The 243793-nt window shown below is 46.1% G+C and overlaps 6 protein-coding genes and 3 long non-coding RNA genes across 51 annotated transcripts; 5 read left to right on the top strand and 4 right to left on the bottom strand.

Moving 5' to 3' along the window:
- Positions 1–5614: 5614 nt before the first annotated feature.
- Positions 5615–7354, bottom strand: LOC144297550 (uncharacterized). Its single transcript, XR_013364546.1, has 3 exons — positions 7219–7354; positions 6591–6719; positions 5615–5826 (listed from the first exon to the last, which is right to left on the bottom strand). It is a non-coding gene; the product is annotated as an uncharacterized LOC144297550 (long non-coding RNA).
- Positions 7355–8092: 738 nt separating this feature from the next.
- On the top strand, positions 8093–24790 carry CALCOCO1 (calcium binding and coiled-coil domain 1). Of its 3 annotated transcripts, XM_077869804.1 has the most exons (17): positions 8093–8251; positions 10359–10538; positions 10868–10970; positions 11776–11966; positions 14117–14275; positions 14964–15112; positions 17102–17192; positions 19701–19856; positions 20081–20335; positions 20796–20921; positions 21381–21476; positions 21792–21900; positions 22052–22248; positions 22626–22732; positions 22813–22906; positions 22984–23055; positions 23708–24790. In XM_077869804.1, the coding sequence occupies exons 2-17, from the start codon at positions 10383–10385 to the stop codon at positions 23786–23788; spliced, it is 2142 nt and encodes a 713-aa protein (XP_077725930.1). In that variant the 5' UTR covers positions 8093–8251; positions 10359–10382; the 3' UTR covers positions 23789–24790. The 3 variants fall into 3 exon arrangements, with proteins under 3 accessions (XP_077725930.1, XP_077725929.1, XP_077725931.1); XM_077869803.1 differs by lacking the exon at positions 22813–22906; XM_077869805.1 differs by lacking the exons at positions 22813–22906; positions 22984–23055.
- Positions 24791–52459: 27669 nt separating this feature from the next.
- ATP5MC2 (ATP synthase membrane subunit c locus 2) lies at positions 52460–60544 on the top strand. Of its 3 annotated transcripts, none has more exons than XM_077869806.1 (5): positions 52460–52596; positions 55971–56040; positions 57874–57951; positions 58503–58696; positions 60268–60544. In XM_077869806.1, exons 1-5 carry the CDS (start codon positions 52520–52522, stop codon positions 60380–60382), a joined length of 534 nt encoding a protein of 177 aa, XP_077725932.1. In that variant the 5' UTR covers positions 52460–52519; the 3' UTR covers positions 60383–60544. The 3 variants fall into 3 exon arrangements, with proteins under 3 accessions (XP_077725932.1, XP_077725933.1, XP_077725935.1); XM_077869807.1 differs by lacking the exon at positions 52460–52596 and adding an exon at positions 52609–52658; XM_077869809.1 differs by lacking the exon at positions 52460–52596 and adding an exon at positions 53514–53640.
- A 1664-nt stretch (positions 60545–62208) lies between these two features.
- LOC144296725 (uncharacterized) lies at positions 62209–66387 on the top strand. The gene is made up of 2 exons (XR_013363714.1): positions 62209–63544; positions 63576–66387. It is a non-coding gene; the product is annotated as an uncharacterized LOC144296725 (long non-coding RNA).
- A 28688-nt stretch (positions 66388–95075) lies between these two features.
- Positions 95076–195781, top strand: LOC144296727 (cyclic AMP-dependent transcription factor ATF-7). 7 transcript variants are annotated; one of them, XM_077869816.1, is made up of 12 exons: positions 100940–101078; positions 123278–123346; positions 167246–167342; positions 172300–172451; positions 176184–176321; positions 179198–179355; positions 180996–181095; positions 181624–181737; positions 182356–182508; positions 185415–185612; positions 187032–187140; positions 190554–195781. In XM_077869816.1, the coding sequence occupies exons 2-12, from the start codon at positions 123299–123301 to the stop codon at positions 190769–190771; spliced, it is 1485 nt and encodes a 494-aa protein (XP_077725942.1). In that variant the 5' UTR covers positions 100940–101078; positions 123278–123298; the 3' UTR covers positions 190772–195781. The 7 variants fall into 7 exon arrangements, with proteins under 7 accessions (XP_077725941.1, XP_077725942.1, XP_077725939.1 ...); XM_077869813.1 differs by lacking the exons at positions 176184–176321; positions 179198–179355; positions 180996–181095; ... (3 more) ...; positions 187032–187140; positions 190554–195781 and adding an exon at positions 115294–115418 and having other exon boundaries at positions 100949–101078; positions 172300–172523; XM_077869811.1 differs by lacking the exons at positions 100940–101078; positions 176184–176321; positions 179198–179355; ... (4 more) ...; positions 187032–187140; positions 190554–195781 and adding exons at positions 101094–101409; positions 115294–115418 and having other exon boundaries at positions 172300–172523.
- Positions 183683–187910, bottom strand: LOC144296728 (uncharacterized). Its single transcript, XR_013363715.1, has 3 exons — positions 186830–187910; positions 185813–185975; positions 183683–185649 (listed from the first exon to the last, which is right to left on the bottom strand). It is a non-coding gene; the product is annotated as an uncharacterized LOC144296728 (long non-coding RNA).
- Positions 195782–199557: 3776 nt separating the features above from the next.
- Positions 199558–204259, bottom strand: TARBP2 (TARBP2 subunit of RISC loading complex). 3 transcript variants are annotated; one of them, XM_077869854.1, is made up of 9 exons: positions 204070–204259; positions 203337–203506; positions 202431–202533; positions 201805–201900; positions 201168–201240; positions 200857–200974; positions 200537–200664; positions 200042–200243; positions 199558–199897 (listed from the first exon to the last, which is right to left on the bottom strand). In XM_077869854.1, exons 1-9 carry the CDS (start codon positions 204120–204122, stop codon positions 199740–199742), a joined length of 1101 nt encoding a protein of 366 aa, XP_077725980.1. In that variant the 5' UTR covers positions 204123–204259; the 3' UTR covers positions 199558–199739. The 3 variants fall into 3 exon arrangements, with proteins under 3 accessions (XP_077725980.1, XP_077725981.1, XP_077725979.1); XM_077869855.1 differs by having other exon boundaries at positions 203337–203501; positions 204070–204233; XM_077869853.1 differs by lacking the exon at positions 204070–204259 and adding an exon at positions 203821–203976.
- Positions 204260–204834: 575 nt separating this feature from the next.
- MAP3K12 (mitogen-activated protein kinase kinase kinase 12) lies at positions 204835–220812 on the top strand. Of its 3 annotated transcripts, none has more exons than XM_077869820.1 (14): positions 204835–205369; positions 213585–214066; positions 214558–214741; positions 214912–215103; positions 215363–215521; positions 215663–215821; positions 216412–216520; positions 216716–216825; positions 216955–217071; positions 217190–217327; positions 217499–218123; positions 218313–218383; positions 218475–218748; positions 219190–220812. In XM_077869820.1, the coding sequence occupies exons 2-14, from the start codon at positions 213622–213624 to the stop codon at positions 219286–219288; spliced, it is 2682 nt and encodes an 893-aa protein (XP_077725946.1). In that variant the 5' UTR covers positions 204835–205369; positions 213585–213621; the 3' UTR covers positions 219289–220812. The 3 variants fall into 3 exon arrangements, with proteins under 3 accessions (XP_077725946.1, XP_077725944.1, XP_077725945.1); XM_077869818.1 differs by lacking the exon at positions 204835–205369 and adding an exon at positions 205849–206043; XM_077869819.1 differs by lacking the exon at positions 204835–205369 and adding an exon at positions 210891–211031.
- Positions 220629–243385, bottom strand: PCBP2 (poly(rC) binding protein 2). 29 transcript variants are annotated; one of them, XM_077869843.1, is made up of 15 exons: positions 243228–243384; positions 240716–240858; positions 240122–240145; positions 239998–240030; positions 239539–239655; positions 237360–237491; positions 235796–235924; positions 234655–234741; positions 232705–232797; positions 231515–231556; positions 230201–230273; positions 229643–229681; positions 228655–228707; positions 227406–227575; positions 220629–221053 (listed from the first exon to the last, which is right to left on the bottom strand). In XM_077869843.1, the coding sequence occupies exons 2-15, from the start codon at positions 240782–240784 to the stop codon at positions 221017–221019; spliced, it is 1098 nt and encodes a 365-aa protein (XP_077725969.1). In that variant the 5' UTR covers positions 240785–240858; positions 243228–243384; the 3' UTR covers positions 220629–221016. The 29 variants fall into 29 exon arrangements, with proteins under 29 accessions (XP_077725969.1, XP_077725971.1, XP_077725970.1 ...); XM_077869845.1 differs by having other exon boundaries at positions 234655–234729; positions 243228–243383; XM_077869844.1 differs by having other exon boundaries at positions 228655–228710; positions 234655–234729; positions 243228–243383.
- Between the last annotated feature and the right edge of the window lie 408 nt (positions 243386–243793).

Below are 243793 nucleotides of genomic sequence, written 5' to 3' on the forward strand. Positions count from 1 at the left end.
TGACCAGCCGGACTTTAAACAAGAACCAGGGGCTGCGGGGGGCATAACTGGAATAGAGGAGGAGGAGGAACTCCAGGTAGGAGAGGGGCTGAGACTTGGGGGGGTCTCCATGTATTTTTATGTGTGCTAATTAGTGTGCAAATGTTACGCACAATGCAGATGAACATCTATTGTCTTTGCAATCCCAACCTGCTCCTAGTGGTCTTTACACACACACACACACACACACACAATCTTTCCCTGTTTTATCGATGTTTGGCTCCTCTGCTTCTCCCAGCATCTACATATCTGAACCACCCTTCATCGTCTTTGAGAGCAAGTTTGGAGCTTCAGAAAGATGGCAGGTGGGGGACTGGCTGGCTGGAGGACTGGCTGGCTCAGTCAGTAAAGCATGGGACTCAATCTTGGGGTCGTGAGCTCAAGCCCCATGTGGGGTGTGGAGACTACTTAAAACAAACATTTTTTTTAAATTTTTAATAAAAAGAAAGATGGCTGGGGAGGCTGAGCTCCACAGTACCAGGGATGGCCTTCTGAAGACCAGGAAGTATTTAAAATTTCTATATCCAGAAGTAGAGGAACAATTTCCCCCATCCCAATTCCACCAGACCCACCCCAAAACCTGCTCCCACCAAGTGCCCCATCTCAAAGAGGGACCACCATCCATGTAGCCACAGCCGGGAACCTGTGATCAGCATGACTCTTCCTTCCCCTTGGGTTAGAGATGGGACAAGACACTCTGCTGCACACATTAAGTGACATAAGTGGCAATTTTCTTTTTTAAAATTTTTTTTAAAGATTTTATCTATTTATTCATGAGAGAGCACAGGCAGAGGGAGAAGCAGGCTCCATGCAGGGAGCCCGACGTGGGACTCAATCCCAGGATCTGGGATCGCGCCCTGAGCCAAAGGCAGACGCTCAACCGCTGAGCCATCCAGGCGTCCCAAGTGGCAATTTTTTTAAAAGCTAAAAGTTGAACTTTTTTAGGGTCACACATCCACAGGCATCAAAATGACTTCACAAATCAAAATGCCCTGCTCCCCTCTCCCTCACCGGCCCCACACCTGCCCACCTACCTCCTAAATCACTCTTGAGTCTATTCACTTGGCTCCATTCTCTAGCTGAGGAGGAGAGTGAGTTCTCAGCAAGACACCTGAGCTACCTCCTGCCAGTTTTCCCAGGCTCCAGAGTTAACCCTCTCCCTTCCCCCTGTCCTGGGGAGGCCAGGGAAGCAACAGTTTCCCCGAGGTAAGTGCTGTGAAACCCCTAGAGAGCTAATCGAACTTTAAGGACACGAAGTCAGCTACTTAAATAGGGACCGACCGCCACAAAGCTCTGTGTTCTGCAGTGTAAACGTTCTCAAGCTTTTCAGTAGAACATAAAAACAAAGAAAAACTACAGAAAGAGGAGCAGCCTCTTGAAGGGACAAGACCACTTCCATCCGCAGTCAGCCTGGGCCTGATGCCCCCCAACACTGGCTGCCTGGGCTCGGCTGCTCTTCAGCCAGGCGGGCTTTGCCTGCGAGTGGCTCACAGGCTGGCGCTGAGCTCCGGCGGGATGAGTGAGACACGGATGGGGCCTGCGCGTGTGGCAGATTAGGATCGCTCTCTCCGGAGGCATCTCTCGCCCAGGATAACCCTATCAACTCAGGAATGTTAACTCAACCCAGTGTTGATAGAGAGTGGCTAAATTTGATCTCCAGTCGCTTTGGAGGGAGGGCGAGGCCATAGAGCTGGTTATCGCCAAGGGAATACACATGTCCCGGCCGAGGAAATCGAGAGTGGTGGTGCCTTCCCCACCCGCTGGCTGGGTGACACCTGGGCCACCTGAAGCCATATATTTAAGATGGCAGATCCACAGCTTGAACAGCTCTGGACTCCTGAGTTACCTGATCACAAATATCCACATTGGACTGTATAATACATAAATCTTTCTCATGTTAAGCCACTGAAATCTGATTGTCCTTTGCACCTGTAACTAATACATGAAACAAGGGGAAAAGGTCATCAATGCAGGCAGGTAGGCCGGAGGCACTGCAGAATTTGGACTGTGGTGGCTGTGGAGGGCAAGGAGATCACTTGGAAGTCAGAAATTCTTGATTTGAATCTCATCCTAGCTGTGTGACTGTGGACAAGTTATTTAATATTTCTGAACCTTGGTTTCTTCAATGATGGGGGAAAATAAGAGACATGGTAATAATATAACCCACTTTGTGGTGTTGGTTGTGAGGATCAGATGATTCCAAGAATGTAAAAGGCCTTTGACACCAGACCACTACAAATGTCAGCTGTTACTCCAACAGGTGACACGTAATGCTTATTTTTAAAAATTCTGTTGAATGTGGGTACCTGGCTGGCTCAGTTGGTAGAGCATGTGACTCCTGATCTCAGGGTCATGAGTTCAAGCCCCACATTTGGTGTGGAGTCTATTTTAAAAATAAATACAAATTGAATAAATACAAATTTAAAAACAGAAACATTTTTTAATCCACTGAAAAATAGATGGATGCGTCCTCGGAGCAAAGCCTATCTTGCTCCCTAATAATAGAGGAAGGACCAAGGCAATCTGAACACTGTGAGACTAGAGTACGTCTGTGGGTCCATGAGGCGAAGCAGGACCTGAGAATTAGTGAGAACCCCAAAGCACCCTTCCATCCAGCCTAAGGAAAATGAAGCCAAAGAACTAGGGAGACAAAAGAAAATGGGACACAGGCCCTAAAGAAAAACCCGAAAGAATCAGATTTTGCCCTACAATGATGTTGATGTTTTCCCTACTGTTATGGACTGCACGTGTGCACCCCAAATCTGTATGTTGAAACCCTAAAGCACAATATGATGGGACTTGGAGATGGGCTTCTGGGAGGTAAATTAGGGCCAGATGAGGTCTGAGGATGCGGCCCTCACGATGGAATTGGTGCCCTTACAGGGAAAGACCAGAGATGTCGCTTCATTGTCACTGTCCTCCACGCGGGGACACCGAGAGGAATCAGCTGTCCACGCGCCAGGATCAGGGTCCTGGTCAGGAGCGGAACCGGCCAGCACCTCGCTCCGGGACTTCCCTGCCGACACCTGGCAGTGTGAGCCGCAAGCTCCGGCTGTGCCGCCCAGCGCCACCGTGTCACGCAGCCCGGGCCCTCCCCACTACAGGCCGCGGCAGGCACCCAGGGGCCCGAGCCACTGCGATGTGTCAGGAGCGCCCTGTTACACCGGGAAGGTCCGGGCTCCGGGCGGGATCGCTGCGAGGACCCTCGGGCGCGGGTTCGACTCAGGGTTCAGCTTCAGCGTGAAGCTCGCCAGCAGCTCGCGGGTGGGGGGCGCTCGGCTGGGCACCCCGCGGCCTCCAGGAGCCCGGCACCCGCTCGCACCCCCATTTGTCACGGGGCAGGCCCTGGGCTCAATGCAGCAATGCCGGAGGGTCGGGGCTTCCACCAACAGAGGGAGGGGACCTCAATCCTCAGGAAGATAGGGGTCATGTTGCAGCAGCCCCTTCCACGGCCTCGGGCCAGACCTTCAAAGTCCCGTCAACCTAACCCCAGCCGGTCAGGACTTTCTCTGTATCCTGACAACCCCGACAGCCCCAAGATCTCACCACCTCACTCGGAAAGCGTTCTTCAGGGGCGCCGGGTGGCTCAGTGCTTGAGCGCCCGCCTTGGGCCCAGGGCGTGACCCCAGGGTCGCAGATCGAGTCCTGTCGGGCTCCCCGCAGGGAGCCTGCGTCTCCCTCTGCCTGGGTCCCCGCCTCTCTCTGTGCCTCTACCTGTCACTTCCACTGGTCTTCTTGGTATTATTTTTCTTATTAAAAAATCATTGGTGGCGTGCCTGGGTGGCTCAGGGTCAGAGTCTTTACTTCAGCTCGGGTCGTGATCTCAGGGTCCAGGAATCCAGCCCCATGTCCGGCTCTTCACTCAGCACAGAGCCTACTTGAGATGCTCTCTTTCTGCCCCTCCCCCTGCTCTCTCTCTTAAATAAATTAATTAAAATACTTTTTAAAAAATCTAGGGCCCCTGGGTAGCTTAGTCGGTTAGGTGTCAGACTCCTGTTTCGGCTCAGGTCATGATCTGCAGGTGGTAGGATCCAGCACCTGAAGGGGCCCAGCATGGTTCTGCTTGCCCCTCTCCCTCACCCTTTGCTCCTCCCCCCACCAGAATAAATGAATAAATAATATCTTCTTTAAAAAATCCTCAGTGAGGGACGCCTGGATGGCTCAGCGGTTGAGCGTCTGCCTTCAGCTCAGGGCATGATCCCGGGATCTGGGAATGAGTCCCACATTGGGCATCTTGAAGTAGCCTGCTTCTCCCTCTGCCTGTGTCTCTGCCTCTCTCTCTGTGTGTGTCTCTCATGAATAAATAAAATCTATAAATAAATAAATAAATAAATAAATAAATAAATAAATAAATAAAATTTAAAAATAAAAAATCTTTAGTGAATAACTTCCTATTCCTGATGGGAATCAAATCCAACCTTTTTTTTTTTTAAGATTTTATTTTATTCATTTATTCATGAGAGACATAGAGAGAGAGGCAGGGACACAGGCAGAGGGAGAAGCAGGCTCCACGCAGGGAGCCCAATGTGGGACTCGATCCCAGGACCCCGGGGTCACACCCTGGGCCAAAGGCAGGCGCTCAACCGCTGAGCCCCACCCCCGGCGTCCCAAATCCAAAATTTTTAACTTGATGTACTGGTTGCGAAAACATTACTATAAAACAGAAGGCCCCAAATTTTAGTGTTGTAACAAGGAGAAATTGATTTATTGATTAAGTGAAGTCCAAAACTCATGCTTCTGATTATAGCAGGCAGTTCTCTGCCAAGTGGTGGTTCAGGGAACTAGGTTCCTTCCAACCTGTGGGCCTACCATCTTTAACCTTTGGCCTTCAGGGTCACTGCACTTAAGGTCACATTCATCAAACCACAAAGGAAACAACATGAAGGATCTCCTTTGGGAGGCTTCCTGGGCCAAGCCTGGAAACCGAATATATTCCTTAAAAGGAAACTAAAATCTGCGGTCCAGTTCTATGTCCAAGAACAACAAAGAGGTTATGATAAACACGTAGCAGTCTCTGCCTCACCTGGCATGCAAGATTCCCCACACTCTGGCTTTCAAACTTGATCTTTTTTTTTTTTTTAAGATTTTATTTATTTATTCATGAGAAACACAGAGAGAGAGAGAGAGGGGCAGAGACCCAGGCAGAGGGAGAAGCAGGCTCCATGCAGGGAGCCCGACGTGGGACTCAATCCCGGGACCCTGGGGTCACGCCCTGGGCCGAAGGCAGCTGCTAAACTGCTGAGCCACCCAGTGATCCCTAAACTTGGTCTTTCAAACTTGATCCCATTACACAGGCATGACTATTGGTCAGCTTTGCTGCACTAACAATCAATCCCAAAATCTCGGTGGCTTACAGGGATAAAGGTTTATTTCTGACTTATGTACTGAGGCCGTGGGCAGGCTACAGCTCTGCTCCCCAGGTCTTGTCATTTCAGGACCCAGCGGGAGGGGCCCTCGTGCGGGATACACCCATTCTTGTGGCAGAGAAGAACAAGAAAGTGGAAACTCACACGCACAAACATGGCATCTGTTCACATCCCGTGAGCCAATATACGAAACATGATCAAGTCCACAGTCAATGAAATGAGACATATATTCTCCTAAAGGAGGTACCTCAAGTCACATAGCAATGGGCAGGGAGGGGAGAGCAAACAATTTCAAACAACAAGTCAATCTATTGCAACTGCCATCTTCCTTCGAGGGTAGCTGGCAGACATTACTAAGTAATCCCAGCACTCTTTCCTCAGAATCCTTCTCAACGCATTTCAAGCAGTCATTGCCAATAATCTGAGTTTGAAAAAAAAAAAAAAAAAAAAGCTGAAATTTATACACTGTTCTTATATGACCTCCTAGGCTCCAATAAATATTATAAATTCCCACTTCTGAATCTTTGCTTCAGGCTGGAATAAGCTTTGCCTTCCTAGACCTTGTCCTGCCAAACTATCTGAATCCAATCCAACCTTCAAATATCTGTATTTTATTTTCATTCTTTTTTAAAATTTTTAAAAATATTTTAAAAATATTTTATTTATTTGAGAGAGAGAGAGAGAGAGCACACGCATGTAGGGGAGGGGTAGATGGGGAGGGAGAAGGAGAGGACAATCTCAAACAGACCCGGTGCTGAGCCAGGAGTCCAAAATGGGGTTCGATCTCCTGACCCTGAGACCATGACCTGAGCAGAGACCCAGAGAGTCCCACACTCAGCCAACTGGGCCACCCAGGTGCCCTTTATATTCGTTCTTTCAACAAAATCAATTGAATACCTCGCATAGTACCTCACACACTTATTTCTTGAATTAATCACGTCATCTGTGCCCCTTGCACATAAATGCTTAGTGAACATTTGTCCTTTGATTGACTAATAGCACCGTTCCTTAGAATAATGAGTTAATATCACATACCAGCAGTTTCTGGGGTGGGGGCCTAGTATACTGACTGCTTGTGCTTGAATTCTGATTCTACTGCTTACTAGTTAGATGATGGCAGGTAAGTCACTGTAATTGTGCCTCAACCCTCATCATATATAAAATGGGAATAATAACAGGACCTACCTGTCACAGTAAACGGAGAAATTCTTAGCATAAACACATTGTAAGCACACAAAAAAAATGGAAAATATTGTGGGTTGTTTTTTGTTTTTAGCTCCAGCTGAGACTGATTTTTTCTTCCAAGCCTTTTTTCTAGGTGGAAGACAAAAATCAAGAACACATGAGACTTGGGTCCCTGAACAGGCTCCACTCTTAACCCACCCCAGGACCTTGAGCCAGCTCCTCATCCAGCAGCTTATTCCCTAACTCATAAATCCTGACTAATGACACAGACGTGTCACCTTAATGTTTGTGAAGCCCAGTGACTTATTGTTAAGTGCTTGGAGATCTTCAGATGAAAGGCACCCAAGGGCAGGCATCAGACACCCTATTCAGTCATAAAAGCAAAATACTACCAAAAAACTTGGGAAAGGCAGAGGCTCCATAACTTAGGAAGCAGAGAATTAAAGCAGGCACCCAAGAAGAGCAAATCAATCCTTAGACTGCAATCCCTTAGTGCAGAGACAAGGAGAGAGATCATTTGGAGGGCCTCAGACTACGTGGAAGGTCCTGTGGTCCGGGAAGGGGGAGGCCAGAGGATGCCCAAGCCTTTAACTTGACTTAGGTTGTGGGAGGAGTGTGAGTCTCTTACCTCTCCTAAATAGAAACAGGAACAATAACATGTATTGTCATCCTAATTCATTTAAGCCACTTAAAAGGCTTGGGCTCTAAGTGGCTTGTTTGTGAGTTCTGACCAATCCTGAATTATGTCAGGCTCCCCTTTCAGCCTCATTCTTTCTTCACCTCCCCACGCGCCCCCCCCTCCCCCGCCAACACCACCTCAGGCAGTGGGCCCTCTTCCTAGACCTACAGGCCACTTGAGGAGAGGCCAGGTCAGGTGTATGAATATTGGCAGGCCCCTGACACTGAGTCCCTCAACATGGGGGGGGGGGGGCATATAGTGGTGCAAGGCACAGTGTTCACAGGGGCTGCTGCTGAGGTTGGAGCAAAGAAGAAGCTGCCCCCCCCCCCCCCCCAGCCAGTTGTTCCCGTCCCTAAATAGCAGGTTAGCTGCGATACGGTGGCAAGAGCACCGCACTCGGGAGTCGTGCACGGGAGTTCTAGCTTCGTGGAGCTTGGATGCTTTTAGACTGGTTCCTTAAATATCGGGGGCTTTAGTGTCTTCCTCTACAGACTGTAAGTATCACCACCAGCCACCCCACGCCCGCTCCGAAAAGCAAACAGCAGGCTGCAACGCAACGGGTCCAGCCCCGCTGCAGGCATTACGCAGGGGGCGTTAGGACCCTAGCCCCGCCCACCAGCCCACCCACCACGCACGTTACAAACCCTCCGTCCCCGCTAACACAGACCGCCCCCTCCCAAGGAATCCTGGGGCGTGAAGTCCTTCGGGGGCCACACCCTCGTTTACAGTCCCGGAAGCGAGAACTACACCTCCCAAGATGCCGTGAGGAAGCCGCCGCCACGGCCGCCCTCTGCTCCGCCCTCCTCACGCACAGCTTCCTGGGATGTGTAGTCCCAGATCCAGGCCGGCGCGCGGGTACAGGGGCGCGGAGGAACCACAAGCCCCAGAAGCCCTCGCGTCCACCCGCCTCCCTCTCCTCCGAGAGTCGGAGTGCTGTTTTTGTTGTTGGTAGAAGGTGAGGGAACAGCTGATCCGTGTGTGGGTAAGAAACTTGGCCTAATTTGGGGGCGACCTAATGCGGGGCGGTGGGGGGGTCACCCCACTTTCCAGTGTGCGAAAGGATAACCTAAGGGAACCGTAGAAGGGAGGTGGAGGAGCGTTTGGGTTTTAACACTTTGCGTACTGGAGAAGCCGACCGCTACTGTTGGAAGAGTTTGGGGTCTCCGGGGGCCGCGACCAGGATGGTGCGCCCTCCCTGTTCGCACCGCTCCCTCGGCCTCCTCTGAAAAGCTTGTTACGCTTAAAGTATTTGGGAGAAGCTGAAATATTTACTCATTCTCTCCCCGGCAAGACTCGACCCTCACAAACCTTCCCTTTCTCCTGACCCTCCCGCCCCAAGCCAGAGGCCTTTACTACGCTGAATCCCGGGGGGGGGGGGGGGGGGGAACCTTCCAAGTGGTAGGTCGTTAGGAACTCTGGAGCCCTACAGAGTTGGGGGTGATGGGACTCTCCCCTCCCCCGCGAACATTGGAGTCGAGCTGCACACAGACACTTTAGGCGCCCAGAGCTTTGTATCGGGACTGATGAATGTTTCCAGCTGCTCCGGATTTTATTTGTGGGGCATATTGGAGGTTCCCCAGGCTTAGATCTTTGGGGACAACTCATCTTCACTTAGAAGGCCAGAAGAATTGTATTTGGAGAAAACGCGGGCTGATTTTTAGCTGGGGATTTTTCGGAGCTGAAACCCCAAAGCCAAAAAAAAAAAAAACAAACAAAAAAACCCACCTCTTGTCCTGCATCCAATCCATATTTTGGAGGGAGAAGTTGCTTCTTTTTTGGAGAACTGACTCACCTTTCCTTCTCTACTGAAATTCTGTTGATTTTTAAAGCCCCCGCCGTCGGTTTGTGATGTTTAGGGGTGTGCACCTGACTAGTGGCCTTGGCTGATTGGACGCCGTCCTCTGCGGTTGGCATAGGATGAAAATGAGTGGGCTGGACGGGAGCGCTGACGAGGGCCATCTCAGAGCCTTAGGCTGAGCAGTTCTGTTGATTATTGTCGTTGTGTCTCACTCCATCCCCACAGTTCCCACCCAACTGGGGACACCACTTCCCCCCAGTCCCATCTTACAGGATGCCTCCAACTCCCCATCCAGGCACTTAGCATCGAGGCTGAAGTGGGCAGGGAGAAAATGGGAAGGAAAATACTACAGCTGGGTTAACACAGCCAAAGCAGCAGGTGTCTAGTTCTGCTCCCGGCAAGACCTAAACAAAAGAACGTTAGGTTCTTTTTACATTATCTCTCCCTCCTCTCAACATCAAATATATATTTCCCCTTCTCTAGGGCCCTTACTTCCCACCTTCCAGTCTATCCCCTCCCCGGGAATGGGGCTTTCCTGGCTCCAGGCTCCCACATTCCATCTCCCCGCACCACCACGTTCCTGCTGAGTGTTTCAACTCCACCCTTGAAGCAGCCGCCTCCAGAATTCTTGACTTCCTGGAGTAACAAAGTGGAGAGACAAAACCTGTCTTCCCCCATATCCTCCCTTTCCCTTTGTCTCCTGAATGAGACCAGAAGCTTTTTTTCTTTAAATTCATGAGGGTAGACGACTCCGAGAGGAGAGAACTGAGACCTCCAGGGCCTGAGGATTGGGCTGTTAGTCCAGCCATTTCCCAGCTCTAAAGGCTCAGTCATTATTTTAGGGGGGGATTTAGGTGGTTTTTCAGGTGTCATAAGTCATCCAGGGTATGATGGGAGTGGGCAAGGAGACCCACTCAAAATGAGGGGGCCCCACACCTCAGTTGAATTTTGAATCCAAGAGCCAAAAGATATGGGGGCTGAGATGGGGAGGTGGGATCTGAAGAATTTGGAATGGTCAGGATGTTAAAAGGTGGAAAAGGAGGGACTTGGGGGGCAGAGCCTGGGATACTGGGATTGGTCAAAGGTGCAGCATGAGACAGCATGGGGACTGACTTAGAAGGTCAGACCTATGTTCTGGAGACTAAAAATGATACCTCCTCAGGGACTGGAAACGAGATATGCCTTCATCTCCAGGTGTAGTGGGAGGAGCTGTGAGTGGGTGGGAATGGAGCTGTGGGGAAGAAGAGATGGATTGGAGAGATTTTCAGGATATTAACACTTTCTTCTGTAGGAGGGCAAATAGCTTGAGGGCAGGATGGAAGAATCATCACTAAGCCGGGCACCTTCCCGAGGTGGAGTCAACTTTTTGAATGTAGCACGGACCTACATCCCCAACACCAAGGTGGAATGTCACTATACCCTTCCCCCAGGCACCGTGCCCAGTGCCAGCGACTGGATTGGCATCTTCAAGGTATCCCTGAAACCCCTTTTGGCTCAGATTTATGGGCCATGGGTTGGTTGGAATAAGGGGAATGACTTAGTCCTTGGATTTTCAACTTCATGTTGATAGAGAAGGGAAAAGCTGTTACAGGGAACAGAGGCCATCTGTGTAAGCAAAGCTCATCTCCCCATCTTGGCCTTGCTCTCTCCTGCCACAGGGTATCCCTCTATTTTCCCTGTCTCTTAACCTCCTTGCCCCTGTAACAGCATCCTGTCCCCTGTTCAATCCCTCAGTCCTTTCTGCCATCTGTAGCCTATAGTTCTATCACCATCCCCCTCTCCCACCCTGGGCCTTCACAGGTGGAGGCTGCCTGTGTTCGGGATTACCACACATTTGTCTGGTCTTCAGTGCCGGAGAGTGCAGCTGACGGGTCTCCTGTCCACGCCAGTGTCCAGTTCCAAGGTACAAGGGAAGAGGGAAGGTCCAGGATGGAAGAGCCAGGGGGATAGAGGTTTAGAGCAGGATAGTGGGCTCAGAAACAAAGGTTAGGTACTGATGACAAAGAAAAATAAGTGCAAATAAGAATTATATCCAATAGGGCTCAGCAGACATGAAATCATGGGATTATTATAGAATCAGGGACTCAAGGATGGAAGGAGGGCCACTAATCCTGCCTCCTACCAAAAAAAAAAAAAAAAAAAAAAAATTGAAGTCCTCTTAGGGAACTGGGTGTAGGGAAGAGGGAAAGGGGAAAAGGTGGGGTCATAGATTGAGAAGGTGGTCATTAGATTCTGAAAGACCTGGGGTCAAAGGTCAGCTCTAATACTTACAAGCTGTTTGACCTTGGACAAATTACCTAATCTCTCTGTGTCTGTTATTTCAACAGTAAAAGGGGATCTATGGCTTATAGGTACAATATGAAGGTTTAAAATGACACAGGTAAAGAGTTAGCATAGTGCCCGGTACAGGGTGGGCACTCAGTAAGAGGTAACTCGCATCATCATTATCATCATCAGTATTATTGTTATTGAGGAGGGTAGGTTTGGGAAAGAAAGGAAGGACAGGAAGGCAGAAAGGAGGGAGAAGAATATCCCAGGAAATGGAAATGGCCCGTGGGAGGTGGAAAGAAACCGGTCTGTGGAACAGGAAACAAGGGGCTGGCGCGAAGGACAGTGGGCAATAAGACACATCCAGGGGAAGGGGGACCTGCCAAGCATTGAGGGCCTGGGATCATGGTGGGGTCCCGGGTTCATTCCTCTTCGCACAGCCAGCTACCTGCCCAAACCCGGAGCCCAGCTCTACCAGTTCCGGTACGTGAACCGCCAGGGCCGGGTGTGTGGGCAGAGTCCCCCTTTCCAGTTCCGAGAGCCAAGGCCCATGGATGAACTGGTGACCCTGGAGGAGACCGATGGAGGCTCTGACATCCTGCTGGTTGTCCCCAAGGCCACTGTGCTGCAGGTGAGAACAGAACAACAGAGCTGCTCCTGGGAAGGAGAGTGGGAGGGTCGCAGGGTGAGGGACCCTTTTCTGCTTCACCCTCCCCTGGGCTGTGGCCTCAACTGAAGACCTCACTGGGAGTTACACAATCTTGCCATGAAGAAAGTCTCAATCTAACATAGACACAAACACGTAGGGCAGGAAAGCAAGCAAGCCGCCCACAGGCCAGTGTCACTCAAGATTTCATAAGTACTTTTCGAGCATTCCTCCCAAGTGCCACGTCCTCTCCTAGGCCCTAGAGGAAGATCTAAAGGGTGGAGGGAGGCCAATCTAGGGGAGGGAATGCCCAGAGGGAAGGGAGACTGAGACCCACTTCCAGGGCAGGTGAGGAACGAGGCAGATAGTAGGGCCCCAGACCTGCACAGTGCAGTCCTGGGGGCTCTTGAGCACTTGAAATGTGACTGGTCCAAATTGAGCTGTCCTACCTGGGTGACAGACACAAAGGATTTGGAGACTTAGTATTAAAAAAAGTAAAAGATCTTTTTTTAAATATTGATTCCACGTTGAAATGATCAATTCGGATAGACTGGGTTAGACGAAACATCATTAAAGTGAATTTCACCTGTTGCTTGTGACTTGTGTGAAGTACCTACTAGAAAATTTAAAACTCTGCACGTGGCTTATATTCCTTTCCCGTTGGACCAAATGGACCCAATAGAGGAGAATTAGGATGAGGGCAGATGTCAGCAAGGACTTCCTGAAGAGAAAGGACAGGGATGGGTGGGGAGGAAGTAGACCCCCCAGACCAGAGGGCAGACTTGAGGAAGGCCCAGGGGGTGAGAAGGGGCAGCTCGTCTGTGATTTAAGTAAATTCTTGCTTCTTGAACCCTCTAAACACGTGGAATCAACGCAAGAGTAGGAAGATGTTTCTATCTTACATAAGCCGGACATTGTGTGAGCTCCGACCCCAGCTTCTGTTTTTTTGTTTTTTTTTTTTTTTATTTCTAGTTAACAGACGGTGTTATATTAGTTTCAGGTGCACAATACAGTGATTCAGCAGTTTCACGTCTTACTACTCGGTGCTCATCATGACAAGTGTACTCTTCATCCCCTTCACCTATCCCCCCATCCCTCCACCCACCTCCCCTCCAGTAACCAGCAGTTTGTTTCTCTTTTTTTTTTTCCTGTGCTCATTTGTCTTAAATTCCACATGAGTGAAATCCTATGGTATTTGTCTCTTTCTCCGACTTAGCATTAAACCGTCCAGCTCCATCCATGTTACAAATGGCAGGACCTCATTCTTCCTTACGGCTGAGTAAGAGAGTGGTGTGTCTATACGCCTCATCTTTATCCGTTCATCGGTCGGTGGACACTTGGGCTGTTTCCATAGTTTGGCTATTGTAGCTGATGCTGCTGTAAACGTCGGGGTGCATATATCCCTTTGAATTAGTGTTTTCATACTTTTGGGGTAAATGCCTAGGAATGCAATTACTGGATGGTTAGAGTAGTTCTATTTTTGACTTTCTCAGGAGCCTCCATAGCATTTCCACAGTGGCGGCACCAGTTTGCATTCCCACCAGCAGTGCAGGGGTTCCTTTTGGTCTACATCCTCATCAACACTTGTATCTTGTGTTTTTTCTTTTAGCCGTTCTGACAGCTGCGAGGTGATAGCTCATTGTGGTTTTGATTTGCATTTCCCTGATGATGAGCGATGTTGAGCATCTTTTCATGTGTCTGTTGGCTAGCTGGATGTCTTCCATGTTCTGTTTTTACATTCGTTATTCTTATCACAATCACCTTTCAACAGTCTAGGCTAAGAGATCACTTTACAAATGAGGACAGAGACTCAGAGAAGTTAAGTAACTCGTTCAAAGTGACACAGCTAGTAAAAACTGAACCTACATCTGTGTGGTTCGGGAATAGATATGGTAAGATTCAGGGAGCCATCCCTTTTGTCTGCATGGATTGAGAGAGACTTCTTCCAAGGGTGTCAGGAGCTGGTGTGTCTGCCCAGTGGTGGGCAGGATTCAGTAACACACAGAGCCTCCCCTTGCTCACCTCTTTATAGCTCCTACTGGTGTAACTTCCAGCCCCAAATGTCTGTGCATCTGCAGAGTGACAGGGCCGGGACCTTCACAAACACAAACACCCCTTCATCCCACCCCCTGTAGAACCAGCTGGACGAGAGCCAGCAAGAGAGGAATGACCTGATGCAGTTGAAGCTGCAGCTGGAGGGACAGGTGACGGAGCTGAGGAATCAAGTACAGGATCTCGAGATGGCTCTGGCGACTGCCAGGCAGGAGCATGCGGAGCTCAGGGAGCAGTACAAGGTGGGAGTTGGGCCGGGGGGAGGGGAGAGCAGGGCTTGGCTGTCACCCGGGGTCCAAAATCTGAACCCAGTGAAGATGGGAGAGGAGAGACATGAGTGGGTTTTTAAGGTGGTTCTGGCATCAAAAAATAAGGAGGGGCACCTGGGTGGCTCAGGTCGTGACCCCAGGGTCCTGGGATGGAGACCCACATCAGCCTCCCCCAGCAGGAAGCCTGCTTCTCTCTCTGCCTGTGTCTCTGCCTCTCTCTCTCTCTCTGTGTCTCTATGAATAAATAAATAAAATCTTTAAAAAAAAGATGCAGGGAGCCCGATGCAGGACTCGATTCCGGGTCTCCAGGATCACGCCCCAGGCTGCAGGCGGTGCTAAACCACTGCGCCACCGGGGCTGCCCAAATAAAATCTTTAAGATAGCTTTAAGGAGTAACAAGTGGGATTTAACTTGAAGTGCCAGGGGACACCTTGCAAAAGTCATGTAATGAGACTCAGTTCTTCGCACACAGGAGTGCTGAGGTAGGGTGGAAGTGGCCGTATTCACCAGGAAGGGAATGTCCCCTTGCAGTTTCTTTCTCAAGGAAGGAGACAGGATAGGGGGATGAAGGACACTCAAATTCTGGTATGCTCCTCCTAAGCCCTTGTTCTGTTCCTTGAGAGGTGTCAGCTTCATTCTTCTGGGGTAACCTTAATTGCAGGGGCTCTCCCGGTCCCACGGGGAGCTCATAGAAGAGAGGGACATCCTGAGCCGACAACAGGGAGACCATGTGGCACGCATCCTGGAGCTGGAAGATGACATCCAGACCATCAGTGAGAAAGTGCTGACAAAGGAGGTGGAGTTGGACAGGTGAGCGGACCTCCTCTGCCCCCATTACTTCCTTTCGCTTTCCATCGCTCCCAGACTCCAGCCTCTTGTTTCAGACCCCTGCTCTCTGTCTCCCGTGGTTATCCTCCCCACTGGGGAAATCTTTTCCTGCCTAGCGCTCTCCCATTTTTCCTAAGCTTGTTCTGTATTCCTCACCTTCAAAAGTAATCAGAGTTACTATTTTCGGTATGGCAGAGGCTAAGCAGGAGCTCAGAGTGGAGGATTTGGAAGAAGAGAATGGATACAACAGTCAACACAAGAGAGGATGGATGTCAGATTTTACTGCAGCAGAGGAGATTAGAGGGGCACCCGGCTGGCTCAGTCAGTAGAGCGGGTGACTCTTGATCTTGGGGTTGTAAGTTTGAGCCCCACATTGGGCGTAGAGATTACTTTAAAAATCTTAAAAAACAAAAAGAAGGGGCACCTGGGTGGCTCAGTCGGTTAAGCGCCTGACTCTTGATTTCACCTCAGGGTCATGAGTTGGAGCCTGCCCTGCGTGAGGCTCGGTGCCCAGCATGGAGTCTGCTTGAGACTCTCCCTCCGCCCTTCCCCCCCACTCGGGCATGTGCCCATGCACTTTCTTTCTCTCTTTCTCTTAATAAATAAATAAAAATCTTCATAAAAGAACTGTGTTAAAAAACAATAAAAAGTAAAAATGAATTTAAAAGAAGATTATTAGACTCCATTCTCACTGTTAGGAAACGTTTGAACTGGTGATCCAGGAATGTTACGGGTTCTCTCCTCTGGAAAAAGGTGTAAGTCATAAATGTGAGCGCTGGGAGGAATATAAGGTACCTGAGGGGATCACTACTGCAGAAGGCAGCCTCTTTCAGTATCAGACAGCTGCCATCATGTCTCTTGGATTGAACCAAACCTTCCTGTAACTCCCTCCTCTGACTTTCCTCCACTGGCCCTCGTTTAGACCTCTGGAGCCACACAGAATGAATTTCTTTCTTCTACGAGACAACTATTATTTCTACCAAACAGCACGAATATTGACCACTTCCCATGCCTGTCCTTCGAAGTTTCACCGGGAAAACTGTGCTAGTCCTTTCTTCGAATCACACAATTAAGTCTCTGCATTCAGCGCTGGTGGATTTTATGTATTTTTTTAACTCCTTGAAGAGGCATATTATCCAAGGGCCAGAGTAAAACATGAGTTACTCCCTGAGACTTCTTCAGTGCAGAATATGTTAGTCTTGCCTTAGGGAGATAATAAATGTCTAGGTTCTAAATCATGGAATAGAAAAGCAGGCATCAGACTGAGCATCTGGAAAAGATTAGGGACTGTCTAGACCAGGGGTCAGTAAACCCCAGCCTGTGTGCCAGATCTAACCTTGCCACCTGTTTTTGTACAGCTCGCGAGGTGAGAATGATTTTGACAATTAATGGTTAAAAAACGAAAGAAGAAACCTATTTTGTGATGTAAAAATTATACGAAGTTCAAACTCCAGTGTTCATAAATAAAGTTTTATTGGAACAGCCATGCTGCTCATGTACATGATGTCTGTGGCTGCTTTCACACCACAGTGACAGAGTTGAGTAGTTGCCACAGAATCCTCCTGGCCTGCAAAGGCCGAAGTATTTACTGTCAGGCCCTTTACAGAAAAAGTCTGCCAACTTCTGATTTAGAGCCAAAGTTTGTAATCAATCACAGCTGTCTCTTGTCTAAAAAAAGACCGGATTCTGGTCTCTTGATTGAATGAAAACAACTAGGAAACCATCAGAACCTTCCTTAAAGTGATACATAAAGAGCAAAGAAAAGCTTTATTTCTAGATTGTGCTCTAGAACCAGGAACCGTGGGTACTTGGGGCTTAAAACGAGATCACCCTGGTCTGGGAATTTGAACTCCTCAAAGACAGGTGGAGGTCAGGGCCTACAGGAGCACCAGTAGAAGAGCTCGAGATGGAAGTCCGCATCATGTCTTCTCTGGTGACCAGTCGGCTGACATTCCCTCTCCCCACACACAGGGTGAGGGACACGGTGAAGGCCCTAACTCGGGAACAGGAGAAGCTCCTCGGGCAACTGAAAGAAGTGCAAGCAGACAAGGAGCAAAGTGAGGTAAGGGCTCCCAGTTGGTTTGCTTTCTGAATTGTTCATCCAGTGTTTATTAAGTCCTGAGTGCCGGGCACCAAAGGGGGTAAAAATGTAAAGAGAACATCGTGTGCCCTCTCCTAGAAACATAAAATGTATACCCAAATCGGGATGAGTCCAAGCGGAACATACCAAGCATCGCCGGGGAAAAATAATCAAGTGTTATGATGGGGGGCACCCAGTGGCTCAGTGGGTCAGCGTCTGACTCGTGAGCTCTGCTCAGGTCTTGATCCCAGGGTCATGAGTTCAAGTCCCACGATGGGCTCCACACTGGGCATGGAGCCTAAAAATAAGGTGAGTGGGTGCAAGCACATCTTTTTAGGGTCATTAGAAAGGGCTTTTAAAAGGAAGGTTACGATCCCTGGGTGGCGCAGCGGTTTGGCGCCTGCCTTTGGCCCAGGGCGTGATCCTGGAGACCTGGGATCGATTCCCATGTCGGGCCCCCGGTGCATGGAGCCTGCTTCTCCCTCTGCCTGTGTCTCTGCCTCATTCTCTCTCTCTCTCTGTGACTATCACAAATAAATTTTAAAAAAAAAATTTAAAAAAAAAGAATTAAAAAAAATAAAAATAAAAAAATAAAAGGAAGGGTACGGGGTTGCCTGGGTGGCTCAGTCAGTAGAGCATAGGACTCCTGATCTCAGGGTCGTGAGTTCAAGCCCTACTTTGAGCATAGAGCTTACTTTAAAAAAAGAGAGAGAGAAAGAAAAAGGGGGAATAAACTATCCTCATATTTTCTAATGGTTTTAGCTTTCCTTCCCGCCCCCCCCCCCCCCAGTGAAGTTTTCCATCTTATGTGGAACCTCACTGAAAAAGCAGGGACGCCTGGGTGGCTCAGTGAGTGGTTGAGTGTCTGTCTGCGTTTGGCTCAGGGTGCGATCCCAGGTACAGGGATGGAGTCCCTGCTTCTCCCTCTGCCTAAGTCTCTGCCTTTCTCTGGGTGTCTCTCATGAATAAATCTTTTAAAAAATAGATAAAAGTATTTTATTACTATAAATTTATTTTTTTATAAATTCAAATATTCAATGTTGAATTGTAAGAAAAGTAATCAGGTAATCCTGATGCATGCCAAACCTTGAAATCAGAGGTTATAGGTGATAGTCAGCCTCAGCCACTAATATACGTGTGCATTGTGTTTTGGTTGTGCAGTACTGAGAACACTGAGTCTCACATGCCATAAGAGCAAATGACAGCCATTGTTGAACTGTGCACCTGGCCATCTCAGTGTGCTGTTCAGTTCAATAGAAGATCCGATAGAGACTTCATTCTGAGGTTTGCACAAAAATAAATTAACCTAGAAGCACTTGTCAGTGGATTAGGACTGTTAACTTGTGAGTTTGTGTGCTGTTTTCATGTGTTTTTTAAATAATTTAGAAGAAATTCAAATCAGATACTCACAGAGCCTCTAAATGGCTTCTTCCAAACCCTAGGTTTCCGTGGAAAATTATTTAAAAACCATTTGTTCAGCAATAAGGAGGAAGGAGAATTTGAGTAGACAAGAGATGAGAGGGAGGCTGTTCTGGAAACAGAAAGATGTGAGCAAAGGCTGAGAGCCCAGAACACTCAGAGCAATTGAACGTGTGGGTGAAGAGTTTGCAAGAAGGCCTAGGTCAGATTGGAGAGGACCTGGAGTTCAGTCTGTGTCCTGTAAGCAGTGAGAGGCATCAGTGATTTTCAGGAGGGCGACGTGTACTTAAGATTCATGTGATTTCCTTGTGGGAGATGAACTGGGTATGAGATGAGATTATCCAATAATCCAAGTAAGAAATGGCCAGAGCCTGAGCTCATACAGTTGCATTGATAGTGGAAAAAAAAGACGGCTGTGAACGAGGTGGAGGACGGACACGCAGAAGGCTTTCCGTGGGTCACTAGGGAAAGGATGGAGCCCAGCAGCCATGGCACCGGCAGATCCAGCTGGAGCGACTGGGAGAGTAGTCAGTACCACGGGCGGAGTGAGAGTGGAAAGGAGTGGAGTGGGAGGTGGAATATGCTGAGTTCAAGGGCCGGGGACATCCAGACTGAGTTTTGATCTAAAAGGAAGAACAGAGGGGCTCCTGGGTAGGTCAGTAGGTTGAGCATCTGCGTTCAGCTCGGGTCCTGATCCTAGAGTCCTGGGATCGAGCCCGAGTCAGGGACTGCTCAGTGGGGAGTCTGCTTCTCCCTCTCCTCCCTGCTCACTCTATCTCTGTCTCTCCCTCAAATAAATAAAATCTTAAAAAAAATAAAAGGAAGAACAGAGAAGCAGCAGTGGTACATGGGATACCTAGATCCATGTAAGACCCTGCCCCGGCTGTGATGCCGCTCTGTGTTGGGAGCCAGAGACTGGGCGTTCAGGACTGAGCGGCTGTGAGCGGAGGCCCCAAGAAGGGCTGACCAGAGCTGAGTGCTTGAGTTTGCGTTAAGTCTGGGAAGCAGAACCCTGTCCAGCCACCCCAGATGCACGTACCGCTTTCCTTACCTGTTTACCGCCTCCATCAGGCTGAGCTCCAGATGGCACAACAAGAAAACCATCGCTTAAATTTGGAGCTGCAGGAAGCAAAGGGCCGGCAGGAGGAACAGGGTGCTCAGGCCCAGCGGCTGAAGGACAAGGTGGCCCAGATGAAGGACACCCTAGGCCAGGCCCAGCAGCGTGTGGTAAGTGCCTCTCCCTTCCTAGGCCATAGGAAGTAGGGGAAGTTCCAAGGGCTGGCTGCAGAAAGTCTGGGGAAAAGACAAGGCTATAGACTGAACAGCCCACACCTTGAGTCCTGATGCGGTGGCGGGTGGCACGGAGCCTGCTCACTTTCCTGGCTCAGGAGATCAGGATTCACCGGGAGCTCTCGGGGAGCCCTAATCTCCATCTCCCCCTTTCTTCTGAGGCTGAGTTGGAGCCCCTGAAGGAGCAGCTTCGAGGAGCCCAGGAGCTTGCAGCCTCGAGTCAGCAGAAAGCCGCTCTCCTTGGGGAGGAGCTGGCCAGCGCGGCAGGAGCCAGGGACCGCACCATGGCTGAGCTCCACCGCAGCCGCCTCGAGGTGGCTGGAGTCAGTGGCCGGCTGGCTGAGCTCAGCCTGCATCTGAAGGAGGAAAAAAGCCAGTGGAGCAAGGAGCGGGCCGGGCTGCTGCAGAGCGTGGAGGTAGAGGGATGGGGACCTGGGAGCTCACGGCCGCCGCCCCACCTCCATGTGGCCAGATGCCCTGGGCGGGCAGAGAGGAATGAGGACCTGGGAGGACTCAGGGATTGGAGGCGGGGCTCTGAGGGAGGTACAGTTCACTGTCCAGGGACGACCTGTCCCTGAGTAGGTGTCCCAGTCCTCATCCTTGTAGCACCTTCCTTGGTTACCATCTGGTTCAGAAACATTTACTGCCTGTGGCCCTGGGCCCCGTCTGTAATGCCCGTTCCAGGTCGACAAGGCACCTTGCTGGTGTGTCCCTTCCTTCATTGAGACCACAGGGAACGAGGAAGCCAAGATGGGAAACTGCTCCCAAAATATTCACTTAAATAAAGGAAGGGACACAGCGAGGAAGGTGCTGTTGCCAGTAGCGTCTCTTTCTTTCCCCTTTTCCCTCCCGTTTTCCTTTTCGGCCGTGTGGCAGGCAGAGAAAGACAAAATCCTGAAGCTGAGTGCGGAGATACTTCGACTGGAAAAGGCAGTTCAGGAGGAGAAGACCCAGAACCAAGTGTTCAAGACAGAACTGGCCCGGGAGAAGGATTCCAGCCTGGTGAGGCTCGCGGCCACCCATAGTCGCGTCCTGCGGCCTCCCGCGGCGGCCAGTCACCCGGTGCTGCCTTGCGCGTGGGCTCAGCAGTGCCAGGTGCTCACTTCCGTGCGGGGTGGCATCTTCGCTGCACAGGGCCCACAGCTCGTTGGTTTGAAACGTACAATGTCCCTTTCTGTCCTCAAGACATATTCTGGGCCTCACGGGGACGCCTTAGGAGAATTGTAGTGTCCCTGCTACGACCAGCATTCAGGCCCACACTCGAGGGGCAGAGCCTGGGACTCAGGCGAAGTCTCCTGTGACCAAGACAAAGGACTCCTGGAAGGAGATGCCTTCGGGGCTCCCCCTATGTGTCGGGGCGGGAGGGGCACACAGGCACAGGGGGATGTGGCTCCGGGTTGGCCGGCCCAGGTCGCAGAGCCTGGGTGCTTAGGGGTGATTCGAGGCTCCCCGTGCCCCCAGGTGCAATTGTCAGAGAGCAAGCGGGAACTGACGGAGCTGCGGTCAGCCCTGCGCGTGCTCCAGAAGGAAAAGGAGCAGCTGCAGGAGGAGAAGCAGGTGAGAGCCTGGGCCTGGGCTCCCGGATGCCGGAAGGGAGAGCTTGAGGCTGAGGGCTCCGGACCTTGTGTCTCTTGGCTTAGACACAGAGGACTGTGAGGGGCCCAGAGGCTCCTCTCGTGGACAGGGGAGGACTGCTGGGCATAGGGGGGCCCCTGGGGGGCAGGAGTGAGGCTCTGCTTTGAGCGGCCCCCCACTCTGAGGAAGGCGTCTGATCGTGAAGAGCACAGAGTTCCCCTTGGGTGCAAGGGAAGGCGGTGGGGCCGCGGGGCGGGCGCCCTCCCAGCCTCCCCCACCTCTCTGCTCCCCCTCCAGGAGCTGCTTGAGTACATGAGGAAGCTGGAGGCCCGCCTGGAGAAGGTGGCGGACGAGAAGTGGAGCGAGGGCACCGCCACAGAGGATGAGGAGGCGGCTGCAGGGCTGAGTCTGTACCCCCTCCCTCTGTGCCCCCCCCCACCGTGTTCCCTGCCTGGGACAGCCTGTGCGGCCCCGCGGGGGTCTAGGGAGCGTACCCCTGGCCGGGGAGGCAGCCCAGCGGCCTCTAACAGCGCGCTCCCTGCCCCCCTCACCACCAGGCTGCCCGGAGGCTCTGACGGACTCCGAGGATGAGTCCCCGGAGGACATGCGGCCCCCCTCCTACGGCCTCTGCGAGCGCGGAGACAGCGGCTCCCCCGCGGGGCCGCGAGAGGCTTCTGGCCGGGTTGTGGTCAGCCAGCCGGCTCCGGTGGCGCCACAGCTCTCGGGGGCCGCCGAGGACACCAGCTCTGACTCGGTGAGCAGGGCAGGGGCAGCGGGGGGCAGGTGGGGGGCCGGCGGGGCCTCCTCCGGAGCAGACTGCCCCAGCCTAGATACAGGGCTCTGTTTCTCCCTGGGGGAGAGGGTAGGCTTGGCCTCCCTTCAAGGCCGTCCCATGGACAACACCCCCAGATCCCGTCCAACCGGGAGCTCACGGCTGCTCGCCCCTGCTCCCCACGCTTCCCTTCTCACCCGCTGGTCCGCGCCAGAACTCCTGCCGGCCTCACTCCCACTGGAGCCCACTGTCTGCTGTCTGGGCCTAGACTGCTCTTCCCTCACCAGCTCCCAGGGTCTGCTCCCCTATCTGGGGGTGCTCACTACCCCCAAACCCAACCCTATCTCTCTGGTGCCCAGGAGGCCGAAGATGAGAAGTCAGTCCTCATGGCAGCTGTTCAGAGTGGCGGTGAGGAGGCCAATCTGCTGCTTCCTGAGCTGGGCAGTGCCTTCTATGACATGGCCAGGTGAGCGCAAAAGGGGGGTCGCAGGGGGGTGCCAGTGGAAAGGGCGACCAGGTGAAAGGCCGCCATGCCCTTCCCCCAAGCTCCCTGCTCTTGGCCCTAGTAGCCAAGGAAAGGAGACCTAGGTATGGTTGGCTCAGAAAACCACCCACCACTCCAAAGCCCAGGTGCCTTCAGGTAATTCCTCCCCCATCTTACCAACGCACGTGTGCACTCAGAGGCCCTGCCTTTAACTGGCTTCTGTGTTGTTCTAGCACCATCTTCCGTGGAGCCCAAATTGCCCTGCATCCCCTCTCTCCTGCCCCTCCCCCTTCCCCAACCATCAGGTAGGTACCTAGGCTCCATGTGGGGTGGAGGGGAGGTGACTGGTACCCCGATACCCTGAGGGGTGGGATCACAGAGAAGCCTGGGATCCGGCGTCCATCTGGCCAGCCCTGAGAGGTCCCTCTTCCCTGACCCTCTTCCCTCGCTCCCCTGGGAGACCCTCTGGGTGATGCAGGGGCAGGGGCTGGGGGCTCAGGGATCAGACGGCCGCCTCGGCCTTCCCTTTCCTTCCGCAGGTCAAAAGGGGAAGGCAGGGGGAAGAGAGATTTTATCATGTAGCCCCCAGCTTTCCTCGAAGTGAGATGGGCTCAGGGCAGGGAGGGGGTGATGCTGTCATCCTTCTCAGCTGGAGCAGGAAGATGAAGGACGATGTCAGACTCATTTTCAGCCTCATTAGGCAGCAGACGGAGATGGAGGGAGGAGAGCAGGGGTGGGGGATGGGCTGAGCCTCAGCCTCTGCAGGGACTAGGGAAGGAGGCCGAGGAGAGAGGAGAGCGTGGGGAGAAGGATGCTGGGGAGGTCAGGGGAGAGCCAGCAGGGAGCTGCCCGAGGAAGGGGACCTGGGAGCCCCGAGCGTGGGCCCCTCCTCCCCGCAGTCCCCAGGGCAGGAGGGCACTGCAGCGCGCTGACCGGCTCCTTTCCCGTCTCCCGCAGTGGCTTCGCAGTGGGTCCCTTGTCAGAGGCCAGCACTGGGGGCCCCGCCACCCCCCCGTGGAGGGAGTGCCCTATTTGTAAGGAGCGATTCCCAGCCGAGAGTGATAAGGACGCCCTGGAGGACCACATGGATGGACACTTCTTTTTCAGCACCCAGGACCCCTTTACCTTTGAGTGATCTCACCCACCCCCACCCCAGGACACGCACAGATACACTGACACACACACACACACACACACACTCATGCACAGACATACACTTAGGCTCACGCCTCTTCTGACACACTGGCCTCCATGGCATTCTGGTCCCTGAGAACCGCTCCCGAACCATTTTCATCTGGGGCTCTGGCCTTCATCCTCTCCCACCAGGCTCGTTGCCCAGGCAGGGCCCTTCCTGGAAGCAGCGGCTGACTGTACCCCCTGAAAGCGGTTTTGGAGGAACCAGGAGGAGGCCCTCCCCAGGGGGAATAAGATCAGCCCCTCCTGGGCCTGGTTGCTCTGTCACTGACACCAGCTACCACACCACCACCACGTACACACACACACTCACACTCATATACACTCTCTGATGCCCCAAAGCCAATTCCTGGGGCGCCCCACCCTCTCATTTGGGGTCTATGTTGGTTTACCCGAGTTTTCTCTGGGGCCTGCATGGAGGCAGTAGCACGGACACCACAGCCTCTTGGGGTCTCTCGGTTCTGAGCTTCAGTGGTTCTCTCTGCCTCCCGCCCCCCACCCCCAACCCATTGCCTTCTGCACCCCACCCTGGCCTTTTCCACAACATTAGATATGAAGTTTGGAGGTTTCTTTTGTATTTTGAGGTTTTCTGTATTCCGTCTCCTGCCCCTCCCCGCCACTTCCCCCCAGTGTCCTCACATGGAAAGAAATAATGCATTTGTGCCTTCTGTGAGGGATGGGGGGAACAAACGGTCCCAGGTGTCCCCATTTCTCGGTCCTTCCTCCCTCTCCAGGTTCCCCCACAGCAATAAGAGCTTTCCTTCATGATCCCTCCCTCCGTCGGTAGTTGGGACAAATATATTTATATGATATGTATAACGATTCTAATAAAATGTGTTCTTCTCATGAGGTGTGACTAGAGCAAGGAAGGTCCGGGCCCCTGGCCCCTAGAGCGGAGAGGGGGAGGGAGCGAGGGGGGGGCCTGGCCCTGCCTGCCTGGGGCCTGGGCTCCGCAGCTGCGGCTGGGGCTCCAGGCTGGGGGTCCGGCTCCGGGACACTGCGGTGGCAGGGGGAGCAGGCCTGGGTCCCCGTGGACCGTGCTGGGAGCTTCAAGCCTGGGGGCGGGGGGACAGAGCGGGTCAGGGCCAGAGGCGGGCAGGGCCAGAGGCAGGCGCTACTCCCAGGAGTAGTTCACACCTTTGAGGAGCCCCAGAAAGGCCTGCGCCCCGGCCGGCCTCCGAGGCCTACTCCTACTCCTTCCTCCCCGCCCTGCCTCACCTTCGGCCCGGTGCCTCCTCACCGCCCGCCTGCGCACCGGCTCCGCAGTCACAGAAGCGCATCCATCCCCTCGAAGCAGCCTCACAGGCTACGCCCGGCGGGGGGCATCTCCTGAGGCCCCGCGTGCTCACCAGGCCCTCGCCTCCGGAGCTCCCTCACCAGCCACCCTCCTCTCCCTTCAGGGCCCCTCTCTCCACCCACCTGAGCCCCCCTTCCAGCCCCACCTGGATGACATCTTCCATCCCTCCTTCTTCCCTCCCGTCTCTGTCTCCTAGCAACCCCATGTCGGTCCCTGAATCCCTTCCAAGGAAATTAGAGATAATGGATCTCTCCCCTCTCCATCTCAACTCCTCTTTATTGATCCTCCTTTAATGAAAGTTAATTATAACAATGATTTAATTAATAGAATCCCTCTCTTCCTTTATTGCTTCCCGTATTAAGACTATTAATAAATACGAGCTGGGCTGACAGAGGCATCCATCACCAGCCCGGGATTCCCCCCACCCCTCCTTTGTCCCTCCCCCGAGCCCCTCCCTCGCTTGGCCTATAAACTTGCCGGGGTACTGGGGGTTAATCAGAGAGGAATTATGAGCCAACAGCCCCCGCAGGAGGTGCATTTAATGAAATCACTTGTGATTTATGTCTGGGGGAGGCTGGGGAGGGAAGGATCTGGAACCCAGGCATCCTGGCTTCTGGAAGGGTGTCGCCCCTAGAGCAAAAGGGGAGGAAGGGAGACAGCAAGGGACACCCAGAGCCCGGGCGCCCCGTAGTCCCTGCCATGCCCGCCCCCCGCCGGCCCCCGCAGGAGCCCCGGGCAGGGGCGAGGCCGCCGACGGGCGCAGCTAAACCCCTACGGGCTGCGGCCTCCCGTCTTCCCTCCTCCAGGGCTTGGCCGCCCACTCTCGTGGCCCATCCTCCCCCCCGCGCCCGCGGCACGGCCCCCTCCACGGAGTCGCCCAGGTGCCCCTCGGGCCCCTGCGCAGGTACCCAGCGCTCCGGCTCTCCTGTCTGCCCTTCGCCCTAGAGCCGCCCGGCCCGCCCCGGGAGCCAGCACCTTGCGGGGCTCAGGGGGGAATGAGCCGCCCGGGGGGGGGGGGGGGGTGTCGGGGGGGCAGTGCGAGCCCTTTCTCCCACTCCCCCGGGGCGGGGGCACCGCGGCCGTCCCGCTCCTCTCCCTCCTGGAATGGGTTCGCCCCCGCACCCCCCGCCTCCAGCAACTACCCAAACCCCCAAACCCCGGGCTCTGATGGGGCCCACGGCGCTCGTGCGAGGGAAGAGGCGCCCCAGGCAGCGGTTAACCGGAACTGAGGTGTCAGTTGGGGCGGCAGAGATGCCCCAACACCTCCCGGCTCGCAGAACCCCGCGGCTGCCGTCACCCCACGGGTCTGCGGCGCGGGTCCCCAGGGCGCAGGTCAGGGCCTTCACCAGCGGACTCTCGCTTCCTCTGCACCCCAGCGTCTCCGACGCCCTCCGCTACCCTGGCCGGCCTCGGCGCCCGCTTTCCCCACAGCGCGGAGGACGCCTCCTCCACGAAGCCCTCCCGGACTTCCCTCCCTCACCCCCTGAGGTGCCCTGCGCATCACTTCATAAAAACACGACAGCGTGTTTACGAGTCTTTCTTCTCTCGCAGCTCTAAGCAGCTGGAGGGCCGGCTCTGTGTTTGCACATCTCATGTTCCTGAAGTCCAGTACAGAGATCGGGACATGGGGCCGGTCCTTCCAAAAATAAAGCGGTTTTTTTTTTCTTAAGATATTTATTCATGAAAGACACACAGAGACAGGCAGAGACACAGGCAGAGGGAGAAGCAGGCTCCCCACGGGGCTCCTGATGTGGGACTCGATCCAGGACCCCGAGGTCACGCCCTGAGCCCAAGGCACACAGCCAACCGCTGAGCCACCCAGGCGCCCCCTAAAATAAATGTTTTGATTATTTTTTTAAATTTTTATTTATTTATGATAGTCACACACACACACAGAGAGGCAGAGACACAAGCTGAGGGAGAAGCAGGCTCCATGCATCGGGAGCCCGACGGGGGACTCAATCCCGGGTCTCCAGGATCGCGCCCTGGGCCAAAGGCAGGCGCTAAACCACTGCGCCACCCAGGGATCCCTGTTTTGATTATTTTAATAAAATATCTCATACATACAAAAGGATATATATATCCTTGTATAAGAGATAAAGGATAACAACGTGGACATCATTGGACTTATTAGCCAGCTTTAGAAAAAATTACCAATACTGTTAAAGTGCCCCGTGTAGCCTGAAAGAGGAAAACGTGGTGTCATCCAGGACAGAGGCATGTCGTACACTAATTGAGAGAACTTTCTGGAGTGCTCTTTATGGGTCCAGTGCTGGGAATAGAGATGGAACAGTCAAAAACCCTGTCAAAACAGTCAAAAACTGCCCTCGAGCAGCTTCTAGTCAACATAAAGCCATAAAAACAAGGCAGCAAGATAAGCACTGCTTTAGAGATCCGCACAGCAGGCCATGGGACCCAGGGAAAGGATACTTAAGCAGGGCTGGGGGACACAAAGCTGCCCGTGGGTGACGATGTAGACGCTCAATCTTTTTTATTTATTTGTTTAAGATTTTCATTTATCTGAGAGAGAGAGAGCACAGAGGGAGAGTTCGAGGGAGAAGCAGCCTCCCCACTGAGCAGGGGGCCCAACACGGGGCTCGACCCCAGGAGCCCGGGATCATAGCACAAGCTGAAGGCAGATTCTTAACCAACTGAGCCACCCAGGTGCCCCGAGGCTCAATCTTAAAGAGACAAAGAAGAGAATGTGGAAAGTCATAACTGGCTCAGAAACCTAAACACTCAGGTAGGGCCGCTGAGTGAAGGTCACACCGTGTGAGGTGAGGCCGGGAAAATGGACTGAGAGATACATACTCAGACGTCCGCTCAGCAAATATTCATTGGGTGCTACCACGTGCCGGGTGCTGCTCTGGGCACTGGGAAACAGCCCGGACAACACACTGCCTGCCCTTACGAAGCTTACGCCCTATGACAGATCATGAAAGTCCAGAGAAACCGGTTAGGAACCCTTGTACTAACCCAGGCAAAAATGGCGAACACTCAGATGAGGCAGTGTCAAGGGGACAAGAACTCTTTAGGACGCAAAATTAATGGGACTTGGTGATAATGAGACATGGGAAGTGAACAGGAGTCAGGTTGATCCCAGGTTTCTTGTTTCATTGACCAGATAACCAGTAATGCCATTCACCAAAGAAATAATATGAGTGGAGAAGCACATGAAGGGAAACATGACTGGTGCAGTGTGGACATGTTGAATTTCCAGTGTGTTTGGGATCTTCCAAAGGAGAGAGAGAGATCCAGTGGGCAGTTGGATAGATAAATGTAAGTCTGGAGCTCAAGAGAGCTTGAAACTGAAGACAGAGACGTAAGATCCTTGAAAGTAAAGGTGATGAGAAGGAAGAAAGATCACCCAGGTGTCCCTGCGTGTAGAGTGAGAGGGTAAGAGGGCCAAGGGCGGGACCCAGGTGACCATCTGCATGGAAGACAAGTTCAGAGAACGAGAAGTCACAGAGACTGCGAAGGATCAGTCAGAGGAAGGACTGTGTGGCAGGTGCAGCAGAGAGGCCAAGAGGAGTCAGAAATGACTCCTGGAAAGCTCTGGATTGGCAGCCCGGAGGTCACTGGTGGCTTGGCCAGAGGAGCTTGAGGGAAGTTCTGTAGGCTTATTGTGCTGCGGGACTTCATAGAACCTGTAGCAGTTACACAATGCTGACCCGTGGGAATTGGGAATATGTCTCCAGAAACAAGGACTTCTGAGTCAAGGTGTAAGAAAAATCAAGGGCAGGAACCGAGATGTCCTGATTCAACATCAAAGAATTCCCACTGGTTCTGACGGGCCAGGTGTGAGGCACACTCTAGGCCTGCACTGTCCACTATGGGACACTGAACACTTGAACTGTGGCCAATCCAAATTGAAATGTTGTGAGTATAAATTGCATAACAGATTTAAAGACTTTGGGCCAAAAAAAAAAAAAAGAATTTAAAATAATTTTATACTGATTGCATGTTTAAATGACAATAATTTGGATATATTGGGTCAAATAAAATATGTTGTTAATTTTATCTGGTTCTTTTTTTTTTTAGATTTTATTTATTTGAGAGAGAGTGAGCAAGAGAGAGAGAGAGAGAGCACAAGCAGGGACAGGTGCAGAGGGAGACAGAGAAGCAGACTCCCCACTGAGCAGGAACCTGATGCGGGACTGGATCCCAGGACCCCAAGATCATGACCTGAGCTGAAGGCAGACGCTTAACGGACTAAGCCACCCAGGTGCCCTGGGTTTTCTTTTTAAGATTTTATTTTTAAGTCACCTGGATGCCCAACGTAGGGCTCAAACTTACAACCCCAAGATGAAGAGTCACATGCTCTCCCCACTGAGCCAGCCAGGCGACCCACCCCTGATCCCTTTTACTTTTTTTTTAATTTTTATTTATTTATGATAGTCATACAGAGAGAGAGAGAGAGGCAGAGACATAGGCAGAGGGAGAGGGAGAAGCAGGCTCCATGCACCGGGAGCCTGACGTGGGATTCGATCCCGGGTCTCCAGGATCGCGCCCTGGGCCAAAGGCAGGCGCTAAACCGCTGCACCACCCAGGGTTCCCCTTTTTACTTTTTTTAATGTAACTACTAGAAAATTTAAAATGACAAATTTAAAACTATGTATTAAATTTCTACTTTACAGTGCTTATGAAGCCCTCCCCCAGAAAGGGACCCCTGAAACCTGGACACCCCTAGACTCCCAGCATCCCTCCTTGCAGGGAGATACATGCCTGTAATTTCCAAGACTGCATTCTAGACGCACCCCTCTGCCCCATGCTTCTAAGGCCATAACCTAGGGCACAAGATGCCAGTGGTTAGGACCCCATCTCCAGTTGCCAATCTGGGCCCCTCACATTTTTTTCTTTCTCCAGGTCTGTTAATCATCAGGTGAGAGTAGAAGTGTCCCATTCTAACTCACAGCCCTAAATTTAGAAACCATAACTTCCTTCTTCTGTTTTCCCTATTTCTCAACTCCTATGCTTTTCTAAAACTGGAAATCTCCCAGATCGGTGGAATCATGGTGCTGCGGCGAGCACATGGGTGCTAGAGGTCTCCAGATTTAATCTGTCATACGTCCTAAGCATGTGACCTGGAGCAAAACACTCCATCTCTCTGAGCCCCTACCCACAAAATGTGGGTAACTCCCACCTAGAAAACTCATTGTGATGATTATACGAGAACAAATGTGTAAAATGCCTTGTATGGAGCCAGGCACATGGTAGTTATTTTATCATTTGGGGGGTTCTGTTTTGCATCTTATCCCTGCACATTTGGAGAAAGAGCAAACTCAGGGTCGTATATGTGGGTTGATAGGGCCTTAAAACCAAAAGGGCGCTCAGACGTGTATTTCCAACCTCTCATTCAGTACAGAAATTCCCTGGACTGCATCCCTCATTGGTAGTCATCCAACCTCTGCTTAAACATCTCCGGGGGCCATTCATTGGTTCACTCAATAAATAAGAACAAGGCACTGTGGGAGCCACAAAGAAGGGCAGACACAGATCTTACTGTTAAGGAGCTTCTGTATTCGCGAAAGGATATGTAGGGGAACAACTGTCACGTAAGGCAAATGTGGTGTGTGCCAACTGAGGCGCCATGAGAGAGTCTACAACCTTACAAGTCAATCCATGTACAGCCGAAGGAGAGCTGTAATGTTACAGACCCTCCCAAGCGTCAGAGCTCAGCTTTCCCATTCATTTCGTGGAAAATGGGACATGATTCTTCCACCCTAGGTCATGGGTCATCCCTAAAGGAGGACATTTCTGTAACAACCTTAAAATTCCAGGAGGCTGGGACGTCTGGGGTCTCAAGGGTTGGCTGTCTGCCTTTGGCTCAGGTCGTGATCGTGGGGTCCTGAGATGCAGACCTCACGGGGGGGGGGGGGGGGGCTGCTTCTCCCTCTGCCTGTGTGTCTCTCATGAATAAATACAATCTTAAACAAACAAACAACTCCTGGAGGCTGTGGCCCTGGGAAAGGCTAGAACGGATGAATGGGAGCACAGGTGTGGGGAGAACTGCAAGTTTAGCTGCAAGACCCTCCAGGCTCCTCTGGGTCATAGAATTTCTGGGAGCCCCTAGATGCCCAAGAACCCTCTGCGGAACCAAGAAATCCCTGCCCACCTGGAAAGCCCAGCACATCCCTACTTTCAGGACTTATGCAGATGCTTTTCTGTCTGCATTTTCTCTCCCTTCTCCCCCATCTTTATCACATTTTCATCTTTTATCAGTATCTCTATAATTTTCTTTGTGTCCATCTCTGCTTCGGTCTGTCCCTCTCGTTATTTACATTCGGGGTGTCTGTTATTCTTGAGGTCTCTCTGCCTCTGTTTCTGTCCTCCTCTCTTTGACGCTTTCTCCATTTCTTGGTCGGTTTCCACTTTTCCGCCTCTGGCCTCGCCGGCTCCCCAGCTGCCGCAAAGCTATAAAGCAGCCGGCCCTGCAGCAGGCAGCCGCCAATCACTAGGCTCCAGGAGTTGGGGGAGGGGGCTGCCGGGAGGTGGGGGCCTGGGAAGGCTGGGGCACTGTTGCTACAGCAGGGGAGGGGGGAGGCAGAAAGAGCGGAGAGATGCCACTCCCCGAAGGCGGCCGCAGCTGCCTCCGGAGCCAGTGTCTGGCCCCCCTTCCTGCAGGGAGCAGACACCTGGCCTTGCTGTCGAGAAGCAGGGTCCCTGGGTCCCTCCCATATCCTCCCCAACCCTCCCCAACCTGGTTTCTCATGCAGAACCATTGGCCACAGGTCACTCCCTGAGGGATTGGCTTCCTCCTCCACTCTTAGGCCCTCCCGAGACCAGGGAGCTAAAGCCCCCGGGGCCTGAGGATGTCTGGGACAAGTGCTTAGTGAACTAGGACAAACGCTTTTGTGAACACCAGGACAATAAATGCTCCAGACACGGGAAGTGAAGGAGGCTGAGAAGCGATGGGCACTGGGGAGGCCCGAGAGGAGGGAGAGGCCTAATGGGGCAAGGACGAACCGGGAGGTTGGGCACCCCAGGCTTCTTACCAGCCCCCGGGCCACTCCTAAAGCAGGACTGGCGCCAGCATCCCGGGCCCTGGTCCAGGGTGGGATTGGGCAGCTCGGGGCGCTGCCTTAGCGCATCATCGGAGACCTACGGCGACGGGGAGAGCGGTGGGGGGTGCCTAGGAAAGGAAAGCAGCGAAGGGGAGGGGTTGGCCAGAGATGTTAGGAGGGGAGCAGAGGAGAGGAACGCTTGGATCCCGCAGGACGGGGACCCGCCCGCACGCCCCGATTCCTGGTGTGCCGGCGACCCCTGCTGGCCGCGCTCGCCACCACCTGGGCGCGGGGCCGGGCGCCTGGGACGCTGCGCGTGGGAATGTCCCTGGACGCGGTGCCCGCGCGCGTTCGTGCTACCCGTGGTTCTGCGGGGGCGCCCCTGGGTGAAGGCAGAAACGCGACTGAGCACAAGGCCACGAGGTTCAGGCCCTGAACCCCGAGGCCCCTGCGGGGAGTCTGGGTGGCTGGGCAGGAAGCGTGAGGTCTTGAGCGCAGCTCACACGGTCCCTGGAGTGGTCCAGATCCACTCGGTGGGGCACCGCCAGCATCACAGTAAAAGTAATCAGTCCGGGGCCCGGGGGTTGGGGGAAGTGGGGGTTTGGGACTCAGACCTCCCTGAGTTTAAGTCCTGATGCCCTGGTTGCGACCTGCATGACCTCAGGCAAGTGACGCTAACTTCTTGGAGCCCAATCCCCTCACCTGTAAGGGCATAATAATGCTGCCTCGCGGAGCTACCCTGAGTGTTTAGCACAGTGCCTGGCATTTAATGGGTGCTAATTTTCTGCCTCCCTCTTCCTTTATCTACTCCCACCCCCAAGGTCGAGCAGGGATCTCAAAAGGCAAATAAACTGAGGATGATGTTGACAATGATGATGGTGGTGGTTTATATTTACATCACTCATGCAAATCATTTTAAACATATTTTTAATACACGGCTTTTTTCCTTTTTATTAGCCAAGCACATCATGATCATGTTTTATTGGGACAGAAATATCCTGGTGTTATGGCAGGTATCTAGAAGGATGGCCTTATGAAGTGATAGCAAGGCATGACAAATCTTTCTTTATTGTGATACATTTTCATTACTCAGGTTAATCAGGAATTACCCATTAGAACAAGGGCTTAAGATAAGTACATGACAATCATCTGAGGAGATCAAAATCTCCTGATTTTCCAATGGGTCTCTAATTGTTATTGCTGTTGTGGGGGCCGATTAATGCTTTGATTGAACTGGTCTTAAAACATTAAAATAACTCAAGGAGATATGACAGGTAGTTAGAAATGGTATATTCTGAAATTAAAAAGAAGATGGATTTTGGTTTCCATGAAAGAATATTCTAATCCCTACAGCAGCCCAGCGATGGGGCAAACTGTTTATGAAGTAAAGAGCTCCATTTCAAGTAGAAGGATGGAAGCAGAGGCCGCTGACTCCCGGGCAGGCTTCCTGTGGCAGGAGTGGAGGCTGCGGGGGGAGCCTGGGAAGAGGCCCTCGAGGCCCCTCCACAAACACACCCCAGCGCAGAAGTAACACTCAGCGGCTAGAAGTGTTGTTCCAAATGGCATTACTGCCATCCTCGTGGTCATTGTTTGTCACCGTGGGGTGGAGGCAGCAGGGGGAGGGGAGGTCAAAATAACAACCTTGTTCTCCTCTCTGGGACTCTGCTCTTCCTAAGGAAAGGAAAGGCTCCAGGATCTTTCCTTCTCTAACCATCCCCACATTCTGCAACTTTTGTTTTTCCTGGTTTCATGGGATCCACCTGCAAGCGTGTTGAAGAAAACCTTAAAGAAAGGGCTTTTTTTCAACCATTAGTTTTTCTGTCTGCAAGAGGGGCAGGCCGTGGGTGCGGGTGGAGAAGGGGACAGACATTTGCTGAGCTCCTGTTTAGTACAGATGCTATCATTTCAACCTTTGGTTAAGAGCCGAGTGTATCTACTGTCACGCAGGTAAATGTGCGGATAGAATGTATATGTTGTTCTGTAAACGTGGACATAAATGCGATGCTTCTGCAGGAATTCCTTGCCGGTCAGGCCTGAGGAATTTGTTTGGTATCTAGCTGCCTGTGGGGAAATCTGTGTGCAGCTCCTCTGAGGATTTCAATACCTTCCGTGGGCACATAGACCGGCCAGGAGTTACTCTTCCAGCTTCAGGATCTGTGTACATGATCCCAGGCCCCAACTTCGTACCTTGCCCCAACCTGGGCACAAAGGTGTCGTCACATCGGGACCCACCTGCCTCTTTACCATGTGTGACATTGCGTTTCCCATCTCTGTCACAGTGCACACAGATGCATGTGCCCAACTGGACCCCCATGAAGCCATCTATGTCCTACAGCTCCTCCTCCCACCTCTGTGGAGAGTCCTTGGCACCCTCCCCTCCTGGCTACCCCCACTCCCCACTTTCCATGCCAGGAGAGATCTAATTACACAGAAATTAGTACAGAGAAGGATCGTTTGCTTTTATGGCATCAGCACCAGGGCAGCTGTAAATCTGGGGCTGCTGCTATAGCCGCCTCTGGGCACTGTGCGGGCTGTAGGGGGGCTCTCACCTCCACACCCCACTTTGTTCCATCTCTGTCTGGGCCTCTACCCCTGCCCAGGGAACCAGAACTCTATTTGGTACCATCTCAGTGGGGTAGGGGGAGGCCTGGGATAGGGAGAGGGGGTCAGGGCATGGCCAACCAAAAATGACACATAATAAGTGTTCAATTAATGTTCCCTGAACCATTAGAGAGGGGTTAAACCCAGCAATGCTAACGACACCCAACTACCCAGACCAGTGGCCAAGGGATGAATATTCCTAGTAAGCACTTCCTTACGAGCCCAGGTAAAGTAAATGGGGTGTTTTGTCATCCCGGCTTCCACTTTTGAGACCCTAAATTCCTTCTCAAGCAGCATCAGTTCATGAAGATAGTCCAGGGTTCAGATCTTGATTCTTCTGTTTACTGGCTGGATGACCTTGGGTACCCTACACACTCTCATCTGACCCTTCGCTTCCTCATTTGTGAAATGGGGGTCATGAAACCTACCTCTCAAGTTGTAAGACATCAACAAGAAAACACCGGACCAAGAGGAAAGTGGTCCACTAATCGTTACCGCTGTTAATGTCTTGCTAGCTAACCCTTCCGTTTCCCCATCGCCTCTTAACCAGCCTTTATCCCAATCAACTCCCTCAAGAGCCACCATACAGTTTGGGACAGTAGGATACGCAGAAGGTTGTTCCCAACCTAGAAAGAATGTTTCTTTATGTTAAGGATCTCATCAGAGACAGGTGACTCCAACAATCCTCATGCACCTGGAGCTACCGTTTTACTCATAGCCAACTTTCTCCAGGCTCCTACCTTGGCAGTGGTTATTTTTATCTCCCTTATTTTCACTGAGGGTATGAATTTTTCCTTGGGGGTACTGGAGAGTCTCGTTGTAAATGACAGGGGTAAAAAAGAATCAAGGATTTAGGGAATTAGGAAGGAGCAGGATCTGGGGAACTAGGGTGGAGACAGTAGGCTTAAACCCATCCCAGAGCAAAGTCAAAGGGTGCTTGAGGGAATAGCAGAGACAAAAGCCAAATGTGCAGGCTTCTATCCTCTTGCCAACACAGTCTCCAAACCCAGGGACTTGGAGTCTCCTCCCCTCTTATCCTCTTCTATTCTGTCATCTCCAGCCCAGGGCATCCAGCCAAGAATTCTTGACCTCACCCCTTCCCGGATAACGCTGGAGGGCTCTAAGTGGCGTGTAGGCCAGGAAGGGAAGAGCCAAAGAAAGGAAGGGGTACACCCCCTACCTAACCAGTCTGCCCAGATCTCCAAGCACCCTTTGGCGGGACCCCCTGCTCCCACCGTTTCAGGCGCTGGAGGAGCCCACGGGAGAAAGGTGAGGCGCATCTTCTGTGTCTGGCCTCGCACCCCCATCTGCGTCCCAAGGAGGGTGAGGATTTGGCGTGAAGGGCAGAGCGGCTGGGGCATCTCTGGCCCCCGCCTCCCCCACCCCCAACCCCAACTCAGGCTGCAGTCTCTCCTCGTTGTAGCAGAGCGAGAGCAAAGGGACGGGCAGTAAAGATGAGTGATGGCGCGGAGACAAGCAGAAATACACCATCATGAAAATGCTAATGACTCCTTGCTCTCTTTCTTTATGGTTGGAGTAATACAGACTTCAATCATAAAAACAATCTCCCAACATTTTAATGGGCTCCATCATGCCCGCACTTGTCGGTATATTTGAAGAATAAATCACCCTCCCCGCTCGGAATGAATTCGCTGTCAAACTCGGCTCCCTCGGAGAAAATGGATGGGGAGCGAGGATGGAGGTTGGGGTGTGTGTGTGTGTGTTGGGGGGGTCCTTTCCCTAACTCCCTCCTACACCGTTCTTTACACTGCATCCTGCTTGGGAGGAGGGGGCAATCGGGAATCCGTGGAGCTGAGCCCAAGGGAGGGTTTGGGGCAAGAGAGGGCAGGGCCTGAGAGATTCACCAAGGAGAAGCCGCCCCTTGGATGCACGAGGGATAGAGAAAGGGGCAGGAAGTGGGGCGGCTTTGGACGGAAGGGAGATGCCAAATCTTGACATTGAACGAATGCAAAGACGATACAAACAGCATACAAATCCGCATTATTTCTGCGTTATGTGGTCGGATTTCATCCCGACTAGGCCCCGGGCAGGGGCGCTGAGGGCGAAGGGAAAAGCTCGGGAGATCCCCTTGGGAATGGGGGGGGCAGGGGGGCAACAACGGCCCAGGCGTCCGGCTCGAGCTCGCAGGTCTCGGCGCCGCAGCCACAGGTCCGCCCTGCGGAGACCAGGCCCCGGGATCCTCATCTCCATCCAGGTGGCCGTCGGCCAATGAAAACTGGGGATGCGCCCACCGCGAGCAGCCAATCCCGTTAAGGCTGAGCCGCGCGGCCCCGCTTAATTGCATCTTGATTGGTTGTGGTGTTGCTAGGCAGAAATGGAGTCCTGGAGATTGATGCGGGCAGGACCGAGGAGGCAGGTGGGTATGAAAATACCTGGAAACCCAGACTCCCGGATTGACATTTTTCTTCCCGATCTCCTGTATTCCTAAAGGACTGATGGGGTCAGGGGGATGACTCTCCGATTTCTCCTCCGCTTGAGTGGGACGGAGCCAAATAGTTCTATGTGCCTCCACCCCCACCCCCCAAACGCCTTCAGAGAAATCTGCCTATTTCCAGGATCCTCTAATCCGAAAAATCCCCAAGGGTAGTTCAACCTCGCGCTCGGTCTTCCCACTCAGTCAGTCCTTTCTGGGACCTGCCTTCAAGACTTTCCGGCTGGGGCTTAGGGCAAATATTCCCGGAAACGCTCGGGAAGTAGAGAAATCTCGTCCCACGTTTTTCCTTCGCCCAGGGAGACTCGGGGCACGAGGAAGCCCTACCTCCGGGCTGCTCCACCCTGACCCACCGAGGGGCCCGTGGGTCCTGCGCGGGGTGCGGGCGGCCACCCCCCACCCCCCACCCCCGACCCCCGCGGGGCTGCGCAGCTGCAGGCCCAGGCGCGGCCTCGGCGCCCTCATTTGCATCCACTTGCACCGCCCCGGGCCCCCGCCAGCCCGCTCCTGGGGTTCCTCTGGCTCCGCGGGCCCCGCCCGGCGCATCCCCGCCCTCCCCACGTGCACCCCCCCGTACCCCCGCCCCGCACAACCCCACCCTCTCTCCCCGTGCACCCCCGCGCATCCCCGCCCTGCCCCGTGCACCCCCGCCCTCCCCACGTGCACCCCCGCGCATCCCCGCCCTCCCCCCCCCGTGCACCCTCGCGCATTCCCGCGCTCCCCCCGGTGCACCCCCGCGCATCCCTGCCCTCACCCCCGCGCATCCCCGCCCCCCCCCCGTGCACCCTCGCCCCGTGCACCCTCGCGCATCCCCGCGCTCCCCCCGGTGCACCCCCGCGCAGCCCCGCGCAGCCCCCCCCCGCTGGAGCCCGGGCGCCACGGCCTCGCGGGGAGGCCGGAGCCGAGCGCGAGCGGCCGCGGACAATATGCCGCCGTTTAAGTCCGAAGGCGCGCCGGCCGCCGATTGTGATGTTAATTCGGGGATGATTTAGGGGGGCGGGGGGGGGGCGGGCCGCCTCTCCGTCAAAGTGCTGTCCGGGGGCTTAATATTTGTAATTGAAGCTGATGAGGACTCCGTCTCTGTTTCCACTGATAAAAAAAGGCAGGGAGGGAAAAAGTGCAACTAAATTATGGGGCCGGGAGAAAAACATGATTAATCAAAGGTTTGAACTGTCGCCGTGTTCGAGGCCCAGTAAATCTCGCCCGGCCGGGCCTGCGGAGCCCGGAGGATAAATCTGAGCCGCCCGGCGCCCGCCGCCCCTTTCTGTTTGCCTCTCGGTTAGCACGTCAATTAATTCGATAATTGGATTTGAAGAGATGTCAGCGGATTACCGAGGGGGAGCGGGAGGAAGGGGCCCGGGATGGCGAGGACAGAGGCGAGCCCGCCCTGCCCGGCCCCCGCCCCTCCCCGCACCTCCCCGCACCTCCCGCGCCGCCTCCTCCAAGCTCTGCCCGGTTTTCTGCAAAGTCTGCCCTTGGCCCTCGACTGCCTCCTCCACGGGTCCGGCTCCGCTCTCCGCTGGCAGCTGCAGGGTGTCCCGGCCTGAAGTGTCTGCAGTTGTTCGTGGGTCTGTTCCTAAACGGAGTTTAACTCCCTGGTCCCTTCCTCTGATGCACCCCGTCTGACCCAGAGTCTGCCCCCAGAGATTGGGGCTCCCGGAAAGGCAGAGACCAAAACTGCTTTCGGAATCCCTTCCCCCAGGGGTCAGAGCAGGACTTTTCTCATCTCCCCCAAGCGCCTCTCACACACACACATTTAGAATACTAACCTATAACCAGAGCTACTCTCTGCTTACGGAAAACACCTTTAGAAGCAAATAACATACACCTGGCCCAGGACCCCAAGCCAAGGTCACCAGGCTGCAACCTGACATAGAAGCAGCTGCTTCAAAAATTCAGTCTTTTAGTAACTTCAGGAGGATTCCCCCCCCCCCCCCAAAAGTGGACTCATCTCCTAGAAGGGGAGTGATTTTTTTTTTTTAATTTTGCTCCATTTTTTTGTTTTGTTTTGGAGGGTTTTGTTCTTGTTTGTTTTGGAAGTGATCTTGATTTGATATTTGGGGGTATGGTAAGGTCAGATGAGAGACGATGTCTGCCTGCCATTCTGTGTGTGTGACACAGAGAGAGAGAGAATGGGGGGGGGGGTAGATTATTCTTTAGTAGGCTTTTGTCCGTAGTCTCTGCAGAATTTTATGCAGAGCTGAAGATTGGAAAAAAAAAAAAAAAAGCCTACAGGAGAACCATGCAAATGATTCTGGAAAATGACAAAATGAGATTGGAGGCTAGGGAAGGTGGTGAGGGCAGGGACATAAAGGCCATCCTGCCAGGTTGGCTGGTGTTAAAGGAGCCCTAGGAAAGCACACTAGCAGGCACCCCAATCAGAGGCTGCCCTCGTGAGCAGAACCCACAGCTACTCTTGGTACCCAAACAAGGGAGATTAAGGAGAGAGGGATGAGCCAAATAATAACATGAGGGGTACAGCAAACCAATTTTTATGTAAGCACACTAATTTAGAATACTGACTGATGCCAGCCAACCATGCACACTTGTTGAGAGAATTACTAGCCTTTGTCTACACACGTAGAAGGCAAAAATCCCACTAGGAAGGGACAAAATGCAGGGTCTCGGTAGCGTCCATTTCCACGCACAGGCTCCTAAGAGAAGTCAACTTTCGCCTGCTCTTCCCTGTTACCTGGCTTCAACCTATGGCCCTTGTAGGTTAAGCTCTAAACCCAGAAGTGAACTGGATCGACCGCCTGCCCTTCCATCATAGCTTAGTTTTAGCCATGTGATCTCTGAAGCCTTCCTTGATAGCAAGCATCCTGCATGCTGGAAAATGCTTTCATTTAAACCTAGCAATTGGAGGATGGAGTCACAGAAAGAATTTGGGTTCAGGGGTCCTTCTGCAGCTCTCTATGCTCCCCATCAGCCAAGACTTTCATGAAGCCATCAAAATCTTTGTATATAACTTACCAAAAGGGTAGCCATCTCATGAATGACAGTACCACAAGGTGCCCCCGATACCACAAGGAGGTGAAAGGTGATATGTAAGGGATCACCACAAGACTTGGGCAGTTGAGGCTGATAGAGCACAGGACTTGAATTCAAAAGAATAGGCCTTAAGACCCGTGTGGTCACCATTGAGCTATGTGATCAGAAGGAGCTGATGACCAAAGAGCTGAAATGACATCTGCAGGTCACACAGCAAGCAAGAGGCAGGGCCACTCAAGAGCTCAGTTCTTGGGGCACCTTGGTGGCCTAGTCAGGTAAGCATGTGATTCTTGATTTGGGCTCAGGTCAGGATCTCAGGATCTGGAGATTGAGCCCCACATAGAGCCCTCTGCACTCCGCAGGGGAGTCTCCTTCAGGATTTGCTCTCTCCCCCACTCGTGTGATCTCTTGCTCTCTCTCTAAAATAAATAAATAAATCTTAAAAAAAAAAAAAAGGAACCCAGTTCTCCACTGTCCCAATTCATTATGTAGACAACACGGTGTGAAATCACACTCCCTGGATTCAAGTCCTATCTTTTTTGCTCAGCAGTTGCCCCTCAGTTTCCCCCTGTGTAAAGTAGAAATAATGATTGTACAGCTTCATAGAGTTGTTGTTAGGATTTAGATAATTCATATAAAGAAACCAGCACTACACCTAGCACATCATAAGCATCCAATACTAGCTGCTGTCATTATCATGATGGACACAGTTCTCATAACTCACCAACCTAAATGAGGCAAACTGGCAAAAGGTATTCACCGGTGCCTGTAAAATGCTTTGTGATTTAATCACCAGGCCTTAAGGGAAGCAGGGAACACTGCCTTGAAAAGACTATCTGTTCTGATGACTCCAAAAACCACTTCTCCCCTCAAAACATTCTTACACCTTTAAGTCTGCCAGAACCAAGTCCATAGGGGAGGGTACACCTGGAACAGCTGTATCGGGAATCATTATTCAGTTATTCATTTGTTCCCTTGTTGAATGCCTGCTTGAAAAGAAGCATGGTCCCTCAATCCAGCAAACCTATACTGAGCACCCATTATGTGTGCAACACATTTATAAGCAGTTATCAAACCATGAATCGTTCATTATTAGCTCCTCTAGTGAAGGACATATGTATATATGTGTATATGTGTATGATCAATACAGATACATATAAAGAAAATGTTTTATATCCCCAGCACCTAACACGGCTCAGGCACATGGGAACACAATAAATGATATTGAATGAACACACAGATACAGACAAATGGGAAATGTTAGAGAAGTAGAAACAGTTCCTTTCCTTAATAAGCTTAAACTCTAAATAGGGAAACAAAAATTAAAAATAAATTTTCAAAAATAAATGGGAGACAAGACAGGAAAGGGTCAGAGAACAATAGAAGACAGAGAACACATTAAGACTGTGAATGAGGGCAGCCAGGGTGGCTCAGCAGTTTAGCGCCGTCTTCAGCCCAGGCCCTGATCCTGTGGGCCTTGGATCGAGTCCCACGTCAGGCTTCCCACGTGGAGCCTGCTTCTCCCTCTGCCTGTGTCTCTGCTTCTCTGTGTGTGTGTCTCTCATGAATAAATAAAATCTAAAAAAAAGACTGTGAATGAGTTCTAGGTGATATAAATTAGGAAGAGCTCAAGGGAAGGGGGAAGGTGGTGGGAAGGGATGCTCAATATGAAAGGAGTGGAGGGGCCCCTGGGTGGCTTGGTCAGTTAAGCACCTGACTCTTGGTCTCAGCTCAGGTCTTGATCTCAAGACTGTGAGTCCAAGCCCTACACTGGGCTCCACGCTGGGCCTGGAGCCTACTTAAAGTGAAAGGAGTGGACCTGACATAAAGAATAGAATTTAAAATGGCTGAGGAGAAAAAGGGCATTCCAGCTGCAGGCGTAGCAAGAGTGACAGCAGGTGGTAAGAACCCACGCATGTTCAGGACCGATACACGATCGGTTCGGAAAGGTCAGTCTCTGTACCTGAAAGACAGGATCTACACGTGTTTACAACCGTGCGTGTCTCTGATGATGTTCCTGGTCACCAGAAAAATGATGTTTGGATTTCCTATTATTTTAGATTATTCCCATCTCCTTCCCCTATCTTAACCTGAAAACCAAGTAAACAGCTGCTACCGTCAGCAAAACAAACAGATTGTAAAAGCAATTAAGCCTTCACTGGTTCTCATTTATCTGCATACAAGACAACTTACTTTTCCTCCTTCTCCCACATGGTCCCAGCCTGAGATGGGATTGTTACTGCCTAGATTATGACTCTCTCCTTCATCAACAATTTTTTTCCCAGACCCACTCCTCCCAGACAGCCTCGCCTGAAAAAAACTTCGCATTTCTTCCCCAACCTCCACGGCTGCCTTGAGGAAAGCGTGGTGATGTGTGGAAGGAAAACAACGTGAATGAGTGGTTGTTGTTAAATCCCGGATGCTTTGTACACATTAGCGTAGTTATTCTCACAGTAACCCCCGTGAGGGAGATATTATTATCTCCACTTTATAAGTAAGAAAACTGAGGCTCCGAGAGTTTGCCCAGATTCAAAAAAGAGTTAATATCAGAATAGGGATCTGAGCCCAGTCTACGTGATTCCAGAGTCTGTGCCCTGCGACCTGGCATAACGGACCTCTACCCTGGACGCCTGTTCTAGATGGTCTCCTCCTCCAGAGTCAGGATAACTTAAGGCCAAGGGGAAATGCCTCCCCCATTCTAACCCACCCTCCAGTTGCCAGAATCCCTTGCCAAGCGGCCCCAAGCCCATTTCCAGGGCCTCTTTCTGAGTCCAATCTCCTAAAAGCACAGAAGGAGCTGCTAGAGGAACACCACTAACGCTGTTGGCCTGGAGAGTGGATGGAGCTTAGATGTGTGACTGCACTGAGCACACGCTTTTGTGTGAGGCCCCTCTGGTAGTAGGACAGAGCCAAGCATGGAAAGAGAACCCCAAATGTCAGATTAGGGACTAGAAGAATCCCAGAATCCTAAATACAAATCTTCCAGGTGGTATTGACATAGTTGTCAAGAGGGTAGAACGTGTTTTAAGTTTGTTACCTTTGATTTATAACTTTTACATATTTAGACATTTGGTATGTAGGTCTATATATTTTTATACTGCCCTGAGCCCCCCAAAATATTAGGGGTAAGCCTGTTCATCTCATAGTGATGCTGACCCCTTTCCTCTTGCCCTTTTCATTCTGTCCTTTTTTTAAAAAAATATTTTATTTATTTATTTATTCATGAGAGACACAGAGAGAGGGAGAGAGAGGCAGAGACACAGGCAGAGGGAGAAGCAGGCTCCATGCAGGGAGTCTGATGTGGAACTCGATCCTAGGACTCCAGGATCACACCCCGGGACCACTCAGCTGAGCCCCCCAGGTGTCCCTCCATTCTGTCCTTTATGCCTAGAAAGCCCCTAGACTTGCCCACCAAGCAATTTGTCCCTCTTCATTCTCATAGCTTCCCAAATCCACCTTTCACCTAAAACTTTTCCAGTTGACCCCCGAAGGAAGTGCTGGTTTCCTCCTCTTGCCTGTCCTTTCACAGCTGCCAAGACTTCTGCTGTTCCTAGCTGAAGACAATGGAACTAACTTACCTGTATGCCTGTAGTCATTTTACTGTCTCCCTATTCTTCTGTCCTTTATGTCTGGGAGTCTCCTGGTGGCCTACAGAACCATGGACCACAACCCTGTCGTACCCTCTATAAAGAAATATTGGGGAAGATTCTTGTTCTTAGATGAGCTCCCAATCTAATATATAAGGCGGGCCTAGTGGCTCAGGCAGGGTTGGAAGACAGAACCAGGGTTATCTAGATGGTGGTTTCAGTTTCATTTTTATTTTTATAAGTAAGCTCTACCCTCAACATGGGGCTTGAACTCACAACCCAGAGCTCAAGAGTTGCATGCTCTACCCACTGAGCCAGCCAGGTGCCCCTTCAGTTTCATTTACTGTGTTGGATATAAAGGGAGTAGAACTTAGAGAGGTTAGATTCATGCAGGACTATGGGTACAGGATCAAGGTTAGAGAAAGATCAGCCTTAGGATCAAGGTTAGAGGCAGCTCCTAGGTTGGAGAGCCTATCAGGTTGGTTCCTAGAATGTGGAGATGGAAGAGGACCAGGCTTGGGAGAGAGCTGGAGAATGGTACCACTCAGTGACCCAGACCAGAAAACCAAGTGCCATTTTCATCTCCCCTTCTCTTTTATCCCCCATAGTAATTCCTGAGGCCTATCAGTTCTTCCTTCTAAACCTCTTGAGGGACGCCTGGGTGGCTCAGTGATTGAGCGTCTGCCTTCAGTCAGGGCGTGAACCCAGGGTCCTGGGATAGAGTCCCACATTGGGCTCCCTTCATGGAGCTTGCTTCTCCCTCTGCCTGTGTCTCTGTCTCTCTCTGTGTATCGAATGAATGAATGAATGAATGAATGAATGAATGAATGAATAAATAAATAAATAAATAAATAAATAAATAAAATCTTTAAAAAACTAAACCTCTAGAGTTCGGTCTACTTCTCTCCATTCTCACTATCATCTCAGAGCTCAGGCAACAACTATCTCCTACCTGGATTTTTTTCTTTTTAAGATTTCATTTTTAAGTAATCTCTACACCCAATGTGGGGCTCAAATTCACAACCCTGATATCAAGAGTCGCATACTCTACCGACTAAGCCAGCCAGTTTCCACTCCCAGCGGGATTTTGACAACAGACTCCTATTGCATACCATGTCCCCAGTGCCCCTCGTCTCACCCATTCTCCACACTAGAGCTAGAATGATCTTTCTAAATTGCAAATTTAAAATGCAGGATCTTTAGGGCACCTGGCTGTCTCAGTCAGTGGAGTGTTCAACTTTTGAGCTCAGGGTCATGAGTTTGAGCCTCACATTGGGTGTAGAGATAACTAAAAACTAAAAATAAAATAGAGGTACCTGAGTGGCTCAGTGGGTTAAGCAGCTGACTCTTGGTTTTAGCTCAGGTCATGATCTTGTGGTCATGGGATGGAGCCCCACAGCAGGCTCTGCATTCAGCACAGAGTTGGCTTCAAATTCTCCCTCTCCCTCTCCCTCCAGCTCTTGTTCTCTCTCTGTCTCTCAAATACATAAATAAAAACGTTTTAAAAATCTAAATAGGGGATCCCTGGGTGGCGCAGCGGTTTGGCGCCTGCCTTTGGCCCAGGGTGCGATCCTGGAGACCCGGGATCGAATCCCACGTCGGGCTCCCGGTGCCTGGAGCCTGCTTCTCCCTCTGCCTGTGTCTCTGCCTCTCTCTCTCTCTCTGTGTGTGACTATCATAAATAAATAAATAAATTTTTAAAAAATCTAAATAAATAATGAAAATAAAATTATAAAATAAAATGCTAGAGTTTCCTCACTCTTCTGTTTAGATGACTCCTTGCTACCTTCTGGATAAAATTCAAATGTCTTAGTGCCTTAGCTTGATTGATGCTCAGGATCCTTCAGGACCCAGCCACTAGAACCAGTCTCACCTCTCTGCACCCTGCTACACTTGCAACTGTTCATTCTGGCCACACTGAATTACTTGGCCTTTGTGGAAGAGACCATGTAACCCCTCATTTCAAAACCATTATATTTACTGCTCCTTCTCCATTGAACATCCTTCTCTTCCCTCCCAATGCAGGTCCTCCATGTGAGTCTTAAATGTTACCACCTCCTGGAAGCCTTCCTTGACTACCAGTTCTCAGGACTGGGATGCATTCCCTCCCTATGTGTTTTCATAGCATCCACTGTCTACCCCTCTTACAATACTACTGCACCAGGTTGAAATTATTTGCCTTTTAATTCTTGGTAGTCCTGGATAGACTATTAACTTTTTAAGGCCAAGGACTCTATATTATTCACTGTTCAGTCATTTATGAAATTTCTGCTGACAGCCTACTATGTACCAGACACTGTTGCAACTGCTGAAGTTATAGCGGTGAATAAGGTCCTGGCCCAGTGGGGCTTATCTCCTAGTGGGGAAAAAATCAATAAAAGAAAAATAAATAAAACAATGGTAAGTGGTAAAAAGAAAAATAAAAGAAGAAAGGAGCCAAAGAAGGGAAGGTAGCAACTATTTAGATGGGGTAGTCAGGAAAGGCTTCTCTGAGAAGGTACTATTTGAAATGAGACCTAAATGAAATGAGGGTGAGTATAATCTGGGAGAAGAATGTTCTGGGCATAGGAAATAGCCAAGATGGTGTGTCTGAGAATCAGCAGGAACAAGCTGAACCCTGGAATTTTTTCTATGAACACTGGAAAAGTAAGGGGGGGTGGTTAAGTTGCATTGTCTAATCTACATTTTAAAAGATCACTTTAGGACACCTAGGTGGCTCAAGGTTGAGCATCTGCCTTGAGCTCAATTTGTGATCCCAGGGTCCTGGGATGGAGTCCTGCGTTGGCCTCCCCCGCAGGGAGCCTGCTTCTCCCTCTGCCAGTGTCTCTGCCTCTCTCTCTGTGTCTCTCATGAATAAATAAATAACATCTTTAAATAAAATAAATAAAAGATCATTTTAGCTACTTACTGTGTGGAGAGTAGACTGTAACAAAAATAGATTGTGGAGTTCGGGGAGAACAGATAGGAAGCTATTGTAGTGATCTAGCAAGAGATGTCAGTGGCTTGGACCCAACTAGATTTTGGAAGTGGTAAGGGGTGAGTAAATGTGGGATATATTTGTATTCTCATGGTCCAGCATGCTGTCTGGCTAGACATTCAATAAATATTTGATGAATGAATTAAGAATGAATTAATCCAACTAAACGAGGACTCTGAGCTGGAACTGAAATCGTCCATCCTTTAAGCCTTTACTAAAATGCCAACCCCTCTACGAACTAGAAGTAGATAGTTGGCACTAACAAAGGATCAGAACTAGGCTATATATATTTGTTAATTTCTAAAAAATCAATAGGGAGGTGATAAATAACCCAATAGGAAAATGGGCAAAGGATATACATGAATAGGCATTTCACAGAAGGAGAAACATGAGTGGCCAATAAATATATGAAAAGATGCTCAGCCTCAGTAATAATCAGGCAAGTATAAATTTAAGCCACCATGAAATACTATTTTATATCCAACAGATTAGCTAAATATCAAAGATGGTGAGGATAGGGGTAGCAACTAAAACTCTTATATACTTTGGTGGACATAAATATTGGAAAACAAACTGACATTATCTAGAAAAGTTCGTATCCTCAACCTAACAATTCCCTTTATGCAGAAATTCTTGCCAACGTATATCCAGAGACATGTACAGAGCTGTATTATTTGTAATGGCAAAAAGCTGGAAACAAGCCTCAGTACTCATCAACAGGGGAATTAATCAAATTGGTGGATTATTATACAATGAATAGGAATAAACTACAGTGATCTACGTCAACATGGGTGAATCTTAGGAAGATAATGTTGAATGAAAAGAGCAAGCAAAGGGAGTCTACAAAGAATATTACATCACTCTTAGCATGGTAAAAAAAAAACGGAAAAAGAGGGGAGATAAAATAAACAATATACGGCAAAAATATGAAAAAAATCCTTTAAATGATCAACATAAAATTCAGAGGCTACTATAAGAGAGAAGCATATGTGGGCCCCCAGTGGCATTGATAATATTTTTCTTTTCTTTTCTTTTCTTTTCTTTTCTTTTCTTTTCTTTTCTTTTCTTTTCTTTTTTTAGGTAAACTCTATTTCCAATGTGGAGCTCAAACTCACAATCCGAAGATCAAAAGTCACATGCTCTACCAACGGAGCCAGCTAGGCACTCCATGGAAAGCAAAGATTTTTGTCCTTTTTTTGCCCACATCTGTGTTTCATGCACCTAGAACAGTGCCTGGCACATAGTAAGATAGCAATAAATATCTGTTGAGTAAATAGTATGTTACTTGCATCCATTCATGATTTAAATATTTCATACTTCTTTAAAAGAAGGAAAAGACCTCTTTAATCGTGGTGTCTTCTTGATCATTCTAGCTGGAATCATACTGCTTCCTCAACTCCTATTACTCAAATAACCTATTAAATCTTGCTGCATATTGTAGCTGTATATGCACAACTCTTCCTTACAGATTATACACTTATGAAGACGAGGGATTATGTTTTCCCCCCTTTTTATTCCCATTTACAATATGAAGCACAATACCTTGCACATAGTAGATGCTCAATAAATGTTGATTGATTACTTAAAGTCACAGGAGACAAGGGCAAACCAGAAAGGACAAAGCCATGCTATTTATATTTAAAGCCAAAAAAGAACTTAATTAGTTGTCTAGTGCTTTCCTACATTTTGCAGCTAAAAAAACTGAAGTCTAGAGAGATGAAATGATTCCCTCAGTCATATAACTAAACAGTAGTATTACAAAATTTAGATTCAGATCTCTAGTTTGTGTCCTCAGCTCTTCACATTATATCACAATGACTTTTGTTTTCTGTGTTGTCTGTGTGTGTTCCTTGGCTTGAGAGCTACCAAATGGCAAGCACCAAATCTATGTTCACACAGATACCTAATCATAGCTTCTAGGTAAATATGTAGGACTTGTACAAATTCATCATACAAATTCAAAGGAATCTGTTTGGCTATCCTGCCATCACTGGTCCCTTCCTTGGAAGCGTAGATGCTAATGACTCTTTCCCTCCCTCCATCTACTGTTTTCTTTCTCCAGGAATAGGCAGGTTTACTGATGGCTCACAGTCCAGCAGCTCTCCCGGGGAGTTGCGTTAGCAGGAGAAGTAGGGAATCTGACAGGCGTACCCACCACGCTTGAAATTAACAGTCACTAAAGGAGGAGTTCAAGACTTAGTGTCCTCCTTGTCCAGGGGCCTGGCTGGCTGAGTCAGAAGAGCATGCAACTCTTGATCCTGGGGTCATGAGTTTGAGCTCCACGTTGGACTTAGAGGCTCACAAAAAATAAATTGAAAAAAGAAATAAGAATAGTTCTTATAGGCAGTGCAATGGTACCACTCCAACTTGTACAAAAGGGCCTGTTGAACACAAAGGATATCCCAGAAGGTTAACACTGGAGAGAACCTTAAAAACCTTAAAAAATTTCCCCCCGATTTTTCCAAATGAGGAAACTGGAGTTTTGAGATATATGGTAACATGTAAAATTATTGGGGGTGTTAGTAGTAATGCTAGGACTAGACCCCCCCCCCAGTCTCCTGCTTCCAAGACAGCTGTTCTTTCCATGCCTTGTGCTGGTTGACATGTGCATCTAGCAAAGCGCATCCTAAAGTAGCCTCATCGTAAGCCATCAGGAGTGAAAAATAAATTATTCAAACCCTTCCACTTCTCTCTGGCAATTTTTTTTTCCTTTGCATTTCTCTATGTCCTATTCTCTCTTTTTATCCTTCTTATGTTTCTCTCTGTGAATCCATCTCTGGGGTTTCAAATGGAACTGTGGCAAGCCTGCATGATTCTTTTGATTTTTTCTTTTGATTTTTTTCTTGTCTAAGCCATTGTTTCCAGTCCAAAGGCAAACATACATAAGCCAATCAGGACTCTTTCTTGGTGACCTTTGCGGAAAAGAACACTCAGAATTTCTGTATGAGAGGTGCTGGACCTCCCTCCTAGCCTATCCAGTCAATTAAAATGAGCCTCTGGCCCCCCTGGGGGCTATTAACCAATCCTAAGAAAGAAAAGATCAATCTCATTTCTCCGTCACCACTGTGCAGGGAGGCTGCTAACCAGTCAGAATGTGCCACTAACAGTCATTAGAAAAACTGGCCAATCAGGCCAACCTTGTTACATGGTCTGGTAGGAAAAGAAAGGGATTGATTGGAAAGGATAGTCTGGCTCCACACCCTTTCCTTCCCGGATTCCAGTTTTCCATCGCTCAAGTGGTGGAAGGCCCCTTTCCCAAGTCCTGGGCTCAGAAGATCCCTAGACCCTTCCCTAACGTTCCCTTTTGTTGTCTTGAAATTCGCCCCGTCCCACGTACCGCAGCCCCTGCCCGCAGCCTCGCCGCCCCCCTACTGATTTAATTTCTGACTTCGGGCCTGGCAACCCTAGGCCTCCCCGGGTCCCCGTCCTCCCCACCCGTCTCTCCATCCACCGACCAAAGGACTTGTTTTGCATGATTGATGAGGGTGAAAAAAGTGCAGTACGTGATCGTTGAGTCTCGGGAGACGACCCTGCAGGGATCTTGCAATCGAGTCTCCCCAGGGAGCAGTGCAGAATCGAACCGCAATGCTTCCGGCTCCAACGATGATAACAACAATACCAAGAACTGGTGTTGGTGTTACTAGCACTTACTGCACTCGTACTGAGCTCCAAGCACCTTGTTATGAGCTCCGGGGCCTGTAACCTGCGCCCTCGCTGGGAGGGGGTGGGGGTGGGGGTGGGGGTGGGGGTGGGGGTGGGGAAGCCCTCTGACGCCCCCCCCCCCGCTGCCAGGCGGACAGGGATTCAGGAGGGTCAGCCGCTCGCCCAAGGTCACGGCAAGTCGGGCGTGAATCCGGAGCCCAGCACCGAGGGGGGGTCAGCACTGCAGCCGGTAGCCCCCAGCGTCCTCGCGGGCCCCTTCTTCCAATCCTGGGGGGGGGGGTGGTCTGAACTGTCGGGCCATCGGCTGCCACGACCCTTGGGTGGCGGCTCCTGAAGCTGCGGGCTCGGGGGTGGGGCGGGGGGTGGGGGTGGGGGTGGGGCGGGGGGCGGGGACCTCCCTGCAGCGCCCCTGGCCGCCGGGTGAATACCTGTTGATGGGTTCCCTACGATCCCAGCTCCCCTCTTCACCTCCCCCCTCCCCCCCGCTCCGAGTCTAGCCCTGGGGCCGGGGGCGGTGTGGGAGTTTCGGGGGAACGGGTGAGAATCCTGCCCGAGCGGGCGGCGTGGACGCGGGGAGGCCCGGCCTCCTCCCGCGCCCGCGCCCGGTGCCTCCCCGCGCCTCCCCCTCCCTCCAGGAGCTCAGGGCCATAAAAATGCAGATGGAGGATCGGTGTGAAATAACGGGCCCATATAAATCCCTCTGCCGCCCGCCTGCAAGATGGATTGGCCGCATTGAAATTCCTCCGCGAGGATAATTAAACTCGGGGCCTCATCCGGGCAAAATTACATTCCTGTAATGGCGTCGCTCGGGGTCCCGGGAAATTGCTCCGCGGGCTTTCAGCGCCGCTTTTTATCGCCGGCCGGGGTGTGCCTGGCTGCGGCTCGCCTCTCCTCCGGGACCGTAAAGCTGCTGCCGTGATTTATCCTCCCCTTCTCCCAAATCCGATTAAATGGAGGAGCTCGGGGCCGGGGCGCCGCGGGGCCGGGAGCCGGGAGGGGGCGGCGGGAAGGACGGGGCCAAGGAGGGGAGGACAAACGGCCCCTCGGAGGGTGGCGGATTTGGCTTTATTTACAGCCGCGGCTCTCTTTTTATTTTTTATTTTTTATGGGGGTTTGGCGAGCTTTCCCCGTCCTTCTCGCGCTGCGTTCAAGCCCGACGCCCGATGGCCGGGCTTGGGGCAGGAGCCGAGGCGCTAGGCCCTGCCGCCCCCCTCCCTCCCGGGGAGACCAGGAGGCCCGGAGCAGGGGTGAGGCCGGGAGCGCCCCCCCCGGGGGGGGGGCAGGGAAGAGCCAAAGGGCGCGAGGGCCGCTCATGTACACGCCCGCAGATGGCGCCCGCCCTGCAGGGACCTCCGATGCCCTGCGGAGGCTGGTGCCCGCCGCTCCTCGACGGTCGCGCAGCGTCCGGGCGCTGGAGTCATGGCCCCCGGGAGCCCCTACCTTCTGGTCCGCGAGGCCCGTTTCCTCTTGGCTCATCACTAGAATAAGAGGGAGAGGGCAATAAAGACCTGCGGCTTTACTCGCCCATTGCACGGGCTTCCCATCCATAAGGTCGGGGCTCCTGGGCCACAGAAGGCAGGAGTCCCGTGACTTCATTTTCCTTCTGCTACATTTTGAGCCCCCGAACCCCAAACTCGATGTCTGTTACTTAGCACTGGATTCTGGTATTTGTGTGTGTGGAGGGGAGGGAGGCTTGGCAACGCGACTGCACATGCTGGGACCGGGGACACGCGTCCGAGACCCCAAACGCTGGGCCGACCAAAACCGCAGGCCACGTTACGGATGGGCTTTCGGGTTTTCGGGTTTTCGGGTTTTCCGGGTCGAGCTGAGCTCTTTTCTGCACGGGGCCCGCTCCGCCTGCAGTTCCCCGTCTCCAACACCAGGTGGAGCGACTGGCCGGGCCCCGACGCACAGCTGGCAGGCGGCGCTGTGGCGCCCGGGCCGACCCCCAACGTCGCGGTCACTCTAGCCCTCGTAGAGCGACTCGTTGGTCCAGGCCGCGCATGCGCCGAGCCTTCCTTTGGCTCTTCCCGCCCACCACCACCCCCGCCCCTCTCGGTCGTCTCCGCTCTGGGAGCAGGTAAGGCCTTGTGTCCTCGCGCCCGCGATGCGCCGCGCACGCGCGCGGGACGCCCACGTCGCGTGAGTCCTGTGCGGGCCTTCCTTGCGCGCTCCCACCCGGGGCCTCCCGCCCGCCCTCGTCCCGCTGCTCCCGCGCCCTCGGGCCGCCCCCGCCGCGTGCCGGTGACCTCCAGCCGCGCGGGGCTGCCGCCATCTTGGGAGCCTCGTGGGGAGGGGGGGGGCGGGAGGAGCGCCGTGGAGCTGGCGACTCGGTCCCCCTGGCCACTCGGCCCTCACGGAGGCGCTTTCCTCACTCTTGCCCACCGGGCGTTGCCACAAACGCCAGGCCCCGCCGGCCTCCGCTTCCCCTTCTCGTCCCTCCGACTCCTGCGCCTCTGCTGCCCCAAGCCGTGGGGGTGGCCGGTGTCTCCTGTTGTAAGCCCACGTGGACGTGGTGGAACGGCAGCCGAAACCCGCTCCCACGCAGGCCGTGGCGCAGGAGGCGGCCGGGGGCTACACCCGCAGCCCTCCCCCGGCGCGGCCGCCAGGACCGGAAGTGGGCTGCCGGCGGGGTTCTGTCTGAGGAGCAGGCCCCGGGGAGGCGCGGGGCCGCGTGGGCCGGTCCTCGCCCGCCGGCTCTCCTGTCAGGGGCCGCTGACGCTCCCCAGACCCCGCTCTCCACACGGAGAGGTTTGAGGGAACGAACGGCTAGTGGTTCAGTCAGCAGCTCCCTAGCGACGTGACTGCTCCTCACCTGGTCCGCAGTGGCGTAGGCTGGCAGGTGCAGGCCCGCCCTGGTTAGGTGGCCAGGGGAGCCGTCTGCACCTCGTGCAGCCTCCTGTAGTGGCACCCTTTGTTGCGGGCTTATTTTATTTTATTTTATTTTATTTTATTTTATTTTTTATTTTTCTATTTATTCGTGAGAGAGGCACAGAGAAGCAGGCTCCATGCAGGGATCCCGACGTGGGACTCGATCTCGGGACCCCCCCCCGTCACGCTCTAGGCCGAAGGCGGTGCTAAACCACTGAGTCACTCAGGGATCCCATGTTGCGGGCTTGTACACGTCAGTACCGCCTTGAACTTGTTAACCTGTTGCTTAATTTACTCCCCCTCCCACCCCCCCCCCCGCAGAAATATGTTTTGCAAATAACTGAGGTTTAATTTGCCTTGGGGGGAAACTGTTTATTTACTTATTTATTACGTTTTTTTTTTTTTTTTTTTAAGATTTTATTTATTCATGAGAGACACACAGGCTCCACGCAGGGAGCCCAATGCAGGACTCCATCCCGGGACTCCCAAGATCACAACCTGAGCTGAGCTGAAGGCAGCGCTAAACCGCTGAGCCACCCGGGCAGCCTACTTATTACATTCTAAGTAAACTCTATGCCCAAGTTGGGTCTTGAACTCACAACCTGGGAGTCATATGTCCTGTTGACAGCCAGCCAGATGTCTAGTCCTTTTTTATTTTATTTTATTTTTTAAGACTTATTTATTTTAGGGAGGAGGGACGGGGGGGGGGGGGGGGGAGGAAGAGAAGTTCAGGCAGACTCCAGCCTGAGTGCAGAGCCCTTTGTGGGGCTCAATCCCAGGACCCTGAGCCAGTGACCTGAACTGAAACCAATAGTGGAGCACTCAGTTACTGAGTCACCCAGATGCCCCTCTCCCTGTCCACGTTTTTTTTTTTTAAAGCTTTAGGGAAATTTTCTGATTTTGACCAAAGAAAACCTTTATAGTCTGCAGCAAAATTGGGTTAGAGTTATATATGAGCACCTGGAGACAGGACAAGAATTGAAGGCATCGATTAATCTGAAAGTGACTGATGCTGGATTCAAGGGTAGCCTTGGAAAATCTTGATTACAACTCATTTAAGGAAGTGTTAGTTAACAGGTTTAAGTAATCCTTGAGTATTTCATATTAGGAAGCATTAACTTTTTTTTGATATTTTATTTATTGAGAGAGAGCACAGAGGTAAAGGGAGAAGCAGACTCCCCACTGAGCAGGGAACCCGATGCAGGGCTCTATTCCAGGACCCTGTGATCATGATCTGAGTCAAAGGCTCTCGGGTGCCCCTAGGAAGCATTTTAAGTGTGAGAAGATTCCTGGCTCTATGAGTACGATCATTAGGAGACTGGTTTAAAGACCATGCTCTCAGGATGCCTGGGGGGCTCAGTGGTTGAGCATCTGCCTTTGGCTCAGGGCATGATCCCGGAGTCCTGGGTCAAGTCCTGCATTGGGCTCCCTGCAGGGAGCCTGCTTCTCCCTCTCCCTGTCTCTGTATCTCTCATGAATAAATAAGTAAAATCTTTAAAAAAAAAAAAAAAAAGTGCTATCAGTGTACCTAAGGATCACTTGAGAAGCTTGTTTGAAGTATAGGATATGGGATCCCTGGGTGGCGCAGCGGTTTGGCGCCTGCCTTTGGCCCAGGGCACGATCCTGGAGACCCCGGATCGAATCCCACATCGGGCTCCCGGTGCATGGAGCCTGCTTATGTCTCTGCCTCTCTCTCTCTGTGACTATCATAAATAAATAAAAATTAAAAAAAAAGAAAAAAGAGGTATAGGATACTTGGGCCTTATACCCAGAGATCTTGACCAAGAACGTCTAAAGTGGGACCCAAATATGCAAAATTTTTTGAATACACATTTTGAATACACTGTCCCTTTCCTCAGGTAAGTAGTTCAGGTGGATGTCTCACTTGGAGCAATCATTTTTGTAGGTCTTTAACTCAACAAGCGTCTCAAATATTTCTACCAACTTAGGGCACCTACAGGTATTAGCATTGTTTTAGATCTTGAACGTACAAAATTGAATGCTTCTTAGTGTGAATGTGAAAATGAATACTTTAACAGTCATAGTTAGACTAATGGGCGGATTCCTCATTGATCTGCCCCTGTTAATTAAGGTAGGAAAATGAAGTGTTTGAGGAATCCAGTAAGTTTTAGGTAATTCAGTAAAAGATTGTTGGAGATCCTTCCAGGGTCTTGGCCTTCAACAAATATGTCCCAAGAGTCTTTAAAGGGCAGCTGTTTCAGTCCCAGACAATGAAATCTTGAGAAGAGTTCCTTTTGAATAGAGACTGAAGAAAATTTAGAGGACACAGGAACTTCCTCTGACAACACCAACTCCTGAGCTATGGAACTGAGTGACAGGTCTTAAAGTTGAGACCAGGTGGCTACTTGTTCAGACAGGGGGAGTCACTTGATGACAAGGAAATCTTGAAAGGCAGCTGTGGAGGGAGTCTTGACTTGGTTTTAATTCCATCTCTGCTGATGACTTGAGGTCATTCACTCTGCTCTCAGGGCCATTTAACTTTTCCAGAGCACCTTTTCTGCTAATAAGGATGTCCTTTGGTGAACAAGGACAATGTTTACAATGCTGCTTCTGTAATTCCAGCTCTCCTGCTACAGCCCCTCATCCCCTGAAAATGTACGCCTGTGCAAAGTTCGTCTCCACCCCCTTCTTGGTGAGTACCTGCCTTTTTTGGAAGAATTTTTCAGGAGGGCCATCTCATCTCTCCTTGCCATAGGACTGTCTTCACAGCTGAGCTGGTGGAAGGTCCTTTGCTGTGTTAGCCTGACAGCAGAGAGTGAATGCTTACCAGATACTCCCTGTCTCAGATCCCTTGGAAGCTGTTGGTTCTTTTCATCCAACCATATTAGAAGAAGAGTGTAAAGGAGAATCTAGACTAAGATCAGGTTATTTGTATCCTGACTCTCTGTTCTATAAACTAGAACCCATCTAGAAATGGTAAACATGAAGTAGATAGCCTAACTTGAACTGAGTATACACTGTGTACAGGATCTTGCCCTGAGTGTTCGAGAGCCATAGCCCAGAGTTCCCTCTGGGAGGTTAAATTGGGGTGGTTGAAACACCTGTAAATACACATTGGAAAAATATTTGATTCAGAAGCAGCAGCATGGAAAAAAGATTTTTTTTTCTAAGATGTATTATTTATTTTAGAGGGAGGAAGAGAGAGTTACAAGTGGGAGGGGCAAAGGAAAAGGGAGAGAGAATCTCAGCTCTGAGTGTGGAGCCTGATGCAGGGCTCGATCTCACAATCCTGACATCATGACCTGAGCTAAAACTGAGTCGGGCATATAACTTACTGTGCCACCCAGGTGCCCCAGAAATTACAGATTATTTGTTGATGGAGATAACTGATTCATACATCCGTGAGTGGAAAAGGGTGGTGCTATTCCCGGATACCGTTGGTGGAATACTTATTATGCCTGCCACTGAGTGTACCATTTTGTGTATATAATTTCATTCACTTCTCACATCAACCCTGGATTATTGTATGCCAATTTAATAGATGAGAAAGCAGGTTTAGAAAGATTTAAGTGACTTGTCCTGAGATTACACAGCTGAAATAGAGCTAAGATTAGAATCTAGATCTATCTTGGGCAGCCCTGGTGGCTCAGCGGTTTAGCGCCGCCTTCAGCCCAGGGCCTGATCCTAGAGACCTGGGATTGAGTCCCACGTTGGGCTCCCTGCATGGTGCCTGCTTCTCCCTCTACCTGTGTCTCTGCCTCCCCCCCCCCCACCCCATATATATCATTAATAAATAAGTTTAAAAATCTTTAAAAAAAAATTCTAGATGTATCTGACTAGAACCCTGGCTGGTAACCACTATGTTGTCTGCTTTTGCTGGGGGTTAGAAAAGGCTACAGGATGGAGTGGATTTTGAGCATGGATCATTTTGCATGTTTTCCTGAAGGATGTGTTTAGGAAAAGATGCTCCTCCAATCATTGGCTTTCCTCTTACAGGCTGGCCATTACCAATATATCTCTCTTACTAAGTGAAGCAATTGCTTCTGAGGCTTGGTTTTCTTCCCATTCTCAAGGCCTGTGAAAGGATATAGTGAGAGGGTAATACTTTGTGGCCTGAAAGGAAGTAGATTTCTTCCCTTAAACCAAAGGAGAAGCCTGGAAAGTAAGAGAACTAGTGTAGTTCTTGAATCTAAAATTTGCTAAAGTAAAAGAATGATCCAAGATTTTTTTTTTTTAAGATTTTATTTATTTATTCATGAAAGAGACACAGAGAGGCAGAGACAGAGGTAGAGGGAGAAGCAGGCTCCATTCAGGGAGCCTGAAGTGGGACTCGATCCTGAGTCACCAGGATCAGGCCATGGGCTGAAGGTGGCGCTAAACCACTGAGCCACCCGGGCTGCCCTGATCCAAGATTCTGATTTAAGTTCAAGAGAACGAATGGGGCATCCATGTGACAACTTGGGATGGTTCTAAAACTCCTCCACTGCCTTTCTTGACCCTCTTGCCTTTGTGTCATTCCCCTTAGGTCCGGAGCACCTCTCAGCTGTTGAGCCGATCACTGTCTGCAGTGGTGCTAAAACCACCAGAGACACTGACAGATAAGGTACCTTATGAGGTGGAATTGGGCCTGTGGTTTGGGGGTGAAGGGTGAAGAGGGCTGCCTGGCAGCACCAGTAGGGGGAGTGCTGAGGACAGTCATCACAGACAAAAGTTAGTGAAGAATCAAGGCCATTGGTTTAGGTGAAGATAGGAGGACGGCCCATACTACATATGATCTAGTGTTCCAACATTTGCCACTGGCAGCACATGCCCGTGTGTGCTGCTGATAACTACCATTACCTGACCTAGTTTACTGACTTTGGCTGGTGGTATTTGGTCCCATGCAGATAGATGATGATTTCAGGGCACCAACAACTGGCAAGGGCTTCAGTCTTAAACTTCTAGACCATACCTGAATCTTGAAGGTATTTGATACCCACCTTGTATCAAAAAGTTCTTGGCAACATTTTATGGGATTTTCCAGGGAGTTAAAAGTTTTTCTGTTTGGGGGAAAAGGCATGGAATGTGATAACACAGAAGGCTTAAATGGTACAAAAATTACCGAAGCAAAAAGAGATTTTTAAAAATCTTTACCTTCTACCTGTGTCTTCACAGAGCCTCAGCAGCTTGACAGCCCCACATCCCCTGACCTCACTTATTCCTAGCCGCAGCTTCCAAACCAGCGCCATTTCAAGGGACATTGACACGGCAGCCAAGTTCATTGGGGCTGGGGCTGCCACTGTAGGGGTGGCTGGCTCTGGGGCTGGAATTGGGACTGTGTTTGGGAGCCTCATCATTGGTTATGCCAGGTAAGATGGGCCCTCCATTGGCTCTCAGATATATTTCCAAAGATCTAGGCAGAAATATCTAGGGATCTTGAGCTCTACACTATCTTATACAGTAGCCACATGTGGTTATTTGAATTTAAATTTTAATTAAGTAGGGGCTTCTGGCTGGCTCAGTCAGTAGAGCATGTGACTCTCAGGTTCATGAGTTCCAGTGCCACGTTGGGTGTAGAGATTACTTAAAAATAAATAAATTTTTAATTAACTAAAAGTACATAAAGTTTAAATTTTGTGTGCTTAGAATATGGTTAGGTAGTCACATGTGACTAGTGGCTACCATATTGGAAAATTCCTTTGAAAAGCTTTGGAAAGTCAGCAAAACAAGGTGGGAGGGCCATATCTGGGCCACCACTTGGTTTTCGTACAGCTGAGCTAAGAATGGGTTTTACATCTTTAAAGTGTCATGAAAATGGGGGTGGGGTGGGGGGGGGCAACAGACTGTGTGTGACCCACAACAGCTACAATATTTACTGTCTGGCTCTTTACAGAGAAAGTTTGCTGCCACTGGTCTAGAGCCTCAAGTCAGCATAGTGGTTTTGTTGCTGCTTTTCCCCATCCCTGGGAATTCCCCATCACTCCTGGGAAAACTGCCTTTGCAGCCAACCCCACAGCTTCCTGACACTTGGGACTATTTGGTCTCCACCAGCTCTGGGCAACTCACTGTTAGAACTAAATTAATCCTCTTGAGACCTGCTAGTTCTCTTAATGCCTTTGAGGAAATAGGTTTATTTGTTAGGATTTATATGAAACTAGCCTGCCTGCTTCTGTGTCCACAGTTCTGTTAGAAGCTGGTGTTCTTTGCCTTATCCATCAAGGCTTCCAGAGGGGACAGACTAAGGGAAATAGAATGATACATTGACTTCCAAAGTTGGGAGTCTTTTATCCCATTTTGTTTCTAAACCCCACAGACCATTTGTAGCTTCTTAAAGCCCAAAATCTTTGACTATTTTGAAATGAAAGAAAATAGTCTGTCCCTCTAATTCCCTTGTTCTCTAGAATGGGTTTTTTCTGGTTGTATTCCATAAAGCCCTAGGGTTTTGAAATATGCCCAGAGACCATCTTAAAGAATGAAGGGGAGACCAGTCAAACAAGCCTTTAAAATCCCGCACTTTTTTACCATTGTAGTTTGATTTTTATACATTTTGTATTTTGAGGTTCTGCTACTTAAAGTTTCAAAACACTACTCTGATAGACTCTGCCACTCTGGATACCTCTTCCATTATGGTTGGGCCCTGGATAGTTAAATGTCCAGGCCCAGAGGTCTTAAGTTATGATACGGGTAATCCACTAGAGAAGGTAATGTTTGTACTTGGGCCATGTTACAGAATTTTGTATTTTCCACTCCCATCATTCAGTCTGTAAGCCCTTGATGTATCAGGCAAGAATTGGGGGCATGATGGTGTCACTCTGAGAGACTCATTACATAAGATGAGCTTGAGGAGATGGAGATGAGTTTTCCCTGAGCCTGCCTTTGATGTTTGTCTTTTTCTTTGTGTGGACTAGAAATTCAGTCTTTTCTCCTCCCCTTCTCCCAGGAATCCCTCTCTGAAGCAACAGCTCTTCTCCTACGCCATTCTGGGCTTTGCCCTCTCGGAGGCCATGGGGCTTTTTTGCCTGATGGTGGCCTTTCTCATCCTCTTCGCCATGTGAAGGAGTCGTCTCCACCTCCCATAGGTCTTTCTCCCATGTCTTGTCTGCCCTGTATGCCCTGTATGTTCCTTTTCCTATACCTCCCCAGGCAGCCTGGGGAAAGTGGTTGGCTCAGGGTTTGACAGAGGAAAGACAAATAAATACTGTATTAATAAGATCTTTCTTGTGTCTCCTGTGTATATTTGTTCTCCGCAGTTGGCTGAGTGCCTTGGTGAGAGTATAAGGCCTGGTGGGTGGTGACAATTCTAAACTCTGCATGAGTCTGGGCTCACTTGTTCTTCATTCTGTGTCAGGAAGGCTTTATTCAGATTAGCAGTCCTTTTTAATAATTTTCACCTGGGATGGCCTGTTATCTTGGAGGATTGGGTCAGTGGAAACAAACAAGGCTGGCTTAAAATTACGACGAATGGGCTGTTTCCACTGCTACTATCCTGGCTCAGGCCCTCATTGCCACCCACTTGGTCTATTGCAATAACCTTTTAACTGGCTTCCTGCCTCCAGTCTCTTCCCTCTAGCAGTTACTTTTATCCACCACTCCCAGATTAATCCTTAAGTATGAGACTAGTTGTGTCATTTACCAATTCAAAAACAGTCTGACCTCAGCCTTCTCAGCTTTATCTCTTATTCCCATACACTCTACCCAAACTGGTATTTTCATTTTCAAATACTTTCCCTCTTTCTTGTCCTTATCTTCAGGCCTTGCCCTTTGGCCATCTTTGCCTTCTTTTCCTGAATCTTACTCACTTTCCTCTTAGTTAAACTCCCTGTTATCTTTAAAGACTTAGTTTAAAATGCTGCCTCTTGATTATGAAGCTTTCATCTGGTTTCCATCTACCATCAATCAAATGAGCATTAACTGAAAAAAAGGACTCTAGAGCATTTTGTATCCTTTCTAATGCTTCTGGTCTATGATAAATTGTAGATTTATATGTGTGTGTGTCTTTTATCTTCCAAGTTAGTCTCGGTTCCTTGAAGGGACTATGTCATATTCATTTTTATATTCCTAGAAGTATCTAGGATGATGCATCTCAAAAATATCTTTGTCGAATTTTTTATTTAATCATCTAAACCACGCACCTTACTTTACAAATGAGGAAACGAAGAGTTTGAAAAGTTAAAGGGTTCTCTTAGGATCATTCACTAGTAGAAGCGGAGCTAGAATAAGGATCATGTCTTAGAGCCATACCATACTGTCGGTCTTGGGACCCCCAAGCCCAGTGTTGCCAAAGACTTATTTTCCCAAGCAAGAGGGAAAGAATAAGCAAAGATAAGCCTTTTCCCTTAAAAATTCCTGAAAAGGAACATTGGACAGTGGAGTTAATATGAAAGTGAAGAATTGTTTTCTAAAGGCTAGATATACTTTATTATTTTTAAGATTTTATTTATTGGGATCCCTGGATGGCACAGCGGTTTGGCGCCTGCCTTTGGCCCAGGGCGCGATCCTGGAGACCCGGGATCAAATCCCATGTTGGGCTCCCGGTGCATGGAGCCTGCTTCTCCCTCTGCCTGTGTCTCTGCCTCTCTCTCTCTCTCTGTGTGACTATCATTTAAAAAAAAAAAAAATTAAGATTTTATTTATTTATTAGAGCATGAGCAGGGAGAGGGGTAGAGGGAGGAGCAGACCCCACCCTTGGCAGGGAGTCCAACACAGGGCTCAGTCCCAGGACCCCAGGATTAGGACCTGCATTGAAGGCATACCCTTAATCGACTGAGCCACCCAGGCCCCCCCGGCTAGATACATTGTATTTGTTTGTTTGTTTATTTTTGGTAGTATTTTGTTTTGTCTTTTAAAGATTTTATTTATTTGACAGCATAAGCCAGAGGAGCAGGCTCCCCCCACAGAGCAGGGAGCTGGATGCAGGGCTTGATCCCAGGACCCTGGGATCATGACCTGAGCCAAAGGCGCTACTTAACCAACTGAGCCACCCAAGTGCCCCCAATTAGATACACTTTAAATAAGCCTTATCCTAAGTATGTTTAAAGTCCTTTCCTGATAATGTGAATGACCACAACAGTTTTTCTTTTGCGTTAATTGATGACTATGAAGTTAAAGCCCAGTGCAGAGACTTAACCCCAGAGTAAACTGATTCTTAGGAAGCAGGTCACCCAAAATCATTCACCCTTGTCCCTTTGCTATTGTAATCAAGGGTTGAGAGGGATCCTATCCATAGCTTGCTTCCAGATTGCTGTACCATCCCCAACTAAAATGCATTCTGGGCCTTGGGGCTCCCAAGTGGGGCCTTCACAAGAATAGCTCCTCCAACCCAGATTGAGTGGAAGTTATTCTATATATTTTGAGATACGGAATAGATCTCTATTACAGTATCTTGAATTTGTATCTGTGTTTTGGCCCCTGCTGCCCATCCCCTCTCTGAGTCACCAGGTATTTGTTTTGCTTCTTTCCTTGGACCTTTCTTTGGGAGTGATTCTAGCTAACCCTTTATCAACTTAGGTGCTTGGGGAGAGCACAGCTTAGTGGCCCACGTGTTTTTGTGCTCTCTGAGGTGAATGATGAGATGGTGCTGCAAGAAGCTTGGAAGCAAATTTCTTTGGGAGGAATCAAGGCAACCTCTTAGTTTCAAGCCCCAGGAGATAGTTAATGGCAACCCAAGTTGCTAACAACTTGGGAAGAAGAGTGCTATGTTTTAGTAGAGATGGTCCAAGAGCAAATTTTATGAAGATCTTTCCAACTTTGATTACATTATGTAATGAAAGCTTTCTACTTGTCCTTGTAGTCAGATTTTTTTTTCTTTACTTTTTTTTTAGTGTAGTTGACCACAATGTTACATTAATTTCAGGAGATTTTTTTTTTTTAAGATTTATTTATTTATTTATTTATGATAGACACAGAGATAGAGGCAGAGACACAGGAGGAGGGAGAAGCAGGCTCCATGCCAGGAGCCCGACGTGGGACTCGATCCCGGGACTCCAGGATCACGCCCCGGGCCAAATGCAGGCGCTAAACCGCTGAGCCACCCAGGGATCCCCTTCAGGAGATGTTCTAATCTCTCTTCTACCACTGGCACTGTGATGCTGGGCACATCACTAACCAGTAATTTTCTAGGACCTCAGTTTGTCCTCATCTATTAAATAAGGATAATAATGTTCATCCAGGAATTACATGCATACACACAGAGGTACCTTGAGTATTTGAAGAGGAAGGTGCCAAAAAAAAAAAAAAATGAAGAGGAAGGTGCCATCAATGTTCAATATATATTGGTTATAATTTGCTTTCTCATTCTCCATGTTGCTCAGGGCATATTATAGGCATTTGTAGATAGCTTCTCCCTCTTTTATGGTTGGCATAGAAAAGGGAACTGACCATCCAAAAAATGTAGAAATTCTAGCTATAAACAGAGCCATCTGAGAGAGCACCAGGGATGCTGAACATAGGCTTGCTTCCCTCTTATTCCTCAGTTTTTTCAAGTCACTTGTGTTTCTTCAGAACCAGGGGAGGAGTGCCATTCTAATTAGAGGAAAATGATGTCCTTTGGAAATAATCTAAATACTAAACAGCAGTAATGAGTAACCCTGTTCCAGCCTCCCTTTCAGGATGGATTTATTAGTTTGAGGCTTTCTCAGGTCATCAGGATGAGAAATACATTCAGGAACAGCATTGATGTTTTAGCTTAGGTTGGTGTCCAGGAACTTAGAGGCTGCTCTGTGTCTTCCATCCTTTCAAGAGAAATGAGATGAAGGAATATTCTAATTGAATTCTGAATAGAAAAAAGAAGTGGAATAGCATCACACTGGTAAGTAGAGAATATTGTCCTATGCGTTTTGGACAATGAAACTTCATCTTTATTGAGTTGTATCTAAAATTATCGTGCATTTTCCAACATGTATTCCTAGGATACACTTTTGGACAGCTTGGTGTTTTCATTATTTGATGAGGAAAAATTAAAATACAAGAAGATATTTTTAGTCCCCAGGCATTCCTTAAAATGTTTTTATTTTATCTCAAGGCACCTTGTTAGTACATTGTGATCAAGCTAGCAACCTTAGAAATGGCAGAAGACGTGATGGATAGAATACGATGGATGAGGTCAGGCCTCTTTCAAATGCTTGGCTTCTCTTATTAGTGTAAATGGTTGGTTAGAGAATTTGTTCCTGCTTTTTCCTCCCCTCACCCCATAAGAGATCATTTCCTTTCATCTTTTGAGTAAGTGCCATGGTAGGCAGAAATTTTTAAATGACTCCCCTAAATACGTCCTACTCTAATCCCCAGAGCCTGTGGAAATGATGGGATGTGGTGGGTGTGGTTTTGTTAGATTACATGGCATAGTTGACTAACAGGGAGATTATCTGTGTGGGCCTGAGCTAATCACATGAACTCTTAAAAGCAAAGAGCCTTCTTAGGCTGATGACAGAGAAATGAGAGATTTGAAAGAAGGATTTGGGGGCACCTGGGTGGCTCAGTCCATTGAGTGTCTTAACCATTGACTGAGGTCATGATCCCAAAGTCCTGAGATCGATCCCCTCATCAGGCTCTCCGCTCAGCAGGGAGTCTGCTTCTCTATGTATGTGCACACTCTCTCTCAGATAAATAAATTTTAAAAGATAAAAAGGGGGGGGGGGTTGCCCGGGTGGCCCAGTGGTTGAGCATCTGCCTTTGGCTCAGGTCGTGATCTCGGGGTCCTGCTTCTCCCTCTGCCTATGTCTCTGCTCCTCAATCTGTGTCTTTCGTGAATAAATAAATAAAATTTTTTAAAAAGAAAAGAAAAAAATAGCATATGCTTTTAAAAAAGAAGAAAGAAAGAAAAAGGATTCAATGTGCCATGGCTGGCTTTGAATGCAAGGACTGAAAAGTGCTGAAATTGACCTCCTAACTGGCAACCAGCAAGGAAATGGGGACCACAGTCTAAAACTGCTAGGACCTGAGTTCTGCCAATAGCTTGAGTGAGCTTGGAAGTGGATTCTTCCTCAGAACCCCTAGATAAGATTCCAGTCCATGGGGTACACAGGTGGTTCAGTTGGTTAAGCTTCTGACCCTTGATCTCAGCTCAGGTCTTAATCTCAGGGTCATGAGTTCAAGCCCCACATTGGGCTCCATGCTGGACGTAGCGCCTACATAAGAGAAAAAAGAAAAAGGATTCCAGCCCAGTCAACACCTTCCTTGCCTTTGGCTTTGTGAAACCCTAAGCAGAAAACACAATTAAGCCTTCCTAGATTTATGATATACACAACAGTAAGGTGATGAATGGATGTTGTTTTAAACCACTAAGTTTGTGGGGGTGTCTGGGTGGCTCGGTTGATTAAGTGGCTGCCTTTGAGTCAGGTGATGATCCCAGGGTCCTGAGATTGAGGCCCACATCAGGCTCAAAGTCATGATTCCAGGGTCCTGGGATTGAGCTCCACATCAGGCTCCATGTTCAATGCACAGCCTGTTTCTCCCTCTCCACTGCTTGTGGTCTTTCATGCTACTCTCTCTTTCTCTCTCTCAAATAAATAAAATCTTAAAAAAAAAAAAAAGCACCACTAAGTTTGTAATAATTTGTTATGTAGTGATAGAAAGCTTATATAAGTGCAACTTTTCAACCTACAAAAAGAGTAACATTTCATCTGAACCTTACACTGAAAGGAAACCAAAAGTTGACTTACCGACTCTCTGCCTCTTCATTGAATCTAATCTTTAGCTGAGAAAGGCTAAAGAAGGAAAGACCTTTTTTTTTTTTTTTTTAAGATTTTATTTATTTATTCATGACAGGGAGGCAGAGGGAGAAGGAGGCTCCATGCAGGAGCCCGATGTGAGACCCGATCGCAGTACCCCAGGATCATGACCCAAGCCAAAGGCAGACCAACCACTGAGCCACCCAGATGTCCCAGGAAAGACCTTTAAACGAAAACTGTATACCATGAACTTTTACTATAGCCATTTCATTTGTATGAAGTAGATATCTTTTCTTGATTTAACAGGTGAGAAAACTAAGACTCAGATTCATGAGTGATGACTTGGTCCTTGAGGTGATTTAGGTAGGAAATGATTAAAACTAAATAGAAACCCATGACCAAAGCTGCTTATGTTTTATTACCCCACAAGATATAGGGGCCACGATAACATTGGTGGCGAGGAAAGGACAAACCTAGATAGTTTTTTAGATTTCCCAGTGAAGGTAATTGATCTGTTTTTCTTAAAATTACCATCCCATTGTTAACTTGAAGATAGGTAGCATTTTGCCTTCCCCCTGGGTTCATTTTATCCCACTGCCTGTTTCCTGGGTTTCTGGGCAGGCTCAGTTGAGTTGGCTCAGCTCTGCCCTCAACAAGGATATTTTTAACCTTTGTGGATTAGAGCCTTCCAGGAATTATGTAAATGCTTTTACAGAAACCACCTCTGCAGATCTTGTGGAACAGGGAGGGTTATGTATATGTAGGGGTGGTATCTAAGACCAGACAGACTTGCATCTCCTTTGTACCCCTAAGACCTTTCCATTCACATCTCCCAGCAGTTGGAGTGAGGACTTTAAGTTTCCAAAACATAGCTGCAAAGGATAACAAACAGCTAACCTGTAACTCCCTTAGCAACAGGAGAATAGTCAGTGGGGATTTAGCTCAAGGAAATGTGTGTAGTGCAAAAGAACCATACATTTTCAGAAAGCAGCTTGGCCCTGTAGAGTTGACCAGATTGAAAGTCCCAGAATCCTGAGTTGAGGTCAGTTTTGGTAAACTCTTAGGCTTCAGGTTCCTTCCCTTGTGTGAAATGAGCATATTTCCTTGAGATGTGCCTCCTGGAGATGTCATGGAAATAAGTGGAATTAGCTTTTAAAACTTCTTTTTAGAACACAATATCTTATAAATTGTTCTATCTCTGCTCTTTCTTGGTTGCTAATTTACCAGGAGTAACTTAACGCTAGGATTCTCTGCCAGTACTAAAATTAGACTCCACCACTCTGGGGCTTCCTTTCCTCCTCCTTGCTTTGTTTTAGGGCTTGAGGGAAACATGTACCACTAGAATTAATAAACTGAAGCCTAAAGAAAACTTTTACCCATTAGAAACACTATTTTCATCCTACCCATCTTATCACCCTTTTAAACAAGGAACCCAAGTCTGCCCTGAATTTTGATTATTTGATTTAGTTGTGCAGATGAACTTGGGAAAGCCTAGGAATCCCTTGGGAATAAAGAGGGAGGAATAAACGGAATTGGAATGGAGACAAGCTAGTTTCCTGGTCTCTCTAGCCAGCCTCCCTTTCCCAACCAGATAGGCTTTCTGTCATTAAAACCTTGAGGTTCTCTGTCATATCACAAAAGGGCCTAGAGTTATTACTAAGTGTGCTGACATCCTGCCTGAGGGTGGGAGGTTCAGGTATGGGGCACTTTTCCTGACCAGGGATCTGGGGGAAAGAAACAGGCAAGGAGGGAGTCAATCTTTTCCAGCTGCAACCTAGAGAGAGAAAAGGAACAAATTCTTCACCAGGGAAGATTGTGTAAACAGTGCCTTTGGCTGGAGCCATTGAGTTGGGGAAGCAAAGAAAGGGATCTTTGTTCTCCCCTACCCCAGCCAGAGCACAATCGTAGAGCTGGGATTGTTTGCTTTGGCAAGGGACTCCCTGCTTGAAAGGACTAGGCGTTCCAGAAACTGATGAGGCCTCCGTTGGGTTTCCCTTATGGAGCTAAGGAGAGGACAATCCCCAGCCTAAATTTTTTACCTAAGGAAGTGAGCTGGGAGGCCTGCAGGCCTAAGGTATCTGGCCCATGCTTCTCTAACTTTGTTCACCTCTTTCCCTTTCCAATTTGACCCCACCCCAGGATGTTAATAGCCTCAATCTTCCTGCCATTGAGGATGCTTGTGGTTCTTGTACTAGTGTTCTGTCCCAACAGACCGCGAGACAATCCCAGGCCTCCTTTCTGAAAAATCCAACAGGAAAAGGGATTCTGAGATCATTTTATTCATCCTGTTACTTTTTGGTTATATTGCACATGGTCCTGATAGTTGCAGGCAATCTTTCAAAAAATCTCCAGAAATGTGCCAATAATATTTATGGATTGCTTGCTTATGCCAGGTGTTTCACAATGATGTAAAAATTATGTCTCAAAACACAATTAGTGATGTGTTTCACTAATTCTTGTGACACCCCCCCCCCCATTAGACACGATTACCCCTATTCTACAGATGAGGACACTGGGGAGTAGCAAAACAGAATAATTTGTCCATGATGTATTACCTTGCTAGGGCTACCAGTAGAAAGTACCACAAACTGATTGGCTTAACAGAAATTTATCATCTCACAATTCCGAAGGCTGAAAGTCCAAGATCAGTGTGTCAGCATAGTCCATTTCTTGCGAAGGCTGGGAGGCTGAATCTGTCCCATACCTCTCCCTTAGTTTCCAGTGGATTTTTGGCAATCTTCAGGATTCCTTGACCTGTAGATCTGTGCCTTCATGTTCAAATGGCATCATCCCTGTAATTTGCTATGTTAAGATTTGAATTTGGGTCTGACTCCAAAATCATTTGTTTTGTTTTGTTTTGCTTTGCTTTGTTTTTTAAGGATTTATTCATTCAGGGGCGCCTGGGTGGCTCAGTTGGTTAAGGGTCTGCCTTCAGCTCAGGTCATGAACTCAGGTCCTGAGACTGAGCCCCACAGCGGGCTTCCTGCTCAGTGAGGAGTCCGCATCTCCCTCTCCCTCTGCCCACCCTCACCCCCACATTTATAGACTCACTTGTGCTCTCGCAAATAAATAAAGTTTTTTTCTTTCTTTTTTTTTTTTTTTTTTTTTTTTTTTAGGATTTATTTGTTTGAGGGGCAGTCCAGGTGGCTCAGCGTTTAGCGCTGCCTTCAGCCCAGGGTGTGGTCCTGGAGTCCCTGGATAGAGTCCCACGTCAGGTTCCCTGCATGGAGCCTGCTTCTCCCTCTGCCTCTATCTGTGCCTCTTTCTATGTCTCTCATGAATAAATAAATAAAATCTTTTAAAAAAAAATTTATTTGAGAAAGAGCATGCGAATGTGAGTCAGAGGAGCAGGGGGAAGGGCAGAGGGAGAGAGAATCTTAAGCAGACTCTGCTGAGCATCGAGCTGGATGCAGGGTTCAGTCTCATAACCCTGAGATCACGACCCAAACGGAAACCAAGAGTCTGACATTCAACTGATTGAGCCAACCAGGTGGCCCATATGTTCTTCCTACTATACTCTGCTGCCTGCTTAAAATCAGAAAGTTATTCAAAATGTCTCCTGGTTTCCAATGTCTCCTACCTTCAATCCAAACTCTATTGCTGCTGCTAGTTATCTTTCTAAAATGTGAATTTGATCAGTCACTCTCCTACTTAAAATCTTTGAGTGGCTTCTGGTGGCTAATTGCATAGTCCAGATACTTTATGGTGGTAAACAGTCTTTCTTCCATGCCTGTCTTTTCAGCCTACTTTCTCATCACTCTCTCCATCCAGTCGCCCTAAACTCCAACCATACTCACCTATTTGCAATTTGCAGTGACACATGATGCTTATATACTCCTTTAGGACTTGCTTTCAAAAAAAAAAAAAAAAAAAAAAAAAAAGGACTTGCTTTCATTTATCACTTCTCCTAGTATATTCCTTTTATAGTTATTCTCATTTCAACTACTTAAGCTGAAAGACCTTGGGCTCATCCTGGATTCCCCTACTTCCTTCACTCTATACATCTATCTCCACTGGCAAAACCTACTCTAGGCCACCATCGTCTCACGTAGACTATTGCAGAAGTCTCCTAAGTGGTCTCTCTGCTCCATTCTTGATCACTCCATAGTAAGGTGATTACTTAAAGTGAAATTGTGAATAAAATGACCAATGGCTTACCACTGAACTTAGAATCAAATCTGAAGTTCTCACAATACCTATAAGTCTACAAGATCTGGTCCCTATCCACCTGTACCTCTCCAACTTCACCTCAAATTACTCCTCCATCTCTCAATGTATTAGCTATCTATAATTGTATAACAAATTACCCCAGACTTAGTAGCTTAAAACAATAAATACTTATTATCTCACAGTTTCTTTGGGTTGGAGATTAAGGACTGGCTTAGCTAGTTGATTTTGCCTAGGACTTTTCATGAGTTTGCAGGAAAGATATTGGCCGGGGCAGCAGCCCCAGTTAATTCAAGGATTGGGGCTCAAGGATGAGATTTCAAGATGTCTCATTCACATGTTGGCAAGAAGTATCTGTTCCTTATCACAGTCCTCTCCATAAGAATGGTGACTGTCCTCACAATACCGGGTTTCCCCTAGAGTGAGTGATCGAGAGAGAACAATGAGAAAGCTACAGTGCCTTTTATGGCCTATAATTCAGGTTTATTGGAGAATAATTTATATACAGTAAAATTCACCTTTTTTAAAGATTTTATTTATTCATGAGAAGCAGAAACATAGGCAGAGGGAGAAGTAGGCTCCCTGCGGGGAGCCTGATGCAGGACTTGATCCCAGGACTCCAGCATCACACCCTGAGCCGAAGGTAGACGCTCAACCGCTGAGCCACCCAGGCATCCCAAAATCACCGTTTTTAAAAAAAAATTTATTTAGGGAGAGTGTACAGGTGAGCAGAGGGAGGGAGGGGCAAAAGGAGAGGGAGAAAGCAGACTCTGAGGTGATGAGGAGCTGCTATGGGCCTTGAACTCACGACCTTGAGATCATGGCCTGAGCTGAAACCAAGAGCGGGGTGCTTAACCAACTGAGCCACCCAAGCACCCCCAAATACACCATTTTTATATGTATAATGTGTTGAAATTGAGCTGATACATAATATAATGTAACCATCACAATTGGGATATAGGACATTTCTATCACCCCAACAAGTTCTCTTGTGCCTCTTTGTAGTCAGTCCCCCCACCACCACCACCATGACCACAGCCCTTAGCAACCACTCATTTGATTCCTGTCTCTATAGTTATGTCCTTTCCAGATTGTTATGAAGTAGTATAATACAGTATGCAGGGTTTTATGTCTGGCTTCTTTCACTATGTGTAGTACTTCTGTGTTATTGCATGTGTTTTTATTGCTGAGTAGTATTTCATTGTATAGGTGTGCTATCATATGTGTATCAGTTTACTGGTTGATAAGACATTTAGGTATTTCCCAGTTTAGAACTATTAGAATAAAGCTGCCATAAGCATTCATGTACAGGTCTTTGTGTGGGCATATAGCTCTTGAGGAAATACTTAGGAGTGGGATTTCTGGTTAATGCATGTGTCATGATATAAGAAACTGCCAATTTGTATACCTGAAGCTAATATAATAAGTCACCTATACTTCAGAAAGAAAGAAAGAATGAACGAGCAAACGAACTGCCAAATTGTTTTCTAAAGCGGATATATCATTTTGCCTTCCCAGCAGCACTATATGAGAGTCCCAGTTGCTCCTCATCGTCCCTAGCATTTTATATTGTCTATGTTTTTAATTTAATGTACATATCTGTCTTGGCTATAAGATTGTGAGTACCTATGACATACTAGCCACTCAATAAATAGTTTTCAAATGAATGAAAGAAGTGTCCTGGGGATCCCTGGGTGGTTCAGCGGTTTAGCACCTGCCTTTGGCCCAGGGTGTGATCCTGGAGTCCCGGGATCAAGTCCTACATCAGGTTCCTGGCATGGAGCCTGCTTCTCCCTCCTCCTGTGTCTCTGCCTCTCTCTCTCTCTCTCTCTCTCTCTCTCTCTCTATGTCTCTCATAAATAAATAAATAAGTTTAAAATAAAAAAAAGTGTCCTACATTATGGCTTATCTTATAGCTTATCTTTCTACAAAATGGAGGAATTTAAAAGCAAGACAAACAAAATACACACAAAATTAAAAATAAATATACCTTAGAGGATCACTCTTCTTTTTTTTAAGATTTTATATTTTTAAAGGTTTATTTTAGAGAAAGAGCAAGAGAGTACACATACAATTGACAAAAAAGGGGCAGAGGGAGAGAATCCCAAGCAGACTCTTCACTGAGTACAGAGCCTCACTTGGGCCTCAGTCTCATAACTCATGAGATCATGACCTGAGGCAAAATCAAGAGTCCATTGCTTAACTGACTAAGCCACCCAGGTGCCCCAAGATTTTATTTTTTCAAGTAATCTCTAACACCCAACGTGGGACGTAAGCTTATAACCCCAAGATCAAGAGAGTCATCAACTGAGTGAGCTGAGTACCCCATTAGAGGACCACTCCTAAAATTAGATACAGGTAATTAATTTTTCCTTTTTTTTTCTTTTGCTGAGTAGTATTTCATTGTATAGGTGTGCTATAATATGTGTATTAAATTAAGCTCCAAGCCCAATATGAGGCTTAAACTCAACCCTGAGGTCAAGAGTCGCACACTCTACGGACTGAGCCAGCCAGGTGCTCCAAGCATGCAGCTCTTGATCTTGGAGTCATGAGCTCAAGCCCCACCTTAGGTGTGGAAACTACTTAAAAAAATAAATGCAGGGATCCCTGGGTGGCGCAGCGGTTTGGCGCCTGCCTTTGGCTCAGGGCGCAATCCTGGAGACCCAGGATCGAGTCCCACATCGGGCTCCCGGTGCATCGAGCCTGCTTCTCCCTCTGCCTATGTCTCTGCCTCTCCCTCTTTCTCTCTTTGTGACTATCATAAATAAATAAATAAATAATACATACATACATACATACATACATACATACATACATACCGGGGCAGCCCCAGTGGCGCAGCGGTTTAGCGCCGCCTGCAGCCTGGGGTGTGATCCTGGAGACTCGGGATCGAGTCCCACATCGGGCTTCCTGCATGGAGCCTGCTTCTCCCTCTGCCTGTGTCTCTGCCTCTCTCTCTCTCTCTCTGAATGAATAAATAAATAAATCTTTTAAAAATAAATAAATAAATACATAAATTCATAATTTTTTTAAGTAATCTCTACACCCAATGTGGGTCGCAAACTCAGAACCCTAAGATCAAGAGTCACTTGCTAAACTGACTAAGCCAGCTGGGTGCCTGAATAAATGCAAACTTAAATTCAGAGCTTCAGAGGTAGCCTGTGTCGACGAGAGCCCCTGAAACTTAAGAATCTTTATTTTTTTTTTTTAAGATTTATTTATTTATTTATGATAGAGAGAGGCAGAGACACAGGAGGAGGGAGAAGCATGCTCCTATGCCGGGAGCCCGACGTGGGACTCGATCCTGGGACTCCAGGATCGGGCCCAGGGCCAAAGGCAGGCACTAAACTGCTGAGCCACCCAGGGATCCCCAACTTAAGTATCTTTAGCTTTAAGTCAAATCTGCCACTAATGCCAAGCACTATTCTAAAGTATTACCCTAATCTCCCTAAACAACCCTATGAAGTAGTCTCCATTTTAGAGATGAAGATGTTGGGGCCCAAAAAGACTGAGCAATTTTTACAAGATCCCACCACTAGTAAGTTTGACAGGGAAGGTTGGAACCTTTGGCTCAAGAGGCCATGCTCTTATGCACCACTGCCTCCCTGAACCAGCGTGAAATATTTATCATTCATTGTAGGTCCAGATCTGACATCCCCATCAAGGTAACTCTTAAATCTGAAACCTGACTTAGTGTAACCAAAGCTGCCAGGCATGGCTTCCTTTAAGTACTTTGGGCATTTCTCTAAATGCTTGAGCTTCTTCAGAATTTAGTCAAAAATAAGAAAGTAATACTGAGTCTCTGGTAGCTCTCTTGGACTCAGTTATTCTATTTTTTCTTGTAAGTTTGTATAGCTGGGACGCCTGGGTGGCTCAGTGGTTGAGCAGCTGCCTTGGGCTCAGGGCATGATCCTAGAGTCCCTGAATCCAGTCCCACGTCGGGCTCCCTGCATGGAGCCTGCTTCTCCCTCTGCCTGTGTCTCTGCCTCTCTCTCTCTCTCTCTCTCTGTCTCTCATGAATAAATAAATCTTAAAAAAAAAAAAAAGAAGAAGAAGAAGAAAAAATAAAATATAAAAGTTTGTATAGCTAATAACTTCAAATATGGTCCTTTTTGGTATGGCTATGCAAGCCATTAAAATTAGGGCGCCCTGGTGGTTCGGTTGGTTGAGAGTCTGCCTTCCGCTCAGGTCACCAGATCCCCAGGTCCTGGGTTTAGTCCCTACATCAGGCTCCCTGCTCAGTGGGGAGCATGCTTCTCCCTCTTCCTCTGCTTCTCCTTCTCCCTCTGTTGCTCACCTCTGCTTGTGCTCTCTCACCCTCTCTCCGTCAAATTAATTAACTAATTAAATTAAAAAATACATAGATTATGGACATAAGGGCACCTGGGTGGCAGAGTCGGTTAACCAGCTGCCTTCAGTTCAGGGTCCTGGGATGAAGCCCCATGTTGGGCTTCCTGCTTCTCCCTCTGCCTCTGACTCCACCACTGCTCATGCTCTCTCGCTTGCTCTCTCTCTCAAAATGAATAAAATCTTAAAAAAAAAAAATTATGGGGACGCCTAGGTGGCTCAATGGTTGAGCATCTGCCTTCAGCTCAGGTCGTGATCCCGGGGTTCTAAGATCAAGTCCCATATCGGGCTCCCTTCAGGAAGCCTGCTTCTCCCTCTGCCTATGTCTCTGCCTCTTTCTCTGTGTCTCTCATGAATAAATAAATAAAATCTTTTTTAAAAATTATTTAAAAATATATATATATATATATATTATGGACATGGGGGTACTTCATTTGCTCAGTTGGTAGAGCATGTGATTGTTGATCATGAAGTTGCAAGTTTGAACCCCATGTTGGGTGTAGAGATCACTTAAAAAAATAAAACCCGGCAGCCCCAGTGGCGCAGCGGTTTAGCGTCGCCTGCAGCCAGGTGTGTGGTCCTGGAGACCCGGGATGGAGTCCCATGTCGGGCTTCCTGCAAGGAGCCTGCTTCTCCCTCTGCCTGTGTCTGTGCCCCTCTCTCTCTATGTCTCTCATGAATAAATAAATAAAATCTTAAAATAAAAAGAAAACCTTCAAAAATAATAATAAAATATTATGAAAAAGAATATTATAGACACAGAGTAGACACACCTAGTCTAATAATGAAACCTTTCTGCCACAAGTAAAAGAGTAGCTAACAATATTGTGAATAACAATGAGAAATTAAAATTATTGGAGGATATTTTCTTCTTAATTAAAAAGTAATTATGAGCCTGCTTGTCTTCCTTCCTTTCTTCCTCCTTCCTTCCTGAATAATTCAGTCTAAAAGCCATTAGCTGAGGTATGTAGGAGTCCAGTTAGTTGAGCAACAACAGTGGCCCATTGTGGAGTGTTGGAGCCTGAGGAGGGTGGAGAGGGTTCCAATTCTACCAATGGGGGGAATGCTGTGGGAGTCTGGCATGAGGTACTGGAGGTCAAGCAGGCATTCATGGTGCAGGGAGGGGATGCTCAGCAATAGCAACAGAAGATTGGGAGTGATCAAATAAATATATCAAGGATAAAGAGAGCCAGAGTTTTTTCTGCCAGACAAGGGTCTCAACTATGGCAAAGGACAAAATCAGAATGAATTCTGTAACTAGGTTAGAATTGGAGATACGAGGGTGAAATATATACATATACATATATGTGTATACATACATATATATTTGTCCCCAATTTCTGTTCTGAAAGGACCTCAGAATAATGGCTCACCATAGCATTGATCACATCTGGTATTGGTTTCTAAATACCATTCTTCATAAAAAAGGACATTGCTCCTTGGAGAGAGGGCTGATTCAAGGGCTGAGGGTAAGAGGAGGAAGTACAAGATAAACCTGAAATATCTGATTCTGCTAAGAAAGTGTGGATATGACAAAGGATGCAGTCCCAAGCGATAGGGCTTTTGACAAAGGATGCAAGAGCCAATTTGAAGGGGTTCCCACTGCCAAATCTGGGACAATATGAATATCAAACAAAATAATAACAGTAAAAGATTAGAATCCACTGAATAAAATACGAATCTATGAGTCATTCTGTTAGTAATTTAATAAATGGGAAGAAGAAAAAAGGTTTTCTCAGTAAAATGACAAACATAGAAGGAATGATGGAATTAGAAAATGCCACTTCGAAAAAAAAAAGAAAGAAAGAAAGAAAGAAAGAAAGAAAGAAAGAAAGAAAGAAAGAAAGAAAGAAAATGCCACTTCGTAACTATCATAGTAATCCACAAAACATCAATGAATTCTAAACCCAGTGGGTGAAAATTGAATGAAGAATAGGATAGATAGTTCCATAGCCTGAAAGTACTTTCCCAGAAAACACTCATTAATTAGAAAAGGATACAAAATAATTTTACAGTGGACATCATCATCATTAAGAAATCGAACTTAATGTTACCATTAATGGGACAGACCAAAATAATGTATAGGCTGGTGGGATGCAATTAGAACATCACTTCTGTTGTAATTCCTGACAAAAATGCATAAACTGAATCTATCACAAGGATATATCAGAACATACCAAATTGAGGAACATTCTACAAAGTAGCTGCCTGTAATCTTTAAAAGTGTCACAGTCATAAAAGTCCAGGAAAGAACAAGAATTCTCCATATTGAAGGAGAGGAAAGCCACAGGACAACTAAATGCAACATGTGATTCTGCGCTGGATCCTTTTGCTTTAGAGGATATCTTTGGGACAACTGGCAAAGCTTTAAGGTCTGTGAATTATATGGTAGTAAAGTATCAAATGCTAATTTTCTGATTGTGATGGCTCTAGTATGTTATCTAGGAGAATTTCTACTTGGAGGAATCATATACTAAAGAAATAAAAAGCATACATTTTAGAAAGAAAGAAGCAAACTGTCTTTTTTTTCCACAGGAAACATAAATGTTTATAGAAAATCCTATGGAGGGATCCCTGGGTGGCGCAGCAGTTTGGCGCCTGCCTTTGGCCCAGGGCGTGATCCTGGAGACCCGGGATCGAATCCCACATCAGGCTCCCGGTGCATGGAACCTGCTTCTCCCTCTGCCTGTGTCTCTGCCTCTCTCTCTCTCTGTGACTATCATAAATAAATTAAAAAATTAAAAAAAAAAAAAAAAAAGAAAATCCTATGGAATCTACAAGAAACCCACTAGAACTAATCAGTGAGTTTAGCAAAGGTACAAGATAGAAGATAAATATGTAAAAATCAGTTGTATTTATATATATTAGCAAAAATAATCAGATATTGCCACCTAGCAGACTCTGATTGAGTCTTCAAAAGGCCATTCTGCTGTTCTACCAAACCAGCTGCTTCAGGATGGTGGGAAACATGGTAAGACCAGTGAATTCCATGAGCACAGACGCATTGCTGTACTTCTTTGATATGAAGTGAGTTCCTTGGTCAAAATCAATGCTGTGTGGAATGCCATGCCAGTGGATAAGGCATTCTGTAAGTCCATGGATGGTAATTTTGGCTGAACCATCACAGGTAAGGAAAACCTATATCCAGAGTAAGTATCTATTCTGGTAAGAACAAAATGCTGCCCCTTCTGTGATAGAAGTGGTCCAATGTAACCAGCCTGCCACCAGGTAGCAAGCACATCGCCCCAGGGAACAGTCCCTACTCAGGCACTCGGCAATGGTCATACCCAGTTTGGCTTTGGTGAATGGAAGTGCATATTGCTAAGCTCATGCATAACTTCCATCTCTGCCACCATGTCCACTTTGTTCATGAGCTCATTGGGTGATGACAGGAGTGGCCAGGGAAAGAAGCTGACTGGTATCCGCAGAATGGATCACCCTATCCACTTGGACATTAACATCCTCCTCTGCTGAGGTCACCCTTTGTGAGCATTCCCAAAATACACAAATATCTTCACATTTTTTTGCCCATTCAGAGAAATCTATATACATACTCCTTCCCTAAATTTCCTTGTCATCAGCTTCCCACTCATGTTCCTTCCAACATGAGTGGAAATTCCAAGTCCCTGAGCATCCAGCCAAACCGTTAACCACAGCCCATGAATTGGTATATAATCACATGTCTGGCTATTTCTCCTTTGAGGCAAAGTAAACAACCAGGTGCAGAACAACCAGTTCTGCTTGCTGGGAGGATTTCCCATTCGGAACGTCCCTGAAAAAGGTTGTAGTGCTGCAACTGTCTACTTCAGAGTGATTCCTGGATACCATGCAGAACAACCTATAAACTAGGCCTCAGCTTCCTCTTCCTTTATCCCCTGATCATAGGGAACTCTGACTGAGGCCATCAGTACAGGCTGCTCATTTGGGCCACTTCTTCTGTAACTTGCCTGTGCCTTCAGGGTCTGCTCAGGCCTGATCACATATATACCACTTCCATTTGGCGATGGAGTGTTGCCATGTACACCCAACTTTATGGCTTAGTGGGTGAAATAACACCCAGTTCATGGTGGGTAGATGAGGTCATATGGTAACTTGGCTCATGATTAGGAATTCAGTCTCAATTAAGGCCAACTAGCAGGCCAAGAACAGTTTCTCAAAAGGAGAGTAGTTCTCTGCAGAGGATGGTAGGGCTTTGCTTCACAATCTGAAGGTTCTGTGTTGCAATTCACTGGTAGGGACCTGCCAAAAATTCCAAACAGCATCCCTGTCTACCACTGCCACTTCAAGTGCCATTGGATCTGGTGGATCATGTAGCCCAAGTGGCAGAACAACTTGCATAAGCCCCGTTGCAGAGCTGTCTCCTGTTCTGAGCCCTACTCAAAACTAGCAGATTTTGGGGTCACTTGGTAAATAAGCTGCAGTGACACACATAAATGAGGAGCATGTTGCATCAAAGTGGCCCATTGTGACTTTACTGCTTATAGGAGGGGCCAGATGCAACAACTTATCCTTCACCTTGTAGAAGGGATATCTCCACATGCCCCACACTACTGGACCCCTAGAACTTGCGCTGAGCTAGAAGACCCTTGAATTGCAGGATTTCTTTTCCACCCACCAGCATGCAAATATCTTACAAATCGGTCTGCAGTGGTTGCTACTTCTTGCTCACAAGAACTAATCAAAAAAAAAACAAAAAACTAAGCATCATGTGGTTTTTTTTTTTTTTTTTAATTTATTCATGAGAGACAGAGATTGGCAGAGACACAGGCAGAGGGAAAAGCAGGCTTCATGCAGGGAGCCCGATGTGGGACTCAATCCCAGGTCTCCAGGATCACGCCCTGGGCTGAAGGCGGTGCTAAACCACTGAGCCACCTGGGCTGTACAAATCAGCATCATGTTCTTGATGTAATGGGCCAGTGCAGTATCTTGTGGAAAGGAATGACACTCAAGGCCACTGTAAATTAAATTCTGCTGTAGGGTTAGAGGGTTGATATGCCCCTGAGATAAGACAGTGATGGTGTATTGCTGACCTTACCAGTTTAAAGCAAAGAGCTTCTGGTTTGGCCTTACTGACAGGGATGGAGAAAAGGACATTTGCCAGATGAATAGCTGCATACTAGGTAACCAGGGCATGTGCTAATTTGCTCAGGCGATGAAACCACCATCTATAGCAGCTACAATTGGAGTCACCACCTGATTAAGCTTACAATAATCCACTGTCATTCTCCAAGACCCGTCTATCTTCTGCACAGACCAAATAATCAAATTTAATGGATTTTGCATTCTGGAACTGGGGAAATAACCACAGGATGGGTTCAGGGACCCAGTGGAGCCACTGTGAAGACCTGAGCTAAAACTCCCTTCTTATCTGACCTCCCTAAGCCCCTACCTACCGGTGGTCCACAGTGACACTTTGGGTCTCCTAGAATTAGTGTCAGTTCAGATTCAGTGCCCAGTACCCCTGGAAATTCTAATTATTTCTTTTCCCCTAATGCAGTTACCCTGGTGAAAACTATTGGTCCCCTTGCAGAGGGCTGGGAGAGAGATTAACAGTATAAATTTCAGTAGTCTACCAGGGTCCTTCATCAAGGGGACCCAGCCTACCCTTCATTAAAGCAGTTCTGATGAGGAGGGCACCTGGGTGGCTCAGTCAGTTAAGCATCTGCCTTGAGCTCAGGTCATGATCCCAGGGTCCTGGGATTGAGCCCCCAGTTGGGCTCTCTGCTCATCAGGATGCCTGCTTCTCCCTCTCCTGCTCCCCTGCTTGTGCTCTTTGTCTCTCTGTCAAGTACATAAATAAAATATTTTTTAAGATTTATTTATTTAGGGATCCCTGGGTGGCGCAGCGGTTTGGCGCCTGCCTTTGGCCCAGGGCACGATCCTGGAGACCCGGGATCGAATCCCACGTCGGGCTCCCGGTGCATGGAGCCTGCTTCTCCCTCTGCCTGTGTCTCTGCCTCTCTCTCTCTCTCTGTGACTATGACTATCATAAATAAAAAAAAAAAAAAAAAAAAAAAAAAGATTTATTTATTTAGGGGATCCCTGGGTGGCGCAGCGGTTTGGCGCCTGCCTTTGGCCCAGGGCGCGATCCTGGAGACCCGGGATCAAATCCCACGTCGGGCTCCCGGTGCATGGAGCCTGCTTCTCCCTCTCCCTCTGCCTATGTCTCTGCCTCTTTCTCTCACTGTGTGCCTATCATAAAAAAAAACAAAAACAAAAACAAAAACAAAAAAAAAAACTAAGATTTATTTATTTATTCATGAGAGAGAGAGAGAGAGGCAGGCTCTTCACAGGGAGCCCAATGTGGGACTCGATCCCGGGACCCAGGATCATGCCCTGAGCCAAAGGCAGACGCTTAACCGCTGAGCCACCCAGCCATCCCATAAATAAAATCTTTAAAAAAAAAAAAAAGTGGTTCCGATGGGCACCTGCATGGCTCAGTCAATTAAGTATGTGACTCTTTTTTTTTTTTTTTTAGTGTGTGACTCTTAATCTCAGCTCAGGTCTTGATCTCAGGGTCGTGAGTTCAAGCCCATGTTGGGCTCTGCACTGGACAGAACCTCCTTTTAAAAAATGAGAAAAAGCTCAGAGTCTGTAAACTGGCTAAAATATGGGAACTGATTGAGGGACCATACTCCGATTCAAGTTAAACTATTGTTCACCTGACCCAGACCTTTTCTCCTTACACAGATCAAGTAAGAAACTTAGTAGGCTTACCTATTTCACTTCTAGAAACCCCATAACCAACTAGCCAATGCCATAGCTCTATAAGTGTCAGACTGTTCTGATTGCCTCTGCTATCCATCCGGTGACCATACCTACCTTGCTTTTGGTGGCTGAGTGCTGCCATTTGGCCCTTGCCACCTCAGGATCCAATTACTCTCACTGCATTTATGTTTCCCAATTCAGTGACTGCAGTGCCCACTGTAAGGTCTGGTCTACAGAGAAAAATAGATCCTAGAGTTCTCAAAGGATTCTTAGGCTCCCCTCATGAATTTATTTCTCAAAGTATAGAAGAAAGATATGTCTTCTGGACCTGCCCAGTGTGAGTAAGTCTTAAATGACAAATCCACTGTAACACTCCAATCTTCCCTAAGCCTTTTAATCCGTTCCTCTACATTAAACAAAAGCATATCTGGCTATTCCAATTTGCTCTCTATGGACCATCTTTATTTTACCCATGCTTCCTTGGATGAAACAACCAAACAAATTGTTACAGCCCTTTTTAAACATCCTGAACTGCCACATTAAATGCAGAATTTCTGCTGGTATCCATAAACTTGGCCTTTATGTTCTTTACACCATTATTCCACACCCTTAGTATCCATTCCCACACATTTTCCCCAGCTTTCTCTCTGTACAAATCAGAAAATTCCAGTAGTCTTCCTGGAGTATACTGTACCTCCTCATGGGTAACACTTTGTACTTCATCTTTAGGGGTCTACTGAGACTTGAGTTTAGTTATAGGTACAGAAACAAAGGAGTGGTGGGGCTGAGTTGAGGAAGATCAATCTTGTTTCACTTGGCAATTGCCTCAGAAAAGGCCATTACAGTTTCCTCAAGCAATGAATGAATGCCCTTAGATGGGGTTAGGGAAAATAATACCACTGGGCGTGGAAGGCTGTTTCGGCTAGGGGTGAGGGGGTTTCTTCCACTAGCAAAGAAGACGCATCTGAATTTAGGGGCTCAGTGTTCCTAGCCTCATCAGGGTCTTCCCACAGATACCTATCCCATCTTAAAGATGTCATTCTTCCCCAACCTATGCCCTCACTTTAACAGTAGCCACCCTACAAGCCTGGGAATTCAATTGGTGTTGTAATTCAGGTAGTTACAGAATGAAATTCTGGGTTTGATTTTCAGCCATCTCAGCCCTGCAGTTACAGGAGATAAGATTCTCCTTCAGGGCATACATGGAAGTATTCAGGTCGTTTATGTGGTGGATGAGCTAGAAATTTGAATCCTTCAGCTCTTCCTCTCTTTCACCACTATGTCCAGCAACATTAGGAGCAACCAGCCAACCTCATTATATTTGTTATTTATTTTTTGAAAGATTTTATTTATTTATTTATTTATTTATTTATTTATTTATTTATTTATTTATAAGAGAGACACAGAGGCAGAGACACAGGCAGAGGGAGAAGTAGGCACCCTGTGGGGAGCCTGATGTGATCCCAGGACCCCAGGATCACGACCTGGGCCAAAGGCACACGCTCAACTACCAATCCACCCAGACATCCCTGTATTTGTTAGTTTAAAAAAAATGTTTGAAAGTATCATATACAGAGTCAACCAGCTTCATGCTCCTTCTAAGTAGCTGATGAGGAGTATCTAATGCAGAATTTTGTTTATGTTTATTACCAGTTCACATTATCTATTTAATAGATTTTATTTATTTATTTGAGAGAGAGAGAGAGAGCGCGCGCACGTGAACACAAGAGCAGGGGGCAGAGGGAGAGGGAGAAACAGACTCCTTACGGAGCTGGGAGCCAGACACAGGGCTCGAGGAGGGGCTCCATCCCAGGATCCTGAGATCCTTAACTTGAGCCAAGGCAGACACTCAATGAACTGAGCCACCTAGGTGCCCTTACCAGTTCACATTATAGACTATTAGTGTTCACTTATAACAGGAAATAGTTATTAACATCTTTAAATTTAATCAGATTAGAGAGTCAACTTCAGAAATCCCAAAACCAAATCAAGAAACTCATCCTTTTTATTTTTTTAATTTTTTTAATTTTTAAGTAATCTCTACACCCAACATGGGGCTTAAACTCACAACCCTGAGATCAAGAGTCACATCACCAACTAAGCCAGGCCAGTGCCTCCAGAAAATTCATCCTTAACATTCTGTTCCTCTTGAACTACTCTTAATAGCAATATATCTGTAAAGAGACTTATTATAAGAGATTTATTTTACTCAGCCATAAAAAAGAGTGAAATCTCGCCATTTGTAACATGGATGGAGCTAAAGAGTATAATGCTAAATGAAATAAGTCAGAGAAAGACTAATACCATAGGATTTCACTTATATGTGGAATTTAAGGAGCAAAAACAAACGATCATAGGGGAATAAAAGAGAGAGGAAAATCAGCAAACAGACTCTTAACTATAAAGAACAAACTGATGGTTAGCAGAGGGGAGGTGGGTGAGAGGATGGACCGAATAAGTGATAGAGATTATGGAGGGCCCTTGACATGATGAGCACTGGGTCTAATATGGAGGTGTTGAATCACTAAATTGTACACCTGAAACTAATGTTACACTCAACCACTGAGCCACCCAGGCATCCCAAGTTTAAAAAAAATTTTTAAGAGATTTATCATAAGATATATTATTATAAATTAATTTAATTATAACAAATAAATAGGTTTATTATTATCTGGCCCATACAATTATGGAGGCTGTGAAGTGCCAGAAATGGAGATCCAGGATAGCCGACAGACTCAGACACAGAGTCCAAAGGCCAGAGAACAAAGAGAATGAATGGTGTAAGTCCCAGTCTAAATCTGAAGGCCTAAGAACCAGGAATGATGGTGTGAATTCCAGCCTAACTGCAGGAGAAGATTAGATGTCCCAGCCGGAAAACAGGTGGACAGAGAGCAAATTCTCCATACCTCAAGCTCTGTTCCACCCAGGCCTGCAACGGATTGGAGGCCCTGCCTACGTGGGGGAGGGCAGTCTGCGTTGCTCAGTCAACTGATTCAAATATTAATCTCATCCAGAAACACTCTCACAGACGTACCCAGAATAATGTTGGACCAAATTAAAAATCACAATGAGATGCCAACACATACCTATCAGAGCCAGTTGAACTCTGATAGATTCCTAGTAGGAATGCAAAAGGATATAGTCCTGGAAAACAGTTTGGCAGTTTCTTTCTTTCCTTTTCTTTCTTTCTTTCTTTTTCTTTCTTTCTTTCTTTCTTTCTTTCTTTCTTTCTTTCTTTCTTTCTTTCTTTCTTTCTTTCTTCTTTCTTTCTTTCTTCTTTCTTTCTTTTTAAGATTTTGTTTATTTATTCATGAGAGACACACAGAGAGACAGAGAGAGGCAGAGAAACAGGCAGAGGGAGCAGCAGGCTCCATGCAGGGAGCCCGGCGTGGGACTCGATTCCGGGTCTCCAGGATCACGCCCAGGGCTGCAGGCGGCGCCAAACCGCTGAGCCACCCAAGCTGCCCTGTTTGGCAGATTCTTAAGGAAATAAATACACATTTAGGGGTGCCTGGCTGGCTCAGTCAGTAGAGCATGCGACTCTTGATCTCAGGGTTGTGAGTTAGAGCCCCACGTAGGGCATAGAAATTACTTAATAAAAATACGTACACACATTTAATATATGATTAAGAAATCATACGCAAAGGTATTTTCCAAAGAAAACGAAAGCATATGTTCATAGAAAGACTTATACACACGGTGGTATATCCGAACAATGGAATACCACTCAGCAATGAAAAGGAATAAACTACAGGGCTCTTGGCTGACTCAGTGAAGTGTATGACTCTTGGTTTTGGGGTCAGGAGTCCCAGGGATGTGGGAAACAAAGGCAAGAGAAAAAATTAAATTTTTTTACTACATATAGTCCATTGACAAATCCTTGAAACAGGCAGAGTGACATTGTTCTAGGAACTCAAGTGCATCGTACTTAATACTTTCCTGAGGGAAAAGGCAGCCTTACCCCAACCCGCAGGATCCTGTAAATTACTTTAACATGTAAAAATTCCTTTGGAAACTTCCTTTATTTCTAACCCCCAAGATATATGTTAGCAATCATCCTCCAATGACCCACTGGTACACATCTGAATGTTCTCATAACTGAGTCTTTCCTGCCAGTAATAAATGACATTTTCCTAACAATAGCTAGCCCCTCAAGGTCCTTGAAACTTTGTTTCCAAAATACCTCGGAGGCTTAAGATATCCCTAACCCTGGCCCAACTTGAAAGTATATAATCCCCCATTGCTTATGACCTCAGTGCAGGTCTTTTTGCCCATGGGTCCTGTCTCTGGAAAAGGAGTTTTTGGGGTGCCTGGTTGGCTCAGTTAAGCATCTGCTTTTGGCTCAGGTCATGATCCTGAGATCAAGCCCCACTTGGGGCTCCCTGCTCAGCTGGGAGTCTGCTTCTCCATCTCCCTCAGTTCCTCCCCCTGTCTGTGCGCTCGCTCTCTCGCTCTCTCTCTCTCATAAACAAATAAAATCTTAAAAAAAAAATAAAAAGCAAAACCAAAAAACTTCCTTTTTGCACCAAAGATGTCTCAAGAATTCTTTCATGTGCATCGGCTCTGAACCCCAATATTACTTCCTACATCACCAGCCCCACATTATGCATAGAGTTTACTTAGATTAAAAAAAAAAAAAAAAAAAAGGAATGAACTATTGATACATGTACCAGTATGGATGAATCTCAAAATAATTATGCTGAATGAAAGAAGCCAGAATAGGGATCCCTGGGTGGCGCAGCGGTTTGGCGCCTGCCTTTGGCCCGGGGCGCGATCCTGGAGACCCGGGATCGAATCCCACGTCGGGCTCCCGGTGCATGGAGCCTGCTTCTCCCTCTGCCTGTGTCTCTGCCTCTCTCTCTCTCTCTGTGTGACTATCATAAAAAAAAAAAAAAGAAAAAGAAAAAGAAAGAAGCCAGAATAAAAAAAAGGAGTTCTTAATGTATCACTTCATTTATATAAAACTCTAGGAAATGAAGAATAATCCATAGTAATAGAAATATCAATGGTTGCCTGGGGACAGGTAGGGGAAGGGGATGGGTAAGAAGGATAGATTACAGAGATACAGGAAGAAACTTCTGGGGGTGATGTATATGTTTATTATCTTGATTATATGGTAATGGTTTCATGGGTATATACATACGTTAAAAATCTATCAAATTGTAAAAAAAAAAAAAATCTATCAAATTGTATGGGGTGCCTGGCTGGCAGTCAGTAGAGCATGTGACTCCTGTTCTCAGGGTCCTGAGTTCAAGCACCACATTGGGCACAGAGCTTACTTGGAAAAAAAAGGGGGGGTTACCCCAAGTGGCTCAGCGGTTGAGCTCCTGCTTTCGGCTCAGGGCTTGATTCTGGGGTCCTGGGATTGGGTCCCGCATTGGGCTCCCTGCATGGACCCTGCTTCTCCCTCTGCCTGTGTATATCTCTCTGTGTGTGTCTCTCATGAATAAATAAATAAAATCTTTTTTAAAAATTAAATTAAATTAAATTAAATTTATTTTTTAAAAAAGACTATCAAATTGTACACTTTTGGGGTACCTAGGTGGCTTAGTCAGGTACACGTCTGCTTTTGGCTTGTTTCATGACCCTGAGATTGAGGCCCATGTCAGGCTCCCTGCTCAGTGGGGAGACTGCTTCTCCCTCTCTCTCTGTACCTCCACATCTTCCCCACTCATGCTCTCTCTCTCTTTCTCGAATAAATAAATAAGATCTTTAGAAAAAAAATAATTTTAAAAAGTGTACACTTTAAATATGTGTAGTTTATTTTATGTCAATTATACCTCAATAGAGCTGTAAGAACAACTTCAATAAGGGGCGCCTGGGTGGCTCAGTCAATTAAGCACCCCCTTTGGCTCAGGTCATGATCTCAGCATCCTGGGATTGAGCCCCCTGTCTGGCTTCCTGCTTGGTGGGGAAACTACTTCTCCCTCTCCCTCTGCCCCTTCTCTTGCTTGTGCTCTCTCTCTCTCTGTCTCTCAAATAAATAAGATCTTAAAAAAAAAAAAAAAAAGAACTTCAATAAGAATGTAAACTGATACAAAGTAAATGATAATAATAAACTATGTCAGATACAGACACAGCTTTACCCTCTAGTCCTTCCCCTCTTTCTTACAGACATAACTGTATTACTGAAAAGTTGCTATGTATCATTGTGTCTTTATATTTTATAACATATATAGATATCCATAAATTATATGTACTAAAAATTATACATAATATTGCCTAGCATATTTTATGGTTATAAATAGCACTATATTGTATGTATTCTTTTCCAACTTGCTTTTTCACTCAATATTATGTTTTTGACACTTAACCATGTTGATGGATGTAAACATCATTCATTTTAACTGTTGTATGGTAGTCCTTTTTTTTTTTCTTTGTAGTCCATTTTTGCGCTGAGGAAGTTTCCAACAGTGTTACAATGAACATCATGCACATCTCATTGTGCACAAATGTAAATATTTTCCTAAGAAAGATTTCTCCAACTGAAATTACTAGGTAATGGAGGATATGTATCTTCAGCCTCATGAGGTATTGTCAAATTGCTCTCCAAAGTAGTTATTCCAAGCATTTCCACCAGCTATAGCCTTGCCAACACTCATTGCACTTACTAGTTTTCATTTGCCAAATGGTGTGAAATGGAATTGCATTATTTTAATCTTCATTTTCCAAATTGCCAAAGAGATTGAGCATCTTTTCCTATGCTTATTATTCATGTGAGTTTCTTCCTCCATAAATTCCCCATAATATCCTTTGCCTAGCCCATTTTCTATGTTGTTTGTGCTTTTCTTATTGATTTCTGGGAGTTCCTTATGTTCCATATATTAATCCTTTATGTGGTCTGCAGAGATCTTCTAGTTTGTGACTTGTCTCTTCCCTATGTTAATGATATCTTTTGATATAGAGAATTTCAGTCTTTTCAACCTTTTTTTTTCATGGGTATGCTTTTTTAGTTTTGCTCAGGAATACTTCCCTATCCTGTTGTCATAAAAATATTCTCCTGCAGGGCACCAGGGTGGCTCAGTGGTTGAGCGTCTGTCTGCCTTTGGCTCAGGTCATGATCCCAGGGCCCTGAGATCAAGTCCCACATCAGAAGCAGAGGCTTCTTTCTCCCTCTGCCTGTGTGTCATCTCTGCCTCTCTCTGTGTGTCTCTCATGAATAAATAAATAAAAATTTTAAAAAATATTCTCCCACAAATATTTCTAAAGTAAATTCTGGCTTTGTTACTAACTAGCTACATAATCTTGGGCAAGTATCTTAATCCTCTGGGCCTCAGAATTCTCATCCGTAAAACAGGAATGCTAATATGTCTAATTCATAGAGTTATTTTTAGGGTTATTCATCTACATCAGGCAGGGACCCAAAGGAAACAGATGTCACTCTTAAGTTAGAATGATACGAGATGGGTTTATTTACAAAAGTATGGTTGGGCACAAGGAAACCACAAGGAATAGTATGATATCCTCAGGGTAGTAACAGCAAAGAAACTGTCACAGCACTGAGGCCAAAAGGGAGGAGGAGGGTAGCCAGTGGTTGTTGAAAAGACAGACTCCATGTACAGAGGGTCACCTTGGAGAGAGAGAATGATCTTAGATCCAGGGACAGGGTAAACCCAAGGCAATTTGGCAGGGGGTAGCCTGGGGAATAAGCACCCTGAGTTCACTGCTTCCTCCCTCCAAACTCCTATTGGGGTTCTACACACTGGTGAAGCCAGAGGGCAAAGAAGTTCACTGATGGTGTTCATACTGGACACTGGGAAGAAGGGAAAGAGTGAATCTGAAGGAACAAATGGAAGATATTTGGCAATACGTTCACCCAGAATTTATTGAGTGCCAAGATAATCCAGACAGTTTGGGTGCTGAAGATACAACAATGAACACAGTGGACAGAGTCCCTGTCTAAGGGGAGGAAACAGATAATATAAGTAAATAAGTAAATATAATAAGTCAGACGTAAGTTTTAGGAAAAAATGAAGCGAGATGGGGATGGACCAATGGGGTACGAGATATAGCGTGGTCAGGGGAGCATGTCTGAAGAAGTATAATTTGAACAATAATTTGAAGGAATTAAGGGAAGGAGCTCTGTGTATAGCTGGGAGGAAATTGCAAAGGTTTTGAAACAGGATGATATTTGGCAGTCTGAGGAAACGTGGGGAGGTGGTGTTGTTGGAAAATAATGAATGAGGAGAGAGAGGTAGCTTAGCTCAGGGTGGTAACAATGAAGGTAGTGATAAGTGGTGTGATCCTGAGTATATTTTGAAGGTAGAGGATTTGCTATCTCTACAGTATTTGCTGATGCAGGATGTTTGAGAAAGACAGCCATCAAGGATATCTCTAAAGGATTTGGCTGAGAAACAACTAGAAGGAGTGACATCAGCAAACATGGAAAAGTAAAAATCTCCTCTCTCCAAATCTATTCTTCTTTTAAAACAATGAGAACACTGGCAAAATGATCAGGATCAACATTCTTTTTTTTTTTTTTTTTTTTAATTAACCAAAGATTTACAACAATGAAGGAAGTAAATTTTTAATTATTATTTTTAAAGATTTCTTTTTTTTAAATTTCATTTATTTAAAAAAAATTCATTTATTTATTCATGAGAGACACAGAGTGAAGCAGAGATATAGGCAGAGGGAGAAGAAGGCTCCCCGCTGGGAGCCTGCTGCAGGACTCGATCCCAGGACCCCGGGACCACAATCTGAGCCAAAGGCCGATGCTCAACTACTGAGCCACCCAGGTGCCCTAAGGGAGTAAATGTTGATGCAAAAAAAATATCTGAGGGGCACCTGGGTGGCTCAGCTGATTGAGCATCCAACTCTTGGTTTCAGCTCAGGTCATGCATGATCTCATGGGCTGTGGGATTAAGCCCCCCAGGGGGCTTCTCGCTCAGTGGGGAGTCTGCTCGAAAGAATCTCTCCCTCTACCTCTCCCCTGCTTGTTCCTTCTGTCTGTCTGTCTGTCTCTCTCTCTCGAATATATGGAGGAGAAAGAAGAAAGAAAGAAAGAAAGAAAGAAAGAAAGAAAGAAAGAAAGAAAGAAAGAAAGAAAGAAAGAAAGAATCTCAGTAAGAACAATGAATTAAGTGGCATTTTAATTTACTCTATTCCCATATTACTGTCCCCGGTAACCCTGAAAACAAAAAGCCTGTAATGAAAACCAGTAGCCTGGTAACTACCGGAGCAGGTAAAATGCGGTTGGAACTCCTTCAAAGCCCCATTTTCAGAGAGTTGTCATTATTTGACCTATCTGATATTTCCTTGGAGGATACTACACAAGGTTATCTTTATTTGACCTGACCCAGAACTTGTCTCATACAAACAGATTTTTTCCTGGGGGGGCATTTGTTCAAAACAATGAGATGCAATTTTTCAACATTGCAGCTGCCTGGATGGTAGATAACAGGGTAAAAAACAAGGCTAACCAAAATGTTAATTTTTTAATTTTTTAATTTTTTTACATTACAACATTGTTTATTATGTGAATTTTTTACAATACAAACAAAAAATACAGAAATGCAATATATGAATGCATAATGCAGAATGGTGACTTTTTTTTCTTTTCAAGAGGCCATGCTTTCCATTTCTAGTAAAATAAAGAGACGGCACATGGCTAGAAATAGGTTGGTGGTTAGCCTCACAATTTTGCCTAGAAATGACCTATAAATGCATTTTCCTCCCTGCTACTTACCATAAAGTGTAAAAAGGGAATTTATTTTTATTTTTATTTTTTTATTTTTGTAAAAACGGAATTAAAGGAAAGTTTCCTTGTTGGTTCTTACCATATGAAAGATGCTATATTCTATTTTAGCAGTAATCAAAAAATGTTAATGTAAATCTGGGGACTGTGATGTCCATAAGGGGCGGGACCAGAAAAGACCTGAGAATGGGGTGCCTGGCTGGCTCAGTCAGTGGAACATGTTACCCTTGATCTCTAGGTTATGGGTTCAAAGCCCATGGTGGGTGTAGAGATTGCTTAAAAATAAAATCTTAAAATAACAAAACAAGGCCAGCCCAGGGAGCTCAGCGGTTTGGCACTGCGTTCGGCCCAGGGCCTGATCCCGGATTCCCGGGATCGAGTCCCATGTTGGGCTCCCTGCATGGAGCCTGCTTCTCCCTCTGCCTGTGTCTCTGCCCCCTCCCCCGCCCCCCATGTCTCTCATGAATAAATGGATAAAATCTTAAAAAGAAAGAAGAAAGAAAGAAAGAAGAAAGAAAGAAAGAAGAAAAAGAAAGAGAAAGAAAGAAAAAAAGAAAGAGAAAGAAAGAAGAAAGAGAAAAAAAAGAAAGAAGAAAGAAAAAAGAAGAAAGAAAGAAAGAAAGAAGAAAGAAAAAGAAAGAAAGAAAGAAAAAAAGAAAGAAAGGGAGAGAAGCCCTTAAACTCTCACCATTGACTGAGGCTCTGCACAAGCAGGAAGTGAAGCCTAAGGCCAAGTTGTAAACTGCCTGGCTAAGTGTTGAAGGCATGCCCCAATATGCATCCAGAATCCCTTGGCAAGGATTTATTGCTTCCAGCCATTTAAGGAAATTTCCATTTGATAATTAGCTGACTCCTAGGCTAACTGAGCAGATACTTCAGTGGACACACAAAACAAAGAAAATAGAATCTACAGAATTATTTCAGAAAAGCCACTACACAAGCAACCACAACTAACAACAAATAGCATGAAAACAGACCTTGGAGAGGGAGGAGAATCTGAATTTCATTGTTGTCACATGAAATTACTTTAAATGTCCAGTTTCAATTAAAAATTTATGTGATATTCAGGAAACAAGAAAATATGGATTATACACAAGAAAAAAAGTAGTCAGTAGACTGTCCCTAAGAAAGGCCATGGACTTCCTAAGCAAAGACTTTTGATCAACTATTGAAAATATATTCAGGGGCGCCTGGCTCATTCAGTCAGTAGAGCATACAATCCTTTTATTTATTTATTTTTTAAAATATATTTATTTATTTATTTATTTCTGAAAGAGAGAGAATGAGATAGCAAGAGAGGGAACACAAGCAGTGGGGAGAGAGAAAAGCAGATTCTCTGCTGACCCCAGAGCCTGATATGGGGCCTGATCCCAGGACCCTGGGACCATGACTTGAGCCAAAGGTAGACAGACACTTAATTGACTGAGCCACCCAGGTGACCTGAGCATGCGATTCTTGACCTTAGGGTCATGAGTTCAAATCCCACGTTGAGAATAGAGATTACTTAATAAATAAATAGAAGTTTTAAAAATAAAAAAATATATACATATATATTCAAAGAACTAAAAGAAACTGGTTTGAAGAACTAAATGAAAGACAATGACTGACCAAATAGAGAATATCAATAAAAATACAGAAATTATTTTTAAAAGAACCAAATTCTGGTGTTGAAAAGTACAATAATTAAATGAAAAATTCACTAGAGGGACTCAACAGTAGATTTGAGCAGACAAAAGACAGAAATACAGAGAGTAAAGGCAGATCAGGGACGCCTGAGTGGCTCAGTGGTTGAGCGTCTGCCTTTGGCCCAGGGCCTGATCCTGGGGTTCAGGTATCGACTCCTGCATCGAGCTCCTTGCATGGAGCCTGTTTCTCCCTCTGCCTGTTTCTCTGCCTCTGTCTGTGTCTCTCATGAATAAATAAATAAAATCTTTTTTTAAAAAAATGCAGATCGGGATCCCTGGGTGGCGCAGCGGTTTAGCGCCTGCCTTTGGCCCAGAGCGCGATCCTGGAGACCGGGATAGAATCCCACGTCGGGCTCCCGGTGCGTGGAGCCTGCTTCTCCCTCTGCCTGTGTCTCTGCCTCTCTCTCTGTGTGACTATCATAAATAAATAAAAATTTAAAAAAAAATGCAGATCAATTGAAATTATCTAGTCCAAGGAACAAGAAAAAAGAATGAAAAATGAACAGAGTTTCAGAGACCTATAATACCCCATCAAATGTACATGGTAGGAGAGTAGAGGATAAAAAAATACAGAAAGAATATTGGACAAACTAATAGCCAAGAGCTTCTCAAAAAAATTTTTTTTAATTTTTTTATTTATTTATGATAGTCACAGAGAGAGAGAGGGGGGCAGAGACACAGGCAGAGGGAGAAGCAGGCTCCATGCACCGGGAGCCTGATGTGGGATTCGATCCCGGGTCTCCAGGACCGCGCCCTGGGCCAAAGGCAGGCGCCAAACCGCTGTACCACCCAGGGATCCCGAGCTTCTCAAATTTGATGAAAAACATCAATCTACACATCCAAGTTCAACAAACTCCATGTTGGAAAAATTCAAGAAGACTCATACCTGCACACATCATAACCACACTGTCAAAAGACAAAAACAAAGAGTGAATCTTGAAAGCAGCAGGAGAGGGTACCTGAGTGGCTCAGTCAGGTAAGCATCTTCCTTCAGCTCAGGTGATGATCCCAGTGTCCTGAGATGGAGTCATGCTTCAGGCTCCCTGCTCAGTGGGGAGTCTGCTTCTCCCTCCTACTCTGTCTTCCCCCCTTGCTCATGCTCTCTTACTTTCTCTCTCTCACAGAAATAAATAAAAATATTTAAAAAAAGAAAGAAGGGCAGCCCGGGTGGCTCAATGATTTAGCGCCGCCTTCCGCCCAGGGCGTGATCCTGGAGTCCCAGGATAGAGTCTCACGTCAGGCTCCCTGCATGGAGCCTGCTTCTCCCTCTGCCTGTGTCTCTGACCCTCTCTTTCTCTCTCTCTCTCTCTCTCTCTGTGTGTGTGTGTCTCTCTCTCATGAATGAATAAATAAAATCTTAAAAAAAAAAAAAAGAAAGAAAAGAGAGCAGCAGGAGAAAAGTAATTTGCTACATATAGGGGATCATTGATAATGATTGCATATCAGTAACCATGGAGGCCAGAGATAATGGGTGACATATTCAAAGTACTCGAAGAAAAAGACTATCAATGTAAAATTCTATATTCAGCAAATTTATCCTTCAAAAATAAAGGAGGCAGGGATGCATGGGTGGCTCAGCAGTTGAGTGCCTTAGGCTTGGGGCATGATCCTGGAGTCCCGGGATCGAGTCCCACATTGGGCTCTTTGGGTGGAGCCTGCTTCTCCCTCTGCCTTTGCCCCTCCCCCTGTTCTGTTTACTCTTTCTCTCTCAAATGGATAAGGAAAAAAGAAAGACAGTACAGTATTTCTTTTGAACAATATGGTTCAAACTTCAGTTACCATGCTATATGAACTATGAGTACTTGCATGAAGTACAAACTTTATTGCTAGCTCATCAGTACACAGATCACTTCATTAATGTGTGCATCATGATCAGTTAGTACCAATCATGCCACTTCTTTCAAAGTCTGTCAGTGAATGGCCATTGTTCATCTGTTACTCAGTTTACACATGGACAGCAGAGTGTGTAGTTGTGTTGCTTCCTTGTCTTTCAGTGATAGCCATCTACAAAAATAGATAATCAACGGAGGTTAACTGGCCAAAAAAAAAGTGACATAGAAGAAAAAATGATAATGCAGGAAGTGAAATTCAAATTCAGTATAAGTGGAATTTAGAAAAGACAGCTGATCTAGGGATTATTGACACTGGTGCCATTCTAGAGACTCTGGATAAGCAACCAAAGGAAATCAGCAAAAGTGAAGTTATTGCCATAAATGAAGAAAGTGACAAAAAAGATGAAGATGTACCACAGGAAGTGATGCTGGCAAAAAAAATTCACATTATAGGAACTCTCAGATATCATGGCATAGAAAGTGCAAGGGGTAAAATGTTGAAAGATGATACAGATTTAGAAAGGAGACTAACAATTTACCAAGGCATAGAAAAGATACTCACTTTGTATAGTAAGTTATATGACAAGAAGGCAGGCACTGTTCTAATGACTCTTTTTTTTCCTTTTTTTTTTTAGAGCGAGACAGAGAGTTGGGGGAAGGACAGAGAAAGGGAGAGAGAGAGAATCTCAAGCAGGCTCTGCACCCAGCACAGAGTCTGACGTGCAGCTTGATCTCAGAACCCTGAGATCATGACCTGAGCTGAAACCAAGAGTAGGACACTCACTGACTGAGCAACCCAGGTACTCCTGCTTTTTGGATTTTTTTGAGTTTTTCTTCTAATGGTTGCCCTAGGAACTATAATTAACACGTTAATTTATGGCGATCTTGTTTGCATTAATGCCAACTTAATTTCAGTGACATACAAAGACTTTGCTATTATACAGCTTTATTTCCTTCCTCCTTTGTGCTGTTATCATATAAATTATATCTCTTAACATTGTATGCTCATCAACATAGATTTATAATTATTGGTTTGTTTGTTTTTTTAAGATTTAACTTATTCATAAGAGACACACACACACAGAGGCAGAGACATAGGTAGAGAGAGAAGCAGGCTCCATTCAGGGAGCCCGATGTGGGACTCAATCCCAGGCCTCCAGGATCATGCCCTGGGCCAAAGGCAGGTGCCCAACTGCTTAGTCACCCAGGCTTCCCTATAATTATTGTTTTTATACAATTGTCTTATAAACACTATAAGAGAAAAACACAGTTACAAATAAGAATTACATTGATACTGTCTTTTTATTTATCTATGCAGTTACCTTTACTGACACTCATTTTTTCATATGGATTAGTTACTATCTGTTGTCCTTTCATTTCAATCTGAATAACCCTTGTTAGTATTTTTTGTAGGGAAGGTTTGCTAGTGATGAATTCTTGCCATTTTTGTTCATCTGAGACTGTCTTAATTTATCATTTATGTATTATATTTTATTTATTTATTCATGGGAGACACAGAGAAAGAGAGACAGGTAGAGACACAGGCAGAGGGAGAAGCAGGCTCCATGCAAGGAGCCCGATGTGGAACTCGATCCTGGGACTCCAGGATCATGCCCTGGGCCAAAGGCAGGCGCTAAACCACTGAGCCACCCAGGGATCCCCAATTTATCCTTTATTTTTAAAAATTTATTTTTATTTTTATTAAGATTTTATTTATTTATTTATTCATAGAGACACACAGAGAGAGACAGAGAGGCAGAGACACAGGCAGAGGGAGAAGCAGGCTCCATTCAGGGAGCCGGATGTGGGACTCGATCCCGGGTCTCCAGAATCACACCCCAGGCTGTAGGTGGCGCTAACCGCTGCGGCACGGGGGCCGCCCTAAAAAAAGTGTTTTTAAGTTTATTTATTAAGTAGCCTCTAAGTGCAATGTGAGGCTTGAACTCATGACCCTGAGATCAAGAATTGCATGTTTTCCAACTGAACCAGCCAACTGACCTCATTTATTTTTTTTAGTTTTTAAAAAGATTTTATTTATTCATGAAAGAGAGAGGCAGCAAGGCAGTGAGCCCCGACAAGGGCTTCCATCCCAGACGCTGAGATCACCACCCAAGTGGAAGTCAGACACTTAACCAACTGAGCCACCCAGGTGCCCTTGAAATACCCTACTTTCAATAATTGATGGAGTAACAGAAGATTAACAAGGATAGAGAAGATTTGAACAACACTATAAGTCAACTATTCTCCACAGATATCTATAGAACATTCCATCCAATAATAGGAGGATATAAATTCTTCTATAGTGCACATTAGGGGCACCAGGGTGGCTCAGTCAGTTAGGTATCTGCCTTCAGCTCAGGTCATGATCCCAGTGTCCTGGGATAGAGCCCCGAGATGGGCTCCCTGCTCAGCGAGGAGTCTACTTCTCCCTCTGTCCTTCCTCCTGCTCATGCTTGTGCACTCGCTCTCTCTCTTTCTGTGAAATAAATAAATAAATAAATAAATAAATAAATAAATAAATATTTAAAAAAGAAAGTTAAGTAAAAACTTACGATTTGACTCAGCAATTCCATTCCTTGGTGTATATCATGAGAATTGAAAATAATGTCCACATAAAAATGCATATATAATGTTCAAAGCAAAACAATTATTTATAATAGCCAAAAAGTGGGGACAGCCCAAATGTTCCATCAACTGATGAATGGCTAAACAAAATTGGTATATCCATTCAATGGAATATTATTCTGCCATGAAATGAATAAAATATGATGATGATTTTCTATTTTATTGGGTGGCTGGGTGGCTCAGTGGTTGAGCGTCTGCCTTTAGCTTGGGGCATGACCCCGGGGTCCTGGGATCGAGTCCCACATTGGCTTCCTGTGTGGAGCCTGCCTCTCCTTCTGCCTGTGTCTCTGCCTCTCTCTCTCTCTCTCTCTCTCTCTGCGTCTTTATAATAAATAAATAAAGTCTTAAAAAAAAAAAAAAAGAATAGGGATGCCTGGGTGGCTCAGCAGTTGACTGCCTGCCTTCGGCCTCGGGTGTAATCCTGGGGCCCTGGGATCGAGTCCCGCATCGGGGTCTCTGCATGAAGCCTGCTTCTCCCTCTGCCTGTGTCTCTGCCTCTCTCTCTGTGTTTCTTATGAATAAATGAATGTAATCTTAAAAAAAAAAAGGAATAAAGTACTGATGCCTGCTAACATGAATGAATCTTGAAAATGATTAAATGAAAGAAGCCAGACATTTTTTCAGATACTACAAAGGTCAGATATATTATTCCATATACACTAAAATGTCTGTAAACAGGCAAATCCATAGAGACGGAAAGTAGACTAATGGTTGCACCAGGAGCTGATGAGGGGCAAATGGGGAGCGACTACTAGTATGTGCTTTCTTTCTGAGATGATGAAAGTATTCCAGAATTAGGTATTGGTGATAGTTGCATAACTTTGTGAGTATGCTAAAAATAACTGCATTGTAAATTTTTAAAAAGGTGAATTTGTGATGTATGAATTATGCCTCAAAAAGATACAACTGGAACAATGGAGAAATTTTAGTAAGAGAAGACTAGGAAAGGGACATGTGGGAGAGAAAAGCAGAATTTGTTTCAGAAATGGTAAGTTTGAAATACCATTAAATATCCAAGTGGATTTTTTTTTATTTTCCCAAGAGGATTTCTGAAGTAGATAACTGGAGTCCTAATTTCAGGGGAGTGATATGGGTTGGAAATATAATATTGAGGGGAAATGAATGTAAAACACTTAAGATGGTTCCTGGAACACCATAAGATCTATAAATGTTAGCTATTATACTTATTTTGTCTATACAGAGTAGTAGCCGATTGTCCTAGCACAATTTGTAGAATGTTTTACTCCCTGACTTTTTAAAAAAGATTTTAATTTTAGGACATCTCTATGACCTAATGTGGGGCTCAAACCCAAACCCTGATATCAAGAGTCACACACTCAAGGCACTTGGGTGGCTCAGGGGTTGAGCGTCTGCCTTCAGCTCAGAGCGTGACACCGGGGTCCCAGGATCAAGTCCCCCAGCAGGCTCCCCGCAGGGAGCCTGCTTCTCTCTCTGCCTGTGTCTCTGCCTCTCTCTTTCATGAATAAATAAATAAATAATTAAAAACAAAAAGAGTCACACACTCCACTGATTGAGCTAGCCAGGTGCCCCTGATTTTTTTTTAAACCTTTTTAAAAAAGTTTATTTATTTAAAGTAATCTCTACACCCAGCATGGAACTGGCACTCAGTCATGACCCTGATCAAGAGTTGTATGCTTTTCTGATTGAGCCAGCTACTCCCCCTACTCCCTGATTTTTGTTTTATATTTTATTTATTTTTATTTTTATTTTATTTATTTATTTATTTTAGATTTTATTTATTTATTCACGAGAGGTACACAGAGAGGCAGAGACACAGGCAGAGGGAGAAGCGGGCTCCATGCGGAAAGCCCGATGCAGGACTTGATCCAGGGACACCAGGGTCACACCCTGAGCTGAAGGCAGAAGCTCACTTGCTGGCCCCCCCTGCCCCCCCCCCCCCGGGGAATCCCAAGAACAAATTTTAATACAATCTTTGCATTTGATGTTTCTCCCCAAAATCTTCCCGAGGCTGTCTCCTCCTCATAGTTCAACTCCTGGGTCAAACACATTCCTTCTCCAAAGAGGCCTTCTCACCAGGAGTAAAGTTGCTTCCCCACATCCTCACTTTTTTTTAAAATTTATTTTAATTAATTAATTAATTTTTACATCCCCACTTTTTGTCTCATTACCCTGAAGCACTCACCATGAAATATTTGTGTTTGTTGACTTATTCACTGCCTCCCTCTTCCCACTAAAAAATAAGTTCTACCCAAGCAGTGCCCTGGTAGGTGTGCTCTTCTCCCCATGCCTGGAACAGTGCCTTGCACATTGTATGTCTTGTTGAGTATTTGTTGAAATACTTGCTGAGTAATAAGTATAGTATTCTTTGATGGTCAGTCATTTGATCATTACAAGGCTTTGAGTAAAATGGGCTTCCCAGCCCCACGGTAAAGAGACTCAGAGAAGTATCTCACCCAAAGTCACAGGCCAATTAAATAACAGGATTGAGGGCAGCCCTGGTGGCTCAGCGGTTTAGTGCTGCCTTCACCCCAGGGCCTGATCCTGGAGACCCAGATCGAGTCCCACCTCGGGCTCCCTGCACAGAACCTGCTTCTCCCTCTGCCTGTGTCTTTCTGCCCCTCTCTGTGTCTCTCATAAATAAATAAAATCTTCAAATAAATAAATAACAGGATTGAGACTGCTATGTAGGTGGCTAACTTTTCCCAATGCGTTCACTCCAGTTGTAGGGCTAAGAGTATTTCAAACTAGTTTCCAATTAAGGAAGTGAGGACTCTGGAGGATAGTAGAAACAACCTCCAGTTCTTGCAGTTGAACCCCTACCATCCTCACCGCAACCCTCATGCAGTCGCACAGTGGAATTAGGGCCACTGCTACTACTCTAAGTGCAAAGAAGATCCAATTACTTGGATCTGTTTGGAAACTTGAATCCCTTTATGTTTTGGCCTAGGAGGGGGGGTTCCCCAATTTTTTTAACAGCTTCTTTGAAGTGTTACCTTCTCTTTTTATTTTTATTTTTTTGTGTATATATATATATTTTTAAAGATTTTATTTATTTATTCATGAGAGACAGAGAGAGAGGCAGAGACACAGGCAGAGGGAGAAGCAGGCCCCATGCAGGGAGCCCGACGCGGGACTCGATTCCGGGTCCCCGGGGTCGTGCCCTGGGCTCGGGCGTTAAACCGCTGGGCCACCCGGCCTGCCCTGTATATATTTTTTTTTTATTGGAGTTCGATTTGCCAACACGTAGCAGAACACCCAGTGCTCACGTCTCTTGTTTTTATTTTTTTAATATTTATTTATTTATTTATTTATTTATTTATTTATTTATTTATGACAGTCAGAGAGAGAGAGAGAGAGGCAGAGACATAAGCAGCGGGAGAAGCAGGCTCCATGCACCGGGAGCCCGACGTGGGACTCGATCCTGGGTCTCCAGGATCGCGCCCTGGGCCAAAGGCAGGCGCCAAACCGCTGCGCCACCCAGGGATCCCCCCACTTCTCTTGTTTTTAAAGTGATCTCCTTTAGGGGAGGCGGGGGAGGGTGGGAGAAAAGTTTGCTCCTTCGAAATAATACGTTTCTCCAGAATCTTTACTTTCGAGTGTCCTGACTTCTGCGAGCTTTTTGTTTCGGGTAGCCTCCACACCAAGGCGGGGCTTGAACCCGTGACCCCGGGATCACGGAGCCCGAGCCGCGGCGACCGAGCCGGCCGTGGCCCCCGCGCCGCTCACCTTTCGGGCTCCACCGCTCCAGGCACCTGAGCCCTTCCCCGCCCCGCTCAGCCTGCGGTCTGCGCCCGGGCACGTGTAACCCGCGCGCCCGCCCGCCCCGCCCACCGCGAGCCCCGCCCTTCGGCCCCTTTCCAACTTAGGGCCTGCGGATCTCGCCCTTCCTCCCCCCCCCCCCCCCCCGCAACATCTCGCGAGAGGTGAGCGCCCCTGGCCGGACGAGAAGAAAGTATCTGCTCCGCTGAGGGGGGAAAGAAGGAGCTGGAGACAGATTGTGGGAACGGACGCGGGCGGGCGGGAGGCGACGGAGCTACCGGCGGGTGAGTTCTCTTAACATTCGCTAGTCCGCGATCTGGCGGAGTCTCGCTTTCAACTCCGGCCACTCGCGGCGTCCCAGGCCGGGGTCTCCCCTCCCAGTCTGTGTTGGACGGGGGCGCTGAGGCGGCGGCCGGGCCCTGTCTGAGGAAGTGGGTGGGGCATGGACTCACGCCGACCAATGGGAGCGGAGGAAGCTACGATTGGCGGCGACGGAGGCTAATGAGAGGTCGCCTTTACCTCGCGGAGTGCCGCCCCTCTTGTCTCCCTCCTACCGCCTCCTTCCTCTGGGGGGGAAGGCGGGGCCAGAGGCCTGAAGTGTGGGGAGAACTTGGGGTAAGTAGCCCCGGGGGGCACAGGGCGTGGCAAGGAGAGGGGAGTTGAATCCTGAGGGAATGGAAGTCCAGCGGAGCCTAATGGGAGGATCCCGGGATGGGGCGCAATGGGAGGAAGGGGAGGGGTCCTAAATTGGTTGAAGACCCAGGCTTATCGAAGAGTGGGGTTAGGGGCTTGGCATTGGAAGAGCCAGGGGCAATAGGCAGGAGGTTAGGGAACCGGAGGCCAAAGCGGGGCGTTGGGTTCGGCCGGAAAGATAGGGGTACATCACTGGAAACGAGAGTCATGGCATTTCGGCCGAATTATGAAAAAGAATAAGGGACATGATTTCAGAGAGAAAGTACGGGTTTGGAGGAGATTCAGCGTGTGAGTTTAGGAAGACTTAGCAGAGGTGGGCTTCCGGGCCAAAAGGCATCCCTTTGGGAAGAGTATAGGGGAGCTCGGGCGGGTAAAGGAGATGTTCGGAAGGGAGACAGCTGATACAGACAGGTCTTTAGCCCCGGAGCAGAAGCAGCCGAGGATACTGATTTGGGGTTTTCGGTGTATATGGCACCTGGTCTGGTGGCCAGGCTGCAAGAATAGCGGGGTAGCGGTAGGGGAGGAGAAAACTAGACCACCTTCATCGCTTCTGCCCTCACTGCCGTTCTCGCTCTCTCTTCCTCTTCCTCCACTCCTCTCTCCCTAAACTCAGGGACAGGGGCTTGGGACTTGGGCAGTCCAAGTAGGAGCCCCATTGGGAGTCGTATGTTGCTCCCAGTTGCTTGTTATGTTCTCTGACTGGGGTGTTTACTACCCAGGGCACCTCCTACCCAGATTGCCGCGTTGCTACTTTCCTAACTTTAAGTTTGTTTTCCACTTTATAGAGGGTGTTTCAGTGTCTCCGAAGGTTGTGTCATAGTAAGTGTAGGTTTGTGGGGTGTGTGTGTGTGTTTGTGTGTGTGTGTGTGTGCAGTTTTCTGGGCAAGCTCACTTGATTCCTATGCTTTGAAAACTTCGTAGTAGTGTAAGTAGTTCTCGTAAAGACATTGGTCTTTACAGGCGTTCTAAGCACAGAAAATAATACTACACTGAAGTTTGTTTTTGTTAAATGCGTGTCTTATCCACTCATTTTTGGAGTTGTTAAAAGGACGGTTGCAAGTATAGTTAGCTTATGTTATATATATATATATTTTTTTTTTGTTATATATTTTTTGAATGGTGTAAATAAGATGGACGTATTTCAGGAAAGTGAAAAATTTTCAGTTTCTTCCTTTGTGTCTAAACTCAGAAGCTAAAGATATGTCATAATATCTTAGGGCAAGGGTTGGGGAAATCAAACACAATTTGTACTTAAACATGGAGGATGTGTAAGGTAAGTGGAGACTATTGCGAAATGTAGCATGTCTGTAAGAAAAGCTAAAGAAAAGTTTGGCAGCTATTCTAAGTAGTCTTACCAGTTCTTAATTCTCTACAGCAAAGGGACAAGCCTTTGCCCTTTGTTTGATGGTTGTGTTTTATTTAATAATGAATTGAACTAATACAGCCAATTAATTAACAACTTCTTTGCTACAGCATAGATTTGTCTTTTACATCCTTTTTTTTACTTTTGAGAAGCAAAATAAGGTCTGAAATGCCGGTAAAACTGTTACATGAAGAGAAACCAGAGTATACTGCTTTCTATTAATCTTTGGTTTTCAGCAACCATTTGAAGTTTTTTTCTCCTGGCTAGAAAGTTGCCCCTACAACACGTTGAGACCAATTAATTACTGACCCTTTCGCATTAATTACTGAATTGGGTTCCAGTATTTCACATTCAGAGCAGTGCTGTTGGACATGCAGACATTTTCACAGTTCGCTTACTTGGCAGCAGAACAAAAAATATCCAGTGAAAGAGCAAAGTCCCTTGTTTAATTCTTCCATCCTCGAATTTGTGATGCCCTTAACTTGGGCACTATTAGATGTAAGATTTTGTTGTTGTTGATCTCATTAGTGTTAACACCGCTCATCTTTAAATGTTTGGATCAAAGTTACATCCTGTGATAGTTTCAGTGTTGTAATTTTTAAGCATTTTTGTTTACCACGGCTTTTAAATGTTAATGATGCTGCTCCTATATCTCCTTTCTCTTTCCTCTCCCCACTTCCAGCTCAAAATGAAAATCGTTTTTTTTTTTTTCAACCAACTCTTAAGCTAGTACTGTGCCTCAAGTAAAGTCCCTGGCTCTGCCTGAACACAGCTGCTCTGAAGTTCTCACAAGTTATTGTTTTGTACATGTCAAGACTGAGTTTTTCCTAGGCTGCAGGAGGAGGGAGTCAGTGTTACAGCAGCCTCATACACGTCTGATAAGGAGGAGCCTTCTCCTTGCAAGGAAGTTTTAGGTGGAGCGAATAACATTGCCATGTAGATGTATAACAAAGACAGCTCTCTTCTTGAGACTAGTTGGCAGACTGGCATATAATTGTCCCTTATCCCTTGATAAAGGTACTAAAGTTAAGGTGCAGATGTTGCTTCTTTCAGGAAAACAAATGCAGCATTCATTTAAAAGGAAAAAGAGCATTAATTTCTTTTGTTGTTGGTTTTTCTGAAAATGGTACTATGATCTTAGAGTTTGTGAAAAAGTTTTCCGTCAGGCACCTGGCTGGCTCAGTTGGTGGACCATGTGAGTCTTGATCTTGGGGTCATGAGTTCAAGCTTCACTTTGGGTGTAGAGAATACTAACAAAAATAAATAAACTTAAAAAAAAAAAAAAAAGGTCATCCATCTATTTAGAAACACGCGCCAAAGAAAACAATTTTTAAGCATCTGGTTTTTGAATGTTGCCTTCCTGCAGGAGGCTTCTTTTGAGATCAGGTATATTCATGAAATGTGAAAATCTATCCTATTTGGAATTCCTGGCAGGTGGGCTTTACCACTTCCTAATGCTGTAAGGAAGACGTCCCCACTTCACAGATACCCTATTTCATTATTGGAGTTCTACTTTTAGAACATTCTTTACATTGTGCTGAAGCTCTTTAGTTCTGCTATTTGCAGCTGCAATAAATAAACCTAATTCCTTGTCAACATGGTAGCCCTTCAAGTATTTGATGACAGTTATGTCCAGTTAAGAGAGGCTTCTCTTACTGGGGAAAATATCCCAAGTTATTTCAGCCATTCCTTAAATGACCATTTTTATAAAGTTCAGGCTTCTCATCAAATATAAGTTGCTTGTATTTAGGATTTTGTGTTTTTTTGTTTTTTTTTTTAAAGATTTTGTTTATTCATGAGAGACACAGAGAGAGAGAGAGACAGAGACAGAGACACAGGCAGAGGGAGAAGCAGGCTCCATGCCCAGAACCCAACGTGGGACTCGATCCCGGGACTCCAGGATCACGCCCTGGGCCGAAGGCAGGCACTCAACCACTGAGCCACCCAGGCGTCCCGTATTTAGGACTTTTTATCTAGTTTTGAAATATAACACCTCAAGTATGATTTTTTTTTAAGATTTTATTTATTTATTCATGAGAGACACAGAGAGAGAGAGAGAGAGAGGCAGAGACACAGGCAGAGGGAGAAGCAGGCTCCGTGCAGGGACTCGATCCCAGGACCCCCCCTGGGCCGAAGGCAGACGGTCAACCACTGAGCCACCTAGGTACCCAGGTATAATAAGTACAAGGGAGAGTATGGCCTCTTTTCTACTGCACTCTGTACCTCTATTCTTAAAGCCTAAGATTGCATTAATTTGCACCATTAATGTTTTAAATGTAATTGATGACCTTACATTTATCTTTGTAATTGTCATCTTGTTAATTTGGGTTTATTGATTAGCTTAATAATTTTTTTTTAAAGATTTTATTTATTTATTCATGAGAGACAGAGAGAGGCAGAGAGAGGGACAGAGGGAGAAACAGGCTCCATGCAGGGAGCCTGATGTACTCGATCCGGGGTCTCCAGGATCATGCCCTGGGCTAAAGGTGGCATTAAACCGCTGAGCCACTCGGGCTGCCCAAGCTTAATAATGTTATTTGGCCTCTTAGCCATTCCTCATATCATATCCTCATGTTTGTATCATTGATAGATAAATTTGATAAACAAGACATAAATATGACACCTATGTTTTTGTTTTAGGTCACTGGTAAAAAATATATAAGGGTGAAACAGTGCCTATAACATCAGCACGCTATCATTAGGTTGCTATTAATCCATTAAACAACCTTTTGGGTAAAATTAAATTATGAATCCACCTTCTGTTTAATCATCTAACTTCTATTTCCTGTGAAATATTAAGAGGTATCCTGTTGAAATCTAAATATATTGTCTCTGACCTGCCTCTAAGCTTCTAGGCCAGTGACTTGTTAAGAAATGAAATGAATAGGGGTTCCCTGGGTGGCTCAGCGGTTTGGTGCCTGCCTTTGGCCCAGGGCGTGATCCTGGGGTTCCGGGATCGAGTCCCCCATGGGGCTCCCTGCATGGAGCCTGCTTCTCCCTCTGCCTGTGTCTCTGTCTTTCTCTGTGTCTATCATGAATAAATAAATAAAATATTATAAAAATTAAAAAAAAAAAACAAACAAAGTTAGGGCAGCCCCAGTGGCTCAGCGGTTTAGTGTCACCTGCAGCCCAGGGCCTGATCCTGGAGACCCAGGATCGAGTCCCACGTCAGGCTCCCTGCATGGAGCCTGCTTCTCCCTCTGCCTGTGTCTCTGCCTCTCTCTCTCTCTCTCTGTCTCTATGAATAAATAAATAAAGTCTTAAAAAAAAAAGAAATGAAGTTAGACATTAATTGCTACCTAACTATGTCATGCCAGTGTTTATAAATCACTGCATTCCTTGCCAATTGTTAAGACATCTATTTAATAATTCCTCTTTTTTTTTTAAAGTATAATTGCCTCCCCCTCTATTTCCAACATTGCTGGTCCTGCTTCCTTATTTTTATTTTTATTTTTATTTTTATTTTATTTTATTTTTTTAAAGATTTTATTTATTCATGAGAAACACAGTGAGAGAGGCAGAGACAGGCAGAGGAAGAAGCAGGCTCCCTTCAGGGAGCCTGATGTCCGAATCAATCCCCGAACCCCAGGATCAGGCCCTGAGCCAAAAGCAGAGCCCAACCACTGAGCCATCCAGCGTCACATATTTTATTTTATTATTATTATTTTTTTCACATATTTTATTTTTTAAAGATTTTATTTATTGGGATCCCTGGGTGGCTCTGGTTTAGCGCCTGCCTTTGGCCCAGGGCATGATCCAGGTTCCCTGCAGGGAGCCTGCCTCTCCCTCTGCCTGTGTCTCTGCCTCTCTCTCGCTTGCTCTCTCTCTCTCAGTCTCTCATGAATAAATAAAATAAAATAAAAAAAGATTTTATTTATTTATTCACAAGAGACAGGCAGAGACACAGGCAGAGGGAGAAGCAGGCTCCCTGTGGAGAGCTGGTTGTGGGACTTGATCCCGGGGTCCAGGGGTCAAGCCCTGAGCCAAAGGTAGACCACTCAACCAATGAGTCACCCAGGTGCCTTATTTTTTTATTTTTTTAAATAATTCTAGAATGATTAACAGTGTTTCTGCATAGTTGCATATTTTATGTCATCATTCTGTTTTGGAAACTTTTAGGAAGACCCATCATTCCCTCAACATTTTGTTACATGTTAAAAAATTAAACTATTGTCCATGTTAACAGTTTTATCATAGCCTCCCCATAATATTGACATCTCCAATTTAGGCCTAACTTTTCATTTTCTGTTCGGAGTAAAAACCTTCACCACCTGTAAGAAAAAATACACCACACCACACACACACACACACACACACGCGCGCGCGCGTGCAGAAATTTGTTGTTTATAGTTAGTTTATTGATGTGGTAGGCTAAGTTTGTCATGCTCTGTGCTATAGGTAAAATTGTGCTAGAAATAAGCCAGAACATCAGAAGATATCTCCAGGGACTTAAGACTGTGTTGGCAGCCAACAATTTTCCTGTGTGTTAATTTTAGACCTGATAGTTGAACTTATGTTTGAGCAATTTTAGCTGATAAATGCATTTTTAAAGCATCTTCCTCTTTTGGGGTTTTAATTTTTACTTTCACTTTTAGAAAATTGCAAATTATGAATGGAAATGTCTGTGTGGAATGAAGTAGCATGCTGTTAGGGACAGAATGCATCTTCTTTTGATAGCTTCTCACCATCTGAGATTATTTAGTTACGAATTCTCCTGGAAAGCAGAAGGAAGGCCTTGATGACCCCTCAAGGTCCTTTCCATCCCAAACATTCATAAATAGAAACTCAGATAAAAAAAACTTACTATTGAAGAATCAGAAAGAAAAATAGACTGTAAAGAAAATGAAATTGAAGTGGTTCTACTGACCCAGTGGGAATAAGTGTCAAGAAACAATTCCTTTGAGAAACAAAACAAAACAAAAAACAACAATAAATATTTTGCATTAGGGTCATGTCATGTCTTAAAATATTTCATCATGATATTTTCTCTCCAGAATTTCCCTGATGGATGCTTTGTGTTGAAAGAATGTTTGTTTTTTTTCCCTGTTAAGCCATAGTATTTTGTTTCCTTCCCTTCTCTTGTTTATCCCTTTGTTTAGAAATTTTGTGTGTATGTGTTGGGGGTGGGAGAAAGTGTCTGAATAATATACGTACTGCCGGTATACAATGAAGAAAATTCAGTTTAGTTTTGAAAGTAAATGTATACTACTTGGCTTCCTTAGAGAGGAAGGATGACTGTTATATTTCAGGAAAAATCTTATAAAAAGACAAATTTTTTATCTAGTTTTTAAAACTTTGTAGGCAGACATGTAGGAAAGATTTCCCAAGGCAAATGTGAGTTACGCAGTAATCTTATGAGGGATATGAGAACATTTAATAGGAGAACAAAACTCATTACAAACTCACCACTTTACTTTGTTAGCCTTTTCTCATCTTTTGGTAATTTTAATTTTGAATGTTCTCATAGGCTTGAAACCCGAGTGTGTAAAAAGTTTCTCTTTTTGTGACGCCTGGCTGCCTCAGTCAGTAGAGCATGTGACTCTTGGTCTTGGGGTTGTGAGTTCGAGCCCTATGTTGTACGTAGAGTTCACTTCAAAAAAAATAGGGATCCCTGGGTGGCGCAGCGGTTTGGCGCCTGCCTTTGGCCCAGGGCGCGATCCTGGAGACCCGGGATCGAATCCCACATCAGGCTCCCGGTGCATGGAGCCTGCTTCTCCCTCTGCCTGTGTCTCTGCCTCTCTCTCTCTCTCTCTCTGTGACTATCATAAATAAATAAAAATTAAAAAAAAAAATAGTTTCTCTTTTCTATTCAATACTGCGTTTATTCTTGGTAAATATCAATTATGAAAGTCTTAACAGGAGCCAAGATTTAGCTTAAAAAGTCATTTTGTGAGCTTGTGGCTTGCGCCTCCGTGGGACAGTGTTGTTTTGCTATTGCCCTACCTTCTCACAAAATCCAACTTGTTTTGAGTGGAATTACCTGTTAATACTTCTTATCTGGTATAGTACTTCTTGCTGACATAGTGGACAAAGGAGATTTATATGCTAAATTGGTTAGATTGTATTTGGGGCTTAAAATTTACCATGCAGTAGAAAAATTACATTTTTTTCAGATTAAAAAATAACAACATAATTATTCTTTCTGAACAGGAATATGACTGACTATATTATAAAAACAGGATGATTTATTGACTAGAACATATGACTGCTGTAAATGATTTGTGTTGGCACCAAGTTTCTTGCCAGTAATGTTTATTTAAGCTTTATCAAACTTGAGTAACACCATGTTGGTTTTATTTAACATGGTTTTTCTGGTATTTCTGGTAGTAACTTGTCTCCTGTAGCACCATTTTCTTTGTTTTTTTAAGTTTTGGGCAAGCAGTAGTTTGCTGATACTTACACATCTGTGTTGGGAACTGTTGAAAGTCAGTGAGCATTAGAATACCCCAAATAGGGATCCCTGGGTGGCGCAGCGGTTTAGCGCCTGCCTTTGGCCCAGGGTGCGATCCTGGAGACCCAGGATCAAATCCCACGTCAGGCTCCCGGTGCATGGAGCCTGCTTCTCCCTCTGCCTGTGTCTCTGCCTCTCTCTCTCTCACTGTGTGCCTATCATAAATAAATAAAAAAAAAAAAAAAAAAAGAATACCCCAAATAGATCACTGTGTTGCCAGTGTGTAGACAGTCTTAGAAAATAGATTTTTTTTTTCAATCTGTGAGAATTTCTAAGCATCTCCATGATTGTCATTATGGGATATTGTGGCAATTTCCTAACTGGTACTGAACTCATACTAGAATTTAATATTAAAGTCTATCTTGTTTGTTATTGTTTGTAGTCTATTTAAATTAAAAGAAATTTGGGCAGCCTGGGTGGCTCAGTGGTTTAGCGCTGCCTTCAGCCCAGGGTGTTGTCCTGGAGACCAGGGATCGGGCTCCCTTCATGGAGCCTGCTTCTCCCTCTGTCTGGGTCTCTGCCTCTCTCTTTCTCTGTCTCTCATGAATAAATAAAATCTTAAAAAAAAATTAAAAGAAATTAAGTCCATGAAGATCTTAAATTTATCCTTTAAGATTAGTGTTTTGGGGTTGATTGCTATTGATGTATTGTTTTAGGGATGATACTTTTTATCTGAAGATGAGTAGGAAAAAACCCAAAATACAGCATTAGATTTTTGACTGCCTACCAGTTTTCAGGAATTTTTCAACTTCTAAAATGCATATTGAGACCAAACATAGGTATAATGTTCCCTAGTTACTTCTAACTTGGCTTCCTGCTGTCATTTTAGCAAGTTGTTGCTTCTTTGTTTTTGCTTTATTAACCTTTCTGAGGCTAGCTTAAAATAGTTCCTTGAATCCTCCAAAAGCCTAGAGAGACTTAAAAAAAAAGTTCTAGTCAAGTAGTTGCCTATATGAAGCTGCTCCCAGATAGGCTCCAAGCTTTAGCCATGTGTTGCCTAACTTATGATTCAGCCTAATTCTCACTCCCATCTGTTTTCAGTCATTTGCTACAAAACTATTTGGTCTATTTAAGCTGGCTCCTTTTTTTGAAACCTGTCCTTGCATGTCAGAGCTCAAAATCCAGAAATTAATTTTAACTTTCTCTTTGATCAATTCAGGGTACCCTACTGTTTATTTCTTAAAGCAGTGAGTCTCAAACTACATATGGTCTCAGTACCTACCCCTTTATACTCTTCATAATTGGTTGGGACTTGTCCAAAGGGCTTTGGTTTGTCTTGCTTATATCTATTGATATGGAGCATTTTAGAAATTAAAATGGAGAAATTGAAAAAATATTTACTTTAACAACATAAAAACTTAGTGTCAAAAAAATTTAGGGGAGGGCTTCAAACCTCTTTAATGTCTGGCTTAATAGAAAACAGCTGGATTCTCATATCTGTTTCTGCATTTAGTCTGTTAAAATAGGTTGTTTTGGTTGAAGTATATGAAGATAACCTGGGCTCATACAAATACTAATAGGAAAAGGAGAGATTTTTTTGGTAAGATTTATTTATTTGAGGTGGGGGAGGGGCAGATAGAAGGACTCTTCAAGCAGACTCCCCGCTGAGCACAGTGTTGGACACAGGACTTGATCCCCAACCCAGGAGATCATAACCTGAGCTGAAATCAAGAGTCCGATGCTCAACTGACTGAGGCACCTAGGAAAAGGAAAGATTCTTTTTAGATAGTAGTTGATTGATAGAAAGATAGATAGGTAGATCGATCGATCTTCTTTGATACTATACCAGAATCCAAAATGTGATAGTTTCTTAAAGGTTAGCTATTGTGTAGAATCTGAAACCATATCTGTGGTATCTTGGCCTATCTCGCCCTTTATTTTTTAATTTTTAAAAAAGATTTATTTATTTTTAAGATTTTATTTACGTATTTATTTATTTTTTTTTTAAATTTTTTTTTTATTTATTTATGATAGTCACAGAGAGAGAGAGAGAGAGGCAGAGACACAGGCAGAGGGAGAAGCAGGCTCCATGCACCGGGAACCTGATGTGGGATTCGATCCCGGGTCTCCGGGATGGGAACCTGATGTGGGATTCGATCCCGGGTCTCCGGGATCGCGCCCTGGGCCAAAGGCAGGCGCCAAACCGCTGCGCCACCCAGGGATCCCTATTTACGTATTTATAAGAGACAAGACAGACAGGAGAAGCAGGCTCCATGCAAGGAGCCCAATATGGGACTCGATCCTGGGACTCCAGGATCACTCCCTGAGCCGAAAGCAGATGCTCAACCTCTGAGCCACCCAGGCGTCCCTGTCTTGCCCTTTATTTTATTTTATTTTTTTTTAAATTTTTATTTATTTATGATAGTCACAGAGAGAGAGAGAGAGAGGCAGAGACACAGGCAGAGGGAGAAGCAGGCTCCATGCACCGGGAGCCCGATGTGGGATTCGATCCCGGGTCTCCAGGATCGCGCCCTGGGCCAAAGGCAGGCGCCAAACCGCTGCGCCACCCAGGGATCCCCTGTCTTGCCCTTTAAATAGATCTTTTATCCATGTATGACTTGAATACCCATGAACCCTCTAAAGGGGTTTTAGAGATCTGTGGAGATCCCTGGAGCCTATTTTGAGAACTGCTGTTTTATAGTACCAAACTGGAAAAATTCGGCTGTTTACTATATGTAAGAACATAAGCTCTCCAACCATTTTAGTGCCTCTCAAAGGCTGGGTTACTAACCATTTGCATCGGAATTTCCCTGGGTGTTTTTTAAAGTGTAGATTCTTGGGGCCCAAAGCCAAGAAAATCCAGGAATCTGTATTTTTCATGGTGCCCAGGTGAATATGCAAAAGATGACAATTACCAAGCCAGCTTAATTAAACTTATTTTAAGAAAACCTAATTTCTTGGGCACCTGACCAGCTCAGTCAGAAGAGCATATTACTCTTGAGTTGTAGTTTGCACCCCATGATGGATGTAGAGATGACATAAATTTTTTTTTAAAGATTTTATTTATTTATTCATAGAGACAGAGAGAGAGGCAGAGACACAGGCAGAGGGAGAAGCAGGCATCATACAGAGAGCCTGATGTGGGGACTCGATCCAGGGTCTCCAGGATCACGTCCTGGGCTGCAGGCGGCGCTAAACCGCTGCACCACTGGGGCTGCCCGAGAAGACATAAATTTAAATAAAAGGGGGGGCACCTGGATGGCTCAGTTGGTTAAATGTCCGACTCTTAATCATAGTTCAGGTCTTGATCTTACAGTCGTGAGTTTGAGCCCTGCATTGGGCTCCATGCTGGGTGTGGAGCCTACTTAAAAAAAAACAACAACTAATTTTTAAAATTTATATTAAAAAAAGGAATTAGTACTCAAATAGTCACATTATAAAAGCTCTTATTAATGATTAACATGTACACTTTGACATTTGTCATAATTGGGATCTTCTAATTAATCATGTATTTTATTTAATAATAGTTATTCATAAATACCAGAAGTTTGCAAACTAATAGTTTTCATAAATACCAGGATTTGCAGGCATGAGGTCTGTTTGTAACTACTCAACTCTGCCATTGTAGCACCTAAGAAGCCATAGACAACATGCAAAGGATAAGCATGGCTGTATGTCCATAACACTTTTTTTTTTAGGTTTTATTTATTCATGAGAGACAGAGAAAGAGAGAGGCAGAGACACAGGCAAAGGGAGAAGCAGGCTTCCTGTGGGGAGCCCAATGTGGGACTCGATCCCTGCACCTGGGATCATGACCTGAGCCAAAGGCTGAGCCACCCAGGCACTGCCCCCCATAAAACTTTTTTATGGAAACTAAAATTTGAACTTCATATCATTTTTATGTGTCATGAAATATTCTTCTTTTGTTTTTTTTCAACCACTTAAAAATGTAGAAACCATTCTTAGCTCGTGGGCCATATAAAAACAGGTGGCAGGCTGAATTTGACCCACCGACCAAAGCTTGCCAGTCCTTGAAATACACTATAACTGGATTGTGAATTTAAAGATTATTATAATAAACATACTTAAAACTATGAACATTATTTAATTTTCCTAGACAAAAATAATGCTCCAAGACTTTGTAGTCCCTCCAATTCATATTTCTGGACATTTATTTGTATAGTAAACATATAAGAAACATTGTGTGTAAATTTTTGGAAATACCACAATTCAGTTGGAAGTAGTTATATAATATGTAGATTACTATACAACTTTCAGGAGTTCTTTTTTTTTGTTGTTTTTAATTTTTTATTTATTTATGATAGTCACAGAGAGAGAGAGAGGCAGAGACACAGGCAGAGGGAGAAGCAGGCTCCAGGCACCGGGAGCCCGATGTGGGATTCAATCCCGGGTCTTCAGGATCGCGCCCTGGGCCAAAGGCAGGCGCCAAACTGCTGCGCCACCCAGGGATCCCCCCAACTTTCAGGAGTTCTAAAAAGATGTGCTCTCCATTTTTATATCTTCTTTGAGGCATGTGAGAATAGGTAACTAGGATTCAAGCCAGCCTCAACCTTTTGACTCATCTTTTGTCTGTTTTTTTTTTGTTTTGTTTTTTTTATATCTTTCTACCTCAGTTTTCCAGTCTGTTAGCAAAATGCTTTACAAAAACCCTGATATAAAACAGTAAGGCAAGTTAGTTTAAGATTATAGTGATATATGTGCTTTCTGTATAATCCCTCTGGGGCAGCTGATTTACCTACTAGTGAAATAATATATGCTAAACTGTTTTATGCTAAATAATATAGTGGAAAACAAACCCAGAATTTATGAACAGAAATTTCAATTCCTAAATAATCTACTACCTAGTAAAACTTGAGTTTGCTTTGTTTTCTGAGGTTCATACAATGTGCATTATAGTCTCACAGTTCATATGTTTATTGGCATCTTTTCCTTAAATCAATTTTCTAAATGTAATGCAAATCACAGCAACACTGAGTATCCAGTGGAGAATAAAATGTTGAGACTGCTGTGGTAGAGATCTTTGGTGTTTGTACTCTTTGCTTAGCAGCAGCTAAATTATCTTAGAGTCTGAAACTTGGTATCCAAAGTTATGTTCTTGGAAGAAAACTGTTTGTATATAATTTCTTTCTTTTTAATATCATAAAGGAATGGAGCCCATAGAACTCTGTTTGGGTGCCTGTCTAAATTTTTTACCTTGTTTATAGCTGCGCTGAAAGGCATTTAGTACCTGCTAAGCTTGGTTTCAGTTCTCTTTATTCTCTTTGTGATGAATGGCTGGGACAATTTCTAAGTGTTTAATATAAGTAATACTCACTGGGGAACATTCACAGGATTCTGAAAATGGGTCCTTGAAGGTAACAAAGGAGGAACTATCTTGAATTGCTTGATTACCCTGTGTATCGATATGTTTAAGTTTCCACCTTGTCTATTTCTATATGAAGCTGTTAGTTTATAATTTTAGAAAGATTTTTTTGGTAGTCCATTTTGAACTTGTTGGTTCTGTCACTTTGTAGTAGAGAATGAACAACCTTGTATGATTTGTAAATATATTGTTCAGTGCTTTATTTTATTTTATTTTTTTAAGATTTTATTTATTTATTCATGAGAGAGAGAGGCGCAGAGACACAGGCAGAGGGAGAAGCAGGCTCCACGCAGGGAGCCCTACGTGGGACTCGATCCCCGGCCTCCAGGATCATGCCTCAGGGGCTGAAGGTAGCGTAGCGCTAAACCGCTGAGCCACCTGGGCTGCCCTGTTCAGTGCTTTAGAATAGTCTAGCAGATGTGAGCCCTTTTTTAAAACTCATAGACATTTTTTTGAGTCATGCGGATCATTTTTTATTAGATTACATTATATTATTTTTTATTTTTTAAAAGAAATCTCTGATCATTATAGACTTGAAAATGCTGAAGGTACAAAGAAGAAAACAAAATCACCTGGAATACCATTACCCAGAGATAACCATTATTAACATTTGATGCTAATTCCCTTATCTTTTTCTATGCTTATTACTATTTTTTTTTTTCTTTTCAGTACACTCCATGCCCACGTTGGGCTTGAATTAGGACCCCGAGATCAAGAGTCATAGAGTTGCATGTTCTACTGACCGCCAGCCAGGCGCCCATATTTTGTTTGCTTTTTTATAGATTGGAATTATGGTACATATGCAATTTTATATCCTGCCTTTTTCCCTACAGAATGTATAGCATTTTATAGGTCATTAAATAGCTTTCAGAAACATTATTTTTAACAACTTAAAAATAGTCTATTATAAGGCAGTATCTTATTTTTTTTTTTTTAAGGCAGTATCTTATATTGATCCATTCTTCTTAAACATTTAATTCCTGTTCTTTTTTCCTAGTTGTTATAAATATGACTATGATGAACATTTTAATATATAAGTATATAAGTGGTCATGTTTTGGGCTTTAACCTCAGAATAAAGTCCTGAAGAAAGAATGATTATTCAAAGGATACAAAACATTTTAAGACACTTAATATAAATATTGCCAGGAGCACCTGGGTGGCTCAGTTGATTAAGGGTCTGCTTTTGGCTCAGGTCATGATCCCAGGGTCCTGGGATTGAGTCCCACATCAGGCTCCTTGCTCAACAAAGAGCCTGCTTCTCCCTCTCCCTCTGCCTGCCTTTCCCCCTACATGTGCACGCTCTCTATCTCTCTGTCAAATAAATAATTTTATTTATTTTATTTTTTAAAGATTTTATTTATTTTAAATAAATAATTTTAAAGTAAATATATATTTCCAGCTTGCTTTCCAGAAAGATTATTCCAATATGTACTCCCAAAAATCTTTTTTTTTTTAAGATTTTTTATTTATTTATTCATGAGAGATACAGAGAGAGAGAGAGAGAGAGAAGCAGAGACACAGGTAGAGGGAGAAGCAGGCTCCATGCAGGGAGCCCGATGTGGGATTCGATCCCGGGACTCCAGGATCATGCCCCGGGCCAAAGGCAGACACTAAACTGCTGAGCCACCCAGAGATCCCCCTCCCAAAAATCTTATATGAAGGTATAAGAATTTCTGCTACATTCTTTTTCTTTTTTTTTTTTTTAAGATTTTATTTATTCATGAGAGACAGAGAGAGGCAGAAACATAGGCAAAGGGAGAAGTGGGCTCCTTGCAGAGAACCCGATGTGGGACTTGATCCTGGACCCCGGGATCACACCCCGAGCCGAAGACAGACACTCAACCTCTGAGCCACGCAGGCGTCTCTGCAGTCTTTTTTTTTTAATGTTTCTTTTTTTTTTTTTTTTTTTTAAGATTTTATTTTTTCATTTTCTTTTTTAAGTAGGCTCCACACCCAATGTGGGGTTTGAACTCCAACCCGGAGATCAAGAGTCACCTGCTCTACCTACAGAGCCAGGCAGGCATCCTCTGCTGCTTTATTTATTCATTCATTCATGAGTGAGTGAGTGAGTGAGTGACATTGAGAGAGAGAGAGGCAGAGACACAGGCAGAGGGAGAAGCAGGCTCCATGCAGGGAGCCCGATGTGGGACTCGATCCTGGGTCTCCAGGATCACACCATGAGCTGAAGGCAGCGCTAATACGCTGAGCCACCCGGGCTGCCCTGCTGCATTCTTTTATGTTAAGATATATCTTGGGATGCCTGGGTGGCTCAGCAGTTGAGCGCCTGCCTTAGGCTCAGGGCATGATCCCAGAGTCCTGGGATCGAGTCCTGCATCAGGCTCCCTGCAGGGAGCCTGCTTCTTCCTCCTCCTGTGTCTCTGCCTCTCTCTCTGCGTGTCTCTCATGAATAAATAAATAAAATCGTTAAAAAAAAATATGTCAAACATGTTTAGCTCTAAATACATAAGTACCTGGATAGCAGTTGTTTTGTGGACCCAGCAACTTTCTGAAAAAACTGGAATATAAGTGTAGAATTTCAGCAGTTTACTTGAATATTGGCTTCACATTAAATTAATAAGTATTTACTGAAAATCAGCTGTGTTATGAGAGGAAACAAAGGCTTCCAGAAGTTTTAACCTAGATCTCTGTATCCTACCCCATTCCCTATTTAGTCACAGATAATACAGCCATTTCCCTTTTATTCATGAAACTAAAGTAGTCTGCTCCTAACCAGTAATACATCACCATTTCATTTCATAGCAGTTATCTGCTATTCATCTAAAATTATTTTGTTTACTTGGAGTGTAAGTAAGCATTGTAACTGTAGAGACTGTATCTGTCTCATTCATTGTTAAATTCTGGGGCCTAGAGTGTGGGATAGGCAATGAATAAAGTATTCAGTGAATTGATGAATTTTTTAAAGATTATTTATTTATTCGTGAGAGACTCTTGGGGGGAGGGCGGGGTGCGGAGACACAGGCAGAGGGAGAAGCAGGCTCCATGCAGGGAGCCGGACATGGGACTCTATCGCAGGACCCGGGGGTCACGCCCTGAGCCAAAAGTGGAGCTAAACCCCTGAGCCACCGGGGCTGCCCGAATTGATTAATTTTAAGGGTTTTTTGTTGTTGGTTTTTTTCTTAGGTAGGCCCCATGTGCAGCATGGAGCTCAAGGTGGGGCTTGAACCCATGACCTTGATATCAAGACCTGAGCTGAGGGCAGCCTGGGTGGCCCAGCGGTTTAGCGCTGCCTTCAGCCCAGGGCGTGATCCTCGAGACTGAGAATCGAGTCCCACATCAGGCTCCCTGCATGGAGCCTGCTTCTCCCTCTGCCTGTGTCTCTGCCTCTCTCTCTCTGTGTCTCTCATGAATAAATAAATAAAATCTTTAAAAAAAAAAAAAAAAAAAGACCTGAGCTGAGACCAGATGCTTAATTGATTGAGCCACCTGGGTGCCCCAGTGAATTGATGAATTTTAAAACTGACTATATTTACTTACTATTTTTACTTTTTGACCCACAAAGTAAATTTCAGACTTTGTCCTTGTCAGATATATATTTTTTAAAGATTTTATTTATTTATTCATGAGAGACACAGAGAGAGAGAGAAATGCAGAGACACAGGCCGAGGGAGAAGCAGGTTCCATGCAGGGAGCCCGAGGTGGGACTCGATCCGGCGTCTCCAGGATCATGCCCTGATCCGAAGGCGGCAGTAAACCGCTGAGCCACCCGGGCGGCCCCGTTGTCAGATCTTTTACCAAGACTTTTAACCCCTCTTTTTGTGTTCATGCCTATATTCTGGAATTGTCTAGCAAAGGAATTTGATAAATGAACATAAAGAATAAGAAATATCAAGGTATCTAATATGTACAATGATCAATCTCTGACTAATTGAACTTGTAAAGTAAGCCATTCTTACCACTTACCTGTCTCTCATGCCAGATGACAAAGATTCTTTTTTTTTGACAAAGATTCTTTGATCAAACTTTAGGCAGGTTCCTGAACCTTCTTTTAGACCTATCCGTGTACTTTCTTGTAAGATCCAGCTTTAGCAAGAATCCCCACCATTGATATCACCTTCATATCTGATCAGGTTCTTCATCTTTGACCATCTTCCAGGTTATATCTGATTATCCTGGCGGGTCTTTAGCAAGAATCTTGTTAGGTTGGTTTAAGTCAGAAACCCCCCTTCTCCTGATGTTTCAAACTCAGTAATTTTCCACCCATTAACCCCCACCATGGTCCTTGGCTATAAATTTCCACTTACCCATGATGTATTCAGAATTGAGCCCAGTTCTATACTGAGGTTTCTTTTCCCCTATTGCAATAGTTCTGACTAGCAACTGTTTTTTACTTTAACTACTTCCTAGCTCTAGTTTTTCTTTGACACAGATGAGTGAAAAAAAAATTATTTTTGCAAAGGATTATTATCTTTTTATTTTTATGTCTACTTTGCCTGGCATTTAGTTCTTGGTAATGTTTTTTTGAATGAATGAATGATAGCTAGTCTGAACCCCTTCTAGATTTTCATGAATCTTTGATATTAATGGTGCATATTCTTTTCTCATTTTCTGTACTTAGCAGTATCGGGTTTTTGTTATTAGGAACCTAAGAACAGGCCTTTGGGTGTGTTTGTACCTGGCTTTTATTCCTTACTAAAGTTGGGCCATTTTATGAACAGCAATTGGTTACCAAAGAAATAATCACACTACCACTGGGTCCAGAGAACTGACTTTGTAGTCCTCAGTGACAGACTAATATAACACTAATATAATATAATCACAAAACAAGAATTTTATTTCAACAAAGTCCTGTAGCATATTTTCAACCAGGAGGTAAACTACAAGGGCTAGAGCAGACATAACATAAGGTAGCATTCCTTCCTTTTACATTGGTTCTGTTATTTGAGGCTAAATTTTCTGTTTTCTACCTAGTTACAGGAGAAAAAGGGTGCTTGCTGGCTGAGGAGTAGGGCAGCACTGGCATAGGAAGTGATTAAATAAACTCTGGAATGGTTTCCCTTCAACCACAAAATTCAAAATTTAACTTGGTTTTCTTGGTTTTGTACAATCATATCACGATAAATGGCCTCCAAGTTCTATTATTTTATTCCAAATTCTATTCTATTCTTTCTCATTCTGTTAAAAAAAGAAGAAAAAAAGATAAATATGCATATACACACACAGATGATCTGTTTTCTTATTTGCACATTGACCATTTTAGGATATACTTCTGGCTCTGACAAAACTATTTAACGTAGGTTTTATGAAATTATCCCAGTTATTAAAAATCAGTCTCTATATCTTGGATTTTCTTTACTTCTCTCCCAGCATTCAGATAACTTTCTCTCATCTGAGTAAATAGTAATTTTTATCATTTATGCATTATGGTGACTCAGTACATGAGCCTTTTCCTCTGCAGACTTGGCTTCTAAGACAGCCTTTTTCTGAATCTTTGTTTTCTTGTTTTAAGATCTCTGGGGGGGCGGTGGGAAATCTCCTCTGAAAGCATCTCACTTCTCCTGGAAATGTCTCTTAATTTGTGTATCCTTTGCCTGTCATTTATTGGTTAGTTCTATAAAATGCTTGAGTTTCATCCTAGGGAATAGATAGATCGAGGAGCAGACGACAGACGTGAGTGTCATGCCCAGACACGTGATCTATTTGTCAAGTTGTACAGTTAAAAATGGGCTGTGAGTTAAATTCTGGTGAATGGGAGCATCTATATTCAAGATTTCACCTTTGTCTCAGTCTGTTTTTACTACAGAAATGTGGTGTTTTTTGTTTTGAGAAGGCATCATTTTGACCTATCTCATTAGAGATTTGTTTTAAGTATCAAATAGAAATAAGCAATGGCATTTCTTATGTGTAGCAATTGATGCAGCACACTGGGAATTTTAAAAGATATAAGCTGGATTTTTTTTTAAGTGGGAGAACAGATCATTATTGTTGTTATGTATTCTTTAAAAAGACAAGTCACTTTAAAGTGAAAAAGCAAGAATGATGGAAACGAAAAGGAGCAAGAGACTGAGGAATGATTTCAGAATAATTGTGGGTATTTAAGAAAGAGGGCCTTTTTCCTCCCATTGTGATCCTCCTTTTGGTGAAAATGGTAAAACAAAAAGCCAGTAACGTGGGAAGGAAGCAGGAAATCCTAGTTAGTGATTGTTAGAGTGTTTCAGAGCCCTGAAAATGCTTCTGATACATTTAATACTTTTTCCCCAACTTGGTTTTGCCTTTTGTTTTCTTTTAGCAAATCATGATTTTTCATTTCTATTTCCTAGTAAGGATGCAGTTAAATAAAACTTGGAAGCCATTTATCGTGATATGATTGTACAAAACCAAGAAAACCAAGTTAAATTTTGAATTTTGTGGTTGGAGGGAAACCATTCCAGAGTTTATTTAATCACTTCCTATGCCAGTGCTGCCCTACTTCTCAGCCAGCAAGTACCCTTTTTCTCCTGTAACTAGAATTTAGCCTCAAATAACAGAACCAAGGTAAAAGGAAGGAATGCTACCAGGTCCTTATGTTATGTCTGCTCTAGCCCTTGTAGTTTACCTCCTGGTTAAAAATATGCTACAGGACCTTGTTGAAATAAAATTCTCATTTCATGATTATATTAGGAAAGCAGAGTTTGGGACTAGGACATAAAATTATCTCCAGCACAGCAGTTAGGAATTTTTCCAGAGATGAATTGCTTTCCAGAAATGTTCTGAATTTTCAGTCATAATGGCTGTGGTCTTTGCATTTATTTACTGTTATTTACTTTATATTTATTTTTTGCACTATGTCATAGTTCCAGAAAGTGCTAAAAATCATCATGTATTTAAAACAAACAAACCAGAAAACCCCCGTGTCCTGGGGCTGTGTGAAGAAGAATAAAGCTCTCATTTTCCCAGTACCCAATCATCAGCTTCAGCTGGCTTCTCCTAGGAACAGAATTTATTGAAGCAATTTATCCTGGCTAAATGTGATATAAATCTGTGTACACCTATGTACATACAGGCTCTCTTCCATTACAGCAATGCTGCAGCATCAGTTTCCTTCATAGTTAAACCCTGTTCTTAGCACACTGAAAGATGACTAAGAAGCCCCTTCTATTTTATGGAACACCCACAATTTTAAACACTGATTAGTTGTAGAATTACTGATCACACAGAGTACGAGAAATACTGGTTTCCAACCCCAGAGTGAGTCTGAAGAGAGTAGGAGAAATGTTACCTAGCTACCCTCTGAGTTTTTTTGTTTTTGTTTTCTGTTTTTTTTTTTAAACCCTCTGAGTTTTAAGCATGGTTTTCTGATTACCAAATTCAGTCCAGTACTTTAACATTTTATTTTAATGCAGACCTGAGTGAAGTTAACCTGACATTTTGCTTTATCTCCGAGATAAAAATTTGAATTTGATTACAGTTCTGAAGTTGTTTCTAGGCATATTCGAATTATGATTCTTCCTCTTTCATCTTCCCATGTTAGTACTCTTTTATACACCTTTCTTTCTTGTAGAAAGTTGTTTGAAAATATTCTTTAGGAGTTTATTCCATGAGGACTATCTTTGTGCCCCACCCCCAACCCTGTTTCTCTTTTAGGAATATTTTACTATAATTTGCATTTCTCATCCTTATCCATCTCTACCTCTGTTTTTTTCTTAGTTGGAAAGTGAGAAATTTCCCCAACACATTCATACTGGAATTATTGTTCTTTGACAAAGAATTTCGATGAACATTTCAAGAGTTTAGCTTCAATAATTAAAAAACAACAACAGTATAAGCCCTGTTAAATTCTTCAGAGAAATAGAGAGGATGGATGGTGATGCCTTTTAGTGCCATTTCTTTTATCCCCTGCAGCAGCACACATCTGTTGGCTGCAACAGAGCAGCCCAAGAACTCTGGCCGAGAGCAGCACAAACAGCCGGAACATATTCACCCAGTAAACCCCCAAAGAGTCGACATTTGTTTTATTGCTGCTTTTAAAAACCTAGCCATAAATAGAATTAGAGGGGGAAGGGCACCGATATTTCTCCATTTGCCACAGACGATTGGTGGGGGGAGAAGGAGGCTCCCAGTGGGGAGAGAAGGTTTTTATTTTTATTTTTTTATTAATGAAAATCATTTCCCGTGTAGCCCAATAGGATGGGTGCTTTGTTTTCTTTGGCAATAATCTGGGATAAACGGCCCTTGCCAACAGTCTCGTAGTTTATACACCAGGGAGTCAGATTATAGCCCTGTAAAATGGAGCACCCCTCCTATAATCCCTTAATTAATTAAATGACAAATTTTGGTCTTCTCTAGTTCAGAAATATGGCTTCCGCATCGAATGTTCAGTGGATTTATTGACATAGGGAACTGCACTGATTGTAATTCAGCAGACTAGAGGAGCATGTTATATACTGTAGCAGAAAGAGGGAAAATCTAGCAAAAGGTTTGGAATTCCTTGACTATTTAGGTCTCAGTTTTTCTAATTAAAAGTTTCAGTTGAGGCACAATAGATCATATGCCACCTGTCTAATGGGTCTCCCCAAAGTAGCCTGTGTTTATAGCTTTGATAGACAGCATTCTTGGAACACCTGTTTCTAGGCTTGATATTTTTGAAGCACTTTTTTTTTTTTTAAACTCCAGCGTATTTAACATAACTTTTCCCCCTGCCTCCCCCTCCTCAGCTCCGCTCTGCTATATGAAATATGGGAGACGACAGACCGTTTGTGTGCAATGCCCCGGGCTGTGGACAGGTACGTTTACAATATACTTTATTGTGAATGTCTCGTTGTGAATCAAAGTGGCTGTTTTATCACTAAGGCAAAGAGTTTAAAGCCGGTATTTTACGTGATCACTGGAGGTAATCAGATCAGAGGATTTGCAGTGTGTAAATCCATGTTATGAGGAAGTGTAGGCACTCTACCGTAATGAAATCTGCCTTGCTCTCTTTCATATTGTTATTCTACTGGTGTTTGTTTCCCAACACACAGTGTTGAGGAATACATGTTGCTCTCTCCTCCTTTCTAAAGCTATCCATCTAAATATAAAACAAGTTTAGAAATATCTTTTCCTCAACCTTTGTGGATATAAAAGTCTGCTTAACATATTTAGAGTAGGCAGCTGAGAATGTACCCTGTGCATCATGAACCCCAATTTGCTGGAGTCTAATGGTTTTTTTTTAAATAAGAAAAAAAAAGTTTCTTTGGACCAATTCATTGTTGGTAGCTAAGGCAAATATCTTGTCTAAGTAGGGAATACAAATCCGACATAGAACCTGAGATCTCACAGCAATATAGAAAGTACAAGATTCTCAGCCATCTTCCCTCTCTGATGCCATGAAATGCCTTGTTCTGTGTGTCAGCTGCCATATTATTATTTGCATATGTGTACATTATGTGTCAGATATTTTTTATTATATGCTTTTTTAATCAAGTAATTTTGTTGAAACTGCCTTTTTATCCCCCTTCCCCCAATTTTGCACCTTCTTAACTCTTTTTCCTAGACCCTCCTCTACTGCCATGTTCCACAAAAGATGAAGAAAGGAATACAAAGGAAGTTTTATCAGCCTTCATGAATTGATTTTATGGAACCTGAAGGGTTGAATTTCTGTTCAGTTAGGAATATGCCATGTGACTCCCCAGTGACACTTACTGGTAGTATGTGAGATTGCAGACTAGTTCTATTAAACATTGTAAATACTTCCATAGAAAGAAGAGAGTTAAGTTCCAGAGATTTCCTAAGAATTGGAATTTGAGAGGTCAATGAGATGAGGGTAGTGACAAGAGATAGGCAGAAGGAGGATTCCAAGTTCCAGTAAAAGCTGAAAAATTCAGAAAAGACTAAAAAAGCCATTGCATTCTGAAGTATTCAGCATCATAGGGTATATTTCCTTCCTTGTCAGAGTTTTCAACTTTATTGTTGACTGTATGTTTTCTCCAACATGATTCGTATTTTATTCTTTTACAATAGAAGCCACTTGGGAAATTAGGTTAACTTTGTTTTTGTTTCACTTTTCAGACAGCTGTATTAGAATACATAACCAAACCTGATCCCTCTAAATTTTTGTATGTGGATTTGTTGATAATAGTATTTACTGTGATTTCCATCACTGATACCTGGGACCCCTTTCACTTACCTCCCTTTAAAAGACGACATTATTGGGGGATCCCTGGGTGGCTCAGTGGTTTAGCGCCTGCCTTCAGCCCAGGGCGTGATCCTAGAGACCCAAGTAGGATCAAGTCCTACATTGGGCTCCCTGCGTGGAGCCTGCTTCTCCCTCTGCCTCTCCCTCTCTCTCTCTGTCTCTCATGAATAGATAAACAAAATCTTTAAAAATAAAATAAAATAAAAGACTGCATTATTGGTGAAAAGATTTATTTTTCTCATACTTAAATTTATTTTTCTTATTGTTTAAGCTTCTCACTGCCCCTCTTCTATGTTTTATGCTTAAAACCACTTAGGCAAGGACTTAAAGAAACTAGAAAGGATTTTAAAAGTAAAGGAATACACTGGAAAGGCATCTCTTAAGCTCCCAAGGAAGAAAGGTATAAATAGGTTTCTTCGGACCGACTCATCAGAAAAGAGTAGTTTTCACTGAAATTTGTGAGATCCAGAGGGTTTTGTATTTGTTTCTTTTTGTTTTGCATTTTTGGGACTAGAGGTGGTAAAAATACTAGGGACTTTTTACTTTGGTTCCTTTTGTATTGTTGGATACTGTTTATCATAAGCCTTTTCCTTCCCCTACTTCTTCCTCTCATTTCTGAATTGTTTGCTGGTATTTTGGTTGTTAAGATTCATTATAACCTCTAGTGTAGGTCCTGAAGGCTATTTTTCCCCCCTCTCAGTGGATATAGAACTAAGAGAAGTTGCTACCTTCTTTTGGATTCAAGTTACTTGTTTCATAGAAAAGGATAGAAAGCTATAGTTTAAGGCTTTGAGCATGATCTATCCCTTTACCTCCTTTGTATGTCAGAACTTTATGGTTGGGCAAAATTGTAGTTCTTTAGTTATATAATCTCTTAACAAGTTTCTCCCAATATCTAGTAACAATTAACTCTCAAGTAGGATCTCTGCAAGATTTACTTTACTGTGATTGCTTTCTATTATATGAAATAGTGGAAATCTGGCAGAGAAGATAAATTTGGGAAAGCGAACTACCTTTGGCTTGTCATCCAGCTTCCTTATATCCCTTGAAAATGGTTTCATCCGGGAGCCACTTGAGGCCTTCAAGCTATTTATAATCCACTGTCATTGATTCAAATTTTTTATTCCAGAAATGGTAGAATAATTAAAAAAAAAAAAAAAAGGACTCTGTAAATCCCAGGAGTGGTAATAAGAACCATGATCACTTTTACAAGACATGGTTTAGAACTTACTGCCATAGAACCCTCAAAAATTAGTGGTTTCTACCACTTAGAGGAAGAAGGAATGAAAGCAAATTATAATTCAAGAGACTGATCCTTAAAAAAACCAACCAACAAAAATTGTAGGAATCTTACGTTCGATATCTGTTCTCTGCCCAGACTTTACCCTGTGTACCCCCTAAACTCAGAAATCATCTTATGCCTTAATATTAAGGGAAGGTGAAAGGAAAATTCACCTAAAATAGACTAGTGGATTATGCTGTCCACCATATAATCAAAACCACCGGGCTTTCAATGGATACGTAAACATGTTTTGGTTGCTAGGTCTTTAATGGCTGTTATTTTTGGATTCTGTTCATGATCTACTTCCCAACAGTAAGTCTGATGTGACACAGCTGAATTCTAAATATGCTGCATGCACTTTTTTAAAAGAAAGATGGCTGCTGAAGGTTGTATTCTCTGCATTCTTATCTGAAAAGACAGATGATAGGGTGTTTTGAGCCCTTTCATCCCTATTCTCCTGTTGAGAACCTGTTTCTCTTGAGGCCTCATCACTCTCATGAAGAGGAACTTAGGGAAAGCAATATTCATACTGATACCTCTCAATGGAATGTGGTAACAGGAATAGTTAATAGAGCTGCCTCCAGAGAATGGATTAGTGTTGTTAAGGCAACAGTACCCCAGATACCCCGTGGCAAAGGTTTGGGTTGAATTTGAGTGGTTTGGGTTTTTGAAATGTTTATAAGATAACATCTAACTAAAACCATTGTGACTGTAAAATGGCTTTTCTTCTGTGTTATAAAATAGTAGAAGTATAGTTTGGTGCTGAATTTAGGTAGTCTTTTAAGTTTTTGATGCTTTGGGAACAGTTTTACTCAAAGGTGGATCCTAAAGTTATTCTATTGTATGTGGAAGAAAGAAAAACTACAGTTGACTCTTGAACAATGCAGAGGTTAGCACCTGGGGGAGTTAAAAATCTGCATATAATTTTGACCCCTCAAAAACTTAATTACTAATAGTCTACTGTTGACCTGAAACCTTATCAGTTAACATGAACAATTGATTAACCCACAATTTGTATGTTATATGCGCTATATACTATATTCTCACAATGGTGTAAGCCAGAGAAAAGAAAATGTTAAGAAAATTCTAAGGAAGAGAAAAAAATCCACATATAGGTGGACCTGTGCAATTCAAACCTGTGTTGTTCAAAGGTCAACTGTACTGTGTTTCTGACAGTAATCTTGAATTTATAAATGTAGTTAGACAACTTACCCTTTGGATGCTTTTTTTCCCAGTTTTTATTACTAGGAGTCAACGAATTCCATATTCCTATACCACCCTCTTGGGAATATGACACTGTTTTGCAGTACAGATTATGCAGATTATAAGTAGTCCTTCCGGTTACCATAACGGAGTCTTTGCATAGAAGCTGATCATATAAGCTTATTACTTGGAATGTCTTATTTCTTTTTTTTTTTTTTTTTTTTAATTTATGATAGTCACACAGAGAGAGAGAGAGAGAGAGAGAGGCAAAGACACAGGCAGAGGGAGAAGCAGGCTCCATGCACCGGGAGCCTGACGTGGGATTCGATCCCGGGTCTCCAGGATCGCGCCCTGGGCCAAAGGCAGGCGCCAAACCGCTGCGCCACCCAGGGATCCTGGAATGTCTTATTTCTTTAAGAACGGGAACACATTTCCTCTGAGGAGATACTTCTAATGGACAGTATCATCCCATTATTAGCCACTGAGGAAGATTTCTGTCATAACCACCTCTGTATCAACTCTGTCCCTGTAAGGAAAAGTCCTTTGATTGTTTCTCTGTTCAGTGTGACCCGAGGGGCTGTTATTCTTTTCCCCCCTAAGGCTATCTATTACCAGATCTTTTGTTCTCCCAGAGGTCATATAGGTCCAGGTTGAGGGTTTGTTCATACCTAACCGAGATAGGAAACGTGTAACTAGCTCATAGACCTCCAGGGCCTGCTTTCCCTTTCTAAGGCCAGGAATATCAGGAGAGCCCTAGTTGTGGTGGGATTGAGGGCAGCTTCTTGTACCTCCTTATCTTGTCATATAATAGGAATAATGTTTATGGTGCTGTAGTCCTGGCTTCACTTGGCATTTAACCAACCTACGGTGCTGTTTATTGCTTCGTATACTCTGCCTCCATGAACATTATCCCTTAAATCTCTATTGCTTTGTAATATATGAGGCAACAAATAGCTTCTATGATTGGTTAAATGCTGGCATGCTACAAAGGTATATGTTTTATTGTCTATGTAACACAAATCTATAGAGATTTTTTTTTTTTTCTGTTATCCCAGCCCTCCCTTTAAGTGGGCCATACGGGTACTATGGGACTCTAGATTTTTAATTCTAACCTTTGGCAAGTTTCCCTATTACCTGGCATTGGCACAAAAGAAAAAGAAGGTAGAATGGGCTGGTGCTGATTACTAATTCTTTATGTCAGGAAAACATCTTGAATCGGAGAATTACAAGGGAAGAAATGGTTCTGATAGGTAAATAAATGCCATTTATGGTGGTATATACCATCTTTACATGCTTCGACAGGTGAGGGCAATTTCAGGCAAACAAATAAGCCTTTCTTCCTCACCCCCTGCCAAGAGTTTAAAAAAATTCAAATTTTTATTTAATAATTCATATTTCATTCAATAATTCATCCAGTTCCCATCTGGTAAGAGTGCCTGCATGCTGTCAGGCAGCTGAAAATACACTGCATTATACACAATTAGGCCAAATGCTAACCTTGTTTTTTGTAATAATATGTTGATTTTGCAATAACTTTCAGTCCATTCTGAGTATGCTGTGGTTTTACGAACCCTTGTGATGGAAGTAGACCACCGTTATGCATCATGTAGACAAAATTGAGACTAAGATTTTTAAAAAATGTAGATGTATTAAGAGCAAGGAATTAAACCTGTTTTTAATGTCCGATTTGGCACTCTTGACACTTGCCCTTAAAAACATGTGGTTGGTGATTTTAGTTTTTCATGTTACAGTTATTATTTATGTTACTAAGAACATAGTAGATTAAAAGCATCCCTGCTGCAGTCTGCTGGGGATGGGGGTGGGGATCAGGGGAGCCTGTATGAACCTAATTAGAGCTATACCCGAGAAATTAAGATGAAATTTTTCAGTTATTCACTCTTGTTTTCCTTGGGTATGACTTAATATTTGGAATGGGAGCCCAGAAACTGTTCTCAGAGCATTCCTGGCAGGAAAAAAAAAAAATCCTGTATCTTTGTATCTCAGTTCTTCCAAACTCAGGAGAGAGGCTGTTTCCTAGTCTCTTCTTTTATAAACTGCCGAGTTAATAAGTGCCTTCTGGATCTGAGAGCCCTGTCCTTCGTTAGTCCTCTATTGCCACCCCTGCAAAACCACATATAGCTAGGTTGTTAACTTACAAGATATTGTCATCATTATATAGAATTCATTTTTTTTTTTTTTTTTTTTTTTTTATCAAATACTCTTCCAGCTAATGCGGCAGATTGAAGAATAGCCAGTGTGTTCCCTCTTTCTGGTTAGCATGTTTCTTTAATGCAGATTGACTTGCTCAGCAGTCACATTTTGTCTGAAGCCCTTGTTAGGGCCTGCTCTGTATGTGGATTCATAACACATCTGTGTGTACATCTACAGTGCTGTATAAATAATAATAAGTAATCACCAGATGGCCTATAACTGCTCCTCTGGACCCGCTGGGTCTCTTGAAGCTGTTAGTAAAGTCTTCTGGCATTTTGCTGGGGAAAACTTGTCATAGATTTATTTCTAAAAAAATTCAAACTCACAACTGGGTGTTTAGGACTAGATATTGCTGTCTGTGTTGTAAATATTTAACAGGCTTTGTACAATGACAAGTAAAAGCGCCATTACTAACCACACACAGTGGCTGTGGAGCTCTTCTTCCCTCCCGGCCATTTCGAAAGGAAACAAAATGCCGATAAATTGTGCATTATGAGCAAGGTGTGAGAGATGCTCTCTGGAAGCTCTTTCATAAGAGAGGCAGAGAACTTCAGTGTTCTGCTCAAAGGATGTAACCGGACAAACTTAAGCTTTCTAACCATATGCCAGTGACTTATATTAAAACACAGTGTTCTTTTTAAACTAAATTTACAGTACAAGAGAAGCCCCTTCATTTGGAGTTAGGAAAGAGCCAAGTTTTGGTATTAACTGAGTCTTTATAACCAAATGATAAAGGCCTTTGAAAGAGTTGCAGTTGTAAATGTTAGTAAACACTTAGCCAAATTTTTAGACTTTTGGTTATGTCTAAAATTTTAAGATATTTATTGTTTGCCCGTGTTATTTATAAAGCAAAATGTCTTTATTTTTGTTCTCTTTTCATTTGTTTTTGTAAAAGGGGTTATATATTTTGTTTTTTGGGGAAAAAATCTTATTCTGATTTTCTGCTTATAATTTTCTATGCTATATTTTGCTATTACTACTGCCCTTGGCTCTAGTTCCTATTCCAGAGTACTTACTCAGTACAGCAATGCATATTTAAAAAAAATCAAAATAGAACTAATTACCTCTAAATTTTAGTATTTTAAAATCTTTGTCATAGATGAAAAAAGTTTCAAACAGAAATTGCATATCTTAATTCTCAAGCCTAGTTTTCTTTTGTCTGTTGAGTATTGAATCCATTTAAGCATAGAGGGACTGTCCTATAAATCATAGCACATGGCTGTTACTTTCGACCTAGGATATGTAGAAAGCTTTTCTCTTTCAAATTCTCATCTTGAAGAAATGACATACAAATTGTGAGGGGAAAATGCTGCTATTAATAGTTTATGATAGATTTTGCTTTTTAAATTCCTCAAATTATCAGGTGAAGGATAAGATTTCAAGAAGGAAAACATTGCGGAGAGAAAAATGGAAGCTTTGGGGTTTATTTCTTTGTAATAGTGCCTTTGTGTTTTTACTTTGAAATTTCTTTGTGCAGTGAAATACACCACCTAAGATTGTGCTTTGATAAGAATCTGGACTATTTGCAATTGCCACGTGAAAGTACAGAGAATGAGAATGAATTTTGAAATTAGCCCATTCCCAGTCTGGCATACCATGTGCCCTGTGTGGCTGCTGATTCTGCTGGCAGATTGAAGAGCCGAACCAACTTCTGCTCTAAAGACTAAAATTGCTAGCCATCATTCCAGCTTTTAAATCTCCTTGTTCACATCGATGATGTCAGATTCTGAGCAAACATAGTTCTGTCTTTAGATCCCAGGTGGAATTTGCAATTCCCTGGGTTGAAGGAAGGAGTTCTTCCTTTTTGCCTTTGAAAAACTTGAGTAGCTCTGCAGGGAAAGTCAGCAGAATAAATCTGCAGCCTTGCCGTGTCCTTTTGAGTCATTGTGGAAAGCTGAGTGCTCTGTTCGGCATTCAGCAGATTGGCTGTCAGAGTTGCAGCTCAGCTTATCAAAGACATAGTCTCCTGAAGAGCCATTTATGTTATTCCAGAGAGAATCATCCTGTGACAAAAGGAACGCCTCCTTTCTCCTCCCAAGGGTCAGATCTCCTTTTGATACTGGGCAATTATCCCTTGATTTTCCTGAAGAATGCCTCAATTTACCATAAAGATTGGCACCAGCATAGGTTGCAGACTTGGTTACAGTGACAAGCTCTGATTTCTTAGCCACAGGGAGAGGTGTCAGGGTGACACTTCTAAGTATGCCAGAGGCTTAATGGTGGTAATTTTTCTGCCAAGTATCTCAGTACCCCTTGTAAGCTTGGTTTCTCTTCTCTTTCTCTGAGACATAACATTTGCTTTAGTTTTTTTGCACACCAGTCACTATAAAAATGATATGAAAGTTGTCTCTTTCTCCTTCCTCATTTCCTCAAGCCTCTTTCCTTGTCTTTAGTTATCATCCTGTCTAGTTTGTGATCAAGTGCTATAGTCTAATTTTTAACTTTTTGCCTACTTTTTGTATAGCTTATCTTGGCTTCTATTAGTCATTGCACCTGGTGGGAATCATTAACCAGTGTTTCCTCTAATTAAACAAAAGTAGATTTTATTCTTTACATCAGTTTTACACTTAAAGAAAATTTGAATAGAAAGTACTGAGAGTTCCCATATACCCTCCTTATTCTCCCCTGCTACTCTATCTTATGTTAGTGTGGTGCATTTGTTACAACTGATGAGCCAGTATTGATACAATAATATTAACTGAAGTCCATAATCTACATTAGGGTTTGGTCCTTGTGTTATATATTCTATGGATTTTAACAAATGTGTAATAACATGTACCCACCATTATAGTATCATATGGAATAGTGTCACTGCCCTAAAATATCCCCTGTGTTCCACTTATTCATCCTTACTCCTATCCCCAACCCTTGGTAACCACTGATCTTTTTTAAAAATATTTTTTAAGATTTATTTGAAAGAAAAAAAGAAAATGTGTGTGCACACATGTGCATATGCACGAGAGTAGGAGTAGGGGCAGAGAGAGAAAGAGAATCCCAAGCAGACTCCCTGCTGAGTATGGAGCCCTATGTGAGACTGGATCTCACAGCCCTGAGGTCATGATCTGAGCCTAAGTCAAAAGCCAAATGCTTAACCTTCTGAGCCACCCAGGTGCCCCACCACTGATCTTTTTACTGTCTACATAGTTTTGCCTTTTCCAGGAAGTCCTATAGTTAGAATCATGCAGTCCTTTAATTCTTTAAAGTTGTGAGCAGATAACAATGTGATTAGGTATAGCTGGAGAAAAGGGGGAGAGAAAATTAAACCTGTGAGGTCACAGCTCCAGGGTCTCTCTAAAAGTCCCAAGAATCTCTCCAGAGAGATTAAGGTGGCTGCTTTTCTTCTCTTCTGGGAGTCTCTCTGATGTTAAAAGATTTGGCTTGCCTAGTGACAGCTTTACTGGTTCTAGGTGTTACTAGGTTGAGAGCAAGGGTAGGATGAATATTGAATAGGCTGTATCTAGGGTGTCAAGGTATTAGGGCTGAGCAAAGCAAGAAGTAGAGTCCATAATCCCTTTTCCTTTGATGAGGTCGAGTACAATAAAGTGTCCTTTCCATTCCTCCCATGGGCAGCCTTATATGTCACTGAAAAAAATCATTGCAATGTAAAGGTAAATAAGAAAGATTGCTTATCTAAAAGTAATCCTCTGTACTTCTACATTAGTTAAAGATCCATGTAAACTAATAAGTTATTAGAAAAGTATGGGCGCTGTCATTCACGCTTTAGTATGAATCAGCTTAACCACAGTTGTAATATTGGCTACATAAAGGAGCAGAAGTTTGTATTTGGGTTAGGGGATAGTAGATGACTGGTTTAGGTGGAATGGTTCCTGAGCGAAGGAGACTTGGCAGGTTATGAGGATGTCAAAGATAAACAGAACAGGGACACCTGGGTGGCTCAGTGGTTGAGCATCTGCCTTTGACTCAGGGTGTGATCCTGGAGTCCCGAGATCGAGTCCCACATAGAGCTCCTGTGGAGAGCCTGCTTCTCTCTCTGCCTGTGTCTCTGCCTCTTTCTCTGTTTCTCATGAATAAATAAATAAAATCTTAAAAAAAAAAGATAAACAGAACACTAGAAGCAGCTTAATTCTCTTTGTATAGGAAGAGAGACATTACCTCCTTTTCCTTCTCTGGAAAGTTTATATTGATAACATGTGAGAGAAGGAGAGTGAACTGATTTCTCTCATTCTGGATTTCAAGCTTCCTATCTAAGAATTCTTACTCCCTGGTATTGGGTAAGATCTCTTTTCATAGAGATAGCAACTCTTCACCTTCTATACTTGGCTCTAGTCTTCGTCTCAATGCTAATTTAGTTTCCCTACTTGTTGAGCTGAATTGACTCTGTGGTAAAATGGACATTAGCCTAGGGAAGGCTCTGTAACATGATGTTCAGGATTAATATCAATTAGTGCAAACCAACAGCTCAGGTATATATACATACATACACAACTTGGAGGAAACATTATGTTTATATAATGTGGAAAATTATATTCCACCCAAGGATCATATGGAGGGAATAGGAGAGGGCAAAATACAAAGAAAATTGTTTAACTTTACGAATGTAATAATAACAGCAACAGCAGTAATACAACAGCTAACTGAGCTCTTACGTACTGTACGAAAGTGCTTTATAGATATTTAATCCTAAAAGTCCCCTGAGGGAGGATATAGTATTATCCCTATTGTACAGAGGAGAAAACTAAGGCTCACAGAGACTGAATAACTTGTACAAGCCCACACAGTACTCTGTGATGGAGCTATAATACAAACCCAGATATATTCCAGACTAGTACTCTTAACTACTAGGCTAAATTGGTTTCTTACTGTTCTCCCTATACATGTAAGTATGCCCATCTAGCATAGGGAAAAAAGAATAAGTAGTAGTTTTTTGGTAAATGGTCCCAGTGCAATCAGTTAAGTAAGTCCTGGCTACAGTTTATTACTGATCTAGGCGTTTGGCTGCTGTACCAGAAAGAGCTGGATCTGCAACTGAGCTTGACCTATACAAAAAGATAAGAATTCTTACTCACATGAAGGGACCTCTCTGCAACTGCCTCAGCCTTAATCTGTAATGTTTTTTTTTTTTTTTCTTAATTTTTATTTATTTATGATAGTCACACACACAGAGAGAGAGAGAGGCAGAGACACAGGCAGAGGGAGAAGCAGGCTCCATGCACCGGGAACCCGATGTGGGATTCGATCCCGGGTCTCCGGGATCGCGCCCTGGGCCAAAGGCAGGCGCCAAACCGCTGCGCCACCCAGGGATCCCGGTTTTTTATCTGCCTGGGAATGCTGCTGAGATGTGGCTCTGTCTCAGGTAAACAACCACTTTTGTAGCAGGGCCATGATTTTAAGATGAGAAAGAAAATGAATTCTTGGCCAACCCAGAAAAGTAGACAGAACTAGAAAATTGGGACCTAAAAATCTTGACTTCATCATCCTCCACTCACAGGCCCAAAGAAGTGTTGTGGTGTCATCTTTGTGAATTCTAGACTGGGTCACTTCCCAATTCATATTCTCTTCTTCCCCATTCTAAGTTTTATGCCTGTGAGCTCCCAAATGCAAATGATGGTGTGGGTGTTTTGCTTTGTGTAGTGTCATTTAGTAATGGGGCTTTGGTTATAGTGGGTGCCGTGCTCATTGGTAACAAGAGGAAATATGACTAAGATGGAATTAGGGTATGGCTCGAAGTTGGTTACAGGTGTAGTGAGATGTGTATCCTGCCTGTGATTGCTAGCTTGTTTATCCTCTGCAGTTTTGGGCATATAACTGCATGGAGGGTCTTATGTTGAATAATAAAACTCTTCTCTACCCAAATCTTACATCCTCTTTGATTTCATAGCACTCCCATATGTCTGTGCTTCCTTTTCTCTTGTGTGTTAATGCAATGGACACCTCATTTATCAGAAGTGAAATCTGTGGCTAAATAAATACATGGAAATATTTATGTGAAATAATTCGTGATATAAATATGTGGAAGTACACAAAGGTTTGAAAGACCGTGAAGAGTCTCATGGTTGATATTTATAGTACAAGGATTGTTTTGTCTGAATGTCTTTCTATTTATTGGAAGGTTGCTTAAAATATATATTTTCCTTCTTGATTCTGATAATGACTCATTGTATAACTGTGGACTATGTGAAACTAACTCTACATTCAACTGTAGGAAATACCTGACTGTGAAGTCTTGTCTTTTCTACCTCTGACCAAGAAGTCAAATTCTTGGCTTCAGAGTTGAGAATGCCTTATTGGGCAAGGTAACAGACTACTAAAACAATCACTCTAGGTGTCAGAGATCTCATTTGTTTATTTTGCTGGGTGCATCTGACAAGCCAGTTAGTTGTGTGTATGCATGCACGTCCGTGTGTGTGAGGGTACGTGTGTGTGTGTGTGTGTGTGTGTGTCTCCTGCCGGGAGTTCTTGTAAAACTTTAATTGCAGAGAAAAGGTGACTCAAAGCAGCAACCTGTCAAATAGACTCTAAGCTTGACTCCTAAGAGGCTATCAGATAGACACTGGCAGCTTAATAGGGTGGATGATTTTTTTTAAGGCCTGCATTTTAATTCTAAGCCTCAGTTACAACTTTTTGTGTCTATGTTCTCAAGATCACTGACCAGGAAAAAATAACAACAAATCCTTCTACTGGCTTAAGTTATTTGAATCAAGTGAAACAAGTTTTCAGTGGAGTTGTAAAGGTCTCAGGTGTGGTGTATATAGGTGGCGTTTCCCCTAGAATACCAGAGTGAGGGGCACCTGGGTGGCTCAGTTGGTTAAGCATTCGACTCTTGATTTCAGCTCAGGTCATGATCCTAGGGTCCTGGAATCAAGTCCCACATCAGGCTCAGTGAGAAGTGGGCTTGGGATTCTCCCTTTCTCTGCCCCTCTACCCACTCTTACTTTCTCTGTCTAAAATAAATAAATAAAATCTTTAGAATACCAGAGGGAGCAGATAGTATTACAGACACTTGTCACTTTCGTGAGCATTTTTTTCTTACACAGCGACGATCTGTGTATGCTAATTTTTTATACTGTGTATTATGTTTATAACTTCAGACATTAGTCATTTTATTTCAGTTTCAGATATTTCTTAGGACTAAGGAAGAGACTGTAGTCCACTTAAGTTGTATTGGAAGGGAACAATAAAAGTAGTTACTGTATAGTGTTCAGGGGTCCAGGTGTCTAAATTTGTTTTATAAGGGGATCCCTGGGTGGCGCAGCGGTTTGGCGCTGCCTTTGGCCCAGGGCGCGATCCTGGAGACCGGGGATCGAATCCCACGTCGGGCTCCCTGCATGGAGCCTGCTTCTCCCTCTGCCTGTGTCTCTGCCTCTCTGTCTCTCTTTGTGTGACTATCATGAATAAATAAAAATAAAATCTTAAAAAAAATAAATTTGTTTTATAAGGCACCATTAGATTCGGCAATTTAGTTACTCCCTCTTCAGCCTTTTCTTTTCTTCTAATTTTTACTTAGATAGGGCAATGCACAAGTGGAAAGAGGAGACTTGTTTCAGCATTCTTTCACATTATATGCATTTGCAGCTATAGCCAGACAGCCTCCTTATGGAGGCTTGTACTTTCAGTTATGCACATGTGACTATTCAGAGGAGAGAGAGTAGTGTGCACATATGTAGCAACTCTTGGCAGAGTAGTGGTTAAAGGGTTGAACATATTGTACCTTGTTGGCTATTTCCTTAGTCCTAAGGGAGGCATTTTGCTCCTCCTTAGACAGTAATCGACGTGTCAGTCGAATGACTTTTTGTTTTTTCTTTATCTAGTAAAATGCAGTGGGCTAAGCTTTCTGGGAAACAATTTCTTCCTCCATCGCACGAACAGAAGGTCGTGGATGCTGTCTCTGAAACAAAGGGGAAGTAGTGATAGAAAAATCAGTGGCTAGGGCGTAATTGGATTGGAGCTCTGTCAAAAAGACAACAATTCTTGCTTGGAAACTGGACTTTCTGCTATGCTATGCTTTTCTGTCTTAACAGAATAATAAGCAATGAGTAGGCTTAATTTTTCAGACTCCTTTCTGAGAACTCTGTGAGAATAAGCATGCGTCAAGCTATTTATTTTTACCTAGCTGTTTTCAACTTGTTTTAAGGCTATAATTTTTTAGATCTGTTATAGGTTCACAGCAAAATTGAGAGGAAGGTACAGAGATTCCCCATATCTTCCCTGCCCCGCACAGGTACATAGCCTCGACAATTATCAGCATCCCCCACCAGATGTACCCATGTGGTACATTAACTATAACTGATGAACCTATACTGACACATCATCATCACCCAGAGTCCATAGTTTACTTTAGGATTCACTCTTGCTGTTGTACCTTTGATGGGTTTGTAAAAATGTATAATGACCTATATCTATCACTATATTATCAGAGGGTAAGGATATTTTCACTGCCCTAAAAATCCTCTGTGCTATTCTTCTCCTAACCCCTGGCAGCCACTGATCTTTTTACTATCTTTACCATTTTGCCTTTTTCAGAAAGCCATTGGTTGGAATCATATAGTATGTAGCCTTTTCAGATTGCCATCTTTCACTTCATATGCATTTAAGGTTCCTCCATGCTTTTTCTTGGCTTGATAGCTCGTTTATTTTTAGTACTGAATAATATTCCAATAATGTACTGACATACCACAGTTTATTTATCCATCCACCTACTGAAAGATACCTTGGTTGCCTCCAGGTTTTGGCAGTTATGAGTAAAGCCACTATAAAAATTCACGTGCAGGTTTTTGTGTGGACATAAATTTTCATCTGCTTTGGATAAATACTAAAGAGCATGATTGCTAGATCATAAGAGTATGTTTAGGGTTTTTTTTTTTAAGATTTTATTTATTTACTCATGAGAGACACAGAGAGAAGCAGAGACATAGGCAGAGGGAGAAGCAGGCTCCACGCAGGGAGCCCGACATGGGACTCGATCCAGGATACCTGGATCACCTCCTGACCCAAAGGCAGATGCTTGCTGAACCACTGAGCCACCCAGGCATCCCGAGTATGTTCAGTTTTGTAAGAAACTTCCAAGCTGCCTTCCAAAGTGGTTGTACCATTTTGCATTCCTACCAGCAACGAATGAGAGAGAATTCCTATTCTTTCATACCCCTGTCAGCATTTGATGTTGTCAGTGATCTGGATGTTGGCCATTTGAATAGATATGTAGTGATATGTCGTTGTTTTAATTTGCGTTTTCCTGATGACATGTGATGTGGAGCATCTTTTCATATGTTTATCTGTATCCATCTGTATATCTTCTTTGGTAAGCTGTCTGTTAAGATCTTTGACCCTTTTTTTTTTTTTTTATGATAGTCACATAGAGGAGAGAGAGAGAGAGGCAGAGACATAGGCAGAGGGAGAAGCAGAGGGAGAAGCAGGCTCCATGCACCGGGAGCCTGACGTGGGATTCGATCCCGGGTCTCCAGGATCGCGCCCTGGGCCAAAGGCAGGCACCAAACCGCTGCGCCACCCAGGGATCCCTCTTTGGCCCTTTTTTTAAAAAAAAAAAATTCATTTATTTATTTGAGAGAGCACCAGTGGAGGGAGAGGCAGAGGGAGAGGATCTCAAGCAGATTCCCTGCTGAGTGGGGAGTGCAATGCGAGGCTTGATCCCAGGACCCATGAGATCATGACCTGAGTGGAAATCACGAGTCAGACACTCAGCCAACTGAGCCACACAGGTGCCCCTTTGGCCCATTTTTTAATTGGGTTATTTTCTTTTTATTGAGTTTTCAGAGTTTTTGTATATTTTAGATATATATTTTGCTTTATCAGATGTGTCTTTTGCATATATTTTCTGCCAGTCTGTGGCTTGCCTTCTCATTTCCTTGATATTGATTTTCACAGAGAAGTAGTTTTTAATTTTAACAAGTCTGGCTTATTATTTCTTTAATAAATTGTGTACCTTTCATTATTGTATCTAAAAAATTTATCACCAAACTCAAGATGATCTAGATTTTCTCCTATGTTACCTTCCAGGAGTTTTGTTTTTTTAAGTAGGCTCCACACCCAGCATGGAGCCCAACAAGGGGCTTGAACTCGCAACCCTGAGATTAAGACTTGCCCTAATATCAAGAGGCAGACACTTAACTGACTGAGCCACCCAAGTACCCCTACTTTTTAGGAGTTTTATAGTTTGGCTTTTATATTTATGTTTATGATCCATTTTGAGTTAATTTTTGTGGAGAGTGTAAGCTCTGTGTCTAGATTCTTTTTTTTTTTTTTTTGCATATGAAATGTCCATCTGTTTCAGCACCATTTGTTGAAAGGATCATCTTTGGTCCATTGTATTGCCTTTTTTTTTTGTCTGTTCTTTAACCAATACTACATTGTCTTTTTTTTTTTAAGATTTTATTTTATTTATTTATTCATGAGAGACACACAGAGAGAGGCAGAGACACAAGCAAAGGGAGAAGCGGGCTCCATGTAGGGAGCCCGATGTGGGACTCTTGATCCCAGAACTGGGATCATACCCTGAGCCGAAGACAGATGCTCAACCATTGAGCCACCCAGGCGTCCCTACATTGTCTTGATTACTGTAGCTTTAGAGTATATCTCGAAGTTAGATAGTGTCAGTCCATCAACATTGTTCTCCTTCAATATTGTTTTGGGTATTCTGGGTCTTTTGCCTCTTTGAGGCATTTGAACTTTAGAATCAGTTTGTTGACATCCACAGAATAAATCACTGAGATTTTGATTGAGAGTGCATTGAATCTGTAAAGTTGGGAAGAACTGACATCTTGACAATGTTGAGTATTCTTATCCATGAACATGGAATATCTCTCTGTTTACTTAGTTCTTCTATGATTTCATTCATTGGAGTTCTGTAATTTTCCTCGTAGAGATCTCCTACATATTTTGTTAGACTTATACCTAAGTATTTCATTTTAGAGTGTGCTAATGTAAATGGTATTGTGTTTTTAATTTCAAATTCTACTTATTTATTTTTATTTTTTTTCTACTTGTTTATTGATGGTATATAAAAAAACAGTTGAGGGGCACCTGGGTGACTCAGTCAGTTGGATTTTGACTCTTGATTTTACCTTGGGTCACAGTCTCAGGGTCATGGGATCCGCCAGATGTTGAGCTCTGTGCTCAGCAGGGTATCCACTTGGGATTCTCTCTTTCTTTCTAACCTCCCCCCTACCCCCAAACACACACTCACTGACTTTTTCTCTCTAAAATAAATAAATCTTTTAAAAAAGCAGTTGACCTTTGTATATTAACCTTGTATACTGCAACTTTACTGTAATCATGTAATAATTTCAGGAGGGTTTTTTTGTTGATTTTTTTGGATTTTCTACATAGATGATTATGCCATCTAACAAAGACCATCTTATTTCTTCCATCCCAATCTATATACCTTTTATTTCCTTTTCTTGTCTTACTGTATTAGCTAGGACATGCAGTACAGTGTTGAAAAGGATTAGTGAATCCTTGCCTTGTACCTGATCTTAGTGAGAAAGCTTTAAGTTTCTCAACATTAAGTATGATGTTAGCTGTTTGTTGTTTTTTTGTGGGTTTTTCTTTTTAAAGATATTTGTTTATTTCAGAGAGAGAACATGCAGTGGTAAGGAGGAGCAGAGGGAGAGGGAGAAGCAAACTCCCCACTGAGCAGGGAGCCTGATGTGGGGCTCAGTCCCAGGACCCCAGGATTATGACCTGAGCTTCTACCCAGGCACCCCTGTACATTTGTTAGTAGATGTTCTTTAATCAAATTGAGGAAGTTCTTCTCTATTCTTAGTTTGCTGAGTTTTTATCAGCAGTGTAGGATTTTATCAAATGCTTTTTCTGCATCTACTGATCATGTGATTTTTCTTCTTTACCCTGCTGATGTTATAGATTACATTAATTGATTTTTGGATGTTAAACCATCCTTGCATACTTGGGCTAACTCTCAGGTGGTCATGATATATAATTCTTTTTACACATTGTTAGATTCTATTTACTTCTTTTGTTGAGGATTCCTTTTTAAAGATTTATTTATTTTAAAGATTTATTTATTTATTATTTTAAAGATTTATTTATTTATTTTAGCGACAGAGAGCATTCATGCACAGAGGGGGAAGGGAGAGAATCCTTAAGCAGACTCCTCACTGAGTACAGAGCCCAACGCATGGCTTGAGATCATGACCTGACCCAAAATCAAGAGTCAGGTGCTCAACCAACTGAGCCACCCAAGTGCCCCAATGTTGAGGATTTTTGCATTCATGTTCATGACAGACATTGGTCTGTGGTTTCTTTTCTTTTTAAAATTTAATTTTTTAAATGATTTTATTTATTTATTCATGAGAGACAGAGAGGCAGAGACACAGGCAGAGGAAGAAGCAGACTCTCTGTGGGGAGCCTGATGTGGGACTTGATCCCAGGACCCTGGGATCATTCCCTGAGCTAAAGGCAGACAGACACTCAACCCACTGAGCCACCCAGGTACCCCTAATTTAAATTTTAAAAAAGATTGTTGGGCAGTCCAGGTGGCTCAGTGGTTTGGTGCAGCCTTCAGCCCAGGGCGTGATCCTGGAAACCCAGGATCGAGTCCCACATTGGGCTCCCTGCATGGAGCCTGCTTCTCCCTCTGCCTCTTTCTCTCTCTCTCTCTCTCTCTCTCTCTCTGTGTCTCTCATGAATAAATAAATAAAATTAAAAAAAATAAAAAAGATTATTTATTTATTTGTTTATTTATTTTATTTGAGAGAGAGATTGCTCAAGCAGGAAGAGGAACAGAGGGAGAGGGACAAGCAGACTCTTTGCTCATCAGGGTTCAATCCCATGACTCTGAGATCGTGACCTGAGCTGAAATCAAGAGTTGGACACTTAACAACCCAGGTGTCCTTTTGTTTCTTTTCTTATAATGTCTTTGTCTGGTTTTATGGTAATGCTGGCCTCATAGAATAAGTTAGGGAATATTCCCTCTACTTCTGTCCTCTGGAGGAGATTATAGAGAATTGGTATGATTTTTTTTTCCTTAAATATTTGGTATATTTCACCATTGAACCCATCTGGGCTTTTCTGTTTTGGAAGACTGTTAATTATTAATTCAGTCTGCTTAATAAGATACAGGCCTATTCAGATGGTCCATTTCTTCTTGTGTAAGTTTTGGCAGATTGTGCTTTCTAAGGAACTGGTCGATTTCATCTAGGTTATCAACTTTGGGGGCATAGAATTGTTCATAATATTCCTTTATTAGCCTTTTACTGTCCATGGAATCTGTAGTGATACTCTCTCTTTCATTTTATGATGTTAGTAATTTCTATCTTCTCTTGTTCTGAATTAGCTGATCTAGAGGTTTATTGATTTTATTGGTCTTTTCAAAGAACCAAGTTTTGGTTTTATTGGTTTTCTTTTTTTATTTCTTGTTTTTAATCTTTTTTTAAGATTTTATTTATTTATTAATGAGAGACATAGACAGAAGGCAGAGACATAGGCAGAGTGAGAAGCAGGGTCCTCACACGGAGCCTGATGTGGGTGGGACTCAATCCCTGAACTCCAGGATCACATCCTCGGTTGCGATCACGCCCTGAGCCAAAAGCAGATGCTCAACCACTGAGGCACCCAGGTGCCCCTTGTTTTTAATTTCTAATGTCATTGATTTCTGCTCCAATTTTTTTTCTGCTTACGTTGGATTTTTTAATTTTTAAAAAAGATTTTATTTGTTTATTTGACAGAGAGAGAACACAAGCAGGGAGAGCTGCAGTCCGGGGGAGAGGGAGAGGCAGGCTCCTCACTGAGCAGGGAGCCCGACATGAGGCCTGATCCGAAGGCAGATGCCCAACAGACTGAGCCACCCAGGCGCCCCTGCTTACTTTGGATTTAATTTGCTCTTCATTCTTTAGTTTCCTAAGGTGGAAGCTCTGATTACTGATTTTAGATTGCTCTTTTTTTTTCTAATAAATCCACTCATATTATAAACTTCCCTCTAAGCCCTGCTTTTATGCATCCCACAAATTTTGATAAGTTGTAGTTTTATTTTCATTTGGTTCAAAGTATGTTTTTTAAATTTTATTTATTTATTCATGAAAGACACGGAGAGAGAGGCAGAGACACAGGCAGAGGGAGAAGCAGGCTCCACGCAGGGAGCCCGATGCGGGACCCGATCCGGGGTCTCCAGGATCAGGCCCTGGGCCAAAGGCAGGTGCCAAACCGCTGAGCCACCTAGGGATCCCCAGGTTCAAAATATTTTTGAATTTCTCTTGAGATTTCTATTTATTCTTTGACCAATGTGTTATTTAGAAATGTTTTATTTAGGAGTGCCTGCCTGGCTCACTGGGGAGAGCATGTGACTCTTGATCTTGGGGTCATGAGCTTGATCCTTACATTGGGTTTAGACATTACTTAAATAAATAAAACTTAAAAAAAATGAAATGTATTATATAATTCCAAGTATTTGGGGATTTTTCAGCTATCTTTCTGCTATTGATTTCTAGTTTAATTCTGTTGTGGTCTGAGAGCAGACATGGTAAGGTTGCTGTTCTTTTAGATTTGTTAAGGTGTGTTATATGGCCCAGAATGTGGTCTCTCTTGTTGAATGTTCCTTACATGTGATCTTGAGAAGAGTGTGTAACCTGATATTCTTGGATAAAGTTGGTTTGGTGGTTTTTGTTTTTGTTTTTAAGATTTATTTATTTGAGAGAGAGCACAAGCAAGGGGAGGGGCAAAGAGAGAGGGACAAGCAGAGACTCCCTGCCAAATGGGAAGCCTGATGCAGGGCTCAATCTCAGGACCCCAAGACCATGACCTGAGCTGAAATCAAGAGTTGGACACTTAACCAATTGAGCCACCCAGGTGCCCCTTGGATGAAGTTTTCTATAGATGTCGATTAAATCTAGTTGACTGATAGTACTCTTGAATTCATCTGTGTCCTGATTGATTTTCTGACTACTGGATTTGTCCATTTCTGATAGAACAGTGTTAAAGTCTCCAGTTAGAGTAGTAGATACACCCGTTTCTCTTTCTCATCAGTTTTGTTCTCACATATTTTGACACTCTCTTGTTAGGCACATAGTATTAAGGATTATTTTGTCTTGGAGTATTGATCCTCTTTTTTAAAAAAAATAAATGTGATTTTTAAAAAAAGATTTATTTATTTGAGAGAGCAGGGATGGGACAGAGGAAGAGACACCCAACAGGAGGCTCGATCCTAAGACCCTGAGAACATGACCTGAGCCCAAATCAAGAGTCAGACTCTTATTTTTTTTTTAAGATTTTATTTATTTATTCATGAGAGACACACACAGAGAGAGAAAGAGAGAGAGGCAGAGACACAGGCAGAGAGAGAAGCAGGCTCCATGCAGGGAGCCTGATGTGGGACTGGATCCCGGGACTCCGGGATCATACCCCGAGCCAAAGGCAGACGCTCAACTGCTGAGCCATCCGGGCATCCCAAGAGTCAAATTCTTAACCAGCTGAGGCACCCAGGCACCCTTGACCCCTTTATGATTATGTAATGACTTTTTTTTATTCCTGATAATGTTCCTTGCTCTGAGTCTGCTCTCTGAAATTAATAAAGCTACTCTCACATTCTTTTTTCTTTTTTAAGATTTTATTTATTCATGAGAGACAGAGAGAGAGAGAAGCGCAGGGACAGGCAGAGGGAGAGAAGCAGGCTCCATACAGGGAGCCCAATGCAGGGACTTGATCCCAGGTCTCCAGGATCAGGCCCTGGGCCAAAGACAGCGCTAAACTGCTGAGCCACCTGGGCTGCCCCAGAATAAATTCTTAATATCAAAATCCTCGGTTTAATCATCATATAGATAATGTGGGATCTAGTAAAGATTGGAGTTATGCTACCACAAACCAAGGAGCACCAGAGATTGCTAGCAAACCCCAGAAGCTAAGAGGTGAGCATGGAATAGATTCTCCCTTACATCTTCAGAAGGAATCAGCTCTGCTGATACTTTGATTTCAGACCTCTGACCTATAGAATTGTGAGACAATAAATTTGTTGTTTCGGGGCTGCTTTAGCAAACTAAAATAGGAACCATTATCAGCTTACCACACTATGGTTGAAATCTGTTATTTGCTATAGTGAGTTGTTTACCAAAAAGTGAGGACTAGGAGTACCAGAGTCTTTGTTCCTCCCTGACATCCATCAGTATACTTATGCTTATCCATCAGTATTTATGCTTAATGACCTTTTTATTTATCCTTTCCCTCCTCTCTTTCCTTAACAGATGGGGCTGTTGTAATGTGATATGAAGGTTAATAGGATCCCATTACCACCTCCTGGTTTGTCTACATTCTGATATAATAGGATGGGAGGTTCTATATAATTGGAACAATTTGTTATCATTTCAGACCACAATCAAAAATTGAATATGGATTTTTCACAAATGTCTCTAGTGGAGACTTGGTGCACACAAAGGATCTGTTGCAAGAATAAAACCAAGGCATTAATTTTGTATGTTTTGCCAGGTATCTCTTACCTTGAGTAAGATGGGAGACAGGTTTCCAGAAATTAGCCAGCCCATGAATAATTTTCTCTGTTCATTCAGACTCCTATTAGCTTTTGTGGATTTATTTTAATAAAAAATACTTGAATACCTGCAATATGTTAGATAGTAGTACAGAAAGATGTACAAGACATAAAAGTACTCACTGTCTCATAAGGGAGTCAGACACATAAAAATTAATTACATTGTAATATGATAACTGTAATAATATAAGTATTTGCAAGTTCAAACAGGTCTGGTAGACATCAGGGAAGGTTTCCGGAAAGAGGTGATGTTTTAACTTGTTTAGGAAGATAAATAAAAATTTGCCTAAAAAAAATTTTTTTTTTTGCCAGAGAAAGTAGAAAATATTAGAGAAGAATATTCCACACATAAGAGAACAGCAGACAATAAAGCATGAAACTGCAGGTAGCATGATATTGATGGAACACAGATTGTGGTAGAGAGCAACAGGAGATGAGGCTGGAAGGGCTAGCAGGGGCGGTGTCGCCAGCACCTGATATTGCTGCTGTCGTGGATCACTATGACAGTCAAGAAGCATGTGGATAAATGTTACTGGTAGACAGCATAGGTCCCATTCTTTCCCCCTGCCTGTCTGCTTTCTTTTATTTGTTTTTTAAGATTTTATTTGTTTATTTATTTATTTATAGGGAGAGAGAGAGTATAAGCAGGGGAAGCAGCAGAGGGAGGGGGAGCTCCATGTGGGGTTTGATCCCAGGATCTTGGCTGGGATCATGACCTGAACCAAAAGCAGATGCTTAATTGACTGAGCCACCAAGACGCTCTGCCTGTGTTCTTTAATGTAGACCTCTGTTCAGTAGCCAGCATTTAAAGAAAATATCTCGTTATGGCTAAAAAACCCACCCAGAATATAAGGAATTTCCCATTTGATTGGTTTTATTTCAGAGCTTTCCAAGTTAGACACAAAGATATTCAGCTGAATGTATCAGTAAGTCAGGGTAGGAATTTCTTTCTGTATTAAATTAAGGTGCGGGAGGCAGAATCAAATCTTTGTCTATTTCTTTATTAGCCTGTAACCCCTTCTGTAGTTGCTAAGGCTCTGGATAGTTAAGTTTTGATGGTTTGAAACAAAAACACATTGCTGCATTTGTAAGTGAGAGAATGAGTGTAATCCTGTGAGCTTGCCCCAACCATTACAACACTCAGTTTTGAAGTTTTGTAAACTGAGATATCTACATCTTTGTATCTTTTCCCCTTCCTTTCTCTTCCACCCTTGTCCTTTCCTCCCTTTCTCCTCTCTTTCTGTGTCCCCCTGTCTCTTTTTTTAGGTTCAGTTTTTCTTTTGGCTGAACTGTTACAGTGCCAAATTGTGTCAGTCCTTAAAGGGGCAGAATTTTGGCTATTGTAGGCTCTGTAGTGTGATTCATAGTAGATGCTCTGTTCAGCTCATTGTAAGCGTTCAGAATCTCCTGTGTTACCAAGAAGTGTTTATTCTTTTATTTATTTATTTATTTATTTAATATTATTTAATATTTATTTATTTATTATTTATTTATTTTATTTTATTTAGTTTATTCTTTTTCCATAATGAAATTTTCAGCAGCCCAGGAGAAAAACACAATATAGTAGATTATCCCAACTTTGATGGTTAAGATCCACACTGTTTACACTGTATCTTTGTCTTTCTCACCCATATGTAAGATCCAGGCATGACAACCTTACTATGTGGCAAAATAGAAGATAAAAGTCATTTTATCTTCTAATTTGATGTCTTATTCAAGGGCTCTATATACCTCATAATATCCTGATAAGAATTTGGGAAGAGAGATCAGATTGAAAACATAAATGTGTAATGTCAGAACTTACTAGGACTTTGTGATAATCATTTTGACCCAAAAAGCTTTCCTTGCTTTGTTAAGAACCAAAGTTATCCCTTTGGGAACTTTTAATAGTACCCTAACTAAGTAGCTACATCTGGAAAGTAGAATACTAAAAGGTCTACCATTAGGCAGGCACTATGGAGGAAGCAATTAGCCATGTAACTGACATAGGACCAAGCCCTGCTGAATTGCTGTTGGGATTTCTCTGCTCCTTGGCACAAGTCCTTTAAAGTTTGTTGAGCATAAGGGGTATCTGGGTGGCACAGTTCCTTAGGCTGTTAAGCATCTGACTCTTGATCCCAGCTCAGATCCTGATAATCAGGGTCATAAATTCAACCCCTGCATTGAAAAAAAAAAAAAAAAAAAGTAAAGTGGTTGAACATTTAATCCATCCAAGTAAGTCCTCATTATCTGAAGAAAGGTAGTGGGTCTATTGTTTATTCTTAAGCACAGTTCCCAAGAGTGTCCTGGCGTTTAATACAGAGCCAGTCATTAGGTATTTGAGGGAGAAAGGCAGCCAGGAATAAAAGATGTGGGTCAGCATAAAACTCCCTGTGTTACTGAAGAAGATCTTTAACCGCCTCGGGTTCAAGAGCAGCATGACAAGGTGCCTCTCTCTTACCATTTTGTACTTCCCTAAAGTGTATAGCCATTGTTTGTAAGAACCCTGTGGCAATAGGTGGTGATGAGATGAAGTAATTTATTTGGTATACTATGTGAAAGTGAAAATGGAATTCTGCATTAAGGTACAACTGATAAATATTCATGAAGATGTAGAATGAGATACTGTCTTCCATATTCCATTTTCAAGTTCCTTAAATAGAAAATGAGGAAGAATCTATATATCCTGAAATTCATCATGTATTGGTTAGGAATAGTTTCAGCTGCAACTCCTTCCTATAACTTAAAACTTTGTGAACACTCGTACATAAGAAGTCTAGGATTAGGACTGTATGCAGCTCAGCAAGGTTTTTGAGAACTTGGATTCTTTCTGCCTTTCTGCTCCACCATTTTTAGCATTTACCTTTTAGTCTTGATTTTGTTGCCTCACAGTCCAAGGATGAGCAAGAAAAGAAGTAGCACCAGGAACTTTCCCCTTTTAGTTTCCCTTTTTTAAGGAAACAAAAGCTTTACCAGAAGTGCAGTCTTTTATCCCAACCCTCAGTGGATATCTATGGCCTAAACTGTGTGACAGCTTTAATCTTAGCTGCATGGGAGGCTGAGGAAGTGACTATCTGGCTTTTCAGCATTTATTATGGGAGGCAAACAAGGAGAAGGGTTGTGAATGGGGGTTGGGTTAAAAAACTATAGTGTCTTCCTCAGACCTATTACCTCTTCCCTATCTCTGCTCCACTTATACCTTTTTCCCCCAGGCAATCCAGTATGTAAGGCTTTAGATGACAGCAGTATTTTCAGGCCCAGAGAGGTCTGATAAACTATACAGATTTCCAGTTTTATTTTACTTTATTATTATTATTTTTAAAAGATTTATTTATTTATTCATGATAGACACAGAGAGAGAGAGAGAGGCAGAGACACAGGCAGAGGGAGAAGCAGGCCCCACGCGGGGAGCCCTACGACGTGGGACTCAATCCCAGGACTCCAGGATTACGCCCTGGGCCAAAGGCAGGCGCCAAACCCCTGAGTCACCCAGGGATCCCCAGATTACCAGTTTTAAAGTCATTGGACCCAGAATTTAGTTTATGGCCTTACTGGAAAAAGTCACAGGGAATGTTATTGAGAGGGAGTGATTCTGGGAAGGCGGCAGAGTAGGAAGCACCAGGAATTGGTCTCCCCACTTAGAGGACAATCTGATAGAACTATTTGGGAATTCCGGAGTCTGTCAGAGGCTTGCAACTTACAGGGAGAAAAGATTAGAAGGTAAATTGTGATTAATTCTAGTCAATTTCAGCTCAGCACAGCACTGCCTACTCTCCTCCACACCCAGCCAGGACCCAGGCAGCTGTGCATGTGTTCTTAGAGCAGCTTATATGCAGTGTATGGGAGCTAGGGTGGGCAGAAAGGACCCTGTCTTCCAAATATCAGTTTGCTGCTCTCATTGCTTGATTGTTGCTTCTGATTGTAGAGGTGTAGACGGGTAGGTAGCCATTTTTGTTGCACCTCCCCTCATTATCACCAGTGCCTCCCCATCTGGTTGAAGTGACTTCCAGGGGGGTTTTAAAGGGCCTGCACCTTCTCTCCTCTTTATTCTTCACTTTTTCCTCTTTTGGGAGCCAGGCATTAAAGACTAGGGCCCTCAGAAACAACTGCATAATAAGGAAATTAGAAAGTGACTGTGTGAGCCCAGGGAAAGGCTCAGAAAAGACCTAAGAAGATAAATTTATTCTTCAGGCTGATACTCAGCACAGAGACACCCCACATCAATCAAAAACAAAAACAATAATAAAAATCAACAAGGCTTGGGGAAGGGGAAGAATCTGATTTCCAGAGTTACTACTTTGTTAAACAGATTCAAATGCCCAGTGTTGGGGGCACCTGGTTGGCTCAGTCAGTGAAACATGCAACTCGATCTTAGGGTTGTAAGTTTGAGCCCCATGTTGGGTGTAGAGGTTACTTACAAAATAAAATCTTAAAAAAATAATGCCCAGGGTTCAAAAACAACAACAACACAAAAAATCACAAGACATACAAAGGAACAGCAAAGTATGGCCTATTTGAAGGAAAAAATGAATCAACAGAAACTCCCTGAAAAAGACCTGATAGCAGATCCACTAGACAAAGACTTAAAAACAACTGTCTTAAAGATTATACAAAGAACTAAAGGAAGATGTAGCAAAAGTTAAGAAAACAGGCACCAGGGCAGCCTGGGTGACTCAGCGGTTTAGCGCCACCTTCAGCCCAGGGCTTGAACCTGGAGACCCAGGATCAAGTCCCGTATCGGGCTCCCTGCATGGAGCCTGCTTCTCCCTCTGCCTCTGTCTCTGCCTCTCTCTCTCTCTCTCTCTCTCTCCCCCTTTCTCATGAGTAAACAAAATCTTAAGAAAGAAAGAAAGAAAAAAAAAAAACAAAAAAACGGGCACCTTGGTGGCTCCATCAGTTAAGTGTCTGCTTTCAGCTCAGGTCATTATCCCAGGGTCCTGGGATTGAGCCCCACATCACACTCCCTCTACTGTACGTGCACATGCTCTCTTTCTCTCTCTCGAATAAATAAATATTTTTTTAAAAAAGTTAAGAAAACAGTATGTGAACAAATGGAAATATCAATAAGGAGATAGAAAACCTAAAAAGAAACCAAAAAGAAATTCTGGAACTGAAAAGTACAACAACTGAAATGAAAAATTGACTAGAGGGATTTGAAGGTAGGTTTGAGGAGGCAGAAACAAGGATCTGCAAACTTGAAAATTGGAGAACGGAAGTTATCAAGTGTGAGGAACAGAAAATAAAAAGATTGAAGAAAAGCAAACAGACCTAGAGGACCTGTATGATACAACTCAGTAGACCAACATACACATTATGGTAGTCCTGGAAGAAGAAAGAGAGAAAAGGGCAGGGAGGATATTTGGGGAAGTAATGACAGAACACTTTCTGAATCTGATGAAAGACGTGACTTATAAATATTCAAGAATCTCAGCAAACTGCAGGTAAGATGAACTCAAAGAGACTTAGACCAAGACACATTAAAAACAAACTTTGAAAAAACAAAAACAATCTTGAAAGCAGCAAAAAGGAAGTGAATCATCACAAAGAATTCTCCGTAAGATGATCAGATTTCTGATCAGAAACTTTGGAGGCCATAAGACAGTGGGCTGATATATGCAAAGTACTAAAAGAAAACAATTTCCAATTGAAGATCCTGTATCCAGCAAGACTGCCCTTTAAAGTGAGGCAGAAGTACCTGGCTAAATCAGTCGGTGGAGTACACGATTCTTGATCTTGGGGTTGTGAGTTTGAACCCCATATTGGGTATAGTGATTACTTAAAAAATAAAATCTTAAAAAATAAAAGGGAGAAATGACAACATTCCCAGATAAACTAAGGCTGAGGGAGTTCCTGACCACCAGACCTTACTTGAAAAAAATACTTAGGGAGTCCTGCAAGAGGAAGTGAAAGGATTCTAGTCAGTAACCCAAATTATAAAAAATTCCGTTTACAGTTACATCCAAAAGAATAAAATACTTAGGAATTAACTTAACCAAAGAGGTGAAAGACCTGGAGAATGAAAACTGCAAAAAAAGGCTGAAAGAACTTAAAGAAGATGTAAATAAATGGAAACACATCCCATGTTCATGGAATGAGAGACTTAATATTGTTAAAATATCAAAATTACCCAAAGCAATAAGGTTCAATGCAATATCTATCAAAATCCCAATAACATTTTTTTATTAATAGAAAACCTATCCTAAAATTCATATATAATCACAAGGGACCTTGAATGACAAAAACAATCTTGAAAAGGAACAAAATTAGAGAACTCACACTTCCTGATTTCAAAACTTACTACAAAGCTACAGTAATCAAAACATTGTAGTATTGGCATAAAAACAGACATATAGGCCAATGGAATAGAATAAAGATCCCCAAAATAATTCATCACATATGTGGTCAAATGAATTTAGACAAGGGTGTCAGGACCATTCAGTGGAGATAGAAGTCTTTTCAAGAAATGGTGCTAGGAAAACTGGATCTCCACATGCAAAAGAATAAAGTTGGACCCCGAACACCATATGTAAAAATTAACTAAAAATGGATCAGGAACCAGAATGTAAGATCTAAAACAATAAATTCTTAGAAGAGAACATAGGAAAAAAGCTTCATGACACTGGGTTTGCCAGTGATTTCTTGGAAAATAAAAACATAGACACATTAAACATTAAAATTTAAAAATTTTGTGCATTAAAAGACACTGTTAGAGGCACCTGGCTGGCTCATTTGATAGAGCATGCGACTCTTGATCCTTGGGGTCATGAATTTCAGCCCCATGTTGGGCATGGAGCCTACTTTAAAAAAATAATAATAGTAATTTTTTTTTTTTAAAAGACACTGTCAGAGGTGAGTGGGTGGATGGATTAAATAGGTGATGGGGGGGCAGCCCCCGTGGTGCAGCGGTTTAGCGCCTCCTGCAGCCTGAGGTGTGATCCTGGAGACCCAGGATCAAGTCCCACATCGGGCTCCCTGCATGGAGCCTGCTTCTCCCTCTGCCTGTGTCTCTGCCTCTCTCTCTCTCTCTCTCTCTCTCTCTCTCTCTCTCTGTGTGTGTGTCTCTATGAATAAATAAATAAAATCTTTAAAAATAAATAAATAAATAAATAAATAAATAAATAAATAGGTGATGGGGATTAAGGAGGGCATGTGTGATTTGTACCAGCTGTTGTAAGGAAGTTTTGAATCACTATGCTGTACACCTGAAACTAATATTACATTGTTACCTAATTGGAATTTGAATAAAAATTTTAAAAAAATAAAATATAAATTACATACAAATAAAAAATGAAATGACATATCTTTAAAAAAAGACACTGTCCACAATATAAAAAGACAACACACACAATAGGAGAAAATACTTGCAAATCATATATCTAATAAGGGATTAATACCCAGTGTGTATAGAGAACCTTAAAACTCAACAGCAAAACAACAGCTTGATTGAAAAATGGGTAAAGGACTTGAATAGACCTTTTTCCTGAAAACGATATACAGATGGCAAATGAGCACATGAAAAGATGCTAAACATTACTAATCATTAAGGGAATGCAAACTGAAACTACAGTGAACTACCACAATGGTGTGAACCCATTAAGATGGCTACTTTTTTTTTTTAAGGTTGTGGTTGGTGGTGGTGGTGATGGGTTGTTTTGTTTTGTTTTGTTTTTTTAACAGAGAGGAGTACAGGGCGGGAGGGGCAGAATGGCAGGCAGAGGGAAAGGGAGAAGCAGGCTCCCCGCTGAGCAGAGAGTCCAACCTGGGGCTCCATCCCAGGACCCTAGGATCATGACCTGAGCCAAAGGCAGACACTGAACTGACTGAGCCACTCAGGCACCCCATAATGGCTACTTTAAAATAAACAAACAGGGGCAACTTTGTAGCTCAGTTGGTTAAGCATCTGCCTTCGCCTCAGGTCAGTCCCAGGTTGGACTCCTTGCTCAGTGAGGAGCCTGCTTCTCCCTCTCCCCACTCTGTGTATACATGCTGTCTCTCTCTCTCAATTAAATAAATAAAACCTTAAAAAAAAAAAAAACAGGGAAGAACAAGTGTTGATAAGGATGTAGAGAAATGGGAAACCTTGTGCACTGTTGATGGGAATATGAAATGGTACAGCCAATGTGGGAAACAATATGGTGATTACTTAACAAATTAAAAATAGAATTACCATATGATTCGGCAATTCTACTTCTGGGTATATACCCCAAAGATTTGAAAGCAGGGTCTTAAAGAGATAGTTGTACACCTATATTTATAGGTACATTATTCACAATAGCTAAAATGTGGAAACACCTCATGTTCATCAGGACTGATGACTGGATAAACAAAATTTGGTAATGGAATATTATTCAGCCTTAGAAAGGAAGGAAATTCTGCAGTATACCACAACGTGGATGAACTTTGAAGACATGCTAAATGAAATAAGTCATTAAAACAAATATTCCACTTACACGAGGTACTTAGTGTAGTCAGAATCATAAACACAAAGTATCAGTAATTAACAGGGGCTGAGAGAAGGGGCAATGGGAAGTTATTGTTTAGTAGGTTTATTTTTTTTAAGGTTTTATTTATTTATTTATGATATACACAGAGAGAGAGAGGCAGAGACACAGGCAGAGGGAGAAGCAGGCTCCATGCAGGAAGCCCGATGTGGCACTCGAACCGGGGTCTCCAGGATCAGGCCCTGGGCTGAAGGTGGCGCTAAACCGCTGAGCCACCCGGGCTGCCCTGTTTAGTAGGTTTAAAGTTTAGTTTTACAAGATGAAGAGTTATAGGAATGGATGATAGTGATGGTTGCAAAATAGTGTGAATGTATTTAATAGCACTGAACTATACACTTAAAAATGGTTCAAATGGTTACAATGGTAACTTTTATGTGTATTTTGCCACAATAAAAAATTAAAAAAGAGAAGATACATGCTTACTAGTTTACTGTACACTTACAAATGGCTACAGTGGTAACTTTTGTGTTATATGTGTTTTGCCACAATAAATAAAAAATTTAAAAAGAGAAGATATATGCTTACTGGTTTACTGTGATACTAGGGAATCCCACAGAAAAAGAAGTTGAGATGACTAGGACTTTGGCTAAGTATATTGAAACTTGAAATAAGATTATATTTCTCAGTTGCATTGAGCAACAAGCAGAATTTAAAAACAAAATACCTAACCTTTCCCAGCTTAAACTGGTAAGAAATCACATTTGCCACCCTCTTTCCTACACTGCTCAATCCCTGTAGGAGTTGGCCTGTATGACCTTTGGAGCTTAATTTGCATTTTGCTCTGATTATTGGGTACCTGCAACTTACTTGGCACAAGACCCCACTTGTGGGGTCATGATTTTTCACATTGTTATAAACAAAAGGAAGGAACATAGAACCAAAATTAAAGTGAGTGATTAGGTATGGCTGAGTGTTTAAGACTTCTGCAATTAGAGGAATAGTTGTATTAATCTGAATGATGGAGAATAAGCATTGATATTAATCTCAGATCTTAACAGTGAAGATCTAGCAATTCATTGTCAACTGTGGTTTTAATATTCTTCCTTCCACCACCTGACTTGTTGACTAGATTGTAATCAACCTTTTCCTCTTGTCAGATACTCCAAGGTACACTTTATAAAAGAAAGAATCCAGTTCTTAATACTGCTTTGACTACTATGGTATGCTGATATTGTGCCCAAATTCAAGTAATTGGGATCCTAAAAGACAGTGCTTGAAAGGATGTAGTTAAAATTACCACTAGTTGTTTGGGGAGTGAAGAGAGAAAAGATTGCTGTTTCTGAATTGACACCTTTTGCACAAAACATTTTAGTTGGTAGTAGAATAAAGTTCAGCAAGGGACTGTTACCTGAAGAAAGTGAACTGACCCATAGACATGGTATCGATGTCCTTTCATACAGCAGCAGTGTAACTCCAGCATGCTGAAGATGCCTTTCTGTAATAAAGGGAATTTGGTGTCTTACAAAATAGTAGAGAGGATACACAAGTTTTAACTTACTAGAGTAATGACGTATACTTTGAAAATGAAAATGGAAAGGCATCAGATCACTCTGAAAGTGTGTCCTGTTAAAGTCTTAGGACCCAAAGGCAATAAAGTTTTTGAACAGTTATTTTCATACCACTATATAAAATTTGACCCAACCAGTCAAACAGGAATTTACTGAGTACTGTGTACTCACCACTAGGCCAAGCCCCAAAATGGGGCAAGTGAGAGGGTAAAAAATAAGTATAGGATACATTTTTAATCCTCCAGTGGTTTACAGTATACTTTTTTTTAAGGTTTATTTATTTTTTTTAAACGTAACTGATTTAATGAGCCATTTGCAGTTTCACTGTGCCAGCCATGCGTACCTAGACATGCATGGCTCAATCTTTGAGACAAGCATATTCTACTGGCAGGATCAGCCAGGTATTATTTATTTATTCATGAGACACAGGCAGAGGCAGAGACCTAGGCAGAGGGAGAAGCAGGCTCCCTGCCAGGAGCCTGATGATGGGACTCCATCTTGGGACTCCAGGATCATGGCCTAAGCCAAAGGCAGATGCTTAACCACTGAGCCATCCCTGCAGTATACTTTTAAGGATAACACTATGAGACTACATAGACCAAAATTCTAAATTACGTTTACAAAACATAGAAGTACCACACAAATTTGGGAGAGATCGATTGCTAAAGAGGCATGAGAGAAGTTTTCAAAAAGCAATCGAATTTCAACTGGGCTTTGGAAAAATGGTAGGATTTGAATGTACGGAGGAGAGAGAGGAAGACATGGCTGAGAATAGGCAAATTGTGTGAGGGCACAAAACTGAAAACAAGTAGACTTTGCAGATCAATAGAGAGTGTGACCTGGATAGAAAATATCAGTGGAAGAATAGGAAAAAATAAAGTCATAAAAATACAAGAGGACAGAAAACTAATGCATTTTATACTCCTTTAAAATCACCTTTGGAAATGATTTCAACCCCCTTCTCCTCATAATCAAGAAATTCTTTTCAATGATTTAAATCCCCTTTGTTGCCATTTTGATTTTTTTCTTGTTAATTTTTGAAATTGTATTTGTTTCTTATTCTGAGCACCTCACATTAAAATATTCTTGGTCCTGTATGGACCCAGCCTCTAGTTCTATTGGAAAGATTGGGCATTTACCCACTCCCCTTCTGGATATAATGAAAATACTCCCACCATTGTACACTGGATAAGAATTTTGTTAAGTTTAGGGATGCTTTGTAGCTCTTCGGTAGTATATGCTAATTGGCATTTATTCAGCATATATTAATTAAATACGTGCCCTGTGTAGGTACTGTTCTAGGTGCTTGGGTTCTTCCATGAACAAACAGAGGATCCTTGCTCTTGAGGAACTTATATTCTATTAGCTGGCTTCATTGCTAGACCAACTACCAAATAATGTCTCTGCTCTTAAAATTACTTGTTTTTACAGTGGACTAAATTTAGTCAGCTGATAGAATCTTCTCTTTAAGACACTCAAACAACCTTCCCCAAACAGAGAATTCCTTACTCCATAGACTGAGGAATTTACTCTAGGTATAATTTGATAGGTTCCCCCCGCCCCTTTGGTTTGTCCTCCTTCACTGCCCTGACTACATTTTCTTTTGGAGTATTTTGGGAAGCAGTTTCCTGTTCTTACTTTTCCTCTATAAATTACCTTGCTCACACATGCAGCCTATGAGCTGCCACTGCTGTGGTTGTATTTATTTGTTGAACAATTCTGTACTTTGAAATGATTCATTCAAGAGCCATGAAGCATTCAAAGCAGGATGTGTGACTCATTTAGTAAATAGCAGCATCTTGAAGTAGAGAACAGGAACCTAAGATTGACTAAGGCACAAATGAAAGTTATATTGGCTTTGAGGTGTGTGTATTTAGTCCTTTCCCTTCTCCCATTCCCTACTTTCCCAAACAAAAACAGTCTCTTGCATTGGGAATAGAAGCCCTGTGATGAGGGCGGGAAGCATTAGGACTGTTGTAGATCTCCTTGTTTCTCTTTTCAGAATATGTGATCAATTGAAGAGATTAAATAATGTTCATAAAAAGGTGGATTATTTTTCACCCTTTTTAGCACTGATATCACTGTATTTTAGAGCTTGTTCCCCCTGGGTTTTAGGCTTTCTATGGCTTTTTAGGCAATTTTCTTTCATTAAAATATGTCCATCTGTAAATACTGTAATAAAAGAAAGCTATTCTGTCCATGAAGCACCGCCAGACCCAGAGACTTTGGAAAAAAGGATAGTTAGGTTTCAGCATAAATGAGCTTTTAGATTATCACAAATATAAACTCAGTTCCTTGTATTGTTCCCTGATAATTTAGGCATTCAGGGCTCATTTCCTAATAACTAAAGAGTTCTAATTTGTCTCCTTCCCCCAGTCTGCTCTTCTGAAATAAGGAAAGGCACATGTATTAATCATAGGTCAAGGCATTAGAGCATTTTTAAATGTGAGGCAAATCCACATGGAAACTGGAGCTGCGGTAGCCAAAAAAAACATTTCAGGAATGAATTTGGCTAGGGTTTGAGTGCATATTGCACAGAAATTTCATTGATCACAATACTTTACCAAGGGTTTAGCTTGAAACTATTATATTTCTAATGCCCATATGCTTGTGCCTGGCTCAGAATCAACAGACAAAAATTTAGCTCTAGTTGGCTTGAGCTCTCCTTTGCCCTGAGCCTTCTCTTCACTTCTCTTAGTGCTGTTACTTCAAAATGTTTCTGGGAGACTAGTTTAGTGGGATTAAGAAAAGAACTCTCTCTAAATGTTAACTTGTTCAGAGTTATTCTGCAAGGAAAAACTTGTTTTTACTCTAATACCTGTCTTGTTTACCTTGAGATTAAAAATGTAGAGAACTACCTGAATACATGCTCTATGCCAGGTATTATACTGTTTTATAGAATTATTTCATTTAAAAGCTTAAAGAGGGATATGAGGAAGTTTTCTGGGGTTCCTGATCTAGGTTGTGATTACATCAACATTTACTTATATAAAATTTCACACATTGGGCAGCCCAGGTGGCTCAGTGGTTTAGCGCCACCTTTAGTCCAGGGCCTGATCCTTGAGACACGGGATCCAGTCCCACCTCAGGTTCCCTGTATGGAGCCTGCTTCTCCCTCTGCCTGTGTCTCTGTCTGTCTGTCTCTCTCTCTCTCGTAAATAAAATCTTTAATATAGTCTTTTTTTAAGATTTTGTTTATTTATTCATGACAGACAGAGAAAGAGAGAGAATGAGAGAGACAGGCAGGCAGAGGGAGAAGCAGGCTCTGTGCAGGGAGCCTGATGCGGGACTCGATCCCGGGTCTCCAGGATTACACTACGGGCTGAAGGCGGCACTAAACCGCTGGGCCACTGGGGGTGCCCAAATAAAATCTTTAAAAAAGGCGGGGGGTGGGGGTGGGAATCCCTGGGTGGCTCAGCGGTGTAGCACCTGCCTTTGGCCCAGGGCGCGATCCTGGAGGCCCGGGATCCAGTCCCACGTCGGGCTCCTAGCATGGAGCCTGCTTCTCCCTCCTCCTGTGTCTCTGCCTCTCTCTCTCTCTCTCTATGTCTATCATAAATAAATAAATAAACAAACAAAAAAAACAAATAAATAAATAGCTAAATAAATAAGTAAATAAATATTTCATTGATGAGGTGCGTCGGGCTCCTAGCATGGAGCCTGCTTCTTCCTCCTCCTGTGTCTCTGCCTCTCTCTCTCTCTCTCATAAATAAATAAATAAATTAATTAATTAATTAATCTTTAAAAAAATAAAATAAATTTAAAAAATTTCACTGATGAGGTGCCCGGTTACAGCTCAGGTCATGATCTCAGGATCCTGGGATCAAGCCACAGGTTGGGCTCCATGCTGAGCAGGGAGTGAGGATTGTCTCTGTCCCCCCTGCCCTCCACACTTGGGCTTCCTTGCTCTCTCTCTTAAATAAGTAAGTATATATTTTTTTAAGATTTATTTATTTATTCATGAGAGACAGAGAGAGAGGAACAGACACAGGCAGAGAGGGAGAAGCAGGCTCTGTGCAGGGAGCCTGATGCGGAACTCGATCCCAGGCCTCCAGGATCAGGCCCTGGGCTGAAGGCAGTGCTAAACCGCTGAGCCACCCAGCCTGCCCATAAGTAAATCTTTAAAAATATTCATTGAGGGGCACCTGGGTGGGTCAGTGGTTGAGTGTCTGCCTTCGGGCCTAGGGCGTGATCCCAGGGTCCTGAGATGCAGACCTTACCGTGGGGAGCCTGCCTCTCCCTCTGCCTGTGTCTCTGCCTCTTTCTCTGTATGTGTCTCTCATGAATAAATAAATAAAATCTTAAAAAATATATAAAAGTAAATAAAATTTAAAAATTCATTGAGCTGTACACTTAATATGTTTTTTGGATACATGTTTTAGATCAGTTTTTTAAAATTTAGAATCTTAAAACTTCATTCATTGAGATGTATTCCTGACTTACAGTTCCCACCATCTTTGTTCTTCAGCCCATTCCTAACTCTTGACTTAGCTCTGTATTTAGTCAGTTGTTAGTAGATAAGATTCTGGATTCTCCTATCACAGAAGGATAGGTGAGAATTAAATTGCCTAGAAATAGAAAGGATTTTATTTATTTATTTATTTATTTGTTTGTTTGTTTATTTAATGATCTGTGGAAAATTGTTAATGAGAAGCTATACTTTCCCTGCCCATTCTGCAACTGGTAACAGTTTTCAGATTGATCTCATACCCCTGACATTCCATTTTAGGTTTCTTAACATTTCTTAAACTAAGAAAATCTCCCTCGGGAAGTAAAAATCAAAAGTAGCCAAAATTGTTTCGATTTGCTTCTTCTGTATCATTTGTTTGTAACTAACAAGGCAATGTGTGAGAATTCCACTTAATATGTCTTCTCCCAGTTATAGTGCCTTCTGTCTCCCGTCTTCCTAATTTCCCTGTCCTAAGTATTTGCAGATCTGTAGTACATCAGCCATTTTATAAAATGAGGTTGGGAGTTTTCTGCCTGTGTTTTTTTCCTTCCAAGTTTTAGATCCAAAAACATGTGTTGGCAGTTTGGCAAGGGAAACTAAAAAACAGCCTTTTTTTTCCCCCTTGTTTCTTTTTCTCTTTCCCTGTTACGGTGTAGCAGAATTTCTCAACAAAGACACAGTTGACATTTTGGGTCAGATAATTCTCTGTTTTAGGGCATTGTCCTGTGCATTTTGGCATATTTATCAGCATCCCATGCCTCTACCTTAGAGAGGCCAGTAGCATCCCCCTGGTTGTGATAAGCAGTAATGTCTCCAGACATTGCTAAAATGTCCCCTGGAGGTCCTAGCCGTCCCTTGTTGAGAACCGCTGCCATATAGTATAAACTGTATTTAGAGAAAATGGGTTTGGAAAGCAAGATTCAAGATTGGCATGTGATTAAAATTCCCATCAGATCTTTGAGGATATTATCGAGATCAGAGCTGTCCAAAAGAAATATAGTACAAACCGCATATGTAATTTAAAATTTCCTAGTAGCCACGTTAAAAAGTGAAAGTAAATAAGTAAAATTAATATTAATAATACATTTTATTTTAACCTAGTATATCCAAAACATTTCAACATGTAATCAACCTGAAACTAATGAGATATTTTACTTTCTTTTTTTTTCTTCTTTTGTATTCCATCCATGAAGTCCAGTGTGTTTTGACTTATAGTATATCTCAATTCAGATTAGCTACATTTAAAGTGCTCAATAGCAGTGTGTGGCTAGTAGTGGCTCCCATATTGCATAGGGCAGATCTAAATCATCTTGATCTCTAGATAGGGTGCACATTACCACATAATACTTCTCACCCATTTATGCCAAGAAACTCCCCTCATTCATTTACTTGAGCAAATTAGATGCTAAACCATGTTACTATACAAATCTTCTCCCAAGGCATATAAACTGCCTCCTTGATTCAGTATGACTTATATTCTTCAGTCTCCATTTTTAATGATAATCAGCCCTCTGTTGTCCTGGAGATGGTTAATATCTACATATTCCTTGAAAATTATTATTATTTACCCTACAACCAGAGTGAGTTTTCCCTGAGTGGCTGTTTGCCAAAACCTTAGTCATAGGTAAGACCAAAGAACAAAGGAAGACCCATTAAGGGTACTAACAAATGAGACTTGGATTTTTAAGTGGGCAATAATTCAAAGAGAAAATCCTTTTGGGAGCCCCTCCACCCATTTTAATTCAGTAGAATAATCTAATAAGGTCAAAAATTTTATCACTTAATGATTTTAGACATTTTAATTGAGAAATTGCTTTCAGAGGGATGGTTTCCTAAGCACGCATTCCAAGACCATTCTAGAGAATTCTTAAGGGTTAACTTTTAAAAAAAAATTCTTTTTTATTTTTTTTTAAAGATTTTATTTATTTATTCATAGACACACAGAGAGAGAGAGGCAGAGACACAGGCAGAGGGAGAAGCAGGCTCCATGCAGGGAGCCAGATGTGGGACTCGATCCCGGGTCTCCAGGATCACGCCCCAGGCTGCAGGCGGCACTAAACCACTGCGCCACTGGGGCTGCCCTTAAAAATTTTTTTAAAGATTTTTAAGGATTTTATTTTTTTTTCCCTTAATATAATCTCTACATTCAACGTGGAGCTCAGACCTACAACCAGGAGATCAATAGTTGCATGCTCCACCAGCCAAGCCAGCTAGGCTACCCCCTTAAAGGTTAACTTTTAATAAATGAGGAAGAATATAAGGAACAATGAAAATAATAGCCAGATCAACATTCACTTTGATAAAAAGTTTAGTATACTTTTACTCTCCCCCTTCCTACTCTAGCCATATAAAAATTATACTAGAAATTATAGGGAGAGAGGCTCATGGGTGGCTCAGTGGGCTAAGTTTCTGACTTTTGTTTTCAGCTCAAGTCATGATCTCATGGTCATGGGATCAGGCCCCAAGTTGGGCTCTCTGCTTACCCTGGAATATGCTTGAGATTCTCTCTTTCCCTCTGACCTTCCCCCTGCTTGTTCATGCTTCCTCTCTCTCAAATAAATAAAATCTTTTTAAAAAAAAAATGAGAGAGGGATGCCTGGGTGGCTCAGCAGTTGAGCATCTGCCTTTGGCTCAGGGCGTGATCTGGGGTTTTGGATAGAGTCCTGCATAGGGCTCCCTGTATGGAGCCTGCTTCTCCTCCTGCCTATGTCTCTGCCCTTCTATCTCTCTCTGTCTCGAATGAATGAATGAATGAATGAATGAATAAATAAATAAATAAATAAATAAATAAATAAATAAATAAATAAATAAAGTCTTTAAAAAAAAATGAAAGAGAAACTCTAGGGAGAGATGACTGGAGCCAAGACCAGGACAGTGCTCTGCCCATTTGCCTCCTCCTTGGAAGCTCACTACCTCATTTAGTCAGGGATTCTTAACTTTTGTGGTATTGTGACCTCCGTTAGCAGATTGGTGAAGCCTGTGAATCCCTTCTCAGAATATTATTTTTTAATTTTTTCAAGATATTGCTTTTTTTTAAATTTTTTATTTATTTATGATAGTCACACGAGAGAGAGAGAGAGAGAGGAGAGAGAGAGAGAGGCAGAGACACAGGCAGAGGGAGAAGCAGGCTCCATGCACCAGGAGCCCGACGCGGGACTTGATCCTGGGTCTCCAGGATCACGCCCCGGGCCAAAGGCAGGCGCCAAACCGCTGTGCCACCCAGGGATCCCTAGGATACTGCTTTTAAGTTAATAAAGTTAAATACATAGAATTATAAAGGAAATCAATTATTTTAAAATACAATTACCAAAAATGTTTTAAAAATATTTGATAGGGGCACCTGGGTGGCTCAGTCAGTTAAGCATCAGCCTAAGCACCATGATCCCAAGGTCCTGGGATTGAGCCCCACGTCAGGCTCCCTGCTCAGGGGGGAGCCTGCTTCTCTCTCTCCTCCCCATTTGTGCTCTCTTTTGCTATCTCTGTCACTATCTTTGTCTCTTTCTCAAATAAATAAAATCTAAAAGTTATAATTTTTTTTAATTTGGTAATGTCATGTGTGTTCTTTTTTATTGATGCATTAGATAACAAGTTCTAGCAGTAGATCTTGTGACTCCCATAGTTTCAAAGTAGTGTTGAGTATAAAGAACATTTTGAGGGCAGCCCCTGTGGCTTAGCACTTTAGCGCTGCCTTCAGATAGAGCCTGCTTCTCCCTCTGCCTGTGTCTCTGCCTCTCTCTCTCTCTCTCTTTCTCTCTCTCTCTCTGTGTCTCTAATAAATAAATAAAATCTTTAAAAAAACATTTTGATATATATGATGAGAAGATATGTGTGATCCCTTTTTAAAATTTTTTTATTATTTTTTTAAGATTTTATGTATTCATGAGAGACACACAAAGAGAGGTGGAGACACAGGCAGAGGGAGAAGGAGACTTCCCTCAGGGAGCCCAATGTGGGACTTGATCCCAGGACCCCAGGATCACAACCTGAGCCAAAGGCAGACACTCAACCACTGTGCCACCCAGGTGCCCCAGGTCCCAGTTTTTGATTGGTGAAAAATTAATAGTTCAACAGGGATCAGGGCATTTTGGAAGGGAGTGCAGTCCAGGGCTGTGCAGCAGGGGAGGAACTAGAACTAGAGACAGATAAGACAAGTCGAGACTTTGTAGCAAAATTGTAACAGGGAATTGCCTTTTTTTTTTTTTTTTAAGATTTTATTTATTTATTTGACAGAGATAGTACGCCAGGGGGAGCAGCAGAGGGAAAGGGAGAAGCAGGCTCCCCACTGAGCAGGAAGCCTGGTGCGGGGCTCAATCCCGGAACTCCCCAGATCATGACCTGAGCTGAAAGCGGACACTTAACTAAGCCACCCAGGTGCCTCAGGAGTTGCCTTCAAAAAAATTTTTAGGGTGCCTGGGTGGTCCCCCCACGTCCCTAAAGGTTTATTTATTTTAGAGAGAGAGCATGAGCAGGAGAGGGAGAGAAACTCAAGCAGACTCCACGCTGAGTTTGGAGCCTGGCATGAGGCTCAGTCTCACCACCCCAAGATCATGACATGAGTTGAAACCAAGAGTCTACTACTTAACCGACTGTGCCACCCAGGCGCCCCTATGTGAAGTAAAATATTAAGTGATCCTAACCAGAGAAAAACCTGATGGAGTTTTTAAGTCTTTCTCTCAGCTCAGTTTTGAGCAGACTTGATTTTTTTTTAAAGATTTTATTTACATATTCATGAGAGACCCAGAGAGAGAGGCAGAGACACAGACAGAGGGAGAACAGGCTCCCTGCAGGGAGCCCACCGTGGGACTCAATCCTGGGACTCCAGGATCACGCCCTGGGCCCAAGGCAGACGCTATACTGCTGAGCGCCCCCAGGTGCCCAAGCAGACTTGATTTTTGATAGTGGAAAAGGACTTTGCTTAAAAGTCATTCTTCTAGATCCTAGAACATTGTGCAAAGTTTTCAGGCTACCTATATGAAATATCCTTGGTGTACTTATAAATATCTTCTTGAAAAAGGTGGTTAGAACATCACCAATATGTTTTGAAATATATACCTCTGCCTAATTCACTTCTCTTCTTCTTCCCTTGAAGTGATGGTTCTTTACTGTAGACGAGATTCTGCTCACTTCCTCTTACGGAATACCTGGCAATCGCAGAACCTCAACAGTGACTTACCTAACCCACAGATAGCATAGCCCTGCTTAACAGGCTGTTCTCTTCCTTTCTTCACTGCCTCCCCTTTTTTCCTTAGGGAGAAATCTGTGAAGGAAGCAGTTGATGCCTAGCGTTAACCAACAATAGAGAAAACTAAAGTTCTTGGCTAAATTCCAGCACACTTTTTCCAGCTTTATCCTGGAGCCATCAGAAACCACTCAGGCAGTTTTTTGACAGTTTTACTTTTTGGTTCTTCATACTTGTAATTGAAAATCCACTTTTCCCTTCAGGACTATAGGCCTGGCCTGGAAGGACTTTACACCTTAAGCTAGCTTTAGTGGTGATAGGCCTCAGAACAAATTTGAGGGAGGTTGCCTGGTTAAGTAAAATACTTTTAGATAAAATAAAGGAACTTAAACTGAAGTTCAGTGTTGGAACTGGAAAGGAGCCGGGGTGGGTGGGGCTAGCTCCTGTCTGTTTGGTTTGCAGTCAAGAAGCACTGCGGGAAAAGAGCTAAAGGTATAGTGTTTGGTGGGAAGTATATATGTATCTAATGAGGAAAGTAAAAAGAGGGAACTAACCAGTCATTATTTTTAGAAACAAAAAGACAAATAGAAGCATGTTTCAGAGGCTGGCTGGTGAGGGAGCTGTGGGAAGCTGCAGCATCCAAGCTGTTCCTGTGTTGCAGGCATGTTTTAATGAAGGAACCAGGCCAGCCAGCCTCAAAGGGAATTTTGAGGGTATCATTCTTTTGAATTACTGCTGTTCATCTGTTCTCTTTACCTCCCCCGCTCTGAAGAAGGGGTGGGAGCATAAATTACTGTCCAGTAACCCTGTCTTACATGTCATAAACTGAGGCTGACCCAGCCTCACCTTTTCATTGTCCTTTCAACCAAACCCCTAAATAAATGAAACCTCTCTACCATCTCCTTTTCCCTTCCCTCATCCCGCCTACAGGCTTCTCCCTACCCTAACAAAAATTTTTTTGCTTGCATTTTTATTCTGTCATTATATAGCCAGCAGCATTGCACTGGCCTCTTTATGGCTGACAGAGCCCAGGCGAGCTGCCCGATGAGGGGAGACAGCATTTGGCCGATGGGGCTGGTGTGTGCCATTACTGCTGGCCATTGGGTCTCTGTCCTCTACAGCTCCATCCTGGCTCATTAAAACCCTGAGCCAAATAGCTGGGCAGGCGCCTGCTGCAGCACTGTGGGGGCCAGGAAGTTAAATGGTTCTCCTAATCCTGCATAATTTATCTCCCTGTTAGCCCCCTCATAAATAGTCCAATTCAGCCCCACCATGGAGAGGTTCTTTCTGAATTTCCTATTTTTGTGATGACCAACGAGTGTTCAGCCTTTCTCTTCTTCTCTCTTTATTATTATTATTAAAAATTATTTTCCCCTTGTTTGCTACGAGCCTCGCCTAAATGTTTTTTTCATTTGGAGCCTCCTGCCTAGACCCCACTTCACCAGCAATCTGTCCACTTCTCTCATTTGGACCTGATACCACAGAGCAGTTGGTGCTGCGGCCCTCCTCTTCTCCTTTCCTCCAGTTTTCTAATGTCTCTTTCCCCTTCTCCATTTTCTCCTTTAACCCATCTCCTCTCCTTTTCCATCACTTCCAGTTTTTTCTCCTTTCCATTCCCTCTCCAGCCCCTCTGTCCGGGGGCCATCCTTATCGCAGGATGTTTAGTAGGACATTTTAAAAGGGCACCAAATCGCTTTTTTTTTCACATGCCTGTTTCTGTTTCGTTTCAGAGATTTACAAACGAGGACCACCTGGCAGTTCATAAACACAAGCATGAGATGACATTGAAATTTGGCCCAGCCCGAACTGACTCAGTCATCATTGCAGGTATTTGCTGCCCCAGAAGCCACGTGCCTTGGTATCACCAGACAGTTAAGATTAATACCAGGGACCAGATGTACTGGGAGCTATACTCCCCTTTTCCCATTAAGAGTCCTTATGTGATCTGCATTTAATCAGGAAAAAGGAACACTAAAAGCTCCCAAGTTTCTATTGTGCCCTCCATTCTGTTTTTAATACAAGATTGGGTTCTGTGGTTTTTGAGGGTAGGTGTGTTAAGGTTTTGTCTTGGCTTTTTTCAGTCTATTCCCTCCTTGCCTTCTTTTTATTAAGACTTTGGAAGATTTACAGACAAAAGATGCCTTTGACATTCTCCCTATCCACAGTGAAGGGGTGAACAAAAGAAAGCAAGAAAGCCGACCTAGCCTGGCTGCTTCTCTTCCACTGGGTGTCAGTTTCCCCCAAACAGGCAGATTGTCAGTTCGTAAATTCAACTTGCCTTATGAACCCAGACAGTATGGAGGGCATATTTCCAAAGCTCAAACAAGGCGTTTAGTCAATGGGACTTTTCTAAGCCAATTTGGGTGACCTGGAACCTCTTGCCGGTTGTTTTAGATACTGTCTTGCTTACATGTGCCATTCTCAGGGGAGCATTCTCAGCAACTGCTCTCAAATTGTGCAGCAGTTCTGTTGTGCCATTTTCAGCTAGGCAGACATACAAAACAAAGTGGGCCTTTTCTTTTGATACTATGAGGGGTTCTGATTTAGCCTGAGTTAAGCAAGCTTACCACAGTATTTAGCCAATAAGGGATTTAGTTGGTGGTTATTACATCAGTTAATAACTCACATAAGACGCAATTTTTGTAATTATTACTAGCCAAATGCAACCCAAGATATAGTGAAGAGGGAAACTCCCCTCGCCATACTTTTATATGTGAAGAAAGGATCTTGCCCTTACAGATCTCTTAATCCTTATTAATTCAGTAAATATTTATTGAATAGCTATTGTATCTACCAGCTACTTTGCTAGGAGCTTGTAGATTATAATTCCTAGAAAAGGACATGAGTGGGGACATTGTCATTGATGATCCTTAAGAAAACTTGGAGGAAGTTTTAGGGAAGAGTGGATATGGTATAAAAATATACGTAGGTAACACATACTTAAATATATATATATATATATATATATATATATATATATATATATATATATTTTTTTTTTTTTTTTTTTTTTTTTTTTTTTTTGCAAACACACGAGGGTTTATTTACAAGCTCGAGCTTGGGTCCAAGTATACCCGACACAGCAGAGCAGGGACTTGGACCCCATACTTATATATTAAGTCAAGGCATATATGCATGAAAAAAAATTTAGAGTTTGCAGTCAAGTACAAGTGAATAATTCAAACAATATAAATATTAAGAGAATGAATATTAACTACAATTAGAGAAAGTTTATGAAAAAAGTACAGTTGAGGCAAAGTTATCAGGTTGGAAAGGCTATTTCAGATGAGTGGAAAGGTCTATGCCAAGACTCCAGGAGTGATGAGAGAAATTGATACAGGATAGTCCCAAAGAGAGAAAGTATTTTCCTGTTATTCTTTGCATTCTGTTCTGGAGTGCTCATCTCATTGCACATGACTCCAGTTATCCTGTCGAGGCTGGTAATTCTCATTTCTCTAAATTAAGATTTGGTGTCCGACATGTACTCCAATCCCTTATTGAACATTTACTTGGCTGTCTTCTGTCATTCATATCTTCATGCCCCCCTGCCACACCCCAATTCTGAACTTATCTTCTTGTCCCCTAGACCTTCTCCTTCTTGTTATTCAGTGATATATCATATCCGTATTCTCAAAACCTTGAGTTCTTTTAAAAAAAAATGTCGAGTTGATTTATTCTTTCTTCCCATTCTGTTCCTTCCACCACTCTCATTATGCTTGGGTTTCTCCAAAGTGTCCTGGCTGGCCTCCTTGACGTGGTCTCTTATTCTAATCTGTCTTGCATTCTCTTGAAAAGCCTGTCTTCTTAAATTCTTCTGCTTTGCTCAAAATCTGTCCTAATCTGGGGCACCTGGCTCTCTGGCTCAGTTGGTAGAACATGAAACTCTTGATCTTAGGGTCGTGAGTTCAAACCCCACCTTGGGGATAGAGTTTACTTTAAATTTTTTTTTTAAAAACCACCTCCCTCTAAATAAAATGCTCCACAGATTTAAAAACAAAACAAACAAAAAAAACCTCAAAGCATAAGAGACTCTTAATTGTAGGAAACAAACTGAGTATTGCTGGAGGGGAGAGAGTTGGTGGAATGGGATAACTGGGTGATGGGCATTAAGGAGGGCACATGAGGTAATGAGCACTGGGGTGTTATATACAGCTGGTGAATCACTGAACTTTGCCTCTGGTAATATACTGTATGTTAATTGAATTTAAATTTAAAAAAAATCTGTGCTAATCTTCCTATTTTCTTTTCTTAGCCTTTCTTTCAAGGCTATTTATACTTGGACTCTCAAGCTTTCTATATTCTAGCCTGATGGTACCTACCCAACTTTGTTTATAACATATACTTGATTATCTTTTTTCTTTTCTTTCTTTTGTAATTTAAGTAGATTCTGCACCCACCATGGGCCTTGAACTCATGACCTTAGGATCAAGTCACATGCTCTACTAACTGAGCCAGCCAGGCTCCCCCTGATTTGATTATCTTTATCCAAAATATACCCTTTCCTTCTCATCTATACGCAGACCCCATACCTTGCCTTTCTCTGTGCCTCTTCCTGCCTTATTCCTAACCCTCCAAATCGTCTCTGCTTTCTCCCAGTGAAAACCATTCTTTTTTTTTTTTTTTTTTTTTTTAATTTTATTCATGAGAGAGAGAGAGAAAAAGAGAGACGCAGACAGAGGGAGAAGTAGGCTCCCTGCAGGAGCCCAATGTGGGACTCGATCCTGGACCCCGGGACCATGCCCTGAGTCAAAGGCAGATGCTCAACCGCTGAGTCACTGAGGGGTCCTGTGAAAACCATTCTTTAAGGCCCAGCTCAAGTCTCACTTCTTGAAACTTCCTAACTATTCTGTCATTAATTTGTCTTTTCTTTTTAAAGATTTTTATTTATTTATTTATGAGAGACACCGAGAGAGAGACAGGCAGACACACAGGCAGAGGGAGAAGCAGGCTCCCTGCAGGGAGCTCAATGCGGAACTTGATCCCAGAACCCCGGGATCACGCCCTGAGCCAAAGGCAGATGCTCAACCACTGAGCCACCCAGACGTCCCATTAATTTGTCTTTATTTAATTACTACAACAAATTTATTCTCTACTGCACATGTCACCTATTTTTTTTTTTTTGTATACTATGATGCTATCTATATATATAAGTTTATTTCCTCAACTAGAAAACATTCTCTTTGTTCTCTAGGGCAAAAGCCATGTCTTGTATTTGAGCAAAACTCCTATACTCCTATCCCTCTCCTCCCTCAAATTTACCCACAAGTGTACATGCATGTAGCATCAAAACATGTAGAAGGTATTCAGTAAATACTTGTTGATTTCTTTAGAATCATCAGAGCATGCTAAGGGTTTTCTTTATATTTTCAGGCTGTTTGGGTGTTCAGGAATGGGAGCAGTTTATATAAGTCTCAGGTCAGAGAAGCAAAAGCCCTCTTCTGCCATTGCCATGCCCTTAGCTGCCCTGTTCTGTTTCACTTGAGTTGTGATTTTTTGTGTGTGCCCTTACTGAAGTACTCTTGAGCATAAAGGATGATGTTACCTCCACTCACCCGGGGATGGAGGGAAAGTGGCTTCATCATTGGCCAACCAAAGCTGCCAGAGGACCTTTTAAAACTATTTTGGGAGGTAGTGGTAACTTTTCTAAACACTCTGATTCAGAAGAGGTTTTGTTTAAATTAAAAAAAAAAAATTATGCTCTTTCCATGGAAAATCCCAGTGGACTATTTCCAATCGATCATGCTAGAAGGAACGATTTTAATCCCAGGTCTCACTCCTTAAAACCTCATTTAAACAGAGTTCTGTTTCTGTCATTCAGTTTAGCGGTTTGGGTATGAAACGAATCCCTGAGGTGACTAGCATGTCAAAGAAAACCATCATAATAGCAATTTAAATCAGGGAACAGGATTCAGCTGACCTAAGAGACATAAACTAGAAAAGCACAATGGGAAGAGAGGAGCTCAAATCTAAAATTCAAGTTGCTTGAAAAGTTCCCATGGGTTACCGATCGCCTTCCTCTTCCCAAGGGCAGAGGCACTGTTGAGGAAAGATTTGTGCAGCCCCTGAAAGGATATTTTGGCTGGCAAATCTAAATCCAAATATCCTGGTTTCCGGAATTTGCTCTGGGCCCAGGTCTCTGTGAAATGAGCTCTATTGTTTGCAGTTTCCTTTTCTAGCTCATGATCTTGCTGTCTTGTTCCCCAGCCCCTAGATTTGCCTGGAATGCCTTCAGAAGGTAACAGACCCTTACCTCAGTGACCACTGAAAGACAAGGCACCATTTCTTATTTGGTAGCTTTAGCAAGCAAACTCAACCATCTGATCCTCAGTTTCTTCTCCTCATCAGATTTTAACGTCCATCTGCTTATACCTGCTCACTTCAGACCTAGCAGGGAGTAAGTTTGAAGAGAAAATGTTGCTTAACTGTTCTTGATTTTCAGATCTGGAGGTTTCACAAACTCCATGTGGGTGGGTGGTTTTTGTTTTGTTTGGGGGTGAGGGAGGTGAAACCAGCCTCTGGGAGAAAGGGGGTTACAGGGATAGTCACACAACAAAACATTGTTCTGTCTTCCCTCTGCTGGCCTTGAGGCAGCACAGCACAGACACCCTCTGGTGGCCTACGCTGGCTTTCACCTACTCGAGCTCCATAAAAGCAAATTTGCCCTAACACAGAGATTCTTTCCAAATAGAAAGATAAAAATGTGTTTTCTATATATTGTCAAGTTTTAATTTCAGGTCAAAACTAAAATAAAGTTTCCTTTTTTTTTTTTTCTCCATGTCTGCAGATCAAACTCCTACTCCGACTAGATTCCTGAAGAATTGTGAGGAGGTGGGGCTCTTCAATGAATTAGCTAGCTCCTTTGAACATGAATTCAAGAAAGCTGCAGATGAGGAGGAAAAAAAGGCAAGAGGCGGGATTTTTGCTGACAAACTGGCAGTGTTCAGATGGAGGCTATTTTCATTGTGCCCTGGGATAATTTGTTTAATCAGTTAGATCACAAAATTATGGACTATTCTTTAGAACCAGACAGTTCCCACTAATCCAAGTCAGTGTTCCACATCTTCAGGTCCAGGTGATAGATCAGCACAAGTCTGTCTTTACCAAAAATTAGGCTTCTTGCCCTTTCAGTGGAGCATTAGTTCAGTAATCTCCTTTTTATTTTTTTTTAATTTTTTATTTTATTTTATTTTTTAAGATTTTATTTATTTATTCATGAGAGACACAGAGAGAGAGAGGGAGAGACACAGGCAGAGGGAGAAGCAGGCTCCATGCAGGAAGCCCGATGTGGAACTCGATCCTGGGACTCTGATCATGTCCCCAGCCAAAGGCATACACTCAACCACTGATCCACCCAGGTGTCTGCAGTAATCTCTTTTTTAAAAATTTATTTCTCTTCTGAGTATCTTAAGGATGTTAAAAGATTATGAATTACTCAGATTCTGTGAGATAACATGTTTTTGGGTCAAATCTCTCACTCTCTTCTGAGCTAATCAGACTTTTCACCTAGGCTGTTTTCAGTGAGTCAGCCAGTCAACAAACTCTTCTTGAATTTTGACACTTCTTTGTTTCAATGTATATAGCTCTTACCTTCAGGTAGCTTTCTAATAATATTCATGACATTAAACTTAAAGAAAGGTATTCTTCATGCATTCCAAAGGAGATCAACCAGGTTGGTAAAAGAACTAGAAATTACATCACTTTGGGAACACATAAACTGAGGAAGAGAAGTTTTAAGGTGAACAAAATTGTAGTCTTCAAACATGTGAAGAGTTTTCATGTAAAAGAGGGGTTAAACCTACTCTCTGGCACAGAGGGAGAAATAGGACCAGCAGGTGGAAGCTATCACAAGGTGTTCAACTATATTTAGGCCACTTAGTATAGTTATTGTAGAGGATTAAAATGTTAGAATCCCTTCATATTCTGAGCTCTTTCCTTTTAAGAAGAAGAGAGCAGATAAGAGAGTTGTGCATGAGTTTTTTGGTCCAGCTTAAATTGTAATTGTAAGAATGCAAGATAAAGTGTCCTTATCACTGGAGGTTTTTCCAAGTTTCATAGCTTCCTCTGAACTTCGATTCCTGCTATCTCCCTCCAACTGAAAGAAAGCAGGGAAATCCAATGGCTTCTATTTGTAATTCTACTTTCAAATGGCTGGCCTAGGTATAGTCTTCTCATCACTATTTTCTTTTTTAAAGATTTTATTTATTTATTCATGAGAGACACACACAGAGAGAGAGAGAGAGAGAGAGAGAGAGGCAGAGACACAGGCAGAGCGAGAAGCAGGCTCCATGCAGGGAGCCTGATGTGGGAATCGATCCTGGGACTCCAGAATCAGGCCCTGGGCTGAAGGCAGGCGCTCAGCCTCTGAGCCACCCAGGGATCCCTCATCACTATTTTCTTTAGAGACTCCAGTCTCTCATCTCTCAGCGACTTCAACCTATATGGTATAATTTTATTTTATAGCTTCCCTACCCGCCCGCTGCCACCCCACCCCACCCCACCATTATTTCTCCTTTCCGGTAGACCAAGAAATCAGTCAAATTGTTTCCACCAGAACACAAGTGCTTTAAAATCAAACTCAGGGCAGCCCAGATGGCTGGCTCAGTGGTTTAGCACCACCTTCAGCCCATGGCGTGATCCTGGAGACCCAGGATCGAGTCCCACATCAGGCTCCCTGCATGGAGCCTGCTTTTCCCTCTGCCTGTGTCTCTGCCTCTCTCTCTCTCTCTCTCTCTCTCTCTCTCTCTCTCTGTGTGTGTCTCTCATGAATAAATAAATAAAATCTTTAAAAAATAAAAATAAAAAATAATCAAACTCATAGGCAAATTCAAGAAAATTAACCTCCCTTTAAAAGCTTGAAGTCTTTTCTACTGACATTTTAACTCAGTTGACACTTCTGGGAGGCCATTTGTAGTTGGTCAGGCCTTTACTCATTGGGCATCTCGGTATTCCTTTCTGCCTGTACGAGGGTGGTCTTTCCCTCCCCTTGATGAGAAGAACAGATTCAGTAGAAGATTGTGTCCAGGAATGTTGACTGAGTCTAAAATTTCACTGAACCACAGCTTTTCTAGGAGATGCCCCTAAGGGGTTTTAAACCTGTGGTTCTGTTTACTTAGAGGCCTCTCCTTCCTACTACCCTCTGACCTCAGGGATCTCAGAATTAGCTGAATTGGGCCCAACATCTCCATGATGTAGGAAAAATGAGGGCAGAAATGAAAGCATCTTTGCCATTGCTCACCCCCATCAGATTGGAGAGAAAGAACCATTACCACCTTCTCTAATGTAGTAGATGCCAAATTTTCTTCAGTTTGTTCAACTACCAAGATTTCCTAGGGATTAAGGTAGCCAGGGGAGAGTTAGAAACAAGCTCCTCTTTCACCAAGAAGCCTAAGATATGGAAAAAATAGAACAAAGGATCTACCTTGTCATGAAACTAAACTGCAGTGCCAGCCCTCCTGTCGTGGTGTGGTGTCAGGGCCGTCATCTCAGATGGTTTATGGTTCCCTGCAAAGCCATTTATGGCTCCACAGTTCTGTGAAGTGATTCACCACTGCCAGGAAAGTATTCTTTCTCCTTTCTGGTGTTCCCCAGTCCTGCTTCGAGGACCAAGTTCTAATTTCTTTAACTGATCAAATCACCAGCCTTTCTTTTCTTTATTATCCCAAAACTCTAGCTTCCTAACTTCTAGCCTCTAACACCAGATTTTGGGATGAAATCACCATCAAGCATGGGAAGTTCCCCAGAATAGATCTTTCCTATCTTATTTATAGTACTTCAATAGCTAATTTATCTTTGTTTGCTTTTGATACTTGGGTAATAGTCCTTCTGGTTGTCAGAAAAAGTGCTCACAGCCCTCCAGTGGCCAGCAGAGCTGGTTGGAAATAGGCAAGCACTGGATTCAGGAATCATTTTACTTTCCTGAAAAATGGTATAATATTTGCATGGATTTAAATGACTTTTTTTTTTTCTGTCTTTCAGCGTCTTTATAAACATTATAAGCGTTGTGTGGTTTTTTTTTTTTTCCTTTTAGGATCTTTATAAGTATCACTGTGGTGAAGCACGCATTATTTCCATTTTACAGTTAGAAAAACAGAAGTTCTGGGGTGCCTGGGTAGCTCAGTCTGTTAAGCAGCCACGTTCGGCTCAAGTCATGATCCCTGGGTTCTGGCATCAAGCCCCACATCGGGCTCCCTGCTCACGAGGGAGTCTGTGTCTCTCTCTCTCTCCTTCTGCCCCTCCCCCTGCTCATGTTCTTGCCCACTTTCTCAAATAAATAAAACCTTTAAAAAATTTTTTAGAAAAATCTAAAAGATTTTTGAGATTCTTTTTTAGAAAATAAAAACAAGTTCAAAGAAGTTAAAATGATCTGGCCAGAGTTGTACATGAAACCTAGGTTCCCTAGTTCTTTGACTTGCAGTTCAGTTCTTTGAGGACTGAACTTTGAAGTATTTTTCCTCAGTGCACTTGGCTGGCTCAGTCAGTAGAATATGCAACTCTTGATCTCAGGATTGTGAGTTCAAGCCGTACGTTGGGTGTGGAGCTTACTTTAAAAAAAGGTGGGGGGTGGGGAGAAAGCATATTTCTATTTCCTCGTATTTTAACTGGAAAGATTTTGATTCAGCCTGTAGGGACTCGTGGGGTTGAACTATGCTTATTTCTCTCTTTTAACAGGCTACTGCTGGGCCCCTTGACATGTCTTTGCCTTCTACACCAGACATCAAAATCAAAGAAGAAGAGCCAGTGGAGGTAGACTCATCCCCACCTGATAGCCCTGCCTCTAGTCCCTGCTCCCCGCCACTCAAGGAAAAGGTAAATTATCTACTAAGAATTAATTATCCCAGAAGCGCCTAGATGGCTCCACTGATTAAGTGTCCAACTTTAGGTGTCCAACTCAGGTCATGATCTCAGGGTCTTGGGATCAATTCCCACATTGGGCTCTGTTTTCAGTGGGGAGTCTGCTTCAGATTCTCTCTCCCTCGGCTCCTTCTGCTTGCTTGCACGTGCTTTCTCTCTCAAATAAATAAAATTCTAAAGAAAAAAAATTATCCCAAATGTTAATTGGTAGGTAGATTAAGTTTTGATTTAATAGTTGCATAATGTGTGATACAGGATTGATTATATTTAAATAATGTTCATTATTTAGAAGATTTGTATAAATTATATCTATTCTCTGACCCAGCAGTTCTACTTCTGAGTCTACATGGAAGTGAAATTAGTGCATGTGTCCACTGTATCAAAGCATATTAAAATGCTCATAATAGCTGTATTCGTCAAAAACTGTTCATCAACAAGAGAATGAATGAATGAATGAATGAATGAATGAATGAATAAATAAATAAATAAATAAATAAATAAATAAATAGTGGTATATTTCTAAAATGGAATACTAGGGGTGCCTAGGTGGCTCAGTCAGTTAAGCATCTGACTCTTGGTTTCGGCTCAGATTGTGATCTCAGGGTCATGAGATCAAACCCCATGTCGCACTGGTCATAGAGCCTGATGAAGTCTCTCTCTCTCTTTGCCCCCTCCTACCCCCCTCTCTCTAAAAGTAAATAAAATAAAATGGAATACCACATGGCATTAAAAAAGAATGAACTAATGATACAGCAATGTGGGTGAACCCCACAAACATTATATTGAACAACAATAACAAAATTCAGACATGAAAGTATACACAGGACCTGTTTACATCAGGTTCAAGAAGAGGCAAAACTATTTCATGATGATAGAACTCAAAAGGGAAGGTATGGAATGGGAAGGGACATAGGAAAACATTCTAGGGTGCTGGAAATGGGCTCTGTCTTGACTTTACATATATAAAGTCGTTTAGTTGTATCCTTTAGAATAATGTACTCTATGTATGTTGTACTTCAGTTATTTGGGGTTTTTTGGTTTTGGGTGTTTGTTTGTTTGTTTGTTTGTTTGTTTGTTTTGAGAGACAGGAGTGGGGAGGGGCAGAGGGAGAGAGAGAATCCCAAGCAGGCTCACCTGGGGCCTGTGGGGCTTGATCTCACAAGCCTGAGATCATGACCTGAGCCAAAACCAAGAGTCAGCCACCCAACTGACTGCACCACACAGGTGCCCCTATACTTCAGTTATTAAGTGGGGGAAAAAATTGTGTAATTCATAAATTGGACATCAAATAATTTTGGAAAAAAAATCTCCTTAGAAGGAAGTCTTCTAGTGACTCAAAGAGAAAATCCACTAGGATTCTGAGTATTATTTTTTTTAAAGGAAACTTTTTATGAAGTAGTGTTTTTTTATAAATGTACTGAAATATAGCATACATACATAAAAGTGCGTGAATTGTGAGTATATAGCTCACTGAATTTTCACAGTTTACAACCTGTGTAACCAGCACCCAGATATTCTCAGAACCTCAGAAGCCCCCTCATGCCTCTTTCCAGTCTCTACTGCTCTACCTGGGGTTATTATTTTTAGTGTCCACTGTGGATAGAGAATCTGTACCTCATTTTACTTCCTTCTAAATTTAGTTTTATAATTTCCCCAAACCACCTCCTCCATAAACATTACAGCTGTCCCTCCTCTCTCCCACTTTCATCAGGACCAGGTCCTAAAGGTTGTCTAGAGGTATGTGAGGACCAGGGTGGCTGATAGCAACTAAGATCCTAAACAAGTTAACAGTGGGAAGCAGTTTGTTTTATTACAACATGACCATTATTCAAACTTCATAGTCTCTTTAAAAGGGATCTGTCTGGGATCCCTGGGTGGCACAGCGGTTTGGCACCTGCCTTTGGCCCAGGGCGCGATCCTGGAGACCCGGGATTGAATCCCACGTCGGGCTCCTGGTGCATGGAGCCTGCTTTCTCCCTCTGCCTGTGTCTCTGCCTCTCTCTCTCTGTGTGTGACTATCATAAATAAATAAAAATTTAAAAAATAAAATAAAATAAAAGGGATCTGTCTGAGGGTGCCTGGCTGGCTCAGTCAGTAGAGTACTCAGTCATGACTTCCTTTTTAGGCACCATGTCACTCTCGATCTTGGGGTCATGAATTCAAGCCCCACATTGGGCATGGAGGCTACTTAAAAAAAGTGTCTGTAGGACATATTGGGTTGCTTTATCACCAGTCTTACACCCTGCCTTTTCTCATTAGAGATCAGAGGACAAGGGGATCCCTGGGTGGCTCAGCTGTTTGGCACCTGCCTTTGGCCCAGGGCACGATCCTGGAGTCCCGGGATCGAGTCCTGCGTCGGGCTCCTGGCATGGAGCCTGCTTCACCCTCTGCCTGTGTCTCTGCCTCTTTCTCTATGTCTATGATGAATAAATAAATAAAATCTTTAAAAAAAAAAGAGAGAGAGATCAGAGGACACTCAGGCATCAAATTTGGATTGAGAATGTAGAGCCTGTGAAAAATTATGACAGTCCTTGGAACTTATATGGAACTTATATGGCACTACAGTGCTTATATAAATATTTCAAGATATTTTCCAACTCTCATTTCTTTCACATAGCAGTCATCCCTGAAAGGGAGATAGCCAAAAAGCCTTAACTCGTCATTCCTGTAGAATGGGTGAGTGAAGTATGGGTCCATGATCATGATAGAGTCAGGGTGTGATTTACATGAGTCACTGTCCAGTAAATTTGTACTATATTTTACCTTTATACAATGCCATTTATACAATGCTGTTTATAGCGTTTTGTGATCTTTTGGTCTCTTTTCTTCAGGAGATGACCCCAAAGCCTGTCGTGATCTCTACCCCCACACCTACCATCGTGCGCCCTGGCTCCCTGCCTCTCCACTTGGGCTATGACCCACTTCACCCAACCCTTCCGTCCCCAACTTCCGTCATCACACAGGCTCCACCATCTAACAGGCAACTGGGGTAAGTAAAGCAGGGAGAAACAGTGAAGCCTGAGCCTTTTTAAACTTGGTAAAAGACAGGGACTGTTTCTGAATACTCAAAGGATACAAGTCAGTGAGATTGTCTTTCAAAATAAAATTTCCCCCCATAAGCAGAAATCTCCTTTATAAACCTTATTAGTAGACAGGCAAGTATTTGTTCAGAGATAATACTTCCTTAATTTGGAGATTTAATACTTCCTTGATCTAAAAGAAGAATCCTTAAAACTTTAGGAAGTGGGACGCTTAGGTGGCTCAGTGGTTAAGCATCTGCCTTTGGCTCATGATCCCAGAGTCCAGGGATCGAGTCCCACATCAGGCTCCCCAGGAATCCTGCTTCTCCCTCTGCCTGTGTCTCTGCCTCTCTCTCTGTCTCTCATGAATAAATAAAATCTTAAAAAAAAAACAAAAAACAAACAAAAAAAAACCTTAAGGAAGTTCATTATAACGGTGGAGGCCACACAGGGAAGTATATTTAGTTCTTGGCCTCAGTCTGTACAAGGTTTGGGGGGCATTACTGAATGACAGGCTGAAACAGATTAAGTCATCTTTTTTGAGTCTGGTGTTCCCCTTGGTCCCAGCTGGGGTTCTTCATCTTTGCTACCCCTAACTTTGTCTATTTTGTTTGTCTGTTTGTCTTCAATCCTGTCATGATCCATACAGATTTCCTAATGAGATGATTTGAGTTCCTATCCCCAGGTACCCATGGGTTAAGAGGTGGTTGTCAGGATTCAGCTTCTTAAAGCTAATTGTTCTCTGGACCTACTAGGAGAAATACAAAGTGACATCCTTTGGGGACAAGGTAGAGTAATATGTGCAAAGGAACAAGAGAAATTTACTCCTATTTGGCTATCATATGATATAATTCAGCTTTGCAAAATGATGACTTTGGCCCAAGTCCTGCCTAAGGCAAGACAGAATTTATACATGCCAGTGGTAGGAATGTTTGTTTAATTGTTCTGAAATCTAGGGGATCCCTGGGTGGCTCTAGGGGATCCCTGGGTCGGGCTCCCGGCATGGAGCCTGCTTCTCCTTTTGCCTGTGTCTCTGCCTCTCTCTCTCTCTCTCTCTCTCTCTCTCTGTGTGTGTGTGTGTGTGTGTGTCTCATGAATAAATAAAATCTTTAAAAAGAAAAAAATGTTCTGAAATCTGTTTTTTTTTTAAAGATTTTATTTATTCATGAGAGACACAGAGAAAGAGAGGCAGAGACACAGGCAGAGGAAGAAGCAGGCTCTATGCCGGGACCCTGACTTGGGACTGGATCCCGGGATCCCAGGACCCCAGGATCACGCCCTGGGCCGAAGGCGCTAGCTATCTATCGCTGAGCCGCCCGGCTGCCCTAATTGTTCTGAAATCTTAATAGGATTAGCTTCCCACCCATTTGAATTCAGTGGTGTTTGCTTACTTTGCAAGGTGTAAGGATCTTACCATTTCTCTGCATTTATAAGGCAAGGTAGGTAGCATTCCCTAGTTTTTCCACCTTCATCAGGGCGTCAAGGTTTTACAGTGTTGTCCTGTAGCTTCCCTAACTAGAGAAGCCTGGGCAATCTGCTGTGATTATAGGATGAAGATCCGTGGACAAAAGGGTCTGTGTGATGAGCATTTCACTTCATGTCTCCTCAGGTCTCCCACTGGCTCCCTCCCTCTTGTCATGCATCTTGCTAATGGACAGACCATGCCTGTGCTGCCAGGGCCTCCAGTACAGATGCCTTCTGTTATATCGGTGAGCTCTGTAGTTGGGGCAGCCAACCCTACCGACACACTAATCCCTCCCTTCCACCTGAATGCTCATAAACACACATGAGCCCCAGGGAAACGTGGGCTCTGGTCTGTATTAGTTGAGCATGGCAGCCTGCCTAAACTCTTCACTAACCTCTGCCAATCCAGCACTGTGGAACACTAGACAAAGACTCATCTGGACAATTGGCTCCTGGTCTAGGAATTGATCTTGCCAGCCTGCTGATTGGTTGATTCACTTGGCACTTAGCACCTCCCACATTGCCCACCACTTTCCTTAAGATACAGCTCCAGCAGTTCCCCTAGAAATTGTCACAGCACTGAAGGATTAGATTCCCTACCCTGCAGCGCTCCACGGGGAAAGGTATTTCCCAGGCTGTCCCTCTACACCCTATGGACACGTTGCGTAGAACAGGCCCTGACATGCCAACCCCAAAGCACTCGTTTTGGGAAGCTGTTGCTTCACCACTAGTATTATGTTCCCTTCTGGTTTTTCTTCCTTGTCTTGATCCAGCTGGCCAGACCTGTGTCTATGGTGCCCAACATTCCTGGTATCCCTGGCCCACCAGTTAACAGCAGTGGTTCCATTTCTCCCTCTGGCCACCCTATGCCATCAGAAGCCAAGATGGTGAGTACATCCCAGCTTGGGGCAATATGGGCAATGTTGGCCCTTTAGAAAGAAGTGTTACCAATCTAGGTTTTTCAAGTGAGCCAAGCAAAGAAACCTTCTGGGGCTTGCAAAGCTAAAGATACCCTGTTGTGGGGTCTGGAGAAGAAAAGACCCTGATTCATGACTCCTATCTCCTCTCTTCCACCTTTAGAGCCTGGTACATAGACCATGGCAGTGAAAAGAGGCAGCACAGATTGGAGTGGAATGCTTGCTGTTTCAGTTCCAGGGTGACAGATGGAGGGTGGATGAGTGGGCAGGAGAGCTGGCCAAGAGGTGAATAGCTGCGTAACCAGCACCTGGCTGGGTTCCAGGAGAGAGCTTTCATCTGGACTCTATTACTTCAACAACCCCCACTCTCCAACTGTGCCCAGGATGAAAGCCAAGGAACAGAGTAGGCATTTTAGGGATCCAGGTGCACATTCTCGCTGTCATTTTCTTTTAATTCCTCTGTTAAGGGCAAATTGGCATGGAAATTTTAGTGATTTGTAAGGTCAGTATTAAAATCGAAGCCCACTCTTCTCACCTTTGATAGAACCTCACCCTTGACAAGCTATTTTTTATTATTTTTCCCCACAGAGACTAAAAGCCACCCTAACCCACCAGGTATCTTCAATCAATGGTGGATGTGGAATGGTGGTAGGTACCGCCAGCACCATGGTGACGGCCCGTCCTGAGCAGAGCCAGATCCTCATCCAGCACCCTGATGCCCCATCCCCTGCCCAGCCACAGGTGAGTTGGGCCCTTGGACCAGGGAGCCCACTGTGTTACCATTACTCATGTCATTTTTGGTTTTCAAGGAGCAGAAAAATTACAGAAGAGCAGGTTTAGTCTTCTGGGCATCTTGTGCTCTGGTTCTCGTGAACAGTTTGACAGTAGCAAAAGGCACCAGTCTTTATCTACTCTTCTGTGATATTTACGTCAGACAAGCTGGGTGGGTCATGTAGTGCTAGCACAGAGGAGGTCTCAATTTTTGTATTTTGTTTTTTTCTACATATGAATGACATATTTGCAGGACCCTCTGAAATGTGACAGACCCTCACTCAAGCCACTCATGTACCAAAGGAGGCTCCTCTAGTCTCTTTCCCATGTAGTAAGTCTTACAAAAAATAAACCAAAAAAAGGCAAAAACCAAAAACCAAAAATACTTACCCAATTAGGTTTTGTGGCAAACATTGAATAATGACAATATGTTAGTAAAAGGTGATGTCACAGTACTAAGATGGCTCAGTAAGCAGACATAATAAAATCTCTTTCCTTACCAATTTATTCCCTTTTTAGCACAAAGAAATGAAAGTCTTAATAAAGCGAGAGCAGTCCCATTTATATGTCCTGTTCTTCTCTCAGGGAAGCCTCAGTTTTCATAAGCTTTTGAAAACTAAATAGGCCTTAGTTTTTATAGTATCTGCGCTGGACAGGTGACAACAACCTGAGATGGGTTTCTAGAATTAAATCTTTGTCCAGCCCCTTTTTCTGATGTCACCACCTGCTTCGTCAGTTACCACCACATGTCCTAACATTTAGTGGCCATATGCTGCCTTAAAGCTTGGCCAACAAAAAAGGCCTTCATTTGAGTTTTCTGGTTGCAAGCTAAGCTTGCCCTCCCTCCTATAACCCCTTCCGGTGCCAGTCCCTGGAGATGGTGAAGCAGTAGCCACCTTGTCTGTGTTGTACTGCTGTCCCTCTTAAGAAAATGACATGACTTCCGGGATCCCTGGGTGGCTCAGCGGTTTAGCGCCTGTCTTTGGCCCAGGGCGCGATCCTGGAGACCTGGGATCGAATCCCACATCAGGCTCCCGGTCCATGGAGCCTGCTTCTCCCTCTGCCTATGTCTCTGCCCCTCTCTCTCTCTCTCTGTGACTATCATAAATAAATAAAAATTAAAAAAAAAAAAAAAAAAAAGAAAATGACATGACTTCCTTTTTAGTCACTGCTGATTCCTTTCTCATTCTTCCCTTCTTTCTCTTGGTGCTCTTTCGCCTCTATTCCCTGCATAAGCTACTGAGTTACTGTGAGAGAATAGGAACCTACTGTTTTCCTTCCCCATTCCCGTAAAGCACTGGTCTTTACATGTGCTCCATTGAGCTCAGGACAAAGAGGAAATTGAAAATCTCAGAAGAATTAGTATGAACTTCCCGTGGTACAGTAAGAAGCAATGACCCAGGGCCTCCAGCTCATTAAATTGAGTTTTAAATTTCTTCTTCATTTTTTTCTTTTGGGAGAGAGAATATTAATGTAAATAAATAAAATTATCTCTTGATTATCTGTATTTTTTTTAAGATTTTATTTATTCATTCATGAGAGACAGACACACAGAGAGAGAGGCAAAGACAGAGGCAGAGGGAAAAGCAGGCTCCAGGCAGGGAGCCCGATGTGGAACTCAATCCCGCGTCTCTAGGATCAGGCCCCGGGCTGAAGGCAACGCTAAACCACTGAGCCACCCGGGCTGCCCTGATTATCTGTATTAATGGAGAACATAAATTAGTAGGGCCTAAAGTAGAGTATAAGATTGTTTTTTATAAGCTTATGCTTATTCTCATGCAACTGATGTGAGCTTTGGCACTTGGAAACTACTAATACAGATATTCTCTGATAGCAACAGATCCAGGAAGAATTTATTTTTGGCATTGTTTTACATTATATAGTTTCTTTTATACAGATGACTGACCTTTCTGCATTTTAAGTTTGGCTGCTATTATAAAGTTGGTCTGTCTTCTCTGAACACATACCAGCTAATAGAAAGGGAGGATGATCCAGAAGTACTTTAGTGACAGAGAACATCAGCCTCAAGTTTAAAGACTAAAGGCAGTTTTATATCACCAATTATAAAGGGATTAAAAATGGTTTTTTGTTTAAAAACCAACAGAATATTAAAAATAAACAAACAAACAAACAAATAAAAACCAACAGAACAAACAAGGTGGAGAGGGTGATTGCTGATATAAATAAGGATGTAGGGATCCCTGGGTGGCGCAGCAGTTTGGCGCCTGCCTTTGGCCCAGGGCGCGATCCTGGAGACCTGGGATCGAATCCCACGTCGGGCTCCCGGTGCATGGAGCCTGCTTCTTCCTCTGCCTGTGTCTCTGCCTCTCTCTCTCTCTCTGTGTGACTATCATAAATAAATAAAAATTTTAAATAAAAAAATAAGGATGTACTAATCCATATCTCTCTGTGATAGCCAGTATTTCAGTGGTAGTAAAATCTTTTCTCATTTTCTGAAACTTGTAGCATTCAGTTGTTTGTGTATATTGTTTTCCAGATCAGTGAATCTCAAATATTTTTATTCTAGTCTCCTTAAAAGTTCCCTTGACACCCAGCCCTCATTATGATTTCTCCACTGACAAGATTCCCTTTTGTTAAGAAACAAAAAGTGATGCTCATTTCATCTTGCCCTACCTGTCTCAGAAATAATCAGTTCCTACCTGAGTTGCAGCTTGTCTTAGTATGGGGCTGAGAAGACTGGAAGGAGATGGGAGGTAGACAGAAAAGAAACTCAGGGCATAGTGATGAGACTTGCTCTGGTTGCAGAGACTGGTACATCTTTACCAGATCTTTAACAGAGCTTACTAACCTAACTGACATCAAGTTTAATTTGGAAAGTTCCCTTAAGGTAACCCCTTTTTCTTCCTGAACCCCAGGTCTCACCAGCCCAGCCCACTCCTAGCACTGGAGGGAGAAGGCGACGCACAGTGGATGAAGATCCTGATGAACGGCGGCAGCGTTTTCTGGAGCGTAACCGGGCTGCAGCCTCCCGCTGCCGTCAAAAGCGGAAGCTCTGGGTGTCCTCCCTAGAGAAGAAGGCAGAGGAACTCACTTCTCAGAACATTCAGCTGAGTGTGAGTGGGTCCTGGGTGATTATTGGGATTGATGAACCTGGAAAGAGAGAATGAATCAGAAAAAAAGTGAAACAATATAATAATAGAAGATGGGTAATTCTTTAGGACAGATCCAGAAGATGTACCAGGAGGAATGCAGAAAGAAACTCATAACAGTCGAAATTGATGTCTTTTCCCCAGGGGTTGGAAAAGACACTCACCATCTACTCCCAAACCTGCTGCTAGAGTCTGAATCATCCACAGACCCATTTGGATGGAAGGAATTAGATTCATCGCTCCAGGGTACTCTTTTAGGTCATCAGTAGAATCTGACTGGGGTCATGGAACACCTAAAGGGAAATGTATTTGCCCCAGATAATGCAGCTTAATAAAAAAAAAAAAAGAAAAAACCCCATGAGCACAAATAGAAAACTTATAATCCAGATATTTTTTGAATGTTATTTTCCCTTCTTTTGATTACTTATTAAAATATTTCATTGCAAAGGTATATATGAATATATTTCTGTATATAACATGTGTATAGTTACATGCACACACAAATGTATAGAACAAAAACAAAGTTCCTCTTCAGTATGTCTTTTCCAGTCTTACTCTTTCCTATGGATACGTTTGGTGTATACCTACCAGACGTATATGTATTTGCAAAATTTTTTTCACTTATAATTTTTATGGACTAGTCAGGGAGGGACTGTGTGTTTGTTTTAACATAAATAGGTTGATCATATTTCCTGGAAATCTGACCATGTGTATAAAGGATTTACTTCATTTTTTAAAAAATAGCTGTATGGTAGTACATTGTATAGTGTGGTTGTATTATAAGGTACAGATTTTTACAATGTTTTTAATTTTTTGCCAGAACAGCAATGCCGTAGTTAACATTGTATGCACTTGAGTAGGTAGTTTTATTAAATAGATTTCTGGAAGTAAGCTTTCTTAGTCAAAGGACATATGCATTATTAATTTTGGTATGATTATTTTATCCTAAATAGGAGTAATGTTTCTATTATAAATCCCTACATTTGGGCAGCCCGAGTGGCTCAGCGGTTTAGCACCGCCTTCAGCCCAGGGCCTGATTCTGGGGCCCTGGGATCAAGTCCCACATCCGGCTCCCTGCATGGACCCTGCTTCTCCCTCTGCCTGTATCTCTGCCTCTCCTTCACTGTCTCTCTCTCTGTCTCATGAATAAATAAAATCTTAAAAAAAAAAAAAATCCCTACTTTTCAGTGTAAGCAGCTCCTGTCACTGAATTCATGACTATACTGGCCCCGAGCTGTCTGAAGCCTTGTGGGATCAGGCGTCTCCCAGATTCAGGGGAGAAAATCCAGGCAGCATTCTGTCCTCACTGTGGGAACAGCTACTGGGGGCTCATGGGTGGAGGATGCATTTTCTTGATGCTCTTCTTTTCCCCTCTCTCTTCAGAACGAAGTCACGTTGCTACGCAATGAGGTGGCTCAGTTGAAACAGCTACTGTTAGCTCATAAAGACTGCCCAGTTACTGCACTACAGAAAAAGACCCAAGGCTATTTAGGTGAGTGGCTCACAACCTAAGCAAGCTTAGTCAGTCAATAAATTGCATGTATGAGTGTCTCAACTGTTGATAATTTTATAATCCCGTTCTGAATGGTGTGGGGAGTCCAGACTGATGAGTGAGCAACCTTTCGGGAACAGCCAGTCCTACAAAATAATTTTGTTTTCAAAACCATATAGAGTTATCCTAATTATCTATCATAGTTGGAGATACAGGGTAGCAATATTTATCGGATGCCTACTTTGTGTTAAGCACTATACCATCTGCCGAGTTCTTTCATGAAATAGATATTGCCTCCATTTATACACAAAAAAACCACTCAGAATAGTCATGTACCTGAAGTTACACAGTTGGTGGAATGGCAGAGCCAAGATTCACATCTAGATCTTTCTTATTCCAAAGACACTATCTTGGCCTCAAGAGAATATAAACAACAGATGATACATTGGCATTTGTTAACCTTTGTGAAATATTTATCTTTCTTATGATGAGCCAGTGGTGGTTTTAGTTTGTAACCTATGTGCACACATAAAATAGTGCTAGAAAAAGATGGTCGTAGAGTCATGCTCAGGACAAGCACAATCCTGAAATTAAAATGACTGTGAATAATTTGCTTATGGGCAGTGAAAGCTAATGAATCATTTTCCTTTACAAATTTAATAAATTCCTAGAAATTTTGGCTATCGAACGTTGATATATTGAATTATTTTTCCACTAACTGTCCTTATTATTTCGAAGATGTGTTCCCATAGAAAAAGAGTAACCACATCACTCATTTTAAACATCTTCTATTTAAATTTTAATTTTAATATGTACTTCAGGATACATGCATTCATAAGCAGATACTGATTGAGCCTCTTCCGTGCCAGACACTGTTTTATATGCTGAGGATATAATAGAAAACCAAATAGATTAGATTAAAATCCCTGCCCTTGAGGGGCTTATATTTTAGTAGGTGAGACAGATAATAAGCAAAATAAATAGGTACAATATATGGTATGTTAGATAAGAGTAAATGCTTGGAGGAAAAATAAAATAAGGAGAATATGAAATGTTGGCAGCAGGGTTGAAATTTTAGATGAGGTGGCTTTTGAATAAAGACCTTAAAGAAGTGAAGGAGCTGGCTATACATTTATATGGGAGAAAAGTACTGCCAACGGGAAGAATAGGAAATGCAAAGACCCAAAGTGGGAGTGCGCCTGGCACATTCTAGGAACATCAAGGAGGCTAGCTAGTGTGACTGGATTAAATAGAACCAGGGATGGAGAATAATTGGAGATGAAGTAAGGAAGCTAATGGGAACATTTTTATATAGGGCATCATCAGTCATGGTGAGGACCTCGGCTTTTACTCTATGTGAGGGACCATTAGAAGGTTTTTAGAAGAAGACTGACATGACTGGTCTGATTATATTTGAACAGAATCACTCTGTTAGAGAGTGCAGAAGTGCACCAGCAGAAGCAAGCAGTCCATTTAGGAGGCTGTTGCAGTCATGTGAGCAAGAAGTGGTGGAGCCTCGGACCAGGGTGGTAGTAGTGAACGTGGTGAGAAGGCGTCGAATTCAGTGGAAGTAGAGTGACAGGGCTTGATGACGGGCCAGATGGGGTGGTATATAAGAAAAGAATCAAAAGTCACACCAAAGTTTTTGGCCTGAACAACTGCAAGAGCGGAGTTGCCATTAGTTGAAGTAGAGGAAAGTATAGAAGCAAATGGATTAGGAGGTGTATCTGCAGCTCAGATTTGGACAAGCTGAACCTAGGAAACCTGCTAGGCTTACAGGTGAGGTGTCACGTGGAGGCTGGTTATATAGTCCCACCGTTGAGAGGAAAGACTGAAGATACAACTTTGGGAGTCAGCAGCCTGTCATTAGTTTTTAAAGCCGCAAAACCAGATGAAATGGTTTCATTATTGAAAGAACACAGACAGAAAGAAAGAGGCAGTCGAGGACCAAGCTCTGGGGTACTCCAGCATTTTGAGGTCAGAGAAAGGAGAAGAAACCCACAGAGGAGCCAGAGAGCCACCAAGAAGGCAGGAGGAAAATTAGCTGAGTAGTGAGTGTAGCATTCTGGAAACCAGGATAAGAAAGTGTTTCCAGAAGTTTAGTGATCGACATTTCAGCTCCTTTTGATGGGGTAAGGAAGGCAAGGACTGAGTATTCATCAGCATGAAGTCTATATACAGTAAGTTTTCTGCTCAGTCCTTTCAAGAACTTTTGAGGGGCAGTCAATCCATTACACTACTTATTTGTTATAGCAAAGATGTATTTGGTTCCTGCTGTGTGGTGTAGAGGCTGTGGCGGGTATTTGATGCAGGTCAATGACACATTGTACCTCTGAGAGACTCAGACTTACGAGGAGATAAACCTGTCAGTCTGTGAATAAGGTAAGCACAGATAGCCAGTCAAAGAGCCCCTGGAGTGGGAGCTTCCTGAGGACAGGGCTCCCGGTTTATTCATCTTATACCGCAGTGCTGGCACATGGAAGATGCTCAGTAGAATGATGAATAAGTGAATGTGTGCTCTGAAAGCACAACAGTGAGACAGTTAATTTCATGAGCGTAATAAAGAAGGCTTCACAGAGGAGATGATTTCTGAATCCTGAAGGAACACTCAGACATTCATCAGTAGTGAATCAAAAATGCAACCATTGGTCACTGGCTCTTATTTAGTCCACACACCTCCGCTGAAGCAGCTGTAGAGGCTATGCGATGTTTCATAAAACCTGACTACAGAGCAACGTAGAGTCACCTTTGTATGCAGCTCAGATATTTGTGTTTATCAGTAAAATGTTATCATCACTTTAGCCAGAGTGGCGTAGCCCATAAGAAATGTTTGCAGTCATTAATGCTTAGCTAAATGACAGGAGGATCTAGCAGGCCTCTCTGTTGTATTAACTGAACCTGGGCCAAGAACTGGTCATTCATACCCTCATTTGAGGGTAGCTTGATATTTATCAGGTTTACTTGTGGTGCAAGTGCATACTAAAGGAACATAAAAAATGATGGAATGATTAAATTCTTGTGGGAATTAATCAGAGAAGATAGCTTAAAAAAAAAAAAAAAAAAAGATCTATTTTAAATCACCTTTCAAGACATGAAAAAAAGGAGAATGTGCCAGTAGGGGTAATGAACTGTTCAAAGATGTAGAAGCCAGACGGTGTAATTAACGTGCTAAGCGGGTTACTTTACTCAGATAAATTAATTTGGGCCTGGTTCTTGGCGTCCCTTCTCACAACTTCCATTTCTTAGCCCCTTCATGGCTTAGAAGCTAAGATTCTAGGAAGTTTTCCCCCAAAAAATGATGGGCTTCCTTTTCCTTTGGGCTCCTTTAGAATTATGGCTCAGTGTGGTCTGCTTGTTTCCCCAGTCTATTTTGTAACCATTTGCTCTCTGCTCTTTGCCTTCCTTCCTGGCAGAAAGCCCCAAGGAAAGCTCAGAGCCGACGGGTTCTCCAGCCCCTGTGATTCAGCACAGCTCAGCAACAGCCCCTAGCAATGGCCTCAGTGTTCGCTCTGCAGCTGAAGCTGTGGCCACCTCGGTCCTCACTCAGATGGCCAGCCAAAGGACAGAACTGAGCATGCCGATACAGTCGCATGTGATCATGACCCCACAGTCCCAGTCTGCGGGCAGATGATGCCTCCCCTGGTGGAAAGGTCCCCAGCCAGAGCTCGCCCGCCCGAGAGCCAAGAAAGACGCCATCTTATCGCCTCCCATCTGCCTTGGACATGGCAATATGGGGGGTGGAAATTGTGTGTTGTGAGGAATGGACAGATGTGGGGCTTTTCAGCCACATGGTCAAGTACATTGACACCCGTACTAAGAGCCTCCCAGCCCCAGAGCCACATAGATCATCCCCTAAAGGGGGCAGTTTCTGATGTACCCACAGCCAAAGGCCTTTCCAGATGGTCCGAACAATCACCCCTGCCCATGCATGTGTACCTGTCTCTTTGAACACTAACCCTTGCACTTCTAGGTTTCGGGTTTCTCAGTTCCCTGTCTTCCCGCTAAGCCGTGGCTGTTACCTTCCTGTTCCTTAGCAGCACGCCACTGCCTGCTAGGTAAAGGGAGGCTAGTGTTGATGGCAGGTCATCCACTTGCCTGCCCCAGCCACCTAAGGGGCTTAGGGCTTTGTCTCCCATTAGCTGCTTATTTTATCCCTTTACCCCCTTCCTGAAGTCTAGTTCAAACATTCACCTATGATGAATGTAAAGATACCTTTGTTGTATGAATTAGCAGTATTTTCCAGCTCTTCCATAAACTAGTCCTTCTCCCTAGCTGCCACCAAAAACAAAAACAAAAAAATAACAACAACAAAAAACAGAAAGAAAGAAGCAAAACCCCAAGAATTCTGGTCCTTTTTCAGTAATTTCCAGAGCTTTGGGTACTTCACTTTGTGTCTTCTTGAGTTTTCTCAGTCTACTGGTGGGGCCTTTTCCACCTGCCGCTGAGCCTTGGCGAGATCATCTTGTGGCCTTACTAGCTGCTCGTGATGCGAAGGGAAAGCGCCCAGGTGTGGCTGGCGGGTCCCCCCCCGCCGCCCCAGCCCCCCTCCCACAGGGTCAGTAGGGGGCAGGCAGGACCAGTAGAGTCTGAAGCTCTTTCTGTCAGGTTACTGGATTGATTCTTTATGTCTTACAGGAGTTTATTGGCCAAAGCATACATACACCTTGTGGTAATCTGTCCGCTTCTGTCGCTCCCTCTTTGTTCCCCTGTCGGGGTCGCGGGGGTCACCGTCTCTGTCTCTCTTCAGATGTAGCCCTCCGGAGCTGCTGTGTGCGGCATTCTTGCACTCCCTTGCCCTTCGCCCATCTCCCAGACTCACACAGCTGTCTTCTCCTCTGGGCTAGGGTCTTTGATTCACAAGTGTCCCTGTCCCCAGACCTCCTTCCTCTCGTTCACCAGGCTTCTAGGCTGGCTGCTGGGGTGCTCTGCCCCCTGCCCCTAGGTGCCATGCGTCCCCAGAGTGCCAGCCCCAGGACTCGGAGGCATCAGAGCCAGGGGTCCCGAGTTGGTTTGCTTGAGGGTGAGGTAGGATGGGAAGAGGCAAGAAAGAGGAGGAGCAGTACCGATCTCAGGAGAAGAGCCTTGCTTGGTGAAGGTCTGGCCTGCCTGGGAAATTGGGGACTGCTGCCCTCAGCCATTCTTACTTTGAGGAGTTAGGTTACAGGGGGAGGAAGTCATCCCTCTTGTCCCTCTTTCTCCCCCATTAAGACTTCTTACCTTCCTTTGGCTCTGAACTACGCAGTTTCTCCCAGGGCCATGGGAAGCCGTCCAAAGCCAGAGGCCTGTGGATAGGTAGGTCAGCTTTAATAGCCTGTCAGTGTGACTCCTTTGCAGTTGTCCCCGAGCCACCTTCTGCCATCTGCCCAGGCCAGGCATGTCCTCTCCCTCTCTCCTACGTCCATCTCAAACACACACAGGGTAACTGCCAGCTTCCTTTCTTAGCTTGTCTTCCAAAGTTGGCTGTCCTGGGGGAATGAGGAGGTGTGCTAAGCTCCAGGAGCCCCATCTTCTCAGAGTGGACGCGCCGGTGAGCCAGTCAGAGGACACGTTCTATTGCGTTTGTTTTCCCACTTCCCGTCCTGCTTCTCCGCGCCCGTGCTGAACAAGACGCACCTGGTGACGGGAGGGGAGAGAAAACATGGTTCTCTCATCCTCTACCACCCAGGACCCAACAGCAACAGCCCCTGAGGTGACTCAGTCTAGCAAATGGCACAGCAGATGGTCAGGATGCCAGTTCCCACCTCCAGGGACTCCGTTTGCCTTTAACAGCGCCCAGCCGTAACTCGTACTCAGGACTTTTCCTTTGGAAGGCGGCGCCCTGGGACTCTCTTCTGCTTTAGTTGTGTTTCATTTTTTATCTTCTTGATTTCCCACCAGCAGCCTTGCCCTAAAGCTTGACTGAGTTTATGGCTCCCAAGGAGCCTTCGTGAGACCCTTGACTATTTTTCTTCCCCCCGTAGTCAGGTGTTTTTCAAGTTAAGAACCCATCTGTCACTGCACACACACGCCCTGCCTCTCCGCGGGGGCCCCGGAAGAAGTGAGCCCCACCTGTCTGTGCCCGTGTAGGGTGGCTAACCTAGTTAGAGGTTCCTGTTTAGTTTCTTAGTCCCCATGTCTCATTCTCTTGAGTCCCTATTCCGTTTTCATCAGGAAGTTCTCACTGGGGCCCTCAGTGGGGGGGTGTTCCCAGAACCTAACACAGCAGTAGGAGGGGGCGGGACAGCACCCCCAGAGAGCTCTTTAGGTGGTCGCGCGCCGCACTGAGAAGGCACAGCAGTTGCGTGTCCTGCGAGTTGGGGGACGTCTTACCTTGTTACTGCTGCTGGCCTTGGGGCCACTCTCCCCTGCCCTTTGCTTCCGGGCTCATGGGGACCAGAACCAAACATCGAGGGCGGTCACCTAGCCCTTCTTAATGGCCCTGCCCCTCCTAGGGGCCTAAGGGAAGATTCTGAGAGGAGCTGGGATTATGGAAGCCTTGGGACTCTGCTGCGGGAACGCAAGACGCAGGCCTCCCACCTCGCTCCAGAGACCCAGCTGGGACGTAACCAAGGCCCTGACAAAGGCACCAGGCCGGGTCTTTGGCCCTGCAGGCTTCCTTCCTTGGAAAGAAAGCTCGCTCGGAGTTGGAAAGTCTGAGGACGCTTCCCTCGCTGCTAGAGAAAACTAGAAGTAGGCCCTCCTTGCTAACCCTTCCCCTGCTGGCTGGACACCCCAAATCTGGCTTCCCTCAGCCTCCGCTCCGGTCCTTGGCTCTAAGCACTAGACCATACACGCTCGGCAGTGGTGACAAGGAGATGGCCTAACTGAAGCCCATGCCACGGCCGCCTTCCCTGGGCCCGTCCTGTTGTTCTTGGCGCCTGTCCTGATTCACTGCCCTCCAGCACCACCCATCCTGGTCGACAGGGTCCTTAGCCATAACCATGCCCCGTCTACACCCTGAACCACCAAGCCAACACCAAAATAGTCCTCCTCGGGTTTCCAAGGCTCCCCTGCTCCACACTGAGAGGCTCCTTTAAAGGTGCTAGCCCTGAGACAGCCTTTCCCCCAGAAGCGCCCTCTTTCTTTCGTGACTTCCTTCCCATCCCCAAATCATTATTTTTCATTAATATTGTACATTGTATACACAGGAAGGAAATGTATTCTTTTTTTTTCTTTAATTTCATAACCAGTCCGTTTAGAAGCCAGTCCTCCTAGTTATATCACATATGCCTTTGTTGATATGCTCTTTCTGCTTTCTTTAGACTTTTGTTTGACAGGGGCGGAGGGAGGAACCGGACAGGTGAGGGTCCTAAGGCAGATTAGAGGATCCCCATCCTACTTCAGCCTCTCACAACCCTAATCATCCCCCTCCTACTATAGAACTGATATTCCTCTGTTTGTGTTTGCACACACGCATGTACACACAGACAGAAGTCCCCCCAGCCACCCACCCACCCCAGAGTGGTGACCCAGCAGGAATGGGCATAGGCTGCTGGCCACCATTCCCAGCCTCTGTTACCGGTTCATTCGTCTCTCTTTGGGGTAAAGTGCTACCCAGATTGAGAACAGGCTGGGGAGAGTAGGGCAGGGAAGGGCAGCTACGTCTCTTGTAGATGCAGGCTTGTGTTGTGGCTGCTGGGGTTCATTTTCTTCTTGCAACGGGGCGGGGGGCCGGTAGCCCAGAGCTGCTCGCCAGCCGCAGCTGCCGGTGGGTGACGTTCTCACCGTAAGAAATGGCTGTGAGCACTGGTTCCGCTGACTTTCCCTCAGGGTGGTGGGCCTCGGGATGTGGTCCAGGACCAGCAGCACAGCAGCACCAGCATCTGGGAGCTTCTTACAAATGCACACATTTGGGCCCCAGCACAGACCTGTTGAATCGGAAACTCGGGCTGGGCTCTAACAAGCACCCCGCGGGATCCTAAGGCACACTCGGGCATGGGGCCCGCGGCCTTAGGGGCAAGCCGGGACATCCTTGCTGGCGTCGGGGTATTTCAGTACCATCCTCTGCCTTAGCGCGAACACATCGTTCCCTTTCCCCGGTCCCTCCCTCCACCCCCATTAGAACAACAACCGCGTCATTCATCTCAGAATCTGTTTGTCTTCCTTCTACTTCTTCCTGAAACCTGTTCTGCCTTGGTCTGGACGGGAATTGTCCCCTGTCCCCTTGTAGACGGGTCACTCCACACTCTGTTGCAGGAAGGACTGGCTGGAGCCCCTGCTGTCCCGTGCGTGCACCCCCCCCCCGCACCCCCTCTCAGGCAGGGAGATGAGCCTCCAGCCCCAACAGCGGAGGCTGTCGCCTCCGGACATAGTATGTGTTGGAAGCAAGCAGCGCACACCTCTGCTTCGCTCTCTTCATCCGTGTATCCTGGACAGGTAGCGACACGTCTCCGTCGCACAGGAGCCCGGCTCTGGGCCCGGTCCCGTGCGGGAGGCTGTGGTGCTACAGGCTGTTTTGCTCCCAGAGCGTCTCGTCCCTTTCCTTGCACGATCCCTGAGAGCAGGCTCTCACGGTCCTCCCCGCGACGCTCCGGCTCCCCTCCCCTTAACCCCCTGACCCCCGCAGTCCCCCCCAGCCAGGCCTTCTCCCGCTCCCCCGCCCTGACATATATTGTGCCTTATTTATGCTGCAAATATAACATTAAACTATCAGGAGAACCACTGTCCCGTCTCGTGCCTCGGTACCCTCCGCTGCACGTCCCGTTGGCCACCCTTTCGGAGCTCCCCGGGCTCTCGCGTGCGCCCTTCCCGCTCTCCCATCTCCTAGGAACGGGAGCAGGAGTCTTGTCCCTCCTTTTAATGCAGGGAAGGCACAGCCTCAGAAGGTAGGTGGCTTGTGTAGGTCACGTAACACCCAAGAGGGCACAGAGACCAGGCCTCAGATCTTTGCGCCCCGGGGGCAGGCCCTCGGCGTCCTGGGAGCCCTCCCAGCCCCGGGCGCCCCATGTGGATGAGGGGTGGTACGGGTCCCAGGCAAGCGGCCTCTCAGCGTTATGACCCCAACTTCCTCCCGATAAAAAAAAACAAGCCCAACTGTCAGGAAGTTTCGGGCAGGACTGGGGGTGCAGAAAGTGAAGCCTGCTCTGATTGTGGGCTCGGGGGGTGCGGGAAGAGCCTGCTCAGGAGCAGGTGGGAGTGACGAGGAAACAGGTGGTGGCCAGGAGCCACGGCGAGGGGTGGCGACCACTGCTAGCTCCTCACAGTGTCCCTGGATCACCGGCACGGCGGGGACAGGCAGCGGGCTGAGGAGCCCGGGCAGGACGGGGGGTGGGGGGCTCTGTGGCTGGCTGGCGTCCCTAACTGGCACAAGGGGAGTGGGGCCACAGTGGCGGTCTGCCCTGCGCTGTGCCCGGGGCCCAGGGGGCTGCAGGGACGGTGGGAGCTGCTGCCGCCGCCAGGCCAGACTGAGACGGGGCAAGGGGAAACGGTGGGCCAGCGCCCAGGCCACAGACCCGTGGGGTCCCCCACCCGCACCGCGGGCCTCGCTCTCCACCGCACCGCACCCCTGCCCTTCGCACGTCGTGCGCGCGCGTGTGGTTTTGTTTTTACAAATCGAAGGTACAAGACTTCAGTGGAGGAAGTAGCCGCAGCTGTGGGGGAAACAGCGGAACTGTTTGGAGGTGGGGCCTGCAGATGGGACGGGGTCCCTGCGTCTCGGGATAAAACCGGGACAAACGAGTTGCTTCTTACAGATGAGCAGAGTTTGGTGTCCGGAGGTGGGGTCTCCGAGTGCAGGTGCCGTGAAGACTAGAAATGATGAAGTAGAAACTACTCCAGGGGCGCCGGCCGGCTCCGACAGAGGAGCGGGCGACTGCTGATCTGCCAGCTGGGAGTTCCAGCCCCACGCCGGGTGTAGAGACGACTTACAACTAAATCTTACCAAAAAAACCAAAAACAACAACAATACTACAGACAATAAAGAAAATTTTGGAAATTCTGCAGGTAAAAAGCCGTCACATAGCATCGCACACTCCAGAGAAACGGCCCGGGACAGGAAGAGCCAATCCCCGCTGCCAACTTCATGGTCAGTTTTAAGGAACTGCGCAGCCCGGTGGTTGGGCCCGAGCACCCCTGGGGCAGGGCCCCGCCAGCAGCGCGATGACAACCGCAGGTTGCTGGGTGGCTCGGGCGGTGGAGCGCGGGGCCCTTGGTCTTAGGATCCTGGGTTCCGGCCCCACGGTGGGTGCGGGGCTTACTTTATTTTTTTTTTAAATTTTTATTTATTTATGATAGTCACAGAGAGAGAGAGAGGCAGAGACACAGGCAGAGGGAGAAGCAGGCTCCATGCAGGGAGCCCGACGTGGGACTCGATCCCGGGTCTCCAGGATCGTGCCCTGGGCCAGAGGCAGGCGCCAAACTGCTGAGCCACCCAGGGATCCCGGGGCTTACTTTAAAAACAAAAAACAAAACAAAAACATTTTTAAATATTTTATTTCTTTATTCATGAGAGACCCAGAGAGAGGCTGAGACCCGGGCAGAGGAAGAAGCAGACTCCCTGCAGGCAGCCCGACGCTGGACTCGATCTCACGACCCCAGGGTTATGCCCTGAGCCGAAGGCAGACGCACAACCGCTGAGCCCCCCAGGGATCCCCCCCCCCGCCAAAATTTTTTGATTACAACTCACTAAAAGCTCAGGTGGTAGGACGCCTGGGGGGCTCAGCGGTTGAGCGCCCGCCACAGGCCGTGATCCCAGTTCCAGGGAGCCTCCTTCTCCCTCCGCCTGTGTCTCGGCCTCTCTCTGGGTCCCATGAATAAAGAAATAAAATCTTTAAAAAGTAAAATAAAAGCTCGGGTGATGGTTAGCATTTTTAAGCAATATTTCAAAATCTAGGTGTGCACATTTTCTTCAGCTAGAAAGCTGCGGTGCGCTTCACGGCCGGTGCGGCGCAAGCGTGACTCCCGGGCCCGGAGCGCAGGCTCACCGGGTCCCTGCGGTACAGCGTCTTGCGGTCGTCGGGGGGAGCCGGCCCGGGCCTGGGCCTGCAGCTACGGGGAGAGACGCGTCCCCTCCGACCTGGGCGTGGGGGCTCGGCTGGACCTGAGCCCGGCGACTCGAGCCCCCTCGGGCCGCTCGTCCTTGACCGCAGGGGCCGGGATGCGCACACCCGCAGCGCCCTGTGCCTCCGAGTCGCTGACCGGTCACCGCCTCCTGGCGACAGGCCTAGTGGCCTCGTTTGCGGCGCACCGAGGTGCAGGCGGGTGCCCCCCGCGGAGCCCCGCGCCTCAGGTGAGAACAGAGAAGGGCCGGGCTTGCGCCCCCCAAAGCTCCGTGGGAGCCGCGAGCGCGCCGTGATGTCGCCAGACGGGGCCTCAGGCGCTCGGGGCGCGGCGCGGCGACGCCAGGCGGGAGTCGGGTGGGAGGCGACGCTGGCGCGGGCGGCCGACCGCGAGGGCCTGGCTTTTCCCTGAAAGGGCGGGGTCCCGTCACCCGCCCTAAGGTCGCCCCTCGACCCGGCCTCCGGTCCCGTCACCTCGGGGAGCGGCCGCGGGCGCCAGTGCACAGCTGTGGCCACCGGGGGGCAGCAGCGCTTCGCTGCCGGCGGCTCGGGAGCGGGGACGCAGCGGCCCCGCCTCAGAGCGGCGACCGCCACCCGCCCGCGGCCGCCCTCCCGGCGAGCCCGTCCGCGCCCCCCGAGCCGGGAGAGCAGGGCGCGCCCCGAGCTCCGCGCCCGCCGAGGGACGGGGTCCCCCGCAGGCCCCCAGGCCGGGCTCTGAGCGAGCCCGCGGCGGGCGACGCCGCTTGGCCCCGCCGACGGGCTTAGGCATCGAACAGTCGAACCGCAGGCTTCGGGCCGGGCCGGCGGGGAGGGGGGGGCGGGGGCCGGCAGGTGTAAGAGGCGGCGCGGGCGGCGTGGACGGGGCCGGGACCCGGGCCGCGCTGCTGCCGCCGTCGGGGCCCTCGCGGGGAGTTAGGGGCCGCGTCCTGGGGCCGCTCCTCTGGGATTCGCCGCCGCCTCTGCCCCCCCCCGCAGGAGGCCCCGCGCCCCGGGCAGGGTGGGGGCTCCGGGAGCGGCGGGCGGCCGAGCCCGAGCCGGGAGGGGCCGGCTCCCCATTCTCGAGCCTGGCCGCCCCTCAGCGCTTCGGGAACAAGTGACGTCATCCCTCCATATGTTTGCACGCGGGGCTCACGACGAAAAGTGCCCTGTCCCCCCCCCCGCCCCCCCAATAAACCTGCCTGCCTCCTGAATGCACGTCTGTGTGAGGCTCGAAAGGCGGGGAGTCCCCAGGGCAAGCAGCACTGCCCCCTCTGTCGCCACCAAAGCGGCTCAGCAGGGCCACGGCCGCGGGGTCCTGGAGGTCACTGCACCCGGCCTCGGCCACCAGGAGGGCCAGCGAGGGGACACGTGGGGAATAAGGGGGGAAGCCCAGGGAGGGCAGCCGGTGCCAACCCCTCCGCCCCCGCGCTGGGCCGCACCGGGAAGAACCACTCGGCAGAAGCCCAGAGGCAGTGGGTTTATTCTGGGCTCCAGGGGACCCCCCACCTCATTCCCACCCGCCACTGGACAGGGGCGGATCTCCGGCCAGCGAGGCCCCGTGGGCCCTGGCTCCCGGCAGGCAGGCAGTCTGTGTCAGAGGTGGAGGCCGGGGGGAGCCGGGGTGCGCAGAGAGGCCAGGGGGCTCTACTTGCTGCCCGCCATGATCTTGAGGTACTGCAGGGCGCGCCGAGCAGCCTCCCCACGGGCCGCCTCCCGGGTCGTCGCGGAGCCGTGACACACGGTGGCCGGCTGCGTGGACAGCTCCACCAGGCACTGGCACAGCCCGCTCAGGCTCAACTCCTCTGGGGGCGGAGAGAGGACGGAGGCGCGTGGGCCGGAGGGCAGTGCGGGCGGGGCGCCACCCGGTCGCCAGGCCTCCCCAGGACCGAGGCCCACACAGGCCCACTCGGGCCAGGCCCCGCCAGCCCCTGCCTCCCCGGCCCTACCGATATCCAGGTAGCTGACGTGGAAGGCCTGCTCCTCGGACAGCTCGCTGAGGACACTGCAGCAGGCAGGGCCCAGGGCACCCAAGGCGCCCAGGGAGCAGCTGCGCAGGGACAGGATCTTCTCTCCCACGGAATTTCGCAGAGAATCCCAGGTGCAGCCCGGGCCCCGGTTCCGAAGTCCATCGAGGCGGGAGCCCACACCCTGACGAGGCGGGCAGGTGAGAAAGGTGCGGCCTCGGGCTGAGACCCGGCGTGGAACAGACGCCCGACGCCCCGGAGAGAAAGCCCGCGGGTGAACGCCTGGCCAGCCTGCCTCCCCCTCGCCGCCCGCTAACCGGTGGCCGGGGCCCCGCAGCCTTCCTCACTCTCCGCCCAGCGCGCCCAGCAGCCCCGAGCCAGGGGCCAAGCAGGAGCACGGACAGGGGCCCCCGCGGCGGCTCATCCGCGTGCCGGGCCCAGGCCCCCAGCGGCCGCCCGGCCCCACAGGCCACTCACGATGGAGAAGTGATCGTCATCGGGCTCTGCCTCGGTGCCATCCCGGGCATCCAGGGGCACCGTGTGCACCCGAAGCAGCATCTTGGCCGCCGCGTTCCGCTTCGCCAGCTTTTTGGAAGTGCCGCTGCCTGCGTGGGGGAGAGGCTGCTGCACTGGGCTTCCCGGGCTCTCCACCCAGCTCAGGGCCTTGGGCGGGGCCCCCTCGCGGGACGTGCACTGGAAAGAGCCCTCAGGCGCTGCCACGGCCCCGGGCCCTGGGCAGCAGGAAGGGGGGTAGCAGAGGGGCTAGGAGCTGCCCGCGCTCCCGTCTGCCCAGTTACCGATCTCAATGAAACGCTCCACGCGACAGGTCATGGTAAACTCTTTGCGGTGCGCCGGCCCGGACTCCTGGGTCACCGTGTACTCAGGCAACCGCCAGCCCTTCTGCACCACCAGCTCCTTGGGAGGGAGGAACGGGGGCGCACGAGGCTGAGTGAGGACAGACCCCCGGGCCCCCTCCCTCCCTCCCGCCCTAGGGGAATCAAGGGGGTGGGAAAAGCCCTCCGAACGGGTAAGAGCCCCACACAACTGCCCTGGCGGCCCCGGGTTCAAGGACAGACAGGCATGCACAGGACGGAGGCCGGGGGCACACCTGCAGGGCGCCAACAGGATTGCACTCAGACTGCTGAGGGGAGACGGGGGGCTGCGCCTCCATGGGGGGGCTCCTGAAGGAGGAAGGGCCGGGCCGAAGTCCATGGGGCTGTCCCTTCTGCGGTGCCCAGAGTCCCACGCCCTGCGCCGGTGTCCCCGCTCCCATCTCCCTGGTCCCCGCCAGGCGGGCAGCTGTCCATGCAAACACCCAGCCTGCTTCCTCCCTTCCCCACCCAGGTGAGGTCTCCTCCAGGGCCCAGGCCCATTTGGACTTTCTGGAACACCGGACCGTCGCCTTGCCAGGACAGTGGGAGGGGGGCTGTATATCCAGTCCCTGGAGGCACCTGATGGGAGGCACACACAGGACCATCACGTGGCCAACTCAGGAGAAAATGGGGCCTGCAGGCCCCCTGACCATGGCCAAATGTCCTCTCTGTGGCTATTTAAGAATCGTGGATTACCTCCTGTCCCAAGAGCTTACCAACTGAGGCAAAGTCTTCAAATTCTGGTCCCCAACTATTCCATCCTCTGCTTACTCTCAGACTTCCTCCTGCCTGACCAGCCTGGGTCCAAAGGCTGGGGGGCCAGGAGCCGGGACCCCTACCTCCCCCCTTCAGGCAGGCAGGAACACAAGATACCTGGTTGGAACAGCAGATGGAACAGGAGTAGCAGCCGCTGCAGCAGTAAAAACTGGAATGTCCTCAGGCAGTGAAGAGTCTAGGGGAGAAAAAGAACTTCCCGAGGGGAAGGGGGCCTTTGATTCACACCCATGTGGGCAGGGGTGGGGTGGGGAGTAGAGGGTGGGGACCCAGGTCCTCCTGACCTGCCCGTCCCCTAAGAAAAGCCCTTCCCACTGGAGCCAAAGACTCAGGGAAGCTTAACCACCACCTTCTGGGATCCTTTGCTGCCAAACACTGGATCAAAGCGACTGAGACAAGGGGAAAGACGGTCTCTTCCTACACAAGAGCCACGGAGGCAACAAACCCCAATGTAAGTGTGCAAGAGGGGAGGACAACCTGCTAGAGAGAGGAGGCGTGTTGGGGTGCGACCCCTCTAGCCTCAGCCTCCGCCCCTTTCCCTCCCTAGCCTGGGCCCACACCACAGCCACAGCCCCTTGACATCCCCCCCACAGGATCCTTCACAACAGCGGGAGCCCTGGAAGCATCCCGCCCTGTCCGGCCAGGTCAAGGTGGGCAGAGGAGGTAGCGCAGGGGCCTGGGTTCCTGGCCGGGTCTCTACGAGGCCTCGGCTGGTCCTCCCTCACCTGCTGTCCTCCAGGGCCGGCTCCAGCATGCTGCCCCCTTTGAGGTGTTTGAGGGCCACCTCAGCTGCCTTGTGCTTGGCTGCCTTCTTGCTGGGGCCCTGACCTGAGAGAGGGGCGTGGGCGATACTGGAGGTCACTAGGAGGACAGAAAAGCCGGCACCCACAGCTTCTCTCCTCAGGGCTGGAGGGAGTCAACCAAGCCCCTCTCACCACCTGCCCCTGCCCAAGACCGGAAGTGCTGCGCTAATTACTAGAAGGGAGGGCTTCTGCTCCCCAGAGCTCCCCAAATCAAGCCACACCAGGCACGACTGCTCTGGAGCTCAGACACCCTGGGCAGAGACGCTTTCCCGGCTCTCCTTGCCTCTGGGAAGTGCTTTCTTTTCTCTCAATACATAGAGACGTCTGGGAAAGTAGAAAGAGGGCAGGCTCCGGAGTCAAGGCCCCGCTCCGCCACTTCTCAGGCCCGGGACCTTGCACCACTCACATCCACCCCGAGCCTTGGCTCCCTCATATTCAGCTCGGAGGTGCTATCCCCCACATCCCTGGATTAGACTGCGATTTAAGACGAACTAGGAATTTGGTCAAGCACCTGGAACAGAGCCCAGTGCAGCAGGCACTCACTCCTTCGAAACTTCGCGGAGAGTTTGGTTCATCCCGTCTTTCTCCTCTAGGATGACGACAATGTGCCAGACCCCTCTGGCGGTCCTGCTTGCTCCTCTAACTCTCCGGAGTCCTACCCGCCTCCTCAAAGACCCGTTCCCCCAAACGAGTCCGTGGCTTTTCCCCCTGAAATCTCTCCTTCCCTCACTGGCCTTGGAGCAAAGGACTGGGGAGAGACTCCAGGACACAAAGCCACCAGGGCCCTGCGGATGCACACCCCAGCCAGGCTGCCCAAGCCTTCCTCACCAGTGCAGCTGGTGTCGCCAACGGTGACCCGGAAGGTGAAATTAGGCTGGTGGGCTTGGCCCTCGGCTTTGAGAAGGTCGTACACGGGCGTCTTCCCTATTCTGGTCCCATACTCCTGCAGAAGGCTGATCGGGGTCTTGCCCGGGTTGGCTGCCAGCATTTGCTCTATACTGGGGGAGGCGGGGGCAGGGGGTCACGGACCCTTATCACACCTCCAACTCTGCGCCCACCCGGCCAAGCACTGTCGTATCAGACCCAGGCACACTATGGGGGGACACGGGTCCAGGGGACCCCGGGCAGTACAGCACACATTGGCTGGGTTCAGTGTGGAGTAGAAGCGGGCTGGAAGCCGGGTCCACGGCCCCCAGAGCACGCGGGCAACGCACTGTTCCTGTCTCAGTTAAGCAGGAGGAGGATCCTGCACCCCAGTGCAGTTAGGAGGTGCATGTCCCCACACAGTGCAGCCCAGGGACCCGGTACCCACCAAACGCACTGAATGTCGGGAGCACAAAGCCCAGTGCCCCAAGTGCAGTCTGGGAACCGGGCCAACCCCAAACTATTTAGAGCAGGAGGCCGTGGCCACTGCCGGGGTGCATGCCGGGAACCACGGCCCACTACCCCGGTGCTTGCCGGGAACAACCCTCGGGCCAGGTGCATGCTGGGGCCGCGCCGCTACCACCTCCGCGCCGCGCCACGCTTCTCGCCCGGCAGGGGTCGGCTCGAAGCGGCTCACCTGGGCAGCCCGCAGCCCGTGGTGGTGCCGGAGCCCTGCTCCTCTTCACTCATTCCCACCTCCGTGCCCGCGGGCCCCACCGTGACTGCAGCCTCCGCGCGCCCCAGAACACCGCCGACGAGCTAGGGCCGGGGCCGAGCCCCGAGTCGCGGCCGGTCGGGCCCGCCGCGGGGCATGCCGGGACATGGAGTCCCCCGCCCACCCGCCTCCCCGAGTCTCCATCGGGAGGGGAGCCGCCCGCCCCACAAGCCCCCGCGGGCGTCGCCCGGGGATGCGGCACCGCCTCCTGGGAGGAGCGGAGCCTTCCACGGTGGCCTCCCGAGCGGAGGGTGGCTTTGTGTCCGTGTGTCCGTGTGTCTGTGCGTGTGAATTTTTTTTTTTTTTAAATAGCGTCCCGCCTCTTTTCCGCGTCTCCGCTCCCCGGAGTGGGCATGCGCGGGAGCAGAGCGGAAGCGGCTGGGGGCGGGGCGCTAAGGCCTAACCGGAGCGCCGGGTCCGCAGGCTCCCGAGGAAACTACAGAGCCCGGCAGCTCGCGCGCCATCTTTGTCGCCGCGCAGGGGCAGGCGCAGGCGTGCGCGGAGAGCTCCGCGATAGGATTGGTCGTGTCCGATTGCGCTGGCTCGCTCTAGGCACGTTGCGATTGGTTACTGAGCCTCGGGGGACGGGGCCAGGAGCGAGGCAGCCCCTCGGCCCCGCCCCTTTGTTGAGGAAAGGCTGCGATTGGTCCAGGGAAGAGGGGCTGTCGCACCCTGGCTCGGCGCGGGCTGGGGGTGGCCTCACCTGGCCGCGGGAGGAGAGCGCTCGAGCCCCTCCGCGCTGGGGCCGGCCGGCCCGCGGCCCGCAGTTCCTCCTCGCTCCCGGCCCCGGGGCCTTCGTCTCACAGCCCCTGCTTCGTGTTCCCGGGTTGCCCTTCATTCCCTGCCCCTAGTTCTGGCCCGCAGCCTGTCTGGTTTCAGGTCTTCTCTAAAGCCTTGCTGGGCCGTCCCCAGGGAACCTCTCCGTAGGTGGCCCGGGACCCTCTCTGGGGCCTGAGAATCGGGCTGTAGGGGCGACAGCATTAGGACTCACGCACACCGTGGTCTCGTTCCCGCTGCTGTGGGTCTGGGGTCTCTCGGCCGAAGAGACAGCAGGAGAGGACTCCGGCCTCTGAACGCTAACCCGCTAACTGGGGGCAGAGCTGCAGCCCCTCCTCCCTAGGGTGTCCCGGCCACCGGGTTCAAAGATGTAGGAGAATCTCGTGACCTTGGCGAGACACCACGAAAATGCCTGGTTCTAACGAGCGTCCCGAGGCTGGGCCAGGTAGTGGAGAGCCGGGGGAGCCCCGGAACGGCGCTGAGGAGCTCGGGCACTAGGCTCGGCGGATTCCAATTGGGTAGAGCCGGAGTGGTGACGGCGACGGGCAGGGCGGCTGGCTGGCTCGGCAAGGCAGGGGGAGCCGCGCCAGAGCGCTGGGCGGCCGGGGTCCCCGCGCGGAGGGGCTCCGTCTCGGGGCGTAGCAGGCAGGGTGTCCGACCGGCCACAGGGGGCTCCTCGGGGACCAGCCAAGGCTCGAGGTGCGACGGCCACCCGACCCCGCCTGCGGGGAGGCGCGGGGCCCCGGAGGGCCGGGGCCGGGCCTGGAGCGCGCCGGATGGCAGCGGCGGGCTCCTTTAAGAGGCCGGCGGCTCCAGCGCAGCATCCCCCGCTCAGGGCGTGTCCGTCCCGGGGGGCCAGGGGCGGGGGCCTCGGAAGGAGCGGGAGTTCGAGCCGAGTGGGGACGGGGCTAGGGGTCGGGGGGTGGGGGGAGGACGCCGGGGCCGACAGCCGTGCCCCCGGACGCCGCGCGAGCCTCGCCGGTGACGGCGCCCCGGGTCCGGTCGAGGGCAGCGGGGGGAGGAGAGAAGGAGGAGGAGAAGGAGGAGGAGGCGGGAGCAGCATCCGGAGCCGAGCTGCAGCAGCGCCGCCTTTTGTGCTGCGGCCGCGGAGCCCCTGAGGTGAGAGCCTGGCCGAGGTGGGGGGCGGGGGGCAGGGAGGGGTCCGGGCCCCGGGGTCCGGGCGCGGAGGGAGGGTCGGGAGGCCGAGGTGGCGGGGTGGGGTGGGGTGGCGCGGGGATGCTGAGGCCGCGGGGCGGGGGAAGCGGGGACCTGGACCCGACGCCCGTGGGGATGGGAAGGGGGGGGACGGAGCGGAGGGACGCCGCGGCCCAGCCGGGAGCCCGAGGGCCTCCGGGGCTGGAAAGGACCGTACGGGGCGGGGGTGGGGGTGGGGGACGGCGGGGGCACCGACGTAAAGGACAGCGGGCAAGAGAACATCCTCCTCTCCTCCCACTCATCCTCCCGGAGGGGGAGAGGGAAGGAGGAGGAAGAGTTCGGGCCCCTCCGGGAAGGAAAGGGAGGACCGGGCCTGAGGTGCCCAGCGGCCCCCTCCCCTCCGCCCCCCTCCCCTCCCCTCCCCTCCCCTCCCCTCCCGCGCTCTGCCCGCTGCACCTGAGGATTACAGGCTGCGAGCACCTGTTCCAGGATGCCCAGGTGAGGGCCTCCCCCTGCCCGCTGCTGCCCCCAGCCCCCTCCAGCTGTGCCGTTCACCTTCTCCATCCAGCTGTTGCTTCCTCCCCTCCCCCATTCATTTGTGGTTCTCTCCCTCTTTCTCTCCAGCTCCTCTGACTCCCCTAACCCAGTTCCCCAGCCCAGGCCTCTCAGGAACCTCCTGCCTCTGCCCCACACATTTCTCAAACTCCTTGGCTAGAAAATGAGCAAGAATCTGTTCCCCACAGTTGTGATCCCTGATCACTGTGGCCTCGGTGGAGGGGACGGAAGAGAAGGGGCCAGAGGCTCTACAGACCCGGGAAGGGGGTCGGTGGGGTGTCCCTTAGCATAGAAGAGTCCCACCTTCAGGGACTTGAGCTCCACACCTGCTCCCTCTGGGGAGGAGAGGGGGTGGCCCTCCACCTAGGAGTGCGCCTGAGGTCTCTCCCCCACCCAGAGTCCTCTCAGCCGCAGCCAGTGCCTCCTTCCGACTGGCAGGATGGACCCATGGCTCTGGGAGTCCTGGGAGCCCTGGCTGTGGGCTCAAGGGTAGCACCGCGGAAGGCGAGCACGAGGGCCCTGGAAGGAAGGGGCTCAAGGGCTCCCTGGCCTTCCTGTCCAGACAGCAGAGTTTCCCGGAGCGGCACGCAAGGCCTGCTCTCTGCCATCTCACGCTTCAGGGTGGCCAAAGGCGCTTGCCCTCCCGAGCCCGCCACGCCTCCACCCTCACAGCGGGGACTGAGGCCATGCTGGGGCCACCGAAGGCGGGATACCCCAACTCCATGAAAACACAAGTAAAGACCCGTCCCCGAATTAAACCCGGTTATGGGCAGAGGAGGCAAGAAGTTTAAGTGAGGACTGGCTTTGGACGTCCTGTGCGTCCTCACAGCTAAGGGTGCAGGACGCCTCTCAGAAGCAACCGCCATTCCCCAGTCCTTCCCCTGGAGGTGATGATCTGGTCGTCTGGTTTTGCTAGGAAGACGACCCCGAATCCTAGTGCCCAGCACCCCAGACTCACCCCGTGGCTTCTCACACGCAGTCCTCCCTCTCCCCTGCGTGGCCTTCTAGGAGTCCCTTGTGGGGCAGGAGGCTACTACGGAGCCAGGCGAGCAGGTGACAGGTGGGCTTCATGAGGGGTTGGCCACAGAGACTGGTCCGTCGGCTTCATTTGCTCCCAGAGGGATCAGGGTCATCCTTGTTTCGGGAGAAGGTGATGAGGCAGGGACACGATGGCAGAGGAGCCTAAGGATCACCCAGGACAAAGAGCCCTTGGCCTTCGGTTCCCTCCTTCTTTGCTCTCCTTGCCCCGCCGTGTGCACCGCCCTTTGCACCTGTGCCCTCTGCTGCCGTCGAGGAAAAGGCGAGGAAGGGAAGGGAATCACATTTATAAAAGAAACGCCGCTGCCACTTGCTAGGCACTTTCAACATGGCTTGTGTTTCTGGGGACGGTCCTGTGTGCCCCGTCCTGGGCCAGGAACTTTACTGCGATTATGTCGCTCGCGTTTCAACCAGGCTAAGAGTCGGGGCGTGTTCTCGTCATCTCGGTCTTAGGGATGAGGAAACTGAAACCTAAAGAAGTAATCTGTTCAAAGTGAAAAAAGCACTTTTGGGGGAGAGTTTAGGTCTTGAACCCAGGCCCACCTGACCCAGAACCACCCCGTTATAGACCGTTGGGCCACCGTGTGACCGGGGTACCGCGGTTCCCATTCAGAGGAGAAAAAGGTTTGTTCAGGAGTCTCCTGGTCCCTAGCTCGCCTGCCTGGTCAGGAGCGCAGACGGGACCTCAGCCGAGCGTCTCTGATCCCCAGGCCACCCGCTCTCCCTCCATAGCACACGGTCCCAAGCTAGGTGACAGGAACAGACGGACACTGATATTTATTGCCTCATTTTCAATTTGAAATCGATTTTTTAATTTTAAAAGCAATTCAAAGTTATTACTGAAATATTAGACAAATATAGATAAGCCACAAGAAGAAAATAAAACACCCACAATTCCACCTACCTAGAAACTGTTACACTTCAGTATCTGTCCTTCCAGATCTTTTTATATTTTTATTTATTATTTTTTGTCTTCCAGATTTTTTTTAGTATATGTGCTGCCGAAGCGAGCACTTCCAGATTTTTTTGAAATGCCCATCCACCCCAGGAACTATTTGCTTAAATGTGCAGACCTTCTTCCGGGTCCCCCGCCCAGGGCCCGAGTCCGAGGCACCCGGTGGCCCTTCATACCTTGCTCCTACCCTCCTTTCCCTTCCCTTCCCTTCCCACCCTAAGGGGCAGGGGGGTGACCAGGGCACCAGGGGCTGGCCAGGGGCAGAGCGCGGGCCTTCGGGACAAGGCCCGAGGGCGTGGAGTGCCAGGGTTTGCCGTGGAAGGACTGGGGGCCTGGCAGCCAAGAGAGCAAGGACTGGGGACTCTGGCGCCCGACGGCCACTGTGACCTGGTTTCCCTGGAACCTGAAGTTGAGATTTGTCCCAGGGAAGTAGAAGGTCAGAGACCGAGGCTCCCTTTTTCAGGTCAGACAGAAGACATGGCCTCTCCAGAATCCAGGGACAGCCTGGGGGGGGGGGGCAGAGCCAGGAGCCAGGCCTGTGCTCGAGTCGTCCGTCCGCCTCCCCTTAGGCGTCCCCACCCCGCAAGGTAGGGCGGGAGGAGGCTCCCAGGCCTGGCCTTCGCCACCTTGGGCAGGACCGAGGTTCTGGCTCCCATGGCGCCAAATGCAAAGTTGGCTCTTGTCTCCTGTCTAGGACCCTCCCCAGCTGACTGGAAGAAGGGGGGGCGCAGCTACGGGGTGCCAGGGCCTGATCTGTGAGGCGGGGGCCGGGCTTTGGAGGTGATCTCAGTGTACCCCAGGTCCTCAGGGAAGGACCCTGCCCCCCCCCAGGAGGGCTCCGGGAGAACCTGTGGCCCGGGCCTGGAGGCAAGGTCACGAGGGGTCAAGGTCCTTTATCGTCAGGCTCTGTCGGGCCCTCAAAGGCGGCAGAGCGGGCATTCGCATCCCCCAGACCTTGGCTTTCCCTTCCCTGTCAAGGCCCTTCCTTCCCGACGCCGCCTCTCCCCGGCGACGGCCCCCCGAGGTCCGGGCGAGGCGAGGGCCCGGCGGGAGCGCGCGGCGCACAGATGGCCCGGGGCTGGCGGCTGCCGTGGAGCAGGGCCGCGGGGCAGGTCCGGGGCTCCTGGCGCGAGCTCCGGCCTCTGAGGCGGGCGCGCCCGTCGGGGAACAGGCGGGGCCCCTGGCGCCACTCGCCCGGGCTGCGCTCCCGGGAGCCCCTTCCCCGCGCGCTTAGCCCTGGGCAGAGCCTCCGGCCGGCGCTGCGCACCCCTCGCCTCACGGCCCTGCCGGCCCGACGGTGCGCGGCTGACGGGCGCGGGCGCGGCGGGCGTGTGGCGGGGGCTGCTGGCCGCGACGACCCCGAGGCCAGGGAGCGGCGGGCCCGGCCGGCGCCCCGCCCGGTGCCTTCGCCTCCCTCAGCTACTTGCGGGCCTGCGGGACGAACGCGTGACCCGGCTTCCGCCGCCTCCCGGGCCCGGGCGCCGGAGGGAGCCTGGCCGGCTGCGCGGACCTCGGCGCGAGCGCCCGCCTGAGGCCCCGGCGCGGCTCCCACGGGCGGCGACCCGAGGGCGCAGAGCGGCGCCGCGCCTGCCGGCCCCTTGCCGCCCGCTGCGCCTCCGTCCAGCTGCTCGGTGCCCCCGGCGCCCTCCCCGGCCCCCGGCCCCCGGCCCCCGGCCGCCGCTTCCTCCCAGCCCCTGGCCCCGAGCCGCCGCGCCGCGCGGTGCCGACCGGCTGGTGCGCCTGAGGCGGCCGGGGGGGGGGGGCTCGCAGGCGGCGGAGCAGCGACCCCGCGGCCCTCCCGCCCTCCCGCCGGCGCCGCTCGGGGGCGGGGCCCGGGCTGACCCCGCCCCCGCCGGCGCGCCCACGTGACTCGGGCTAATCTGGGCCCGGTGACTTCACGCGCCGCCGCGGGCCGGTCGTCATGGTTACGCCGCAGCGCCCAGCGCTCCCCCCCCCGCCGAGTCGCCTCGCGTCCCCGCCCGGACCCCGCCGCCCGCCGCCCGCCGCCCGGTTCCAGCCACGCGCCCCGCGCCACGTGACGGCCGGGAAGGAGGTCGGGAAGGGGGCGGGGGCCGTAACCCCTTCGCCGCCGCCGGCCCGCCGCGCTTCTGCCCCCGCGGGGAGGCGGCCGTGCCGTGGGATGCGTGCAGGGCGCGGCTCGCGGAGCGGCGGCCGCGGAGGCCGGGGCGGTGGCGGGCGTCGTGCGGGGGCGGCCCGCGGACGGCGGCGCGAGGCCCCGGGAGCTCGGGCGGCGGCCCGGGAGCAGGCCCTCCAGCACCAAGTGAGCTTTGCAGACATGGGGCCGGAGGAGCGCCTTCCAGGCGGAGAGCGCCCGCGGCGCGGCTGGAGCCCTGCCCCCGGCGCGGACTCCCCGGGCGGACCGGCCGGCGCCCGTCCCCGGGGGGTGAGTGTCGTCCGAGCAGTCGTGAGCCTGTGCGCCTGCGGACCGGCCCGGACGTGGGCGGCCTGGGAGAGCGGAGCCGCTGCGGGAGCCGCTGCAGCCTGGGGTCGCCCGAGTGCCAGGGGGGACCCGGCCCGAGACGAGGCGCGCCAGGGCACCGGGGCTTCCCAGCAGTCGGAGCACAAGACGGGGCGCTGGCCAGTCTGTGTTCTTAGGACCATCCTAAAGGGTGGTGGGAAGCGGGGAGCGGGCCGGGCGAGGTTGGGGAGGAGGAGGCCGGGGAGGACGGAGCGTGCGCTCCGGAGCCCGGAAGGTGGGAGCAGACTCCGCAGCCGGGCATGGGCTCAGAGGCCCCAGTGGGCCAGACCCACGGAGGAACCGGCTGGGCGCTTGTTCCGCATGCAGGTTGCAGGCCCGCCCCACACCCCCCAAGAAGACCCCGAGGAGCCTGGGAACTCCTGCAAGAGCTGAGACGGTCCCGGGTGCCAGACCTCCGCGTCTGCGTCGTCATCCCGGGACCCCTTGGTGTGTGTAGATTCCCGTCACCCCTCTCCTGTTGTGGTGCAGGGGATCCGGGAGGACCCCACTGCGGGGAACACTTAGAGCATCGTCCTCCGTTACCCTCGCATCTCGGGATTCCTTCGGTGACTAGATGCGGAGGGAGATGGGCGAGGACTCCAGGCGTCAAGCGCTGCCCAAGTTTAGCATAGATTGAAGACGTGGCTGTGCCTCAGTGGCAGCTCTTCGTCCCTTTGCACAGTTGGAGACGTTGAGGCCCAAATCTGGTTCGCCCGAGGTCACAGCCTGGATGTGGCGGAGACAAGGCTAGAATTCAGATTCTGTTTTTAAACATTTTGGGAGACAGAGACAGCGCACGAGGAGGGGCACAGGGAGAGGGAGAGACGCAAACTCCACTAACGATGGGGCCCGACCGAAGGCTCCATCTAACCGCCCTGGGCCGAAATCAAGAGTTAGATGCTTGAGGGAGCTGCCTAGGCACGCCCAGGTGGTGGTGGTGGTGGTGGTGGTGGTGGTGGTGGTGGTGGTTTCTTTTCTTTTCTTTTTTTTTAATATTTTATTTATTTATTCATGAGAATACAGAGAGGAGAGAGGCACAGGCACAGGCAGAGGGAGAAGCAGGCTCCATGCAGGAGCCCGACGCGGGACTCCATCCAGGGCTCCAGGATCAGGCCCTGGGCTGAAGGGGTGCTAACCCGCTGAGCCACCGGGGCTGCCTTTTTTTTTTTTTTTTTTTTTTTTTTAAAGATTTGAGAGCACATGTGTGGGAGTGAAAAGAGGGAGAGGGAGAAGCAGCAACTCCCGGCTGAGCACGGATAGGTCCTGGGGTAGGTCCCAGGATCCTGGAATCATGACCTGAGCCGAAGTCAGACATTTAACCGACTGAGCCGCCCAAGCACCCCTAGAATTCAGATTTATTTTTATTTATTTTTTTAAGATTTTATCTATTTATTCATAGACACACAGAGAGAGAGGCAGAGACACAAGCAGGCTCCACGCAGGGAGCCCAAAGTGGGACTCTATCCCAGGTCTCCAGGATCACACCCCAGGCTGCAGGCGGCGCCAAACCGCCGCGCCACTGGGGCTGCCCTCAGATTTCTTTTAATGTTTTTTTTAAATAGCACCTAGTTACAAATCTGCATCGTCTGGAAAGCTGGTGCTTGTTTTGGGAGCTGGGGATGGGGCAGTGGAGGAGGAGGAAAGGAGACAGGGCCTCTGTAACTGACCCCTGGGGGAGCAGCAGAGCGGATGTCAGGGCTGGGGGGTGAAGCAGTGGGCTACCCCGCACCTGCATTCCACTGGATGATTGTGCTTTGTCCCCCCGACCCTGCTGGGGGACAGCAGAGCTGGTGGCTTGCAGGCCTCACGTACCTTGGCGAGGGCCAGGTGTGTGCCCATGAGCCTGGCGAAGGAGGCCCAGATGAGAGCCCCGAGTCGGCCTTAGGGTGGCTCTCACCTGGGTTTGGTGTTCCTGCGAGGCCTCAGCTGTCTCACATGGAAGTGCATGAGTGGGATCCCCGGGTGCGGCGCCAGCATGTAGGAGGCCCAGGAATGTCATCTCAGAGTGCCCAAGTGTCACTTGTGTGTGCTTCAGTGCAAAGGAGACCCAGGGGTGTTACTACTGTGCACCTGAGGCTGAGACTCCGCGTGCAAGGTTTAAGGCTGAGGGACCTTGATGTGAGCTGTGTGCGTGCACAGGGGGCCTCCAGGTGCTGGACGTGTGAGCTCCAGAGCGGAGTTCCGGTGATCTTACGGGGACAAGGGGTTTCGGATCTGTCCCAGTGCCTTCCTGAATGGGGCTGTTCCCGTGCCTTCCTGAGGGTGTTACTAATAGGTGCTTGAGAGGAGTCCGGTGTGTCAGGTTCCTGACGTGGGCCCCGGTGAAACGTGGAGAGTGATGGGTACCCGAGGGCAAGTGAAGCTCAAGTGTTATTTCCAACAGGGCTGTTGTGAGCCCAGGTCCTGCTTCTGGCTGTAAGCTGAGCGTTCCCAGTCCCTGCGTCCCAGGCTGACGTCCCTCCTTTCCTTGTTTCCTAGGGCCCACCACTCACCACCGCACCCGGGCCCAGCGGCCATGGCCTGCCTCCATGAGACCCGCACGCCCTCCCCTTCCTTCGGGGGTTTCGTGTCCACCCTAAGTGAGGCGTCTATGCGCAAGCTCGACCCAGACACTTCCGACTGCACCCCGGAGAAGGACCTGACGCCTACCCAGTGTGTACTTCGAGATGTAGTGCCGCTCAGTGGGCAGGGTGGGGGCGGACCCAGCCCCTCCCCAGGTGGAGAGCCGCCCCCTGAGCCTTTTGCCAATAGTGTCCTTCAGCTCCACGAGCAGGATGCAGGGGGCCCAGGGGGAGCCACTGGGTCCCCTGAGAGTAGAGCATCCAGAGTTCGAGCCGACGAGGTACGGCTGCAGTGCCAGAGTGGCAGTGGCTTCCTGGAAGGGCTCTTCGGCTGCCTGCGTCCTGTCTGGACCATGATTGGCAAAGCCTACTCTACAGAGCACAAGCAGCAGCAGGAAGGTAGGCCGTGTCCCTGTGGGGGTCCTCTCCCCAGGATCTGCCGGACATCCCCATCTAATCACCTGATGACCACCTCTCTCCCCAGGGCCCCACCGTAGCCCCTTATCCATCCATCAGCCGCTGACTTCCCTGCTTTGTAGGTGCCCGTCCACTTCCTTACCTGACCCCCCAAACCTAGTCTTTTTGGCCTCTTTTTTTTTTTTTTTCCAAGATTTATTTATAAGAGAGAGAGGCAGAGGCACAGGCAGAGGGAGAGGGAGAAGCAGGCCCCATGCAGGGAGCCTGATGCGGGACTCGATCACGGGACTCCAGAATCAGGCCCTGGGCTGAAGGCAGGCGCTAAACCGCTGAGCCACCCAGGCGTCTCTCTTCCTGGCCTCTTTTGGCTAATTTTCAGCCTTGGCCACAGAGTCCTTTCAGCCCACCCAGTGCCCTGTTCCTGCCTGTCACGAGGCCCTGAGTGTGGCGCTCTCTGTGCCTCCTGTTCACAGACCTTTGGGAGGTCCCCTTTGAGGAAATCCTGGACCTGCAGTGGGTGGGCTCAGGGGCCCAGGGCGCTGTCTTCCTGGGGCGCTTCCATGGGGAGGAGGTGGCTGTAAAGAAGGTGCGGGACCTGAAGGAGACTGACATCAAGCACCTGCGAAAGCTGAAGCACCCCAACATCATCACCTTCAAGTAAGGGTCTAGGGCAAGGGTTGGAGCCAGGGCCGCTATGCTCTGGGCTGGGACCAGCATGGCAACAGGAATCAACCCCCCCTTTCCTACAGGAGATGCCCACGTGGGCTGGGTGGGAATGGGGGTTCACTAGGTTGGCCCGGGCCCTCATGCCACCGTTTGGTCCCCAGGGGCGTGTGCACCCAGGCTCCCTGCTACTGCATCCTCATGGAGTTCTGCGCCCAGGGCCAGCTGTATGAGGTACTGCGGGCCGGCCGCCCCGTCACCCCCTCGCTGCTGGTCGACTGGTCCATGGGCATTGCCGGTGGCATGAACTACCTGCACCTGCACAAGATCATCCATAGAGACCTCAAGTCCCCCAAGTGAGTAAGCAGGCAGGTGCAGAGGGTCTCCCGCAGGTGACCCCACCTGTCGGTGTAGCCATCTCCCTGCCTCTAGACCCTGTCCTAAGTCCCCGTGGCCATCTCAAAACCCCCTCCCAAAGGACAGTCCTGTTGCGGGAGGGCTGTGGCAAGCCCCCGGCCTCTGGGGATCCCAAATGACTTCAAACCAAGTTAGAGCCGCGGCAGCCAGATGAGGCGTGGAGGGGCCTGGCCCCCAGCTGACTACGATCTTTACCAGCATGCTAATCACGTACGACGATGTGGTGAAGATCTCCGATTTTGGCACTTCCAAGGAGCTGAGTGACAAGAGCACCAAGATGTCCTTTGCAGGGACAGTGGCCTGGATGGCCCCCGAAGTGATCCGCAACGAGCCTGTGTCTGAGAAGGTCGACATCTGGTGAGGGCCAGGTTGAGGACCGAGACTGGCAGCTGGCCAACCCCAGGGAAGGAGGGGGCTTCTGGGGCCTGAGGGCGAGTGAGAGGGGTCTGTAGCCTGTGGAGGGAGCCCCTCCCAAGGGATGTCCCCTCTGATCTCCAGGTCCTTTGGTGTGGTGCTGTGGGAACTGCTGACTGGCGAGATCCCCTACAAGGACGTAGACTCCTCAGCCATCATCTGGGGTGTGGGAAGCAACAGTCTCCATCTGCCTGTGCCCTCCAGCTGCCCCGACGGCTTCAAAATCCTGCTTCGCCAGTGTTGGTGAGGACGGCCTGGCAAAGCCGAGGGCAAAGGGGGGTTGCTGGTGGGGAGATGGCACCAGGCATCCAGGCCCAGAATCCGGACCCGGGACGGGGGACAGAGCGCCCTTGTATGACTGGGACAGGCTCTGCAGCCTTGGGCAAGTGTACCTCTTGCAGCCGTTTCCTTATCTGCCAACCAGAGCGGCTGAGGTGCGCCCTGCGGCGGCCTGGCACACTCCCGGGGCATGGTGGCTGGCGCCTCACGTCGGCTGCCTTAGCACACAGGAAGGGGGCTCTGGAGCCTGGTTTGGAACCCAGACTCTGACGGAAGGTTGAAGATGTTTACTCCTTGGTTAACCGTGTCCCAAAGTGTGTTTCTTTGAACGGAGTTACTCAGAAAAGGACGTTTGGAAAACAGGCTTGAACAGGTGTCCTTCCTGCGGGACTTGGACGTGCTAGGGGACAGCAGAGCTAGTGGACCAGGGACGCTGGGCCTGCAGAGCACGTTCCAGGGTTCTGTTCTCCAGGCCGCGCCTTGGGGAAGGCTGCTCCAGTTCTTTCCACGCGTCCCTCAAATGCCTTTTCTCCCCCAAACTTCCTGCCCTCCAGGAACAGCAAACCAAGAAACCGCCCATCGTTCCGCCAGATCCTGCTGCACTTGGACATCGCCTCAGCCGACGTCCTCTCCACACCCCAGGAGACCTACTTCAAGTCCCAGGTATGCGTGGGCGGGCGAAGGACGAAGCCCTCCGAGGGGGGTGGACTGGCTGGTAGCTTAGCCCTCCCAGGAGACCCCTCCTGACCCACTCCCGCTTTGCTCCCGGCCCGCGGCGGGGCAGCACCTGCACGGGCTTCCCACGGGTCTGCTGAGCGAAGGGAGGCCTCTCACCCCCCGCCATCTCTTCACCCCCAGGCAGAGTGGCGCGAAGAGGTAAAGCTGCACTTTGAAAAAATTAAGTCAGAAGGGACGTGTCTGCACCGCCTAGAAGAGGAGCTGGTGATGCGGAGGAGGGAGGAGCTCAGGTGTGCACCCAGGCTGAGGAGGGGGTCCCGGCAGGGGCAGGCCCCGTGGACCGGTTCCCAGAGGCTGGCCCAGAGGTCAGACAGCACCAGGTGACACTGGCTCACCTGAGACCCTTCTGCCCGTTTCAGACACGCCTTGGACATCAGGGAGCACTACGAACGGAAGCTGGAGAGAGCCAACAACCTGTACATGGAACTTAATGCCCTCATGCTGCAGCTGGAGCTCAAGGAGCGGGAGCTGCTCAGGTAACCTGTGCGCACCCCACGCACCCGTCTCCAGTGTCCGTGGCGTGGTGACGCAGAGACTACTGAGCCTGGGCCCCCCTTTCTGATCACACGCCCAACCGAGGGGTCTTGTCTTTAGGAGGGAGCAAGCTTTAGAGCGGAGATGCCCGGGTCTGCTGAAGCCACACCCTTCCCGAAGCCTCCTGCATGGCAACACAATGGAGAAGCTCATCAAGAAGAGGAATGTCCCACAGAAACTGTCACCGCACAGTAAAAGGTGGGGCCAGAGCTCGCGAGTGCTGAGGGTTCAGAACGGCAAGGGGCGCGCTGAAGCAGGGCAGGGGTCCAGGACGCCCACGAGGCCGTCTGCAGGTGGGCGGGACGTCCTCTGGCCTACCCCAGGTTGGGACCTGTTAATCTCGGACTTGTGCTCTCCCTCCCCTACCAGGCCAGATATCCTCAAGACCGAATCTTTGCTACCTAAACTTGATGCTGCCCTGAGTGGGGTGGGGCTTCCTGGGTGTCCTAAGGGCCCCCCCTCACCAGGACGGAGTCGTCGTGGCAAGACTCGGCACCGGAAGGCCAGCGCCAAGGGCAGCTGCGGAGACCTGCCTGGGCTTCGCGCGGCTTTGCCACCCCATGAACCCGGGGGACCAGGAAGCCCGGGGGGGCTAGGAGGGGGACCCTCAGCCTGGGAGGCTTGCCCTCCAGCCCTGCGCGGGCTCCACCACGACCTCCTGCTACGCAAGATGTCTTCATCTTCCCCGGATCTGCTGTCAGCAGCACTGGGAGCCCGGGGCCGCGGGGCCACAGGGGGAGCTGGGGATCCTGGCTCACCACCTCCAGCCCGGGGAGACACCCCGCCAAGTGAGGGCTCAGCACCTGGCTCCACCAGCCCAGACTCACCTGGGGGAGCCAAAGGGGAGCCACCTCCCCCAGTAGGGCCTGGTGACGTTGTGGGGCTCCTGGGAACTGGAAGGGAAGGGACGGCGGGACGGGGAGGAAGCCGGGCTGGGTCCCAGCACTTGACTCCAGCTGCACTGCTGTACAGGGCTGCTGTCACCCGAAGCCAGGTAAAGTACAGGTAGTTCCTAAGCTCTTCCCCTTTCCTTGTTCTCCCTGGGGCTGAGTCCATAGCTCACCTCCCTCATTAGGTTTTCATCTTAAGCCAGTCCCTCCTTAACCCTTAGGACTACGTTCCCTTCTCTTGGGTCTTCGCTGACCTATTCCCACTTATGACAATCCACTCCTGTCTCCTGCAGAAACGTGGCATTTCATCAGAGGAAGAGGAAGGAGAGGTGGACAGTGAAGTAGAGCTGACATCAAGCCAGAGGTGAGAGACGCACAGTACAGGAGGTAAGGACTCTTTCGCTTTTGGGGCTACAACGTGTGCCAACTGTAGCCCCTGCCTCTCCACCATGCAGGTGGCCTCAAGGCCTGAACATGCGCCAATCGCGGTCCACCTTCAGCTCAGAGAATCCATCTGATGGGGAGGAGGGCACAGCCAGTGAGCCTTCCCCCAGTGGCACACCTGAAGTCGGCAGTACCAACACCGATGAGCGGCCAGATGAGCGGTCTGACGACATGTGTTCCCAGGGCTCAGAAATCCCACTGGACCCCCCTGCATCGGAAGTGGTTCCTGGCCCCGAACCCAGCTCCCTACCCATCCCCCCCCAGGACCTACCCAGAGGGGAGCAGGTGAGTCACAGAAACAGCTAGGTATTAAGGAGCAGATGCTTAGTTATTTGAGACCTACTGGGTGGAGATGAAGAGGCCAAAAATAGCGGTATTTAGCCTCCAAGTCACTCAGTGTCTGAGCCCAGTTAGCCCTCCCATCAGAGAGCAAACGTCCACACGGTAGACTCCGAGAGGCCCATAGTACAGAGCGCACAGCACGGTTAGTAGGTCAGTAGAGGTGCTCGTGTGGTAGCTGTAAACCACAGCCAGGAGGCATCCTGAAGCCGGGAATCTGGGGCCTTGGCATTTAAAGGCCTCAACAACTGAAACCCGAAGACGGTGAAATCAGTGAGCGGCTGGCTATTACAAAGAGCTTAGTGAAGGAAGGGTCCTGAAGGAATCTATTTGTAACACCGAGAGCAGCTGAGCAGCACCTCACTGCACTTCTGCTCTTCCTCACAGGGCCCCCCCAGTATCGAGGACTCAGACTGTGACAGCACGGAACTGGACAACTCCAACAGTGGTGAAGCCTTGCAGCCTCCGGCCTCCCTCCCTCCATGAAAGCCACTCTTATTCCTGTACATAGAGAAATTATTTATATAAATAATATATAAGCGCCACATAATCAACAGAGAACGATGGGGCTGTCCCAGCCTTAAGTCAGGCTCGAGGGAGTCTGACCCCTGACCAATTCACCTGGTAAACTCTAGGGATCCTGGCAGCTGTGGAAATGAAGGACAAGTACTGCCCTAGAGCTGTGGGTATGGGCAAACTGGCCCCTTCCTGCTTCACCCCATTATGTTCAGCAAGCGGTAAGGCAATAGAAAAGCCAGACTTGCCTCTTATGTTCCTCTATATTCTTTCCCCCCAGCCCTGGGGAGGAGGAGAGGGAGCCACTTAGACTGCACTTTTTTGTTTTCCGTTTACTCTGTTTACACATTTTGCACTTGGGAGGAGGGAGGCTAAGGCTGGGTCCTCCCCTCTGAGGTTTCTCAGGTGGCAATGTAACTAATTTCTTTGTCCCTCCATTTCTCTGCCCAAGCCCTGGCTTAGGGCCTAGGGGGAGGTCAGGAGATTGTGAAAGCATGTGATGGCTCAGGCTGAAGAAATGGGATGATGTTTTAAGTCCCTGCTTTTATCCTGGTGCCTGATTGGGGTGGGGACTGTCATATTGTAACCCCTGTGAAAAATCTTAAAATATAACCACTCCATGCAGGCCCAGCTGTTGAGGGTTTTCTTGGTAAATGAATATATGGGGTAGTACACATAGTTCAAATAGGAGCCTTGGGCTCCAGACATTCTCTGAGGACTCTGGACGAGTTATTCCCTCCTCTCAGGCTTTTTTTCCCCCCACTAAATGAGTATCACTTAAAGTTCCAACATTCTAAAATTATCTGCATAAATGGAGGCAGATACATCTTTCTGAAAAACTATAGCAGGACAGAAAATGTTAAAACACATATTCTTATGGTAAGAACTGTAAATGAAGTTACTCCAAACAAGACACTGGTTTTCAGTCTGGCCAAGGATGGGACAGACATGCCCAGTGACTGGAGTCTCAGTCAGACACTCGCATCCAACTGCTTCCATCATATGCATGTGCACCCTTCCCCACCCCCTGCCCACCCAGCAGAAGTGCTTGTCTACTCTTTGCAGACAAGTCTTAGGTAAATGTAACCCTTGAACTTTTGGACAAAGGGTACACAGCCAGCTTGCGACAGCTATTTGGTTACTTTGCAAGGTAGGCTCAAGGGCTACAAAAAAAAGATGGAGTGGTAAAACAAGAAAACATCTTAACTGGAATAAAGGCTTATATTCAAAACCCAAGCAGGGTCCTTGTCCTTTGAGGCATAAAAGGTGCAAAAAGAACAGCAAGACAACAGGAATAAAACCCACATGAATCACTGTGGCATCCAGTTTCTATTCACAAAGAAAAAGCTCCAGTCCATCTTTTAATTTTTTTGAAAAATTCCTGACATTACAGAACTAAACTGAAATGTATTAATATTCCACTCTTACATTTCCATGACAAACAGAAAAATTCATGAGCCAAAAAAAAAGGGGGGAGAAGCTTATAAAACTAAATATGGATCTCAGCATTAACAGCTGAACAGAGAAAGGAATTAAAACGCTTTAATTAAAAAATCACGAGTGGATGATAAAGTGTGTAGAAACTGAAAATTTACAAACTATTTAAAACCTGGAATCGCTGACTGTTCAGAAACTACACAGATGGATCATGGGTGGTGGTGAACAGCAGAAAGGGATTATGGATGAATCTGCATTGTTCTAGCTGCTCCCCATGCCACCCGTCTCCGAGGAAAGCCTGTAACACAAAAAATAAACTCCAAGTTAGTTTTCTGAATGCCCAGCTGCATCTCACCTCCGAAACGTACAGTCTGGTTGGTGAAATGTAAAGGAAGAGTACACAGTATTCAATGTCAAGGGAGACATTTTAAGAGTTCCTGGATTAATCCTGTAACCCCAGCAATCCAAGCTTTCTGAGGAAAATAACCCAGAACCAAAAGAAACAGATTCTGATTACCAATTGTAGGTGTTCCTCTAATGATGCTCTTTGGAATCTTCGTGGGAGATGTTAAATGCTTTCCAAAAATATGCCATACACTAAAACCTCCTCTTACAGGGTTATACTACACAGAAGCACCTTTTCTTTACTGCTGAGCTTATTTTAGCTCCTCCCAAGCTACTGATAGAAAGCAGTTTCGGAAATCTTTATCTGAAAGTAGCCTCGTGAGGCTAATGTTGAGACAGATCAAAAAAGGCTTCAGTCCTGGGTTTCTCTAGCATTGTAAAAGCTATTCCTATCAGATAATTTATATAGTTTTAACCACTAAGGAATGTTAAAAGAAAAAAGGAATAGCAAGTATAGTCAAGAATTATACCCAACCTATACTCTTCAGAACTTAAAAAGCAGAAGCCAACAGGTTTCAAAAATTCCCTGGTTCACTCCAAAAGCTCCGAAACCTTTGGTCTCTACATCCAAACATACCCAGCCAGCTACAATGCCTTTCTGTCTCAAATATATCATTTGAGGTCCTAGAACCCAATTTTGAGCTCTGAAAGAAAAGTATTTAGGCGTTTATAGCCTGTCTTGCTGATTATCACATACACAAGTTTTTTAGCTCCTGCTTTGAATAGAACTAAGTTTGTAAGACTCAGTTTCAATTCATAAATTTCATGAGGATTTTTGCCTGAATGGTATTCTAGTCAAGAGAAAATGAATGTTCTTTGCCATCTCTAGGCCTTCCACAACAATGCAAAGCCAAAGGGGGGAGGGACGGGAAAGACGGACACGACAAAACACCCAAGAACCAACCAGGAAATAGGTCCTTCAATTACGAACCGTATTTAAGTCTGAAATAATGTTTCTAACCTCATGAGCATAAAGGAGGTTAGTTCTTTTACGGGGGACAGATTCTTGCCAACACTAGAATAGGATGACTTAGAGCAACATAAACAGTAAAGCATTGAACCCAAGAGTTTAGTGGGGAGTGAAGTTTTAGGAAAAGAGCTTCTTAGATCTAGGCCCCAAATAAATTAAGTTCATCCAATAAAGTGATGGTACTCTGGTATCAAAAAAGGGCTATCCAGGGACGCCTGGGTGGCTCAGCAGTTGAGCACCTGCCTTCAGCCCAGGGCATGATCCTGGAGACCTGGGATCAAGTCCCGCGTCAGGCTCCCTGCATGGAGCCTGCTCCTCCCTCTGCCAGTGTCTCTGCCTCTCTCTCTCTCTCTCATGAGTAAATAAATAAAATATTAAAAAAAAATAAAAGGGCTATCCAGAACTTCTACACAGCCTAAGCAGTTACTGAGGCAGGATGTGGAAAAGGGCAAGAAGCAAAAATCCAACCAAAATATCATGCTATGCTAAGGAGTCTATGATAGAAGAACCACATGGGGGAGCTGAAAATTTTTTTAAATTTAACACCAAGCACCTCTGGAGGTGGCGGTGGCAGTTAGCATCTTAAGATTCTGCTTCCATGCCCGCAACCCCTCCACCATTAGGAGTACTCATTAAGAGGCCTTCAAATCAAGGACTAGATAAAATTAAAACCTGGTTGGGGGGGGGGGGGGGTGGCAGCGGCAAGGGACTCCTATTTAGAGAGAGCTTATTGAGAGAGAGCTGGCCCACATGATAAAGGAGCAACCAGCAACTAGCAAGGGAAAACTCTCTGGACAATGAATAGGTTGCTCCTCTAGTCCTTCCTGTACACTTGGGACATGTAACGCCAGTTCCTAGGCCCAATCTGCGACTGAGGAGCCACAAGGGCATGAGATTATATACAGCAATACTTGAGAGCAATTAGGTTTGGTTTTTTAATACTATAAACCAAATGAGATGTGGGAAATGATCACCAGAAAAAAATCTGTAGCCTTCTGCCATCATACCTATAGCATTTCTAGTCTTTTGTGGAAAGAGAGGTCTTGGGATAAGAAAAACCAGGCTTCAGGGAGATAAAGTATACTTGAGTAAAAGTAAAGCACAAGTGGTTAGTGCTGACTAGTCACTCGTGAACTGTGAATTGAAATTCTCCAAGGCCTTTTTTTTTTTTAATCCAATAAATGAGTTGACTGGTGAGTTACAGTTGATCTTAGAAGTTCCTTCTAAATCTAAGTTTACAATTCTCTCCTCATGACAGGGTTGGTGGGAGGCAGACAGAAGGGTGGGCAGGGAAATGGAAGGAAAGGTAAAGGGACTTAGTTGACTAATCAGGGTAGGTTTAGGATTACTGGAGAATCCTGTCAAATTTTGGGTAATGGTACAGGTTGGTTGTTCAAGACTAACCCCAGTGTCACAGTAAAAGGGTACTTCTCATTCAGAGAAATGCAGACAAAAGCCAGCAAACTTTATTAGACGTTTTTCAACTTGCATCCCATTCTAGGTAAAGAAGTAACTTCTTTGTATGTATGCTCTGTAAAAGATCCTCAGAGTAACCACTCGCCAGAGGAAACAATCCTGGGATGGATACCCTTGTGACCTGCTGCCATTGGCAGGGTAAGGGATCTGAGAAGTCAGAGAAACTGGTCTTCACTAAAGCATCTTAATGCCAATTAAAGAAGACTCCTCAAGAGGTAACCTGCTACAGGCCCATCTCCTTTTGTGGGGAATGACAAAGGACTATTGCTGAATTAGGGACACAAACAGGCACGGAGTCAGTTTTATGGACTTCCTAGTTGAGTAGCCACAGGTCACAAGCTCCCACCCCTTTACCCTTCACAGCACACAGTCAACTAAAGTTCTTACTGTGGCAACTTTATTACAGCTAGAAACACAAATCCGGCCAAGAAGGCCTGCTGAGAACTTAACCATTAAATAATTTTAAAAAAAAAGGTTAATGGAGAAGCTTTTATTCATTAACACAGAGCCTAACACATTGTTATATTGCAATGCAGAATAAAGCTACAAAAAAGTAACAATCAAAAAGAAGAGCAAGAACTGGGCTCTAGATAGAGAATTCAACAAGTCAGACTCTGAAACAGGCACTCAGATGAAATGGCCTAACCCTAACCCCAGGTTACCATTGCCCCCACCCCCACCCGTTATACCCCAAAATAGTAAAAAGGAAACGGTCACAAGCTCACAATTGTTTGGTTCTCATCAATGTTAACAAAGAAAAACAAAATGAACCAAGAAATACTTGAAGGGTGCCTCAAGATATTCAATCAGTAGGGGGAGAATCTCTGTTTCTCGCCTTTCAGTTTGTTAGTTACACATGGCACAGCAGAGGTGGTGGTGGTAGTAGCTGAAGCCCCGGTACCCTTAGCAGCAGACACAACATTTAGAGCCAGGAGAGGGATGGGTTTCATGCCAAGCAGACTGGAGACACAAGGGGCGGTCGGAAGAGGGTTGGGGAGGCTGGAGGGTGCGTCGGAGGTCCCCGCTGTGGCGAGCGAGGGGGTGGTGGTGGAGGAGGAAGAAGAAGAAGAAGGGGTGGAGGGTTGAGAGAGGTTGATGCTGAGGTGATCAGGGATCGTGACGGAGGCTGCCTGGGAGGAGGGTTTAGCGTTTTCTAAACTGTAACAGAGGAAAAAAGGAACAAAAAAAAAGGGTGGGTGGAAGGGAAGACCACAAAAGGGAAAAAGTACAGGACAAAAACCGCTTGTTATCTGTTAAGTGCCTCTGGTTGCAAATTAGGAAGACCTAATACCACATTGTGATTAAGCTGCCCCTCTTTCAGTCTGTGGCCCACCCTCTACAAAATGTATACTTTGCCAAATCCCATTCCACAATGCTATTTAAAACTGCTATGGTGAAGAAAAAGCTGACAGACTAAGAAAAGGAATCACACGGAGCACACTTCAATGTATCGGACACGTGGATCCAATCCAAAAGTCAGAAGGAAATGATTTCAAAGTAGAAAATGAATGAGTATTCTTAGTAATCTCCAAATGAGGAACAAAGGTCTCACACCCACCAATCACTTTTGAAAGTGCAGAATGTTATTCTATAGAATTAGACACTTCCCACCCTAATACTGAAGTGTGCTTCCATCTTCTGCAGTAAACTAGCCAATATATCAGGATGGTAAAAAGGAAAGAAACCAAATTAGGTCACTAATTTCAAAACTTCAAAGAATGTAGCATTTACAAAGAATAATGCTGAGAACAAAAGTGTAGATAACAAGTAGGAAAGTTTCATTTATGGTAAGATGGGACTGAGAAAAAAAAGCCCTTTGTTTTTAACTGAACATAGTTCTAATACAGACCTTACAAAACTGAAAGATACTCAAGCCCTCCTGAAAAATTCATTTAAAAGTGTAAAAATACTGCCTCGACTTTTAAAATAAAGTCCAAATAACTGTAATGACCAGCAGCTCCCAAATGCCCACGTGTCTAAGCCAGAACTACAGTATTTGTCAAAGACTCTCTGAACAACCTAATCCTATAAGATGAACTCTTCAAGGGCAGGGATCCTCCCTAAGATTCCATTTTGTTTACCTAAGTCCAGAAACTGTTACAACTCATAAAGCAGGGGCTAAAGAAAGGACTCAGACTGACAGTTAAGAGCAGAGATGCTCAGAACCCATTACTGAAAGCAGAGAAATCTTTCTTGCCTGCAAGTAATAAAACCAATTGGCTTTTGCATTCGAACTGGGCCAATATAGGAAAGTGCAGAATAAGCTTTGTGCATATACAATCTTTGCTTTGGTGTTAAATGAAGCTTTACAAAGTTTTGACCCAAATCCATAGTTTGGACAGTTTCATTAAACAGGATGACCCCTAAATGGCCAGCCATCTTATAAGGATGGTCCTGAAAAGAACAACTGAATCAGGAAAGTCAGGAGGAGATGTTCCGCTTCCTTACAATGTTGACACTGACCTAAGGTCAAACAAGTCACTTTCATTTAAGTGCTACCTAACAATATTTCGGGCAAGCCTACCCAAGAAGAAGAAAACCCCAGCTTCCAAGAACATGAATCTCACCACTCAAGACCAGCCCTCCCCATACCCCCAATTAGAAACAAAAAGTCAAACCTTTGCAAACAGCCTCTGTGCAAAGCTTACTACCATTTCCCACTGAACATGAACAATCTGATGTGCTTGGTAGCACAAGCAGATCTAGACACAGGAAAGTCTTTTCTCCACAAATGCTAGTAATACTTCAAGACATTAAAAGCCTTAAGGCAAAAGTCAACATCACTGGGGAATTGACAAATTCTCAATTAGGAGATCAAAGACAAAGGAATAAATACATGGTCAGTATAAGTAGAATAAAATAGACTTCATACTTATGAATTCCTTCCCTGGCACTAGATTCAGGAACTCGGAACACCATTTATACACAGCAAAGACTCAATAATTATGACAGAGATGACTAGACAAAAATCTACATGAGAAGGATGGCTAAGCCCCTTGGGAAATGCACTGCTAACCCTGGCTTAGCATGTTAGTAAGCAATTCAGAACGTGACTGAGGCACATGTGCTGAGAAAGCAAGAAATACAAATGCCTTGTAGGATGCCCACTGTCCTATGGCTGTCATGTGCAGTAACATCAGCTAGGTTTGGGTGAGGAAGATAAAACCTCAAGATGCCATTAAGGTATGAGATGGTGGCAAACAAAGAAAGAAAACAGGCTAGGCATTTCTGAAACAGTCCAAAACCTGTGCCTCCCCTTTCCCACAAGCTCTGAACAATGGAACACATTTGTAACTTGAAAATAATGGATGTTTTCAGAATAAATGATAATGGCTGCTTCCAAGAAACTGTCTTGCCATCATATTTACTTCATTATTCTTACTTTAATTAGGGTGCTTTGGAGACTAAACCCCATCAGTGAAAGGAATACTGGTCTATAATATGTACATCAAGAGACCCACATCTGCTTCTAAGTCAGTATGGGTGCTCCAGTCAGAGCACTATCCTACTAGTGAAGACATGCTCCACTCCTTCCATGCCTAAAACCATCAGTCAAATGCAAGCATTCTAATCCCCTCCCACATGCAAATTTATTACAATCTTGTTACGTTTTCTGCTTGCTACACTAAGAAGGGATCAAAGTAGGGCTAGACTTAAACTTTATTGCCATCTCCACCCACCCCCACTCTCATCCCCCCAATATTCCCACATTCAATAATACACTGTAGCTTTCCCCAACACACACATTACTTGTGTTGCCAACAATAAACAAAAAAAAAGGTAGGGAGGAAACCCTTACCTGACATTGATTAGATATTGAGCCAGGCTAATGCTGGCAGCAGATCCAGTGATGGTAACCTGCCTATCAGTAGATCCTTCCACTGGGTTCGCAATTTTGATCTGCGCCCCAGACATCTGACGGATCTCATTGATTTTGGCGCCTTGACGCCCGATTATGCAGCCAATCAACTTAAGGAAGAAAAACAACAAGGCACACCAAATCAAGAGTTGCACGGCTAGGTCCAAAAATTCCATCCCACCCCTTTAGCCTTCTGTATCTTGGGTCCACAATAATGGCAATGGAAACTATTATCTGCATCCTACACACCCTACTCACATACTACTGATTTAAAAACGAGCTCTAGATTCTATCTCCACTATTGCCAAATTGACTACTACAGGTCAGTCAACTCACAGCTGACTGACCCTAAGGAGCATTAGGCTCATTTCCTCAAAGTACTAATCCAAAAACAAAACACAGGCAACATGCTAACAAACCAGTTTCTCCTGGGTAGGCTCCGGTTTTGGGCAACAAAATTGCCTAAAACCATCCTGCTACAATTACTATTTTAATATACAGATAAGAAAAAATATATAGATAGATAAGAATTTTGGCTAATTTGGGCGCCTGGGTGGCTCAGTCAATTAAGCATCTGCCTTGGGCTCAGGTCATGGTCCCAAGGTCCTGGGATCAAGTCCCGAATCAGGCTCCCTGCTCCACAGTGGAAGCCTGCTTCTTCCCTTTCCCTGCCACTACCCCCCTGCTTGTGCTCTGTCAAATAAATAAATAAAATTTAAAAATTCTGGCTAATTTACAATGCTTTTGCCTTCAGAAAAAGTAAAAATTGGTCTATATTCATACTGTCCAATACTGCAAACACTAGTAACAGTTGATTATTGAAAATCTTTAGTGTCACTAGTGAGATTGAGCAATTGAGTTTATTTTTTTACTATTTTCACAATTTAAATGGCCACATGTCGTTAGTGACTACCATGTTGGACAGAACATTCAACAACGACTGATGCTTTAAGGATAAGGCTTCAGATCATCCAAGAAACAAAGGCCAATGAGAATTTTATCTGCTGAGACAAAATGGGTCTGACTCATGATGCCAATGCAATAGTTTCACCAATTTTCTCCAATTTTTATTCATGATTCTACATACTTTTTGGGATCTAAAAAACCCCATTTCCTTCTCTAGGCCTTAAGAATGGCATGACATTTACTCTTTATTTTTATCCCATGCAACCCTAATAACTATACTCACATCGTTTGGAATGGTGAGTTCATGAGAAGTAGTCTGAGCAGATGCATCCAAACCTGCTAAAAGACAGAAGAGAGCAAGGAAGTTCAATGCATAGCAAACAAACCCCCACTGATTTGCACATTAACCTAACAGAAGGAAACAAACTGGAAACCCAGCATTGGCTGTTGGGATTCATCACTAACTTGGAAGCCTCCAAGGAGGAAAGAGGGGGAAAGGGGTACAGAAATAATGCTGGAAAGGTTCCTCTGTAAACTCAGAAGAGCTGATTTCATGCCATTTCCTGCAAAGCCCAGCCTATTAGGGTGTAAGGGGATGGAAGCAAGGGGCAAGGGAATGTGGTAGGACCAAAATCTAACCAAGTCCTTCTGCACTGCTCCCCTTTACTGCTTAGGATTTCCTGCTGCTGTTGTGTTCCAATTTTATCTCACCTGATGCTCACTAGCACCAGTGCCAATATCATGCCTGTTACTGGGTACCATGGACTTTTGGCAGACATGCAGAGTTGCTTTAAATATACCTGTATCAGATTAACACCTCCCCCAATCCTAACCTACACTTGAAGGTCAAAGAATGAAATGGCAGCCAGGTGAGGGAAGTTCATTTCTCCAGATTTATTTCCTGTCTTCTCCTCAATTGCTCAGTAATTTGTTCTGGTTTTTATTTTGTTTTTCAAAGAAAAAGAAAAAAAATCCCATCAGCAAACACCCATACCCATCAATAATATTGACACCTGGGCAGGACCAGGCCGGCTGGCTAATTCTCAAAGCTAGTCCTGCTCTCAGCTGTGGCTGCTAAACTCAACATTTTTAGAAGGGGGTTGGCCAGATCCATCAAGGGACCCTCAGGGGCACCAGGCCCACCCCTTTGCTCTCTCAGCTCCTTTCTGCCATGTGCATCTTGCTGGTATGTCATGGGCAGTGAAACAAGACTCCCACCAGTTTATTAATATAACAGTAGAATACTACAGATTTTTTTTTTTAATCATTACCCCAATAGCCTTTCACCTCTGGAGAGCTGGATTCAATGCCTGTTAAGATACAAGTGAAAATGAGTTTGGTGGTCTCATCCTAACCCTATCGGACAAGTTATTCCTTATACAGAAAAAAAAGCCCCAAAATCAAAACAAAACAAAACCAAAAACCACTACACAATTTGGCACAAATGGATTCTCTACCCAGATCTGTGAATAGCTGGTGGAGAGAAATGGGGTGCCAATCAGATCAAAGGGGCAGCAGTGAGGATGGGTTAGAAGAAATACCAGCCTACCCTTTGCCTGACAAGCATCCCCAGACCTCACCCCAAACCTTCCAGGGCCTTATTTTTTTTATTTTTTATTTTTTATTTTTTTAAGAATAACTCACCCCAAATGAAAACCAAGTTAACAAACACATTACCTCCTTCGGTTTAGCGATAGAAGACAGGCAAGTTTAAACCAGCAGGATGCTGGGTAATGAAGTATGTTTTAAAAAGATGTCAAACTGAGACCTTGGGGCTGGCCTCTGTCTTGCACTACACCTTACAGAAATAAACACTGAGGTATCCATACCACTGAATCCGGTGTTGCCATGCGTCATGGGAAAATGAGACTGTTGCATTGCCAACTGGTGCAGCTTGGTCAACTGCAGGGAGGAAACAGGAGAGGTTGGCATTAGAAGAGTAACAGAGCCAGGGCTCAAGCACATTCAAATTTGAAAATGCAGAGCTCCTGATCCCCCAGGTTGACCCTACTACTCAAACTGTGACACAGGGTAATGATGGGGCTTATCCCACAATCCTGGACATGGGCAGAATATGAAGGTGAGGTCAGAAAATACAGAGGGGCTCCCGGAGAATGAATGCATTTTGGGTGTGTGAAAAGAAAAGCAGCAGCACCCGCCCAACAACCATCCCCTTGTGGGCTACTTAATGAAGGTGTTTGCAGCCATTGCAACAGTTGCCCCAGGGACAAGCACAGACAGGCTAGGTAAACAAACTGTGCAGTGGTGCTAGGGAAACACACCATGCAGGGTTCCGTCAGTACTGGGAGGAGGGAAGGAGATGAGGGGGCAGGGAGACTGCAAGGGGTTGAGATTAAGATGCAACCAAACTGGGCTCAGCCCCACCCCCTTCCAAAGGATTTCTACAGCTATTGTTCTTCGCCTATATTAACTACTCTGGCTGTCATCAAACAATCCCTCCTCAAGGCTACTTCCCCCTCCTGGGCCAAACACTAACCAAGAACCAAACCCAACTTCCCAAGTCTAATGCTCAGCACCTGAAAGGATTAGTAACGACAGAACAAAGTGCAGAGAAAAAAGCCCTTACACGAAGTCTGAATACCAACACTTTTAACACAAGTGTTTAGTGGCAAGAAAGGTTTTATTGAGCTGAACCCCCAAAATATTCAGCTTATCCCTCCCTGTGCAAAATAAGCCCCTTTCCCACCCATCCAGATGCTTTTTAAATTGAGGAGTACCCAAAGACAAACCCAACCTCCCACTCCTCCCCCATGGAAAGGACTCCATGAAGAGATGCACAGTCAGTCCACTGTCAATTTAAACTGTGCCCTGGAATAACAAATGACAACATACCATGGAACATTTCTTTTTTTAAACAGAATAATGTGGAACACAGGGTAAAGCAGAATCTAATAATCTGCCGACTTCAAATTTCCAATGATTATGTCAAAAGGCAAACAAGGTGCTACTATGACCCTGATTAAAGATTGTTTAGGGGCCAAAATATGGGGTTCACCTTGTGAGGAAAATAATACTGCAAATTTTTAAGACCCAACTCACTTCTGCCTATGTGGAAGAAAGAGTGAAATAATTTTGGATGGGAGAGGGAGCTTTTCAAAACAAGAAGTGAAAACAAAACTTACATCTGGCTGTGGAATGGCATACTGTCCTTGAATGGTATAGGCCTACAAAAGGAGGAAAACAGTTCCTATTAAAAACCAATCACGGACAGCCACCCAGCGGGAGAAGGGGAGACAGATTTCAACTAGCCAGGAAGCCAGAGTTGAACTAGAGATGGGGGAGGCCAGAGATTGAGGCAGTAGATGGTATCTCACAAACACAGTCAGACCTGAGTTGGCCTTCTTTGAAACCTAAATATGATGCTTTATTCCAGGAAGCCTATGAGGGGAGCCATATTCCCTGCAATCAAAGGCAAAATACACAATTGTTTCTTAAAGGAAAGGTGGGAAGTGGGATTAAGCAATGCCTCAATTGACCAAACCCCCTTCTTTCTCCCTATGTACAAGTCAGCGCAGGAGGAAAATGGTCTCTTCCCTCAACCACCCCAACCCTCATATACCAGTCACGGTGACATGAATGATTTGTATCTGCACAAACCTACGTGGCATGTTTTGAAACACTTCCCTGTCCCTGGCTTATTTTTCTCTACATCTGCCTTAAAAAAACCTTAAATGCACTGGATGCTAGCTGAGTACCTAACACTAGGGAGCTGACCACAGGAATGCAAAATCAATCAATCAAACAAATCACTGTGTCCTAAACCCTGCACCTTCTCCCACCTCCCCCTCCATAAAAGGCACTTGCAGCTCCCACTACACCCTCCTCCCCCCACACCATAACCTCCGAAAAGGGAGCTGGGTCTTAAGGGCAATGGGGTGGGGGGACAAGGAGGAGAAATAGGAAGGGACGGGAAGGAATGGCTGGTTAACAGGATGTGAAGCTTTTCACATCACAGTGGCCAGTACCCCCAAAAGTACACCCAGGTGGGGGTGGGAAGGTGAAAATGGGATAGGAAGAGTGGGAGATGGGGAAGAGGGGTTGAACAACAACAACAAAAAAAAAAAAAAAAAAAAAGAAAAAAAAGAAAAAAAGGAAAAAAGGAAAAAAAAGGAAAAAAAAAGAGAGTTGGTGTTACCATCTGGTGGGCTACGCGGCCTGTGTGAAATGATGTGGGGGGGTCAGTCCAGGTCCCCGTGGACAGGTGGTGTCCACAGCACAAAAATCACCAGCGCCACTGGCCCCCCGCGTGTTGGCAGTCTCGGCTGAGGCGGAAGGATTGAGTGAGCCTTGGAGACTGAACATCCCCTCTCACCTCTAGAGGTGGTCCCTCCAGGTCAGGGTTGAGGCACATGGACGGGGTGGTGTGGGGAAAGCTCGCACTGTCGCTGCCTGTGCTGTACCTGTCCTGTGGATAAATAGAGGATTTCAGTCTCCAGGGCTGTCAATCCGGCACCTTGTCACCAGCATGAAATTCACACAAAAAAAGTCGTTTAATTTTTTCTTTTCCTTTAAAAAGGAGCTCACGACACAATTTGAAACGAGCTGCAATCAGTGAATTCAAAAAAAAAAAAAAAAAAAAAGTTACCTTGTGGCAGGTATCACACTGCACAATTGGGCTTTTTTCAGTAAGAATGAAGGGGTGGGGTAACAGAGCTGATGCCAGCTCCTGATCTGTGTGTGGGATTAACTTGAACCCCTAAAGAGCCCACTTTTGTCACAAAGGAACAAAAGATACAGGTCCATCTGTGGACGTTGCATGAACCAGTCCATTTCAAAAGGTCCATGGGAATAATAAGGGCCACTCATGAAAGAAGCTGCAAGCCTTTAGAGGGTGGTCAACTGAATAAGGGGGGGGAGGGAGGGAGGTGGGGAAGCAAAGAGGTAAGAAGGGGAGGGTGGAAAAAGGAGGAAAGGAAAGGAAAGGGAAATGAAGAATTATAGAGAGGATTGCTGTTACACAGCATGGGACTCTATATAATCCCAAGTGGGAGTGGAAGAATCCAGACGACAGGAACCTGGAGTTCCTGGGGAGAAGGATAAACTTCTAAGGCTAAGCCTCCTTTCTATACTGACTCTGGGCCTTTGTTTTTCTGCCTGACTATCCAGACCGACAAAACCCTTTAACCAATCCGGTTTGTACAAAGCAAGGCACTAAACTGTCTTAAGGTAACACTGTAACATGATTAATTTGTGAAAGCTCGCAAAAGCACTTGACAAACTAAGTCCCCAAAATCTTGTTCAGTTTATGCCAACTCAAAATAGAATGTGAATGAGATGGACTTCAAGTTTATGCTTCCCCCAATTCAAAGACAAGATGGAACTGAGTTAAGTGTGCTTATAAAAGGCCAGCCCCTCCCTGGGAAAAGGCATTTTGAGCAATGCACTTGCCTAGGTAGCCACCGAAATGAAGGTCACTATTTCAACCTAAACCCCAACACTTAAGAAACTGACCTACCTACTCCTTATAAATACTAACCAACAAAGCATAAAACTACCATGGTTCTGATCCATGCTCTTGTCATAAAAATCTAACTTCAGAATAAACCATGTGCCAAGGATCAAGAATTTAGGTGGGTGAAGTAGAAAGAGGCCAAAGGGGTGCCTTGGTGTTCTTACTCTTAACACCAAAGGTCAAGCACCACAGCCCAACATGCTCTCCCCCTTCTATTCTTGCACACTGAACCCTTACCCCGGCTGGTTTCAATTTGCCATGTGGGTTCAAACCAGCATTTTATGAGGTTAAGAGCCTGGGGGAACAATTCACTGGAGTTCGGGAGTGAAGGGGTAGGAGTAGGGGAGGTGAGGTGAAGGGGAAGGGGAAGTTTGTAGGACACTCAAGTTTAGGATCCCCCAATTTTGAGACCACCATCCAGAATCTCCTTCAGAGGTCCAGTTCTTTGCAACTTTTATTCAGACCTCTAAAGAACACCCCACACATAAAAAAGCATGGATGGGGTGGGGGGTAGGGAGAGAAATAGTGACACCAAGGTAATTTAACCCTTTCTTCTAAGGCAACCCACTTTAAATGACCAAGTAAATTCCCCCTTCAGAGTGCCTACAAAACTCCCGTTGCCTGCTAAAAATTAAGGGCTTGGCATTCATAGCTTTCTCCAGTACAAAAAAATAAAACTAAAAGCAGGTCAAACTATGGCCAGAGTACAGGTTTCAGCAAGCATGCAGAGTGGCCTGGTGTGCTCCTGGCAAAGTTGACATTTCAAATATAATCCTGTTCATTCTAGCCCACCAAAAAGAACTTTCTTACCTGACCACCTGCAAAGATGACTGGAGAACTGGACGGCTTGGGCCGGTACGGGATGGTCACGCCCTTCGGGGGGGACTGGGAGAGAGTCAGAGGGGAAAAAAACAAAAAGAGATAAGGTTTCAAAGCTGCTTCAGCTGTGTGGCTTAAGCTCACACAGATCAATTAAATTAAAAACTGCATTAATTTCCATCCCCTCAACCTACCAACGTTGTCTCTGGCTAGATCTAATCTCAAATCATCTGCAGTTATTTGCCTTTAAAGCAGTAAGATGGGTCCGTGAACTACACAGCTCACACTAATTCTCATCAAGGCAGATTACCCTGTAATAATGTATGCATTATTTCCACATTTTCTTTATTTTTTTTTATTTCCACGTTTTCAAATAAACCTAATGAACATGACAAACTTCTACCCATATAATTGGTAATTTAGGATCTCACATTTTGGCCTATATAAGAAATGAAACCAAAACTAGGAGATACAGTACCCAAATATTATGCCTACGATAATACAGACACTGTCAAGAAATAGTTGAAAGGCTTGATCAACATTTTTCTAAACTCTACTTGAAGATTCTATTTTCCTTTCTCATGGACCATGGGGGAAATTCCGTAACAATTCTAAAAAGGTTTATTTTCCCTTAATTTTGCTATTCTTGTTTTAACTGAATAGCATATACTACCAGGACCTCATAAATCATTCAAAAACACCAGTATGGACAAATTTTTTTCCTATATAAATATCTTAAATATAATCCTGCCTTAAAACATGGAAATTAACTTGAAGAATGCCTCAAAGTTGCACACAGTCAAAATATTGTAATCCAAAAGGCAACTCCAGCTTCTCAGGAACCCAATTACATCTTTTATCTACTCAGTCCAAGTAGTAAATCTTCCCCTACCAACCCTGCTAGAATTGCTGTAAACCCAAAGATCACTGCTGCTTAACAGTTTCTATTTTTGCTCAGACTACAAGAAAAGTCAAAGCTGGGGGGAGGAAAATATGAACTCAGGGAACCTCTTCCCCACCCCCACTGAAAGCTTCTAACAGCTTCACCTAATTCTAGTCTTACTAAATATAGATCAGTCTGTCTCCCTAGAATCACCCTCCCCCCATTCTCAGCATGAGCCTGAGGGCTTACCTCCAACATGACCACGCAGATCTGTTTCACACACTCAATGATGGATTGCGGAATGCCAGCAATAGTGATGGCCCGCTCAGTTGAGTTGGGGAGCATATCCCCTGCCACCTGGACCTGAGCCCCTGTACTCTTTGGGGTAAAAAGAAATTTTAAAAATCAGATAAAAACAGCTCGTACTCTTCTAATTCCAAGTAGCAATTTTAGAGTCTAACATTCAGTAGAGATACTTATCCCATCTCCTATTTTACCCTTTTTATTCTCCCTTCCCACTCTTCCCTTATTCCAGATAAGACTGTTTAATCACAGTTATAAATAAATTAGCCTCTGAAAGTCAAGAATAAACCTGAATAACAGCCTAAATTTAAGCTGCTCTCAAGAAAAAGGCTCTTCTAAAGTTTCCTTTCAGCTAATGATAGCTTCATGGGCCATCAAACAAAATCCCCAAAAGTATCACCTACTTTTCATTCTCTTATTGAACAAATATTTATATTAAGTCCATTCTGTGTGTCAGGCACCATTCCAGATTGCTTGGAATACGTCAAACAAAACCAAAATCCATGCTCTCACGGCATGTACAATAAAGCTCCTGAAAAGTCCTTTAGGAGCCACTCAAATTTCATTCCAACATCCAATTCAGTAACTCTCAGATACTATTAAAAGCTTCCATAGTTCAATGTAAATTCCACAGTTTAAAAGGGAGCACAATTACAGCTACATCTTAATATACCTTCCTGTTTTCCCCTTGCTATGTTTAGGAGTTTGGCCAAGGAAAATATTTGCTGTATTACCTATCAAACTGTAATCTTTTTAGACATAAAAAAAAGTATGTAGTCTCATGGAAAATTACCAAATAAAAAAATGAAAACAAGGGGTGCCTGAGTGGCTCAGTTGGCTAGGCATGTAACTCTTGATCTCGGTCCAGGTCAGGATTTCAGGGTAGTAGGATCGAGCCCCATGTCAACTCCATACTGGGCATGGAGCCTGCTTGGGATTCTCTCTCTCCCTCTCCCTCTGCCCCCACCCCGGCACAGCAGTGCTCTCTAAAATAAAAAAAATAAATCTTAAAAAACAAACAGGTCATGTTTGACAGAAATTCTGGTTAATTTTCTGATGTAAGACATATGAGAACTATTTAAAAAAAAAAAACTACACATTTTTATGTATGTATCAATGGTACAATCCTTTTCTTCCTGGTACAGAATCAAATTCTAATTATCTAGGATTGGTACTTCAATAATAATCTTCATCTCATGGGGATCCCTGGGTGGCGCAGTGGTTTGGCGCCTGCCTTTGGCCCAGGGCGCGATCCTGGAGACCCGGGATCAAATCCCACATCGGGCTCCCAGTGCATGGAGCCTGTTTCTCCCTCTGCCTATGTCTCTCTCTCTCTCTCTCTCTCTCTCTCTCTCTGTGACTATCATAAATAAATAAAAATTAAAAAAATTTTTTTAAAATAATAATAATCATCATCTCAACTTCAAACTTTCCCTAGCCATACTAAGAGCTATTAATAGAGTAAGTCACATTTAGAATAAACATTTTGAAGACCACAAAAATTACCAACCTCTCGTATTTCCTTGATCTTGCAACCACCTTTCCCAATGAGAGAGCCACACTGACTAGCAGGGACCACCAGCCTCAGGGTAACTGGGGGTCTACTGGCAGCTGTGCTATTGGTCATAGAGCTGCTGATGTCCTTCAAAAAGAAATTCATCAGAACAAAAGAATGTAAGTTTAAGCACATCCTTGGGGTACTCGCTTCGGTAGCACATACACTAAGCAGATCCTTGAGACTCATGACTGCTATAATAATAAAACTGTTTTAAACCTTATGAGGATTATTTATTATGTTGTGATCTACCATCAGCAAAAGTTCAAATATTGCCCCTCCCACCCCCTGAACAACTATTTCTGAAAAGATTAAAACACCTACAAACTTCCTCAGAATTAGCCTTAAATATAGTTTCTTTCATGGAAGGCATGGGGGGGGGGGGGGAGTCTCATAGGAAGAAAAGTGATTCTTAGTTTTACATATTAGAGCTGACTGCAAAGTAAAACAGTATCAAAGTCAAAATTAAATAAAATATTAGGGATCCCTGGGTGGCGCAGCGGTTTGGCGCCTGCCTTTGGCCCAGGGCGCGATCCTGGAGACCCGGGATCGAATCCCACATCAAGCTCCCGGTGCATGGAGCCTGCTTCTCCCTCTGCCTATGTCTCTGCCTCTCTCTCTCTCTCTCTCTGTGACTATCATAAATAAATAAAAATTAAAAATAAATAAACAAATAAACAAATAAATTAATAAATAATAAATAAAATATTAAAGAGAAAGATAGAACAATGGAATCCAAAATTCAAAAAACCAATTCTGTCCTCTTCAGTAACTAAGATGATTAAGTAGTGTAGTTCTATGTATCATGGTTTTATTTTTTTTTATTTTATTTTTTTTTTTGTATCATGGTTTTAATTTCTTGGTAATATCACCATTATACAGATAATAAAATTGAGGCTGATTACTCATCCCAATCACATCTAAAAAGCTGCAGACTTTAAATTAAGACTCCAGAGCCCACCATCTTTCCCCTAACTATATGCTACATCCAAAAAAGTCATGGTTTTAACCTAGTTAAATTTAGCCTTCTGAAGATTAAGTGGTTTAAACATCACTTCTCAGCCTAATCTCTATATACTAACTAGACCTAGAAAGTGCTTAAACATAAGCCCTTAAAGTCAAGGACATGTTAAAAGTATGAATAGATTTTTCTGAATGTTTAAGCTCCAGGCTCTGGATAGCAGGGCCTTGCAGGTCAAAAGATAACATTTCTGATGTTGGCCATGATAAAATTTCAGGCATCATTAAGTATCTAACCACCAACCAAGCAGCAGCCAACAGTTCTCCTGACTGTGGTGTCAAATGCACGATTAGCAGCATTACTGAAGAGGGGGAGGACTCAAGACAAGACCTAGGGCAATGGTTGTTCAGTGTCTGAAGGTTAAGGTATCTTGGTGAACCAAAAGCATCCCTCTAACAAAAAACCTCTGGCGTGGATATTTTGCTTCTGAAAACCTATAAAACATATTCTCTCTGACACAAAGTTATCAGACTGATTTTCATAAAAATGTAACTGTGCCAAAGGCAGAAAGTTATCTGTATTTATTTATAATATATGTTAGTGTTCACCAAGGAACCTAACAAAAGCACAGTTAAGTTCACTCAACTATAAATCTGGAGACAACGTTTAGTAATGTAGTATTGCCATACTTTCAAAAACTGTTAGGTTAAAAAATAAAAGATGCTGTTTTTTCACACAAATTTTTTATGTTGAATCCCTGGTAATAGTCAAACTATTTGTCTTAATGATTCAAGTGACTTATGCTCAAATTCTGGGGACAGATATTTGTAGATAAGATATTCATGATCCATTCTGTTCTTCAATTTAAAAAGCTCTCAGAGAATCATTAAGCTATTTAGAAGCACTTTAAAAGGAAAACTAAGCAGGGAGGGGTGCCCGGGTGGCTCAGTTGGTTGAGCAGCCAACTCTTGATTTAGGCTCATGTCATGATCTCAGGGTCCTGGGATTGAGCCCTGCATCAGGTTTGCTTTGAGGAGACTCTCCCTCTCCCTCTGCCCCTCCCCCACTACGAGGGCAAGCACTCTCCCCAAAAATAAATGAAATCAAAATATATCTTAAAAAATAAAAATAAATAAACGGACACTAAGTACAGAATAAGGGGGAACAACTAACCTCTTCCAGTTTGTCAATGATCATAGCGAAGGCTTTGAAGATGGCGTTAGTGGGTCCAGCCAAAGTGATAATTCTCTCAGGACAATTCCCTTCTGAGATGTTGATACGTGCACCACTCTGGATAAAAAACAAAGCCAAAAAGCTAAATAAGACAAAAAGATCTGAGAATATATAGAACACGCAGCCCACCCCCAAATAAGGAACTGCCCATATAATCTTGACACAGTATCATTTCAAATACTGCTCATTTTCATCCTCAGACTACAGAAGCTGCCTTAATGCTTGAATGAACTAAGTTACCAAACTACATTTTCCAGCATACTATATACCATTACAAATAACCAAGCCAGAAAAATGCCAGATTTTCCTATTGAGGCCTTCCCCCTTGTAATCACTCATTAAAGAAAATTCCTGCCTTGAAGGACTTAACTGTCCCTAACCTCCCCCCACATAACTCACCTCCTCACGCATCTTCTTAACTGATTCTCCTTTCTGTAAGAGGAAAAGTCAAGAGTGAGCTCCAACTGCTATTTCAACCCAGACTGACTAAACAGTAATTAGAGTTGAAGTGAAACTGTCTTACCTTTCCGATGATACTGCCAACTTCCTGCAATGGAGAAAACTAGCGTCAAATAAGAGGAAACTCGAAGCGTTCATTATCATGAAAAGGAATTTTTAACTGTCCAAAGCAATTGAAAACTAAGATTTACAGAGAAAGGGAGTGAATGGGCTTCATCTTTTCTTTGCAGAAAACATAAATGAAGATATCCAAGAACTTTGAAGGAATAATGATGCAGGAATGATCAAATGCTATTGTGCTTAATGTTATTTTTTAAAGTACCAGATATCACCTTCCCCCCCTTAAAGTTTCCCAAAATTGTCTGGGCAGAGGAAATGTACTTATTACAAGCTATAGCAACCTCCACGGACAAAATCTTATTATCCAGATATGAGACAGTCTTTGGCTCCATCCTCTAGTTAAGCCTTTCCTGCTCAGTGGAGCTTCCTACTAAAGTCTGTCCATTTTCCCACTACACTGTCATCTACACTGATAGAGAAGAGTGCTAAAGCCAGATGCCCCACAGTGCTAATCTGATGAGCTCCAAGATGCATGCCCTCTCTTCCTGGCCTCTCCCTGAGCAGTTACTATGACCCAATTTCCCAAGCTGGTGCATACCTTTCCATGCATAAGTAGCCGGATGGTGAGAGTGACATTTAATCCACCTTCAATCACACCGGTGTCCATGTCGAGCAGTGTTCCGGGGAGCTGGACTTTGAGTGGTCAAGTCTTTGGTCACTGGTGGGGGTGAAAGCCAAAAACTGAAATGCAAATATGACCAAAATCAGAAGGGGAAAAAAATAGGAGAAATTTCATCAGTATCAAATGTTTTCTGATTCTTTTCCTTAAAAGACAGCCTATCAGCTGGCAAGCTTGTATATACCCAGCACAACTGCACTAATGACAACCATTTACAGCTCAGGTTGTGTTACGGTTCGGAAGGAGACTTTTCAGTCAGCTCTCCTTCAATGGTAGGGTTTCCGCTGACTCTCACTCGGGATGAGGAAGATTCCTTCAATTGGCAATGGTTGTAAAGGAACTGCTGAATGTGCATTTGTCCTTCAAGCAGAATAAGCTTTGACAGGATACAGAAACACCTGGACAAACCTCACTCTAACCAACTACTGAGAGGCAGATGACCTTTTGCCTCCCTGTTAGGTAGCAGATCAGGTTGAAAGCTAAGGACATGTTAAGTTTTCTTATTTGTAGCAATTTCTAGGTAAAAATATTGAGATTAACTCATGTTAAAATTTCAAATCTTGACAGATGACAACAAATAATTTTAATAAGATTTAAATCAACAACCTCACTGAAAAACGCATTTTCTGAAAGCCTTCTATGAAGGCTAGGGTTCCATATTCCCCTTTGGGAAAAGACTCAATACATTAAGTACTGCCTGAGTCCTTTCTCCTATTCCCTTCCCCAACCCAACCTGATAATCACTCAGATTTGAAAATTTTCCTTGCTTCTGTGTATTAAGCTTTGTTACCACTCCACCTTTATTCAAATCTATTAAGTCTTAAATTTTTTTCCAAAGAAAACAATGAAAATAAAACTGGTATTGCTGAAAATTTACTGTAGAATCGTTTCAAGTAACAGGGGTATTGAACCTTTCCTACAGAGAAAGCTTCTGTCCTCCGAAACAATGTTCCCAATATTTCAGTTTTGGAGTAACAGATTACATGCAGAAAGAAAAGGTTTTTGGATATACCTTTTTCCCTAGGATACCTCCTTAGGACCTAACAGCATTAGCTTTAAAAAGGTCCTCCAAAGTTGATAAATTTCTCCAGTGACATTTTTAGCAACCATCCCCTCAAAACTCAACACCAATGATCTCTCTCCTAGAGCTAGTTTTCCCCCTTCACAAAACAGCTACCGCTTTAACTTTGCTCTAACACAAAATCCACCCCTAAATTTTTAAGAAGTGTTTAACTCGCTGCCAGATCATTCTGTATATGGCAAGCTGCCCCATGGTTACCTCCAGAGCCCGATTTAAAAGATGGGCTTTGCATCCCCAAGGCACCTCATTCCCTCATCTTCAAAATAGAATTAACTGCTGGCAAAATCCCAGAATTCAACACTTTTCACTCATGGAAAAACAACAGTGCTGCTGCGGGGCGGGGGGGTGGGGGGGGATGAAAGGGGGGGAGATAGAGTTACGTCTATAAGAATGACTTTTTTTTTTTAAAGATATGGTAAAATACTGGCAGTTTAACTCCTTATCTCCACTCAAATATAAGGGGAATCACTTTACAAACAGCACAGTAACGCAAGTACGAAAGGACAAGAACACTGAAAATCTACTAGAAGGCCATTTCGTGATTAAGGCACAAAGGAGCATTTCTAACTCCGAACATCCAAGAAATCCTTGTCATTTTCTCCTGGCTGGGCCGATATAAGTGTGCCCAATCCCAGGAATCCAGCTGCTAATCCTGCAGTCCATTACCCCTTCTCCTATAAATAGCTCGGCCTGGGTCTACATCCGCAAGCATTTTGTAATTTCAAAATTCGTTACCCCGAGAGAACGTCCTGAATAACTCGGGAACTGGGAGCCCGTTTACCCTTTCTTTTAACTCCGCAGCCCCCCTCCCCTCGGTCATCCAAGCATTTTCCAATTAAAAAATGCCCCCCCCCCATCCCTCCACTAGAAAAGAGAGAACGGGGGGGGGGACGAAAAAAAAATAAACGGTTCGGTCGGGGGGGGGCGCTGCGATCCAGGGGGAGGGGCCGGGCTAGTAGCGCCTCCTCGTGTGGCTGCGCCAGCGCCTGACCCCCGCGGGGAGCCGCGCTCACCCGCCCGGCCAGCAAGCCGGCCATCGCCTCCCCCCACCCCCTTCAACCAACAAATCCACCGCCGCCCCCCCTACCGCGCGCGCGCCCTCCTTGACTCCTGCGCAGCCGCCACCGGGAAAAGGCGGGGGGAGGGGGGGAGGCCTTGCGCGAGGCCTACTAGGCCGCGCCTGAGCCAGGGCCTCGCGTGAATGGCCGGCCAGCCAGAGTGAGGGGGTAGGCGCTCACGCGGTACTACGCGAGGCCGGGGCTCGTGACGGAGACCGGAGCCCGCTGAGAAAGATGGCAAGAGTGGAAACAGAGCTATAGCTGGGGGCGGAGGGAGAATTTTGAAGCTTACCTGCAGGCGCGAGGCGACTGAGGGGAAAAGGGGAGCGGGCGGGAAGGGGAAGGGCGGGAGGCCGGGGGCGGAACAATAGGGGCGGGCGGGAAGGCGAGGGGGGCCCCGCGGGCGGGCGGAGGAGGAAGGGGGGGGTGGAGGAGGAGGAGGAGGAAGGGGGAAAGAGACCCCGGGGCGGGTGGAGGGCGGCGGAGGGCGGGCGGGCGGGCGGAGGGCGGGCGGGCGGGAGAGGGCGCAGGCTGCGGCTGCTCCGGCTGCTGCCTCTGCTGGTCTGGGAGGGGGACGGGGCGGAGCGGCCCGCTTTCAACCCCGCGCACCCTCCGACCCCGGAAGCGCTAACCGCCCCGGGGGCCGGCGAGGCGACTGCGTCGTCCAGACCTTCCCCACACAATGCGCACGGCCTCCGGGCAGCCTAGAGCGGCTCCGTGGACAGCGTCGGCACCAGCGAGACGACGCCTGGTAGCCGGCGGCCGAGCCTGGGATAGAGCGGCAGCGCGCGGACAGGAGGACGCTAGCGGCCCCTAGCGGCCCGACCGGAAAGCCCAGGCCTGAGTGCGGAGAGAGTT

This window comes from Canis aureus, chromosome 25 (genome assembly GCF_053574225.1).
Source record: "Canis aureus isolate CA01 chromosome 25, VMU_Caureus_v.1.0, whole genome shotgun sequence".
NCBI classification, from domain to species: domain Eukaryota; kingdom Metazoa; phylum Chordata; class Mammalia; order Carnivora; family Canidae; genus Canis; species Canis aureus.

What these genes read in the sequence shown, in the direction of transcription:
- CALCOCO1 (XM_077869803.1), top strand. Translation starts at nt 10,383, where the DNA reads ATGGAAGAATCATCACTAAGCCGGGCACCTTCCCGAGGTGGAGTCAAC. An exon ending in GGGAGAAGGATTCCAGCCTG is followed by an intron (nt 20,922 to 21,380) that starts GTGAGGCTCGCG and finishes CCGTGCCCCCAG; the next exon opens with GTGCAATTGTCAGAGAGCAA. An exon ending in CCCCCTTCCCCAACCATCAG is followed by an intron (nt 23,056 to 23,707) that starts GTAGGTACCTAG and finishes CGTCTCCCGCAG; the next exon opens with TGGCTTCGCAGTGGGTCCCT.
- ATP5MC2 (XM_077869806.1), top strand. Translation starts at nt 52,520, where the DNA reads ATGCGCCGAGCCTTCCTTTGGCTCTTCCCGCCCACCACCACCCCCGCC. An exon ending in CGTCTCCGCTCTGGGAGCAG is followed by an intron (nt 52,597 to 55,970) that starts GTAAGGCCTTGT and finishes CTGTAATTCCAG; the next exon opens with CTCTCCTGCTACAGCCCCTC. An exon ending in CTCATCATTGGTTATGCCAG is followed by an intron (nt 58,697 to 60,267) that starts GTAAGATGGGCC and finishes CCCTTCTCCCAG; the next exon opens with GAATCCCTCTCTGAAGCAAC.
- LOC144296727 (XM_077869816.1), top strand. Translation starts at nt 123,299, where the DNA reads ATGGGAGACGACAGACCGTTTGTGTGCAATGCCCCGGGCTGTGGACAG. An exon ending in CCATCTAACAGGCAACTGGG is followed by an intron (nt 179,356 to 180,995) that starts GTAAGTAAAGCA and finishes ATGTCTCCTCAG; the next exon opens with GTCTCCCACTGGCTCCCTCC. An exon ending in CATCCCCTGCCCAGCCACAG is followed by an intron (nt 182,509 to 185,414) that starts GTGAGTTGGGCC and finishes CCTGAACCCCAG; the next exon opens with GTCTCACCAGCCCAGCCCAC.
- TARBP2 (XM_077869854.1), bottom strand. Translation starts at nt 204,122, where the DNA reads ATGAGTGAAGAGGAGCAGGGCTCCGGCACCACCACGGGCTGCGGGCTG. An exon ending in ACGGGCTGCGGGCTGCCCAG is followed by an intron (nt 203,507 to 204,069) that starts GTGAGCCGCTTC and finishes CGCCTCCCCCAG; the next exon opens with TATAGAGCAAATGCTGGCAG. An exon ending in GGAGCGTTTCATTGAGATCG is followed by an intron (nt 200,665 to 200,856) that starts GTAACTGGGCAG and finishes TCCCCCACGCAG; the next exon opens with GCAGCGGCACTTCCAAAAAG.
- MAP3K12 (XM_077869820.1), top strand. Translation starts at nt 213,622, where the DNA reads ATGGCCTGCCTCCATGAGACCCGCACGCCCTCCCCTTCCTTCGGGGGT. An exon ending in ATCCTGCTTCGCCAGTGTTG is followed by an intron (nt 215,822 to 216,411) that starts GTGAGGACGGCC and finishes CCTGCCCTCCAG; the next exon opens with GAACAGCAAACCAAGAAACC. An exon ending in CGGAGGAGGGAGGAGCTCAG is followed by an intron (nt 216,826 to 216,954) that starts GTGTGCACCCAG and finishes TGCCCGTTTCAG; the next exon opens with ACACGCCTTGGACATCAGGG.
- PCBP2 (XM_077869821.1), bottom strand. Translation starts at nt 240,784, where the DNA reads ATGGACACCGGTGTGATTGAAGGTGGATTAAATGTCACTCTCACCATC. An exon ending in TTGGCAGTATCATCGGAAAG is followed by an intron (nt 240,031 to 240,121) that starts GTAAGACAGTTT and finishes TTCCTCTTACAG; the next exon opens with AAAGGAGAATCAGTTAAGAA. An exon ending in TCTGCGTGGTCATGTTGGAG is followed by an intron (nt 234,742 to 235,795) that starts GTAAGCCCTCAG and finishes TTTTCCCCTCTG; the next exon opens with ACTCTCTCCCAGTCCCCCCC.